General features: G+C 40.5%; 312 non-coding genes across 312 annotated transcripts; all 312 read left to right on the top strand.

Annotated features, from left to right (window-relative positions):
• Window positions 1-23,353: 23,353 nt before the first annotated feature.
• trnav-aac (transfer RNA valine (anticodon AAC)) lies at window positions 23,354-23,426 on the top strand. Its single transcript has one exon. It is a non-coding gene; the product is annotated as a tRNA-Val (tRNA).
• Window positions 23,427-23,664: 238 nt separating this feature from the next.
• trnav-cac (transfer RNA valine (anticodon CAC)) lies at window positions 23,665-23,737 on the top strand. Its single transcript has one exon. It is a non-coding gene; the product is annotated as a tRNA-Val (tRNA).
• A 20,591-nt stretch (window positions 23,738-44,328) lies between these two features.
• trnav-cac (transfer RNA valine (anticodon CAC)) lies at window positions 44,329-44,401 on the top strand. The gene has a single exon. It is a non-coding gene; the product is annotated as a tRNA-Val (tRNA).
• Window positions 44,402-55,105: 10,704 nt separating this feature from the next.
• Window positions 55,106-55,178, top strand: trnav-aac (transfer RNA valine (anticodon AAC)). Its single transcript has one exon. It is a non-coding gene; the product is annotated as a tRNA-Val (tRNA).
• A 238-nt stretch (window positions 55,179-55,416) lies between these two features.
• On the top strand, window positions 55,417-55,489 carry trnav-cac (transfer RNA valine (anticodon CAC)). The gene has a single exon. It is a non-coding gene; the product is annotated as a tRNA-Val (tRNA).
• Window positions 55,490-55,879: 390 nt separating this feature from the next.
• Window positions 55,880-55,952, top strand: trnav-uac (transfer RNA valine (anticodon UAC)). The gene has a single exon. It is a non-coding gene; the product is annotated as a tRNA-Val (tRNA).
• Window positions 55,953-56,537: 585 nt separating this feature from the next.
• On the top strand, window positions 56,538-56,610 carry trnav-aac (transfer RNA valine (anticodon AAC)). The gene has a single exon. It is a non-coding gene; the product is annotated as a tRNA-Val (tRNA).
• Window positions 56,611-56,848: 238 nt separating this feature from the next.
• On the top strand, window positions 56,849-56,921 carry trnav-cac (transfer RNA valine (anticodon CAC)). The gene has a single exon. It is a non-coding gene; the product is annotated as a tRNA-Val (tRNA).
• A 390-nt stretch (window positions 56,922-57,311) lies between these two features.
• trnav-uac (transfer RNA valine (anticodon UAC)) lies at window positions 57,312-57,384 on the top strand. The gene has a single exon. It is a non-coding gene; the product is annotated as a tRNA-Val (tRNA).
• Window positions 57,385-57,970: 586 nt separating this feature from the next.
• trnav-aac (transfer RNA valine (anticodon AAC)) lies at window positions 57,971-58,043 on the top strand. Its single transcript has one exon. It is a non-coding gene; the product is annotated as a tRNA-Val (tRNA).
• Window positions 58,044-58,281: 238 nt separating this feature from the next.
• On the top strand, window positions 58,282-58,354 carry trnav-cac (transfer RNA valine (anticodon CAC)). The gene has a single exon. It is a non-coding gene; the product is annotated as a tRNA-Val (tRNA).
• A 390-nt stretch (window positions 58,355-58,744) lies between these two features.
• On the top strand, window positions 58,745-58,817 carry trnav-uac (transfer RNA valine (anticodon UAC)). The gene has a single exon. It is a non-coding gene; the product is annotated as a tRNA-Val (tRNA).
• A 586-nt stretch (window positions 58,818-59,403) lies between these two features.
• trnav-aac (transfer RNA valine (anticodon AAC)) lies at window positions 59,404-59,476 on the top strand. The gene has a single exon. It is a non-coding gene; the product is annotated as a tRNA-Val (tRNA).
• Window positions 59,477-59,714: 238 nt separating this feature from the next.
• Window positions 59,715-59,787, top strand: trnav-cac (transfer RNA valine (anticodon CAC)). Its single transcript has one exon. It is a non-coding gene; the product is annotated as a tRNA-Val (tRNA).
• A 390-nt stretch (window positions 59,788-60,177) lies between these two features.
• Window positions 60,178-60,250, top strand: trnav-uac (transfer RNA valine (anticodon UAC)). The gene has a single exon. It is a non-coding gene; the product is annotated as a tRNA-Val (tRNA).
• A 586-nt stretch (window positions 60,251-60,836) lies between these two features.
• trnav-aac (transfer RNA valine (anticodon AAC)) lies at window positions 60,837-60,909 on the top strand. Its single transcript has one exon. It is a non-coding gene; the product is annotated as a tRNA-Val (tRNA).
• Window positions 60,910-61,147: 238 nt separating this feature from the next.
• trnav-cac (transfer RNA valine (anticodon CAC)) lies at window positions 61,148-61,220 on the top strand. The gene has a single exon. It is a non-coding gene; the product is annotated as a tRNA-Val (tRNA).
• Window positions 61,221-61,610: 390 nt separating this feature from the next.
• Window positions 61,611-61,683, top strand: trnav-uac (transfer RNA valine (anticodon UAC)). The gene has a single exon. It is a non-coding gene; the product is annotated as a tRNA-Val (tRNA).
• Window positions 61,684-62,268: 585 nt separating this feature from the next.
• On the top strand, window positions 62,269-62,341 carry trnav-aac (transfer RNA valine (anticodon AAC)). Its single transcript has one exon. It is a non-coding gene; the product is annotated as a tRNA-Val (tRNA).
• Window positions 62,342-62,579: 238 nt separating this feature from the next.
• Window positions 62,580-62,652, top strand: trnav-cac (transfer RNA valine (anticodon CAC)). The gene has a single exon. It is a non-coding gene; the product is annotated as a tRNA-Val (tRNA).
• Window positions 62,653-63,042: 390 nt separating this feature from the next.
• Window positions 63,043-63,115, top strand: trnav-uac (transfer RNA valine (anticodon UAC)). Its single transcript has one exon. It is a non-coding gene; the product is annotated as a tRNA-Val (tRNA).
• Window positions 63,116-63,701: 586 nt separating this feature from the next.
• On the top strand, window positions 63,702-63,774 carry trnav-aac (transfer RNA valine (anticodon AAC)). Its single transcript has one exon. It is a non-coding gene; the product is annotated as a tRNA-Val (tRNA).
• Window positions 63,775-64,012: 238 nt separating this feature from the next.
• Window positions 64,013-64,085, top strand: trnav-cac (transfer RNA valine (anticodon CAC)). The gene has a single exon. It is a non-coding gene; the product is annotated as a tRNA-Val (tRNA).
• Window positions 64,086-64,475: 390 nt separating this feature from the next.
• Window positions 64,476-64,548, top strand: trnav-uac (transfer RNA valine (anticodon UAC)). The gene has a single exon. It is a non-coding gene; the product is annotated as a tRNA-Val (tRNA).
• Window positions 64,549-65,134: 586 nt separating this feature from the next.
• trnav-aac (transfer RNA valine (anticodon AAC)) lies at window positions 65,135-65,207 on the top strand. The gene has a single exon. It is a non-coding gene; the product is annotated as a tRNA-Val (tRNA).
• A 238-nt stretch (window positions 65,208-65,445) lies between these two features.
• Window positions 65,446-65,518, top strand: trnav-cac (transfer RNA valine (anticodon CAC)). The gene has a single exon. It is a non-coding gene; the product is annotated as a tRNA-Val (tRNA).
• A 390-nt stretch (window positions 65,519-65,908) lies between these two features.
• trnav-uac (transfer RNA valine (anticodon UAC)) lies at window positions 65,909-65,981 on the top strand. The gene has a single exon. It is a non-coding gene; the product is annotated as a tRNA-Val (tRNA).
• Window positions 65,982-66,567: 586 nt separating this feature from the next.
• trnav-aac (transfer RNA valine (anticodon AAC)) lies at window positions 66,568-66,640 on the top strand. The gene has a single exon. It is a non-coding gene; the product is annotated as a tRNA-Val (tRNA).
• A 238-nt stretch (window positions 66,641-66,878) lies between these two features.
• Window positions 66,879-66,951, top strand: trnav-cac (transfer RNA valine (anticodon CAC)). Its single transcript has one exon. It is a non-coding gene; the product is annotated as a tRNA-Val (tRNA).
• A 390-nt stretch (window positions 66,952-67,341) lies between these two features.
• Window positions 67,342-67,414, top strand: trnav-uac (transfer RNA valine (anticodon UAC)). The gene has a single exon. It is a non-coding gene; the product is annotated as a tRNA-Val (tRNA).
• Window positions 67,415-68,000: 586 nt separating this feature from the next.
• Window positions 68,001-68,073, top strand: trnav-aac (transfer RNA valine (anticodon AAC)). The gene has a single exon. It is a non-coding gene; the product is annotated as a tRNA-Val (tRNA).
• Window positions 68,074-68,311: 238 nt separating this feature from the next.
• On the top strand, window positions 68,312-68,384 carry trnav-cac (transfer RNA valine (anticodon CAC)). Its single transcript has one exon. It is a non-coding gene; the product is annotated as a tRNA-Val (tRNA).
• A 390-nt stretch (window positions 68,385-68,774) lies between these two features.
• trnav-uac (transfer RNA valine (anticodon UAC)) lies at window positions 68,775-68,847 on the top strand. Its single transcript has one exon. It is a non-coding gene; the product is annotated as a tRNA-Val (tRNA).
• A 586-nt stretch (window positions 68,848-69,433) lies between these two features.
• On the top strand, window positions 69,434-69,506 carry trnav-aac (transfer RNA valine (anticodon AAC)). The gene has a single exon. It is a non-coding gene; the product is annotated as a tRNA-Val (tRNA).
• A 390-nt stretch (window positions 69,507-69,896) lies between these two features.
• On the top strand, window positions 69,897-69,969 carry trnav-uac (transfer RNA valine (anticodon UAC)). Its single transcript has one exon. It is a non-coding gene; the product is annotated as a tRNA-Val (tRNA).
• A 586-nt stretch (window positions 69,970-70,555) lies between these two features.
• On the top strand, window positions 70,556-70,628 carry trnav-aac (transfer RNA valine (anticodon AAC)). Its single transcript has one exon. It is a non-coding gene; the product is annotated as a tRNA-Val (tRNA).
• A 238-nt stretch (window positions 70,629-70,866) lies between these two features.
• trnav-cac (transfer RNA valine (anticodon CAC)) lies at window positions 70,867-70,939 on the top strand. Its single transcript has one exon. It is a non-coding gene; the product is annotated as a tRNA-Val (tRNA).
• Window positions 70,940-71,329: 390 nt separating this feature from the next.
• Window positions 71,330-71,402, top strand: trnav-uac (transfer RNA valine (anticodon UAC)). Its single transcript has one exon. It is a non-coding gene; the product is annotated as a tRNA-Val (tRNA).
• Window positions 71,403-71,988: 586 nt separating this feature from the next.
• Window positions 71,989-72,061, top strand: trnav-aac (transfer RNA valine (anticodon AAC)). Its single transcript has one exon. It is a non-coding gene; the product is annotated as a tRNA-Val (tRNA).
• Window positions 72,062-72,299: 238 nt separating this feature from the next.
• trnav-cac (transfer RNA valine (anticodon CAC)) lies at window positions 72,300-72,372 on the top strand. The gene has a single exon. It is a non-coding gene; the product is annotated as a tRNA-Val (tRNA).
• Window positions 72,373-72,762: 390 nt separating this feature from the next.
• On the top strand, window positions 72,763-72,835 carry trnav-uac (transfer RNA valine (anticodon UAC)). The gene has a single exon. It is a non-coding gene; the product is annotated as a tRNA-Val (tRNA).
• Window positions 72,836-73,420: 585 nt separating this feature from the next.
• trnav-aac (transfer RNA valine (anticodon AAC)) lies at window positions 73,421-73,493 on the top strand. The gene has a single exon. It is a non-coding gene; the product is annotated as a tRNA-Val (tRNA).
• Window positions 73,494-73,731: 238 nt separating this feature from the next.
• On the top strand, window positions 73,732-73,804 carry trnav-cac (transfer RNA valine (anticodon CAC)). The gene has a single exon. It is a non-coding gene; the product is annotated as a tRNA-Val (tRNA).
• A 389-nt stretch (window positions 73,805-74,193) lies between these two features.
• On the top strand, window positions 74,194-74,266 carry trnav-aac (transfer RNA valine (anticodon AAC)). Its single transcript has one exon. It is a non-coding gene; the product is annotated as a tRNA-Val (tRNA).
• Window positions 74,267-74,504: 238 nt separating this feature from the next.
• Window positions 74,505-74,577, top strand: trnav-cac (transfer RNA valine (anticodon CAC)). Its single transcript has one exon. It is a non-coding gene; the product is annotated as a tRNA-Val (tRNA).
• Window positions 74,578-74,967: 390 nt separating this feature from the next.
• On the top strand, window positions 74,968-75,040 carry trnav-uac (transfer RNA valine (anticodon UAC)). Its single transcript has one exon. It is a non-coding gene; the product is annotated as a tRNA-Val (tRNA).
• A 586-nt stretch (window positions 75,041-75,626) lies between these two features.
• trnav-aac (transfer RNA valine (anticodon AAC)) lies at window positions 75,627-75,699 on the top strand. The gene has a single exon. It is a non-coding gene; the product is annotated as a tRNA-Val (tRNA).
• A 238-nt stretch (window positions 75,700-75,937) lies between these two features.
• On the top strand, window positions 75,938-76,010 carry trnav-cac (transfer RNA valine (anticodon CAC)). The gene has a single exon. It is a non-coding gene; the product is annotated as a tRNA-Val (tRNA).
• Window positions 76,011-76,400: 390 nt separating this feature from the next.
• trnav-uac (transfer RNA valine (anticodon UAC)) lies at window positions 76,401-76,473 on the top strand. Its single transcript has one exon. It is a non-coding gene; the product is annotated as a tRNA-Val (tRNA).
• A 4,810-nt stretch (window positions 76,474-81,283) lies between these two features.
• trnav-aac (transfer RNA valine (anticodon AAC)) lies at window positions 81,284-81,356 on the top strand. The gene has a single exon. It is a non-coding gene; the product is annotated as a tRNA-Val (tRNA).
• A 238-nt stretch (window positions 81,357-81,594) lies between these two features.
• trnav-cac (transfer RNA valine (anticodon CAC)) lies at window positions 81,595-81,667 on the top strand. Its single transcript has one exon. It is a non-coding gene; the product is annotated as a tRNA-Val (tRNA).
• A 390-nt stretch (window positions 81,668-82,057) lies between these two features.
• On the top strand, window positions 82,058-82,130 carry trnav-uac (transfer RNA valine (anticodon UAC)). Its single transcript has one exon. It is a non-coding gene; the product is annotated as a tRNA-Val (tRNA).
• A 585-nt stretch (window positions 82,131-82,715) lies between these two features.
• Window positions 82,716-82,788, top strand: trnav-aac (transfer RNA valine (anticodon AAC)). The gene has a single exon. It is a non-coding gene; the product is annotated as a tRNA-Val (tRNA).
• Window positions 82,789-83,026: 238 nt separating this feature from the next.
• trnav-cac (transfer RNA valine (anticodon CAC)) lies at window positions 83,027-83,099 on the top strand. Its single transcript has one exon. It is a non-coding gene; the product is annotated as a tRNA-Val (tRNA).
• Window positions 83,100-83,489: 390 nt separating this feature from the next.
• Window positions 83,490-83,562, top strand: trnav-uac (transfer RNA valine (anticodon UAC)). Its single transcript has one exon. It is a non-coding gene; the product is annotated as a tRNA-Val (tRNA).
• A 586-nt stretch (window positions 83,563-84,148) lies between these two features.
• On the top strand, window positions 84,149-84,221 carry trnav-aac (transfer RNA valine (anticodon AAC)). The gene has a single exon. It is a non-coding gene; the product is annotated as a tRNA-Val (tRNA).
• A 238-nt stretch (window positions 84,222-84,459) lies between these two features.
• Window positions 84,460-84,532, top strand: trnav-cac (transfer RNA valine (anticodon CAC)). The gene has a single exon. It is a non-coding gene; the product is annotated as a tRNA-Val (tRNA).
• Window positions 84,533-84,922: 390 nt separating this feature from the next.
• trnav-uac (transfer RNA valine (anticodon UAC)) lies at window positions 84,923-84,995 on the top strand. The gene has a single exon. It is a non-coding gene; the product is annotated as a tRNA-Val (tRNA).
• Window positions 84,996-85,580: 585 nt separating this feature from the next.
• trnav-aac (transfer RNA valine (anticodon AAC)) lies at window positions 85,581-85,653 on the top strand. The gene has a single exon. It is a non-coding gene; the product is annotated as a tRNA-Val (tRNA).
• Window positions 85,654-85,891: 238 nt separating this feature from the next.
• On the top strand, window positions 85,892-85,964 carry trnav-cac (transfer RNA valine (anticodon CAC)). Its single transcript has one exon. It is a non-coding gene; the product is annotated as a tRNA-Val (tRNA).
• A 390-nt stretch (window positions 85,965-86,354) lies between these two features.
• On the top strand, window positions 86,355-86,427 carry trnav-uac (transfer RNA valine (anticodon UAC)). The gene has a single exon. It is a non-coding gene; the product is annotated as a tRNA-Val (tRNA).
• Window positions 86,428-87,012: 585 nt separating this feature from the next.
• Window positions 87,013-87,085, top strand: trnav-aac (transfer RNA valine (anticodon AAC)). The gene has a single exon. It is a non-coding gene; the product is annotated as a tRNA-Val (tRNA).
• Window positions 87,086-87,323: 238 nt separating this feature from the next.
• On the top strand, window positions 87,324-87,396 carry trnav-cac (transfer RNA valine (anticodon CAC)). The gene has a single exon. It is a non-coding gene; the product is annotated as a tRNA-Val (tRNA).
• A 390-nt stretch (window positions 87,397-87,786) lies between these two features.
• Window positions 87,787-87,859, top strand: trnav-uac (transfer RNA valine (anticodon UAC)). Its single transcript has one exon. It is a non-coding gene; the product is annotated as a tRNA-Val (tRNA).
• Window positions 87,860-88,445: 586 nt separating this feature from the next.
• trnav-aac (transfer RNA valine (anticodon AAC)) lies at window positions 88,446-88,518 on the top strand. The gene has a single exon. It is a non-coding gene; the product is annotated as a tRNA-Val (tRNA).
• A 238-nt stretch (window positions 88,519-88,756) lies between these two features.
• On the top strand, window positions 88,757-88,829 carry trnav-cac (transfer RNA valine (anticodon CAC)). Its single transcript has one exon. It is a non-coding gene; the product is annotated as a tRNA-Val (tRNA).
• A 390-nt stretch (window positions 88,830-89,219) lies between these two features.
• On the top strand, window positions 89,220-89,292 carry trnav-uac (transfer RNA valine (anticodon UAC)). The gene has a single exon. It is a non-coding gene; the product is annotated as a tRNA-Val (tRNA).
• A 585-nt stretch (window positions 89,293-89,877) lies between these two features.
• Window positions 89,878-89,950, top strand: trnav-aac (transfer RNA valine (anticodon AAC)). The gene has a single exon. It is a non-coding gene; the product is annotated as a tRNA-Val (tRNA).
• A 238-nt stretch (window positions 89,951-90,188) lies between these two features.
• On the top strand, window positions 90,189-90,261 carry trnav-cac (transfer RNA valine (anticodon CAC)). Its single transcript has one exon. It is a non-coding gene; the product is annotated as a tRNA-Val (tRNA).
• A 390-nt stretch (window positions 90,262-90,651) lies between these two features.
• Window positions 90,652-90,724, top strand: trnav-uac (transfer RNA valine (anticodon UAC)). The gene has a single exon. It is a non-coding gene; the product is annotated as a tRNA-Val (tRNA).
• A 586-nt stretch (window positions 90,725-91,310) lies between these two features.
• On the top strand, window positions 91,311-91,383 carry trnav-aac (transfer RNA valine (anticodon AAC)). Its single transcript has one exon. It is a non-coding gene; the product is annotated as a tRNA-Val (tRNA).
• A 238-nt stretch (window positions 91,384-91,621) lies between these two features.
• trnav-cac (transfer RNA valine (anticodon CAC)) lies at window positions 91,622-91,694 on the top strand. Its single transcript has one exon. It is a non-coding gene; the product is annotated as a tRNA-Val (tRNA).
• Window positions 91,695-92,084: 390 nt separating this feature from the next.
• On the top strand, window positions 92,085-92,157 carry trnav-uac (transfer RNA valine (anticodon UAC)). Its single transcript has one exon. It is a non-coding gene; the product is annotated as a tRNA-Val (tRNA).
• A 585-nt stretch (window positions 92,158-92,742) lies between these two features.
• On the top strand, window positions 92,743-92,815 carry trnav-aac (transfer RNA valine (anticodon AAC)). The gene has a single exon. It is a non-coding gene; the product is annotated as a tRNA-Val (tRNA).
• A 238-nt stretch (window positions 92,816-93,053) lies between these two features.
• Window positions 93,054-93,126, top strand: trnav-cac (transfer RNA valine (anticodon CAC)). Its single transcript has one exon. It is a non-coding gene; the product is annotated as a tRNA-Val (tRNA).
• Window positions 93,127-93,516: 390 nt separating this feature from the next.
• trnav-uac (transfer RNA valine (anticodon UAC)) lies at window positions 93,517-93,589 on the top strand. Its single transcript has one exon. It is a non-coding gene; the product is annotated as a tRNA-Val (tRNA).
• Window positions 93,590-94,174: 585 nt separating this feature from the next.
• Window positions 94,175-94,247, top strand: trnav-aac (transfer RNA valine (anticodon AAC)). Its single transcript has one exon. It is a non-coding gene; the product is annotated as a tRNA-Val (tRNA).
• A 238-nt stretch (window positions 94,248-94,485) lies between these two features.
• On the top strand, window positions 94,486-94,558 carry trnav-cac (transfer RNA valine (anticodon CAC)). The gene has a single exon. It is a non-coding gene; the product is annotated as a tRNA-Val (tRNA).
• A 390-nt stretch (window positions 94,559-94,948) lies between these two features.
• On the top strand, window positions 94,949-95,021 carry trnav-uac (transfer RNA valine (anticodon UAC)). The gene has a single exon. It is a non-coding gene; the product is annotated as a tRNA-Val (tRNA).
• Window positions 95,022-95,606: 585 nt separating this feature from the next.
• Window positions 95,607-95,679, top strand: trnav-aac (transfer RNA valine (anticodon AAC)). The gene has a single exon. It is a non-coding gene; the product is annotated as a tRNA-Val (tRNA).
• A 238-nt stretch (window positions 95,680-95,917) lies between these two features.
• trnav-cac (transfer RNA valine (anticodon CAC)) lies at window positions 95,918-95,990 on the top strand. Its single transcript has one exon. It is a non-coding gene; the product is annotated as a tRNA-Val (tRNA).
• Window positions 95,991-96,380: 390 nt separating this feature from the next.
• Window positions 96,381-96,453, top strand: trnav-uac (transfer RNA valine (anticodon UAC)). The gene has a single exon. It is a non-coding gene; the product is annotated as a tRNA-Val (tRNA).
• Window positions 96,454-97,039: 586 nt separating this feature from the next.
• Window positions 97,040-97,112, top strand: trnav-aac (transfer RNA valine (anticodon AAC)). The gene has a single exon. It is a non-coding gene; the product is annotated as a tRNA-Val (tRNA).
• A 238-nt stretch (window positions 97,113-97,350) lies between these two features.
• trnav-cac (transfer RNA valine (anticodon CAC)) lies at window positions 97,351-97,423 on the top strand. The gene has a single exon. It is a non-coding gene; the product is annotated as a tRNA-Val (tRNA).
• A 390-nt stretch (window positions 97,424-97,813) lies between these two features.
• Window positions 97,814-97,886, top strand: trnav-uac (transfer RNA valine (anticodon UAC)). Its single transcript has one exon. It is a non-coding gene; the product is annotated as a tRNA-Val (tRNA).
• Window positions 97,887-98,471: 585 nt separating this feature from the next.
• On the top strand, window positions 98,472-98,544 carry trnav-aac (transfer RNA valine (anticodon AAC)). Its single transcript has one exon. It is a non-coding gene; the product is annotated as a tRNA-Val (tRNA).
• Window positions 98,545-98,782: 238 nt separating this feature from the next.
• trnav-cac (transfer RNA valine (anticodon CAC)) lies at window positions 98,783-98,855 on the top strand. Its single transcript has one exon. It is a non-coding gene; the product is annotated as a tRNA-Val (tRNA).
• Window positions 98,856-99,245: 390 nt separating this feature from the next.
• Window positions 99,246-99,318, top strand: trnav-uac (transfer RNA valine (anticodon UAC)). The gene has a single exon. It is a non-coding gene; the product is annotated as a tRNA-Val (tRNA).
• A 586-nt stretch (window positions 99,319-99,904) lies between these two features.
• On the top strand, window positions 99,905-99,977 carry trnav-aac (transfer RNA valine (anticodon AAC)). The gene has a single exon. It is a non-coding gene; the product is annotated as a tRNA-Val (tRNA).
• A 238-nt stretch (window positions 99,978-100,215) lies between these two features.
• Window positions 100,216-100,288, top strand: trnav-cac (transfer RNA valine (anticodon CAC)). Its single transcript has one exon. It is a non-coding gene; the product is annotated as a tRNA-Val (tRNA).
• A 390-nt stretch (window positions 100,289-100,678) lies between these two features.
• Window positions 100,679-100,751, top strand: trnav-uac (transfer RNA valine (anticodon UAC)). Its single transcript has one exon. It is a non-coding gene; the product is annotated as a tRNA-Val (tRNA).
• A 585-nt stretch (window positions 100,752-101,336) lies between these two features.
• Window positions 101,337-101,409, top strand: trnav-aac (transfer RNA valine (anticodon AAC)). The gene has a single exon. It is a non-coding gene; the product is annotated as a tRNA-Val (tRNA).
• Window positions 101,410-101,647: 238 nt separating this feature from the next.
• Window positions 101,648-101,720, top strand: trnav-cac (transfer RNA valine (anticodon CAC)). Its single transcript has one exon. It is a non-coding gene; the product is annotated as a tRNA-Val (tRNA).
• A 390-nt stretch (window positions 101,721-102,110) lies between these two features.
• On the top strand, window positions 102,111-102,183 carry trnav-uac (transfer RNA valine (anticodon UAC)). Its single transcript has one exon. It is a non-coding gene; the product is annotated as a tRNA-Val (tRNA).
• Window positions 102,184-102,769: 586 nt separating this feature from the next.
• trnav-aac (transfer RNA valine (anticodon AAC)) lies at window positions 102,770-102,842 on the top strand. Its single transcript has one exon. It is a non-coding gene; the product is annotated as a tRNA-Val (tRNA).
• A 238-nt stretch (window positions 102,843-103,080) lies between these two features.
• Window positions 103,081-103,153, top strand: trnav-cac (transfer RNA valine (anticodon CAC)). The gene has a single exon. It is a non-coding gene; the product is annotated as a tRNA-Val (tRNA).
• A 390-nt stretch (window positions 103,154-103,543) lies between these two features.
• trnav-uac (transfer RNA valine (anticodon UAC)) lies at window positions 103,544-103,616 on the top strand. Its single transcript has one exon. It is a non-coding gene; the product is annotated as a tRNA-Val (tRNA).
• Window positions 103,617-104,201: 585 nt separating this feature from the next.
• On the top strand, window positions 104,202-104,274 carry trnav-aac (transfer RNA valine (anticodon AAC)). The gene has a single exon. It is a non-coding gene; the product is annotated as a tRNA-Val (tRNA).
• Window positions 104,275-104,512: 238 nt separating this feature from the next.
• Window positions 104,513-104,585, top strand: trnav-cac (transfer RNA valine (anticodon CAC)). Its single transcript has one exon. It is a non-coding gene; the product is annotated as a tRNA-Val (tRNA).
• A 390-nt stretch (window positions 104,586-104,975) lies between these two features.
• On the top strand, window positions 104,976-105,048 carry trnav-uac (transfer RNA valine (anticodon UAC)). The gene has a single exon. It is a non-coding gene; the product is annotated as a tRNA-Val (tRNA).
• Window positions 105,049-105,634: 586 nt separating this feature from the next.
• trnav-aac (transfer RNA valine (anticodon AAC)) lies at window positions 105,635-105,707 on the top strand. Its single transcript has one exon. It is a non-coding gene; the product is annotated as a tRNA-Val (tRNA).
• Window positions 105,708-105,945: 238 nt separating this feature from the next.
• trnav-cac (transfer RNA valine (anticodon CAC)) lies at window positions 105,946-106,018 on the top strand. The gene has a single exon. It is a non-coding gene; the product is annotated as a tRNA-Val (tRNA).
• A 390-nt stretch (window positions 106,019-106,408) lies between these two features.
• Window positions 106,409-106,481, top strand: trnav-uac (transfer RNA valine (anticodon UAC)). The gene has a single exon. It is a non-coding gene; the product is annotated as a tRNA-Val (tRNA).
• Window positions 106,482-107,067: 586 nt separating this feature from the next.
• Window positions 107,068-107,140, top strand: trnav-aac (transfer RNA valine (anticodon AAC)). The gene has a single exon. It is a non-coding gene; the product is annotated as a tRNA-Val (tRNA).
• A 238-nt stretch (window positions 107,141-107,378) lies between these two features.
• trnav-cac (transfer RNA valine (anticodon CAC)) lies at window positions 107,379-107,451 on the top strand. The gene has a single exon. It is a non-coding gene; the product is annotated as a tRNA-Val (tRNA).
• Window positions 107,452-107,841: 390 nt separating this feature from the next.
• On the top strand, window positions 107,842-107,914 carry trnav-uac (transfer RNA valine (anticodon UAC)). The gene has a single exon. It is a non-coding gene; the product is annotated as a tRNA-Val (tRNA).
• Window positions 107,915-108,499: 585 nt separating this feature from the next.
• Window positions 108,500-108,572, top strand: trnav-aac (transfer RNA valine (anticodon AAC)). Its single transcript has one exon. It is a non-coding gene; the product is annotated as a tRNA-Val (tRNA).
• A 238-nt stretch (window positions 108,573-108,810) lies between these two features.
• trnav-cac (transfer RNA valine (anticodon CAC)) lies at window positions 108,811-108,883 on the top strand. Its single transcript has one exon. It is a non-coding gene; the product is annotated as a tRNA-Val (tRNA).
• Window positions 108,884-109,273: 390 nt separating this feature from the next.
• trnav-uac (transfer RNA valine (anticodon UAC)) lies at window positions 109,274-109,346 on the top strand. Its single transcript has one exon. It is a non-coding gene; the product is annotated as a tRNA-Val (tRNA).
• Window positions 109,347-109,931: 585 nt separating this feature from the next.
• Window positions 109,932-110,004, top strand: trnav-aac (transfer RNA valine (anticodon AAC)). Its single transcript has one exon. It is a non-coding gene; the product is annotated as a tRNA-Val (tRNA).
• Window positions 110,005-110,242: 238 nt separating this feature from the next.
• Window positions 110,243-110,315, top strand: trnav-cac (transfer RNA valine (anticodon CAC)). The gene has a single exon. It is a non-coding gene; the product is annotated as a tRNA-Val (tRNA).
• Window positions 110,316-110,705: 390 nt separating this feature from the next.
• Window positions 110,706-110,778, top strand: trnav-uac (transfer RNA valine (anticodon UAC)). The gene has a single exon. It is a non-coding gene; the product is annotated as a tRNA-Val (tRNA).
• Window positions 110,779-111,364: 586 nt separating this feature from the next.
• On the top strand, window positions 111,365-111,437 carry trnav-aac (transfer RNA valine (anticodon AAC)). Its single transcript has one exon. It is a non-coding gene; the product is annotated as a tRNA-Val (tRNA).
• Window positions 111,438-111,675: 238 nt separating this feature from the next.
• Window positions 111,676-111,748, top strand: trnav-cac (transfer RNA valine (anticodon CAC)). Its single transcript has one exon. It is a non-coding gene; the product is annotated as a tRNA-Val (tRNA).
• A 390-nt stretch (window positions 111,749-112,138) lies between these two features.
• trnav-uac (transfer RNA valine (anticodon UAC)) lies at window positions 112,139-112,211 on the top strand. Its single transcript has one exon. It is a non-coding gene; the product is annotated as a tRNA-Val (tRNA).
• A 584-nt stretch (window positions 112,212-112,795) lies between these two features.
• trnav-aac (transfer RNA valine (anticodon AAC)) lies at window positions 112,796-112,868 on the top strand. Its single transcript has one exon. It is a non-coding gene; the product is annotated as a tRNA-Val (tRNA).
• A 238-nt stretch (window positions 112,869-113,106) lies between these two features.
• trnav-cac (transfer RNA valine (anticodon CAC)) lies at window positions 113,107-113,179 on the top strand. Its single transcript has one exon. It is a non-coding gene; the product is annotated as a tRNA-Val (tRNA).
• A 390-nt stretch (window positions 113,180-113,569) lies between these two features.
• trnav-uac (transfer RNA valine (anticodon UAC)) lies at window positions 113,570-113,642 on the top strand. The gene has a single exon. It is a non-coding gene; the product is annotated as a tRNA-Val (tRNA).
• A 586-nt stretch (window positions 113,643-114,228) lies between these two features.
• trnav-aac (transfer RNA valine (anticodon AAC)) lies at window positions 114,229-114,301 on the top strand. The gene has a single exon. It is a non-coding gene; the product is annotated as a tRNA-Val (tRNA).
• Window positions 114,302-114,539: 238 nt separating this feature from the next.
• trnav-cac (transfer RNA valine (anticodon CAC)) lies at window positions 114,540-114,612 on the top strand. Its single transcript has one exon. It is a non-coding gene; the product is annotated as a tRNA-Val (tRNA).
• Window positions 114,613-115,002: 390 nt separating this feature from the next.
• On the top strand, window positions 115,003-115,075 carry trnav-uac (transfer RNA valine (anticodon UAC)). The gene has a single exon. It is a non-coding gene; the product is annotated as a tRNA-Val (tRNA).
• A 586-nt stretch (window positions 115,076-115,661) lies between these two features.
• Window positions 115,662-115,734, top strand: trnav-aac (transfer RNA valine (anticodon AAC)). The gene has a single exon. It is a non-coding gene; the product is annotated as a tRNA-Val (tRNA).
• Window positions 115,735-115,972: 238 nt separating this feature from the next.
• On the top strand, window positions 115,973-116,045 carry trnav-cac (transfer RNA valine (anticodon CAC)). The gene has a single exon. It is a non-coding gene; the product is annotated as a tRNA-Val (tRNA).
• A 586-nt stretch (window positions 116,046-116,631) lies between these two features.
• trnav-aac (transfer RNA valine (anticodon AAC)) lies at window positions 116,632-116,704 on the top strand. Its single transcript has one exon. It is a non-coding gene; the product is annotated as a tRNA-Val (tRNA).
• A 238-nt stretch (window positions 116,705-116,942) lies between these two features.
• trnav-cac (transfer RNA valine (anticodon CAC)) lies at window positions 116,943-117,015 on the top strand. The gene has a single exon. It is a non-coding gene; the product is annotated as a tRNA-Val (tRNA).
• Window positions 117,016-117,405: 390 nt separating this feature from the next.
• On the top strand, window positions 117,406-117,478 carry trnav-uac (transfer RNA valine (anticodon UAC)). The gene has a single exon. It is a non-coding gene; the product is annotated as a tRNA-Val (tRNA).
• Window positions 117,479-118,063: 585 nt separating this feature from the next.
• Window positions 118,064-118,136, top strand: trnav-aac (transfer RNA valine (anticodon AAC)). The gene has a single exon. It is a non-coding gene; the product is annotated as a tRNA-Val (tRNA).
• A 238-nt stretch (window positions 118,137-118,374) lies between these two features.
• Window positions 118,375-118,447, top strand: trnam-cau (transfer RNA methionine (anticodon CAU)). The gene has a single exon. It is a non-coding gene; the product is annotated as a tRNA-Met (tRNA).
• Window positions 118,448-118,837: 390 nt separating this feature from the next.
• On the top strand, window positions 118,838-118,910 carry trnav-uac (transfer RNA valine (anticodon UAC)). Its single transcript has one exon. It is a non-coding gene; the product is annotated as a tRNA-Val (tRNA).
• Window positions 118,911-123,713: 4,803 nt separating this feature from the next.
• trnav-aac (transfer RNA valine (anticodon AAC)) lies at window positions 123,714-123,786 on the top strand. Its single transcript has one exon. It is a non-coding gene; the product is annotated as a tRNA-Val (tRNA).
• A 238-nt stretch (window positions 123,787-124,024) lies between these two features.
• Window positions 124,025-124,097, top strand: trnav-cac (transfer RNA valine (anticodon CAC)). Its single transcript has one exon. It is a non-coding gene; the product is annotated as a tRNA-Val (tRNA).
• Window positions 124,098-124,487: 390 nt separating this feature from the next.
• trnav-uac (transfer RNA valine (anticodon UAC)) lies at window positions 124,488-124,560 on the top strand. The gene has a single exon. It is a non-coding gene; the product is annotated as a tRNA-Val (tRNA).
• A 585-nt stretch (window positions 124,561-125,145) lies between these two features.
• On the top strand, window positions 125,146-125,218 carry trnav-aac (transfer RNA valine (anticodon AAC)). Its single transcript has one exon. It is a non-coding gene; the product is annotated as a tRNA-Val (tRNA).
• Window positions 125,219-125,456: 238 nt separating this feature from the next.
• Window positions 125,457-125,529, top strand: trnav-cac (transfer RNA valine (anticodon CAC)). Its single transcript has one exon. It is a non-coding gene; the product is annotated as a tRNA-Val (tRNA).
• Window positions 125,530-125,919: 390 nt separating this feature from the next.
• On the top strand, window positions 125,920-125,992 carry trnav-uac (transfer RNA valine (anticodon UAC)). Its single transcript has one exon. It is a non-coding gene; the product is annotated as a tRNA-Val (tRNA).
• Window positions 125,993-126,578: 586 nt separating this feature from the next.
• On the top strand, window positions 126,579-126,651 carry trnav-aac (transfer RNA valine (anticodon AAC)). The gene has a single exon. It is a non-coding gene; the product is annotated as a tRNA-Val (tRNA).
• A 238-nt stretch (window positions 126,652-126,889) lies between these two features.
• On the top strand, window positions 126,890-126,962 carry trnav-cac (transfer RNA valine (anticodon CAC)). The gene has a single exon. It is a non-coding gene; the product is annotated as a tRNA-Val (tRNA).
• A 586-nt stretch (window positions 126,963-127,548) lies between these two features.
• On the top strand, window positions 127,549-127,621 carry trnav-aac (transfer RNA valine (anticodon AAC)). The gene has a single exon. It is a non-coding gene; the product is annotated as a tRNA-Val (tRNA).
• A 238-nt stretch (window positions 127,622-127,859) lies between these two features.
• Window positions 127,860-127,932, top strand: trnav-cac (transfer RNA valine (anticodon CAC)). The gene has a single exon. It is a non-coding gene; the product is annotated as a tRNA-Val (tRNA).
• Window positions 127,933-128,322: 390 nt separating this feature from the next.
• On the top strand, window positions 128,323-128,395 carry trnav-uac (transfer RNA valine (anticodon UAC)). Its single transcript has one exon. It is a non-coding gene; the product is annotated as a tRNA-Val (tRNA).
• Window positions 128,396-128,980: 585 nt separating this feature from the next.
• trnav-aac (transfer RNA valine (anticodon AAC)) lies at window positions 128,981-129,053 on the top strand. Its single transcript has one exon. It is a non-coding gene; the product is annotated as a tRNA-Val (tRNA).
• Window positions 129,054-129,291: 238 nt separating this feature from the next.
• On the top strand, window positions 129,292-129,364 carry trnav-cac (transfer RNA valine (anticodon CAC)). The gene has a single exon. It is a non-coding gene; the product is annotated as a tRNA-Val (tRNA).
• Window positions 129,365-129,754: 390 nt separating this feature from the next.
• trnav-uac (transfer RNA valine (anticodon UAC)) lies at window positions 129,755-129,827 on the top strand. Its single transcript has one exon. It is a non-coding gene; the product is annotated as a tRNA-Val (tRNA).
• A 586-nt stretch (window positions 129,828-130,413) lies between these two features.
• Window positions 130,414-130,486, top strand: trnav-aac (transfer RNA valine (anticodon AAC)). Its single transcript has one exon. It is a non-coding gene; the product is annotated as a tRNA-Val (tRNA).
• A 238-nt stretch (window positions 130,487-130,724) lies between these two features.
• trnav-cac (transfer RNA valine (anticodon CAC)) lies at window positions 130,725-130,797 on the top strand. The gene has a single exon. It is a non-coding gene; the product is annotated as a tRNA-Val (tRNA).
• Window positions 130,798-131,187: 390 nt separating this feature from the next.
• Window positions 131,188-131,260, top strand: trnav-uac (transfer RNA valine (anticodon UAC)). The gene has a single exon. It is a non-coding gene; the product is annotated as a tRNA-Val (tRNA).
• A 585-nt stretch (window positions 131,261-131,845) lies between these two features.
• On the top strand, window positions 131,846-131,918 carry trnav-aac (transfer RNA valine (anticodon AAC)). Its single transcript has one exon. It is a non-coding gene; the product is annotated as a tRNA-Val (tRNA).
• Window positions 131,919-132,156: 238 nt separating this feature from the next.
• trnav-cac (transfer RNA valine (anticodon CAC)) lies at window positions 132,157-132,229 on the top strand. Its single transcript has one exon. It is a non-coding gene; the product is annotated as a tRNA-Val (tRNA).
• Window positions 132,230-132,619: 390 nt separating this feature from the next.
• trnav-uac (transfer RNA valine (anticodon UAC)) lies at window positions 132,620-132,692 on the top strand. Its single transcript has one exon. It is a non-coding gene; the product is annotated as a tRNA-Val (tRNA).
• Window positions 132,693-133,278: 586 nt separating this feature from the next.
• Window positions 133,279-133,351, top strand: trnav-aac (transfer RNA valine (anticodon AAC)). Its single transcript has one exon. It is a non-coding gene; the product is annotated as a tRNA-Val (tRNA).
• A 238-nt stretch (window positions 133,352-133,589) lies between these two features.
• Window positions 133,590-133,662, top strand: trnav-cac (transfer RNA valine (anticodon CAC)). The gene has a single exon. It is a non-coding gene; the product is annotated as a tRNA-Val (tRNA).
• A 390-nt stretch (window positions 133,663-134,052) lies between these two features.
• trnav-uac (transfer RNA valine (anticodon UAC)) lies at window positions 134,053-134,125 on the top strand. Its single transcript has one exon. It is a non-coding gene; the product is annotated as a tRNA-Val (tRNA).
• Window positions 134,126-134,711: 586 nt separating this feature from the next.
• trnav-aac (transfer RNA valine (anticodon AAC)) lies at window positions 134,712-134,784 on the top strand. The gene has a single exon. It is a non-coding gene; the product is annotated as a tRNA-Val (tRNA).
• Window positions 134,785-135,022: 238 nt separating this feature from the next.
• On the top strand, window positions 135,023-135,095 carry trnav-cac (transfer RNA valine (anticodon CAC)). The gene has a single exon. It is a non-coding gene; the product is annotated as a tRNA-Val (tRNA).
• Window positions 135,096-135,485: 390 nt separating this feature from the next.
• trnav-uac (transfer RNA valine (anticodon UAC)) lies at window positions 135,486-135,558 on the top strand. Its single transcript has one exon. It is a non-coding gene; the product is annotated as a tRNA-Val (tRNA).
• Window positions 135,559-136,144: 586 nt separating this feature from the next.
• Window positions 136,145-136,217, top strand: trnav-aac (transfer RNA valine (anticodon AAC)). Its single transcript has one exon. It is a non-coding gene; the product is annotated as a tRNA-Val (tRNA).
• Window positions 136,218-136,455: 238 nt separating this feature from the next.
• trnav-cac (transfer RNA valine (anticodon CAC)) lies at window positions 136,456-136,528 on the top strand. Its single transcript has one exon. It is a non-coding gene; the product is annotated as a tRNA-Val (tRNA).
• A 390-nt stretch (window positions 136,529-136,918) lies between these two features.
• Window positions 136,919-136,991, top strand: trnav-uac (transfer RNA valine (anticodon UAC)). The gene has a single exon. It is a non-coding gene; the product is annotated as a tRNA-Val (tRNA).
• A 586-nt stretch (window positions 136,992-137,577) lies between these two features.
• On the top strand, window positions 137,578-137,650 carry trnav-aac (transfer RNA valine (anticodon AAC)). The gene has a single exon. It is a non-coding gene; the product is annotated as a tRNA-Val (tRNA).
• A 238-nt stretch (window positions 137,651-137,888) lies between these two features.
• trnav-cac (transfer RNA valine (anticodon CAC)) lies at window positions 137,889-137,961 on the top strand. The gene has a single exon. It is a non-coding gene; the product is annotated as a tRNA-Val (tRNA).
• Window positions 137,962-138,351: 390 nt separating this feature from the next.
• trnav-uac (transfer RNA valine (anticodon UAC)) lies at window positions 138,352-138,424 on the top strand. Its single transcript has one exon. It is a non-coding gene; the product is annotated as a tRNA-Val (tRNA).
• A 586-nt stretch (window positions 138,425-139,010) lies between these two features.
• On the top strand, window positions 139,011-139,083 carry trnav-aac (transfer RNA valine (anticodon AAC)). The gene has a single exon. It is a non-coding gene; the product is annotated as a tRNA-Val (tRNA).
• A 238-nt stretch (window positions 139,084-139,321) lies between these two features.
• On the top strand, window positions 139,322-139,394 carry trnav-cac (transfer RNA valine (anticodon CAC)). Its single transcript has one exon. It is a non-coding gene; the product is annotated as a tRNA-Val (tRNA).
• A 390-nt stretch (window positions 139,395-139,784) lies between these two features.
• On the top strand, window positions 139,785-139,857 carry trnav-uac (transfer RNA valine (anticodon UAC)). Its single transcript has one exon. It is a non-coding gene; the product is annotated as a tRNA-Val (tRNA).
• A 586-nt stretch (window positions 139,858-140,443) lies between these two features.
• trnav-aac (transfer RNA valine (anticodon AAC)) lies at window positions 140,444-140,516 on the top strand. Its single transcript has one exon. It is a non-coding gene; the product is annotated as a tRNA-Val (tRNA).
• A 238-nt stretch (window positions 140,517-140,754) lies between these two features.
• trnav-cac (transfer RNA valine (anticodon CAC)) lies at window positions 140,755-140,827 on the top strand. The gene has a single exon. It is a non-coding gene; the product is annotated as a tRNA-Val (tRNA).
• A 390-nt stretch (window positions 140,828-141,217) lies between these two features.
• trnav-uac (transfer RNA valine (anticodon UAC)) lies at window positions 141,218-141,290 on the top strand. The gene has a single exon. It is a non-coding gene; the product is annotated as a tRNA-Val (tRNA).
• A 586-nt stretch (window positions 141,291-141,876) lies between these two features.
• trnav-aac (transfer RNA valine (anticodon AAC)) lies at window positions 141,877-141,949 on the top strand. Its single transcript has one exon. It is a non-coding gene; the product is annotated as a tRNA-Val (tRNA).
• A 238-nt stretch (window positions 141,950-142,187) lies between these two features.
• On the top strand, window positions 142,188-142,260 carry trnav-cac (transfer RNA valine (anticodon CAC)). The gene has a single exon. It is a non-coding gene; the product is annotated as a tRNA-Val (tRNA).
• Window positions 142,261-142,650: 390 nt separating this feature from the next.
• trnav-uac (transfer RNA valine (anticodon UAC)) lies at window positions 142,651-142,723 on the top strand. Its single transcript has one exon. It is a non-coding gene; the product is annotated as a tRNA-Val (tRNA).
• A 586-nt stretch (window positions 142,724-143,309) lies between these two features.
• Window positions 143,310-143,382, top strand: trnav-aac (transfer RNA valine (anticodon AAC)). Its single transcript has one exon. It is a non-coding gene; the product is annotated as a tRNA-Val (tRNA).
• A 238-nt stretch (window positions 143,383-143,620) lies between these two features.
• Window positions 143,621-143,693, top strand: trnav-cac (transfer RNA valine (anticodon CAC)). The gene has a single exon. It is a non-coding gene; the product is annotated as a tRNA-Val (tRNA).
• A 390-nt stretch (window positions 143,694-144,083) lies between these two features.
• Window positions 144,084-144,156, top strand: trnav-uac (transfer RNA valine (anticodon UAC)). The gene has a single exon. It is a non-coding gene; the product is annotated as a tRNA-Val (tRNA).
• Window positions 144,157-144,741: 585 nt separating this feature from the next.
• On the top strand, window positions 144,742-144,814 carry trnav-aac (transfer RNA valine (anticodon AAC)). The gene has a single exon. It is a non-coding gene; the product is annotated as a tRNA-Val (tRNA).
• Window positions 144,815-145,052: 238 nt separating this feature from the next.
• trnav-cac (transfer RNA valine (anticodon CAC)) lies at window positions 145,053-145,125 on the top strand. Its single transcript has one exon. It is a non-coding gene; the product is annotated as a tRNA-Val (tRNA).
• Window positions 145,126-145,515: 390 nt separating this feature from the next.
• Window positions 145,516-145,588, top strand: trnav-uac (transfer RNA valine (anticodon UAC)). Its single transcript has one exon. It is a non-coding gene; the product is annotated as a tRNA-Val (tRNA).
• Window positions 145,589-146,174: 586 nt separating this feature from the next.
• On the top strand, window positions 146,175-146,247 carry trnav-aac (transfer RNA valine (anticodon AAC)). Its single transcript has one exon. It is a non-coding gene; the product is annotated as a tRNA-Val (tRNA).
• Window positions 146,248-146,485: 238 nt separating this feature from the next.
• trnav-cac (transfer RNA valine (anticodon CAC)) lies at window positions 146,486-146,558 on the top strand. The gene has a single exon. It is a non-coding gene; the product is annotated as a tRNA-Val (tRNA).
• Window positions 146,559-146,948: 390 nt separating this feature from the next.
• Window positions 146,949-147,021, top strand: trnav-uac (transfer RNA valine (anticodon UAC)). Its single transcript has one exon. It is a non-coding gene; the product is annotated as a tRNA-Val (tRNA).
• Window positions 147,022-147,607: 586 nt separating this feature from the next.
• trnav-aac (transfer RNA valine (anticodon AAC)) lies at window positions 147,608-147,680 on the top strand. Its single transcript has one exon. It is a non-coding gene; the product is annotated as a tRNA-Val (tRNA).
• Window positions 147,681-147,918: 238 nt separating this feature from the next.
• Window positions 147,919-147,991, top strand: trnav-cac (transfer RNA valine (anticodon CAC)). The gene has a single exon. It is a non-coding gene; the product is annotated as a tRNA-Val (tRNA).
• Window positions 147,992-148,381: 390 nt separating this feature from the next.
• Window positions 148,382-148,454, top strand: trnav-uac (transfer RNA valine (anticodon UAC)). Its single transcript has one exon. It is a non-coding gene; the product is annotated as a tRNA-Val (tRNA).
• A 586-nt stretch (window positions 148,455-149,040) lies between these two features.
• trnav-aac (transfer RNA valine (anticodon AAC)) lies at window positions 149,041-149,113 on the top strand. Its single transcript has one exon. It is a non-coding gene; the product is annotated as a tRNA-Val (tRNA).
• A 238-nt stretch (window positions 149,114-149,351) lies between these two features.
• On the top strand, window positions 149,352-149,424 carry trnav-cac (transfer RNA valine (anticodon CAC)). Its single transcript has one exon. It is a non-coding gene; the product is annotated as a tRNA-Val (tRNA).
• A 390-nt stretch (window positions 149,425-149,814) lies between these two features.
• On the top strand, window positions 149,815-149,887 carry trnav-uac (transfer RNA valine (anticodon UAC)). The gene has a single exon. It is a non-coding gene; the product is annotated as a tRNA-Val (tRNA).
• A 586-nt stretch (window positions 149,888-150,473) lies between these two features.
• Window positions 150,474-150,546, top strand: trnav-aac (transfer RNA valine (anticodon AAC)). The gene has a single exon. It is a non-coding gene; the product is annotated as a tRNA-Val (tRNA).
• A 238-nt stretch (window positions 150,547-150,784) lies between these two features.
• trnav-cac (transfer RNA valine (anticodon CAC)) lies at window positions 150,785-150,857 on the top strand. Its single transcript has one exon. It is a non-coding gene; the product is annotated as a tRNA-Val (tRNA).
• Window positions 150,858-151,247: 390 nt separating this feature from the next.
• On the top strand, window positions 151,248-151,320 carry trnav-uac (transfer RNA valine (anticodon UAC)). The gene has a single exon. It is a non-coding gene; the product is annotated as a tRNA-Val (tRNA).
• Window positions 151,321-151,906: 586 nt separating this feature from the next.
• On the top strand, window positions 151,907-151,979 carry trnav-aac (transfer RNA valine (anticodon AAC)). Its single transcript has one exon. It is a non-coding gene; the product is annotated as a tRNA-Val (tRNA).
• Window positions 151,980-152,217: 238 nt separating this feature from the next.
• trnav-cac (transfer RNA valine (anticodon CAC)) lies at window positions 152,218-152,290 on the top strand. Its single transcript has one exon. It is a non-coding gene; the product is annotated as a tRNA-Val (tRNA).
• Window positions 152,291-152,680: 390 nt separating this feature from the next.
• Window positions 152,681-152,753, top strand: trnav-uac (transfer RNA valine (anticodon UAC)). The gene has a single exon. It is a non-coding gene; the product is annotated as a tRNA-Val (tRNA).
• A 586-nt stretch (window positions 152,754-153,339) lies between these two features.
• On the top strand, window positions 153,340-153,412 carry trnav-aac (transfer RNA valine (anticodon AAC)). Its single transcript has one exon. It is a non-coding gene; the product is annotated as a tRNA-Val (tRNA).
• A 238-nt stretch (window positions 153,413-153,650) lies between these two features.
• trnav-cac (transfer RNA valine (anticodon CAC)) lies at window positions 153,651-153,723 on the top strand. Its single transcript has one exon. It is a non-coding gene; the product is annotated as a tRNA-Val (tRNA).
• Window positions 153,724-154,113: 390 nt separating this feature from the next.
• On the top strand, window positions 154,114-154,186 carry trnav-uac (transfer RNA valine (anticodon UAC)). Its single transcript has one exon. It is a non-coding gene; the product is annotated as a tRNA-Val (tRNA).
• A 586-nt stretch (window positions 154,187-154,772) lies between these two features.
• trnav-aac (transfer RNA valine (anticodon AAC)) lies at window positions 154,773-154,845 on the top strand. Its single transcript has one exon. It is a non-coding gene; the product is annotated as a tRNA-Val (tRNA).
• Window positions 154,846-155,083: 238 nt separating this feature from the next.
• Window positions 155,084-155,156, top strand: trnav-cac (transfer RNA valine (anticodon CAC)). Its single transcript has one exon. It is a non-coding gene; the product is annotated as a tRNA-Val (tRNA).
• Window positions 155,157-155,546: 390 nt separating this feature from the next.
• Window positions 155,547-155,619, top strand: trnav-uac (transfer RNA valine (anticodon UAC)). Its single transcript has one exon. It is a non-coding gene; the product is annotated as a tRNA-Val (tRNA).
• Window positions 155,620-156,205: 586 nt separating this feature from the next.
• trnav-aac (transfer RNA valine (anticodon AAC)) lies at window positions 156,206-156,278 on the top strand. The gene has a single exon. It is a non-coding gene; the product is annotated as a tRNA-Val (tRNA).
• A 238-nt stretch (window positions 156,279-156,516) lies between these two features.
• On the top strand, window positions 156,517-156,589 carry trnav-cac (transfer RNA valine (anticodon CAC)). The gene has a single exon. It is a non-coding gene; the product is annotated as a tRNA-Val (tRNA).
• A 390-nt stretch (window positions 156,590-156,979) lies between these two features.
• Window positions 156,980-157,052, top strand: trnav-uac (transfer RNA valine (anticodon UAC)). The gene has a single exon. It is a non-coding gene; the product is annotated as a tRNA-Val (tRNA).
• A 586-nt stretch (window positions 157,053-157,638) lies between these two features.
• On the top strand, window positions 157,639-157,711 carry trnav-aac (transfer RNA valine (anticodon AAC)). The gene has a single exon. It is a non-coding gene; the product is annotated as a tRNA-Val (tRNA).
• Window positions 157,712-157,949: 238 nt separating this feature from the next.
• Window positions 157,950-158,022, top strand: trnav-cac (transfer RNA valine (anticodon CAC)). Its single transcript has one exon. It is a non-coding gene; the product is annotated as a tRNA-Val (tRNA).
• Window positions 158,023-158,412: 390 nt separating this feature from the next.
• Window positions 158,413-158,485, top strand: trnav-uac (transfer RNA valine (anticodon UAC)). The gene has a single exon. It is a non-coding gene; the product is annotated as a tRNA-Val (tRNA).
• A 586-nt stretch (window positions 158,486-159,071) lies between these two features.
• Window positions 159,072-159,144, top strand: trnav-aac (transfer RNA valine (anticodon AAC)). The gene has a single exon. It is a non-coding gene; the product is annotated as a tRNA-Val (tRNA).
• Window positions 159,145-159,382: 238 nt separating this feature from the next.
• trnav-cac (transfer RNA valine (anticodon CAC)) lies at window positions 159,383-159,455 on the top strand. Its single transcript has one exon. It is a non-coding gene; the product is annotated as a tRNA-Val (tRNA).
• A 390-nt stretch (window positions 159,456-159,845) lies between these two features.
• Window positions 159,846-159,918, top strand: trnav-uac (transfer RNA valine (anticodon UAC)). The gene has a single exon. It is a non-coding gene; the product is annotated as a tRNA-Val (tRNA).
• A 586-nt stretch (window positions 159,919-160,504) lies between these two features.
• On the top strand, window positions 160,505-160,577 carry trnav-aac (transfer RNA valine (anticodon AAC)). Its single transcript has one exon. It is a non-coding gene; the product is annotated as a tRNA-Val (tRNA).
• A 238-nt stretch (window positions 160,578-160,815) lies between these two features.
• On the top strand, window positions 160,816-160,888 carry trnav-cac (transfer RNA valine (anticodon CAC)). Its single transcript has one exon. It is a non-coding gene; the product is annotated as a tRNA-Val (tRNA).
• Window positions 160,889-161,278: 390 nt separating this feature from the next.
• Window positions 161,279-161,351, top strand: trnav-uac (transfer RNA valine (anticodon UAC)). Its single transcript has one exon. It is a non-coding gene; the product is annotated as a tRNA-Val (tRNA).
• Window positions 161,352-161,937: 586 nt separating this feature from the next.
• Window positions 161,938-162,010, top strand: trnav-aac (transfer RNA valine (anticodon AAC)). Its single transcript has one exon. It is a non-coding gene; the product is annotated as a tRNA-Val (tRNA).
• Window positions 162,011-162,248: 238 nt separating this feature from the next.
• On the top strand, window positions 162,249-162,321 carry trnav-cac (transfer RNA valine (anticodon CAC)). Its single transcript has one exon. It is a non-coding gene; the product is annotated as a tRNA-Val (tRNA).
• A 390-nt stretch (window positions 162,322-162,711) lies between these two features.
• Window positions 162,712-162,784, top strand: trnav-uac (transfer RNA valine (anticodon UAC)). Its single transcript has one exon. It is a non-coding gene; the product is annotated as a tRNA-Val (tRNA).
• A 586-nt stretch (window positions 162,785-163,370) lies between these two features.
• On the top strand, window positions 163,371-163,443 carry trnav-aac (transfer RNA valine (anticodon AAC)). Its single transcript has one exon. It is a non-coding gene; the product is annotated as a tRNA-Val (tRNA).
• Window positions 163,444-163,681: 238 nt separating this feature from the next.
• On the top strand, window positions 163,682-163,754 carry trnav-cac (transfer RNA valine (anticodon CAC)). The gene has a single exon. It is a non-coding gene; the product is annotated as a tRNA-Val (tRNA).
• A 390-nt stretch (window positions 163,755-164,144) lies between these two features.
• On the top strand, window positions 164,145-164,217 carry trnav-uac (transfer RNA valine (anticodon UAC)). The gene has a single exon. It is a non-coding gene; the product is annotated as a tRNA-Val (tRNA).
• Window positions 164,218-164,803: 586 nt separating this feature from the next.
• Window positions 164,804-164,876, top strand: trnav-aac (transfer RNA valine (anticodon AAC)). Its single transcript has one exon. It is a non-coding gene; the product is annotated as a tRNA-Val (tRNA).
• Window positions 164,877-165,114: 238 nt separating this feature from the next.
• Window positions 165,115-165,187, top strand: trnav-cac (transfer RNA valine (anticodon CAC)). Its single transcript has one exon. It is a non-coding gene; the product is annotated as a tRNA-Val (tRNA).
• Window positions 165,188-165,577: 390 nt separating this feature from the next.
• trnav-uac (transfer RNA valine (anticodon UAC)) lies at window positions 165,578-165,650 on the top strand. Its single transcript has one exon. It is a non-coding gene; the product is annotated as a tRNA-Val (tRNA).
• Window positions 165,651-166,236: 586 nt separating this feature from the next.
• Window positions 166,237-166,309, top strand: trnav-aac (transfer RNA valine (anticodon AAC)). The gene has a single exon. It is a non-coding gene; the product is annotated as a tRNA-Val (tRNA).
• A 238-nt stretch (window positions 166,310-166,547) lies between these two features.
• Window positions 166,548-166,620, top strand: trnav-cac (transfer RNA valine (anticodon CAC)). The gene has a single exon. It is a non-coding gene; the product is annotated as a tRNA-Val (tRNA).
• Window positions 166,621-167,010: 390 nt separating this feature from the next.
• Window positions 167,011-167,083, top strand: trnav-uac (transfer RNA valine (anticodon UAC)). The gene has a single exon. It is a non-coding gene; the product is annotated as a tRNA-Val (tRNA).
• Window positions 167,084-167,669: 586 nt separating this feature from the next.
• Window positions 167,670-167,742, top strand: trnav-aac (transfer RNA valine (anticodon AAC)). Its single transcript has one exon. It is a non-coding gene; the product is annotated as a tRNA-Val (tRNA).
• Window positions 167,743-167,980: 238 nt separating this feature from the next.
• Window positions 167,981-168,053, top strand: trnav-cac (transfer RNA valine (anticodon CAC)). Its single transcript has one exon. It is a non-coding gene; the product is annotated as a tRNA-Val (tRNA).
• Window positions 168,054-168,443: 390 nt separating this feature from the next.
• Window positions 168,444-168,516, top strand: trnav-uac (transfer RNA valine (anticodon UAC)). Its single transcript has one exon. It is a non-coding gene; the product is annotated as a tRNA-Val (tRNA).
• A 585-nt stretch (window positions 168,517-169,101) lies between these two features.
• Window positions 169,102-169,174, top strand: trnav-aac (transfer RNA valine (anticodon AAC)). The gene has a single exon. It is a non-coding gene; the product is annotated as a tRNA-Val (tRNA).
• Window positions 169,175-169,412: 238 nt separating this feature from the next.
• On the top strand, window positions 169,413-169,485 carry trnav-cac (transfer RNA valine (anticodon CAC)). The gene has a single exon. It is a non-coding gene; the product is annotated as a tRNA-Val (tRNA).
• Window positions 169,486-169,875: 390 nt separating this feature from the next.
• trnav-uac (transfer RNA valine (anticodon UAC)) lies at window positions 169,876-169,948 on the top strand. Its single transcript has one exon. It is a non-coding gene; the product is annotated as a tRNA-Val (tRNA).
• A 586-nt stretch (window positions 169,949-170,534) lies between these two features.
• On the top strand, window positions 170,535-170,607 carry trnav-aac (transfer RNA valine (anticodon AAC)). Its single transcript has one exon. It is a non-coding gene; the product is annotated as a tRNA-Val (tRNA).
• A 238-nt stretch (window positions 170,608-170,845) lies between these two features.
• Window positions 170,846-170,918, top strand: trnav-cac (transfer RNA valine (anticodon CAC)). The gene has a single exon. It is a non-coding gene; the product is annotated as a tRNA-Val (tRNA).
• Window positions 170,919-171,308: 390 nt separating this feature from the next.
• On the top strand, window positions 171,309-171,381 carry trnav-uac (transfer RNA valine (anticodon UAC)). Its single transcript has one exon. It is a non-coding gene; the product is annotated as a tRNA-Val (tRNA).
• A 586-nt stretch (window positions 171,382-171,967) lies between these two features.
• On the top strand, window positions 171,968-172,040 carry trnav-aac (transfer RNA valine (anticodon AAC)). The gene has a single exon. It is a non-coding gene; the product is annotated as a tRNA-Val (tRNA).
• A 238-nt stretch (window positions 172,041-172,278) lies between these two features.
• On the top strand, window positions 172,279-172,351 carry trnav-cac (transfer RNA valine (anticodon CAC)). The gene has a single exon. It is a non-coding gene; the product is annotated as a tRNA-Val (tRNA).
• Window positions 172,352-172,742: 391 nt separating this feature from the next.
• Window positions 172,743-172,815, top strand: trnav-uac (transfer RNA valine (anticodon UAC)). The gene has a single exon. It is a non-coding gene; the product is annotated as a tRNA-Val (tRNA).
• A 586-nt stretch (window positions 172,816-173,401) lies between these two features.
• trnav-aac (transfer RNA valine (anticodon AAC)) lies at window positions 173,402-173,474 on the top strand. Its single transcript has one exon. It is a non-coding gene; the product is annotated as a tRNA-Val (tRNA).
• Window positions 173,475-173,712: 238 nt separating this feature from the next.
• Window positions 173,713-173,785, top strand: trnav-cac (transfer RNA valine (anticodon CAC)). Its single transcript has one exon. It is a non-coding gene; the product is annotated as a tRNA-Val (tRNA).
• Window positions 173,786-174,175: 390 nt separating this feature from the next.
• Window positions 174,176-174,248, top strand: trnav-uac (transfer RNA valine (anticodon UAC)). The gene has a single exon. It is a non-coding gene; the product is annotated as a tRNA-Val (tRNA).
• A 585-nt stretch (window positions 174,249-174,833) lies between these two features.
• On the top strand, window positions 174,834-174,906 carry trnav-aac (transfer RNA valine (anticodon AAC)). The gene has a single exon. It is a non-coding gene; the product is annotated as a tRNA-Val (tRNA).
• A 238-nt stretch (window positions 174,907-175,144) lies between these two features.
• Window positions 175,145-175,217, top strand: trnav-cac (transfer RNA valine (anticodon CAC)). Its single transcript has one exon. It is a non-coding gene; the product is annotated as a tRNA-Val (tRNA).
• Window positions 175,218-175,607: 390 nt separating this feature from the next.
• Window positions 175,608-175,680, top strand: trnav-uac (transfer RNA valine (anticodon UAC)). Its single transcript has one exon. It is a non-coding gene; the product is annotated as a tRNA-Val (tRNA).
• Window positions 175,681-176,266: 586 nt separating this feature from the next.
• On the top strand, window positions 176,267-176,339 carry trnav-aac (transfer RNA valine (anticodon AAC)). The gene has a single exon. It is a non-coding gene; the product is annotated as a tRNA-Val (tRNA).
• A 238-nt stretch (window positions 176,340-176,577) lies between these two features.
• On the top strand, window positions 176,578-176,650 carry trnav-cac (transfer RNA valine (anticodon CAC)). Its single transcript has one exon. It is a non-coding gene; the product is annotated as a tRNA-Val (tRNA).
• Window positions 176,651-177,040: 390 nt separating this feature from the next.
• trnav-uac (transfer RNA valine (anticodon UAC)) lies at window positions 177,041-177,113 on the top strand. The gene has a single exon. It is a non-coding gene; the product is annotated as a tRNA-Val (tRNA).
• Window positions 177,114-177,699: 586 nt separating this feature from the next.
• On the top strand, window positions 177,700-177,772 carry trnav-aac (transfer RNA valine (anticodon AAC)). Its single transcript has one exon. It is a non-coding gene; the product is annotated as a tRNA-Val (tRNA).
• A 238-nt stretch (window positions 177,773-178,010) lies between these two features.
• trnav-cac (transfer RNA valine (anticodon CAC)) lies at window positions 178,011-178,083 on the top strand. Its single transcript has one exon. It is a non-coding gene; the product is annotated as a tRNA-Val (tRNA).
• A 390-nt stretch (window positions 178,084-178,473) lies between these two features.
• trnav-uac (transfer RNA valine (anticodon UAC)) lies at window positions 178,474-178,546 on the top strand. Its single transcript has one exon. It is a non-coding gene; the product is annotated as a tRNA-Val (tRNA).
• A 586-nt stretch (window positions 178,547-179,132) lies between these two features.
• Window positions 179,133-179,205, top strand: trnav-aac (transfer RNA valine (anticodon AAC)). Its single transcript has one exon. It is a non-coding gene; the product is annotated as a tRNA-Val (tRNA).
• A 238-nt stretch (window positions 179,206-179,443) lies between these two features.
• On the top strand, window positions 179,444-179,516 carry trnav-cac (transfer RNA valine (anticodon CAC)). The gene has a single exon. It is a non-coding gene; the product is annotated as a tRNA-Val (tRNA).
• Window positions 179,517-179,906: 390 nt separating this feature from the next.
• Window positions 179,907-179,979, top strand: trnav-uac (transfer RNA valine (anticodon UAC)). The gene has a single exon. It is a non-coding gene; the product is annotated as a tRNA-Val (tRNA).
• A 586-nt stretch (window positions 179,980-180,565) lies between these two features.
• Window positions 180,566-180,638, top strand: trnad-auc (transfer RNA aspartic acid (anticodon AUC)). Its single transcript has one exon. It is a non-coding gene; the product is annotated as a tRNA-Asp (tRNA).
• A 238-nt stretch (window positions 180,639-180,876) lies between these two features.
• On the top strand, window positions 180,877-180,949 carry trnav-cac (transfer RNA valine (anticodon CAC)). The gene has a single exon. It is a non-coding gene; the product is annotated as a tRNA-Val (tRNA).
• A 390-nt stretch (window positions 180,950-181,339) lies between these two features.
• On the top strand, window positions 181,340-181,412 carry trnav-uac (transfer RNA valine (anticodon UAC)). The gene has a single exon. It is a non-coding gene; the product is annotated as a tRNA-Val (tRNA).
• Window positions 181,413-181,998: 586 nt separating this feature from the next.
• Window positions 181,999-182,071, top strand: trnav-aac (transfer RNA valine (anticodon AAC)). The gene has a single exon. It is a non-coding gene; the product is annotated as a tRNA-Val (tRNA).
• A 238-nt stretch (window positions 182,072-182,309) lies between these two features.
• Window positions 182,310-182,382, top strand: trnav-cac (transfer RNA valine (anticodon CAC)). The gene has a single exon. It is a non-coding gene; the product is annotated as a tRNA-Val (tRNA).
• A 390-nt stretch (window positions 182,383-182,772) lies between these two features.
• On the top strand, window positions 182,773-182,845 carry trnav-uac (transfer RNA valine (anticodon UAC)). Its single transcript has one exon. It is a non-coding gene; the product is annotated as a tRNA-Val (tRNA).
• Window positions 182,846-183,431: 586 nt separating this feature from the next.
• On the top strand, window positions 183,432-183,504 carry trnad-auc (transfer RNA aspartic acid (anticodon AUC)). The gene has a single exon. It is a non-coding gene; the product is annotated as a tRNA-Asp (tRNA).
• Window positions 183,505-183,742: 238 nt separating this feature from the next.
• Window positions 183,743-183,815, top strand: trnav-cac (transfer RNA valine (anticodon CAC)). Its single transcript has one exon. It is a non-coding gene; the product is annotated as a tRNA-Val (tRNA).
• A 390-nt stretch (window positions 183,816-184,205) lies between these two features.
• Window positions 184,206-184,278, top strand: trnav-uac (transfer RNA valine (anticodon UAC)). The gene has a single exon. It is a non-coding gene; the product is annotated as a tRNA-Val (tRNA).
• A 586-nt stretch (window positions 184,279-184,864) lies between these two features.
• On the top strand, window positions 184,865-184,937 carry trnav-aac (transfer RNA valine (anticodon AAC)). Its single transcript has one exon. It is a non-coding gene; the product is annotated as a tRNA-Val (tRNA).
• A 238-nt stretch (window positions 184,938-185,175) lies between these two features.
• On the top strand, window positions 185,176-185,248 carry trnav-cac (transfer RNA valine (anticodon CAC)). Its single transcript has one exon. It is a non-coding gene; the product is annotated as a tRNA-Val (tRNA).
• Window positions 185,249-185,638: 390 nt separating this feature from the next.
• On the top strand, window positions 185,639-185,711 carry trnav-uac (transfer RNA valine (anticodon UAC)). The gene has a single exon. It is a non-coding gene; the product is annotated as a tRNA-Val (tRNA).
• A 585-nt stretch (window positions 185,712-186,296) lies between these two features.
• trnav-aac (transfer RNA valine (anticodon AAC)) lies at window positions 186,297-186,369 on the top strand. Its single transcript has one exon. It is a non-coding gene; the product is annotated as a tRNA-Val (tRNA).
• A 238-nt stretch (window positions 186,370-186,607) lies between these two features.
• Window positions 186,608-186,680, top strand: trnav-cac (transfer RNA valine (anticodon CAC)). The gene has a single exon. It is a non-coding gene; the product is annotated as a tRNA-Val (tRNA).
• Window positions 186,681-187,070: 390 nt separating this feature from the next.
• On the top strand, window positions 187,071-187,143 carry trnav-uac (transfer RNA valine (anticodon UAC)). The gene has a single exon. It is a non-coding gene; the product is annotated as a tRNA-Val (tRNA).
• A 586-nt stretch (window positions 187,144-187,729) lies between these two features.
• trnav-aac (transfer RNA valine (anticodon AAC)) lies at window positions 187,730-187,802 on the top strand. The gene has a single exon. It is a non-coding gene; the product is annotated as a tRNA-Val (tRNA).
• Window positions 187,803-188,040: 238 nt separating this feature from the next.
• On the top strand, window positions 188,041-188,113 carry trnav-cac (transfer RNA valine (anticodon CAC)). The gene has a single exon. It is a non-coding gene; the product is annotated as a tRNA-Val (tRNA).
• Window positions 188,114-188,503: 390 nt separating this feature from the next.
• trnav-aac (transfer RNA valine (anticodon AAC)) lies at window positions 188,504-188,576 on the top strand. Its single transcript has one exon. It is a non-coding gene; the product is annotated as a tRNA-Val (tRNA).
• Window positions 188,577-189,162: 586 nt separating this feature from the next.
• trnav-aac (transfer RNA valine (anticodon AAC)) lies at window positions 189,163-189,235 on the top strand. Its single transcript has one exon. It is a non-coding gene; the product is annotated as a tRNA-Val (tRNA).
• Window positions 189,236-189,473: 238 nt separating this feature from the next.
• On the top strand, window positions 189,474-189,546 carry trnav-cac (transfer RNA valine (anticodon CAC)). The gene has a single exon. It is a non-coding gene; the product is annotated as a tRNA-Val (tRNA).
• Window positions 189,547-189,936: 390 nt separating this feature from the next.
• trnav-uac (transfer RNA valine (anticodon UAC)) lies at window positions 189,937-190,009 on the top strand. The gene has a single exon. It is a non-coding gene; the product is annotated as a tRNA-Val (tRNA).
• Window positions 190,010-190,595: 586 nt separating this feature from the next.
• trnav-aac (transfer RNA valine (anticodon AAC)) lies at window positions 190,596-190,668 on the top strand. Its single transcript has one exon. It is a non-coding gene; the product is annotated as a tRNA-Val (tRNA).
• A 238-nt stretch (window positions 190,669-190,906) lies between these two features.
• Window positions 190,907-190,979, top strand: trnav-cac (transfer RNA valine (anticodon CAC)). Its single transcript has one exon. It is a non-coding gene; the product is annotated as a tRNA-Val (tRNA).
• Window positions 190,980-191,369: 390 nt separating this feature from the next.
• Window positions 191,370-191,442, top strand: trnav-uac (transfer RNA valine (anticodon UAC)). Its single transcript has one exon. It is a non-coding gene; the product is annotated as a tRNA-Val (tRNA).
• Window positions 191,443-192,028: 586 nt separating this feature from the next.
• On the top strand, window positions 192,029-192,101 carry trnav-aac (transfer RNA valine (anticodon AAC)). Its single transcript has one exon. It is a non-coding gene; the product is annotated as a tRNA-Val (tRNA).
• A 238-nt stretch (window positions 192,102-192,339) lies between these two features.
• trnav-cac (transfer RNA valine (anticodon CAC)) lies at window positions 192,340-192,412 on the top strand. The gene has a single exon. It is a non-coding gene; the product is annotated as a tRNA-Val (tRNA).
• A 390-nt stretch (window positions 192,413-192,802) lies between these two features.
• On the top strand, window positions 192,803-192,875 carry trnav-uac (transfer RNA valine (anticodon UAC)). The gene has a single exon. It is a non-coding gene; the product is annotated as a tRNA-Val (tRNA).
• A 586-nt stretch (window positions 192,876-193,461) lies between these two features.
• Window positions 193,462-193,534, top strand: trnav-aac (transfer RNA valine (anticodon AAC)). The gene has a single exon. It is a non-coding gene; the product is annotated as a tRNA-Val (tRNA).
• Window positions 193,535-193,775: 241 nt separating this feature from the next.
• Window positions 193,776-193,849, top strand: trnav-cac (transfer RNA valine (anticodon CAC)). Its single transcript has one exon. It is a non-coding gene; the product is annotated as a tRNA-Val (tRNA).
• A 388-nt stretch (window positions 193,850-194,237) lies between these two features.
• trnav-uac (transfer RNA valine (anticodon UAC)) lies at window positions 194,238-194,309 on the top strand. The gene has a single exon. It is a non-coding gene; the product is annotated as a tRNA-Val (tRNA).
• Window positions 194,310-195,205: 896 nt separating this feature from the next.
• On the top strand, window positions 195,206-195,278 carry trnav-cac (transfer RNA valine (anticodon CAC)). The gene has a single exon. It is a non-coding gene; the product is annotated as a tRNA-Val (tRNA).
• A 390-nt stretch (window positions 195,279-195,668) lies between these two features.
• On the top strand, window positions 195,669-195,741 carry trnav-uac (transfer RNA valine (anticodon UAC)). Its single transcript has one exon. It is a non-coding gene; the product is annotated as a tRNA-Val (tRNA).
• Window positions 195,742-196,326: 585 nt separating this feature from the next.
• trnav-aac (transfer RNA valine (anticodon AAC)) lies at window positions 196,327-196,399 on the top strand. The gene has a single exon. It is a non-coding gene; the product is annotated as a tRNA-Val (tRNA).
• A 238-nt stretch (window positions 196,400-196,637) lies between these two features.
• Window positions 196,638-196,710, top strand: trnav-cac (transfer RNA valine (anticodon CAC)). The gene has a single exon. It is a non-coding gene; the product is annotated as a tRNA-Val (tRNA).
• A 388-nt stretch (window positions 196,711-197,098) lies between these two features.
• Window positions 197,099-197,171, top strand: trnav-uac (transfer RNA valine (anticodon UAC)). Its single transcript has one exon. It is a non-coding gene; the product is annotated as a tRNA-Val (tRNA).
• A 585-nt stretch (window positions 197,172-197,756) lies between these two features.
• On the top strand, window positions 197,757-197,829 carry trnav-aac (transfer RNA valine (anticodon AAC)). The gene has a single exon. It is a non-coding gene; the product is annotated as a tRNA-Val (tRNA).
• A 238-nt stretch (window positions 197,830-198,067) lies between these two features.
• On the top strand, window positions 198,068-198,140 carry trnav-cac (transfer RNA valine (anticodon CAC)). Its single transcript has one exon. It is a non-coding gene; the product is annotated as a tRNA-Val (tRNA).
• A 390-nt stretch (window positions 198,141-198,530) lies between these two features.
• On the top strand, window positions 198,531-198,603 carry trnav-uac (transfer RNA valine (anticodon UAC)). Its single transcript has one exon. It is a non-coding gene; the product is annotated as a tRNA-Val (tRNA).
• A 585-nt stretch (window positions 198,604-199,188) lies between these two features.
• trnav-aac (transfer RNA valine (anticodon AAC)) lies at window positions 199,189-199,261 on the top strand. The gene has a single exon. It is a non-coding gene; the product is annotated as a tRNA-Val (tRNA).
• A 238-nt stretch (window positions 199,262-199,499) lies between these two features.
• On the top strand, window positions 199,500-199,572 carry trnav-cac (transfer RNA valine (anticodon CAC)). Its single transcript has one exon. It is a non-coding gene; the product is annotated as a tRNA-Val (tRNA).
• A 388-nt stretch (window positions 199,573-199,960) lies between these two features.
• On the top strand, window positions 199,961-200,033 carry trnav-uac (transfer RNA valine (anticodon UAC)). Its single transcript has one exon. It is a non-coding gene; the product is annotated as a tRNA-Val (tRNA).
• A 585-nt stretch (window positions 200,034-200,618) lies between these two features.
• Window positions 200,619-200,691, top strand: trnav-aac (transfer RNA valine (anticodon AAC)). Its single transcript has one exon. It is a non-coding gene; the product is annotated as a tRNA-Val (tRNA).
• A 238-nt stretch (window positions 200,692-200,929) lies between these two features.
• On the top strand, window positions 200,930-201,002 carry trnav-cac (transfer RNA valine (anticodon CAC)). Its single transcript has one exon. It is a non-coding gene; the product is annotated as a tRNA-Val (tRNA).
• A 390-nt stretch (window positions 201,003-201,392) lies between these two features.
• Window positions 201,393-201,465, top strand: trnav-uac (transfer RNA valine (anticodon UAC)). Its single transcript has one exon. It is a non-coding gene; the product is annotated as a tRNA-Val (tRNA).
• A 586-nt stretch (window positions 201,466-202,051) lies between these two features.
• Window positions 202,052-202,125, top strand: trnav-aac (transfer RNA valine (anticodon AAC)). Its single transcript has one exon. It is a non-coding gene; the product is annotated as a tRNA-Val (tRNA).
• A 238-nt stretch (window positions 202,126-202,363) lies between these two features.
• On the top strand, window positions 202,364-202,436 carry trnav-cac (transfer RNA valine (anticodon CAC)). The gene has a single exon. It is a non-coding gene; the product is annotated as a tRNA-Val (tRNA).
• Window positions 202,437-202,826: 390 nt separating this feature from the next.
• On the top strand, window positions 202,827-202,899 carry trnaa-ugc (transfer RNA alanine (anticodon UGC)). The gene has a single exon. It is a non-coding gene; the product is annotated as a tRNA-Ala (tRNA).
• Window positions 202,900-203,789: 890 nt separating this feature from the next.
• trnav-cac (transfer RNA valine (anticodon CAC)) lies at window positions 203,790-203,862 on the top strand. The gene has a single exon. It is a non-coding gene; the product is annotated as a tRNA-Val (tRNA).
• A 237-nt stretch (window positions 203,863-204,099) lies between these two features.
• On the top strand, window positions 204,100-204,172 carry trnav-cac (transfer RNA valine (anticodon CAC)). The gene has a single exon. It is a non-coding gene; the product is annotated as a tRNA-Val (tRNA).
• A 1,357-nt stretch (window positions 204,173-205,529) lies between these two features.
• trnav-cac (transfer RNA valine (anticodon CAC)) lies at window positions 205,530-205,602 on the top strand. The gene has a single exon. It is a non-coding gene; the product is annotated as a tRNA-Val (tRNA).
• A 390-nt stretch (window positions 205,603-205,992) lies between these two features.
• On the top strand, window positions 205,993-206,065 carry trnav-uac (transfer RNA valine (anticodon UAC)). The gene has a single exon. It is a non-coding gene; the product is annotated as a tRNA-Val (tRNA).
• A 585-nt stretch (window positions 206,066-206,650) lies between these two features.
• trnav-aac (transfer RNA valine (anticodon AAC)) lies at window positions 206,651-206,723 on the top strand. Its single transcript has one exon. It is a non-coding gene; the product is annotated as a tRNA-Val (tRNA).
• Window positions 206,724-206,961: 238 nt separating this feature from the next.
• trnav-cac (transfer RNA valine (anticodon CAC)) lies at window positions 206,962-207,034 on the top strand. Its single transcript has one exon. It is a non-coding gene; the product is annotated as a tRNA-Val (tRNA).
• A 390-nt stretch (window positions 207,035-207,424) lies between these two features.
• Window positions 207,425-207,497, top strand: trnav-uac (transfer RNA valine (anticodon UAC)). The gene has a single exon. It is a non-coding gene; the product is annotated as a tRNA-Val (tRNA).
• A 585-nt stretch (window positions 207,498-208,082) lies between these two features.
• trnav-cac (transfer RNA valine (anticodon CAC)) lies at window positions 208,083-208,155 on the top strand. Its single transcript has one exon. It is a non-coding gene; the product is annotated as a tRNA-Val (tRNA).
• Window positions 208,156-208,545: 390 nt separating this feature from the next.
• On the top strand, window positions 208,546-208,618 carry trnav-uac (transfer RNA valine (anticodon UAC)). Its single transcript has one exon. It is a non-coding gene; the product is annotated as a tRNA-Val (tRNA).
• Window positions 208,619-211,405: 2,787 nt separating this feature from the next.
• On the top strand, window positions 211,406-211,478 carry trnav-uac (transfer RNA valine (anticodon UAC)). Its single transcript has one exon. It is a non-coding gene; the product is annotated as a tRNA-Val (tRNA).
• Window positions 211,479-212,064: 586 nt separating this feature from the next.
• Window positions 212,065-212,137, top strand: trnav-aac (transfer RNA valine (anticodon AAC)). The gene has a single exon. It is a non-coding gene; the product is annotated as a tRNA-Val (tRNA).
• A 238-nt stretch (window positions 212,138-212,375) lies between these two features.
• Window positions 212,376-212,448, top strand: trnav-cac (transfer RNA valine (anticodon CAC)). Its single transcript has one exon. It is a non-coding gene; the product is annotated as a tRNA-Val (tRNA).
• Window positions 212,449-212,838: 390 nt separating this feature from the next.
• On the top strand, window positions 212,839-212,911 carry trnav-uac (transfer RNA valine (anticodon UAC)). Its single transcript has one exon. It is a non-coding gene; the product is annotated as a tRNA-Val (tRNA).
• Window positions 212,912-213,496: 585 nt separating this feature from the next.
• Window positions 213,497-213,569, top strand: trnav-aac (transfer RNA valine (anticodon AAC)). Its single transcript has one exon. It is a non-coding gene; the product is annotated as a tRNA-Val (tRNA).
• Window positions 213,570-213,807: 238 nt separating this feature from the next.
• On the top strand, window positions 213,808-213,880 carry trnav-cac (transfer RNA valine (anticodon CAC)). Its single transcript has one exon. It is a non-coding gene; the product is annotated as a tRNA-Val (tRNA).
• A 1,358-nt stretch (window positions 213,881-215,238) lies between these two features.
• On the top strand, window positions 215,239-215,311 carry trnav-cac (transfer RNA valine (anticodon CAC)). The gene has a single exon. It is a non-coding gene; the product is annotated as a tRNA-Val (tRNA).
• A 390-nt stretch (window positions 215,312-215,701) lies between these two features.
• On the top strand, window positions 215,702-215,774 carry trnav-uac (transfer RNA valine (anticodon UAC)). Its single transcript has one exon. It is a non-coding gene; the product is annotated as a tRNA-Val (tRNA).
• The last annotated feature ends 25,705 nt before the right edge of the window (window positions 215,775-241,479 follow it).

A 241,479-nucleotide genomic window follows, 5' to 3' on the forward strand; every position in this document is an offset into this window, starting at 1 on the left:
ACTATGCGGAGCAAGCCAGCGTTATTCATTTGAAAAATAGCAAGAAAAGACAGTGGGGATTACGAGTCGGACAGAATACATATTAAAAGGGCTGTGTGATGCTGCTTTGGTTTTTGGAGCATCAACTGGAATTCAACCGCAAAGTGAAACTAGCTGAGATAGTGTCGTCTGCTTCTAAATGCAGTTTTAAAGTTTAAAATAACTGATCAACACGAAAGTGCCATAATACAGCTGCTTGTTTAGCAACATTAAAACCATATGTGCATCTACAGAGTCCACACCGCATATGAGAGAGTTGCAATGTAACGCCGCGGTGGCTTAATTTTTATAACTGACTGGAAACTTGACTTTCACCTGGACATTTGATTATATGCAAGTTTTTCATCAACATTATCTGCGTGAAATATAAACATGATGATCATCTGCCAACTCGACTGTTTCAGCACGTTCTCTATTAATTACGGAGAGTCTGCTTTATTAACGGCTTCACTCTGCGCGTAAGTTAAACATTTCTGTTCTGTACTTTATTACTCGCATATTTCTACATATTTTCAACCAAGGAACACACAAAATATAATACAAGTTGTTGTGAATAGTGTTTAAGCTTAACAAAATTTAAGTGACTAATGATCTTTCCCACTTATTTTGGCTTAAATAAAGATTCATTCGTTTTCATACTTTATTAGAAACACGTAAATTTATCTACTTATATATTATATAAAATGCCCTACATTAATATGCATTGTCTATGTATGGCATTCGTTTTGTACATTTACAGGTGCACAAATATACTGGTTAATTTTGATTTCATTAAGACACCGTTGTGTTCTGTATTGACTGAGGCTCTGTAACGTTACATTTTTTTTTTTTAATTTAATTAATGTATGGTACATAAAATAATTTGTAAATTTTGCATTTTGCACTTCCAGATTTCTATGTGCACTTTTGTTCCTTTGCATATGAATTTATGAAATTATGTTTAATTTATTAGCGTTTATAACATTCGTTTTAACAAAAAATATGCTGTGCATGATTTGTTTATATCATTAGGGCTTGTGCTGCGCCCTCTTGTGGGCTTTTAGGAGTATTTTCTCCAAGATAAAGTAGGTCTTTATAATTCGAATATAATTCGAATTTTATTATTTTTCAAGGACGAATTTCGAATGTACTTGTTCAGCCATTTTGACAGCCCTAACGTGGAGTTTTCACCACTGAAGCATTTTTTAGAGGTGATTTTGTCCTTGAATACAGAGGTGAACTTCTGACTTCAGAGGAGAGCCTTGATCGATCTAAACTCTACAATGACGTTGAGAACACATTCTTGTTTGATTTTCAGTGGCATGGCAAAAATTGGTGTTATTGTCTTGAAGTAATAGGGCGGTTAAGGGTTAGTTCACCAAAACTCCTGGGCCCTGGTGATCCTCGTCTCTGCACATTTGGTATGACGCACTCAGTACCCAGCTGATGATTTTATTGTGTGTAAAAAAGCAGACACAAAGGGGCAGTTTACCATACAGGGTTTAGATTAATCCAGGACTAGGGCTTAGTAATATTAGGACATTTTACAAAAAAAAACATTGCTGTGCATCTTGTGATAAAAACAGTGGCACTGATATGTTAAAGAGCACCTATTGTTTTTAAATTTCCTTTGGTGTGTAAGTGTGTATTAGTTCATGTTAACAATATGCAAAAGTTACAAACCCCAAAGTAAACCATGACGCGAGTTATCGTCTCCAACGTAAATCTCTTTTCTTGGATTACAACAATCACACGGATTGTAGGCAAAAGGTTTACTTCCTGGGATTGGTGATGTAGAAATTATCATAATTCATCCTGCTTCGAACTCAGCCTGTAAGTTAACTCCTGTAAGTCCTGTTAGTAACTGAATCTTTCAATCATGGTAAGAAGTCTCACGTTTCCAGCTGACAGAGCTAATCAGACCAATCACAACATACAGATTAGTTGATCAATTAGGCACACAGCTTTTCAAATCCGTGCGTTTCAGGAAGAGAGTGAAATCTGGAAATACAAAAATAAACCTTATGTTTAAAATAATGTGCTTTTTAACCATAAACCACATGAACACATTATATTATACCAAATACACAAAATAATATTGTTTTTAGCAATGAAATAGGCGCTCTCTAAGATATCTTGGTGCAAGCTGTTTTCTGTTCAGACAATTCAAACTTGTATTTAAGTCTGGGAATAGACTTTAGCCCTGTTCAGGAATCTGCCCCAAAATGTGTAGAGCAGACCATATAACCAGACCCACTGATGTAAAATGCCTTAAAGCCCAAAAAACTCATTTTGATTTCATGTAGTTGTTAAGATATGTTTACAGAAGTTACTCTTACGAGGTACAGGCATAAAGGAAACAACTGCTGTACAAGATTACAAATCAGTCTCTTATGCTTGGTGGTATTTTTATGTATTTATAGCATGGATGCATCCAAGGAAGATGGGTCCTTGGGAAGACTTTTAAATGATGAGCACAGAAATCCTACATGCAAAATAAGAACTGTTGAAGTGAACAAAAAACCTCATCTGTGTCTTTTTGCTGTACGAGATATTCAACCAGGAGAAGAAATCACTTACAGTTATGGAGATTCAGATTGGCCTTGGCGAGCTAAGGTACTGTCAAGTATATCCTAAGAATCTTTAACAATATTTCATGATGACATTTTTCTCTTATGCTGATTTGATACCATATGATTGTGTTCTCATATTTCTCAAATCTTTCATTTAGGTATCATCAACAGAATCCAGTGATAAAAGTCCAGTCAGCAGTTTGGATTTGCAGAAATTGGTAAGTACACAAAACACCTATATTCGGGTTCTATACAGTCATGTGGGAAACCAGCAATTTGAGAGGTTTTTGACATATTGGACAAGCATTTAATCCTCTGTGAAACAATGCCACAACTTCTAAATCGTGCATTTTTTCAGTAAACTTATTCTTGTTTGTTTTTTTAAACAGAGGAATACTGACAGATTTAAAAAGTAGGTTCAGCTAAAGTTACTTTAGGACAGATGAACGTGTACCTTATATTACTGCATCTCACTGTCTTTTATACATCACAGTATAAAACAAAACCATACAAAAGCTTAGCAAATACAGTACAAAATTTACCCCCTAACTCTTCTTTTCTGACTTTCAGTTCCATCAGGCTCCTCCTGTTTCCTCATCTGCCCTGTATAAGGTGTACATCAATGAACCACATAAGCAAGTTGAGCCACAACAGTCAGGCAAAGCAAGTACATCAGAGAATAAAATGGTAACCATTCTATACATGCAGAAAGTATCTTAGGCTGTTTACTTCATCAGATAACTAGTAACACTATATGGACAAAAGTATGGGACGGCAACTTGCTTCTAGTGAACACATTTAACTACTCATTTCTGTGAGCACAAATCTTAATGCTACAGCATATAATGATATTTTCCAAAATTTTGTGCGTCAAATTTTATAGCAGCAGTTCGGGCAGAGCTCTTTTCTATTCAAACATGACAATGTGTGCGTGCACGTAAGCGCTGGAGCGCGCTGCGACACTTCGATAGCATTTAGCTTAGCCCCATTCATTCAATGGTACCAATCAGAGATAAAGTTAGAAGTGACCAAACACATCAACGTTTTTCCTATTTAAGACGAGTAGTTATAAGACCAAGTTTGGTGGTACAAAATAAAACGTAGCGCTTTTCTAAGCGGATTTAATAGAGGAACTATATTTTTAACAATTCTTAGTTAAGGTAATAACATAGTTTAATATTGAAAATGAGTAGACTATTCCTTTAATCTAAACCAGAGCACTTGAAATTAAGCAATATTTTATATTTACCTTTTATTTTCTATATTTTTGATTGGTTTTGCCTAATGTCTTTGAGTGTCACAGCTTTTAACATTATGTACATTTTACTTTTATTTTAAGTTAAATACCTTTTCATATATCCTCAGAAACTCAAAGATTGCCATGAGCGCTTTAACAGAGCACAAATTAAAACGAAAAAGACTGCCATAGAGCAATCACAAGAATATTTCATGGTGAGTAATATTTGGATATGATCATCACATTACTTGATTAGCACCTCAGTCAATTAAGACTTTATTATTTAAAGTGTTAATAGTCGTTGAACAGTTTCCATGCTGCTTTTATTTTTTAACTTTTTTCAATTATACTTTTAAAGTTACAGACAGTATTATAGCATACACATTTAATGCACCGTCTTAGGCACCCTGTGCTATGTCTACCTCTGTAAAAGCCTTATTGCCCTCATACCCTTCTCCTTCTCCTGTGCAGCCCTCATCACCTGTGAAGACCACATCCTCGTCCTCTTCTCCTGTGCAGCCCTCATCACCTGTGATGACCACATCATCTTCCTCTGCACTTGTGCAGCCCTCATCACCTGTGAAGACCACATCATCGTCCTCTTCTCCTGTGCAGCCCTCATCACCTGTGAAGACCACATCATCGTCCTCTTCTCCTGTGCAGCCCTCATCACCTGTGAAGACCACATCATCGTCCTCTTCTCCTGTGCAGCCCTCATCACCTGTGAAGACCACATCATCGTCCTCTTCTCCTGTGCAGCCCTCATCACCTGTGAAGACCACATCATCGTCCTCTTCTCCTGTGCAGCCCTCATCACCTGTGAAGACCACATCATCTTCCTCTGCCCTTGTGCAGCCCTCATCACCTGTGAAGACCACATCATCGTCCTCTTCTCCTGTGAAGCCCTCATCACCTGTGATGACCACATCATCTTCCTCTGCCTTTGTGCAGCCCTCATCACCTGTGATGACCACATCATCGTCCTCTTCTCCTGTGCAGCCCTCATCACCTGTGAAGACCACATCATCGTCCTCTTCTCCTGTGCAGCCCTCATCACCTGTGATGACCACATCATCATCCTCTTCTCCTGTGCAGCCCTCTACACCCTTGCCCTGTGCTGCTTCCACCCCTGTGATTTCCTCATCACAGGTGTCTGAGACACTGTCTTTAATGGAGGTGGGTAATTGAGATTAGTAAGGACTGTTTAATGTGAATTCACAGACCTAATATTATTATCATCTATGTCATGGTGTTTACTCTTAAGTGTTTTATTTTTTTAATTATTATTATTTACATTTAATTATTATATACAATTTTATGTACATTAGTTTTGTTTGTTCTTTTTCCAGATGCACTCATTAAGGCAATCAAGAAAAAGACAGGTTTGTAATTAACCATGCACTTTATATGCTTAAATGAGTTCCTCTTGTTGAAAATCAGTTGGATTCTGGCAGTTGTCTAGAAGTTTTTAAACATTTAGTTAAAGAAATAATTTTGCATGATTTAAGAAAGTATAACATTTTTCTCATTTAGTATTCTGGGAGTGCCTACAGTGATTCAGATGTTACGGATTACAGTGATGTTGACTACATACCCCAGTTCAGCTCAGATGAATCAGATGGAAGTGCTTCTGGACAAAGCAAGGCTGAAAGGAGTTCAGATGGATCAAACAATAAGTCTGAATGTAGTGATCCTAGACCCAACAAACGTTTAAGACATACTAAATCACCCCTTTCAAAAAGGAAAGCTGAAGAGGCAGGTAGTTCATCTGCCAAATGTATGACAGCAATGTCATCAAAAAGGATGAAATGCCAAACTGAAGAGACCGAAACCTCATCTGACAAAAAGACTTTGGTTCAGTCAATGCCATCACCACAAAAAAAGAGCAGGTCATATAACAAAAAACAGTATTGCCTTTATTGCTCTAAGCCATATGCAAAAATGGCAAGACACCTTGAGTTTGTACATCGCAATGAAGTAGAGGTTGCAAAGGCTGTAGCTTTCCCAAAACGTTCCAAAGAACGAAGAGTCCAGTTAAACCTTAGAAAAAGGGGCAACTTTGCCCACAACACAGATGTGGTGAGAAAAGAGGAAGGTGAGATGATTGCCTGCTACCGTCCAAAAAAGTGCAAAAACCCCAAAGAATTTATCCACTGTATTCACTGTCAAGGCCTTTACAACAAGCTCAGCCTATGGAAACACATTAAAAACTGTCCACTTAAACCGAAGGATGATGAAGCTCAGGGCAGAAAAAGAGTAAGATCTCTTTGTGCCTTAAAAACACCTGTTGGCTTAGAGGTGAGTAAAGGTTTCAAAAGAGTACTTTCCCTGATGAACTATGACGAAGTTTCACGGGTGATTCATAGTGACAGATGCATCATGCAACTGGGAGAGCACATGTTTAACAGGATGGGATCTGATGTGACCAAACATGACTACATCCGACAGAAAATGAGAGAAGTTGGCAGACTTCTTCTTGAAGCAAGAAGGATAACCCCACTGAAAACAATGGAGGACTTCATGATACCAGCAAACTTCAAACATGTCATATCAGCTGTGAAAGTTGTGTCTGGCTTTGACGAAGAGAAGAACTCTTACCGCATTCCCTCTTTAGCCCTCAAACTTGGACATTCTTTAAAAAAGATCTGTAGCATTGTTGAAAGTAATGTGATGATGTATGGAGACCATGAGCGTGCTGAGTGTGCTCGAGACTTCAGAAAAGTACACCAAGCAAGGTGGAATGAATACATTTCTGCTGGTGCTATAACTACATTGAAGGAAGCCAAGTGGAATGCACCACAGATCATTCCTTTCACTCAGGATGTCAAAGTCCTGCACGCACATCTAGAAAAGAAACGGGATAAATTCCTTAATAAACTTAAAAACTGCCCCTCTGCAGACAGCTATGCTGCTTTGGCCAAAGTCACACTCTCCCAAGTTATCCTGTTCAATAGACGAAGAGAAGGTGAGGTGTCACGGATGCTTTTGTCAGCTTTTCAAAGCCGGGATTCTTCTGAGCTGCATGAAGACATAGCCATCTGTCTTTCTGAGTTCGAGAGGAAGCTGTGTAAACACTTTACCAGAGTAGAGATCCGTGGTAAGCGAGGGAGAAAGGTCCCTGTCCTCCTCAAACCTTCATTGGTTTCTGCCATGGAGCTGCTTGTTGAAACACGTGAGGCTTGTGGTGTCCCAAATGAGAATCCTTTTATGTTTGCCAGATCTGGTGCAATGTCTGCCTACAGAGGAGGAGAGTGCATAAGTAAAGCTGCTCGTGAATGTGGCATTAAGAATCCTGAAGCTCTTTCCTCAACCAGGCTCAGGAAACACATAGCTACCATGTCAAAGATTCTCAACCTTGATGAAAATGAAGCAGATCAACTGGCTGATTTTCTCGGTCACGATATAAGGATCCACAGACAGTATTACCGGTAACCATAGGGGACATTGCAGCTGGCAAAAATGAGTAAGGTCTTAATGGCAGTGGAGAAAGGAACACTGTCCAGCTTTAAAGGAAAGAGACTTGATGACATTTAAATCGACCCAAATGGTATGTATGAAATTAGATTTTTGTGCGAGTCTGTGCTTTATATATTTGCAAATCTGTATTTATCTTTCATCATCTTTTGCAAAAAATACATTGACAGATTCCTTTTATTGTTATAGAGCAACTTGAGGCCGAAGGTGATACAATGTCAAGTGATGAAGAGGATTGTAGTGACCTACCTCAGACAACATCACCAGTACCAGCAGAGACTGATCAACCATCTGCTTCACAGAAAGATCAAGGTAAAAAAAATCTTTAAACTACACAAACAGCAAGAAATGGCAAACCCTGAATTACTAAATACAATACCTATAGGCAACAGTAGCAAGACAGGAGCTTTTCAAAATTTGAGTTTGTTGTACAGTCAGTTTGAAGAAATAGATAAACATATATTATGTGATTTGTCATTTATTCACTAATTCTGCCTACACTGTAAAAACCTGCAATGAAATTCACATACACCGTATGATTTTTATTTACATTGTTATATTTTAATGCATCAATGCAGAATACTTAATTATAAAAAGGATTTTACTATACAGCTGTAATATGGTAAATTGGGTATATACAAGTCTTAAAAACAGTAATATGTGCCCCGTCACGGAAACCAGTGACACAAGTCGGCAGAACAACTTTTGAGCTAATTATAGAAAAGCATTTTTATATTTTTGAAAGAATCTGTTGAGATCACCAGACTTGTGTCCCTACTTTCCGTGTTCGGTCACATATCTAAAAATTACAATGTTGGCGTTTTGGTGTAATATCAATTTCTTTTTAGTAGTGCTGCAACGACGCATCGACGTCATCGATTACGTCGACTACGAAAATACGTCGACATGCGTAAAAAGCGTCGACGCGTCACGCTGTTTACATTCATCTCGTGTAATGGCTGCTTCTGCTCCTTGAAGTGTTTTCCATACATTGATTTGTTTGTGTGCGCCACAAAATCAACAATGGTCGCAACATTTACATTTTTATTTTCATTTAAAACGGCTTAATTTATTGTTGTGAGCGCTCAGTGGTGCCTCTCTTGTGCACGTGCGCTCTCTCTCTTTCTCTGCGTGAAGCCCCTAGACAGCGCCTCTCATACATGACACTGAGTGAAAGAATTAAAAGTTGGCTGTGTTTTCCGTGCGGATTCCTCTGTGTACTTGCATTTTCACGTAAACGTCAGATGTTACTGACAGAGAAGACGACTGATTCGAGTTTATCATGAAAGGTTAGCAGTGTTTTCCCACAGAAACTGGTTCTCTATGTGCTTGTGTGCGAGCTCTCTCCTATGCCCGCGCATGTCTTCTGTAGTATCTCTGTAATGGCAATTTTTATAATTTGCGCCGAATTGTCTGTGATGTCGCGTTTATAAATCAAGATTTTAGTAACTTAGTAGTTAAAGTAACAGCTGGTTGAATTAAACACAAGGTTATTGGGTCATGTTTTGTCACTATTTTAATAGTCTTTGGGGTGGTTTCCTGGACAGAGATTAGTTTAAGCCAGGACTAGACCTTAGTTTAATTAGGAAATATAATTAGTTTAAACAAACATGCCTTACTAAAAACATTACTTGTGTGCATTTTGAGGCCAAACTAAGGGCACTGATGTATTTAATGATATGTCAGTGGAAGATGTTTTCAGTTTGGACAGCTCTTATATTTATTTTAGTCTAGGACTAGTCTAATCCCTGTCTGCGAAAACGCCTCTATATGTCTGACAACAGATAATATGTGAAAATAGCATTCAGTTGTGTTAAAATACAATAAAGCAAACAATGACTGTCAGATCAGACAGAGAGTAGAAAACAGATTATCCAACAGATTAAATAGCAAATCAAAAAAAGAACACTTTATTAATAAAAAAAATAATCGTTAGAGTAGTCGACTAATCGGAAAAATAATCGCTAGATTAGTCGACAGAAGAAATAGTCGTTAGTTGCAGCTCTACTTTTTAGTGATCTGGCTCCCAACTGCATGAATATTGCTTTTCAAGCTACTTTGTTTGAACTTGAAATGTCAAAGTTCAATATCTATGTAGATGTTCCTCTGTGTGGCCAGGTTATGTTTCCTCATGTCATATTCTCAAGGGGCTAGGCTTCATTTATATGGGTATAATATTTAAATTACTATAGTTTTCATTCGCCACATTTATCAACACCCATTCATTTGTGTGATGGAATTGGCCACATGAAAGTTTAATGAATCACACATGAGTGGTGTTGTAAGATTATGTTTGCGCATGGATCTGCGCTTGTTTCTACATTTGATTGATAAATAAATCCCATTGAATTTAGTTGTAGTAAGGATATGATTTTTCACTTTATAGGTTCATCAATACCTCCAAAAAGAAAATGGGAAGAAGTTGAGGTAAAAGCTGTTGAAAAACACATGATAAAGTTCATAAAGACATGCAAAGTTCCTGGTAAGCAAGACTGCGAGAGATGCATTCACGCAGAGCCAGAAGCCTTGAAGGAACGTACGTGGACTGGTGTGAAAAATTATGTGCGAAACAGGATCACCACTTTAAAAAAACAGGGTGGATTATAGGGGAGCAAATTAAAAACACTTTTTTTCTTTTTACTGTAATAAACAGAGCATGGTGAGGAAAAGTTGCCATGTTACAAAAACATAAAATAATGAATGCCTTTTCTAGAATAACTTTTTAACATGTTTAGGGCTGCAAAATGATGAATTATGACTAATCGTTTGCAGAATATAAGTTTTTTTTACATCATATGTGTGTATACTGTGTATAATAATTATCTATATATAAATACACACACATGCATGTTTATATTTAATAAATATTTACATGTGTATATACATTTTTATGTTTATATGTAATTTATATTATATAAATACTTAAAATATAAATAGATTTTGTTTCTTCAAATTATACATTCATGTGTGTGTATGAGCTACATAATTATTATACACAGTACACACATATATGATGCAAACAAAAGCTTTTCTTCTGCAAACGATTCATCATTTTGTATGTTTGTAATATATAATAGGTTCCTTTCAGACAAACTGTCTTTATACTTTACACATCATGCTCTGTTTTTTAAAAATGAGTGAAAATAGTAAGGAAGAGTAAAGGTGTATGAAGAGGGAGAATTTGTTTGAGTACAGGAGGAAACAGAATATTAATGAGGTAAGCAAGACCGGAGAAGAGAGAGGATTGAATGTAATGGTAAGACGATAATTTCTGTAAAAAACTGAGGAAAGCAAAAAGAACAAGCTGCACTGACAAATGTCTCATTTTCATTCTTTGTTTACATGCATGTTTACATGTTGTTATATGTTTACATGTTGCTTTTTTTTCTGTCAACATATTCTGTTCTATATGCACTTTTAAAACATGTCAGTATTGTTTATTTCCTTTAATTGTAATTACAATTGTTCAATGTAGACAGAAGTTAATTGAGTGAACTGAAAGTAAAGAGATAAAAGGAGGAGCAAAGATTAAAGAGAAGAGGGAGGAGCAAAAGGAAAGTGAAGTGGGAGGAGCAAGGTAGAAGGCAAGAAAGTAAAGGTGAAGAAAAGAGTGAAAGAGTTCATATCAGTTTCATTGATTATACTGTCCTATATTTTATACTGACACTTTTATTGGCAAACTAAAATGCACTTAACTTTTAAGTAACTGTGTTTATGGTTAAGTGCTTTTACCGGTATTGCCTAAAACTTCTGACATTTATAGCATGCATTTGCATGTTAAATAAATGGTTTGGAAGTCATTTTTCCTTGTTTTCTTGTAGTCCTCAAAGTGACTTAAAATCTGAGTTTGTGTATGACCAGAGACCCCGAAGTGACCTAAAATCTGAGTTTGTGTATCAACCAAAGTTCAATTCAATTCAATTCAATTTTATTTATATAGCGCTTTTCACAATTTGTGATTGTTTCAAAGCAGCTTTACAATAATAGAAGCAGTGGAAAGCATAGAAAAACGACAGATAGCACAACATAATACACGATAGCAAAAGCAGCTAAATTTGCTGCGGCTATGAATCAACATTATAAGCGTGCTTATTGCTAATGTAACGTAAAGAAGAGGGTGCTAAGTTAAGCCCAAGAAGGGCTTTTTAAGTCCTCAAAGTGACTTAAAATCTGAGTTTGTGTATCAACCAAAGTCCCCAAAGTGACTTAAAACCTGAGTTTGTGTATCAACCAAAGTCCTCAAAGTGACTTAAAATCCGAGTTTGTGTATCAACCAAAGTCCTCAAAGTGACTTAAAATCTGAGTTTGTGTATCAACCAAAGTCCTCAAAGTGACCTAAAATCTGAGTTTGTGTATCAACCAAAGTCCTCAAAGTGATCTAAAATCTGAGTTTGTGTATCAACCAAAGTCCCCAAAGTGAGTTAAAATCTGAGTTTGTGTATCAACCAAAGTCCCCAAAGTGACTTAAAACCTGAGTTTGTGTATCAACCAAAGTCCCCAAAGTGACTTAAAACCTGAGTTTGTGTATCAACCAAAGTCCTCAAAGTGACCTAAAATCTGAGTTTGTGTATCAACCAAAGTCCCCAAAGTGACTTAAAATCTGAGTTTGTGTATCAACCAAAGTCCTCAAAGTGACTTAAAATCCGAGTTTGTGTATCAACCAAAGTCCTCAAAGTGACTTAAAATCTGAGTTTGTGTATCAACCAAAGTCCTCAAAGTGACCTAAAATCTGAGTTTGTGTATCAACCAAAGTCCTCAAAGTGACCTAAAATCTGAGTTTGTGTATCAACCAAAGTCCCCAAAGTGACTTAAAATCTGAGTTTGTGTATCAACCAAAGTCCTCAAAGTGACTTAAAATCCGAGTTTGTGTATCAACCAAAGTCCTCAAAGTGACTTAAAATCCGAGTTTGTGTATCAACCAAAGTCCTCAAAGTGACTTAAAATCCGAGTTTGTGTATCAACCAAAGTCCTCAAAGTGACCTAAAATCTGAGTTTGTGTATCAACCAAAGTCCTCAAAGTGACCTAAAATCTGAGTTTGTGTATCAACCAAAGTCCTCAAAGTGACCTAAAATCTGAGTTTGTGTATCAACCAAAGTCCCCAAAGTGAGTTAAAATCTGAGTTTGTGTATCAACCAAAGTCCCCAAAGTGACTTAAAACCTGAGTTTGTGTATCAACCAAAGTCCCCAAAGTGACTTAAAACCTGAGTTTGTGTATCAACCAAAGTCCTCAAAGTGACCTAAAATCTGAGTTTGTGTATCAACCAAAGTCCCCAAAGTGACTTAAAATCTGAGTTTGTGTATCAACCAAAGTCCTCAAAGTGACTTAAAATCCGAGTTTGTGTATCAACCAAAGTCCTCAAAGTGACTTAAAATCTGAGTTTGTGTATCAACCAAAGTCCTCAAAGTGACTTAAAATCTGAGTTTGTGTATCAACCAAAGTCCTCAAAGTGACTTAAAACCTGAGTTTGTGTATCAACCAAAGTCCCCAAAGTGACTTAAAATCTGAGTTTGTGTATCAACCAAAGTCCTCAAAGTGACTTAAAATCCGAGTTTGTGTATCAACCAAAGTCCTCAAAGTGACTTAAAATCCGAGTTTGTGTTTCAACCAAAGTGAATTTATATTATGTTGTTGTGTATGAATTGAGTAGTGTATGACCAGACTGCCCAAAGTGACTTAAAATATGAATTTGTGTATCACCAGAGTCTTGGATTTCAAGAAAGCAATCATTTTGGTCTATTGACATTAACTAGGCCAGTGGTTCTCAACGTTATTCCTGGAGGCCCACTGCTCTGCACATTTTCTAAGTCTCCCTTATTTAACACACCTGATTCAAATCATTAGCTCATTAGTAGAGATCACCATGAACTAAACTAAGTCTGTCAGATAAGAGAGACATACAAAATGTGCAGAGCAGTGGGTCTCCAAGAATGTAGTTGAGAACCACTGAACTAGGCAATTCCTGTCTTATGTATGTTGAAGTAGTATATATTCATAAAATCAGCTTACCAATCAATATTCACTAAATAATAGAAGAACTTAACTGTAACCGCTGTATATCTGCACTAGGCTGTTTTCAAGTCAGTATTTGAACTTTGAATTGTAATGTTGCTTATTAGAGTGAGTCATATACATCATAATCTTAGAGTCCTCAAAGGTTAACATAATCAGAGTTTGTGTATCACCATTGTCCTCAAAAGTCGACTAGATCACAGTTTGTGTTTGTCCTCAAATTGGACATAAAAAATACTGTCCCCAAAGTGAAGGCAAAATGTCAGGTCTGGAAAGACGGCTTTTATTGAAAATATCAACTGATATCTGTAATGAGGGCATTTCCAGTAGTGCAGGGATATCTTTTTTTTGTCTCTAGACCCTTCAGAAAGGGGTGTACCCAAAGGTAGGGTGTTCAGTCATACGTCCCCACTTGATAGATAAGTAGGTATGCGTGTGTGTGTGTGTGTGTGTGTGTGTGTGTGTGTGTGTGTGTGTACACATGCACCTATGCCTGTGTGAGGTTGTTGGCCTTGGATTTTGGATGGGGATATAAGAAGCATCATTCTCTCTAATTCTTCATCATCCTCCATTTCTGTGAAACAAAGCATAAAAGAAAGATGCAAATCATATGTCATCCCACATTTACACATTTCAATTTGACCTAATATACTCAACTGTACTGTCAACAAACCTGGAGGATGAGAAACAGATGCTGCAAGGCCAGAGGAAGCAAGTTTTGCTGAAACACTCTGAAGCTGTTTTCCGAGTTAGGTAATGTTGCAGTTGGTCCTTTCCTGAAGCACACTTTAATCTTGCCTGGGAAGATCACTTTCACCTCATCCTGCTGTGCTGTACACAAAGAGCTGATTAGTGTTACTCGGCTGTTGCATTAACACAACTAAGTAACACACTTCTTTATTCTGATTTAAATCATTTTATTTTCTAATAAATAAGTATAGCATTCAACTTACCTTCTCGTTTTGTCAGGCTAATTGTGTTATTTAAAAACAGCAGTCACCATTGGTAAAATCTGTTTTAAGGTAGTTTAGGCAGTAAATATTTGTTATACTGCTAAATCTGTAAACAAATACAAACCATGCACTTATCCTAATGACCAATTATATTGCAATAGGGTATAGGTATCTTTAATATAGAAACTATTTGAATGTGAATAATTGAAAAGAACATGTTAATCATGTTTAGGCCATTTTATTTTTTAGAGACATTCCTATTATATTTGTATAACTATGTACATAACACCCATAAATATGAAATATAACCAATAAACACAAATAAATAACACATTTCTATTTGTTATGGTACAATAATATACATATGTATGGCCTTATTATATAAAACTGAAAAAGTAATTACTACAGTACAATACTAACCAAAATATATACTAATCAATTAGATAAAAACTAACTACTTATAGATTAAACAAAAACAAGATTAATTTAATCTAAAGTTGTGGAGAATACATAAAAAACAATAACAAATATTTTAAATTGAATAATTATGTACAGAGTTTAACAGTAACAGTCATTACCATATAGTTTTTACAAATCTGAGATAAAATAATGCAAATCACACTAAAATACAATACAATACTTTTGGCATTTAAATGAACAAATGGAAAGTGCAACAATATGTGTATACATATAACCTTGTGCAAGGAATGTCTTTGGCAAAAAAACATGCCCATACCTCAATAGCAGAGTGTCATTTTTTCTTTTCCTCAATCCACCTCTGCTTCTCAGCCTCATAGAATGGAGACTGCTGAAAGTCTCTCCATGCCATTTCTGCACTCATTCCCTGGGCCTTATGAAGAGAAAACACTTTAGAAGGACAGTAAATGTATTTGCCTGCCACTCCAGGGAAACCAGTGTGAACATGAGGACTGTTGGGTCCTTGTTTCAGTGGAAGGTGGCAGAATCTGCACAGACGACCAGTAGGATGCTCCACTACTGACTTCCTCTTGCTTCTCTCCTCAATCACCCTCTTCATTTCTGCCCCTCTCTGCTTAGAGGCCTCCAGTTCACGCTGAAAAAAAGGAGTCTCTGCAAAGTCCTCAAAGGGCATTCTGGGGTTGGTCAGGCCCTCTGCTGAATATGAGTCAAATACTTTTTTGGAGCAGTAAAAGTATTTAACATCACCACCTTGATAAAAGAAATGTATTGAGGTGCCATCACCCATGTATCGAGACTTAGGCTGACCACAGGCTAAGCAGCATCTAGTCTGCTTTTTTGTGCCGTATGCTGTTGTTGCTGCTGCTGAACTGCCTGCTGCTTCTCTACAATGTCTTTCACCTTCTTCTCAAGTGCAGCCTGGTCCAGAGAGACAGCCTCAGGAACACTCTTTGCGGGTGGATTGACTGGGACAGATGGCAGTACTGTCACTGGGACACTGATGGTTTCACTGCCTGAGTGAAGACGCTGCCATAACTGCTGAGACTCCAGGAGCTTTTCGGGGCTGGTGTTGAGAGAAGCGTTAGTGTTCTTTTTTTTAGCAAGGTGTTTTATGTACCTGCTTATATGCTGCTTTGTGGTTGAGTGCAGAAGGCTGTTGGGGTCAGTGCAGGCACTCAGTACCATAGCAGCATATTCAGCATCCACCTTTGTAAGGAGGTCCTTGCTCCCGTGATGTTTAGCCAGCAAACCATCAATGGCATTTCTCATTGGATCCGTCCATCTGTTATGGTCCAACACAAAAACTCGACCACCCGTCTTAATGGGTCCAGTACGAGCAGCACAGGGAGAAGCAGCTATAGGCAGTGGTGATGTGCTTGGCAGTTCTGAAAGAGATTCACAAAATTATAAAATTTTGTATTTGTGTTCTGTGTGCTTAGATGAGGCAGAAATATTACATACATTGATGCCTGTATGAATAATATAATAACCTGCATCTAAAAGAAACTCCTCAGATGTTTGTTCCTTCACTGTCACAGCACTCTGAGTGGAAAACCCATGAAACATGACAGTCTGTGGGGTGTCCTCTGGTTCTGCAGCAAGAGGGGTCTGAGCAGAAGAAGAATCCTCTAAGCATTCCTGAAATTGAGCAAAATGAGTGTAATATGCAAGTAAGTTTTTTTTATATCAAAAGTCTGTTATCAAAAATGTTTAAAGGCTTACCTGAGATGGAAATGAGAGCTCAAAGCCAGAGGAAGACTCTTCTTGCATCTCCACATCTCCTAGGTCTGTCTTCCTGCTTTTGTGTTTGTCAAAATCAAGAGGCACAGGTCGACATCCTGGCTCCACATATTGTAGGCCAAACCTCTCTCCTGTGTCACTGCTGGAGATGTGCGAGGCTGGATATTTGGGCTGTCCTGTCACTCTTATAGATGCCCTGTTTAACTCAATCATCAAAACAGGGTCAAACACTCCAGGTAAGACAATCCCAGGCTGCTTTAGGTCCACCAGCCGTTGATAATTCCAGCGTGCCACACCAGTCATACCCTGTGCCTGGAAGAGCTCAGGAGAGACGCGATTGCCTGTTACCCACTGAGCCTGGTGGAAGTGAAACCCCTCCTGCTGTGAAGTGCCTCTAACCGGGATCCAGATAGGCACAGCAGCTCCTTCACCTTTGACATGATTCAGTTGTAAGGTTCCACCATGTCTGTAGAGAATTCCTTCTTCCACCTCAGGGTCACTCAGGCAGCCTCTAAGGATGTGGACACACTGAATCCACCACAATTTTAGCATCGATGGTTTAAAAAGGAAGATGTTGTTGGGATCCTTTGCAAGATAGAAATGGTGAAGTACTTCTTCCACTCTTTGGACCAGCTCTCTTGGATGTGGCACTTTTGTTCTGCAGTGCCCTCTGATGTGCTGTTTGGTGGGATTACAAGGCTCAATACCACAGAATCTGTATGCGATCTTCAGTTTCTCCAGGTCACTCTGATCTACTACAGAGAAGGCAGAGGAGAGGAATTGGCAAAAGGAGCTATACAGAGGATGATGCTCCGAAACACACTCCCTTGTAAAGGCCGCATACAGTGAAACAAGTCCAGTTTAACCACCATGTCCTCATTGTACTTCTGGCAAGCACCATGCAAATTCTTGAGGTTCCCTGATGTAACCTCTGCCACAATAGCTTCAGTGGTCCTCCAAGCTTCCCACTGCTGGTGCTCATACGGTCCTGGGTCCATCACTCTAAAAGCGGAACAGCAGTCCCTAAATACATAAAAGGAAAAGAAATATTATTTTTAATGTATTCATTATCTTTGTTTACACTACTTGATGAGATGTGATTATTCTTACCTGTCCACCCACTGGTACTTGGCCTTGGGTATACCAGCAGCACTGTAGCGATTGGCCAGCCCACAGTACATTGACCCTAAGGACTGCTCACTCTCAGACTGCAGCATCACCCAGGACAGGATCATCCAGTTCTCGTTCATCACAGCATAGGATGACATTGTGCCTGATGAGAGAGTTACTTTTCTAGCAACTTTCCGTGTGTGATCTGACCTGAACACCTGTCCAAAAGTGCCTTGCAGGAGCTGAGTGAGAGCTTCCTCTTGTCGCTGATATTCCTGAAGCAAGCACTCCACCAGATAATGCGCAGACACAGACACCCCATGCCACCCATCAGTGTCTTCGTAACCCCCAAACGCTGCAGGTGTGTCATCCTTCCTCAATGCCCCAGTGATGGTTTTCTGACCATACTGCCCTGCTTCAGCATCCCTGACGTTCTGTACACTGAGAAGGTAAGCAAGGTGGGCTCTTTCATATTTTAGGTGAAGCGCCTCAGACAGCTGGTTGGCCATGTCATTAGGAGATTTTCCGGAGCGCCTCAGTTCATCCATCACCGTTTTACAGATTGCCTTCTTATGGGTGAGGAAGGCTGGCAAGATGTTTCTGAATCGCTGAGGTAGCATGTCTATCCACTGAGGTTTATCAGCGAACCAGTATTTTTTGCATGCCTTACAGCACAGACGTGAAGCAAGGATGTAATATTGCCCACTAGTGCCAAGGATCACTCTGGGTCTTCCCACACCAGAGGACACAACATGAGGATTTGGACAGCTGTAGAGACAGGGCAGAATGTAGTTGTTTCTAAGCCTTTCCATTAAACTGTGCTCTGGTTTCCAAATGAAAAAGGGATGAAGCTGAAAGTATGTTGGTGACGGAAGGCCCATGTTTGTCTCTATAAGCTCGGGCTGAGGTGGATAACGCCACAAGGAGACCATATTCATGAGGTGTCTTACTGGGTGTGATCCTGGCCAGAGCCCCATGGACTCCATCTCTGTTTTCATCCAAATTCTTTGATGAAGAGAGCAGTTCCAGCGGCTAATATCTTGCAAGTAGCTGGTAACAGGTGCTACTATATGTGCAGATGGCATTGATGCAGGAGCTGTAGGTGCTGATTGTGCGGGAGGTGGTACAGAGCCATCAGTCTGTAAAGAAGACCCACACACAGGAGCAGGTGGACTGGGAGAACTAGAGATTGCATGTGATGTCGGTGAAGCCTGTGGCAGAACTGCACAGAACACAAAGCAAACACAAAGCAAAGGAAATTATTATGTATAGTTATACACTGACAGTGTCAGTAAATGTTAATGTTTTTTGTCTCAACAAGGCTGTCTTTATTTGATCAAAAATACAGTAAAAACAGTAGTATTGTGAAATATTATTACAATTTAAAATAACTATTTTCTATTTGAATATGTTTTAAAGTGTTATTCATTTCTGTGATCAAAGCTGAATTTATCACCATTCCTCCAGGCTTCAGTGTCACATGATCCTTCAAAAATCATAGTAATAAAATGATTTGATGATCAAGAAACATTTCTTCTTATCAATGTTAAAATCAGTTGTGCTATTTTTGTGCAAATGGTGAGATACATTATTTTTTTCATAGGATTCTTTGATGAATAGAATGTCAGAAGATCCTTTGTAACATTACAAATGTACAAATGTGTAATATGCATGAAAGCTCAAATAAGAACAACAAACCGTTCTCAAACTGATACATGTGGCTGCTAAGGGTGTTGCTAAGGACACAGTGATATATAGAACTGTTGGGTGAAGCGGTCTTAACCGTGTTTTATCGTGAATAATGCTCACCTATTAACCAATCAGAATCAAGGATTGGAACTGTTTCATAAATATATATACGTAACATATTGAATGCACATGTGTGTTTAGCTGTCTTTACTTTTTTTGTTCAAGTAGCTGTGAACAGGGGTTTTGGTCCGTGCAGACGGCATTGGTGCAGGTTTTGATTGTGCTGCTGAGGCTGGTATAGAGCCTTCGCCATATGAAGAAGGCCTACACACAGGAGCTGATGTTGGTAGAGGCTGCGGCAGACCTGCATGGAACAGCAGAGGGAGGAAATTAAAAACATATTATAACACTGAATGTACATGATTTGTATTTGAATGTCTTGACTACATTGAATGAATATAAACATTATTTATTCCATTTATTCTAGTAATTCAAATAATAATAATAATAATGAACTAATAATGTTCAAATGTCTGTAAATAAACAATCCACTTTTAACAACAAATAAATGCACTTTAAATAGCATGCATACAATTCATGAAGTGCACTCACCCTTACCGCTGGTATGTTCAAACCTTAGCAGTAGTTAGAACAAAAGAACATGCTTTTTTAGAACAGGCAAGAACACTGCCAAAATAACAAATGAGAAAATTCAGAAATGGAGGACAAGTCTGTAACAGAATAAGCCTCCAAAACTGATGTGGAAAGTAACCTGTTGTAGATAAGACTGTGGATCCCCTTGCTGCAGATGATGCTAAAATGAAGCATTATAATTTAAATAGTTTCACTCCAGTATTTGACATGAATATGTATAACACACATGACATGATTCTTGATTTACTTACTCAGCTGTGTGAGATACTTTGTTGGAGAAAGACTCAGCATCATCTTCTCTAGTTCTTTATCCTCCTCCATTACTATAAAATAAAACAATTGCATCAGTAGGCTTTAAGAATCAATACAAGCATGACTTTTATTAACTCACCAGGCTGATCAGAGGCAGTAGTACAAGGAGCAGGTGGTCTTGCAGTGGAAGTTGATGGTGAGGGCAACGGAGGAGTGTTTTTGGGAAGCTGTTTTTGGTGCTGTTTCAAAAGATACTGCTGCAAGTTGTACATTTTGCTGCCTGGAACACACTTCTGCCTCATTATAAAAAAAGCATATCCGTCTGCCCTGGTATCCCAAATTTTCCTCCAAGTGTCTTTTGCTCTTGATCCAAATCCAACAGTATTGTTGTCCTCTACCAGAACTGGCACTGGATCTGGCCTTTGAGACAGATACTGTTTAAGATCTTCAATTTCCTTAAAGCTTCTTGAGTATTCAAGAAAGGAAACAAGGCTATCCTTGCAAGGACCCTCTGGGTTGAACTGCCCAGCCTGTTCTTCTTCTTCAACTTTATTGGACAGGTACAAAGCATAGCCGACATCATTCTCTAATAACCACCTGAAAGACTTGGCCTTGTACTTGCCGAACTGAAGAATATACTCTCCCAACACCTCTTGTTTGTCAGAGACATCCCCTCCTCTATATAACACAACAGAACGGGCATTCATCTTGACCAGATCTTCTCTTTGAGGTGTAGACTTGTCCTGCAGTGAAGAGTTGTCTTTAATTCTTTTTGCTTCTTCTGATGGGTCCTGCCGTAAATGGCCTGAAGGGCCTTTCCTGAAGGACACTTTGACTCTCCCAGGAAAAAAGACAGTTTTCTTCATGCTGATGACCTGAAATTATGACCACATTAAAATGCTTAATAAAAATAACACAATTAGTATATAGTATTTCACAATAAATAAATACAATTCTTACTAAACTTTTTTATTTCTTTTTTTACATACTTCTATTCAGCAACGATACATAAAACTTATCAAAAGTAACAGACATAAGAGATTTAAGTCCTACTTTATATTAGGTGGCCTTAACTACTATGTACTTACATTGAAATTAATAATTTGTAAAATTAATAATTACGTTTATAATTACACTGTTGACACCTTGACCCACCCTTAAACCTTACCATACCACTAAACCTGTCCCTAATCTTCTCCACCTTAATAGCAGAAAAAGTGTTTTGCAATACAGTATGAACACAATAAGGACATTGCACTTATTTTTTTTATGTTAAGTACATAGTAGTTAAGGCCACCTAATATAAAGTGGGACTAAGGTTTATAAGAAATTTATGATGCTACAAACTTTACATTACTTTTATTTTTAAAGAAGTCTCTTATGCTCACCAAGGCTGCATTTATTTAATCAAAAATACAGTAAGAAAAGAAATATTGTGAAATATTATTACAAATTAAAATAACTGTTTGCATATAAATAAAGTGTGTGTGTGTACACACAAACAAAGCATTTAGCTATACATATATATACATATAATATATACTATATAAAGATAATCCAATAAAATATAACTGTGTTATCTATTGAAAGTTTGTTTTACGTTAGTTTTATTTTGCTAACAAAGATGTTTACAAACCATTCTAACAATCAACAACACGATTACATGATGATGATGATGATAACATCAACAACAACAGAACAACAACAAATTATTTGCCAAAATGATAAAGAATTAATCTTACCTGTCTTGGTTTGCGCTGATCTGTGAGGTAAAACAAATGTCACCTGAGGTAAAATATGAAGATTTCTTGCGAAAAAACAACTGTCTAGTTAAGTAAAGATTTTGTTAAATAAAGTCGCGTTATTTTCAGTATGTGTTAATGTATTGTACAGAACAAAACAATGTGAACTTTTATTTAAACAATAAGCGCTCGTAATCCGCGTCACCTCCCTTCCACAGACCGAATGATTGACAGATGACACCTCACGATTTAAATGAGAAACAGCGCAATGAAATCTACCTGTGGCCAAAAGTATTTTGCATCCGTAGTGTTAAGCACTACCATAGAGAATGAATGGGAAAAGTTAAGGGAAGTTAAGCTTAACCATTTTCGGCTCCCGCGCGAAAGGTTTTCGGTTCGAAACCGAGCAGAAACAAAGCTTGCCTTTTAGCCTGAAACGAGTTGAGATCTGTTTAGGTAAAAGGTTACATAATTTCCTTCCAAGATAATTCAAAGAAAGTGTAACCCTCAACTTCAGCCTTGCTTGGCTCCCCTGCTTTAATTTTTGTAGGTATTATCACATTCGCCAGAACAGTGCACACAATTCAAAGCAAGCCAAATGCCACTCATTCGATAAGTCGTGGCTTGAGTCGTACTGCAGTTTCAAAGCTACATCCAATAGAAGGATTCATCCTGTCCAATTCACCTCACAAGTGATATATGGGCAGTTTTGACGTGGCCAAAAGGGGTTTTCCCTTAAAAGTGTGGCTTAGAGAGAATATATGCGGCATGATGTGTCAAAACAGCCGTCTTTCGTCGGTGGCAAGTTTCTGTAGTGTAGTGGTAATCATGTCGCTTTACACGCGAAAGGTCCTCTGTTCGAAACCGAGCAGAAACATTAGCCTGGTTTTGAAGCAAAGCAAGTCGAATGCCGTTCATTTGAAACGTAGCTGTATTTCAAATATCAGTATTTATAGAGTAATGGTCAAGTTCCACCAGTAAAAGCTGAGCTTGCATCTTTTCCTGTAGTGTTAATGACATTCAGTGATTTAACCATACATGTGAAAGTTTGAAATTGGGCAGTAGCAGGTTGCCCCTTTAGAATTTAAGTGACATTGAAATGTAAAACATGATAAAATCTGTATGAAATAAGATGACAAAGGTGGATATATGTTTCCTTAAATCAGCGACTATTACGTTCAACTAAAAAGCGAGAGGTCCTACTGTTGGAAGCCCATCAGGAACGATGTGTGGTTTCTTACACAAAAGCAAGCCAAATGCCACTCATCTGAAAATTCGTGGCTTGAGTCGTACAGCACTTTCAAAGTTACATTCGATGGTAGGTTTCAGCCTGTCCCATTCACCTCACAAGTGAAATATGGGCAGTTTTGAAGTGGCCAAAAGAGTTTTTCCCGCAAAGTGTTGCTCATAGAGAAAATATGTGGCAAAATCTGTCAAAACAGCCGAGTTTCGTGAAAGGCAGGTTTCTGTAGTGTAGTGGTTATCACGTTCGCCTAACACGCAAAAGGTCCTCGTTTCGAAACCGAGCAGAAACAACCCAAAGTTTTTACAAAAATGCGAGTCAAATGTCATTCATGGGATGTGTTTGTGCTTGTGTCTTGAAGCGCTTTCAGAGATACACGCAGGTGTAGATTTTAGGCCTTCACATTCACCTCGCACGTGAAAAACGATCGGTTCGAAAGTGGGTGAAAAACATCGGCCATTAGGGAGTTTTTGCAAAGAGAGAAAATGCGCAGAACATCTATGAAACAACCAGGCGAAGACAATGTGAAGGTTTCTGTAGTGTAGTGGTTATCACGTTCGCCTCACACGCGAAAGGTCCTCGGTTCGAGACCGAGCAGAAACAAAGCTTGCCTTTTAGCCTGAAACGAGTTGAGATCTGTTTAGGTAAAAGGTTACATAATTTCCTACCAAGATAATTCAAAGAAAGTGTAACCCTCAACTTCAGCCTTGCTTGGCTCCCCTGCTTTAATTTTTGTAGGTATTATCACATTCGCCAGAACAGTGCACACAATTCAAAGCAATCCAAATGCCACTCATCCCATAAGTCGTGGCTTGAGTCATACTGCAGTTTACAGTTTTTCTGAATTGCTAAAACACATTTTTTGAAACCATCACTCATTTTCTCAAAACCTTAAACACAAATCCCAATTTTAAACAAAATTCACAGAACCCCTGACTCTTCTAGCAAAATCAAACAATTGCTTCAAAACCATTTCACCTGAACTCAAAATCAAACCAAGCTTTCAAATCATGCACACATAAGGCTATAATATAAAACACTACAAGCATCCATTAGACACTACCTTAAAAAATGGAAAACACAACATCCAGGAGATCTGCTTACAGAAAAAGACATGTTTATTGTACACAACAACACACTTGACAAATACTGTTAAAAATCTCTATTACTGTAATCACAAGTTTAGTTAAGTGAATATAGTGAATACTTTACTGTAAGTACTGTAAGTAATTGTAAGTTTTCAATATTACTGTAAGCAGCACTTGTATTTTGTAAAAAGTCAGCAATCCAACTGCAAATTTTGCCAATTGCATCGTCTCTGGTGTCCTTTTCTATACTCTTCATCTGCCTCTCAGACTGTTTCCAATTCACACAATTGGTAAAAAATACCATTAGATAAAAGTGTGTAGAATTTCGAGTTGTTGTGTTTACTCGATGATAACGGTGTTTTAGTTGTGTTCAACTTTTGCCTGCCTGTGTTTAGCATTTATAAAACAAGTGCATTGCAGTGTGAAATGTGTGTTTTAGTGAGAAGTTTGTGTTTAGAGTTTTGCAAAAAGAGTGCATGATTTGACAAATGGGTTTAGGCCACTATGAATTTGGTTCAGAGATTGGGGTTTAGTGTTTTAGCAATTCAGAAAAACTGTAAAAGCTACATCCAATAGCAGGATTCATCCTGTCCAATTCACCTCACAAGTGATATATGGGCAGTTTTGACGTGGCCAAAAGGGGTTTTCCCTTAAAAGTGTGGCTTAGAGAGAATATATACGGCATGATGTGTCAAAACAGCCGTCTTTCATCGGTGGCAAGTTTCTGTAGTGTAGTGGTATCACCTTCGCCTAACACGCAAAAGGTCCTCGTTTCGAAACCGAGCAGAAACAACCCAAAGTTTTTACAAAAATGCGAGTCAAATGTCATTCATGGGATTTGTTTGTGCTTGTGTCTTGAAGCGCTTTCAGAGATACACGCAGGTGTAGATTTAAGGCCTTCACATTCACCTCGCACGTGAAAAACGATCGGTTCGAAAGTGGGTGAAAAACAGCGGCCATTAGGGAGTTTTTGCAAAGAGAGAAAATGCGCAGAACATCTATGAAACAACCAGGCGAAGACAATGTGAAGGTTTCTGTAGTGTAGTGGTTATCACGTTCGCCTCACACGGGTTGGCCGGCCGTGTATACCTGTAGAACGATGACTAGCCAATCAGAAGCGAGGAAAAATTTGAAGGCGTGTCTCAGGTTGGCCGCACTGAGACATCGGTTCGAATCCCAGTTAAGGTGAAAATGAAGACGTTATTTATATCTTTTGACACATTTACTAATTCATATATTTAATGATTATAAATCAGTTATCACTTTACTTTGTTTTTTTTTGTATGAAACTTGTTTCTGAATACTTTTTGCTGATGCAATGTGTTATATGTGTTTATAGTGTATAAATAACTTTTTACAGTTTTTTACGATTGCTTACACACTATAATTAAACTTTTCCCACAATTAGCAAAACCTAACACTCAAGGAGCAAAACACAAGGCTAGATTTGCACAACTGTTAGCACATTGTCAGCTTCACACTATTTGCAAAACATTACACACAGTGATTTGCAAAACACTAAACACACTTGTATACATCTAACACAGACGTATATCAGGATGTCACTTCCTTGCAATTCCAAAGCACTGACTGTCAAATGACCACACTTATGAGCCAATCGGTTAAACACAGCCATCAGATGCACAGACACATGATTGCTAAATTGTAGAAACACCAATCAGGTTTAAGCACTATAAAAATGCAGCAGGTCCTGCATGAATTCATATATATATATTGATGAGACAGGGTTCAAAATCTATAATCAAAAGGGCTATAATCAATGTCCCAGGCCAACGTGGGGGTAACATCGCCCTTCGCGCTGCCATTTCACAGCATGGGGTTCTCCTTCATCAGCAAAAACAGCATAGACCAGCATCATTCCCATGCTGGTTTGGTGCTGGTTTAGCTGGTGGTCACCAGCACACTAGCACCAAAACACAACATATGCTGGTATTGCTGGTTCTTACAGCAGGGATGACTGTAGTATTTTCTTTAAAATATTGTCAGTTTTTTGTTGATTATTTTTTATGGTTGTTGTTGTTGTTATTTACTGTAATTGTAACCTGTACTGGATACAGTATTTTATGTTTGTCTGTTGTTTGCTGAGCTAACAGTGTTATGCACACTACTGTAGTAGCATGACAACTGGGACATGTTTTGTTGTGATTCTCCATGTTGACTTTTTTTTTATATGGAGAGAAATCAATGATATTTTCCTCAGTCTGCAGTATGGGTCTTTTGTAGTGTTTGGTAAACTATTGTATAGTTGCACTTTTTCTTTGTACTTCATTTGCAGTACTCTAATCAATAAGAATTAGACTTGCTAAAAGTGTTTTAGGTTTGCAACAGCAGTGTGTAACTGGTTCAAAAAGATTGAAGTCTTATGAAATGTGTGTGTTTCTTATGGTAACAAAATATTGTTTTTATAAAGTCGTGTATAGTTTTGACAAAAGTGTTCCATTTTGCAAATGATCTGAAGTGTTGTGCTACTTTGCTGTAGGGTTGTGTTAATTGTGTGTAGTGTTTTGACAAACCGGGCCCTGTTTTTAAAATTGTGCTTAAGCATTCGTAAAAAACTGTAATAAAAATTCAAATTTAAAAGAATACAATTAAATGTATGTCTATTTAATTTTAACCCTGGAGAACCCAGGAAAATCCAAAACCCCATTTATTCTATTGAACAAATTGACCCCGTGGGTTCTCCAGGGTTAAAAGACAATCATTCTACCACAACAATATGAACATGTTAAGTGCACAAAAATGTGAACAAAGGCAATTAGATTGAATAAACACATACTGTACATACTGGAAATATCTCAAGATGCATACTGGAAATATCTCAAGATGACCAAAATAAATAATCAATCTATGAAATTAAGTGATAGTTTAAAAACATCTACTGAATAAAGAAATATGGAAGAATAAAAAAGAAACAGGCTGAATAAGGCTACACAGTACTTTTTCAGTTAAACACAGATGACCCTACTGCCCATGTGCATGTATACAGTACAGTTATAAATAGGATTGTGCCAAAAGTATTAAACTACTACAGTGGTTTCTGCATGTAACAGATGTCCATAACAATGAAAATACAGAGTTATATTTCTATGATAAAATAATTACAATGCATACACTCAGAAACAGGACACATGAGGGCAGTCACTTTGAGTTAAGGGGTACCCAGAAGAAGCTGCAGGGAGTCCTGAGAAAGACTGGACAGCAGCTGCAGGGAGGAGTAGAGTCTGTAGACTGTGCAGAGGTCACTGGGAGGAGGGATGCAGGATGACATTAGTCCAGTGGCGGCGTTTCAAGAAAACCTAGGGTATGGCAAAAATTCTTCGTACAAGAAGGCCATTTAAATAACGAATCTATGAAACCATTATATCCATATGTGTACATACTCCACCAACCTGTATAAAATCATATTATAATTGCACGGATGTACACTTACTGACAACAATACGGAAGCAATACAAATGAAAAACAAAAATAGAAATCCTGGTTGTTTAAAATGCTTTTCAAATGTTGTCATTCTTAACTAAGTGCAACTCCAGCAACAGATAAACTAAAACAAGATAATATCAAAACATACTGTAACATCCCTTCACAAATCTTGTCATAACAGCCGCCAATAAACACTTATAAAAACACAATAAAGACTTTTAATGATGTGATAGAGCACACGTAGTTAACCCAGCCAGCTAACCAAAGACTAAAACACTAAATAAAACTCTTAGTAAAACAGGGCTAAATGCAAAAACAAGTCTTACCTTTTGTCGTCGTGCAGTTTTTATTCCACAAGTCGCCATATTCAAAAACGCGCGCAAATATTTAATACACTTTTATTAAGAATCACTCCTTAAAAGATGTTGAGTTCATTATAAATTTTATTTTATTTCTTTGTAAATTTCACATTCATAAATGCAAGTTTACAAAAGGCAAACCTATTTTTATGGTGCTTAAAAAGGAGATTAAATTATTTGTAGATGTGATGTCAACATCAAAAAATAATAAAGCAATCAAATTGTTTAATATATGCTCCTCCTTTAACATTTTCACATAATTTTAAAGGTAAAATTATAATAAATGGTGCTGACCTATAACGTATATTTTCTGTATTCAATTACATTGTAATATCCTTTGGATTGTTATAATATAATTAATATCTTTCTCTAAAATGTATATCTAACTATGTACCCTCCTGTTGTGTTTTTTCTTTTTTTTCTCTTTTTTTTCTCCTCTTCCTTTTTATTCCTTCTTGTTGAGGTATGTGGATTTTTTTCTATTATATGATATATGGCACTGTACATGCAATCTGTTATTGTTAATAAAGCATAAAAAAAAAAAAAAAAAAAATGTTTAATACACTTCGACTGGGCTACAATTTCCCAGTGTAAGAACATGTTTATTTATCCACAGAGAACAAATCATATTACTTCTGGAATAATGTATGCAATATGCATTGCGCGAGTGTGGGGGAGAACCGTGAGTCTGTTTGAATGTTAAAACAAAAAAAGGAGTTTACTTGCGAAAATAAAGATTATAACAACAGCGGTCATCATGAAACCTCCTGTACCGCGAGGGTGAGGTGAGAAATCATGGGAAGAGTTTGCTTTCAAACCGCTCTCGCGGCACGTTGATGTCATCCACATGTCGGTTCCTGTATTATAGCATGAAGTCGAGCACACGCGTAAATTATCCATATTAGTGATGTACCAATGTTCAGATATGTTCTACTGAAAATATTTAATATTATTTTTAATGAGCTTCATTATAGCCTGTTGATTTCTGGTGTTTTGTCTGACTGCTAGGGTATGGCAACTGCCATACCCTGCCATACGCAAACGCCGCCCCTGCATTAGTCATAGATTAAAATTAGATTTGTTAAATCTGCTTTGAAATTGATTAAGTAAAATGATCTTAAATGAAGTCCTTACACTGACAGAACACGGTTTCCTGCACTGGTCTTAAAGGTGATGTGGTCTTACTTGTAGATAACTCAAGCAACTGTGGAGGCACTGGCAAAGGAACCCTCACTGGATCAAAGGGAACTGGTGAAAAACAATAACATTGATCAGGAACAGGCATATCTTTACAGTCGAGTCGGCATGTGTACATGTCCATATACCAACCTCCCGTGGAGATGAAGTAGCACTGTATTCATCAGGCCGGGCTGGTTTTGAGAGAGTTGCTGGTGGTTAATGCCTACCTAACACAGAAAAATGTAAATGTGTTAATTAATAGTAATGTAAATGCATGCAAACCCATAGAACACATGTTAAGAATCTTTATAATATTAGGGGTGTGGTATGATAATGGGTCTACATTATATGAGTACAGCTTTATGTTTCTGTAAATCATGTGCATATAAAACTTTTAAAGAATAACATGCACAAAAAAAACATGCAAATCCCAAACTCTGTACTTACCCTCAATGATGAGATATAAATATTTTCAATGTTAGAACAATTGACACAAGAATTAAAACAGACCTGAACATGCCCTAACCAACAAACAGCAACAAATCAATGTAGAAAAGATAATCCTGATTCATGTCAGAATCATTCCTAGTGTGCAGTAGAAATAAGACCTTTGACCACTGGGATTCCAACAACTTCTGAATCTGAAAGCACAGTGAAAATAATGTAACTTTTAAGCATTTATAACACAAACAGACAGAATTACATATAAAAGCTTTTACTGTCACATATAGAGGACTGAAGTGTATGTTTGTTTGAGCATGTATGTGGTTCTCACTCAGTTGGCCTTTTAGATGAATTTGTGGGTAGCATCATCCTCCCCCAATTCTTCACCCTCCTCAACTTCTATGAAAAAAGAATAAACCAAAGATTGGTATAAAAGGATGGAATTATAAATATCAACAACTGTTATTTATTCAGGGAAAACTGAAAGGCATCTCAGAAAAAGATGCATATAGCAACCACAACAAATATCCATGTGTGTGTGCACATACACCTATGCCTGTGTGAGGTTGTTGGCCTTGGATTTTGAATGGGGATATAGAAAGCATCATTCTGCATTGTGTCTGTTTGTCTTTGTACCTCTGAGTTTGTCACTGTGCGTGTCAATTTGTTTGTGTGCGTCATTTTGTCTCTGTGTGCGTAAATCAGTTTCTCTGTGTGTATGTGTGCTTGTAAGTGTGTATGTTACAGTTTTCCTCTGTGTGTGTCAGTTTGTCTGTGAGTGTGTGTGTACACATGCACCTTTGCCTGTGTGAGGTTGTTGGCCTTGGATATTGGATGGGGATATTAAAAGCAACATTCTCTTCAATTCTTCTTCATCCTCCATTTCTGTGAAACAAAGCATAAAAAAACGTGAGGGCGTGTCCCAGGTTTTCTCGCACTGAAACATCAATTAGAATCCCAGTTAGGTGAAAATGAAGATGTTATTTATACCTTTTGACACATTGACTCATTCATAAGTTTAGAGATTATGAATCAGTTATTACTTTACTTTTGTTTTTAGTATGAAACTTGTTTCTGAAGGATACTTTTTACTGATACAAAAATAACAAGACTTTTCAGGACATTTTCAGTTAACTAATTTTTTAATAAAAATTAAACATTAAACGAACATAACAAAACATAAAATGCATGCCTCCAAACAATGCAGGCCATGCAAACAACGGTAAAAACATTCTCATTAATAAAAAAAATATATGCATATTTAACACTTATTATTTTATTCACATTTTACAATCTTGCATGGAGTCAACATGGCATTCTAAAGTAAAAAAACAAACAATCAAAAAAGAAACAGAAAGACTAATAAGGCAAGAACATACCAGACATCCATGACAAACAAGATACAGAATTATATTTTTATGATACAATAATCACAATATAACCAGGAAACTTGAGGGCAGTCACTTTCCCTTTTCTGCTGCCCATCTTTTCTTTTCAGCCTCATAAAAGGAAGACTGACAAAACTCTCCCCAAGTCATCTCATGAGTCATCCCCTCTGTCCGATATAGGGAAAACACTCTGGCAGGACAATAGACATATTTCCCTGCCACACCAGGAAATCCAGTATGTATGTGTGGACTCTCTGGGCTTTGTTTAAGTGGCTTGTGGCAGAACCTACAGAGGCGACCAGTGGGTTGCTGCTCCATGGCCTTTCTCTCTCTCCGCTCCTCCATTACCTGTCTTGCCTCTGCAGAACGCTGCTTTGTAGCCTGTAGCTCTCGATTAAAAAAAGGTGTTTCAGCAAAGTCAGCAAATGGCATTTGAGGATTGGTGAGGCCTTCAGCTACATACATCTGGTATACCTTTGTGGAGCAGTAAAAGTACTTCACGTTGCCAGACTGATAAAAAAAATGAATGGAGGAGCCATCACCAAGATAACGTGACTTAGGCTGGCCACAAGCAAGACAGTTCCTTGTCCTTTTTATAACAGGCTGCTGTTGCTGCTGTTTCTCCACAATCTCTTTCACCATTTGTTCAATCTCACCCTTATTTAGCGAGAACTCCTGGGGCTTATTGCTGGGTGGGTTCACTGGGGCAGGTGGGAGGGTTACCACTGGAACACTTACTGTTTCACTACCTTCTGTAAGGTGATGCCACAGCTGCTGGGTCTCTTTAAGTTTCTCTGAATTGGTGTTTAGGGATGAACTTGTGTTCGTCATCTTGGCCAGGTGTTTCATAAAGCGTGAGATATGATGTTTCGTGGTGGGGTGTAGGAGGCTATTGGGATCCCTGGATGCAGCCTGCACAAGGGCAGCATACTCTGCATCCACCTGGGTGAGAAGGTCTTTCTGCCCATGGTACTTTTCCAGAAGGCCATTAATGGAATCCCTCATGGGATGTGTCCACCGAAAATGGTCCAGGACATAAAGTAAACCACCTGCCTTGATGGGTCCTGTGTGTGCAGCTCTTGGAGAGGGAGCAAAGGGCAGTGGTGGTGTCATCTCATCTAAAGGAGAGAAAAGGGGACAGAAAAGAATAAAGAATTTTGGTAACACTTTACAATAATGTTCATTAGTTAACATTAGTTAACTACATTAGTTAACATGAATTAATAATGAACTGCACTTATACAGCATTTATTAATCTTTGTTAATGTTAATTTCAACAATTACTAATACTTTATTAAAATCTTGTTAACGTTAGTTAATGCACTGTGAACTAACATGATGTAACAATTAAAGCTTTATTTCTATTACTAACATTATCAAAGATGAATAAATACTGTAACAAATGTATTGCTCATGGTTTGTTTGTGTTAGTTAATTCATTAACTAATGTTAACTAATGACCCTTATTGTAAAGTGTTACCAGAATTTTCCCTTTTACTGTATCTCTGAATTATCTGTAGTATTCAAATAAATAAGGAATAATTAAGGGATGAATATGTGAGCTGAATTACCTTTTGCTTTGGTGGGCTGTGCAGGCTGGATCATTGTTCTTAAGTCAAGGGTGTTAGGGATTGGTGCAAGAAGCGAACCCAAGCGCAGACTTTTGACGTTACAAAAAGCTTTATTTGTTATACAACTGAGAAAAACAAAACCCACGATGGGGCAAAACCACAAAACACTAAACTGAACAAAATCTAAAATTACTAACAACAAGGACTAGACTATGACTTACTAAACATCAGATCAAGGTACTCACAGTGACAGGACAAAACGAACCAGTGAAGAACACCAAACACAAGGACTTTAAATAGGAGAACAAATGAGGTGAACAGGTGAAAATCATAACAAGTAAGGGATCGGGTAAAAAGTGACAAGACATGGGAAATACGTGGTTAGCATACACAATACAAGCCACGCATTCCCCACACAAGGCATTGTATTGTCAGAACCCTGCCGTACTAAACTAACATACAAAATGAGACAAGGTTCCGGCAGGATCCTGACAGTACCCCCCCCCTTAAGGGACGCCACATGGCGACCCTCAAGGAGAGACACAAGACAAGACAGACTGCATACAGGACAAAAACCACAAGAACATGACAAATACTAACAGAGGCAAACAAGCTAAGACAGTCAATGGATTGGGATGGAATAATAAAAATAACAAACAAGTGAGGGGGGGTGGGGGAACGAAATAGTTCATAGGAGGTGGTCCAGGCTGGGTAGGACTGGGTGGGATATGAGTCTTGGGTCCAGAAGGTGAAGTGGGAGTTCTGGAAAAGGCAGGTCAAGCTGAAATAAACTGTGGTGGAATCGAAGCAGGAATGACTGGGTGCACAAAAGAAGGTACAGTAGGGTTCCAAGGAGGGGCAGGGGCAGACAAAGGAACAAACGAGGTTGGCAAGACAAAAGGGGCTGCAACAGGCAGTGGAGACAAGACCGACGAAAAAACAGATTCCTGAGAGTGCGCTAGCGGCTGCGCTGGCGGCTGCTCTGGCGGCGGCTCTGGGTGCGCTGGCGGCTGCTCTGGCGGCGGCTCTGGGTGCGCTGGCGGCTGCTCTGGCGGCGGCTCTGGGTGCGCTGGCGGCTGCTCTGGGTGCGCTGGCGAATGCTCTGGCGGCTGCTCTGAAGTAGAAGGTTCTGGGGTTGGCTGAGACACAGATGCCCCCCTCTTCTTCTTCTTCCGTGGACGAGGCGCAGAGAGTGAGGTAATAGCTGTGGACGCTGTGATGGAGATGATCGGCTCTGTGGAGGACCCCTCAGTCACTGACTCCCACGAGACCCTCCGCTCGCGTTTACCGCGGAGGCTGACAGGCTGGGACGAGCTCTCGGGAGCCGAAGTGGTGAGTGCCGGATCGTCTCGTGTCACCACTCCAATGACGCGACCCTCTGGAACTGAGGAAATAGGAGCTGCTGCCTTGGCTGAGACCCTGGGCTGAGGTCGATTCATCAGATAGTTTAGGATATTTGAGGATATTTGTAAGTACAACAGTCAAGTTACCTGAGAAACATGTTCCTCTGTCACCTCCTCTGGTGGTTCATCGGGTGGGAATCTCTCACTAAGAACAGACGGCTCTAAGGACTGATGCTCTCCCTCCCCTGCAACAGGTACCTTCTGGGACTTGTGCTTGTCCCAGTCCAGGGGGACAGGACGACAACCAGGCTCCACATACTGCAGTCCAAACCTTTCTCTGGTGTCTGTCTGTGAGACAAGTAAGGCAGGGTACTTGGCCTGGCCTGTCACCACGTCTGAGAGCTTGTTCAGTTCCATGATCAGCACAGGATCAAAAACTGCAGGCAACTTAACTTCAGGATGCTTCAGGTCTACAAGGCGCTGGAAATTCCAGCGTGCCACTCCAATCATGCCTTGTGCCTGGAAAAGTTCTGTTGATACCTGAGTGCCTGTGACCCATCTCGCCTGATGGAAATGGAACCCCTCCTGCTGAGAGGTGCCTCTCACAGGGATCCACACGGGTACAGCTGCTGCCTCCCCCTTCACATGGTTCAGCTGGACCGTTCCACCATGCCTATAGAGGATCCCCTCTGTAACCTCTGGGTCACTCAGGCAGCCTCTGAGGATGTTGACTCGCTGAATCTTCCACGTCTTCAACATCGATGGTTTGAACAGTGGCACACCATCAGGATCGCATTCTAAAAAGAATCCTTTGAGAACTCTCTCCACTCTATCAAGCAGCTCTTTGGGGTGTGGAATCCTGGTGCGGCAATGCTCCCTGATGTGTTGATTTGTTGGATTTGCAGGCACTATCCCACAGAAGACATAAGCCTGCTTCAGTCTCTCTAGGTCCGTCTGGTCCACAACACTAAAAGCTGTTGACAGATACTTACAGAAAGCACTGTGCAGTGGATGGTGCTCTGACACACACTCTCTGGAGGACCGACGCATGCAGTGGAACAAGTCCAGCTTAATGTTGATGTTGCTGTTATATTCTTTGCGGGAGGCACAGTTGTTAATGAGATGCCCAGAGGTTGCAGCAGCCAATATAGCTTCAGTGGTCTTCCAAGAATCCCAGAGGAGGTGCTCCTGGGGCTCAGGGTTTGGGATCCTGAAGGCAGCACAGCAATCTCTGTTCCAAACACAAAGAGAAGTATATTTAAAACATTAAACATTTAAATACATTAGGAAACATGTATACTATACTATACTGTACTATACTATACTATATTTTACTATATATTATACTATACTTTATTTTATTTACTTTACAAATGTAACACAGGTGGGAAGGAAAATGTGACAGCTGGCCAAAATGTGACAGCTGCTCTTACCTGTCAACCCATTGGTAGTTGGCTTTTGGCAGTCCTGCAAAAATGTAACGACGAGACAGCCCCTCATACATTGGCTGCAGGGATTTATCACTTTCAGACTGCAGCATCACCCAGGACAAGATCATCCAGTTTTTATTCATCACAGCATAGGATGACATAGTACCTGATGCAAGCATAACTTTCCGGGCCACCTTGCGTGTATGGTCAGCCCTTAAGGCTTGTCCAAACGTGCCTTGAAGGAGCAGATTGAGTGTGATCTCCTGCCTATGGTATTCCTGAATGAGGCAGTCAACCAAGTAGTGCGATGAGACTGTTACTCCGCACCAGCCAACCACATCACCATACTCACCAAATGGAGCAGGAGTATTTGTTGCTCTTTGTGCCCCTGTGATAGTCTGCTGACCATAAAGTCCACTTTCTCCATCCAGCACATTCTTAACAGTGGACAGGTAAGCCAGGTGTGCACGCTCATACCTGAGGTGGAGAGCTTCATTCAACTGATTGGCCATATCATTGGGAGACTTTGCTGTGCGCCGCAACTCATCCATCACAGTCTTACATATGGCCTTCTTGTGTGTCATAAAAGCTGGCAAAATGTTGGAGAACCGACTCGGCAGCATGTCTATCCATTGGGGTTTGTCTGCAAACCAGTAGTTTTTACAGACTTTACAGCTGAGCCGAGAGGCCAGTATGTAGTACTGGCTGCTTGTACCAATAATGACACGGGGTCGTCCAACTCCTGAGGATACAACGTGGGGATTCGGACAGCTGTACAGACATGGCAGAGTGTAGTTGTTGCGGAGTCTTTCCATAATGGTGTGCTCTGGTTTCCAAATGAAGAATGGATGAAGTTGAAAGTATTTTGGCGATGGCAGCTCATGGACAGCATCAATAAGCTCAGGCTGAGGTGGGTAACGCCACAAAGAGATCATCTTCATTGGATGTCTCACCGGTCTAGAACCTGGCCACAGTCCCAAGGCTTCCATTTCTGTTTTCATCCAGATTCTCTGCTGTTGAGAGCAGTGCCATCGGATCACATCCTGCTCATAGCTAATTAGGAATTAATCCTAACTATTGGTTATGTATTCATTTAGATATTTGATTACAGTTTTTTACGATTGGTTACACACAAAATCTTTTCATGTCACACGATTTTCAAAACCTCTCACTCAAAGTGCAAAACTACATGCCAAATCTTCAAAACCATAAGCTATTTCTCAGCCTTTGACTCAGTTTTCGATTGCATAAAACACTTTGTTCAAAACACTACACACAATTCTCTACCTAAAACACAAAGATCTATGAGGAAGTCACTTGCTTTCCTTTTCCAAACACAACCAATCAAAATGCTAAACTCATTCACCAGGTCACACAGACACACTCCTCACATGTGCAAACACTAAATGCTTTACTGATCACTAACCAATCACTGCTTTACTTTACAGTAGTATAGATATGCCTATAAATAGGTCAAAGGTCACTGTTTTTTCAATCTGCACCCCCCTCCCATATTTTCAATTGTTCATTCATTAGGGACCCGATGTATATAGAGGACTGAAGTGTTGTTTTTTTGTATGTGGATGCATGTATGTGGTTCTCACTCAGTTGGCCTGTAATTTTAGACGAATATGTGGGTAGCATCTTTCCCCCCAATTCTTCACTCTCCTCCACTTCTATGAAAAAAGAACAAACCAAAGATTGGTATAAAAATATGGAATTGTAAATATCATCAACTGTTATTTATTCACGGAAAACTGGGTGAGCATTAAGGTACTTTACAGCAATACCTAACACAGTCTCACCCCATGTCGTCAATATTTGACGACACTTGACCATTCGTCAATATGTGACGCGGAGGGTATACCTTTCGCGTAATTTTTTGACGAACTGGGGACTTCAATACTATTACGTCCGTTGCATTCTCTTCTCCTATTTTCTTACCATTTTCGCGTCGGTTTAGGGTTAGATTACGCAAAATTAAACAGTGTACGTGAAATTAAACAGTGTACGCGAAATTAAACAGTTGTCACCTGGCGTTGGGGTTAGAAACAGTTGTCACCTGGCGTTGGGGTTAGAGTTAGGTTTGGGTAGGGATGTCATTATGTAAATCTAACCCTAAACCGACGCGAAATTGGTAAGAAAATAGGAGAAGAGAATGCAACGGACGTAATAGTATTGAAGTCCCCAGTTCGTCAAAAAATGACGCGAAAGGTATACCCTCCGCGTCACATATTGACGAATGGTCAAGTGTCGTCAAATATTGACGACATGGGGTGAGACTGGGTTGCAATACCCTGAGTTCACATTCATATGGGTGCACTTTCAGAAAAATATGCATATAGCAAACACAATAAATGTGTGTGTGTGTGTGTGTGTGTGTGTGTGTGTGCACCTATGTCTGTGTGTGGTTTTTGGCCATCCTGGATTTTGGATGGGGATATAGAAAGCATAATTTTTTCCAATTCGTGATCATCCTCCATTTCTGTGAAACAAAGCGTAAAAGCAAAGATGCAAATCATATGCCATCCCACATTTACACATTTCAATTTGACCTAATATACTTAACTGTACTGTCAACAAATCTGGAGGATGAGAGGCAGATGCTGCCAGGCCAGAGGAAACAGTCTGAAGCTGGCTTCTTTTCCGAGCGAGGTACTGCTGCAGCTGATACATTTTGTTGCCTGGAAAAGGCTTTGTCTGGAGGATGAATGAAGCATATCCATCTGCTCTGCTCTCCCAAATATCCCTCCAAGTCTTATCTGCATGAATCCCAAAGCCAACCAAGTTGTCATCTTCATTCCTCGCAGGTGGTGCCACTGATCTCCCAGCTAAATACTTTATAAGGTCCTCGATTTCCTGGAAGCTTTTACTGTACTCTAGAAATGAAACTAGGCTGTCCTTCTTGGGACCCTCTGGTTTGAACTGTCCGGCTCTCTCCTCCTCCTCAACCTTCTTAGTCAAGAATATGGTATAGCCTACATCATTCTCTAGCAGCCACCGGAATGACTTGCCTTTGTACTTTCCAAACTGAAGCACATACTCTCCCAGCACCTCCTGTCTGTCTGAAACATCTCCTCCTCTCATGAAGACAACAGAGCGGGCATTCTCCTTGACCTTGTCTTCCCTTTGAGGGGCTGATTTGTCCTGGAGGCTGGGGTTGTCTTTGATCGTCTTGGCTTCATCTGAGGGATCTTGTCTCAGATATCCAGTTGGTCCTTTCCTGAAGCACACTTTGATCTTGCCTGGGAAGATCACTTTCACCTTCATTGTGTTGTGCTGTACACAAAGAGCTGATTAGTGTTAATGGTCTGTTGCATTAGCACACTTAATTAATTAACACACTTCTATTTTAATATGAATATATTTTTTTAATAAATAATGCATCAATTAAATGTACTAGTTTATTCTGAAATAACTAAATAATTATTAAACATTGTAATTAATAATTGATCAAATAAATAAATCAATAAGTACACACACACACACACACGCGCGTTCTGGTTTCCATGTTTTTTGGGGACATTCCATAGACGTAATGCATTTTATTCTGTACAAACTGTATATTCTATTCCCCTTACCTGCCCCATTCCCTAACCCCAACCATCACAGGAAACTGTCTGATACCTTAGATTTTCAAGAAACATCATTCTGTTTGATTTATTAGCTTGTTTCCTCATGGGGACATTTTGATCACAAAAACACTGGTATTCCTATCTTTGTGGGGACAATTGGTCCCCCCAACGTGATAATTACCCGGCCGCACACGCACACGCACACACACACACACACACACACACACACACACACACACACACACACACACACACATATATATAATATGTGTAATTCCATTGTACAATTCCATGAAAAGAACAATATTTACTATTCAATATATTTCACAATATCCACAGACTATTAGTGTGTTAAACTATCTATTTTTTTCATAATAAAATGTTATTCATATATTATTACACTAAATTGCACACACATTTTTGTAATTAATTTTTTTTAAGTACATAGTAAGATCAATGATGAAACATTCACCTTTACAAACAAATATACTCTTATAAAAAACTGCTTAATTTTATAAGAGTTTTTATTTTTTATAATAGTTTGGTTTACTGTACTTTTATAATAGTTTGGTTTAACTGTTTCCTAACGTCACAAACCATTCAACACAATTAACAATACGATTGCATGATAACATACATGCAATTTAAATGATAAAATATATTAATGATAATGTATATGCAATACAGTAAGTTAAGTTAGTATTGCTAAAGTATATCATTCACCTTACCTTCTCGGTTTGTCGGGCTGATTACGTAAACAGCAGTCACCGTTGGTAAATATCTGTCTTAAGGTAGTTTAGACAGTTACAGTTTTTTACAATCACTTTGCTACTATTTTCAGAACCTTGATGTCATTTTTCACAACTCTAGACACAAAACTCACAACCAAAGATCAAAATGCACATTTTTCAAAACTCTTAACTCTTTTCTCAATTGCTTGGATACAATACACATAAAACTTGGATCATTTGTTCATTCAACCAAAATCACATGTTCAATATGACACAACTTAACATCAAAGTACTACTGTTTCAAAAGGCTATTCACACATCACATTTCAAATAAGTGTCTATTCATTTTCTTACAATGATCTAACTATCAATCAATACAACTGCCCAAAATGATAAGTAACTGTTGCATTATTCGTAATAGTTGTATGGAAACAGACAAAGAATCTTCCATGTTTACTGAAAATCATGAAAGTTTCAAGATAATGAGGTTCATTGTAACCAATAAGCATGGAGCATGAACCAATTATCACTGTACTGTATAGATGCAGGCCCTTGTAATTGCTTGTCCAATTCTGCCAACTTGTTACTGATGATTGAGTGCAGATTGTGAAATGATGTGACCTATGTTGTGATTGTACTGTAGTGTTTTCATCAATACATTACAAACTTTGTTCAATGATTCCAATGTGTCTGTCGTATTCTCTCTACTACTGCAGAACTTTTACAGATATGTATTTGCTCTACATGTACCATAATGAAATCTGTATCACCAATTTTGTTCTACAATACTTAATGATTGTACAAACAATGACTTAGTGAAACTATCAGTTGCTTGTGTGTGGGTGATCTATAGTTATGTTTCCATGGTATTTCACAGTAAATTTGTGTTTTGAAACAATGATTGTGCAAGTGCAAGATGTCTTTAAAGATGTGAATGCACAATGCAATGTTTTGAACACTAGACAGCCTGTGTTACAAGTGATTACCGTTTTGAGTTTTGTATCTAGAGTTGTGAAAAATGACATCAAGGTTCTGAAAATAGTAGCAAAGTGATTGTAAAAAACTGTAATATTAGTTTGTAGAAAACAAAACAAGTTTTTATCCGACAAATCTGTAAACAAATACCTCTCCTATCGTAAAACTCTGCTCCTCCACTGCAAATCAGATAACACTGGGCTTCTTAAAATCCCCGCCGCGGAAAAAACAAAACAGCGCCATGACATCAACGTGTGGCCAAAAGTATATTGCATCCGTAGTGTTAAGCACTACCATAGAGAATGAATGGGAAAAGTTAAGGGAAGTTACAGTTTTTTTTATTCGCTTTGGTACTATTTTCACAAGTAAGGTGTACATTTTCAAAACTCTTAGTACAAAAATCCAAACTGATCACACTTGTAACACAGCTAGTCATTCTTTCAAAACTGGATGTAATGCTTTCAGTAAGTTGCACATGTTTTCAGTCCACATAATCATTGTTTCAAATGCAAGATTATTGTAATATGTAATGAGAACATTTGGTTTAATCATCGAAACACAATGGTATGATCTTCTTTCAGTTTAGTACTTTTAACAATCAGTTCATCCAACAGCAAACAATGCAAGATACATGTTTCAAATCAGCCTTAAAAGTGCTGAAATTAATATGCTACAGTACTAAAAAAAATACATATTACACAGTTTCACATTAGGCAATACACTTACATTACCCAACATTTACATAATCTATAATTTCCAAATATCCATCCTATATGTAATCAAGTGAAGGATCAATGAAGACATCCTCTACAATCATTTGAGCAAAATACAGTAGTTTTTATTTTTCAGATATAATTGTAACATAGCTATACTTTCTATAATGTAACTGAATGAAAACATACAATTTAGTGCACACATTACATTACAGTAATTTGGACCAAGCCTGTCTTGAGCATTTGGCCGTAGATTTTCGTTCACCTCTTTGACCTCTCTGTGGGTGCCCATGCCCACCTCTCTGACGGATCCCTTGTCCAAAAGATCTTCTTATTCCTTGCTGTCTGTCCTGCTTCATGTTGAAATAAATGGCCAGTGTTTCACCACCACTTTTACAGTAAACTATATCTACTGTAATGACCAACTTTGGTTACCACTATGTAAAATCAATTAGCAATAAAGAGTATTTTATCATGTGTGGTTACACATAATTTATATGTTCGTACAAACACAGGTTTTATTTCTGTAGTTCTCAAAATCCATATACTGTATATTGCTGAAATGGAAATATATAGGTTTACCAAATGGTTCAGTGATTAACCATTAAGATCAGTTGGATTTAGTGATGGTCAAATGTATTTACACAAATGAGATGAGAAGCATATCAAAAGTATTGAGAGCATTGCATTGTGAAAGACAGTTACTTCATATGAAAGGTATTTCTTTGACGACACATTGATTAAGTGTTGTGAAAAAGTGAATGTATAATTTTGTGTGTTGTACTACAGTTTTTTTTATTCGCTTTGGTACTATTTTCACAAGTATGTGGTAAAACCTCACAACTGTTGGTACAAAACTCACAGCAGATCATCAAAAAGTCAGTTTTTTCAAACATGTAATCACATTTTCAATTGACTTAGTACAACACACAAAATTATACATTCACCTTTTCACCACACTTAATCATTGTGTCATCAAAGAAATACATTTCATTTGAAGTAATTGTCTTTCACAATGCAATGCTCACAATACTTTTGATATGCTTCTCATCTCATTTGCGTAAAAACATTTGACCAGCACTAAATCCAACTGATCTTAATGGTTAATCACTGAACCATTTGGTAAACCTATATATTTTCATTTCAGCAATATACAGTATATGGATTTTAAGAACTACAGAAATAAAATGTGTGTTTGTACAAACATATAAATTATGTGTAACCACACATGATAAAATACTCTTTATTGCTAGTTGATTTTACATAGTGGTAACCACAGTTGGTCATTACAGTAGATATACTGTAAAAGTGAGGGTGTAAACACTGGCAAATTCAACATGGAGCAGGACAGACAGCAAGAAGATCTTGTGGACAAGGGATCCATCAGGGAGGTGGGCATGGGCACCCACAGAGACCTCAAAGAGGTGGACAAAAATCTACGGCCAAATGCTCAAGACAGGCTTGATCCAAATTACAGTAATGTTATGTGTGCACTAAGTGTTATGTTCTCATTCAGTTACATTACAGAAAGTATAGCTATGTTACAATTATATCAGAAAAATAAAAACTACTGTAATTTGCTCAAATGATTGTAGAGGATGTCTTCATTGATCCTTCACTTGATTACACATAGGATGGATATTTTGGAAATGATAGATTATGTAAGTAACGTAAGTGTATTGCCTAATATGAAACTGTGTAATATGTATTTTTTAGTACTGTAGCATATTAATTTCAGGACTTTTAAGGCTGATTTGAAACATGTATCTTGCAATGTTTGCTGTTGGATGAACTGATTGTTAAAAGTATTAAACTGAAAGAAGATCATAGTGTTGTGTTTCGGTGATTAAACCAAATGTTCTCATTACATATTACAATAATCTTATATTTGAAACAATGATTATGTGGACTGAAAACATGTGCAACTTACTGAAAGCATTACATCAGGTTTTGAAAGAATGACTAGCTGCGTTACAGGTGTGATCAGTTTGGATTTTTGTACTAAGAGTTTTGAAAATGTACACCTTACTTGTGAAAATAGTACCAAAGCGAATAAAAAAAACTGTAAGTCAATTGAACATGTGATTAAATGTTTGAAAAAACTGACTATTTGATGATCTGCCTTGAGTTTTGTACTAACAGTTTTGAAGTTTTACCACATACTTGTGAAAATAGTACCAAAGCGAATAAAAAAAACTGTAAGCTTAACTACTTTCGGCTCCCGCGGGTTAGGTCCTCGGTTCGAAACCGAGCAGAAACAAAGCTTGCCTTTTAGCCTGAAACGAGTTGAGATCTGTTTAGGTAAAAGGTTACATAATTTCCTACCAAGATAATTCAAAGAAAGTGTAACCCTCAACTTCAGCCTTGCTTGGCTCCCCTGCTTTAATTTTTGTAGGTATTATCACATTCGCCAGAACAGTGCACACAATTCAAAGCAATCCAAATGCCACTCATTCGATAAGTCGTGGCTTGAGTCGTACTGCAGTTTCAAAGCTACATCCAATAGAAGGATTCATCCTGTCCAATTCACCTCACAAGTGATATATGGGCAGTTTTGACGTGGCCAAAAGGGGTTTTCCCTTAAAAGTGTGGCTTAGAGAGAATATATACGGCATGATGTGTCAAAACAGCCGTCTTTCATCGGTGGCAAGTTTCTTTGGTGTAGTGGTAATCTTGTCGATTTATACGCGAAAGGTCCTCGGTTCGAAACCAGGCAGAAACAACCCAAAGTTTTTACAAAAATGCGAGTCAAATGTCATTCATGGGATGTGCTTGTGTCTTGAAGCGCTTTCAGAGATACACGCAGGTGTAGATTTTAGGCCTTCAAATTCACCTCGCACGTGAAAAACGATCGGTTCGAAAGTGGGTGAAAAACATCGGCCATTAGGGAGTTTTTGCAAAGAGAGAAAATGCGCAGAACATCTATGGAACAACCAGGCAAAGACAATGTGAAGGTTTCTGTAGTGTAGTGGTTATCACGTTCGCCTCACACGCGAAAGGTCCTCGGTTCGAAACCGAGCAGAAACAAAGCTTGCCTTTTAGCCTGAAACGAGTTGAGATCTGTTTAGGTAAAAGGTTACATAATTTCCTTCCAAGATAATTCAAAGAAAGTGTAACCCTCAACTTCAGCCTTGCTTGGCTCCCCTGCTTTAATTTTTGTAGGTATTATCACATTCGCCAGAACAGTGCACACAATTCAAAGCAAGCCAAATGCCACTCATTCGATAAGTCGTGGCTTGAGTCGTACTGCAGTTTCAAAGCTACATCCAATAGAAGGATTCATCCTGTCCAATTCACCTCACAAGTGATATATGGGCAGTTTTGGCGTGGCCAAAAGGGGTTTTCCCTTAAAAGTGTGGCTTAGAGAGAATATATGCGGCATGATGTGTCAAAACAGCCATCTTTCGTCGGTGACAAGTTTCTGTAGTGTAGTGGTAATCATGTCGCTTTACACGCGAAAGGTCCTCTGTTCGAAACCGAGCAGAAACATTAGCCTGGTTTTGAAGCAAAGCAAGTCGAATGCCGTTCATTTGAAACGTAGCTGTATTTCAAATATCAGTATTTATAGAGTAATGGTCAAGTTCCACCAGTAAAAGCTGAGCTTGCATCTTTTCCTGTAGTGTGAAGCAGTTATCAACAGGAGTCCACAGAAACGTGTAAGTGTATTTGATTTTAGACTTGTGAAGTTTTAGCGCAGTGTCGTTGCTAAGAAACGCTCTCTTGTTTACCTTTGTCTCACGTGCTGCAATCCGCGTTTGTTCTCGCGTGTCCTCGCGTGCGTTAGTGTATTACAGTAAATACAGTAGTAGTTTCGGCCATTAACGTGTTGTTGATTGTTTTCGGGCGTGGCCAACGCCAGGAGAGTATTTAAACAGCAGTAAACAGTTCAGTCTTCAGGTGAAGCAGTTATCAACAGGAGTCCACAGAAACGTGTAAGTGTATTTGATTTTAGACTTGTGAAGTTTTAGCGCAGTGTCGTTGCTAAGAAACGCTCTCTTCTTTACCTTTGTCTCACGTGCTGCAATCCGCGTTTGTTCTCGCGTGTCCTCGCGTGCGTTAGTGTATTACAGTAAATACAGTAGTAGTTTCGGCCATTAACGTGTTGTTGATTGTTTTCGGGCGTGGCCAACGCCAGGAGAGTATTTAAACAGCAGTAAACAGTTCAGTCTTCAGGTGAAGCAGTTATCAACAGGAGTCCACAGAAACGTGTAAGTGTATTTGATTTTAGACTTGTGAAGTTTTAGCGCAGTGTCGTTGCTAAGAAACGCTCTCTTGTTTACCTTTGTCTCACGTGCTGCAATCCGCGTTTGTTCCCGCGTGTCCTCGCGTGCGTTAGTGTATTACAGTAAATACAGTAGTAGTTTCGGCCATTAACGTGTTGTTGATTGTTTTCGGGCGTGGCCAACGCCAGGAGAGTATTTAAACAGCAGTAAACAGTTCAGTCTTCAGGTGAAGCAGTTATCAACAGGAGTCCACAGAAACGTGTAAGTGTATTTGATTTTAGACTTGTGAAGTTTTAGCGCAGTGTCGTTGCTAAGAAACGCTCTCTTGTTTACCTTTGTCTCACGTGCTGCAATCCGCGTTTGTTCTCGCGTGTCCTCGCGTGCGTTAGTGTATTACAGTAAATACAGTAGTAGTTTCGGCCATTAACGTGTTGTTGATTGTTTTCGGGCGTGGCCAACGCCAGGAGAGTATTTAAACAGCAGTAAACAGTTCAGTCTTCAGGTGAAGCAGTTATCAACAGGAGTCCACAGAAACGTGTAAGTGTATTTGATTTTAGACTTGTGAAGTTTTAGCGCAGTGTCGTTGCTAAGAAACGCTCTCTTGTTTACCTTTGTCTCACGTGCTGCAATCCGCGTTTGTTCTCGCGTGTCCTCACGTGCGTTAGTGTATTACAGTAAATACAGTAGTAGTTGCGGCCATTAACGTGTTGTTGATTGTTTTCGGGCGTGGCCAACGCCAGGAGAGTATTTAAACAGCAGTAAACAGTTCAGTCTTCAGGTGAAGCAGTTATCAACAGGAGTCCACAGAAACGTGTAAGTGTATTTGATTTTAGACTTGTGAAGTTTTAGCGCAGTGTCGTTGCTAAGAAACGCTCTCTTGTTTACCTTTGTCTCACGTGCTGCAATCCGCGTTTGTTCTCGCGTGTCCTCGCGTGCGTTAGTGTATTACAGTAAATACAGTAGTAGTTTCGACCATTAACGTGTTGTTGATTGTTTTCGGGCGTGGCCTGCTGAGTTTCAGCCCACATTTGAAGCACTTATAAAAGCAGTCAGTCCACCGCGGCAGCGGTCGCGTGCAGCCCTCGTCGTGTGAAGACCGAAGAGTGTAAAGACCATTGACTCTACCTGCGCGACTCCACCGAGCAGAGACACCGACAGGGCACTTGAGTATTGCACTTTTTGTACTAACTTTTTCTATTTATCTATATAGCACTCTTTTCCTCTCTTGTACATTCCCTATTCTTATAATTTTACTATGTGCTTTCAAATCTCTACTGTCATTACAACTCGTAAATCTGTTGTATCACGTCGCCGTGGGAGAAATATTAATAACCTCCGCACTCTCCCACCTTCCACTATTGCCTCACTCTCTCTTCCCATTGGCTTATGGAACTGCCAATCTGCTGTCAACAAAGCAGATTTCATTACTGCCATTGCCTCACATTCTGGCCTTTCTGTTTTAGCACTTACTGAGACATGGATTAAACCAGAGGACACGGCCACTCCGGCTGCCCTCTCCAACAACTACACTTTCTCACACAGTCCTCGCACAACAGGAAGGGGTGGAGGAACTGGTCTGCTCATCCCAAAGGACTGGAAATTCCAACAGCAAACCCCCTCATGTGACAGCAACTCTTTCGAATCACATACTGTTACTATCATCCACCCTACTAAAATGCATTTTTTAGTTATCTATCGCCCCCCAGGTCAACTTGGACACTTCTTGGAGGAGTTAGATGTACTTCTGTCTTCATTCCCTGAGGATGGTACTCCTTTAGTAGTACTTGGTGACTTCAATATCCACCTGGAGAAACCACAGGCAGCTGACTTCAACACCCTGACTGCGTCGTTTGACCTCAAGCGAGTCCCTACTTCACCAACACACAGGTCTGGTAATCTTTTAGATCTTATCTACACACGCTGTTGTTCCACCTACCACACCCAGGTCACCCCACTTCACACATCTGATCACTTCCTAATTACTCTCGACCTCGACCTGACTCCCCCTGTCGCTACATACGATCCCCCATTGGTCACGTTCAGGCGCAACCTGCGCACGCTCTCTCCCTCCCGCTTATCCTCTGCGATTGTTTCCACGCTGCCCGCTCCCAGCCAACTCTCTCTGTTAGATACTGACAATGCCACTGACACACTTTGTTCCACTCTTACATCCTGCTTAGACACATTATGCCCTCTGACATCTGGACCGGCCCGGGTCACACCTTCTGCTCCTTGGCTAACTGAGGTTCTCCGTGAGCATCGCTCCACACTCAGGGCTACAGAGAGGAAGTGGCGCAGATCGAATGATCCTTCTGATCTCTGCCTCTATCAGTCTCTTCTTGCCTCCTTCTCCAAGGAGGTCTCCTCTGCAAAGACCCTATACTACCATTCAAAGATTAACAACTCACCTGACTCTCACACTCTCTTCAAGACCTTCTCTACCCTTCTTTGTCCCCCTGCCCCTCCACCTTCATCCGACCTAACGGCTGATGATTTCGATTCCTTCTTTGTGAAGAAAACGAAAACTATTAGCAGTCAGTTCTCCGAGCCGCCGCTTCTTGCGCATTCTCAAATCCCTGAGACATGCTCCCTTCCCTCCTTCTCTCTCCTATCAGAAGCAGATGTTTCCAAGGTCTTGGCTTCTAATCATCCGACTACCTGCCCGCTAGATCCCATACCCACCCATCTCCTCCAGGCCATCTCTCCGTCTGTTATCCCTGCTCTCACTCACATTATCAATTCATCCCTTTCCACTGGCACCTTCCCTGTAGCATTTAAAGAGGCCCGGATAACCCCGTTGCTGAAAAAACCCACTCTCAATCCTGCTATGCTAGAGAACTACAGACCCGTTTCTCTTCTTCCCTTCATTTCCAAGACTCTTGAACGCATTGTGTTCAACCAGCTCTCCACTTTCTGCACACAAAATAACCTCCTGGATAGCAATCAGTCTGGATTCAAAAGTGGTCACTCCACTGAGACTGCGCTGCTATCAGTCATTGAGGCCCTAAGGCAGGCAAGGGCAGCCTCCAAATCATCTGTGCTGATCTTACTGGATCTATCTGCAGCTTTTGACACCGTCAATCACCGCATCCTCCTGTCGACTCTCATGTCTATGGGTGTCACTGACACAGCGCTTTTATGGTTCAAGTCGTACCTCTCAGATAGGTCATTTCGGGTATCCTGGAGAGGTGACGTCTCCGAACCCCAACATCTAGATACCGGGGTCCCTCAAGGCTCTGTGCTTGGACCGCTGCTCTTTTCGATATACATGACATCCCTGGGCTCTTTCATTATAAATTCGCATGCGTCAAGGCTGAGCATATCGGGAGAACGCCAACCTCAGACAAAAGCCTGAAAATACTGGAAATACTGGAAATTAAAGCTCTATAAGATATATAACTACTGTCAGTCAAGTATAAAGCTTAATATGACTGAATGATTTGTTTGTGATATGTCTAAGAAGAAAACACGGTCGCAAACGAAGCAACGTGAACTTGGCCTTGCTGAACAGGTGTCTCAGATTGATATGGCGGCAGGAAAAGATATCAACATGCAGGAGTTATCTGAACTGATTCGAATCATAATAAGGGAAGAAATTAACGCGGCGGTTGATAAACTTCAACCTCAACTGGATGTCGTTAAAAAAGATATTTCCGAGTGTTCCAATAAAGTTTCTGTTATAGAGGAAGCGCTTGACCACATGGAAACCAGGGTTGCGGCGCTGGAGTCTGCAAACGAAAGTTTGCGCAAAGAGAACACGGATCTAAAAGAGAAAGCAGATCGTTTGGAGAATCATAGTCGGAAATATAATATCCGTATTCTCGGCTTGGTTCGAGATATTGAGAAGGGGAATCAGACAAGTTTTGTGTCCGCTTTGCTTAATGATCTGTTTAAGGATAAACTCCATCGCGCACCTGGTGTGGAAAATGCTCACCGCATTGGACCTGCGGCTAAATCTGGTCAGCGCGTAATGATTGTGAGGATGCATAGGTTGGATACAAGAGATGAGATTCTACGTCTTGCCAAGAAAGAAAAGCTGTTTGAGATTCGTGGAATGAAACTGCGTATTTTTCCTGATTTTACTGATGAAACAGCTAAAGCCAGGGCGCTTTTTCGTGAGGTGAGGAACAAGTTGTGGAGCGCGGGAGTGAAACATGGGATCATGCATCCAGCTATTTTGATTTTGACTTATAATGAAAAGACCATCAAGTTTACTGATCACTTAGCTGCAGAGAAATTCTATAAGACTGTGGTTGAACCGGTGATGCAAAGTATGAAGGAACATTGATGGCCAAGTAGGTACAGACTTTGTGTATATAATTTAGTTTACAGACATATTTAAGTCTGTTTCTGAAGGTCTAATTTTAATATGATTTCAGTATCTCGGTTTAATTATATTAGTTTAAATGGTAATAATGAGTTTAAGTGGTTGGTTTGACTGATGATTTATGTTGTATGATTCAATTACCACAGAAGCTATGTGTAAAATAAGAAGCTTGTCTGAGTTGGGTAATATCCCATTAGTTGTTGTTTACAAATGTTGTCAAATGGGGAGTGTATCACTGGGAATGTGTATGTATGTGTTTTTTTGAGTGTTGCGTGTTTTTGTTGTTTTATTTGTTTATTTGATAGCTCTTTACTATGTTTAGTCAGAAATTATTTTGAGTGTAAAATAAAAAATGGTGTTGGATAAAATATTCTTAAAGAAAGGGTTAAAAATAGCTCATTTGAATATTTGTAGTTTGCGAAATAAGATGCATGATATAACTGGGATTTTGAAAAATAATAATATACATATTTTGGCAATATCTGAAACGCATTTGGATGCATCTATAGATAGTTCTTTGTTGCATGTAAATGGATACTTATTATATAGACAAGATAGAAATATTAATGGAGGAGGAGTGGCATTTTATGTTCAGGATCAAATTCCAGTAAAAATAAGACGGGAACTTGGTTGTGTTGGGGTTGAAGTGCTGTGGTTGGAGGTACAGTTGCCACATTTAAAGTCTATCTTAGTTGGTTGCTGCTATAGGCCACCCAATGCGCCTATAGTTTGTTTAGATCGAATCTGTTATATGTTGGATATAGTTGGTGATTTAGATATGGAGATTTATTTTCTGGGTGACCTAAATATTAATTGGAGGTTGAATAGTTGTTCGTTAAAAAATAAATTGCAGGCTATAGTTGATACTTGTAATCTGTCACAAAGGGTTACAAAGCCAACAAGAATTTTTTATAATGCTGATGGGACAAAAACGGAAACATGCATAGATTTACTTTTTACTAATGTAACGGATTTGTGTTCAAAAGCAATTTCAATTTGTGTAGGCTTTAGTGATCATAATTTAATTGTAATTAACAGAAAAACTAAAATTCCAAAGCCAGGTCAGAAGATAATAATTAAACGGATTTTTAAATATTTCAATGAGGCTAGTTATTGTGCTGATATTAGAAATATTGACTGGTCAATATTATTTAGGGAAGTAGATACTGATCTGGCTTTGGAGGTTTTTATGAATTTATTGATGCCAATTGTTGACAAACATGCTCCATTAAGACGGATGACTGTAAGAAATATTTCTTCTCCGTGGTTAGATGCTGAACTTAAAGAATATATGATGAAAAGAGATAAATTAAAGTCAGAGGCAAGCTTATCAGGGGATAATAAATTATGGGAAAAGTATAAGCAATTAAGAAATTTTGTTACAAAATTAAATAGAACTAAAAAGAAGATTTATTATGAATATAAATTTGAGGAAATAAAATCAGATAGTAATAAATTATGGAATACATTAAACCAATTAACAGGGCGTAGGGACAGATCTGTACCGACATTTTTAGATGTAGGCGATATGTTTTTGACTAAACCTGTTGACATAGCTAATTATTTAGGTGATTATTTTACAAATAAAGTTCAGAACTTACAAAAAGATATGATTTCACAGGTATACTCAGATCTTTCTTTTAAGACTATTAAGGAAACAATTATGTTTAATAAATCATGTACATTTAAATTTGATAGCGTTAGTATTACTAGAGTAGAAAATATATTGAAGTCAATGAAAAATAAACCTCCTGGTTTTGATGAATTGGATGTCAAGTTATTAAAGATGGTTGCTGATTTGATTTCTAGGCCTATATGTTATATTATTAATTTAAGTTTAGAAAAATGTGTTTTTCCTGTTAATTGGAAAAAAGCTAAAATTGTGCCTCTGTCAAAAAATAACAAGGAACATTTTTCTGGGAAAAATAGTAGACCTATAAGTATTCTGCCAATTTTGAGTAAAATTACGGAGAAAATAGTATATGATCAAATTAATTGGTATTTTTCTAAAAATGGGTTGAATTCACTTTATCAACATGCCTATAAGAAAGGGCACTCTACAACAACGGCCTTAGTTCAGATGACGGATGATTGGTTGCATGAGATTGACGATGGAAAATTAGTTGGAACGGTAATGTTAGATCTAAGCGCAGCATTTGATTTAATTGATTATGATTTATTATTAGAAAAATTAAGTTGTTATGGATTTGAAAAGGGTGCAATCGAATGGATCTATAGTTATCTTATTAATAGGGAGTTTAATGTATTGTTTAATGGTAGTTATTCTGAGACAAAGGTTCTGCGTTGTGGGGTGCCTCAAGGGAGTTGTCTTGGACCATTGTTATTTTCTATTTTTATAAATGATCTGTCTTTTATGTTGGGGTGTGCCACTATTGCTCTATATGCAGATGACTTGACAATTTCCATATCGGATTATAACTCTACCAGACTTAATACTCTATTAACTAATGAACTAAAATTAATTGAAAATTGGATTAGGGATAATAAGTTAATTATTAATGTTGAGAAGAGTAAATGTATGATGCTGGGATCAAATCATCTTTTAAAAAATTCTCCTGCTCTGTACTTGTCAGTAGGTGGTTTGATTATAGAACAAGTGGTTGAGGCCAAATTGCTAGGTGTGATTGTGGATAGCAGGTTGACCTGGAACGTTCAGATTAAATCAATATTGAATAAAATGGGAAGGAGCATGGCTGTAGTTCGACATTGCAGAAAATCTATACCAATGCGTATACGGAAAACTTTGGTTGAATCAATTGTTTTGTGTCATCTGGATTATTGTTCCATCATTTGGGCTACAACTACAGAAAATAATTTAAACAGATTACAGATTGCACAAAATAAAGCATCTCGGCTTGTTCTAAATTGTTCTTTTAGAACAAGTATCAGGGATATGCATAATAAGTTAGCATGGCTTCATGTAAGAAGCAGAATTAAGTATTCTCTTATTAAATTCTTAAAAAATATAATTATTACAAAAGCACCAGAAATTATTTATAACAGGTTGATTCTTTTCAGTGATGTTCATACTTATTCTACTCGTCAATCAAGTGAAGGGCGTTTTTTGTTACCTGTATGTCGAACAAAGCAACTTCAAAGAACTTTGTATTATAGAGCAATGGTGGCATGGAACTCACTCACGTTATTTTTGGTTTCTGAGAGTCGCAATGCTAGTTTTTCTAAAAGATTGAGATTGTATTTATTTACCTTGGAGTAACTGTAATTATGTAATTAATAGTTATTGTTTAATGAGCTAAGCAATTGTGACGTTATTATTATATTTTACACAATTAGTTATGATATTTTGAACATAGTAGAGCTTATATTGTAATATTGTTATATGGTTATGTTGTGTGTGTGTGTGTGTGTGTGTGTGTGTGTGTATGCGTGTTTATGGAGTGTAGATGATTTAGATAATGTTGTGATCACTTCTGTATTTGTCTTCATTGTTGTAAAGCGTTGATGTTAATATGTTGGTAATATTCTAAGACCCCAGGAAGAATAGCTGCTTCTTTAAGGAGTAGCTAATGGGGATCTTAATTTAAATAAATAAATAAATAAATTCGGAAACATGGCTTTTCCTACCACTGCTATGCAGACGACACTCAACTCCACTTGTCGTTCCACCCTGATGATCCTACGGTTTCTGCCCGCATCTCGGCATGCCTGAGGGACATCTCACTCTGGATGAAGGATCACCATCTCCAGCTTAACCTTGCGAAGACAGAACTGCTTGTCATATCATCCGAACCAAAGATTCAGCACAACTTCTCCATTCAGCTAGGTTCCTCGACCATCACACCTTCCAAGACGGCCAAAAACCTGGGAGTGGTCATTGATAATCGGCTTAGCTTCACGGAGCATGTTGCCAGCACCGCTCGCTCTTGTAGATTCATCCTCTACAATATTAGGAAAATTAGACCTTTCCTAGATGAGCATGCTACGCAGGTCCTGGTCCAAGCTCTTGTCCTGTCCAGGCTGGACTACTGCAATGCGCTACTGGCAGGACTTCCAGCCTGCACGACCAAACCCTTACAGATGATTCAGAACGCAGCGGCAAGAGTGGTCTTCAATGAGCCAAAGAGGGCGCACGTCACTCCTCTCTTTGTCAAGTTACACTGGCTTCCTATAGCAGCCCGCATCAAATTTAAGGCTCTGCTCCTGGCCTTTAAAACCACCACTGGGTCAGCACCCCCTTACCTTCGCTTGCTTATAGAGCCTTATGTACCCTCTCGATCACTGCGCTCTGCCACCGAGCGACGACTTGTGGTACCATCTCAAAAAGGGAAGAAAACACTAACGCGTACCTTCTCAGGAACTGTCCCACAACTGTGGAATGATCTGCCGGTCGTGACACGATCAGCTGACACTGTAGCTGTCTTTAAGACTCGGCTAAAAACCCATCTCTTCCACCATTACCTAACTTCCTAATTACAGATTTACTATCTTTATTTAGTTACCCTTCTCTTTATCTCTTTCTCTATCTACCTTCCTCTTTATCTAAAAAACAAAAAAAAAACACAAAAAAAACCACTACTAACATACCCTTGGCTATGTATATTGTGTTGGACTTGATGAGACTATTTCCAGTGCACTTATGTATTGCTGATCTTATGTTGCCATAATTGCTTCTTTTGTTTACCTCACTTGTAAGTCGCTTTGGACAAAAGCGTCTGCTAAATGACTAAATGTAAATGTAAATGTAGTGTTAATGACATTCAGTGATTTAACCATACATGTGAAAGTTTGAAATTGGGCAGTAGCAGGTTGCCCCTTTAGATTTTAAGTGACATTGAAATGTAAAACATGATAAAATCTGTATGAAATAAGATGACAAAGGTGGATATATGTTTCCTTAAATCAGCGACTATTACGTTCAACTAAAAAGCGAGAGGTCCTACTGTTGGAAGCCCATCAGGAACGATGTGTGGTTTCTTACACAAAAGCAAGCCAAATGCCACTCATCTGAAAAGTCGTGGCTTGAGTCGTACAGCACTTTCAAAGTTAATTTCGATGGGAGGTTTCAACCTGTCCCATTCACCTCACAAGTAAAATATGAGCAGTTTTGAAGTGGCCAAAAGAGTTTTTCCCGCAAAGTGTGGCTCATAGAGAAAATATGTGGCAAAATCTGTTAAAACAGCCGAGTTTCAGGTACGGCAGGTTTCTGTAGTGTAGTGGTTATCACGTTCGCCTAACACGCGAAAGGTCCTCGGTTCGATACCGAGCAGAAACAACCCAAAGTTTTTACAAAAATGCGAGTCAAATGTCATTCATGGGATGTGTTTGTGCTTGTGTCTTGAAGCGCTTTCAGAGATACACGCAGGTGTAGATTTTAGGCCTTCACATTCACCTCGCACGTGAAAAACGATCGGTTCGAAAGTGGGTGAAAAACATCGGCCATTAGGGAGTTTTTGCAAAGAGAGAAAATGCGCAGAACATCTATGAAACAACCAGGCGAAGGCAATGTGAAGGTTTCTGTAGTGTAGTGGTTATCACGTTCGCCTCACACGCGAAAGGTCCTTGGTTCGAAACCGATCAGAAACAAAGCTTGCCTTTTAGACTGAAACGAGTTGAGATCTGTTTAGGTAAAAGGTTACATAAATTCCTACCAAGATAATTCAAAGAAAGTGTAACCCTCAACTTCAGCCTTGCTTGGCTCCCCTGCTTTAATTTTTGTAGGTATTATCCCATTCGCCAGAACAGTGCACACAATTCAAAGCAATCCAAATGCCACTCATTCGATAAGTCGTGGCTTGAGTCGTACTGCAGTTTCAAAGCTACATCCAATAGAAGGATTCATCCTGTCCAATTCACCTCACAAGTGATATATGGGCAGTTTTGACGTGGCCAAAAGGGGTTTTCCCTTAAAAGTGTGGCTTAGAGAGAATATATACGGCATGATGTGTCAAAACAGCCGTCTTTCATCGGTGGCAAGTTTCTGTGGTGTAGTGGTAATCACGTTCGCTTTACACGCGAAAGGTCCTCGGTTCGAAACCGAGCAGAAACAATAGCCTGGTTTTGAAGCAAAGCAAGTCGAATGCCGTTCATTTGAAACGTAGCTGTATTTCAAATATCAGTATTTATAGAGTAATGGTCAAGTTCCACCAGTAAAAGCTGAGCTTGCATCTTTTCCTGTTGTGTTAATGACATTCAGTGATTTAACCATACATGTGAAAGTTTGAAATTGGGCAGTAGCAGGTTGCCCCTTTAGATTTTAAGTGACATTGAAATGTAAAACATGATAAAATCTGTATGAAATAAGATGACAAAGGTGGATATATGTTTCCTTAAATCAGCGACTATTAGGTTCAACTAAAAAGCGAGAGGTCCTACTGTTGGAAGCCCATCAGGAACGATGTGTGGTTTCTTACACAAAAGCAAGCCAAATGCCACTCATCTGAAAAGTCGTGGCTTGAGTCGTACAGCACTTTCAAAGTTACATTCTATGGTAGGTTTCAGCCTGTCCCATTCACCTCACAAGTGAAATATGGGCAGTTTTGAAGTGGCCAAAAGAGTTTTTCCCGCAAAGTGTGGCTCATAGAGAAAATATGTGGCAAAATCTGTCAAAACAGCCGAGTTTCATGAAAGGCATGTTTCTGTAGTGTAGTGGTTATCACATTCGCCTAACACGCGAAAGGTCCTCGGTTCGAAACCGAGCAGAAACAACCCAGAGTTTTTACAAAAATGCGAGTCAAATGTCATTCATGGGATGTGTTTGTGCTTGTGTCTTGAAGCGCTTCCAGAGATACACGCAGGTGTAGATTTTAGGCCTTCACATTCACCTCGCACGTGAAAAACGATCGGTTCGAAAGTGGGTGAAAAACATCGGCCATTAGGGAGTTTTTGCAAATAGAGAAAATGCGCAGAACATCTATGAAACAACCAGGCGAAGGCAATGTGAAGGTTTCTGTAGTGTAGTGGTTATCACGTTCGCCTCACACGCGAAAGGTCCTCGGTTCGAAACCGAGCAGAAACAAAGCTTGCCTTTTAGCCTGAAACGAGTTGAGATCTGTTTAGGTAAAAGTTTACATAATTTCCTTCCAAGATAATTCAAAGAAAGTGTAACCCTCAACTTCAGCCTTGCTTGGCTCCCCTGCTTTAAATTTTGTAGGTATTATCACATTCGCCAGAACAGTGCACACAATTCAAAGCAATCCAAATGCCACTCATTCGATAAGTCGTGGCTTGAGTCGTACTGCAGTTTCAAAGCTACATCCAATAGAAGGATTCATCCTGTCCAATTCACCTCACAAGTGATATATGGGCAGTTTTGACGTGGCCAAAAGGGGTTTTCCCTTAAAAGTGTGGCTTAGAGAAAATATATACGGCATGATGTGTCAAAACAGCCGTCTTTCATCGGTGGCAAGTTTCTGTGGTGTAGTGGTAATCACGTTCGCTTTACACGCGAAAGGTCCTCGGTTCGAAACCGAGCAGAAACAATAGCCTGGTTTTGAAGCAAAGCAAGTCGAATGCCGTTCATTTGAAACGTAGCTGTATTTCAAATATCAGTATTTATAGAGTAATGGTCAAGTTCCACCAGTAAAAAGCTGAGCTTGCATCTTTTCCTTTAGGGTTAATGACATTCAGTGATTTAACCATACATGTGAAAGTTTGAAATTGGGCAGTAGCAGGTTGCCCCTTTAGAATTTAAGTGACATTGAAATGTAAAACATGATAAAATCTGTATGAAATAAGATGACAAAGGTGGATATATGTTTCCTTAAATCAGCGACTATTAGGTTCAACTAAAAAGCGAGAGGTCCTACTGTTGGAAGCCCATCAGGAACGATGTGTGGTTTCTTACACAAAAGCAAGCCAAATGCCACTCATCTGAAAAGTCGTGGCTTGAGTCGTACAGCACTTTCAAAGTGACATTCGATGGTAGGTTTCAGCCTGTCCCATTCACCTCACAAGTGAAATATGGGCAGTTTTGAAGTGGCCAAAAGAGTTTTTCCCGCAAAGTGTGGCTCACAGAGAAAATATGTGGCAAAATCTGTCAAAACAGCAGAGTTTCGTGAAAGGCAGGTTTCTGTAGTGTAGTGGTTATCACGTTCGCCTAACACGCGAAAGGTCCTCGGTTCGAAACCGAGCAGAAACAACCCAAAGTTTTTACAAAAATGCGAGTCAAATGTCATTCATGGGATAAGTTTGTGCTTGTGTCTTGAGATGCTTTCAGAGATACACGCAGGTGTAGATTTTAGGCCTTCACATTCACCTCGCACGTGAAAAACGATCGGTTCGAAAGTGGGTGAAAAACATCGGCCATTAGGGAGTTTTTGCAAAGAGAGAAAATTCGCAGAACATCTATGGAACAACCAGGCTAAGACAATGTGAAGGTTTCTGTAGTGTAGTGGTTATCACGTTCGCCTCACACGCGAAAGGTCCTCGGTTCGAAACCGAGCTGAAACAAAGCTTGCCTTTTAGCCTGAAACGAGTTGAGATCTGTTTAGGTAAAAGGTTACATAATTTCCTTCCAAGATAATTCAAAGAAAGTGTAAACCTCAACTTCAGCCTTGCTTGGCTCCCCTGCTTTAATATTTGTAGGTATTATCACATTCGCCAGAACAGTGCACACAATTCAAAGCAATCCAAATGCCACTCATTCGATAAGTCGTGGCTTGAGTCGTACTGCAGTTTCAAAGCTACATCCAATAGAAGGATTCATCCTGTCCAATTCACCTCACAAGTGATATATGGGCAGTTTTGACGTGGCCAAAAGGGGTTTTCCCTTAAAAGTGTGGCTTAGAGAGAATATATACGGCATGATGTGTCAAAACAGCCGTCTTTCATCGGTGGCAAGTTTCTGTGGTGTAGTGGTAATCACGTTCGCTTTACATGCGAAAGGTCCTCGGTTCGAAACCGAGCAGAAACAATAGCCTGGTTTTGAAGCAAAGCAAGTCGAATGCCGTTCATTTGAAACGTAGCTGTATTTCAAATATCAGTATTTATAGAGTAATGGTCAAGTTCCACCAGTAAAAAGCTGAGCTTGCATCTTTTCCTTTAGGGTTAATGACATTCAGTGATTTAACCATACATGTGAAAGTTTGAAATTGGGCAGTAGCAGGTTGCCCCTTTAGAATTTAAGTGACATTGAAATGTAAAACATGATAAAATCTGTATGAAATAAGATGACAAAGGTGGATATATGTTTCCTTAAATCAGCGACTATTAGGTTCAACTAAAAAGCGAGAGGTCCTACTGTTGGAAGCCCATCAGGAACGATGTGTGGTTTCTTACACAAAAGCAAGCCAAATGCCACTCATCTGAAAAGTCGTGGCTTGAGTCGTACAGCACTTTCAAAGTGACATTCGATGGTAGGTTTCAGCCTGTCCCATTCACCTCACAAGTGAAATATGGGCAGTTTTGAAGTGGCCAAAAGAGTTTTTCCCGCAAAGTGTGGCTCACAGAGAAAATATGTGGCAAAATCTGTCAAAACAGCAGAGTTTCGTGAAAGGCAGGTTTCTGTAGTGTAGTGGTTATCACGTTCGCCTAACACGCGAAAGGTCCTCGGTTCGAAACCGAGCAGAAACAACCCAAAGTTTTTACAAAAATGCGAGTCAAATGTCATTCATGGGATAAGTTTGTGCTTGTGTCTTGAAGTGCTTTCAGAGATACACGCAGGTGTAGATTTTAGGCCTTCACATTCACCTCGCAAGTGAAAAACGATCGGTTCGAAAGTGGGTGAAAAACATCGGCCATTAGGGAGTTTTTGCAAAGAGAGAAAATTCGCAGAACATCTATGGAACAACCAGGCTAAGACAATGTGAAGGTTTCTGTAGTGTAGTGGTTATCACGTTCGCCTCACACGCGAAAGGTCCTCGGTTCGAAACCGAGCAGAAACAAAGCTTGCCTTTTAGCCTGAAACGAGTTGAGATCTGTTTAGGTAAAAGTTTACATAATTTCCTTCCAAGATAATTCAAAGAAAGTGTAACCCTCAACTTCAGCCTTGCTTGGCTCCCCTGCTTTAAATTTTGTAGGTATTATCACATTCGCCAGAACAGTGCACACAATTCAAAGCAATCCAAATGCCACTCATTCGATAAGTCGTGGCTTGAGTCGTACTGCAGTTTCAAAGCTACATCCAATAGAAGGATTCATCCTGTCCAATTCACCTCACAAGTGATATATGGGCAGTTTTGACGTGGCCAAAAGGGGTTTTCCCTTAAAAGTGTGGCTTAGAGAAAATATATACGGCATGATGTGTCAAAACAGCCGTCTTTCATCGGTGGCAAGTTTCTGTAGTGTAGTGGTAATCACGTTCGCTTTACACGCGAAAGGTCCTCGGTTCGAAACCGAGCAGAAACAATAGCCTGGTTTTGAAGCAAAGCAAGTCGAATGCCGTTCATTTGAAACGTAGCTGTATTTCAAATATCAGTATTTATAGAGTAATGGTCAAGTTCCACCAGTAAAAAGCTGAGCTTGCATCTTTTCCTTTAGGGTTAATGACATTCAGTGATTTAACCATACATGTGAAAGTTTGAAATTGGGCAGTAGCAGGTTGCCCCTTTAGATTTTAAGTGACATTGAAATGTAAAACATGATAAAATCTGTATGAAATAAGATGACAAAGGTGGATATATGTTTCCTTAAATCAGCGACTATTACGTTCAACTAAAAAGCGAGAGGTCCTACTGTTGGAAGCCCATCAGGAACGATGTGTGGTTTCTTACACAAAAGCAAGCCAAATGCCACTCATCTGAAAAGTCGTGGCTTGAGTCGTACAGCACTTTCAAAGTTAATTTCGATGGGAGGTTTCAACCTGTCCCATTCACCTCACAAGTAAAATATGAGCAGTTTTGAAGTGGCCAAAAGAGTTTTTCCCGCAAAGTGTGGCTCATAGAGAAAATATGTGGCAAAATCTGTTAAAACAGCCGAGTTTCATGAACGGCAGGTTTCTGTAGTGTAGTGGTTATCACGTTCGCCTAACACGCGAAAGGTCCTCGGTTCGAAACCGAGCAGAAACAACCCAAAGTTTTTACAAAAATGCGAGTCAAATGTCATTCATGGGATGTGTTTGTGCTTGTGTCTTGAAGCGCTTTCAGAGATACACGCAGGTGTAGATTTTAGGCCTTCACATTCACCTCGCACGTGAAAAACGATCGGTTCGAAAGTGGGTGAAAAACATCGGCCATTAGGGAGTTTTTGCAAAGAGAGAAAATGCGCAGAACATCTATGAAACAACCAGGCGAAGGCAATGTGAAGGTTTCTGTAGTGTAGTGGTTATCACGTTCGCCTCACACGCGAAAGGTCCTTGGTTCGAAACCGATCAGAAACAAAGCTTGCCTTTTAGACTGAAACGAGTTGAGATCTGTTTAGGTAAAAGGTTACATAAATTCCTACCAAGATAATTCAAAGAAAGTGTAACCCTCAACTTCAGCCTTGCTTGGCTCCCCTGCTTTAATTTTTGTAGGTATTATCCCATTCGCCAGAACAGTGCACACAATTCAAAGCAATCCAAATGCCACTCATTCGATAAGTCGTGGCTTGAGTCGTACTGCAGTTTCAAAGCTACATCCAATAGAAGGATTCATCCTGTCCAATTCACCTCACAAGTGATATATGGGCAGTTTTGACGTGGCCAAAAGGGGTTTTCCCTTAAAAGTGTGGCTTAGAGAGAATATATACGGCATGATGTGTCAAAACAGCCGTCTTTCATCGGTGGCAAGTTTCTGTGGTGTAGTGGTAATCACGTTCGCTTTACACGCGAAAGGTCCTCGGTTCGAAACCGAGCAGAAACAATAGCCTGGTTTTGAAGCAAAGCAAGTCGAATGCCGTTCATTTGAAACGTAGCTGTATTTCAAATATCAGTATTTATAGAGTAATGGTCAAGTTCCACCAGTAAAAGCTGAGCTTGCATCTTTTCCTGTTGTGTTAATGACATTCAGTGATTTAACCATACATGTGAAAGTTTGAAATTGGGCAGTAGCAGGTTGCCCCTTTAGATTTTAAGTGACATTGAAATGTAAAACATGATAAAATCTGTATGAAATAAGATGACAAAGGTGGATATATGTTTCCTTAAATCAGCGACTATTAGGTTCAACTAAAAAGCGAGAGGTCCTACTGTTGGAAGCCCATCAGGAACGATGTGTGGTTTCTTACACAAAAGCAAGCCAAATGCCACTCATCTGAAAAGTCGTGGCTTGAGTCGTACAGCACTTTCAAAGTTACATTCGATGGTAGGTTTCAGCCTGTCCCATTCACCTCACAAGTGAAATATGGGCAGTTTTGAAGTGGCCAAAAGAGTTTTTCCCGCAAAGTGTGGCTCATAGAGAAAATATGTGGCAAAATCTGTCAAAACAGCCGAGTTTCATGAAAGGCATGTTTCTGTAGTGTAGTGGTTATCACATTCGCCTAACACGCGAAAGGTCCTCGGTTCGAAACCGAGCAGAAACAACCCAGAGTTTTTACAAAAATGCGAGTCAAATGTCATTCATGGGATGTGTTTGTGCTTGTGTCTTGAAGCGCTTCCAGAGATACACGCAGGTGTAGATTTTAGGCCTTCACATTCACCTCGCACGTGAAAAACGATCGGTTCGAAAGTGGGTGAAAAACATCGGCCATTAGGGAGTTTTTGCAAATAGAGAAAATGCGCAGAACATCTATGAAACAACCAGGCGAAGGCAATGTGAAGGTTTCTGTAGTGTAGTGGTTATCACGTTCGCCTCACACGCGAAAGGTCCTCGGTTCGAAACCGAGCAGAAACAAAGCTTGCCTTTTAGCCTGAAACGAGTTGAGATCTGTTTAGGTAAAAGTTTACATAATTTCCTTCCAAGATAATTCAAAGAAAGTGTAACCCTCAACTTCAGCCTTGCTTGGCTCCCCTGCTTTAAATTTTGTAGGTATTATCACATTCGCCAGAACAGTGCACACAATTCAAAGCAATCCAAATGCCACTCATTCGATAAGTCGTGGCTTGAGTCGTACTGCAGTTTCAAAGCTACATCCAATAGAAGGATTCATCCTGTCCAATTCACCTCACAAGTGATATATGGGCAGTTTTGACGTGGCCAAAAGGGGTTTTCCCTTAAAAGTGTGGCTTAGAGAAAATATATACGGCATGATGTGTCAAAACAGCCGTCTTTCATCGGTGGCAAGTTTCTGTGGTGTAGTGGTAATCACGTTCGCTTTACACGCGAAAGGTCCTCGGTTCGAAACCGAGCAGAAACAATAGCCTGGTTTTGAAGCAAAGCAAGTCGAATGCCGTTCATTTGAAACGTAGCTGTATTTCAAATATCAGTATTTATAGAGTAATGGTCAAGTTCCACCAGTAAAAAGCTGAGCTTGCATCTTTTCCTTTAGGGTTAATGACATTCAGTGATTTAACCATACATGTGAAAGTTTGAAATTGGGCAGTAGCAGGTTGCCCCTTTAGAATTTAAGTGACATTGAAATGTAAAACATGATAAAATCTGTATGAAATAAGATGACAAAGGTGGATATATGTTTCCTTAAATCAGCGACTATTAGGTTCAACTAAAAAGCGAGAGGTCCTACTGTTGGAAGCCCATCAGGAACGATGTGTGGTTTCTTACACAAAAGCAAGCCAAATGCCACTCATCTGAAAAGTCGTGGCTTGAGTCGTACAGCACTTTCAAAGTGACATTCGATGGTAGGTTTCAGCCTGTCCCATTCACCTCACAAGTGAAATATGGGCAGTTTTGAAGTGGCCAAAAGAGTTTTTCCCGCAAAGTGTGGCTCACAGAGAAAATATGTGGCAAAATCTGTCAAAACAGCAGAGTTTCGTGAAAGGCAGGTTTCTGTAGTGTAGTGGTTATCACGTTCGCCTAACACGCGAAAGGTCCTCGGTTCGAAACCGAGCAGAAACAACCCAAAGTTTTTACAAAAATGCGAGTCAAATGTCATTCATGGGATAAGTTTGTGCTTGTGTCTTGAGATGCTTTCAGAGATACACGCAGGTGTAGATTTTAGGCCTTCACATTCACCTCGCACGTGAAAAACGATCGGTTCGAAAGTGGGTGAAAAACATCGGCCATTAGGGAGTTTTTGCAAAGAGAGAAAATTCGCAGAACATCTATGGAACAACCAGGCTAAGACAATGTGAAGGTTTCTGTAGTGTAGTGGTTATCACGTTCGCCTCACACGCGAAAGGTCCTCGGTTCGAAACCGAGCTGAAACAAAGCTTGCCTTTTAGCCTGAAACGAGTTGAGATCTGTTTAGGTAAAAGGTTACATAATTTCCTTCCAAGATAATTCAAAGAAAGTGTAAACCTCAACTTCAGCCTTGCTTGGCTCCCCTGCTTTAATATTTGTAGGTATTATCACATTCGCCAGAACAGTGCACACAATTCAAAGCAATCCAAATGCCACTCATTCGATAAGTCGTGGCTTGAGTCGTACTGCAGTTTCAAAGCTACATCCAATAGAAGGATTCATCCTGTCCAATTCACCTCACAAGTGATATATGGGCAGTTTTGACGTGGCCAAAAGGGGTTTTCCCTTAAAAGTGTGGCTTAGAGAGAATATATACGGCATGATGTGTCAAAACAGCCGTCTTTCATCGGTGGCAAGTTTCTGTGGTGTAGTGGTAATCACGTTCGCTTTACATGCGAAAGGTCCTCGGTTCGAAACCGAGCAGAAACAATAGCCTGGTTTTGAAGCAAAGCAAGTCGAATGCCGTTCATTTGAAACGTAGCTGTATTTCAAATATCAGTATTTATAGAGTAATGGTCAAGTTCCACCAGTAAAAAGCTGAGCTTGCATCTTTTCCTTTAGGGTTAATGACATTCAGTGATTTAACCATACATGTGAAAGTTTGAAATTGGGCAGTAGCAGGTTGCCCCTTTAGAATTTAAGTGACATTGAAATGTAAAACATGATAAAATCTGTATGAAATAAGATGACAAAGGTGGATATATGTTTCCTTAAATCAGCGACTATTAGGTTCAACTAAAAAGCGAGAGGTCCTACTGTTGGAAGCCCATCAGGAACGATGTGTGGTTTCTTACACAAAAGCAAGCCAAATGCCACTCATCTGAAAAGTCGTGGCTTGAGTCGTACAGCACTTTCAAAGTGACATTCGATGGTAGGTTTCAGCCTGTCCCATTCACCTCACAAGTGAAATATGGGCAGTTTTGAAGTGGCCAAAAGAGTTTTTCCCGCAAAGTGTGGCTCACAGAGAAAATATGTGGCAAAATCTGTCAAAACAGCAGAGTTTCGTGAAAGGCAGGTTTCTGTAGTGTAGTGGTTATCACGTTCGCCTAACACGCGAAAGGTCCTCGGTTCGAAACCGAGCAGAAACAACCCAAAGTTTTTACAAAAATGCGAGTCAAATGTCATTCATGGGATAAGTTTGTGCTTGTGTCTTGAAGTGCTTTCAGAGATACACGCAGGTGTAGATTTTAGGCCTTCACATTCACCTCGCACGTGAAAAACGATCGGTTCGAAAGTGGGTGAAAAACATCGGCCATTAGGGAGTTTTTGCAAAGAGAGAAAATTCGCAGAACATCTATGGAACAACCAGGCTAAGACAATGTGAAGGTTTCTGTAGTGTAGTGGTTATCACGTTCGCCTCACATGCGAAAGGTCCTCAGTTCGAAACCGAGCAGAAACAAAGCTTGCCTTTTAGCCTGAAACGAGTTGAGATCTGTTTAGGTAAAAGTTTACATAATTTCCTTCCAAGATAATTCAAAGAAAGTGTAACCCTCAACTTCAGCCTTGCTTGGCTCCCCTGCTTTAAATTTTGTAGGTATTATCACATTCGCCAGAACAGTGCACACAATTCAAAGCAATCCAAATGCCACTCATTCGATAAGTCGTGGCTTGAGTCGTACTGCAGTTTCAAAGCTACATCCAATAGAAGGATTCATCCTGTCCAATTCACCTCACAAGTGATATATGGGCAGTTTTGACGTGGCCAAAAGGGGTTTTCCCTTAAAAGTGTGGCTTAGAGAAAATATATACGGCATGATGTGTCAAAACAGCCGTCTTTCATCGGTGGCAAGTTTCTGTAGTGTAGTGGTAATCACGTTCGCTTTACACGCGAAAGGTCCTCGGTTCGAAACCGAGCAGAAACAATAGCCTGGTTTTGAAGCAAAGCAAGTCGAATGCCGTTCATTTGAAACGTAGCTGTATTTCAAATATCAGTATTTATAGAGTAATGGTCAAGTTCCACCAGTAAAAAGCTGAGCTTGCATCTTTTCCTTTAGGGTTAATGACATTCAGTGATTTAACCATACATGTGAAAGTTTGAAATTGGGCAGTAGCAGGTTGCCCCTTTAGAATTTAAGTGACATTGAAATGTAAAACATGATAAAATCTGTATGAAATAAGATGACAAAGGTGGATATATGTTTCCTTAAATCAGCGACTATTAGGTTCAACTAAAAAGCGAGAGGTCCTACTGTTGGAAGCCCATCAGGAACGATGTGTGGTTTCTTACACAAAAGCAAGCCAAATGCCACTCATCTGAAAAGTCGTGGCTTGAGTCGTACAGCACTTTCAAAGTGACATTCGATGGTAGGTTTCAGCCTGTCCCATTCACCTCACAAGTGAAATATGGGCAGTTTTGAAGTGGCCAAAAGAGTTTTTCCCGCAAAGTGTGGCTCACAGAGAAAATATGTGGCAAAATCTGTCAAAACAGCAGAGTTTCGTGAAAGGCAGGTTTCTGTAGTGTAGTGGTTATCACGTTCGCCTAACACGCGAAAGGTCCTCGGTTCGAAACCGAGCAGAAACAACCCAAAGTTTTTACAAAAATGCGAGTCAAATGTCATTCATGGGATAAGTTTGTGCTTGTGTCTTGAGATGCTTTCAGAGATACACGCAGGTGTAGATTTTAGGCCTTCACATTCACCTCGCACGTGAAAAACGATCGGTTCGAAAGTGGGTGAAAAACATCGGCCATTAGGGAGTTTTTGCAAAGAGAGAAAATTCGCAGAACATCTATGGAACAACCAGGCTAAGACAATGTGAAGGTTTCTGTAGTGTAGTGGTTATCACGTTCGCCTCACACGCGAAAGATCCTCGGTTCGAAACCGAGCTGAAACAAAGCTTGCCTTTTAGCCTGAAACGAGTTGAGATCTGTTTAGGTAAAAGGTTACATAATTTCCTTCCAAGATAATTCAAAGAAAGTGTAAACCTCAACTTCAGCCTTGCTTGGCTCCCCTGCTTTAATATTTGTAGGTATTATCACATTCGCCAGAACAGTGCACACAATTCAAAGCAATCCAAATGCCACTCATTCGATAAGTCGTGGCTTGAGTCGTACTGCAGTTTCAAAGCTACATCCAATAGAAGGATTCATCCTGTCCAATTCACCTCACAAGTGATATATGGGCAGTTTTGACGTGGCCAAAAGGGGTTTTCCCTTAAAAGTGTGGCTTAGAGAGAATATATACGGCATGATGTGTCAAAACAGCCGTCTTTCATCGGTGGCAAGTTTCTGTGGTGTAGTGGTAATCACGTTCGCTTTACATGCGAAAGGTCCTCGGTTCGAAACCGAGCAGAAACAATAGCCTGGTTTTGAAGCAAAGCAAGTCGAATGCCGTTCATTTGAAACGTAGCTGTATTTCAAATATCAGTATTTATAGAGTAATGGTCAAGTTCCACCAGTAAAAAGCTGAGCTTGCATCTTTTCCTTTAGGGTTAATGACATTCAGTGATTTAACCATACATGTGAAAGTTTGAAATTGGGCAGTAGCAGGTTGCCCCTTTAGAATTTAAGTGACATTGAAATGTAAAACATGATAAAATCTGTATGAAATAAGATGACAAAGGTGGATATATGTTTCCTTAAATCAGCGACTATTAGGTTCAACTAAAAAGCGAGAGGTCCTACTGTTGGAAGCCCATCAGGAACGATGTGTGGTTTCTTACACAAAAGCAAGCCAAATGCCACTCATCTGAAAAGTCGTGGCTTGAGTCGTACAGCACTTTCAAAGTGACATTCGATGGTAGGTTTCAGCCTGTCCCATTCACCTCACAAGTGAAATATGGGCAGTTTTGAAGTGGCCAAAAGAGTTTTTCCCGCAAAGTGTGGCTCACAGAGAAAATATGTGGCAAAATCTGTCAAAACAGCAGAGTTTCGTGAAAGGCAGGTTTCTGTAGTGTAGTGGTTATCACGTTCGCCTAACACGCGAAAGGTCCTCGGTTCGAAACCGAGCAGAAACAACCCAAAGTTTTTACAAAAATGCGAGTCAAATGTCATTCATGGGATAAGTTTGTGCTTGTGTCTTGAAGTGCTTTCAGAGATACACGCAGGTGTAGATTTTAGGCCTTCACATTCACCTCGCACGTGAAAAACGATCGGTTCGAAAGTGGGTGAAAAACATCGGCCATTAGGGAGTTTTTGCAAAGAGAGAAAATTCGCAGAACATCTATGGAACAACCAGGCTAAGACAATGTGAAGGTTTCTGTAGTGTAGTGGTTATCACGTTCGCCTCACATGCGAAAGGTCCTCAGTTCGAAACCGAGCAGAAACAAAGCTTGCCTTTTAGCCTGAAACGAGTTGAGATCTGTTTAGGTAAAAGTTTACATAATTTCCTTCCAAGATAATTCAAAGAAAGTGTAACCCTCAACTTCAGCCTTGCTTGGCTCCCCTGCTTTAAATTTTGTAGGTATTATCACATTCGCCAGAACAGTGCACACAATTCAAAGCAATCCAAATGCCACTCATTCGATAAGTCGTGGCTTGAGTCGTACTGCAGTTTCAAAGCTACATCCAATAGAAGGATTCATCCTGTCCAATTCACCTCACAAGTGATATATGGGCAGTTTTGACGTGGCCAAAAGGGGTTTTCCCTTAAAAGTGTGGCTTAGAGAAAATATATACGGCATGATGTGTCAAAACAGCCGTCTTTCATCGGTGGCAAGTTTCTGTAGTGTAGTGGTAATCACGTTCGCTTTACACGCGAAAGGTCCTCGGTTCGAAACCGAGCAGAAACAATAGCCTGGTTTTGAAGCAAAGCAAGTCGAATGCCGTTCATTTGAAACGTAGCTGTATTTCAAATATCAGTATTTATAGAGTAATGGTCAAGTTCCACCAGTAAAAAGCTGAGCTTGCATCTTTTCCTTTAGGGTTAATGACATTCAGTGATTTAACCATACATGTGAAAGTTTGAAATTGGGCAGTAGCAGGTTGCCCCTTTAGAATTTAAGTGACATTGAAATGTAAAACATGATAAAATCTGTATGAAATAAGATGACAAAGGTGGATATATGTTTCCTTAAATCAGCGACTATTAGGTTCAACTAAAAAGCGAGAGGTCCTACTGTTGGAAGCCCATCAGGAACGATGTGTGGTTTCTTACACAAAAGCAAGCCAAATGCCACTCATCTGAAAAGTCGTGGCTTGAGTCGTACAGCACTTTCAAAGTGACATTCGATGGTAGGTTTCAGCCTGTCCCATTCACCTCACAAGTGAAATATGGGCAGTTTTGAAGTGGCCAAAAGAGTTTTTCCCGCAAAGTGTGGCTCACAGAGAAAATATGTGGCAAAATCTGTCAAAACAGCAGAGTTTCGTGAAAGGCAGGTTTCTGTAGTGTAGTGGTTATCACGTTCGCCTAACACGCGAAAGGTCCTCGGTTCGAAACCGAGCTGAAACAAAGCTTGCCTTTTAGCCTGAAACGAGTTGAGATCTGTTTAGGTAAAAGGTTACATAATTTCCTTCCAAGATAATTCAAAGAAAGTGTAAACCTCAACTTCAGCCTTGCTTGGCTCCCCTGCTTTAATATTTGTAGGTATTATCACATTCGCCAGAACAGTGCACACAATTCAAAGCAATCCAAATGCCACTCATTCGATAAGTCGTGGCTTGAGTCGTACTGCAGTTTCAAAGCTACATCCAATAGAAGGATTCATCCTGTCCAATTCACCTCACAAGTGATATATGGGCAGTTTTGACGTGGCCAAAAGGGGTTTTCCCTTAAAAGTGTGGCTTAGAGAGAATATATACGGCATGATGTGTCAAAACAGCCGTCTTTCATCGGTGGCAAGTTTCTGTGGTGTAGTGGTAATCACGTTCGCTTTACACGCGAAAGGTCCTCGGTTCGAAACCGAGCAGAAACAATAGCCTGGTTTTGAAGCAAAGCAAGTCGAATGCCGTTCATTTGAAACGTAGCTGTATTTCAAATATCAGTATTTATAGAGTAATGGTCAAGTTCCACCAGTAAAAAGCTGAGCTTGCATCTTTTCCTTTAGGGTTAATGACATTCAGTGATTTAACCATACATGTGAAAGTTTGAAATTGGGCAGTAGCAGGTTGCCCCTTTAGAATTTAAGTGACATTGAAATGTAAAACATGATAAAATCTGTATGAAATAAGATGACAAAGGTGGATATATGTTTCCTTAAATCAGCGACTATTAGGTTCAACTAAAAAGCGAGAGGTCCTACTGTTGGAAGCCCATCAGGAACGATGTGTGGTTTCTTACACAAAAGCAAGCCAAATGCCACTCATCTGAAAAGTCGTGGCTTGAGTCGTACAGCACTTTCAAAGTGACATTCGATGGTAGGTTTCAGCCTGTCCCATTCACCTCACAAGTGAAATATGGGCAGTTTTGAAGTGGCCAAAAGAGTTTTTCCCGCAAAGTGTGGCTCACAGAGAAAATATGTGGCAAAATCTGTCAAAACAGCAGAGTTTCATGAAAGGCAGGTTTCTGTAGTGTAGTGGTTATCACGTTCGCCTAACACGCGAAAGGTCCTCGGTTTGAAACCGAGCAGAAACAACCCAAAGTTTTTACAAAAATGCGAGTCAAATGTCATTCATGGGATAAGTTTGTGCTTGTGTCTTGAAGTGCTTTCAGAGATACACGCAGGTGTAGATTTTAGGCCTTCACATTCACCTCGCACGTGAAAAACGATCGGTTCGAAAGTGGGTGAAAAACATCGGCCATTAGGGAGTTTTTGCAAAGAGAGAAAATTCGCAGAACATCTATGGAACAACCAGGCTAAGACAATGTGAAGGTTTCTGTAGTGTAGTGGTTATCACGTTCGCCTCACACGCGAAAGGTCCTCGGTTCGAAACCGAGCAGAAACAAAGCTTGCCTTTTAGCCTGAAACGAGTTGAGATCTGTTTAGGTAAAAGTTTACATAATTTCCTTCCAAGATAATTCAAAGAAAGTGTAACCCTCAACTTCAGCCTTGCTTGGCTCCCCTGCTTTAAATTTTGTAGGTATTATCACATTCGCCAGAACAGTGCACACAATTCAAAGCAATCCAAATGCCACTCATTCGATAAGTCGTGGCTTGAGTCGTACTGCAGTTTCAAAGCTACATCCAATAGAAGGATTCATCCTGTCCAATTCACCTCACAAGTGATATATGGGCAGTTTTGACGTGGCCAAAAGGGGTTTTCCCTTAAAAGTGTGGCTTAGAGAAAATATATACGGCATGATGTGTCAAAACAGCCGTCTTTCATCGGTGGCAAGTTTCTGTGGTGTAGTGGTAATCACGTTCGCTTTACATGCGAAAGGTCCTCGGTTCGAAACCGAGCAGAAACAATAGCCTGGTTTTGAAGCAAAGCAAGTCGAATGCCGTTCATTTGAAACGTAGCTGTATTTCAAATATCAGTATTTATAGAGTAATGGTCAAGTTCCACCAGTAAAAAGCTGAGCTTGCATCTTTTCCTTTAGGGTTAATGACATTCAGTGATTTAACCATACATGTGAAAGTTTGAAATTGGGCAGTAGCAGGTTGCCCCTTTAGAATTTAAGTGACATTGAAATGTAAAACATGATAAAATCTGTATGAAATAAGATGACAAAGGTGGATATATGTTTCCTTAAATCAGCGACTATTAGGTTCAACTAAAAAGCGAGAGGTCCTACTGTTGGAAGCCCATCAGGAACGATGTGTGGTTTCTTACACAAAAGCAAGCCAAATGCCACTCATCTGAAAAGTCGTGGCTTGAGTCGTACAGCACTTTCAAAGTGACATTCGATGGTAAGTTTCAGCCTGTCCCATTCACCTCACAAGTGAAATATGGGCAGTTTTGAAGTGGCCAAAAGAGTTTTTCCCGCAAAGTGTGGCTCACAGAGAAAATATGTGGCAAAATCTGTCAAAACAGCAGAGTTTCGTGAAAGGCAGGTTTCTGTAGTGTAGTGGTTATCACGTTCGCCTAACACGCGAAAGGTCCTCGGTTCGAAACCGAGCAGAAACAACCCAAAGTTTTTACAAAAATGCGAGTCAAATGTCATTCATGGGATAAGTTTGTGCTTGTGTCTTGAAGTGCTTTCAGAGATACACGCAGGTGTAGATTTTAGGCCTTCACATTCACCTCGCACGTGAAAAACGATCGGTTCGAAAGTGGGTGAAAAACATCGGCCATTAGGGAGTTTTTGCAAAGAGAGAAAATTCGCAGAACATCTATGGAACAACCAGGCTAAGACAATGTGAAGGTTTCTGTAGTGTAGTGGTTATCACGTTCGCCTCACACGCGAAAGGTCCTCGGTTCGAAACCGAGCTGAAACAAAGCTTGCCTTTTAGCCTGAAACGAGTTGAGATCTGTTTAGGTAAAAGGTTACATAATTTCCTTCCAAGATAATTCAAAGAAAGTGTAAACCTCAACTTCAGCCTTGCTTGGCTCCCCTGCTTTAATATTTGTAGGTATTATCACATTCGCCAGAACAGTGCACACAATTCAAAGCAATCCAAATGCCACTCATTCGATAAGTCGTGGCTTGAGTCGTACTGCAGTTTCAAAGCTACATCCAATAGAAGGATTCATCCTGTTCAATTCACCTCACAAGTGATATATGGGCAGTTTTGACGTGGCCAAAAGGGGTTTTCCTTTAAAAGTGTGGCTTAGAGAGAATATATACGGCATGATGTGTCAAAACAGCCGTCTTACATCAGTGGCAAGTTTCTGTAGTGTAGTGGTAATCACGTTCGCTTTACACGCGAAAGGTCCTCGGTTCGAAACCGAGCAGAAACAATAGCCTGGTTTTGAAGCAAAGCAAGTCGAATGCCGTTCATTTGAAACGTAGCTGTATTTCAAATATCAGTATTTATAGAGTAATGGTCAAGTTCCACCAGTAAAAGCTGAGCTTGCATCTTTTCCTTTAGGGTTAATGACATTCAGTGATTTAACCATACATGTGAAAGTTTGAAATTGGGCAGTAGCAGGTTGCCCCTTTAGAATTTAAGTGACATTGAAATGTAAAACATGATAAAATCTGTATGAAATAAGATGACAAAGGTGGATATATGTTTCCTTAAATCAGCGACTATTAGGTTCAACTAAAAAGCGAGAGGTCCTACTGTTGGAAGCCCATCAGGAACGATGTGTGGTTTCTTACACAAAAGCAGGCCAAATGCCACTCATCTGAAAAGTCGTGGCTTGAGTCGTACAGCACTTTCAAAGTGACATTCGATGGTAGGTTTCAGCCTGTCCCATTCACCTCACAAGTGAAATATGGGCAGTTTTGAAGTGGCCAAAAGAGTTTTTCCCGCAAAGTGTGGCTCACAGAGAAAATATGTGGCAAAATCTGTCAAAACAGCAGAGTTTCGTGAAAGGCAGGTTTCTGTAGTGTAGTGGTTATCACGTTCGCCTAACACGCGAAAGGTCCTCGGTTCGAAACCGAGCAGAAACAACCCAAAGTTTTTACAAAAATGCGAGTCAAATGTCATTCATGGGATAAGTTTGTGCTTGTGTCTTGAAGTGCTTTCAGAGATACACGCAGGTGTAGATTTTAGGCCTTCACATTCACCTCGCACGTGAAAAACGATCGGTTCGAAAGTGGGTGAAAAACATCGGCCATTAGGGAGTTTTTGCAAAGAGAGAAAATTCGCAGAACATCTATGGAACAACCAGGCTAAGACAATGTGAAGGTTTCTGTAGTGTAGTGGTTATCACGTTCGCCTCACACGCGAAAGGTCCTCGGTTCGAAACCGAGCAGAAACAAAGCTTGCCTTTTAGCCTGAAACGAGTTGAGATCTGTTTAGGTAAAAGGTTACATAATTTCCTTCCAAGATAATTCAAAGAAAGTGTAAACCTCAACTTCAGCCTTGCTTGGCTCCCCTGCTTTAATATTTGTAGGTATTATCACATTCGCCAGAACAGTGCACACAATTCAAAGCAATCCAAATGCCACTCATTCGATAAGTCGTGGCTTGAGTCGTACAGCACTTTCAAAGTGACATTCGATGGTAGGTTTCAGCCTGTCCCATTCACCTCACAAGTGAAATATGGGCAGTTTTGAAGTGGCCAAAAGAGTTTTTCCCGCAAAGTGTGGCTCACAGAGAAAATATGTGGCAAAATCTGTCAAAACAGCAGAGTTTCGTGAAAGGCAGGTTTCTGTAGTGTAGTGGTTATCACGTTCGCCTAACACGCGAAAGGTCCTCGGTTCGAAACCGAGCAGAAACAACCCAAAGTTTTTACAAAAATGCGAGTCAAATGTCATTCATGGGATAAGTTTGTGCTTGTGTCTTGAAGTGCTTTCAGAGATACACGCAGGTGTAGATTTTAGGCCTTCACATTCACCTCGCAAGTGAAAAACGATCGGTTCGAAAGTGGGTGAAAAACATCGGCCATTAGGGAGTTTTTGCAAAGAGAGAAAATTCGCAGAACATCTATGGAACAACCAGGCTAAGACAATGTGAAGGTTTCTGTAGTGTAGTGGTTATCACGTTCGCCTCACACGCGAAAGGTCCTCGGTTCGAAACCGAGCAGAAACAAAGCTTGCCTTTTAGCATGAAACGAGTTGAGATCTGTTTAGGTAAAAGGTTACATAATTTCCTTCCAAGATAATTCAAAGAAAGTGTAAACCTCAACTTCAGCCTTGCTTGGCTCCCCTGCTTTAATTTTTGTAGGTATTATCACATTCGCCAGAACAGTGCACACAATTCAAAGCAATTCAAATGCCACTCATTCGATAAGTCGTGGCTTGAGTCGTACTGCAGTTTCAAAGCTACATCCAATAGAAGGATTCATCCTGTTCAATTCACCTCACAAGTGATATATGGGCAGTTTTGACGTGGCCAAAAGGGGTTTTCCTTTAAAAGTGTGGCTTAGAGAGAATATATACGGCATGATGTGTCAAAACAGCCGTCTTACATCAGTGGCAAGTTTCTGTAGTGTAGTGGTAATCACGTTCGCTTTACACGCGAAAGGTCCTCGGTTCGAAACCGAGCAGAAACAATAGCCTGGTTTTGAAGCAAAGCAAGTCGAATGCCGTTCATTTGAAACGTAGCTGTATTTCAAATATCAGTATTTATAGAGTAATGGTCAAGTTCCACCAGTAAAAAGCTGAGCTTGCATCTTTTCCTTTAGGGTTAATGACATTCAGTGATTTAACCATACATGTGAAAGTTTGAAATTGGGCAGTAGCAGGTTGCCCCTTTAGAATTTAAGTGACATTGAAATGTAAAACATGATAAAATCTGTATGAAATAAGATGACAAAGGTGGATATACGTTTCCTTAAATCAGCGACTATTAGGTTCAACTAAAAAGCGAGAGGTCCTACTGTTGGAAGCCCATCAGGAACGATGTGTGGTTTCTTACACAAAAGCAAGCCAAATGCCACTCATCTGAAAAGTCGTGGCTTGAGTCGTACAGCACTTTCAAAGTGACATTCGATGGTAGGTTTCAGCCTGTCCCATTCACCTCACAAGTGAAATATGGGCAGTTTTGAAGTGGCCAAAAGAGTTTTTCCCGCAAAGTGTGGCTCACAGAGAAAATATGTGGCAAAATCTGTCAAAACAGCAGAGTTTTGTGAAAGGCAGGTTTCTGTAGTGTAGTGGTTATCACGTTCGCCTAACACGCGAAAGGTCCTCGGTTCGAAACCGAGCAGAAACAACCCAAAGTTTTTACAAAAATGCGAGTCAAATGTCATTCATGGGATAAGTTTGTGCTTGTGTCTTGAAGTGCTTTCAGAGATACACGCAGGTGTAGATTTTAGGCCTTCACATTCACCTCGCACGTGAAAAACGATCGGTTCGAAAGTGGGTGAAAAACATCGGCCATTAGGGAGTTTTTGCAAAGAGAGAAAATTCGCAGAACATCTATGGAACAACCAGGCTAAGACAATGTGAAGGTTTCTGTAGTGTAGTGGTTATCACGTTCGCCTCACACGCGAAAGGTCCTCGGTTCGAAACCGAGCAGAAACAAAGCTTGCCTTTTAGCCTGAAACGAGTTGAGATCTGTTTAGGTAAAAGGTTACATAATTTCCTTCCAAGATAATTCAAAGAAAGTGTAAACCTCAACTTCAGCCTTGCTTGGCTCCCCTGCTTTAATATTTGTAGGTATTATCACATTCGCCAGAACAGTGCACACAATTCAAAGCAATCCAAATGCCACTCATTCGATAAGTCGTGGCTTGAGTCGTACTGCAGTTTCAAAGCTACATCCAATAGAAGGATTCATCCTGTCCAATTCACCTCACAAGTGATATATGGGCAGTTTTGACGTGGCCAAAAGGGGTTTTCCCTTAAAAGTGTGGCTTAGAGAGAATATATACGGCATGATGTGTCAAAACAGCCGTCTTTCATCGGTGGCAAGTTTCTGTGGTGTAGTGGTAATCACGTTCGCTTTACACGCGAAAGGTCCTCGGTTCGAAACCGAGCAGAAACAATAGCCTGGTTTTGAAGCAAAGCAAGTCGAATGCCGTTCATTTGAAACGTAGCTGTATTTGAAATATCAGTATTTATAGAGTAATGGTCAAGTTCCACCAGTAAAAAGCTGAGCTTGCATCTTTTCCTTTAGGGTTAATGACATTCAGTGATTTAACCATACATGTGAAAGTTTGAAATTGGGCAGTAGCAGGTTGCCCCTTTAGAATTTAAGTGACATTGAAATGTAAAACATGATAAAATCTGTATGAAATAAGATGACAAAGGTGGATATATGTTTCTGTAGGATTGAAAATATAGGGATTTGTAATATTAAAAATATAGGAATTTATTACTTCGTCACCATTTGTCACAACCCCCATTTCCATACTGTACCATCTGCATTCCTGTGCTTACAAAGACTATTGTTACAGCTGTTTGTTCAATACAGTGGGGGTTAAAGGTGTGGTCTTCTGATTGGTCAGTTTGAATGTATCATGTTAGGTTTGGTCACATGGTCAATGGATAGAGAATAAAGGTCTTGGTTTTCATGAGCTCTGGGCTTTTGCCTTTTGGCATTTGCCATTTGCTTTCTGCCCTCTGCTTTTCTTCTTTACCTGAGTTCTTGGGTTAGGCCTTTAGGCCAAGACTCCAGTTCTTAATGGTGATTCTCTTTCTTCTAAACTTTATTTCTTTCTCTGTTCTCTATCTTATCAGGTAATATCTCACATACATTGGAAACAGTTAATTGTTTGTATTAAGTACCATTTTAATGCATTTATAGTGTAACCATTTCAATTGTAACTAAGTCAGTACTGTTATTAAACCTTTAAATTAACAAATCTGTTGTTTAGTTTTGATTTAGTGTTAATACTTAAACGCTACATATTGCAATTCAATATATTTATATTCTAGCAATGCTCTCCCACATATTTTGCTATTATAACTGCACTTATTTCCGTCGTTGGTATAGGTTGCAGAAGGGTGAAAATTGACCAGAAATACACAGTTTTATAATATCTTGCTGTTAACATTTCTCAGTCATTTCGGTGTTCCTACAGACTGAACCACTGTAGTGAATCCACCCTTACAGTTTTGGTGCCGAAACCCGGAATCCCTTGCAGTGAGTTTTCTGAGTTTTACTTTGTTTGATCAACTGAATAAGGACTTTATCACAGTTTATCCTGTGAATGTGTTAAAGGCCTTCTGACCACACAGTGGGTAAGTCTGTTTTCATTGTTTCATGGCATGGTTAGTAAAATCTCCATTTGCATGAATTGTATGAAACAGAAATTAGAAGGACCTTAAATAGTCCTATTTTCATTGTACAGTTAGAGATTATTTCAGATTATCTCCTCAGGGATGGAAGGGATTAATTTAAGTAATGATATATTGTTTGCTTTATGGAGCGAGAAAGTTGAACCTACACTTTCTAAATTATATAAAAAGGGTTTGAATTACAATGCTACCACTGATGATATTCTTACATGGTGGCTCACAGTTGGTAGTGAACAAAGAAAATCCAAACATGCTGACACCATTGAGGCTTTAAATTTCATGACGTGCAAGCAGCTACGTAAAAATAATGGAATTTTTGAGTCAATCCTGAATGATAAAAGTGATGAATTAAGAACCAAAAACGCTGAATTACAAAAGTCAGAGGCAAAGATCCAAAATCTTCAAACTCAGATAGATCAACTATCATCTGAGCAGTTAGCCCTGGCTAAACAGTGTGAGAAGTATAAAGACATTATTGCAGATGTAAGGGCTAAACTAATAGTGCGAGAGACTAAGTATCCCCAAATGCTTAACAGCGATGGGACTAAAAAAGATGCTACTTGTACTAAAGAGAATGCATGTTCCAGAACCCAGAAAAGTGTTCCTATTTCAGTGATTGGGGTGATGCATCAACATGCTGAACCGCATGGTGTAAATGAAGCATTAGAGAGTCACAGACCTCCTGAAGCTCCAGGAGAACCAAGCTACAAACCCGGTGGCAAAATGAACAGGCTTTGTAATTCCTGTCATAAAATAGGCCATACAGAGGAGAAATGCTGGTCACTGGGCAGGGGCAGACCTCCACCTTATTATTTGAAATGTAGGAAATCACTTTCTAAGGGCAGATGTAAACAATCTGGTTTTGCTGGTAAAACTCTTTCTGAGTTGACTGCATTGTTCATGCAAGGACTTCAGCTGTTAACCTCACTTGCTAGTGGCTTAGCAGCCAGTTAGCATGTGTTTAGCATTCTCATAGATGATCCTGTTTGCATTTTCTGATTTGTAATTGCTTGTAATGCATTGTTGTTTCTATAGAACACAAATTGTAGTTGTTTGTTGTACTATATGTACACATAGGCTAATGAAGTAAATTTCTTATAACACTTGACTGTTTCCACTGTAAGTGTTTGACAAAACATTTAAGTGAGAGGTTGTTGAAGCTACACATTCTAGACCAGTTGTCTTGTGTTAATGGATTAACTTTTGCTCTTGAAATTGTCTACCAGTTTCAAGTTGTATGTGTTTCTATATTGAAAAGATTTGTCTCCTAAGTGGTAAACTCTGCTATTCCTTGTATAGCTGCAGTAAGACCCTAAAGAGGAGCACAAAAATGCCATGTGGCTACATTGTGTTATATAATTGCATTAATGAAAATGTTTTACCTCACAACAGGATCCAGTAGCACTTTTACCATGCTTCCTAACTAAAAATACTGGTGTGAGAAATTTACAGAGCCAGATTACAATCTCATACTTATAATATCAAACTGGCTCTCTGTTTTAACAACAGGACCAAATTTGCATCACAATTTTATCTTTCTCACCTTTGTTGCAGCATGGTATTCACACATAGCCTCAGTTAAATACAATCACATAGCAAACACAATTTGCTTCACATCAGTTATTATTTTAAACTGTCTGATGTCAAGCATCTGTTTTGGTTTCTTTTCAAAAAGTTTGATTAGTTTTATGTATCAAATCTTGATAAAGAGTTATTTTCTATGTGTAATAATTTCATTAATTTTGCTATTATTTTGACATTTAATTAGCTTTTTATGTAAGACATTTAAAACTATCATGTACTTTGTTTTTATTTTGTTCATTTCATTTATAATGGTTACACTGGAAAATTAAGATCTTTAAATATCATGTGGTTACACTGAATATATTGTTGTTATTGCTTCTTATGACAAAGTGGTTTGTTAAAACTAACATTGGTTAAGTTTAAAAAGAAGCATTTCATTTACATGTTTCTAAAACCAATGCAAGAGCTTTTATTAGTTTTTCTTTTATTCTCACCTTGACCATGTTTTTATGTATTTGACAGGGATTTAAGGCTGAAGACCAATCTGACCATTTAAAAGTTGAGTAACAAATGCCATATGCTTTGCTGTATGTTGTGCCATTTGCTTAAATCACAGGATTCCTGCTGTTTTACATCTTGGGTGTTGCCTCAAAGAGAAGGACAAAAGTGAAACCCCCTTCAGGGCCTGTTCTTGTGAAAGTGTGAAGTATCGATGGAAATCTGCATAACTAAAAGAGAAGGTGCAATTCCATTCGATGAAGCCTTTCATGCAGGGCTGAAAGGAGAAGGACGTCTTCAAGTCTCATCAACCAGCAACCAGTTTGGACAATATGTCTGAAGATGACAACTGCACACAATTGAAAGCATAATCTTATGAACTATGTCACCATGGGTCTTCTTACGTGTGGCCCACGGTGCCAAGGGCGGATTTGTAGGATTGAAAATATAGGGATTTGTAATATTAAAAATATAGGAATTTATTACTTCGTCACCATTTGTCACAACCCCCATTTCCATACTGTACCATCTGCATTCCTGTGCTTACAAAGACTATTGTTACAGCTGTTTGTTCAATACAGTGGGGGTTAAAGGTGTGGTCTTCTGATTGGTCAGTTTGAATGTATCATGTTAGGTTTGGTCACATGGTCAATGGATAGAGAATAAAGGTCTTGGTTTTCATGAGCTCTGGGCTTTTGCCTTTTGGCATTTGCCATTTGCTTTCTGCCCTCTGCTTTTCTTCTTTACCTGAGTTCTTGGGTTAGGCCTTTAGGCCAAGACTCCAGTTCTTAATGGTGATTCTCTTTCTTCTAAACTTTATTTCTTTCTCTGTTCTCTATCTTATCAGGTAATATCTCACATACATTGGAAACAGTTAATTGTTTGTATTAAGTACCATTTTAATGCATTTATAGTGTAACCATTTCAATTGTAACTAAGTCAGTACTGTTATTAAACCTTTTAATTAACAAATCTGTTGTTTAGTTTTGATTTAGTGTTAATACTTAAACGCTACATATTGCAATTCAATATATTTATATTCTAGCAATGCTCTCCCACATATTTTGCTATTATAACTGCACTTATTTCCGTCGTTGGTATAGGTTGCAGAAGGGTGAAAATTGACCAGAAATACACAGTTTTATAATATCTTGCTGTTAACATTTCTCAGTCATTTCGGTGTTCCTACAGACTGAACCACTGTAGTGAATCCACCCTTACATTTCCTCAAATCAGCGACTATTAGGTTCAACTAAAAAGTGAGAGGTCCTACTGTTGGAAGCCCATCAGGAACGATGTGTGGTTTCTTACACAAAAGCAAGCCAAATGCCACTCATCTGAAAAGTCGTGGCTTGAGTCGTACAGCACTTTCAAAGTGACATTCGATGGTAGGTTTCAGCCTGTCCCATTCACCTCACAAGTGAAATATGGGCAGTTTTGAAGTGGCCAAAAGAGTTTTTCCCGCAAAGTGTGGCTCACAGAGAAAATATGTGGCAAAATCTGTCAAAACAGCAGAGTTTCGTGAAAGGCAGGTTTCTGTAGTGTAGTGGTTATCACGTTCGCCTAACACGCGAAAGGTACTCGATTCGAAACCGAGCAGAAACAACCCAAAGTTTTTACAAAAATGCGAGTCAAATGTCATTCATGGGATAAGTTTGTGCTTGTGTCTTGAAGTGCTTTCAGAGATACACGCAGGTGTAGATTTTAGGCCTTCACATTCACCTCGCACGTGAAAAACGATCGGTTCGAAAGTGGGTGAAAAACATCGGCCATTAGGGAGTTTTTGCAAAGAGAGAAAATTCGCAGAACATCTATGGAACAACCAGGCTAAGACAATGTGAAGGTTTCTGTAGTGTAGTGGTTATCACGTTCGCCTCACACGCGAAAGGTCCTCGGTTCGAAACCGAGCAGAAACAAAGCTTGCCTTTTAGCCTGAAACGAGTTGAGATCTGTTTAGGTAAAAGGTTACATAATTTCCTTCCAAGATAATTCAAAGAAAGTGTAAACCTCAACTTCAGCCTTGCTTGGCTCCCCTGCTTTAATTTTTGTAGGTATTATCACATTCGCCAGAACAGTGCACACAATTCAAAGCAATTCAAATGCCACTCATTCGATAAGTCGTGGCTTGAGTCGTACTGCAGTTTCAAAGCTACATCCAATAGAAGGATTCATCCTGTTCAATTCACCTCACAAGTGATATATGGGCAGTTTTGACGTGGCCAAAAGGGGTTTTCCTTTAAAAGTGTGGCTTAGAGAGAATATATACGGCATGATGTGTCAAAACAGCCGTCTTACATCAGTGGCAAGTTTCTGTAGTGTAGTGGTAATCACGTTCGCTTTACACGCGAAAGGTCCTCGGTTCGAAACCGAGCAGAAACAATAGCCTGGTTTTGAAGCAAAGCAAGTCGAATGCCGTTCATTTGAAACGTAGCTGTATTTCAAATATCAGTATTTATAGAGTAATGGTCAAGTTCCACCAGTAAAAGCTGAGCTTGCATCTTTTCCTGTTGTGTTAATGACATTCAGTGATTTAACCATACATGTGAAAGTTTGAAATTGGGCAGTAGCAGGTTGCCCCTTTAGATTTTAAGTGACATTGAAATGTAAAACATGATAAAATCTGTATGAAATAAGATGACAAAGGTGGATATATGTTTCCTTAAATCAGCGACTATTACGTTCAACTAAAAAGCGAGAGGTCCTACTGTTGGAAGCCCATCAGGAACGATGTGTGGTTTCTTACACAAAAGCAAGCCAAATGCCACTCATCTGAAAAGTCGTGGCTTGAGTCGTACAGCACTTTCAAAGTTACATTCGATGGTAGGTTTCAGCCTGTCCCATTCACCTCACAAGTGAAATATGGGCAGTTTTGAAGTGGCCAAAAGAGTTTTTCCCGCAAAGTGTGGCTCATAGAGAAAATATGTGGCAAAATCTGTCAAAACAGCCGAGTTTCGTGAAAGGCATGTTTCTGTAGTGTAGTGGTTATCACGTTCGCCTAACACGCGAAAGGTCATCGGTTCGAAACCGAGCAGAAACAACCCAAAGTTTTTACAAAAATGCGAGTCAAATGTCATTCATGGGATGTGTTTGTGCTTGTGTCTTGAAGCGCTTTCAGAGATACACGCAGGTGTAGATTTTAGGCCTTCACATTCACCTCGCACGTGAAAAACGATCGGTTCGAAAGTGGGTGAAAAACATCGGCCATTAGGGAGTTTTTGCAAAGAGAGAAAATGCGCAGAACATCTATGAAACAACCAGGCGAAGGCAATGTGAAGGTTTCTGTAGTGTAGTGGTTATCACGTTCGCCTCACACGCGAAAGGTCCTCGGTTCGAAACCGAGCAGAAACAAAGCTTGCCTTTTAGCCTGAAACGAGTTGAGATCTGTTTAGGTAAAAGTTTACATAATTTCCTTCCAAGATAATTCAAAGAAAGTGTAACCCTCAACTTCAGCCTTGCTTGGCTCCCCTGCTTTAATTTTTGTAGGTATTATCACATTCGCCAGAACAGTGCACACAATTCAAAGCAATCCAAATGCCACTCATTCGATAAGTCGTGGCTTGAGTCATACTGCAGTTTCAAAGCTACATCCAATAGAAGGATTCATCCTGTCCAATTCACCTCACAAGTGATATATGGGCAGTTTTGACGTGGCCAAAAGGGGTTTTCCCTTAAAAATGTGGCTTAGAGAGAATATATACGGCATGATGTGTCAAAACAGCCGTCTTTCATCGGTGGCAAGTTTCTGTGGTGTAGTGGTAATCACGTTCGCTTTACACGCGAAAGGTCCTCGGTTCGAAACCGAGCAGAAACAATAGCCTGGTTTTGAAGCAAAGCAAGTCGAATGCCGTTCATTTGAAACGTAGCTGTATTTCAAATATCAGTATTTATAGAGTAATGGTCAAGTTCCACCAGTAAAAAGCTGAGCTTGCATCTTTTCCTTTAGGGTTAATGACATTCAGTGATTTAACCATACATGTGAAAGTTTGAAATTGGGCAGTAGCAGGTTGCCCCTTTAGAATTTAAGTGACATTGAAATGTAAAACATGATAAAATCTGTATGAAATAAGATGACAAAGGTGGATATATGTTTCCTTAAATCAGCGACTATTAGGTTCAACTAAAAAGCGAGAGGTCCTACTGTTGGAAGCCCATCAGGAACGATGTGTGGTTTCTTACACAAAAGCAAGCCAAATGCCACTCATCTGAAAAGTCGTGGCTTGAGTCGTACAGCACTTTCAAAGTTACATTCGATGGTAGGTTTCAGCCTGTCCCATTCACCTCACAAGTGAAACATGGGCAGTTTTGAAGTGGCCAAAAGAGTTTTTCCCGCAAAGTGTGGCTCATAGAGAAAATATGTGGCAAAATCTGTCAAAACAGCAGAGTTTCGTGAAAGGCAGGTTTCTGTAGTGTAGTGGTTATCACGTTCGCCTAACACGCGAAAGGTCCTCGGTTTGAAACCGAGCAGAAACAACCCAAAGTTTTTACAAAAATGCGAGTCAAATGTCATTCATGGGATAAGTTTGTGCTTGTGTCTTGAAGTGCTTTCAGAGATACACGCAGGTGTAGATTTTAGGCCTTCACATTCACCTCGCACGTGAAAAACGATCGGTTCGAAAGTGGGTGAAAAACATCGGCCATTAGGGAGTTTTTGCAAAGAGAGAAAATTCGCAGAACATCTATGGAACAACCAGGCTAAGACAATGTGAAGGTTTCTGTAGTGTAGTGGTTATCACGTTCGCCTCACACGCGAAAGGTCCTCGGTTCGAAACCGAGCAGAAACAAAGCTTGCCTTTTAGCCTGAAACGAGTTGAGATCTGTTTAGGTAAAAGGTTACATAATTTCCTTCCAAGATAATTCAAAGAAAGTGTAAACCTCAACTTCAGCCTTGCTTGGCTCCCCTGCTTTAATTTTTGTAGGTATTATCACATTCGCCAGAACAGTGCACACAATTCAAAGCAATTCAAATGCCACTCATTCGATAAGTCGTGGCTTGAGTCGTACTGCAGTTTCAAAGCTACATCCAATAGAAGGATTCATCCTGTTCAATTCACCTCACAAGTGATATATGGGCAGTTTTGACGTGGCCAAAAGGGGTTTTCCCTTAAAAGTGTGGCTTAGAGAGAATATATACGGCATGATGTGTCAAAACAGCCGTCTTTCATCGGTGGCAAGTTTCTGTGGTGTAGTGGTAATCACGTTCGCTTTACACGCGAAAGGTCCTCGGTTCGAAACCGAGCAGAAACAATAGCCTGGTTTTGAAGCAAAGCAAGTCGAATGCCGTTCATTTGAAACGTAGCTGTATTTCAAATATCAGTATTTATAGAGTAATGGTCAAGTTCCACCAGTAAAAGCTGAGCTTGCATCTTTTCCTGTTGTGTTAATGACATTCAGTGATTTAACCATACATGTGAAAGTTTGAAATTGGGCAGTAGCAGGTTGCCCCTTTAGATTTTAAGTGACATTGAAATGTAAAACATGATAAAATCTGTATGAAATAAGATGACAAAGGTGGATATATGTTTCCTTAAATCAGCGACTATTACGTTCAACTAAAAAGCGAGAGGTCCTACTGTTGGAAGCCCATCAGGAACGATGTGTGGTTTCTTACACAAAAGCAAGCCAAATGCCACTCATCTGAAAAGTCGTGGCTTGAGTCGTACAGCACTTTCAAAGTTACATTCGATGGTAGGTTTCAGCCTGTCCCATTCACCTCACAAGTGAAATATGGGCAGTTTTGAAGTGGCCAAAAGAGTTTTTCCCGCAAAGTGTGGCTCATAGAGAAAATATTTGGCAAAATCTGTCAAAACAGCCGAGTTTCGTGAAAGGCATGTTTCTGTAGTGTAGTGGTTATCACGTTCGCCTAACACGCGAAAGGTCATCGGTTCGAAACCGAGCAGAAACAACCCAAAGTTTTTACAAAAATGCGAGTCAAATGTCATTCATGGGATGTGTTTGTGCTTGTGTCTTGAAGTGCTTTCAGAGATACACGCAGGTGTAGATTTTAGGCCTTCACATTCACCTCGCACGTGAAAAACGATCGGTTCGAAAGTGGGTGAAAAACATCGGCCATTAGGGAGTTTTTGCAAAGAGAGAAAATGCGCAGAACATCTATGAAACAACCAGGCGAAGGCAATGTGAAGGTTTCTGTAGTGTAGTGGTTATCACGTTCGCCTCACACGCGAAAGGTCCTCGGTTCGAAACCGAGCAGAAACAAAGCTTGCCTTTTAGCCTGAAACGAGTTGAGATCTGTTTAGGTAAAAGGTTACATAATTTCCTTCCAAGATAATTCAAAGAAAGTGTAAACCTCAACTTCAGCCTTGCTTGGCTCCCCTGCTTTAATTTTTGTAGGTATTATCACATTCGCCAGAACAGTGCACACAATTCAAAGCAATTCAAATGCCACTCATTCGATAAGTCGTGGCTTGAGTCGTACTGCAGTTTCAAAGCTACATCCAATAGAAGGATTCATCCTGTTCAATTCACCTCACAAGTGATATATGGGCAGTTTTGACGTGGCCAAAAGGGGTTTTCCTTTAAAAGTGTGGCTTAGAGAGAATATATACGGCATGATGTGTCAAAACAGCCGTCTTAAATCGGTGGCAAGTTTCTGTAGTGTAGTGGTAATCACGTTCGCTTTACACGCGAAAGGTCCTCGGTTCGAAACCGAGCAGAAACAATAGCCTGGTTTTGAAGCAAAGCAAGTCGAATGCCGTTCATTTGAAACTTAGCTGTATTTCAAATATCAGTATTTATAGAGTAATGGTCAAGTTCCACCAGTAAAAGCTGAGCTTCCATCTTTTCCTGTAGTGTTAATGACATTCAGTGATTTAACCATACATGTGAAAGTTTGAAATTGGGCAGTAGCAGGTTGCCCCTTTAGATTTTAAGTGACATTGAAATGTAAAACATGATAAAATCTGTATGAAATAAGATGACAAATGTGGATATATGTTTCCTTAAATCAGCGACTATTAGGTTCAACTAAAAAGCGAGAGGTCCTACTGTTGGAAGCCCATCAGGAACGATGTGTGGTTTCTTACACAAAAGCAAGCCAAATGCCACTCATCTGAAAAGTCGTGGCTTGAGTCGTACAGCACTTTCAAAGTTACATTCGATGGTAGGTTTCAGCCTGTCCCATTCACCTCACAAGTGAAATATGGGCAGTTTTGAAGTGGCCAAAAGAGTTTTTCCCGCAAAGTGTGGCTCATAGAGAAAATATGTGGCAAAATCTGTCAAAACAGCAGAGTTTCGTGAAAGGCAGGTTTCTGTAGTGTAGTGGTTATCACATTCGCCTAACACGTGAAAGGTCCTCGGTTCGAAACCGAGCAGAAACAACCCAAAGTTTTTACAAAAATGCGAGTCAAATGTCATTCATGGGATGTGTTTGTGCTTGTGTCTTGAAGTGCTTTCAGAGATACACGCAGGTGTAGATTTTAGGCCTTCACATTCACCTCGCACGTGAAAAACGATCGGTTCGAAAGTGGGTGAAAAACATCGGCCATTAGGGAGTTTTTGCAAAGAGAGAAAATGCGCAGAACATCTATGGAACAACCAGGCTAAGACAATGTGAAGGTTTCTGTAGTGTAGTGGTTATCACGTTCGCCTCACACGCGAAAGGTCCTCGGTTTGAAACCGAGCAGAAACAAAGCTTGCCTTTTAGCCTGAAACGAGTTGAGATCTGTTTAGGTAAAAGGTTACATAATTTCCTTCCAAGATAATTCAAAGAAAGTGTAACCCTCAACTTCAGCCTTGCTTGGCTCCCCTGCTTTAATTTTTGTAGGTATTATCACATTCGCCAGAACAGTGCACACAATTCAAAGCAATCCAAATGCCACTCATTCGATAAGTCGTGGCTTGAGTCGTACTGCAGTTTCAAAGCTACATCCAATAGAAGGATTCATCCTGTTCAATTCACCTCACAAGTGATATATGGGCAGTTTTGACGTGGCCAAAAGGGGTTTTCCTTTAAAAGTGTGGCTTAGAGAGAATATATACGGCATGATGTGTCAAAACAGCCGTCTTAAATCGGTGGCAAGTTTCTGTAGTGTAGTGGTAATCACGTTCGCTTTACACGCGAAAGGTCCTCGGTTCGAAACCGAGCAGAAACAATAGCCTGGTTTTGAAGCAAAGCAAGTCGAATGCCGTTCATTTGAAACGTAGCTGTATTTCAAATATCAGTATTTATAGAGTAATGGTCAAGTTCCACCAGTAAAAAGCTGAGCTTGCATCTTTTTCTTTAGGGTTAATGACATTCAGTGATTTAACCATACATGTGAAAGTTTGAAATTGGGCAGTAGCAGGTTGCCCCTTTAGAATTTAAGTGACATTGAAATGTAAAACATGATAAAATCTGTATGAAATAAGATGACAAAGGTGGATATATGTTTCCTTAAATCAGCGACTATTAGGTTCAACTAAAAAGCGAGAGGTCCTACTGTTGGAAGCCCATCAGGAACGATGTGTGGTTTCTTACACAAAAGCAAGCCAAATGCCACTCATCTGAAAAGTCGTGGCTTGAGTCGTACAGCACTTTCAAAGTGACATTCGATGGTAGGTTTCAGCCTGTCCCATTCCCCTCACAAGTGAAATATGGGCAGTTTTGAAGTGGCCAAAAGAGTTTTTCCCGCAAAGTGTGGCTCACAGAGAAAATATGTGGCAAAATCTGTCAAAACAGCAGAGTTTCGTGAAAGGCAGGTTTCTGTAGTGTAGTGGTTATCACGTTCGCCTAACACGCGAAAGGTCCTCGGTTCGAAACCGAGCAGAAACAACCCAAAGTTTTTACAAAAATGCGAGTCAAATGTCATTCATGGGATAAGTTTGTGCTTGTGTCTTGAAGTGCTTTCAGAGATACACGCAGGTGTAGATTTTAGGCCTTCACATTCACCTCGCACGTGAAAAACGATCGGTTCGAAAGTGGGTGAAAAACATCGGCCATTAGGGAGTTTTTGCAAAGAGAGAAAATTCGCAGAACATCTATGGAACAACCAGGCTAAGACAATGTGAAGGTTTCTGTAGTGTAGTGGTTATCACGTTCGCCTCACACGCGAAAGGTCCTCGGTTCGAAACCGAGCAGAAACAAAGCTTGCCTTTTAGCCTGAAACGAGTTGAGATCTGTTTAGGTAAAAGGTTACATAATTTCCTTCCAAGATAATTCAAAGAAAGTGTAAACCTCAACTTCAGCCTTGCTTGGCTCCCCTGCTTTAATTTTTGTAGGTATTATCACATTCGCCAGAACAGTGCACACAATTCAAAGCAATTCAAATGCCACTCATTCAATAAGTCGTGGCTTGAGTCGTACTGCAGTTTCAAAGCTACATCCAATAGAAGGATTCATCCTGTTCAATTCACCTCACAAGTGATATATGGGCAGTTTTGACGTGGCCAAAAGGGGTTTTCCTTTAAAAGTGTGGCTTAGAGAGAATATATACGGCATGATGTGTCAAAACAGCCGTCTTAAATCGGTGGCAAGTTTCTGTAGTGTAGTGGTAATCACGTTCGCTTTACACGCGAAAGGTCCTCGGTTCGAAACCGAGCAGAAACAATAGCCTGGTTTTGAAGCAAAGCAAGTCGAATGCCGTTCATTTGAAACTTAGCTGTATTTCAAATATCAGTATTTATAGAGTAATGGTCAAGTTCCACCAGTAAAAGCTGAGCTTGCATCTTTTCCTGTAGTGTTAATGACATTCAGTGATTTAACCATACATGTGAAAGTTTGAAATTGGGCAGTAGCAGGTTGCCCCTTTAGATTTTAAGTGACATTGAAATGTAAAACATGATAAAATCTGTATGAAATAAGATGACAAAGGTGGATATATGTTTCCTTAAATCAGCGACTATTAGGTTCAACTAAAAAGCGAGAGGTCCTACTGTTGGAAGCCCATCAGGAACGATGTGTGGTTTCTTACACAAAAGCAAGCCAAATGCCACTCATCTGAAAAGTCGTGGCTTGAGTCGTACAGCACTTTCAAAGTTACATTCGATGGTAGGTTTCAGCCTGTCCCATTCACCTCACAAGTGAAATATGGGCAGTTTTGAAGTGGCCAAAAGAGTTTTTCCCGCAAAGTGTGGCTCATAGAGAAAATATGTGGCAAAATCTGTCAAAACAGCCTAGTTTCGTGAAAGGCATGTTTCTGTAGTGTAGTGGTTATCACGTTCGCCTAACACGCGAAAGGTCCTCGGTTCGAAACCGAGCAGAAACAACCCAAAGTTTTTACAAAAATGCGAGTCAAATGTCATTCATGGGATGTGTTTGTGCTTGTGTCTTGAAGCGCTTTCAGAGATACACGCAGGTGTAGATTTTAGGCCTTCACATTCACCTCGCACGTGAAAAACGATTGGTTCGAAAGTGCGTGAAAAACATCGGCCATTAGGGAGTTTTTGCAAAGAGAGAAAATGCGCAGAACATCTATGAAACAACCAGGCGGAGGCAATGTGAAGGTTTCTGTAGTGTAGTGGTTATCACGTTCGCCTCACACGCGAAAGGTCCTCGGTTTGAAACCGAGCAGAAACAAAGCTTGCCTTTTAGCCTGAAACGAGTTGAGATCTGTTTAGGTAAAAGGTTACATAATTTCCTTCCAAGATAATTCAAAGAAAGTGTAACCCTCAACTTCAGCCTTGCTTGGCTCCCCTGCTTTAATTTTTGTAGGTATTATCACATTCGCCAGAACAGTGCACACAATTCAAAGCAATCCAAATGCCACTCATTCGATAAGTCGTGGCTTGAGTCGTACTGCAGTTTCAAAGCTACATCCAATAGAAGGATTCATCCTGTCCAATTCACCTCACAAGTGATATATGGGCAGTTTTGACATGGCCAAAAGGGGTTTTCCCTTAAAAGTGTGGCTTAGAGAGAACATATACGGCATGATGTGTCAAAACAGCCGTCTTTCATCGTTGGCAAGTTTCTGTGGTGTAGTGGTAATCACATTTGCTTTACACGCGAAAGGTCCTCGGTTCGAAACCGAGCAGAAACAATAGCCTGGTTTTGAAGCAAAGCAAGTCGAATGCCGTTCATTTGAAACGTAGCTGTATTTCAAATATCAGTATTTATAGAGTAATGGTCAAGTTCCACCAGTAAAAAGCTGAGCTTGCATCTTTTTCTTTAGGGTTAATGACATTCAGTGATTTAACCATACATGTGAAAGTTTGAAATTGGGCAGTAGCAGGTTGCCCCTTTAGAATTTAAGTGACATTGAAATGTAAAACATGATAAAATCTGTATGAAATAAGATGACAAAGGTGGATATATGTTTCCTTAAATCAGCGACTATTAGGTTCAACTAAAAAGCGAGAGGTCCTACTGTTGGAAGCCCATCAGGAACGATGTGTGGTTTCTTACACAAAAGCAAGCCAAATGCCACTCATCTGAAAAGTCGTGGCTTGAGTCGTACAGCACTTTCAAAGTGACATTCGATGGTAGGTTTCAGCCTGTCCCATTCACCTCACAAGTGAAATATGGGCAGTTTTGAAGTGGCCAAAAGAGTTTTTCCCGCAAAGTGTGGCTCACAGAGAAAATATGTGGCAAAATCTGTCAAAACAGCAGAGTTTCGTGAAAGGCAGGTTTCTGTAGTGTAGTGGTTATCACGTTCGCCTAACACGCGAAAGGTCCTCGGTTCGAAACCGAGCAGAAACAACCCAAAGTTTTTACAAAAATGCGAGTCAAATGTCATTCATGGGATAAGTTTGTGCTTGTGTCTTGAAGTGCTTTCAGAGATACACGCAGGTGTAGATTTTAGGCCTTCACATTCACCTCGCACGTGAAAAACGATCGGTTCGAAAGTGGGTGAAAAACATCGGCCATTAGGGAGTTTTTGCAAAGAGAGAAAATTCGCAGAACATCTATGGAACAACCAGGCTAAGACAATGTGAAGGTTTCTGTAGTGTAGTGGTTATCACGTTCGCCTCACACGCGAAAGGTCCTCGGTTCGAAACCGAGCAGAAACAAAGCTTGCCTTTTAGCCTGAAACGAGTTGAGATCTGTTTAGGTAAAAGGTTACATAATTTCCTTCCAAGATAATTCAAAGAAAGTGTAAACCTCAACTTCAGCCTTGCTTGGCTCCCCTGCTTTAATTTTTGTAGGTATTATCACATTCGCCAGAACAGTGCACACAATTCAAAGCAATTCAAATGCCACTCATTCGATAAGTCGTGGCTTGAGTCGTACTGCAGTTTCAAAGCTACTTCCAATAGAAGGATTCATCCTGTTCAATTCACCTCACAAGTGATATATGGGCAGTTTTGACGTGGCCAAAAGGGGTTTTCCTTTAAAAGTGTGGCTTAGAGAGAATATATACGGCATGATGTGTCAAAACAGCCGTCTTACATCAGTGGCAAGTTTCTGTAGTGTAGTGGTAATCACGTTCGCTTTACACGCGAAAGGTCCTCGGTTCGAAACCGAGCAGAAACAATAGCCTGGTTTTGAAGCAAAGCAAGTCGAATGCCGTTCATTTGAAACGTAGCTGTATTTCAAATATCAGTATTTATAGAGTAATGGTCAAGTTCCACCAGTAAAAGCTGAGCTTGCATCTTTTCCTGTTGTGTTAATGACATTCAGTGATTTAACCATACATGTGAAAGTTTGAAATTGGGCAGTAGCAGGTTGCCCCTTTAGATTTTAAGTGACATTGAAATGTAAAACATGATAAAATCTGTATGAAATAAGATGACAAAGGTGGATATATGTTTCCTTAAATCAGCGACTATTACGTTCAACTAAAAAGCGAGAGGTCCTACTGTTGGAAGCCCATCAGGAACGATGTGTGGTTTCTTACACAAAAGCAAGCCAAATGCCACTCATCTGAAAAGTCGTGGCTTGAGTCGTACAGCACTTTCAAAGTTACATTCGATGGTAGGTTTCAGCCTGTCCCATTCACCTCACAAGTGAAATATGGGCAGTTTTGAAGTGGCCAAAAGAGTTTTTCCCGCAAAGTGTGGCTCATAGAGAAAATATGTGGCAAAATCTGTCAAAACAGCCGAGTTTCGTGAAAGGCATGTTTCTGTAGTGTAGTGGTTATCACGTTCGCCTAACACGCGAAAGGTCATCGGTTCGAAACCGAGCAGAAACAACCCAAAGTTTTTACAAAAATGCGAGTCAAATGTCATTCATGGGATGTGTTTGTGCTTGTGTCTTGAAGCGCTTTCAGAGATACACGCAGGTGTAGATTTTAGGCCTTCACATTCACCTCGCACGTGAAAAACGATCGGTTCGAAAGTGGGTGAAAAACATCGGCCATTAGGGAGTTTTTGCAAAGAGAGAAAATGCGCAGAACATCTATGAAACAACCAGGCGAAGGCAATGTGAAGGTTTCTGTAGTGTAGTGGTTATCACGTTCGCCTCACACGCGAAAGGTCCTCGGTTCGAAACCGAGCAGAAACAAAGCTTGCCTTTTAGCCTGAAACGAGTTGAGATCTGTTTAGGTAAAAGGTTACATAATTTCTTTCCAAGATAATTCAAAGAAAGTGTAAACCTCAACTTCAGCCTTGCTTGGCTCCCCTGCTTTAATTTTTGTAGGTATTATCACATTCGCCAGAACAGTGCACACAATTCAAAGCAATTCAAATGCCACTCATTCGATAAGTCGTGGCTTGAGTCGTACTGCAGTTTCAAAGCTACATCCAATAGAAGGATTCATCCTGTTCAATTCACCTCACAAGTGATATATGGGCAGTTTTGACGTGGCCAAAAGGGGTTTTCCTTTAAAAGTGTGGCTTAGAGAGAATATATACGGCATGATGTGTCAAAACAGCCGTCTTAAATCGGTGGCAAGTTTCTGTAGTGTAGTGGTAATCACGTTCGCTTTACACGCGAAAGGTCCTCGGTTCGAAACCGAGCAGAAACAATAGCCTGGTTTTGAAGCAAAGCAAGTCGAATGCCGTTCATTTGAAACTTAGCTGTATTTCAAATATCAGTATTTATAGAGTAATGGTCAAGTTCCACCAGTAAAAGCTGAGCTTCCATCTTTTCCTGTAGTGTTAATGACATTCAGTGATTTAACCATACATGTGAAAGTTTGAAATTGGTCAGTAGCAGGTTGCCCCTTTAGATTTTAAGTGACATTGAAATGTAAAACATGATAAAATCTGTATGAAATAAGATGACAAATGTGGATATATGTTTCCTTAAATCAGCGACTATTAGGTTCAACTAAAAAGCGAGAGGTCCTACTGTTGGAAGCCCATCAGGAACGATGTGTGGTTTCTTACACAAAAGCAAGCCAAATGCCACTCATCTGAAAAGTCGTGGCTTGAGTCGTACAGCACTTTCAAAGTTACATTCGATGGTAGGTTTCAGCCTGTCCCATTCACCTCACAAGTGAAATATGGGCAGTTTTGAAGTGGCCAAAAGAGTTTTTCCCGCAAAGTTTGGCTCATAGAGAAAATATGTGGCAAAATCTGTCAAAACAGCAGAGTTTTGTGAAAGGCAGGTTTCTGTAGTGTAGTGGTTATCACGTTCGCCTAACAAGCGAAAGGTCCTCGGTTCGAAACCGAGCAGAAACAACCCAAAGTTTTTACAAAAATGCGAGTCAAATGTCATTCATGGGATGTGTTTGTGCTTGTGTCTTGAAGTGCTTTCAGAGATACACGCAGGTGTAGATTTTAGGCCTTCACATTCACCTCGCACGTGAAAAACGATCGGTTCGAAAGTGGGTGAAAAACATCGGCCATTAGGGAGTTTTTGCAAAGAGAGAAAATGCGCAGAACATCTATGGAACAACCAGGCTAAGACAATGTGAAGGTTTCTGTAGTGTAGTGGTTATCACGTTCGCCTCACACGCGAAAGGTCCTCGGTTCGAAACCGAGCAGAAACAAAGCTTGCCTTTTAGCCTGAAACGAGTTGAGATCTGTTTAGGTAAAAGGTTACATAATTTCCTTCCAAGATAATTCAAAGAAAGTGTAACCCTCAACTTCAGCCTTGCTTGGCTCCCCTGCTTTAATTTTTGTAGGTATTATCACATTCGCCAGAACAGTGCACACAATTCAAAGCAATTCAAATGCCACTCATTCGATAAGTCGTGGCTTGAGTCGTACTGCAGTTTCAAAGCTACATCCAATAGAAGGATTCATCCTGTTCAATTCACCTCACAAGTGATATATGGGCAGTTTTGACGTGGCCAAAAGGGGTTTTCCTTTAAAAGTGTGGCTTAGAGAGAATATATACGGCATGATGTGTCAAAACAGCCGTCTTAAATCGGTGGCAAGTTTCTGTAGTGTAGTGGTAATCACGTTCGCTTTACACGCGAAAGGTCCTCGGTTCGAAACCGAGCAGAAACAATAGCCTGGTTTTGAAGCAAAGCAAGTCGAATGCCGTTCATTTGAAACTTAGCTGTATTTCAAATATCAGTATTTATAGAGTAATGGTCAAGTTCCACCAGTAAAAGCTGAGCTTGCATCTTTTCCTGTAGTGTTAATGACATTCAGTGATTTAACCATACATGTGAAAGTTTGAAATTGGGCAGTAGCAGGTTGCCCCTTTAGATTTTAAGTGACATTGAAATGTAAAACATGATAAAATCTGTATGAAATAAGATGACAAAGGTGGATATATGTTTCCTTAAATCAGCGACTATTAGGTTCAACTAAAAAGCGAGAGGTCCTACTGTTGGAAGCCCATCAGGAACGATGTGTGGTTTCTTACACAAAAGCAAGCCAAATGCCACTCATCTGAAAAGTCGTGGCTTGAGTCGTACAGCACTTTCAAAGTTACATTCGATGGTAGGTTTCAGCCTGTCCCATTCACCTCACAAGTGAAATATGGGCAGTTTTGAAGTGGCCAAAAGAGTTTTTCCCGCAAAGTGTGGCTCATAGAGAAAATATGTGGCAAAATCTGTCAAAACAGCCGAGTTTGGTGAAAGGCATGTTTCTGTAGTGTAGTGGTTATCACGTTCGCCAAACACGCGAAAGGTCCTCGGTTCGAAACCGAGCAGAAACAACCCAAAGTTTTTACAAAAATGCGAGTCAAATGTCATTCATGGGATGTGTTTGTGCTTGTGTCTTGAAGCGCTTTCAGAGATACACGCAGGTGTAGATTTTAGGCCTTCACATTCACCTCGCACGTGAAAAACGATTGGTTCGAAAGTGGGTGAAAAACATCGGCCATTAGGGAGTTTTTGCAAAGAGAGAAAATGCGCAGAACATCTATGAAACAACCAGGCGGAGGCAATGTGAAGGTTTCTGTAGTGTAGTGGTTATCACGTTCGCCTCACACGCGAAAGGTCCTCGGTTTGAAACCGAGCAGAAACAAAGCTTGCCTTTTAGCCTGAAACGAGTTGAGATCTGTTTAGGTAAAAGGTTACATAATTTCCTTCCAAGATAATTCAAAGAAAGTGTAACCCTCAACTTCAGCCTTGCTTGGCTCCCCTGCTTTAATTTTTGTAGGTATTATCACATTCGCCAGAACAGTGCACACAATTCAAAGCAATCCAAATGCCACTCATTCGATAAGTCGTGGCTTGAGTCGTACTGCAGTTTCAAAGCTACATCCAATAGAAGGATTCATCCTGTCCAATTCACCTCACAAGTGATATATGGGCAGTTTTGACGTGGCCAAAAGGGGTTTTCCCTTAAAAGTGTGGCTTAGAGAGAATATATACGGCATGATGTGTCAAAACAGCCGTCTTTCATCGGTGGCAAGTTTCTGTGGTGTAGTGGTAATCACATTTGCTTTACACGCGAAAGGTCCTCGGTTCGAAACCGAGCAGAAACAATAGCCTGGTTTTGAAGCAAAGCAAGTCGAATGCCGTTCATTTCAAACGTAGCTGTATTTCAAATATCAGTATTTATAGAGTAATGGTCAAGTTCCACCAGTAAAAGCTGAGCTTGCATCTTTTCCTGTAGGGTTAATGACATTCAGTGATTTTAACCATACATGTGAAAGTTTGAAATTGGGCAGTAGCAGGTTGCCCCTTTAGAATTTAAGTGACATTGAAATGCAAAACATGATAAAATCTGTATGAAATAAGATGACAAAGGTGGATATATGTTTCCTTAAATCAGCGACTATTAGGTTCAATCAAAAAGCGAGAGGTCCTACTGTTGGAAGCCCATCAGGAACGATGTGTGGTTTCTTACACAAAAGCAAGCCAAATGCCACTCATCTGAAAAGTCGTGGCTTGAGTCGTACAGCACTTTCAAAGTTACATTCGATGGTAGGTTTCAGCCTGTCCCATTCACCTCACAAGTGAAATATGGGCAGTTTTGAAGTGGCCAAAAGAGTTTTTCCCGCAAAGTGTGGCTCATAGAGAAAATATGTGGCAAAATCTGTCAAAACAGCAGAGTTTCGTGAAAGGCAGGTTTCTGTAGTGTAGTGGTTATCACATTCGCCTAACACGCGAAAGGTCCTCGGTTCGAAACCGAGCAGAAACAACCCAAAGTTTTTACAAAAATGCGAGTCAAATGTCATTCATGGGATGTGTTTGTGCTTGTGTCTTGAAGTGCTTTCAGAGATACACGCAGGTGTAGATTTTAGGCCTTCACATTCACCTCGCACGTGAAAAACGATCGGTTCGAAAGTGCGTGAAAAACATCGGCCATTAGGGAGTTTTTGCAAAGAGAGAAAATGCGCAGAACATCTATGGAACAACCAGGCTAAGACAATGTGAAGGTTTCTGAAGTGTAGTGGTTATCACGTTCGCCTCACACGCGAAAGGTCCTCGGTTCGAAACCGAGCAGAAACAAAGCTTGCCTTTTAGCCTGAAACGAGTTGAGATCTGTTTAGGTAAAAGGTTACATAATTTCCTTCAAAGATAATTCAAAGAAAGTGTAACCCTCAACTTCAGCCTTGCTTGGCTCCCCTGCTTTAATTTTTGTAGGTATTATCACATTCGCCAGAACAGTGCACACAATTCAAAGCAATTCAAATGCCACTCATTCGATAAGTCGTGGCTTGAGTCGTACTGCAGTTTCAAAGCTACATCCAATAGAAGGATTCATCCTGTTCAATTCACCTCACAAGTGATATATGGGCAGTTTTGACGTGGCCAAAAGGGGTTTTCCTTTAAAAGTGTGGCTTAGAGAGAATATATACGGCATGATGTGTCAAAACAGCCGTCTTAAATCGGTGGCAAGTTTCTGTAGTGTAGTGGTAATCACGTTCGCTTTACACGCGAAAGGTCCTCGGTTCGAAACCGAGCAGAAACAATAGCCTGGTTTTGAAGCAAAGCAAGTCGAATGCCGTTCATTTGAAACTTAGCTGTATTTCAAATATCAGTATTTATAGAGTAATGGTCAAGTTCCACCAGTAAAAGCTGAGCTTGCATCTTTTCCTGTAGTGTTAATGACATTCAGTGATTTAACCATACATGTGAAAGTTTGAAATTGGGCAGTAGCAGGTTGCCCCTTTAGATTTTAAGTGACATTGAAATGTAAAACATGATAAAATCTGTATGAAATAAGATGACAAAGGTGGATATATGTTTCCTTAAATCAGCGACTATTAGGTTCAACTAAAAAGCGAGAGGTCCTACTGTTGGAAGCCCATCAGGAACGATGTGTGGTTTCTTACACAAAAGCAAGCCAAATGCCACTCATCTGAAAAGTCGTGGCTTGAGTCGTACAGCACTTTCAAAGTTACATTCGATGGTAGGTTTCAGCCTGTCCCATTCACCTCACAAGTGAAATATGGGCAGTTTTGAAGTGGCCAAAAGAGTTTTTCCCGCAAAGTGTGGCTCATAGAGAAAATATGTGGCAAAATCTGTCAAAACAGCCTAGTTTCGTGAAAGGCATGTTTCTGTAGTGTAGTGGTTATCACGTTCGCCTAACACGCGAAAGGTCCTCGGTTCGAAACCGAGCAGAAACAACCCAAAGTTTTTACAAAAATGCGAGTCAAATGTCATTCATGGGATGTGTTTGTGCTTGTGTCTTGAAGCGCTTTCAGAGATACACGCAGGTGTAGATTTTAGGCCTTCACATTCACCTCGCACGTGAAAAACGATTGGTTCGAAAGTGCGTGAAAAACATCGGCCATTAGGGAGTTTTTGCAAAGAGAGAAAATGCGCAGAACATCTATGAAACAACCAGGCGGAGGCAATGTGAAGGTTTCTGTAGTGTAGTGGTTATCACGTTCGCCTCACACGCGAAAGGTCCTCGGTTTGAAACCGAGCAGAAACAAAGCTTGCCTTTTAGCCTGAAACGAGTTGAGATCTGTTTAGGTAAAAGGTTACATAATTTCCTTCCAAGATAATTCAAAGAAAGTGTAACCCTCAACTTCAGCCTTGCTTGGCTCCCCTGCTTTAATTTTTGTAGGTATTATCACATTCGCCAGAACAGTGCACACAATTCAAAGCAATCCAAATGCCACTCATTCGATAAGTCGTGGCTTGAGTCGTACTGCAGTTTCAAAGCTACATCCAATAGAAGGATTCATCCTGTCCAATTCACCTCACAAGTGATATATGGGCAGTTTTGACATGGCCAAAAGGGGTTTTCCCTTAAAAGTGTGGCTTAGAGAGAACATATACGGCATGATGTGTCAAAACAGCCGTCTTTCATCGGTGGCAAGTTTCTGTGGTGTAGTGGTAATCACATTTGCTTTACACGCGAAAGGTCCTCGGTTCGAAACCGAGCAGAAACAATAGCCTGGTTTTGAAGCAAAGCAAGTCGAATGCCGTTCATTTGAAACGTAGCTGTATTTCAAATATCAGTATTTATAGAGTAATGGTCAAGTTCCACCAGTAAAAGCTGAGCTTGCATCTTTTCCTGTAGGGTTAATGACATTCAGTGATTTTAACCATACATGTGAAAGTTTGAAATTGGGCAGTAGCAGGTTGCCCCTTTAGAATTTAAGTGACATTGAAATGCAAAACATGATAAAATCTGTATGAAATAAGATGACAAAGTTGGATATATGTTTCCTTAAATCAGCGACTATTAGGTTCAATCAAAAAGCGAGAGGTCCTACTGTTGGAAGCCCATCAGGAACGATGTGTGGTTTCTTACACAAAAGCAAGCCAAATGCCACTCATCTGAAAAGTCGTGGCTTGAGTCGTACAGCACTTTCAAAGTTACATTCGATGGTAGGTTTCAGCCTGTCCCATTCACCTCACAAGTGAAATATGGGCAGTTTTGAAGTGGCCAAAAGAGTTTTTCCCGCAAAGTGTGGCTCATAGAGAAAATATGTGGCAAAATCTGTCAAAACAGCAGAGTTTCGTGAAAGGCAGGTTTCTGTAGTGTAGTGGTTATCACATTCGCCTAACACGCGAAAGGTCCTCGGTTTGAAACCGAGCAGAAACAACCCAAAGTTTTTACAAAAATGCGAGTCAAATGTCATTCATGGGATGTGTTTGTGCTTGTGTCTTGAAGTGCTTTCAGAGATACACGCAGGTGTAGATTTTAGGCCTTCACATTCACCTCGCACGTGAAAAACGATTGGTTCGAAAGTGGATGAAAAACATCGGCCATTAGGGAGTTTTTGCAAAGAGAGAAAATGCGCAGAACATCTATGGAACAACCAGGCTAAGACAATGTGAAGGTTTCTGTAGTGTAGTGGTTATCACGTTCGCCTCACACGCGAAAGGTCCTCGGTTCGAAACCGAGCAGAAACAAAGCTTGCCTTTTAGCCTGAAACGAGTTGAGATCTGTTTAGGTAAAAGGTTACATAATTTCCTTCCAAGATAATTCAAAGAAAGTGTAACCCTCAACTTCAGCCTTGCTTGGCTCCCCTGCTTTAATTTTTGTAGGTATTATCACATTCGCCAGAACAGTGCACACAATTCAAAGCAATTCAAATGCCACTCATTCGATAAGTCGTGGCTTGAGTCGTACTGCAGTTTCAAAGCTACATCCAATAGAAGGATTCATCATGTCCAATTCACCTCACAAGTGATATATGGGCAGTTTTGACGTGGCCAAAAGGGGTTTTCCTTTAAAAGTGTGGCTTAGAGAGAATATATACGGCATGATGTGTCAAAACAGCCGTCTTAAATCGGTGGCAAGTTTCTGTAGTGTAGTGGTAATCACGTTCGCTTTACACGCGAAAGGTCCTCGGTTCGAAACCGAGCAGAAACAATAGCCTGGTTTTGAAGCAAAGCAAGTCGAATGCCGTTCATTTGAAACTTAGCTGTATTTCAAATATCAGTATTTATAGAGTAATGGTCAAGTTCCACCAGTAAAAGCTGAGCTTGCATCTTTTCCTGTAGTGTTAATGACATTCAGTGATTTAACCATACATGTGAAAGTTTGAAATTGGGCAGTAGCAGGTTGCCCCTTTAGATTTTAAGTGACATTGAAATGTAAAACATGATAAAATCTGTATGAAATAAGATGACAAAGGTGGATATATGTTTCCTTAAATCAGCGACTATTAGGTTCAACTAAAAAGCGAGAGGTCCTACTGTTGGAAGCCCATCAGGAACGATGTGTGGTTTCTTACACAAAAGCAAGCCAAATGCCACTCATCTGAAAAGTCGTGGCTTGAGTCGTACAGCACTTTCAAAGTTACATTCGATGGTAGGTTTCAGCCTGTCCCATTCACCTCACAAGTGAAATATGGGCAGTTTTGAAGTGGCCAAAAGAGTTTTTCCCGCAAAGTGTGGCTCATAGAGAAAATATGTGGCAAAATCTGTCAAAACAGCCGAGTTTCGTGAAAGGCATGTTTCTGTAGTGTAGTGGTTATCACGTTCGCCTAACACGCGAAAGGTCCTCGGTTCGAAACCGAGCAGAAACAACCCAAAGTTTTTACAAAAATGCGAGTCAAATGTCATTCATGGGATGTGTTTGTGCTTGTGTCTTGAAGCGCTTTCAGAGATACACGCAGGTGTAGATTTTAGGCCTTCACATTCACCTCGCACGTGAAAAACGATTGGTTCGAAAGTGCGTGAAAAACATCGGCCATTAGGGAGTTTTTGCAAAGAGAGAAAATGCGCAGAACATCTATGAAACAACCAGGCGGAGGTAATGTGAAGGTTTCTGTAGTGTAGTGGTTATCACGTTCGCCTCACACGCGAAAGGTCCTCGGTTTGAAACCGAGCAGAAACAAAGCTTGCCTTTTAGCCTGAAACGAGTTGAGATCTGTTTAGGTAAAAGGTTACATAATTTCCTTCCAAGATAATTCAAAGAAAGTGTAACCCTCAACTTCAGCCTTGCTTGGCTCCCCTGCTTTAATTTTTGTAGGTATTATCACATTCGCCAGAACAGTGCACACAATTCAAAGCAATCCAAATGCCACTCATTCGATAAGTCGTGGCTTGAGTCGTACTGCAGTTTCAAAGCTACATCCAATAGAAGGATTCATCCTGTCCAATTCACCTCACAAGTGATATATGGGCAGTTTTGACGTGGCCAAAAGGGGTTTTCCCTTAAAAGTGTGGCTTAGAGAGAATATATACGGCATGATGTGTCAAAACAGCCGTCTTTCATCGGTGGCAAGTTTCTGTGGTGTAGTGGTAATCACATTTGCTTTACACGCGAAAGGTCCTCGGTTCGAAACCGAGCAGAAACAATAGCCTGGTTTTGAAGCAAAGCAAGTCGAATGCCGTTCATTTCAAACGTAGCTGTATTTCAAATATCAGTATTTATAGAGTAATGGTCAAGTTCCACCAGTAAAAGCTGAGCTTGCATCTTTTCCTGTAGGGTTAATGACATTCAGTGATTTTAACCATACATGTGAAAGTTTGAAATTGGGCAGTAGCAGGTTGCCCCTTTAGAATTTAAGTGACATTGAAATGCAAAACATGATAAAATCTGTATGAAATAAGATGACAAAGGTGGATATATGTTTCCTTAAATCAGCGACTATTAGGTTCAACTAAAAAGCGAGTGGTCCTACTGTTGGAAGCCCATCAGGAACGATGTGTGGTTTCTTACACAAAAGCAAGCCAAATGCCACTCATCTGAAAAGTCGTGGCTTGAGTCGTACAGCACTTTCAAAGTTACATTCGATGGTAGGTTTCAGCCTGTCCCATTCACCTCACAAGTGAAATATGGGCAGTTTTGAAGTGGCCAAAAGAGTTTTTCCCGCAAAGTGTGGCTCATAGAGAAAATATGTGGCAAAATCTGTCAAAACAGCCGAGTTTGGTGAAAGGCATGTTTCTGTAGTGTAGTGGTTATCACGTTCGCCTAACACGCGAAAGGTCCTCGGTTCGAAACCGAGCAGAAACAACCCAAAGTTTTTACAAAAATGCGAGTCAAATGTCATTCATGGGATGTGTTTGTGCTTGTGTCTTGAAGCGCTTTCAGAGATACACACAGGTGTAGATTTTAGGCCTTCACATTCACCTCGCACGTGAAAAACGATTGGTTCGAAAGTGCGTGAAAAACATCGGCCATTAGGGAGTTTTTGCAAAGAGAGAAAATGCGCAGAACATCTATGAAACAACCAGGCGGAGGCAATGTGAAGGTTTCTGTAGTGTAGTGGTTATCACGTTCGCCTCACACGCGAAAGGTCCTCGGTTCGAAACCGAGCAGAAACAAAGCTTGCCTTTTAGCCTGAAACGAGTTGAGATCTGTTTAGGTAAAAGGTTACATAATTTCCTTCCAAGATAATTCAAAGAAAGTGTAACCCTCAACTTCAGCCTTGCTTGGCTCCCCTGCTTTAATTTTTGTAGGTATTATCACATTCGCCAGAACAGTGCACACAATTCAAAGCAATTCAAATGCCACTCATTCGATAATTCGTGGCTTGAGTCGTACTGCAGTTTCAAAGCTACATCCAATAGAAGGATTCATCCTGTTCAATTCACCTCACAAGTGATATATGGGCAGTTTTGACGTGGCCAAAAGGGGTTTTCCTTTAAAAGTGTGGCTTAGAGAGAATATATACGGCATGATGTGTCAAAACAGCCGTCTTAAATCGGTGGCAAGTTTCTGTAGTGTAGTGGTAATCACGTTCGCTTTACACGCGAAAGGTCCTCGGTTCGAAACCGAGCAGAAACAATAGCCTGGTTTTGAAGCAAAGCAAGTCGAATGCCGTTCATTTGAAACGTAGCTGTATTTCAAATATCAGTATTTATAGAGTAATGGTCAAGTTCCACCAGTAAAAGCTGAGCTTGCATCTTTTCCTGTAGTGTTAATGACATTCAGTGATTTAACCATACATGTGAAAGTTTGAAATTGGGCAGTAGCAGGTTGCCCCTTTAGATTTTAAGTGACATTGAAATGTAAAACATGATAAAATCTGTATGAAATAAGATGACAAAGGTGGATATATGTTTCCTTAAATCAGCGACTATTAGGTTCAACTAAAAAGCGAGAGGTCCTACTGTTGGAAGCCCATCAGGAACGATGTGTGGTTTCTTACACAAAAGCAAGCCAAATGCCACTCATCTGAAAAGTCGTGGCTTGAGTCGTACAGCACTTTCAAAGTTACATTCGATGGTAGGTTTCAGCCTGTCCCATTCACCTCACAAGTGAAATATGGGCAGTTTTGAAGTGGCCAAAAGAGTTTTTCCCGCAAAGTGTGGCTCATAGAGAAAATATGTGGCAAAATCTGTCAAAACAGCCGAGTTTCGTGAAAGGCAGGTTTCTGTAGTGTAGTGGTTATCACGTTCGCCTAACACGCGAAAGGTCCTCGGTTCGAAACCGAGCAGAAACAACCCAAAGTTTTTACAAAAATGCGAGTCAAATGTCATTCATGGGATAAGTTTGTGCTTGTGTCTTGAAGTGCTTTCAGAGATACACGCAGGTGTAGATTTTAGGCCTTCACATTCACCTCGCATGTGAAAAACAATCGGTTCGAAAGTGGGTGAAAAACATCGGCCATTAGGGAGTTTTTGCAAAGAGAGAAAATTCGCAGAACATCTATGGAACAACCAGGCTAAGACAATGTGAAGGTTTCTGTAGTGTAGTGGTTATCACGTTCGCCTCACACGCGAAAGGTCCTCGGTTCGAAACCGAGCTGAAACAAAGCTTGCCTTTTAGCCTGAAACGAGTTGAGATCTGTTTAGGTAAAAGGTTACAAAATTTCCTTCCAAGATAATTCAAAGAAAGTGTAAACCTCAACTTCAGCCTTGCTTGGCTCCCCTGCTTTAATATTTGTAGGTATTATCACATTCGCCAGAACAGTGCACACAATTCAAAGCAATCCAAATGCCACTCATTCGATAAGTCGTGGTTTGAGTCGTACTGCAGTTTCAAAGCTACATCCAATAGAAGGATTCATCCTGTCCAATTCACCTCACAAGTGATATATGGGCAGTTTTGACGTGGCCAAAAGGGGTTTTCCCTTAAAAGTGTGGCTTAGAGAGAATATATACGGCATGATGTGTCAAAACTGCCGTCTTTCATCGGTGGCAAGTTTCTGTGGTGTAGTGGTAATCACGTTCGCTTTACACGCGAAAGGTCCTCGGTTCGAAACCGAGCAGAAACAATAGCCTGGTTTTGAAGCAAAGCAAGTCGAATGCCGTTCATTTGAAACGTAGCTGTATTTCAAATATCAGTATTTATAGAGTAATGGTCAAGTTCCACCAGTAAAAAGCTGAGCTTGCATCTTTTCCTTTAGGGTTAATGACATTCAGTGATTTAACCATACATGTGAAAGTTTGAAATTGGGCAGTAGCAGGTTGCCCCTTTAGAATTTAAGTGACATTGAAATGTAAAACATGATAAAATCTGTATGAAATAAGATGACAAAGGTGGATATATGTTTCCTTAAATCAGCGACTATTAGGTTCAACTAAAAAGCGAGAGGTCCTACTGTTGGAAGCCCATCAGGAAAGATGTGTGGTTTCTTACACAAAAGCAAGCCAAATGCCACTCATCTGAAAAGTCGTGGCTTGAGTCGTACAGCACTTTCAAAGTGACATTCGATGGTAGGTTTCAGCCTGTCCCATTCACCTCACAAGTGAAATATGGGCAGTTTTGAAGTGGCCAAAAGAGTTTTTCCCGCAAAGTGTGGCTCACAGAGAAAATATGTGGCAAAATCTGTCAAAACAGCAGAGTTTCGTGAAAGGCAGGTTTCTGTAGTGTAGTGGTTATCACGTTCGCCTAACACGCGAAAGGTCCTCGGTTCGAAACCGAGCAGAAACAACCCAAAGTTTTTACAAAAATGCGAGTCAAATGTCATTCATGGGATAAGTTTGTGCTTGTGTCTTGAAGTGCTTTCAGAGATACACGCAGGTGTAGATTTTAGGCCTTCACATTCACCTCGCACGTGAAAAACGATCGGTTCGAAAGTGGGTGAAAAACATCGGCCATTAGGGAGTTTTTGCAAAGAGAGAAAATTCGCAGAACATCTATGGAACAACCAGGCTAAGACAATGTGAAGGTTTCTGTAGTGTAGTGGTTATCACGTTCGCCTCACACGCGAAAGGTCCTCGGTTCGAAACCGAGCAGAAACAAAGCTTGCCTTTTAGCCTGAAACGAGTTGAGATCTGTTTAGGTAAAAGGTTACATAATTTCCTTCCAAGATAATTCAAAGAAAGTGTAAACCTCAACTTCAGCCTTGCTTGGCTCCCCTGCTTTAATTTTTGTAGGTATTATCACATTCGCCAGAACAGTGCACACAATTCAAAGCAATTCAAATGCCACTCATTCGATAAGTCGTGGCTTGAGTCGTACTGCAGTTTCAAAGCTACATCCAATAGAAGGATTCATCCTGTTCAATTCACCTCACAAGTGATATATGGGCAGTTTTGACGTGGCCAAAAGGGGTTTTCCTTTAAAAGTGTGGCTTAGAGAGAATATATACGGCATGATGTGTCAAAACAGCCGTCTTACATCAGTGGCAAGTTTCTGTAGTGTAGTGGTAATCACGTTCGCTTTACACGCGAAAGGTCCTCGGTTCGAAACCGAGCAGAAACAATAGCCTGGTTTTGAAGCAAAGCAAGTCGAATGCCGTTCATTTGAAACGTAGCTGTATTTCAAATATCAGTATTTATAGAGTAATGGTCAAGTTCCACCAGTAAAAAGCTGAGCTTGCATCTTTTCCTTTAGGGTTAATGACATTCAGTGATTTAACCATACATGTGAAAGTTTGAAATTGGGCAGTAGCAGGTTGCCCCTTTAGAATTTAAGTGACATTGAAATGTAAAACATGATAAAATCTGTATGAAATAAGATGACAAAGGTGGATATATGTTTCCTTAAATCAGCGACTATTAGGTTCAACTAAAAAGCGAGAGGTCCTACTGTTGGAAGCCCATCAGGAACGATGTGTGGTTTCTTACACAAAAGCAAGCCAAATGCCACTCATCTGAAAAGTCGTGGCTTGAGTCGTACAGCACTTTCAAAGTGACATTCGATGGTAGGTTTCAGCCTGTCCCATTCACCTCACAAGTGAAATATGGGCAGTTTTGAAGTGGCCAAAAGAGTTTTTCCCGCAAAGTGTGGCTCACAGAGAAAATATGTGGCAAAATCTGTCAAAACAGCAGAGTTTCATGAAAGGCAGGTTTCTGTAGTGTAGTGGTTATCACGTTCGCCTAACACGCGAAAGGTCCTCGGTTCGAAACCGAGCAGAAACAACCCAAAGTTTTTACAAAAATGCGAGTCAAATGTCATTCATGGGATAAGTTTGTGCTTGTGTCTTGAAGTGCTTTCAGAGATACACGCAGGTGTAGATTTTAGGCCTTCACATTCACCTCGCACGTGAAAAACGATCGGTTCGAAAGTGGGTGAAAAACATCGGCCATTAGGGAGTTTTTGCAAAGAGAGAAAATTCGCAGAACATCTATGGAACAACCAGGCTAACACAATGTGAAGGTTTCTGTAGTGTAGTGGTTATCACGTTCGCCTCACACGCGAAAGGTCCTCGGTTCGAAACCGAGCAGAAACAAAGCTTGCCTTTTAGCCTGAAACGAGTTGAGATCTGTTTAGGTAAAAGGTTACATAATTTCCTTCCAAGATAATTCAAAGAAAGTGTAAACCTCAACTTCAGCCTTGCTTGGCTCCCCTGCTTTAATTTTTGTAGGTATTATCACATTCGCCAGAACAGTGCACACAATTCAAAGCAATTCAAATGCCACTCATTCGATAAGTCGTGGCTTGAGTCGTACTGCAGTTTCAAAGCTACATCCAATAGAAGGATTCATCCTGTTCAATTCACCTCACAAGTGATATATGGGCAGTTTTGACGTGGCCAAAAGGGGTTTTCCTTTAAAAGTGTGGCTTAGAGAGAATATATACGGCATGATGTGTCAAAACAGCCGTCTTACATCAGTGGCAAGTTTCTGTAGTGTAGTGGTAATCACGTTCGCTTTACACGCGAAAGGTCCTCGGTTCGAAACCGAGCAGAAACAATAGCCTGGTTTTGAAGCAAAGCAAGTCGAATGCCGTTCATTTGAAACGTAGCTGTATTTCAAATATCAGTATTTATAGAGTAATGGTCAAGTTCCACCAGTAAAAGCTGAGCTTGCATCTTTTCCTGTTGTGTTAATGACATTCAGTGATTTAACCATACATGTGAAAGTTTGAAATTGGGCAGTAGCAGGTTGCCCCTTTAGATTTTAAGTGACATTGAAATGTAAAACATGATAAAATCTGTATGAAATAAGATGACAAAGGTGGATATATGTTTCCTTAAATCAGCGACTATTACGTTCAACTAAAAAGCGAGAGGTCCTACTGTTGGAAGCCCATCAGGAACGATGTGTGGTTTCTTACAAAAAAGCAAGCCAAATGCCACTCATCTGAAAAGTCGTGGCTTGAGTCGTACAGCACTTTCAAAGTGACATTCGATGGTAGGTTTCAGCCTGTCCCATTCACCTCACAAGTGAAATATGGGCAGTTTTGAAGTGGCCAAAAGAGTTTTTCCCGCAAAGTGTGGCTCACAGAGAAAATATGTGGCAAAATCTGTCAAAACAGCAGAGTTTCGTGAAAGGCAGGTTTCTGTAGTGTAGTGGTTATCACGTTCGCCTAACACGCGAAAGGTCCTCGGTTCGAAACCGAGCAGAAACAACCCAAAGTTTTTACAAAAATGCGAGTCAAATGTCATTCATGGGATAAGTTTGTGCTTGTGTCTTGAAGTGCTTTCAGAGATACACGCAGGTGTAGATTTTAGGCCTTCACATTCACCTCGCACGTGAAAAACGATCGGTTCGAAAGTGGGTGAAAAACATCGGCCATTAGGGAGTTTTTGCAAAGAGAGAAAATTCGCAGAACATCTATGGAACAACCAGGCTAAGACAATGTGAAGGTTTCTGTAGTGTAGTGGTTATCACGTTCGCCTCACACGCGAAAGGTCCTCGGTTCGAAACCGAGCTGAAACAAAGCTTGCCTTTTAGCCTGAAACGAGTTGAGATCTGTTTAGGTAAAAGGTTACATAATTTCCTTCCAAGATAATTCAAAGAAAGTGTAAACCTCAACTTCAGCCTTGCTTGGCTCCCCTGCTTTAATTTTTGTAGGTATTATCACATTCGCCAGAACAGTGCACACAATTCAAAGCAATTCAAATGCCACTCATTCGATAAGTCGTGGCTTGAGTCGTACTGCAGTTTCAAAGCTACATCCAATAGAAGGATTCATCCTGTTCAATTCACCTCACAAGTGATATATGGGCAGTTTTGACGTGGCCAAAAGGGGTTTTCCCTTAAAAGTGTGGCTTAGAGAGAATATATACGGCATGATGTGTCAAAACAGCCGTCTTTCATCGGTGGCAAGTTTCTGTGGTGTAGTGGTAATCACGTTCGCTTTACACGCGAAAGGTCCTCGGTTCGAAACCGAGCAGAAACAATAGCCTGGTTTTGAAGCAAAGCAAGTCGAATGCCGTTCATTTGAAACGTAGCTGTATTTCAAATATCAGTATTTATAGAGTAATGGTCAAGTTCCACCAGTAAAAGCTGAGCTTGCATCTTTTCCTGTTGTGTTAATGACATTCAGTGATTTAACCATACATGTGAAAGTTTGAAATTGGGCAGTAGCAGGTTGCCCCTTTAGATTTTAAGTGACATTGAAATGTAAAACATGATAAAATCTGTATGAAATAAGATGACAAAGGTGGATATATGTTTCCTTAAATCAGCGACTATTAGGTTCAACTAAAAAGCGAGAGGTCCTACTGTTGAAAGCCCATCAGGAACGATGTGTGGTTTCTTACACAAAAGCAAGCCAAATGCCACTCATCTGAAAAGTCGTGGCTTGAGTCGTACAGCACTTTCAAAGTTACATTCGATGGTAGGTTTCAGCCTGTCCCATTCACCTCACAAGTGAAATATGGGCAGTTTTGAAGTGGCCAAAAGAGTTTTTCCCGCAAAGTGTGGCTCATAGAGAAAATATGTGGCAAAATCTGTCAAAACAGCCGAGTTTCATGAAAGGCATGTTTCTGTAGTGTAGTGGTTATCACGTTCGCCTAACACGCGAAAGGTCCTCGGTTCGAAACCGAGCAGAAACAACCCAAAGTTTTTACAAAAATGCGAGTCAAATGTCATTCATGGGATGTGTTTGTGCTTGTGTCTTGAAGCGCTTCCAGAGATACACGCAGGTGTAGATTTTAGGCCTTCACATTCACCTCGCACGTGAAAAACGATCGGTTCGAAAGTGGGTGAAAAACATCGGCCATTAGGGAGTTTTTGCAAATAGAGAAAATGCGCAGAACATCTATGAAACAACCAGGCGAAGGCAATGTGAAGGTTTCTGTAGTGTAGTGGTTATCACGTTCGCCTCACACGCGAAAGGTCCTCGGTTCGAAACCGAGCAGAAACAAAGCTTGCCTTTTAGCCTGAAACGAGTTGAGATCTGTTTAGGTAAAAGTTTACATAATTTCCTTCCAAGATAATTCAAAGAAAGTGTAACCCTCAACTTCAGCCTTGCTTGGCTCCCCTGCTTTAAATTTTGTAGGTATTATCACATTCGCCAGAACAGTGCACACAATTCAAAGCAATCCAAATGCCACTCATTCGATAAGTCGTGGCTTGAGTCGTACTGCAGTTTCAAAGCTACATCCAATAGAAGGATTCATCCTGTCCAATTCACCTCACAAGTGATATATGGGCAGTTTTGACGTGGCCAAAAGGGGTTTTCCCTTAAAAGTGTGGCTTAGAGAAAATATATACGGCATGATGTGTCAAAACAGCCGTCTTTCATCGGTGGCAAGTTTCTGTAGTGTAGTGGTAATCACGTTCGCTTTACACGCGAAAGGTCCTCGGTTCGAAACCGAGCAGAAACAATAGCCTGGTTTTGAAGCAAAGCAAGTCGAATGCCGTTCATTTGAAACGTAGCTGTATTTCAAATATCAGTATTTATAGAGTAATGGTCAAGTTCCACCAGTAAAAAGCTGAGCTTGCATCTTTTCCTTTAGGGTTAATGACATTCAGTGATTTAACCATACATGTGAAAGTTTGAAATTGGGCAGTAGCAGGTTGCCCCTTTAGAATTTAAGTGACATTGAAATGTAAAACATGATAAAATCTGTATGAAATAAGATGACAAAGGTGGATATATGTTTCCTTAAATCAGCGACTATTAGGTTCAACTAAAAAGCGAGAGGTCCTACTGTTGGAAGCCCATCAGGAACGATGTGTGGTTTCTTACACAAAAGCAAGCCAAATGCCACTCATCTGAAAAGTCGTGGCTTGAGTCGTACAGCACTTTCAAAGTGACATTCGATGGTAGGTTTCAGCCTGTCCCATTCACCTCACAAGTGAAATATGGGCAGTTTTGAAGTGGCCAAAAGAGTTTTTCCCGCAAAGTGTGGCTCACAGAGAAAATATGTGGCAAAATCTGTCAAAACAGCAGAGTTTCGTGAAAGGCAGGTTTCTGTAGTGTAGTGGTTATCACGTTCGCCTAACACGCGAAAGGTCCTCGGTTCGAAACCGAGCAGAAACAACCCAAAGTTTTTACAAAAATGCGAGTCAAATGTCATTCATGGGATAAGTTTGTGCTTGTGTCTTGAAGTGCTTTCAGAGATACACGCAGGTGTAGATTTTAGGCCTTCACATTCACCTCGCACGTGAAAAACGATCGGTTCGAAAGTGGGTGAAAAACATCGGCCATTAGGGAGTTTTTGCAAAGAGAGAAAATTCGCAGAACATCTATGGAACAACCAGGCTAAGACAATGTGAAGGTTTCTGTAGTGTAGTGGTTATCACGTTCGCCTCACACGCGAAAGGTCCTCGGTTCGAAACCGAGCTGAAACAAAGCTTGCCTTATAGCCTGAAACGAGTTGAGATCTGTTTAGGTAAAAGGTTACATAATTTCCTTCCAAGAAAATTCAAAGAAAGTGTAAACCTCAACTTCAGCCTTGCTTGGCTCCCCTGCTTTAATATTTGTAGGTATTATCACATTCGCCAGAACAGTGCACACAATTCAAAGCAATCCAAATGCCACTCATTCGATAAGTCGTGGCTTGAGTCGTACTGCAGTTTCAAAGCTACATCCAATAGAAGGATTCATCCTGTCCAATTCACCTCACAAGTGATATATGGGCAGTTTTGACGTGGCCAAAAGGGGTTTTCCCTTAAAAGTGTGGCTTAGAGAGAATATATACGGCATGATGTGTCAAAACAGCCGTCTTTCATCGGTGGCAAGTTTCTGTGGTGTAGTGGTAATCACGTTCGCTTTACACGCGAAAGGTCCTCGGTTCGAAACCGAGCAGAAACAATAGCCTGGTTTTGAAGCAAAGCAAGTCGAATGCCGTTCATTTGAAACGTAGCTGTATTTCAAATATCAGTATTTATAGAGTAATGGTCAAGTTCCACCAGTAAAAAGCTGAGGTTGCATCTTTTCCTTTAGGGTTAATGACATTCAGTGATTTAACCATACATGTGAAAGTTTGAAATTGGGCAGTAGCAGGTTGCCCCTTTAGAATTTAAGTGACATTGAAATGTAAAACATGATAAAATCTGTATGAAATAAGATGACAAAGGTGGATATATGTTTCCTTAAATCAGCGACTATTAGGTTCAACTAAAAAGCGAGAGGTCCTACTGTTGGAAGCCCATCAGGAACGATGTGTGGTTTCTTACACAAAAGCAAGCCAAATGCCACTCATCTGAAAAGTCGTGGCTTGAGTCGTACAGCACTTTCAAAGTGACATTCGATGGTAGGTTTCAGCCTGTCCCATTCACCTCACAAGTGAAATATGGGCAGTTTTGAAGTGGCCAAAAGAGTTTTTCCCGCAAAGTGTGGCTCACAGAGAAAATATGTGGCAAAATCTGTCAAAACAGCAGAGTTTGTGAAAGGCAGGTTCTGTAGTGTAGTGGTTATCACGTTCGCCTAACACGCGAAAGGTCCTCGGTTCGAAACCGAGCAGAAGCAACCCAAAGTTTTTACAAAAATGCGAGTCAAATGTCATTCATGGGATAAGTTTGTGCTTGTGTCTTGAAGTGCTTTCAGAGATACACGCAGGTGTAGATTTTAGGCCTTCACATTCACCTCGCACGTGAAAAACGATCGGTTCGAAAGTGGGTGAAAAACATCGGCCATTAGGGAGTTTTTGCAAAGAGAGAAAATTCGCAGAACATCTATGGAACAACCAGGCTAAGACAATGTGAAGGTTTCTGTAGTGTAGTGGTTATCACGTTCGCCTCACACGCGAAAGGTCCTCGGTTCGAAACCGAGCAGAAACAAAGCTTGCCTTTTAGCCTGAAACGAGTTGAGATCTGTTTAGGTAAAAGGTTACATAATTTCCTTCCAAGATAATTCAAAGAAAGTGTAAACCTCAACTTCAGCCTTGCTTGGCTCCCCTGCTTTAATTTTTGTAGGTATTATCACATTCGCCAGAACAGTGCACACAATTCAAAGCAATTCAAATGCCACTCATTCGAAAAGTCGTGGCTTGAGTCGTACTGCAGTTTCAAAGCTACATCCAATAGAAGGATTCATCCTGTTCAATTCACCTCACAAGTGATATATGGGCAGTTTTGACGTGGCCAAAAGGGGTTTTCCTTTAAAAGTGTGGCTTAGAGAGAATATATACGGCATGATGTGTCAAAACAGCCGTCTTACATCAGTGGCAAGTTTCTGTACTGTAGTGGTAATCACGTTCGCTTTACACGCGAAAGGTCCTCGGTTCGAAACCGAGCAGAAACAATAGCCTGGTTTTGAAGCAAAGCAAGTCGAATGCCGTTCATTTGAAACGTAGCTGTATTTCAAATATCAGTATTTATAGAGTAATGGTCAAGTTCCACCAGTAAAAAGCTGAGCTTGCATCTTTTCCTTTAGGGTTAATGACATTCAGTGATATAACCATACATGTGAAAGTTTGAAATTGGGCAGTAGCAGGTTGCCCCTTTAGAATTTAAGTGACATTGAAATGTAAAACATGATAAAATCTGTATGAAATAAGATGACAAAGGTGGATATATGTTTCCTTAAATCAGCGACTATTAGGTTCAACTAAAAAGCGAGAGGTCCTACTGTTGGAAGCCCATCAGGAACGATGTGTGGTTTCTTACACAAAAGCAAGCCAAATGCCACTCATCTGAAAAGTCGTGGCTTGAGTCGTACAGCACTTTCAAAGTGACATTCGATGGTAGGTTTCAGCCTGTCCCATTCACCTCACAAGTGAAATATGGGCAGTTTTGAAGTGGCCAAAAGAGTTTTTCCCGCAAAGTGTGGCTCACAGAGAAAATATGTGGCAAAATCTGTCAAAACAGCAGAGTTTCGTGAAAGGCAGGTTTCTGTAGTGTAGTGGTTATCACGTTCGCCTAACACGCGAAAGGTCCTCGGTTCGAAACCGAGCAGAAACAACCCAAAGTTTTTACAAAAATGCGAGTCAAATGTCATTCATGGGATAAGTTTGTGCTTGTGTCTTGAAGTGCTTTCAGAGATACACGCAGGTGTAGATTTTAGGCCTTCACATTCACCTCGCACGTGAAAAACGATCGGTTCGAAAGTGGGTGAAAAACATCGGCCATTAGGGAGTTTTTGCAAAGAGAGAAAATTCGCAGAACATCTATGGAACAACCAGGCTAAGACAATGTGAAGGTTTCTGTAGTGTAGTGGTTATCACGTTCGCCTCACACGCGAAAGGTCCTCGGTTCGAAACCGAGCAGAAACAAAGCTTGCCTTTTAGCCTGAAACGAGTTGAGATCTGTTTAGGTAAAAGGTTACATAATTTCCTTCCAAGATAATTCAAAGAAAGTGTAAACCTCAACTTCAGCCTTGCTTGGCTCCCCTGCTTTAATTTTTGTAGGTATTATCACATTCGCCAGAACAGTGCACACAATTCAAAGCAATCCAAATGCCACTCATTCGATAAGTCGTGGCTTGAGTCGTACTGCAGTTTCAAAGCTACATCCAATAGAAGGATTCATCCTGTCCAATTCACCTCACAAGTGATATATGGGCAGTTTTGACGTGGCCAAAAGGGGTTTTCCCTTAAAAGTGTGGCTTAGAGAGAATATATACGGCATGATGTGTCAAAACAGCCGTCTTTCATCGGTGGCAAGTTTCTGTGGTGTAGTGGTAATCACGTTCGCTTTACACGCGAAAGGTCCTCGGTTCGAAACCGAGCAGAAACAATAGCCTGGTTTTGAAGCAAAGCAAGTCGAATGCCGTTCATTTGAAACGTAGCTGTATTTCAAATATCAGTATTTATAGAGTAATGGTCAAGTTCCACCAGTAAAAAGCTGAGCTTGCATCTTTTCCTTTAGGGTTAATGACATTCAGTGATTTAACCATACATGTGAAAGTTTGAAATTGGGCAGTAGCAGGTTGCCCCTTTAGAATTTAAGTGACATTGAAATGTAAAACATGATAAAATCTGTATGAAATAAGATGACAAAGGTGGATATATGTTTCCTTAAATCAGCGACTATTAGGTTCAACTAAAAAGCGAGAGGTCCTACTGTTGGAAGCCCATCAGGAACGATGTGTGGTTTCTTACACAAAAGCAAGCCAAATGCCACTCATCTGAAAAGTCGTGGCTTGAGTCGTACAGCACTTTCAAAGTGACATTCGATGGTAGGTTTCAGCCTGTCCCATTCACCTCACAAGTGAAATATGGGCAGTTTTGAAGTGGCCAAAAGAGTTTTTCCCGCAAAGTGTGGCTCACAGAGAAAATATGTGGCAAAATCTGTCAAAACAGCAGAGTTTCGTGAAAGGCAGGTTTCTGTAGTGTAGTGGTTATCACGTTCGCCTAACACGCGAAAGGTCCTCGGTTCGAAACCGAGCAGAAACAACCCAAAGTTTTTACAAAAATGCGAGTCAAATGTCATTCATGGGATAAGTTTGTGCTTGTGTCTTGAAGTGCTTTCAGAGATACACGCAGGTGTAGATTTTAGGCCTTCACATTCACCTCGCACGTGAAAAACGATCGGTTCGAAAGTGGGTGAAAAACATCGGCCATTAGGGAGTTTTTGCAAAGAGAGAAAATTCGCAGAACATCTATGGAACAACCAGGCTAAGACAATGTGAAGGTTTCTGTAGTGTAGTGGTTATCACGTTCGCCTCACACGCGAAAGGTCCTCTGTTCGAAACCGAGCAGAAACAATAGCCTGGTTTTGAAGCAAAGCAAGTCGAATGCCGTTCATTTGAAACGTAGCTGTATTTCAAATATCAGTATTTATAGAGTAATGGTCAAGTTCCACCAGTAAAAAGCTGAGCTTGCATCTTTTCCTTTAGGGTTAATGACATTCAGTGATTTAACCATACATGTGAAAGTTTGAAATTGGGCAGTAGCAGGTTGCCCCTTTAGAATTTAAGTGACATTGAAATGTAAAACATGATAAAATCTGTATGAAATAAGATGACAAAGGTGGATATATGTTTCCTTAAATCAGCGACTATTAGGTTCAACTAAAAAGCGAGAGGTCCTACTGTTGGAAGCCCATCAGGAACGATGTGTGGTTTCTTACACAAAAGCAAGCCAAATGCCACTCATCTGAAAAGTCGTGGCTTGAGTCGTACAGCACTTTCAAAGTGACATTCGATGGTAGGTTTCAGCCTGTCCCATTCACCTCACAAGTGAAATATGGGCAGTTTTGAAGTGGCCAAAAGAGTTTTTCCCGCAAAGTGTGGCTCACAGAGAAAATATGTGGCAAAATCTGTCAAAACAGCAGAGTTTCGTGAAAGGCAGGTTTCTGTAGTGTAGTGGTTATCACGTTCGCCTAACACGCGAAAGGTCCTCGGTTCGAAACCGAGCAGAAACAACCCAAAGTTTTTACAAAAATGCGAGTCAAATGTCATTCATGGGATAAGTTTGTGCTTGTGTCTTGAAGTGCTTTCAGAGATACACGCAGGTGTAGATTTTAGGCCTTCACATTCACCTCGCACGTGAAAAACGATCGGTTCGAAAGTGGGTGAAAAACATCGGCCATTAGGGAGTTTTTGCAAAGAGAGAAAATTCGCAGAACATCTATGGAACAACCAGGCTAAGAGAATGTGAAGGTTTCTGTAGTGTAGTGGTTATCACGTTCGCCTCACACGCGAAAGGTCCTCGGTTCGAAACCGAGCAGAAACAAAGCTTGCCTTTTAGCCTGAAACGAGTTGAGATCTGTTTAGGTAAAAGGTTACATAATTTCCTTCCAAGATAATTCAAAGAAAGTGTAAACCTCAACTTCAGCCTTGCTTGGCTCCCCTGCTTTAATTTTTGTAGGTATTATCACATTCGCCAGAACAGTGCACACAATTCAAAGCAATTCAAATGCCACTCATTCGATAAGTCGTGGCTTGAGTCGTACTGCAGTTTCAAAGCTACATCCAATAGAAGGATTCATCCTGTTCAATTCACCTCACAAGTGATATATGGGCAGTTTTGACGTGGCCAAAAGGGGTTTTCCTTTAAAAGTGTGGCTTAGAGAGAATATATACGGCATGATGTGTCAAAACAGCCGTCTTACATCAGTGGCAAGTTTCTGTAGTGTAGTGGTAATCACGTTCGCTTTACACGCGAAAGGTCCTCGGTTCGAAACCGAGCAGAAACAATAGCCTGGTTTTGAAGCAAAGCAAGTCGAATGCCGTTCATTTGAAACGTAGCTGTATTTCAAATATCAGTATTTATAGAGTAATGGTCAAGTTCCACCAGTAAAAGCTGAGCTTGCATCTTTTCCTGTTGTGTTAATGACATTCAGTGATTTAACCATACATGTGAAAGTTTGAAATTGGGCAGTAGCAGGTTGCCCCTTTAGATTTTAAGTGACATTGAAATGTAAAACATGATAAAATCTGTATGAAATAAGATGACAAAGGTGGATATATGTTTCCTTAAATCAGCGACTATTACGTTCAACTAAAAAGCGAGAGGTCCTACTGTTGGAAGCCCATCAGGAACGATGTGTGGTTTCTTACACAAAAGCAAGCCAAATGCCACTCATCTGAAAAGTCGTGGCTTGAGTCGTACAGCACTTTCAAAGTTACATTCGATGGTAGGTTTCAGCCTGTCCCATTCACCTCACAAGTGAAATATGGGCAGTTTTGAAGTGGCCAAAAGAGTTTTTCCCGCAAAGTGTGGCTCATAGAGAAAATATGTGGCAAAATCTGTCAAAACAGCCGAGTTTCGTGAAAGGCATGTTTCTGTAGTGTAGTGGTTATCACGTTCGCCTAACACGCGAAAGGTCATCGGTTCGAAACCGAGCAGAAACAACCCAAAGTTTTTACAAAAATGCGAGTCAAATGTCATTCATGGGATGTGTTTGTGCTTGTGTCTTGAAGCGCTTTCAGAGATACACGCAGGTGTAGATTTTAGGCCTTCACATTCACCTCGCACGTGAAAAACGATCGGTTCGAAAGTGGGTGAAAAACATCGGCCATTAGGGAGTTTTTGCAAAGAGAGAAAATGCGCAGAACATCTATGAAACAACCAGGCGAAGGCAATGTGAAGGTTTCTGTAGTGTAGTGGTTATCACGTTCGCCTCATACGCGAAAGGTCCTCGGTTCGAAACCGAGCAGAAACAAAGCTTGCCTTTTAGCCTGAAACGAGTTGAGATCTGTTTAGGTAAAAGTTTACATAATTTCCTTCCAAGATAATTCAAAGAAAGTGTAACCCTCAACTTCAGCCTTGCTTGGCTCCCCTGCTTTAATTTTTGTAGGTATTATCACATTCGCCAGAACAGTGCACACAATTCAAAGCAATCCAAATGCCACTCATTCGATAAGTCGTGGCTTGAGTCATACTGCAGTTTCAAAGCTACATCCAATAGAAGGATTCATCCTGTCCAATTCACCTCACAAGTGATATATGGGCAGTTTTGACGTGGCCAAAAGGGGTTTTCCCTTAAAAATGTGGCTTAGAGAGAATATATACGGCATGATGTGTCAAAACAGCCGTCTTTCATCGGTGGCAAGTTTCTGTGGTGTAGTGGTAATCACGTTCGCTTTACACGCGAAAGGTCCTCGGTTCGAAACCGAGCAGAAACAATAGCCTGGTTTTGAAGCAAAGCAAGTCGAATGCCGTTCATTTGAAACGTAGCTGTATTTCAAATATCAGTATTTATAGAGTAATGGTCAAGTTCCACCAGTAAAAAGCTGAGCTTGCATCTTTTCCTTTAGGGTTAATGACATTCAGTGATTTAACCATACATGTGAAAGTTTGAAATTGGGCAGTAGCAGGTTGCCCCTTTAGAATTTAAGTGACATTGAAATTGTAGGATTGAAAATATAGGGATTTGTAATATTAAAAATATAGGAATTTATTACTTCGTCACCATTTGTCACAACCCCCATTTCCATACTGTACCATCTGCATTCCTGTGCTTACAAAGACTATTGTTACAGCTGTTTGTTCAATACAGTGGGGGTTAAAGGTGTGGTCTTCTGATTGGTCAGTTTGAATGTATCATGTTAGGTTTGGTCACATGGTCAATGGATAGAGAATAAAGGTCTTGGTTTTCATGAGCTCTGGGCTTTTGCCTTTTGGCATTTGCCATTTGCTTTCTGCCCTCTGCTTTTCTTCTTTACCTGAGTTCTTGGGTTAGGCCTTTAGGCCAAGACTCCAGTTCTTAATGGTGATTCTCTTTCTTCTAAACTTTATTTCTTTCTCTGTTCTCTATCTTATCAGGTAATATCTCACATACATTGGAAACAGTTAATTGTTTGTATTAAGTACCATTTTAATGCATTTATAGTGTAACCATTTCAATTGTAACTAAGTCAGTACTGTTATTAAACCTTTTAATTAACAAATCTGTTGTTTAGTTTTGATTTAGTGTTAATACTTAAACGCTACATATTGCAATTCAATATATTTATATTCTAGCAATGCTCTCCCACATATTTTGCTATTATAACTGCACTTATTTCCGTCGTTGGTATAGGTTGCAGAAGGGTGAAAATTGACCAGAAATACACAGTTTTATAATATCTTGCTGTTAACATTTCTCAGTCATTTCGGTGTTCCTACAGACTGAACCACTCTAGTGAATCCACCCTTACAGTTTTGGTGCCGAAACCCGGAATCCCTTGCAGTGAGTTTTCTGAGTTTTACTTTGTTTGATCAACTGAATAAGGACTTTATCACAGTTTATCCTGTGAATGTGTTAAAGGCCTTCTGACCACACAGTGGGTAAGTCTGTTTTCATTGTTTCATGGCATGGTTAGTAAAATCCCCATTTGCATGAATTGTATGAAACAGAAATTAGAAGGACCTTAAATAGTCCTATTTTCATTGTACAGTTAGAGATTATTTCAGATTATCTCCTCAGGGATGGAAGGGATTAATTTAAGTAATGATATATTGTTTGCTTTATGGAGCGAGAAAGTTGAACCTACACTTTCTAAATTATATAAAAAGGGTTTGAATTACAATGCTACCACTGATGATATTCTTACATGGTGGCTCACAGTTGGTAGTGAACAAAGAAAATCCAAACATGCTGACACCATTGAGGCTTTAAATTTCATGACGTGCAAGCAGCTACGTAAAAATAATGGAATTTTTGAGTCAATCCTGAATGATAAAAGTGATGAATTAAGAACCAAAAACGCTGAATTACAAAAGTCAGAGGCAAAGATCCAAAATCTTCAAACTCAGATAGATCAACTATCATCTGAGCAGTTAGCCCTGGCTAAACAGTGTGAGAAGTATAAAGACATTATTGCAGATGTAAGGGCTAAACTAATAGTGCGAGAGACTAAGTATCCCCAAATGCTTAACAGCGATGGGACTAAAAAAGATGCTACTTGTACTAAAGAGAATGCATGTTCCAGAACCCAGAAAAGTGTTCCTATTTCAGTGATTGGGGTGATGCATCAACATGCTGAACCGCATGGTGTAAATGAAGCATTAGAGAGTCACAGACCTCCTGAAGCTCCAGGAGAACCAAGCTACAAACCCGGTGGCAAAATGAACAGGCTTTGTAATTCCTGTCATAAAATAGGCCATACAGAGGAGAAATGCTGGTCACTGGGCAGGGGCAGACCTCCACCTTATTATTTGAAATGTAGGAAATCACTTTCTAAGGGCAGATGTAAACAATCTGGTTTTGCTGGTAAAACTCTTTCTGAGTTGACTGCATTGTTCATGCAAGGACTTCAGCTGTTAACCTCACTTGCTAGTGGCTTAGCAGCCAGTTAGCATGTGTTTAGCATTCTCATAGATGATCCTGTTTGCATTTTCTGATTTGTAATTGCTTGTAATGCATTGTTGTTTCTATAGAACACAAATTGTAGTTGTTTGTTGTACTATATGTACACATAGGCTAATGAAGTAAATTTCTTATAACACTTGACTGTTTCCACTGTAAGTGTTTGACAAAACATTTAAGTGAGAGGTTGTTGAAGCTACACATTCTAGACCAGTTGTCTTGTGTTAATGGATTAACTTTTGCTCTTGAAATTGTCTACCAGTTTCAAGTTGTATGTGTTTCTATATTGAAAAGATTTGTCTCCTAAGTGGTAAACTCTGCTATTCCTTGTATAGCTGCAGTAAGACCCTAAAGAGGAGCACAAAAATGCCATGTGGCTACATTGTGTTATATAATTGCATTAATGAAAATGTTTTACCTCACAACAGGATCCAGTAGCACTTTTACCATGCTTCCTAACTAAAAATACTGGTGTGAGAAATTTACAGAGCCAGATTACAATCTCATACTTATAATATCAAACTGGCTCTCTGTTTTAACAACAGGACCAAATTTGCATCACAATTTTATCTTTCTCACCTTTGTTGCAGCATGGTATTCACACATAGCCTCAGTTAAATACAATCACATAGCAAACACAATTTGCTTCACATCAGTTATTATTTTAAACTGTCTGATGTCAAGCATCTGTTTTGGTTTCTTTTCAAAAAGTTTGATTAGTTTTATGTATCAAATCTTGATAAAGAGTTATTTTCTATGTGTAATAATTTCATAAATTTTGCTATTATTTTGACATTTAATTAGCTTTTTATGTAAGACATTTAAAACTATCATGTTCTTTGTTTTTATTTTGTTCATTTCATTTATAATGGTTACACTGGAAAATTAAGATCTTTAAATATCATGTGGTTACACTGAATATATTGTTGTTATTGCTTCTTATGACAAAGTGGTTTGTTAAAACTAACATTGGTTAAGTTTAAAAAGAAGCATTTCATTTACATGTTTCTAAAACCAATGCAAGAGCTTTTATTAGTTTTTCTTTTATTCTCACCTTGACCATGTTTTTATGTATTTGACAGGGATTTAAGGCTGAAGACCAATCTGACCATTTAAAAGTTGAGTAACAAATGCCATATGCTTTGCTGTATGTTGTGCCATTTGCTTAAATCACAGGATTCCTGCTGTTTTACATCTTGGGTGTTGCCTCAAAGAGAAGGACAAAAGTGAAACCCCCTTCAGGGCCTGTTCTTGTGAAAGTGTGAAGTATCGATGGAAATCTGCATAACTATGAAAGGTGCAGTTCTATTCGATGAAGCCTTTCATGCAGGGCTGAAAGGAGAAGGACGTCTTCAAGACTCATCAGCAACAAGTTTGGACAATATGTCTGAAGATGACAACTGCACACAATTGAAAGCATAATCTTATGAACTATGTCACCATGGGTCTTCTTACGTGTGGCCCACGGTGCCAAGGGCGGATTTGTAGGATTGAAAATATAGGGATTTGTAATATTAAAAATATAGGAATTTATTACTTCGTCACCATTTGTCACAACCCCCATTTCCATACTGTACCATCTGCATTCCTGTGCTTACAAAGACTATTGTTACAGCTGTTTGTTCAATACAGTGGGGGTTAAAGGTGTGGTCTTCTGATTGGTCAGTTTGAATGTATCATGTTAGGTTTGGTCACATGGTCCATGGATAGAGAATAAAGGTCTTGGTTTTCATGAGCTCTGGGCTTTTGCCTTTTGGCATTTGCCATTTGCTTTCTGCCCTCTGCTTTTCTTCTTTACCTGAGTTCTTGGGTTAGGCCTTTAGGCCAAGACTCCAGTTCTTAATGGTGATTCTCTTTCTTCTAAACTTTATTTCTTTCTCTGTTCTCTATCTTATCAGGTAATATCTCACATACATTGGAAACAGTTAATTGTTTGTATTAAGTACTATTTTAATGCATTTATAGTGTAACCATTTCAATTGTAACTAAGTCAGTACTGTTATTAAACCTTTTAATTAACAAATCTGTTGTTTAGTTTTGATTTAGTGTTAATACTTAAACGCTACATATTGCAATTCAATATATTTATATTCTAGCAATGCTCTCCCACATATTTTGCTATTATAACTGCACTTATTTCCGTCGTTGGTATAGGTTGCAGAAGGGTGAAAATTGACCAGAAATACACAGTTTTATAATATCTTGCTGTTAACATTTCTCAGTCATTTCGGTGTTCCTACAGACTGAACCACTGTAGTGAATCCACCCTTACAAAATGTAAAACATGATAAAATCTGTATGAAATAAGATGACAAAGGTGGATATATGTTTCCTTAAATCAGCGACTATTAGGTTCAACTAAAAAGCGAGAGGTCCTACTGTTGGAAGCCCATCAGGAACGATGTGTGGTTTCTTACACAAAAGCAAGCCAAATGCCACTCATCTGAAAAGTCGTGGCTTGAGTCGTACAGCACTTTCAAAGTTACATTCGATGGTAGGTTTCAGCCTGTCCCATTCACCTCACAAGTGAAATATGGGCAGTTTTGAAGTGGCCAAAAGAGTTTTTCCCGCAAAGTGTGGCTCATAGAGAAAATATGTGGCAAAATCTGTCAAAACAGCAGAGTTTCGTGAAAGGCAGGTTTCTGTAGTGTAGTGGTTATCACGTTCGCCTAACACGCGAAAGGTCCTCGGTTTGAAACCGAGCAGAAACAACCCAAAGTTTTTACAAAAATGCGAGTCAAATGTCATTCATGGGATAAGTTTGTGCTTGTGTCTTGAAGTGCTTTCAGAGATACACGCAGGTGTAGATTTTAGGCCTTCACATTCACCTCGCACGTGAAAAACGATCGGTTCGAAAGTGGGTGAAAAACATCGGCCATTAGGGAGTTTTTGCAAAGAGAGAAAATTCGCAGAACATCTATGGAACAACCAGGCTAAGCCAATGTGAAGGTTTCTGTAGTGTAGTGGTTATCACGTTCACCTCACACTCGAAAGGTCCTCGGTTCGAAACCGAGCAGAAACAAAGCTTGCCTTTTAGCCTGAAACGAGTTGAGATCTGTTTAGGTAAAAGGTTACATAATTTCCTTCCAAGATAATTCAAAGAAAGTGTAAACCTCAACTTCAGCCTTGCTTGGCTCCCCTGCTTTAATTTTTGTAGGTATTATCACATTCGCCAGAACAGTGCACACAATTCAAAGCAATTCAAATGCCACTCATTCGATAAGTCGTGGCTTGAGTCGTACTGCAGTTTCAAAGCTACATCCAATAGAAGGATTCATCCTGTTCAATTCACCTCACAAGTGATATATGGGCAGTTTTGACGTGGCCAAAAGGGGTTTTCCCTTAAAAGTGTGGCTTAGAGAGAATATATACGGCATGATGTGTCAAAACAGCCGTCTTTCATCGGTGGCAAGTTTCTGTGGTGTAGTGGTAATCACGTTCGCTTTACACGCGAAAGGTCCTCGGTTCGAAACCGAGCAGAAACAATAGCCTGGTTTTGAAGCAAAGCAAGTCGAATGCCGTTCATTTGAAACGTAGCTGTATTTCAAATATCAGTATTTATAGAGTAATGGTCAAGTTCCACCAGTAAAAGCTGAGCTTGCATCTTTTCCTGTTGTGTTAATGACATTCAGTGATTTAACCATACATGTGAAAGTTTGAAATTGGGCAGTAGCAGGTTGCCCCTTTAGATTTTAAGTGACATTGAAATGTAAAACATGATAAAATCTGTATGAAATAAGATGACAAAGGTGGATATATGTTTCCTTAAATCAGCGACTATTAGGTTCAACTAAAAAGCGAGAGGTCCTACTGTTGGAAGCCCATCAGGAACGATGTGTGGTTTCTTACACAAAAGCAAGCCAAATGCCACTCATCTGAAAAGTCGTGGCTTGAGTCGTACAGCACTTTCAAAGTTACATTCGATGGTAGGTTTCAGCCTGTCCCATTCACCTCACAAGTGAAATATGGGCAGTTTTGAAGTGGCCAAAAGAGTTTTTCCCGCAAAGTGTGGCTCATAGAGAAAATATGTGGCAAAATCTGTCAAAACAGCCGAGTTTCATGAAAGGCATGTTTCTGTAGTGTAGTGGTTATCACGTTCGCCTAACACGCGAAAGGTCCTCGGTTCGAAACCGAGCAGAAACAACCCAAAGTTTTTACAAAAATGCGAGTCAAATGTCATTCATGGGATGTGTTTGTGCTTGTGTCTTGAAGCGCTTCCAGAGATACACGCAGGTGTAGATTTTAGGCCTTCACATTCACCTCGCACGTGAAAAACGATCGGTTCGAAAGTGGGTGAAAAACATCGGCCATTAGGGAGTTTTTGCAAATAGAGAAAATGCGCAGAACATCTATGAAACAACCAGGCGAAGGCAATATGAAGGTTTCTGTAGTGTAGTGGTTATCACGTTCGCCTCACACGCGAAAGGTCCTCGGTTCGAAACCGAGCAGAAACAAAGCTTGCCTTTTAGCCTGAAACGAGTTGAGATCTGTTTAGGTAAAAGGTTACATAATTTCCTTCCAAGATAATTCAAAGAAAGTGTAAACCTCAACTTCAGCCTTGCTTGGCTCCCCTGCTTTAAATTTTGTAGGTATTATCACATTCGCCAGAACAGTGCACACAATTCAAAGCAATCCAAATGCCACTCATTCGATAAGTCGTGGCTTGAGTCGTACTGCAGTTTCAAAGCTACTTCCAATAGAAGGATTCATCCTGTTCAATTCACCTCACAAGTGATATATGGGCAGTTTTGACGTGGCCAAAAGGGGTTTTCCCTTAAAAGTGTGGCTTAGAGAGAATATATACGGCATGATGTGTCAAAACAGCTGTCTTTCATCGGTGGCAAGTTTCTGTGGTGTAGTGGTAATCACGTTCGCTTTACACGCGAAAGGTCCTCGGTTCGAAACCGAGCAGAAACAATAGCCTGGTTTTGAAGCAAAGCAAGTCGAATGCCGTTCATTTGAAACGTAGCTGTATTTCAAATATCAGTATTTATAGAGTAATGGTCAAGTTCCACCAGTAAAAAGCTGAGCTTGCATCTTTTCCTTTAGGGTTAGTGACATTCAGTGATTTAACCATACATGTGAAAGTTTGAAATTGGGCAGTAGCAGGTTGCCCCTTTAGAATTTAAGTGACATTGAAATGTAAAACATGATAAAATCTGTATGAAATAAGATGACAAAGGTGGATATATGTTTCCTTAAATCAGCGACTATTAGGTTCAACTAAAAAGCGAGAGGTCCTACTGTTGGAAGCCCATCAGGAACGATGTGTGGTTTCTTACACAAAAGCAAGCCAAATGCCACTCATCTGAAAAGTCGTGGCTTGAGTCGTACAGCACTTTCAAAGTGACATTCGATGGTAGGTTTCAGCCTGTCCCATTCACCTCACAAGTGAAATATGGGCAGTTTTGAAGTGGCCAAAAGAGTTTTTCCCGCAAAGTGTGGCTCACAGAGAAAATATGTGGCAAAATCTGTCAAAACAGCAGAGTTTCGTGAAAGGCAGGTTTCTGTAGTGTAGTGGTTATCACGTTCGCCTAACACGCGAAAGGTCCTCGGTTCGAAACCGAGCAGAAACAACCCAAAGTTTTTACAAAAATGCGAGTCAAATGTCATTCATGGGATAAGTTTGTGCTTGTGTCTTGAAGTGCTTTCAGAGATACACGCAGGTGTAGATTTTAGGCCTTCACATTCACCTCGCACGTGAAAAACGATCGGTTCGAAAGTGGGTGAAAAACATCGGCCATTAGGGAGTTTTTGCAAAGAGAGAAAATTCGCAGAACATCTATGGAACAACCAGGCTAAGACAATGTGAAGGTTTCTGTAGTGTAGTGGTTATCACGTTCGCCTCACACGCGAAAGGTCCTCGGTTCGAAACCGAGCAGAAACAATAGCCTGGTTTTGAAGCAAAGCAAGTCGAATGCCGTTCATTTGAAACGTAGCTGTATTTCAAATATCAGTATTTATAGAGTAATGGTCAAGTTCCACCAGTAAAAAGCTGAGCTTGCATCTTTTCCTTTAGGGTTAATGACATTCAGTGATTTAACCATACATGTGAAAGTTTGAAATTGGGCAGTAGCAGGTTGCCCCTTTAGAATTTAAGTGACATTGAAATGTAAAACATGATAAAATCTGTATGAAATAAGATGACAAAGGTGGATATATGTTTCCTTAAATCAGCGACTATTAGGTTCAACTAAAAAGCGAGAGGTCCTACTGTTGGACGCCCATCAGGAACGATGTGTGGTTTCTTACACAAAAGCAAGCCAAATGCCACTCATCTGAAAAGTCGTGGCTTGAGTCGTACAGCACTTTCAAAGTGACATTCGATGGTAGGTTTCAGCCTGTCCCATTCACCTCACAAGTGAAATATGGGCAGTTTTGAAGTGGCCAAAAGAGTTTTTCCCGCAAAGTGTGGCTCACAGAGAAAATATGTGGCAAAATCTGTCAAAACAGCAGAGTTTCGTGAAAGGCAGGTTTCTGTAGTGTAGTGGTTATCACGTTCGCCTAACACGCGAAAGGTCCTCGGTTCGAAACCGAGCAGAAACAACCCAAAGTTTTTACAAAAATGCGAGTCAAATGTCATTCATGGGATAAGTTTGTGCTTGTGTCTTGAAGTGCTTTCAGAGATACACGCAGGTGTAGATTTTAGGCCTTCACATTCACCTCGCACGTGAAAAACGATCGGTTCGAAAGTGGGTGAAAAACATCGGCCATTAGGGAGTTTTTGCAAAGAGAGAAAATTCGCAGAACATCTATGGAACAACCAGGCTAAGACAATGTGAAGGTTTCTGTAGTGTAGTGGTTATCACGTTCGCCTCACACGCGAAAGGTCCTCGGTTCGAAACCGAGCAGAAACAAAGCTTGCCTTTTAGCCTGAAACGAGTTGAGATCTGTTTAGGTAAAAGGTTACATAATTTCCTTCCAAGATAATTCAAAGAAAGTGTAAACCTCAACTTCAGCCTTGCTTGGCTCCCCTGCTTTAATTTTTGTAGGTATTATCACATTCGCCAGAACAGTGCACACAATTCAAAGCAATTCAAATGCCACTCATTCGATAAGTCGTGGCTTGAGTCGTACTGCAGTTTCAAAGCTACATCCAATAGAAGGATTCATCCTGTTCAATTCACCTCACAAGTGATATATGGGCAGTTTTGACGTGGCCAAAAGGGGTTTTCCTTTAAAAGTGTGGCTTAGAGAGAATATATACGGCATGATGTGTCAAAACAGCCGTCTTACATCAGTGGCAAGTTTCTGTAGTGTAGTGGTAATCACGTTCGCTTTACACGCGAAAGGTCCTCGGTTCGAAACCGAGCAGAAACAATAGCCTGGTTTTGAAGCAAAGCAAGTCGAATGCCGTTCATTTGAAACGTAGCTGTATTTCAAATATCAGTATTTATAGAGTAATGGTCAAGTTCCACCAGTAAAAGCTGAGCTTGCATCTTTTCCTGTTGTGTTAATGACATTCAGTGATTTAAACATACATGTGAAAGTTTGAAATTGGGCAGTAGCAGGTTGCCCCTTTAGATTTTAAGTGACATTGAAATGTAAAACATGATAAAATCTGTATGAAATAAGATGACAAAGGTGGATATATGTTTCCTTAAATCAGCGACTATTACGTTCAACTAAAAAGCGAGAGGTCCTACTGTTGGAAGCCCATCAGGAACGATGTGTGGTTTCTTACACAAAAGCAAGCCAAATGCCACTCATCTGAAAAGTCGTGGCTTGAGTCGTACAGCACTTTCAAAGTTACATTCGATGGTAGGTTTCAGCCTGTCCCATTCACCTCACAAGTGAAATATGGGCAGTTTTGAAGTGGCCAAAAGAGTTTTTCCCGCAAAGTGTGGCTCATAGAGAAAATATGTGGCAAAATCTGTCAAAACAGCCGAGTTTCGTGAAAGGCATGTTTCTGTAGTGTAGTGGTTATCACGTTCGCCTAACACGCGAAAGGTCATCGGTTCGAAACCGAGCAGAAACAACCCAAAGTTTTTACAAAAATGCGAGTCAAATGTCATTCATGGGATGTGTTTGTGCTTGTGTCTTGAAGCGCTTTCAGAGATACACGCAGGTGTAGATTTTAGGCCTTCACATTCACCTCGCACGTGAAAAACGATCGGTTCGAAAGTGGGTGAAAAACATCGGCCATTAGGGAGTTTTTGCAAAGAGAGAAAATGCGCAGAACATCTATGAAACAACCAGGCGAAGGCAATGTGAAGGTTTCTGTAGTGTAGTGGTTATCATGTTCGCCTCACACGCGAAAGGTCCTCGGTTCGAAACCGAGCAGAAACAAAGCTTGCCTTTTAGCCTGAAACGAGTTGAGATCTGTTTAGGTAAAAGTTTACATAATTTCCTTCCAAGATAATTCAAAGAAAGTGTAACCCTCAACTTCAGCCTTGCTTGGCTCCCCTGCTTTAATTTTTGTAGGTATTATCACATTCGCCAGAACAGTGCACACAATTCAAAGCAATCCAAATGCCACTCATTCGATAAGTCGTGGCTTGAGTCATACTGCAGTTTCAAAGCTACATCCAATAGAAGGATTCATCCTGTCCAATTCACCTCACAAGTGATATATGGGCAGTTTTGACGTGGCCAAAAGGGGTTTTCCCTTAAAAGTGTGGCTTAGAGAGAATATATACGGCATGATGTGTCAAAAAAGCCGTCTTTCATCGGTGGCAAGTTTCTGTGGTGTAGTGGTAATCACGTTCGCTTTACACGCGAAAGGTCCTCGGTTCGAAACCGAGCAGAAACAATAGCCTGGTTTTGAAGCAAAGCAAGTCGAATGCCGTTCATTTGAAACGTAGCTGTATTTCAAATATCAGTATTTATAGAGTAATGGTCAAGTTCCACCAGTAAAAAGCTGAGCTTGCATCTTTTCCTTTAGGGTTAATGACATTCAGTGATTTAACCATACATGTGAAAGTTTGAAATTGGGCAGTAGCAGGTTGCCCCTTTAGAATTTAAGTGACATTGAAATGTAAAACATGATAAAATCTGTATGAAATAAGATGACAAAGGTGGATATATGTTTCCTTAAATCAGCGACTATTAGGTTCAACTAAAAAGCGAGAGGTCCTACTGTTGGAAGCCCATCAGGAACGATGTGTGGTTTCTTACACAAAAGCAAGCCAAATGCCACTCATCTGAAAAGTCGTGGCTTGAGTCGTACAGCACTTTCAAAGTGACATTCGATGGTAGGTTTCAGCCTGTCCCATTCACCTCACAAGTGAAATATGGGCAGTTTTGAAGTGGCCAAAAGAGTTTTTCCCGCAAAGTGTGGCTCACAGAGAAAATATGTGGCAAAATCTGTCAAAACAGCAGAGTTTCATGAAAGGCAGGTTTCTGTAGTGTAGTGGTTATCACGTTCGCCTAACACGCGAAAGGTCCTCGGTTCGAAACCGAGCAGAAACAACCCAAAGTTTTTACAAAAATGCGAGTCAAATGTCATTCATGGGATAAGTTTGTGCTTGTGTCTTGAAGTGCTTTCAGAGATACACGCAGGTGTAGATTTTAGGCCTTCACATTCACCTCGCACGTGAAAAACGATCGGTTCGAAAGTGGGTGAAAAACATCGGCCATTAGGGAGTTTTTGCAAAGAGAGAAAATTCGCAGAACATCTATGGAACAACCAGGCTAAGACAATGTGAAGGTTTCTGTAGTGTAGTGGTTATCACGTTCGCCTCACACGCGAAAGGTCCTCGGTTCGAAACCGAGCAGAAACAAAGCTTGCCTTTTAGCCTGAAACGAGTTGAGATCTGTTTAGGTAAAAGGTTACATAATTTCCTTCCAAGATAATTCAAAGAAAGTGTAAACCTCAACTTCAGCCTTGCTTGGCTCCCCTGCTTTAATTTTTGTAGGTATTATCACATTCGCCAGAACAGTGCACACAATTCAAAGCAATTCAAATGCCACTCATTCGATAAGTCGTGGCTTGAGTCGTACTGCAGTTTCAAAGCTACATCCAATAGAAGGATTCATCCTGTTCAATTCACCTCACAAGTGATATATGGGCAGTTTTGACGTGGCCAAAAGGGGTTTTCCCTTAAAAGTGTGGCTTAGAGAGAATATATACGGCATGATGTGTCAAAACAGCCGTCTTTCATCGGTGGCAAGTTTCTGTGGTGTAGTGGTAATCACGTTCGCTTTACACGCGAAAGGTCCTCGGTTCGAAACCGAGCAGTAACAATAGCCTGGTTTTGAAGCAAAGCAAGTCGAATGCCGTTCATTTGAAACGTAGCTGTATTTCAAATATCAGTATTTATAGAGTAATGGTCAAGTTCCACCAGTAAAAGCTGAGCTTGCATCTTTTCCTGTTGTGTTAATGACATTCAGTGATTTAACCATACATGTGAAAGTTTGAAATTGGGCAGTAGCAGGTTGCCCCTTTAGATTTTAAGTGACATTGAAATGTAAAACATGATAAAATCTGTATGAAATAAGATGACAAAGGTGGATATATGTTTCCTTAAATCAGCGACTATTAGGTTCAACTAAAAAGCGAGAGGTCCTACTGTTGGAAGCCCATCAGGAACGATGTGTGGTTTCTTACACAAAAGCAAGCCAAATGCCACTCATCTGAAAAGTCGTGGCTTGAGTCGTACAGCACTTTCAAAGTGACATTCGATGGTAGGTTTCAGCCTGTCCCATTCACCTCACAAGTGAAATATGGGCAGTTTTGAAGTGGCCAAAAGAGTTTTTCCCGCAAAGTGTGGCTCACAGAGAAAATATGTGGCAAAATCTGTCAAAACAGCAGAGTTTCATGAAAGGCAGGTTTCTGTAGTGTAGTGGTTATCACGTTCGCCTAACACGCGAAAGGTCCTCGGTTCGAAACCGAGCAGAAATAACCCAAAGTTTTTACAAAAATGCGAGTCAAATGTCATTCATGGGATAAGTTTGTGCTTGTGTCTTGAAGTGCTTTCAGAGATACACGCAGGTGTAGATTTTAGGCCTTCACATTCACCTCGCACGTGAAAAACGATCGGTTCGAAAGTGGGTGAAAAACATCGGCCATTAGGGAGTTTTTGCAAAGAGAGAAAATTCGCAGAACATCTATGGAACAACCAGGCTAAGAAAATGTGAAGGTTTCTGTAGTGTAGTGGTTATCACGTTCGCCTCACACGCGAAAGGTCCTCGGTTCGAAACCGAGCAGAAACAAAGCTTGCCTTTTAGCCTGAAACGAGTTGAGATCTGTTTAGGTAAAAGGTTACATAATTTCCTTCCAAGATAATTCAAAGAAAGTGTAAACCTCAACTTCAGCCTTGCTTGGCTCCCCTGCTTTAATTTTTGTAGGTATTATCACATTCGCCAGAACAGTGCACACAATTCAAAGCAATTCAAATGCCACTCATTCGATAAGTCGTGGCTTGAGTGGTACTGCAGTTTCAAAGCTACATCCAATAGAAGGATTCATCCTGTTCAGTTCACCTCACAAGTGATATATGGGCAGTTTTGACGTGGCCAAAAGGGGTTTTCCTTTAAAAGTGTGGCTTAGAGAGAATATATACGGCATGATGTGTCAAAACAGCCGTCTTTCATCGGTGGCAAGTTTCTGTAGTGTAGTGGTAATCACGTTCGCTTTACACGCGAAAGGTCCTCGGTTCGAAACCGAGCAGAAACAATAGCCTGGTTTTGAAGCAAAGCAAGTCGAATGCCGTTCATTTGAAACGTAGCTGTATTTCAAATATCAGTATTTATAGAGTAATGGTCAAGTTCCACCAGTAAAAAGCTGAGCTTGCATCTTTTCCTTTAGGGTTAATGACATTCAGTGATTTAACCATACATGTGAAAGTTTGAAATTGGGCAGTAGCAGGTTGCCCCTTTAGAATTTAAGTGACATTGAAATGTAAAACATGATAAAATCTGTATGAAATAAGATGACAAAGGTGGATATATGTTTCCTTAAATCAGCGACTATTAGGTTCAACTAAAAAGCGAGAGGTCCTACTGTTGGAAGCCCATCAGGAACGATGTGTGGTTTCTTACACAAAAGCAAGCCAAATGCCACTCATCTGAAAAGTCGTGGCTTGAGTCGTACAGCACTTTCAAAGTGACATTCGATGGTAGGTTTCAGCCTGTCCCATTCACCTCACAAGTGAAATATGGGCAGTTTTGAAGTGGCCAAAAGAGTTTTTCCCGCAAAGTGTGGCTCACAGAGAAAATATGTGGCAAAATCTGTCAAAACAGCAGAGTTTCGTGAAAGGCAGGTTTCTGTAGTGTAGTGGTTATCACGTTCGCCTAACACGCGAAAGGTCCTCGGTTCGAAACCGAGCAGAAACAACCCAAAGTTTTTACAAAAATGCGAGTCAAATGTCATTCATGGGATAAGTTTGTGCTTGTGTCCTGAAGTGCTTTCAGAGATACACGCAGGTGTAGATTTTAGGCCTTCACATTCACCTCGCACGTGAAAAACGATCGGTTCGAAAGTGGGTGAAAAACATCGGCCATTAGGGAGTTTTTGCAAAGAGAGAAAATTCGCAGAACATCTATGGAACAACCAGGCTAAGACAATGTGAAGGTTTCTGTAGTGTAGTGGTTATCACGTTCGCCTCACACGCGAAAGGTCCTCGGTTCGAAACCGAGCAGAAACAAAGCTTGCCTTTTAGCCTGAAACGAGTTGAGATCTGTTTAGGTAAAAGGTTACATAATTTCCTTCCAAGATAATTCAAAGAAAGTGTAAACCTCAACTTCAGCCTTGCTTGGCTCCCCTGCTTTAATTTTTGTAGGTATTATCACATTCGCCAGAACAGTGCACACAATTCAAAGCAATCCAAATGCCACTCATTCGATAAGTCGTGGCTTGAGTCGTACTGCAGTTTCAAAGCTACATCCAATAGAAGGATTCATCCTGTCCAATTCACCTCACAAGTGATATATGGGCAGTTTTGACGTGGCCAAAAGGGGTTTTCCCTTAAAAGTGTGGCTTAGAGAAAATATATACGGCATGATGTGTCAAAACAGCCGTCTTTCATCGGTGGCAAGTTTCTGTAGTGTAGTGGTAATCACGTTCGCTTTACACGTGAAAGGTCCTCGGTTCGAAACCGAGCAGAAACAATAGCCTGGTTTTGAAGCAAAGCAAGTCGAATGCCGTTCATTTGAAACGTAGCTGTATTTCAAATATCAGTATTTATAGAGTAATGGTCAAGTTCCACCAGTAAAAAGCTGAGCTTGCATCTTTTCCTTTAGGGTTAATGACATTCAGTGATTTAACCATACATGTGAAAGTTTGAAATTGGGCAGTAGCAGGTTGCCCCTTTAGAATTTAAGTGACATTGAAATGTAAAACATGATAAAATCTGTATGAAATAAGATGACAAAGGTGGATATATGTTTCCTTAAATCAGCGACTATTAGGTTCAACTAAAAAGCGAGAGGTCCTACTGTTGGAAGCCCATCAGGAACGATGTGTGGTTTCTTACACAAAAGCAAGCCAAATGCCACTCATCTGAAAAGTCGTGGCTTGAGTCGTACAGCACTTTCAAAGTGACATTCGATGGTAGGTTTCAGCCTGTCCCATTCACCTCACAAGTGAAATATGGGCAGTTTTGAAGTGGCCAAAAGAGTTTTTCCCGCAAAGTGTGGCTCACAGAGAAAATATGTGGCAAAATCTGTCAAAACAGCAGAGTTTCATGAAAGGCAGGTTTCTGTAGTGTAGTGGTTATCACGTTCGCCTAACACGCGAAAGGTCCTCGGTTCGAAACCGAGCAGAAACAACCCAAAGTTTTTACAAAAATGCGAGTCAAATGTCATTCATGGGATAAGTTTGTGCTTGTGTCTTGAAGTGCTTTCAGAGATACACGCAGGTGTAGATTTTAGGCCTTCACATTCACCTCGCACGTGAAAAACGATCGGTTCGAAAGTGGGTGAAAAACATCGGCCATTAGGGAGTTTTTGCAAAGAGAGAAAATTCGCAGAACATCTATGGAACAACCAGGCTAAGAAAATGTGAAGGTTTCTGTAGTGTAGTGGTTATCACGTTCGCCTCACACGCGAAAGGTCCTCGGTTCGAAACCGAGCAGAAACAAAGCTTGCCTTTTAGCCTGAAACGAGTTGAGATCTGTTTAGGTAAAAGGTTACATAATTTCCTTCCAAGATAATTCAAAGAAAGTGTAAACCTCAACTTCAGCCTTGCTTGGCTCCCCTGCTTTAATTTTTGTAGGTATTATCACATTCGCCAGAACAGTGCACACAATTCAAAGCAATTCAAATGCCACTCATTCGATAAGTCGTGGCTTGAGTGGTACTGCAGTTTCAAAGCTACATCCAATAGAAGGATTCATCCTGTTCAATTCACCTCACAAGTGATATATGGGCAGTTTTGACGTGGCCAAAAGGGGTTTTCCTTTAAAAGTGTGGCTTAGAGAGAATATATACGGCATGATGTGTCAAAACAGCCGTCTTACATCAGTGGCAAGTTTCTGTAGTGTAGTGGTAATCACGTTCGCTTTACACGCGAAAGGTCCTCGGTTCGAAACCGAGCAGAAACAATAGCCTGGTTTTGAAGCAAAGCAAGTCGAATGCCGTTCATTTGAAACGTAGCTGTATTTCAAATATCAGTATTTATAGAGTAATGGTCAAGTTCCACCAGTAAAAAGCTGAGCTTGCATCTTTTCCTTTAGGGTTAATGACATTCAGTGATTTAACCATACATGTGAAAGTTTGAAATTGGGCAGTAGCAGGTTGCCCCTTTAGAATTTAAGTGACATTGAAATGTAAAACATGATAAAATCTGTATGAAATAAGATGACAAAGGTGGATATATGTTTCCTTAAATCAGCGACTATTAGGTTCAACTAAAAAGCGAGAGGTCCTACTGTTGGAAGCCCATCAGGAACGATGTGTGGTTTCTTACACAAAAGCAAGCCAAATGCCACTCATCTGAAAAGTCGTGGCTTGAGTCGTACAGCACTTTCAAAGTGACATTCGATGGTAGGTTTCAGCCTGTCCCATTCACCTCACAAGTGAAATATGGGCAGTTTTGAAGTGGCCAAAAGAGTTTTTCCCGCAAAGTGTGGCTCACAGAGAAAATATGTGGCAAAATCTGTCAAAACAGCAGAGTTTCGTGAAAGGCAGGTTTCTGTAGTGTAGTGGTTATCACGTTCGCCTAACACGCGAAAGGTCCTCGGTTCGAAACCGAGCAGAAACAACCCAAAGTTTTTACAAAAATGCGAGTCAAATGTCATTCATGGGATAAGTTTGTGCTTGTGTCCTGAAGTGCTTTCAGAGATACACGCAGGTGTAGATTTTAGGCCTTCACATTCACCTCGCACGTGAAAAACGATCGGTTCGAAAGTGGGTGAAAAACATCGGCCATTAGGGAGTTTTTGCAAAGAGAGAAAATTCGCAGAACATCTATGGAACAACCAGGCTCAGACAATGTGAAGGTTTCTGTAGTGTAGTGGTTATCACGTTCGCCTCACACGCGAAAGGTCCTTGGTTCGAAACCGAGCAGAAACAAAGCTTGCCTTTTAGCCTGAAACGAGTTGAGATCTGTTTAGGTAAAAGGTTACATAATTTCCTTCCAAGATAATTCAAAGAAAGTGTAAACCTCAACTTCAGCCTTGCTTGGCTCCCCTGCTTTAATTTTTGTAGGTATTATCACATTCGCCAGAACAGTGCACACAATTCAAAGCAATTCAAATGCCACTCATTCGATAAGTCGTGGCTTGAGTCGTACTGCAGTTTCAAAGCTACATCCAATAGAAGGATTCATCCTGTTCAATTCACCTCACAAGTGATATATGGGCAGTTTTGACGTGGCCAAAAGGGGTTTTCGTTTAAAAGTGTGGCTTAGAGAGAATATATACGGCATGATGTGTCAAAACAGCCGTCTTACATCAGTGGCAAGTTTCTGTACTGTAGTGGTAATCACGTTCGCTTTACACGCGAAAGGTCCTCGGTTCGAAACCGAGCAGAAACAATAGCCTGGTTTTGAAGCAAAGCAAGTCGAATGCCGTTCATTTGAAACGTAGCTGTATTTCAAATATCAGTATTTATAGAGTAATGGTCAAGTTCCACCAGTAAAAAGCTGAGCTTGCATCTTTTCCTTTAGGGTTAATGACATTCAGTGATTTAACCATACATGTGAAAGTTTGAAATTGGGCAGTAGCAGGTTGCCCCTTTAGAATTTAAGTGACATTGAAATGTAAAACATGATAAAATCTGTATGAAATAAGATGACAAAGGTGGATATATGTTTCCTTAAATCAGCGACTATTAGGTTCAACTAAAAAGCGAGAGGTCCTACTGTTGGAAGCCCATCAGGAACGATGTGTGGTTTCTTACACAAAAGCAGGCCAAATGCCACTCATCTGAAAAGTCGTGGCTTGAGTCGTACAGCACTTTCAAAGTGACATTCGATGGTAGGTTTCAGCCTGTCCCATTCACCTCACAAGTGAAATATGGGCAGTTTTGAAGTGGCCAAAAGAGTTTTTCCCGCAAAGTGTGGCTCACAGAGAAAATATGTGGCAAAATCTGTCAAAACAGCAGAGTTTCGTGAAAGGCAGGTTTCTGTAGTGTAGTGGTTATCACGTTCGCCTAACACGCGAAAGGTCCTCGGTTCGAAACCGAGCAGAAACAACCCAAAGTTTTTACAAAAATGCGAGTCAAATGTCATTCATGGCATAAGTTTGTGCTTGTGTCTTGAAGTGCTTTCAGAGATACACGCAGGTGTAGATTTTAGGCCTTCACATTCACCTCGCACGTGAAAAACGATCGGTTCGAAAGTGGGTGAAAAACATCGGCCATTAGGGAGTTTTTGCAAAGAGAGAAAATTCGCAGAACATCTATGGAACAACCAGGCTAAGACAATGTGAAGGTTTCTGTAGTGTAGTGGTTATCACGTTCGCCTCACACGCGAAAGGTCCTCGGTTCGAAACCGAGCAGAAACAAAGCTTGCCTTTTAGCCTGAAACGAGTTGAGATCTGTTTAGGTAAAAGGTTACATAATTTCCTTCCAAGATAATTCAAAGAAAGTGTAAACCTCAACTTCAGCCTTGCTTGGCTCCCCTGCTTTAATTTTTGTAGGTATTATCACATTCGCCAGAACAGTGCACACAATTCAAAGCAATCCAAATGCCACTCATTCGATAAGTCGTGGCTTGAGTCGTACTGCAGTTTCAAAGCTACATCCAATAGAAGGATTCATCCCGTCCAATTCACCTCACAAGTGATATATGGGCAGTTTTGACGTGGCCAAAAGGGGTTTTCCCTTAAAAGTGTGGCTTAGAGAGAATATATACGGCATGATGTGGCAAAAAAGCCGTCTTTCATCGGTGGCAAGTTTCTGTGGTGTAGTGGTAATCACGTTCGCTTTACACGCGAAAGGTCCTCGGTTCGAAACCGAGCAGAAACAATAGCCTGGTTTTGAAGCAAAGCAAGTCGAATGCCGTTCATTTGAAACGTAGCTGTATTTCAAATATCAGTATTTATAGAGTAATGGTCAAGTTCCACCAGTAAAAAGCTGAGCTTGCATCTTTTCCTTTAGGGTTAATGACATTCAGTGATTTAACCATACATGTGAAAGTTTGAAATTGGGCAGTAGCAGGTTGCCCCTTTAGAATTTAAGTGACATTGAAATGTAAAACATGATAAAATCTGTATGAAATAAGATGACAAAGGTGGATATATGTTTCCTTAAATCAGCGACTATTAGGTTCAACTAAAAAGCGAGAGGTCCTACTGTTGGAAGCCCATCAGGAACGATGTGTGGTTTCTTACACAAAAGCAAGCCAAATGCCACTCATCTGAAAAGTCGTGGCTTGAGTCGTACAGCACTTTCAAAGTGACATTCGATGGTAGGTTTCAGCCTGTCCCATTCACCTCACAAGTGAAATATGGGCAGTTTTGAAGTGGCCAAAAGAGTTTTTCCCGCAAAGTGTGGCTCACAGAGAAAATATGTGGCAAAATCTGTCAAAACAGCAGAGTTTTGTGAAAGGCAGGTTTCTGTAGTGTAGTGGTTATCACGTTCGCCTAACACGCGAAAGGTCCTCGGTTCGAAACCGAGCAGAAACAACCCAAAGTTTTTACAAAAATGCGAGTCAAATGTCATTCATGGGATAAGTTTGTGCTTGTGTCTTGAAGTGCTTTCAGAGATACACGCAGGTGTAGATTTTAGGCCTTCACATTCACCTCGCACGTGAAAAACGATCGGTTCGAAAGTGGGTGAAAAACATCGGCCATTAGGGAGTTTTTGCAAAGAGAGAAAATTCGCAGAACATCTATGGAACAACCAGGCTAAGACAATGTGAAGGTTTCTGTAGTGTAGTGGTTATCACGTTCGCCTCACACGCGAAAGGTCCTCGGTTCGAAACCGAGCAGAAACAAAGCTTGCCTTTTAGCCTGAAACGAGTTGAGATCTGTTTAGGTAAAAGGTTACATAATTTCCTTCCAAGATAATTCAAAGAAAGTGTAAACCTCAACTTCAGCCTTGCTTGGCTCCCCTGCTTTAATTTTTGTAGGTATTATCACATTCGCCAGAACAGTGCACACAATTCAAAGCAATTCAAATGCCACTCATTCGATAAGTCGTGGCTTGAGTCGTACTGCAGTTTCAAAGCTACATCCAATAGAAGGATTCATCCTGTTCAATTCACCTCACAAGTGATATATGGGCAGTTTTGACGTGGCCAAAAGGGGTTTTCCTTTAAAAGTGTGGCTTAGAGAGAATATATACGGCATGATGTGTCAAAACAGCCGTCTTAAATCGGTGACAAGTTTCTGTAGTGTAGTGGTAATCACGTTCGCTTTACACGCGAAAGGTCCTCGGTTCGAAACCGAGCAGAAACAATAGCCTGGTTTTGAAGCAAAGCAAGTCGAATGCCGTTCATTTGAAACGTAGCTGTATTTCAAATATCAGTATTTATAGAGTAATGGTCAAGTTCCACCAGTAAAAAGCTGAGCTTGCATCTTTTCCTGTAGTGTTAATGACATTCAGTGATTTAACCATACATGTGAAAGTTTGAAATTGGGCAGTAGCAGGTTGCCCCTTTAGATTTTAAGTGACATTGAAATGTAAAACATGATAAAATCTGTATGAAATAAGATGACAAAGGTGGATATATGTTTCCTTAAATCAGCGACTATTAGGTTCAACTAAAAAGCGAGAGGTCCTACTGTTGGAAGCCCATCAGGAACGATGTGTGGTTTCTTACACAAAAGCAAGCCAAATGCCACTCATCTGAAAAGTCGTGGCTTGAGTCGTACAGCACTTTCAAAGTTACATTCGATGGTAGGTTTCAGCCTGTCCCATTCACCTCACAAGTGAAATATAGGCAGTTTTGAAGTGGCCAAAAGAGTTTTTCCCGCAAAGTGTGGCTCATAGAGAAAATATGTGGCAAAATCTGTCAAAACAGCCGAGTTTCATGAAAGGCATGTTTCTGTAGTGTAGTGGTTATCACGTTCGCCTAACACGCGAAAGGTCCTCGGTTCGAAACCGAGCAGAAACAACCCAAAGTTTTTACAAAAATGCGAGTCAAATGTCATTCATGGGATGTGTTTGTGCTTGTGTCTTGAAGCGCTTCCAGAGATACACGCAGGTGTAGATTTTAGGCCTTCACATTCACCTCGCATGTGAAAAACAATCGGTTCGAAAGTGGGTGAAAAACATCGGCCATTAGGGAGTTTTTGCAAATAGAGAAAATGCGCAGAACATCTATGAAACAACCAGGCGAAGGCAATGTGAAGGTTTCTGTTGTGTAGTGGTTATCACGTTCGCCTCACACGCGAAAGGTCCTCGGTTCGAAACCGAGCAGAAACAAAGCTTGCCTTTTAGCCTGAAACGAGTTGAGATCTGTTTAGGTAAAAGTTTACATAATTTCCTTCCAAGATAATTCAAAGAAAGTGTAACCCTCAACTTCAGCCTTGCTTGGCTCCCCTGCTTTAAATTTTGTAGGTATTATCACATTCGCCAGAACAGTGCACACAATTCAAAGCAATCCAAATGCCACTCATTCGATAAGTCGTGGCTTGAGTCGTACTGCAGTTTCAAAGCTACATCCAATAGAAGGATTCATCCTGTCCAATTCACCTCACAAGTGATATATGGGCAGTTTTGACGTGGCCAAAAGGGGTTTTCCCTTAAAAGTGTGGCTTAGAGAAAATATATACGGCATGATGTGTCAAAACAGCCGTCTTTCATCGGTGGCAAGTTTCTGTAGTGTAGTGGTAATCACGTTCGCTTTACACGCGAAAGGTCCTCGGTTCGAAACCGAGCAGAAACAATAGCCTGGTTTTGAAGCAAAGCAAGTCGAATGCCGTTCATTTGAAACGTAGCTGTATTTCAAATATCAGTATTTATAGAGTAATGGTCAAGTTCCACCAGTAAAAAGCTGAGCTTGCATCTTTTCCTTTAGGGTTAATGACATTCAGTGATTTAACCATACATGTGAAAGTTTGAAATTGGGCAGTAGCAGGTTGCCCCTTTAGAATTTAAGTGACATTGAAATGTAAAACATGATAAAATCTGTATGAAATAAGATGACAAAGGTGGATATATGTTTCCTTAAATCAGCGACTATTAGGTTCAACTAAAAAGCGAGAGGTCCTACTGTTGGAAGCCCATCAGGAACGATGTGTGGTTTCTTACACAAAAGCAAGCCAAATGCCACTCATCTGAAAAGTCGTGGCTTGAGTCGTACAGCACTTTCAAAGTTACATTCGATGGTAGGTTTCAGCCTGTCCCATTCACCTCACAAGTGAAATATGGGCAGTTTTGAAGTGGCCAAAAGAGTTTTTCCCGCAAAGTGTGGCTCATAGAGAAAATATGTGGCAAAATCTGTCAAAACAGCCGAGTTTCGTGAAAGGCATGTTTCTGTAGTGTAGTGGTTATCACGTTCGCCTAACACGCGAAAGGTCATCGGTTCGAAACCGAGCAGAAACAACCCAAAGTTTTTACAAAAATGCGAGTCAAATGTCATTCATGGGATGTGTTTGTGCTTGTGTCTTGAAGCGCTTTCAGAGATACACGCAGGTGTAGATTTTAGGCCTTCACATTCACCTCGCACGTGAAAAACGATCGGTTCGAAAGTGGGTGAAAAACATCGGCCATTAGGGAGTTTTTGCAAAGAGAGAAAATGCGCAGAACATCTATGAAACAACCAGGCGAAGGCAATGTGAAGGTTTCTGTAGTGTAGTGGTTATCATGTTCGCCTCACACGCGAAAGGTCCTCGGTTCGAAACCGAGCAGAAACAAAGCTTGCCTTTTAGCCTGAAACGAGTTGAGATCTGTTTAGGTAAAAGTTTACATAATTTCCTTCCAAGATAATTCAAAGAAAGTGTAACCCTCAACTTCAGCCTTGCTTGGCTCCCCTGCTTTAATTTTTGTAGGTATTATCACATTCGCCAGAACAGTGCACACAATTCAAAGCAATCCAAATGCCACTCATTCGATAAGTCGTGGCTTGAGTCATACTGCAGTTTCAAAGCTACATCCAATAGAAGGATTCATCCTGTCCAATTCACCTCACAAGTGATATATGGGCAAATTTGACGTGGCCAAAAGGGGTTTTCCCTTAAAAATGTGGCTTAGAGAGAATATATACGGCATGATGTGTCAAAACAGCCGTCTTTCATCGGTGGCAAGTTTCTGTGGTGTAGTGGTAATCACGTTCGCTTTACACGCGAAAGGTCCTCGGTTCGAAACCGAGCAGAAACAATAGCCTGGTTTTGAAGCAAAGCAAGTCGAATGCCGTTCATTTGAAACGTAGCTGTATTTCAAATATCAGTATTTATAGAGTAATGGTCAAGTTCCACCAGTAAAAAGCTGAGCTTGCATCTTTTCCTTTAGGGTTAATGACATTCAGTGATTTAACCATACATGTGAAAGTTTGAAATTGGGCAGTAGCAGGTTGCCCCTTTAGAATTTAAGTGACATTGAAATGTAAAACATGATAAAATCTGTATGAAATAAGATGACAAAGGTGGATATATGTTTCCTTAAATCAGCGACTATTAGGTTCAACTAAAAAGCGAGAGGTCCTACTGTTGGAAGCCCATCAGGAACGATGTGTGGTTTCTTACACAAAAGCAAGCCAAATGCCACTCATCTGAAAAGTCGTGGCTTGAGTCGTACAGCACTTTCAAAGTGACATTCGATGGTAGGTTTCAGCCTGTCCCATTCACCTCACAAGTGAAATATGGGCAGTTTTGAAGTGGCCAAAAGAGTTTTTCCCGCAAAGTGTGGCTCACAGAGAAAATATGTGGCAAAATCTGTCAAAACAGCAGAGTTTCATGAAAGGCAGGTTTCTGTAGTTTAGTGGTTATCACGTTCGCCTAACACGCGAAAGGTCCTCGGTTCGAAACCGAGCAGAAACAACCCAAAGTTTTTACAAAAATGCGAGTCAAATGTCATTCATGGGATAAGTTTGTGCTTGTGTCTTGAAGTGCTTTCAGAGATACACGCAGGTGTAGATTTTAGGCCTTCACATTCACCTCGCACGTGAAAAACGATCGGTTCGAAAGTGGGTGAAAAACATCGGCCATTAGGGAGTTTTTGCAAAGAGAGAAAATTCGCAGAACATCTATGGAACAACCAGGCTAAGACAATGTGAAGGTTTCTGTAGTGTAGTGGTTATCACGTTCGCCTCACACGCGAAAGGTCCTCGGTTCGAAACCGAGCAGAAACAAAGCTTGCCTTTTAGCCTGAAACGAGTTGAGATCTGTTTAGGTAAAAGGTTACATAATTTCCTTCCAAGATAATTCAAAGAAAGTGTAAACCTCAACTTCAGCCTTGCTTGGCTCCCCTGCTTTAATTTTTGTAGGTATTATCACATTCGCCAGAACAGTGCACACAATTCAAAGCAATTCAAATGCCACTCATTCGATAAGTCGTGGCTTGAGTCGTACTGCAGTTTCAAAGCTACATCCAATAGAAGGATTCATCCTGTTCAATTCACCTCACAAGTGATATATGGGCAGTTTTGACGTGGCCAAAAGGGGTTTTCCCTTAAAAGTGTGGCTTAGAGAGAATATATACGGCATGATGTGTCAAAACAGCCGTCTTTCATCGGTGGCAAGTTTCTGTGGTGTAGTGGTAATCACGTTCGCTTTACACGCGAAAGGTCCTCGGTTCGAAACCGAGCAGTAACAATAGCCTGGTTTTGAAGCAAAGCAAGTCGAATGCCGTTCATTTGAAACGTAGCTGTATTTCAAATATCAGTATTTATAGAGTAATGGTCAAGTTCCACCAGTAAAAGCTGAGCTTGCATCTTTTCCTGTTGTGTTAATGACATTCAGTGATTTAACCATACATGTGAAAGTTTGAAATTGGGCAGTAGCAGGTTGCCCCTTTAGATTTTAAGTGACATTGAAATGTAAAACATGATAAAATCTGTATGAAATAAGATGACAAAGGTGGATATATGTTTCCTTAAATCAGCGACTATTAGGTTCAACTAAAAAGCGAGAGGTCCTACTGTTGGAAGCCCATCAGGAACGATGTGTGGTTTCTTACACAAAAGCAAGCCAAATGCCACTCATCTGAAAAGTCGTGGCTTGAGTCGTACAGCACTTTCAAAGTTACATTCGATGGTAGGTTTCAGCCTGTCCCATTCACCTCACAAGTGAAATATGGGCAGTTTTGAAGTGGCCAAAAGAGTTTTTCCCGCAAAGTGTGGCTCATAGAGAAAATATGTGGCAAAATCTGTCAAAACAGCCGAGTTTCATGAAAGGCATGTTTCTGTAGTGTAGTGGTTATCACGTTCGCCTAACACGCGAAAGGTCCTCGGTTCGAAACCGAGCAGAAACAACCCAAAGTTTTTACAAAAATGCGAGTCAAATGTCATTCATGGGATGTGTTTGTGCTTGTGTCTTGAAGCGCTTCCAGAGATACACGCAGGTGTAGATTTTAGGCCTTCACATTCACCTCGCACGTGAAAAACGATCGGTTCGAAAGTGGGTGAAAAACATCGGCCATTAGGGAGTTTTTGCAAATAGAGAAAATGCGCAGAACATCTATGAAACAACCAGGCGAAGGCAATGTGAAGGTTTCTGTAGTGTAGTGGTTATCACGTTCGCCTCACACGCGAAAGGTCCTCGGTTCGAAACCGAGCAGAAACAAAGCTTGCCTTTTAGCCTGAAACGAGTTGAGATCTGTTTAGGTAAAAGTTTACATAATTTCCTTCCAAGATAATTCAAAGAAAGTGTAACCCTCAACTTCAGCCTTGCTTGGCTCCCCTGCTTTAAATTTTGTAGGTATTATCACATTCGCCAGAACAGTGCACACAATTCAAAGCAATCCAAATGCCACTCATTCGATAAGTCGTGGCTTGAGTCGTACTGCAGTTTCAAAGCTACATCCAATAGAAGGATTCATCCTGTCCAATTCACCTCACAAGTGATATATGGGCAGTTTTGACGTGGCCAAAAGGGGTTTTCCTTTAAAAGTGTGGCTTAGAGAAAATATATACGGCATGATGTGTCAAAACAGCCGTCTTTCATCGGTGGCAAGTTTCTGTAGTGTAGTGGTAATCACGCTCGCTTTACACGCGAAAGGTCCTCGGTTCGAAACCGAGCAGAAACAATAGCCTGGTTTTGAAGCAAAGCAAGTCGAATGCCGTTCATTTGAAACGTAGCTGTATTTCAAATATCAGTATTTATAGAGTAATGGTCAAGTTCCACCAGTAAAAAGCTGAGCTTGCATCTTTTCCTTTAGGGTTAATGACATTCAGTGATTTAACCATACATGTGAAAGTTTGAAATTGGGCAGTAGCAGGTTGCCCCTTTAGAATTTAAGTGACATTGAAATGTAAAACATGATAAAATCTGTATGAAATAAGATGACAAAGGTGGATATATGTTTCCTTAAATCAGCGACTATTAGGTTCAACTAAAAAGCGAGAGGTCCTACTGTTGGAAGCCCATCAGGAACGATGTGTGGTTTCTTACACAAAAGCAAGCCAAATGCCACTCATCTGAAAAGTCGTGGCTTGAGTCGTACAGCACTTTCAAAGTGACATTCGATGGTAGGTTTCAGCCTGTCCCATTCACCTCACAAGTGAAATATGGGCAGTTTTGAAGTGGCCAAAAGAGTTTTTCACGCAAAGTGTGGCTCACAGAGAAAATATGTGGCAAAATCTGTCAAAACAGCAGAGTTTCATGAAAGGCAGGTTTCTGTAGTGTAGTGGTTATCACGTTCGCCTAACACGCGAAAGGTCCTCGGTTCGAAACCGAGCAGAAACAACCCAAAGTTTTTACAAAAATGCGAGTCAAATGTCATTCATGGGATAAGTTTGTGCTTGTGTCTTGAAGTGCTTTCAGAGATACACGCAGGTGTAGATTTTAGGCCTTCACATTCACCTCGCACGTGAAAAACGATCGGTTCGAAAGTGGGTGAAAAACATCGGCCATTAGGGAGTTTTTGCAAAGAGAGAAAATTCGCAGAACATCTATGGAACAACCAGGCTAAGAAAATGTGAAGGTTTCTGTAGTGTAGTGGTTATCACGTTCGCCTCACACGCGAAAGGTCCTCGGTTCGAAACCGAGCAGAAACAAAGCTTGCCTTTTAGCCTGAAACGAGTTGAGATCTGTTTAGGTAAAAGGTTACATAATTTCCTTCCAAGATAATTCAAAGAAAGTGTAAACCTCAACTTCAGCCTTGCTTGGCTCCCCTGCTTTAATTTTTGTAGGTATTATCACATTCGCCAGAACAGTGCACACAATTCAAAGCAATTCAAATGCCACTCATTCGATAAGTCGTGGCTTGAGTGGTACTGCAGTTTCAAAGCTACATCCAATAGAAGGATTCATCCTGTTCAATTCACCTCACAAGTGATATATGGGCAGTTTTGACGTGGCCAAAAGGGGTTTTCCTTTAAAAGTGTGGCTTAGAGAGAATATATACGGCATGATGTGTCAAAACAGCCGTCTTACATCAGTGGCAAGTTTCTGTAGTGTAGTGGTAATCACGTTCGCTTTACACGCGAAAGGTCCTCGGTTCGAAACCGAGCAGAAACAATAGCCTGGTTTTGAAGCAAAGCAAGTCGAATGCCGTTCATTTGAAACGTAGCTGTATTTCAAATATCAGTATTTATAGAGTAATGGTCAAGTTCCACCAGTAAAAAGCTGAGCTTGCATCTTTTCCTTTAGGGTTAATGACATTCAGTGATTTAACCATACATGTGAAAGTTTGAAATTGGGCAGTAGCAGGTTGCCCCTTTAGAATTTAAGTGACATTGAAATGTAAAACATGATAAAATCTGTATGAAATAAGATGACAAAGGTGGATATATGTTTCCTTAAATCAGCGACTATTAGGTTCAACTAAAAAGCGAGAGGTCCTACTGTTGGAAGCCCATCAGGAACGATGTGTGGTTTCTTACACAAAAGCAAGCCAAATGCCACTCATCTGAAAAGTCGTGGCTTGAGTCGTACAGCACTTTCAAAGTTACATTCGATGGTAGGTTTCAGCCTGTCCCATTCACCTCACAAGTGAAATATGGGCAGTTTTGAAGTGGCCAAAAGAGTTTTTCCCGCAAAGTGTGGCTCACAGAGAAAATATGTGGCAAAATCTGTCAAAACAGCCGAGTTTCGTGAAAGGCAGGTTTCTGTAGTGTAGTGGTTATCACGTTCGCCTAACACGCGAAAGGTCCTCGGTTCGAAACCGAGCAGAAACAACCCAAAGTTTTTACAAAAATGCGAGTCAAATGTCATTCATGGCATAAGTTTGTGCTTGTGTCTTGAAGTGCTTTCAGAGATACACGCAGGTGTAGATTTTAGGCCTTCACATTCACCTCGCACGTGAAAAACGATCGGTTCGAAAGTGGGTGAAAAACATCGGCCATTAGGGAGTTTTTGCAAAGAGAGAAAATTCGCAGAACATCTATGGAACAACCAGGCTAAGACAATGTGAAGGTTTCTGTAGTGTAGTGGTTATCACGTTCGCCTCACACGCGAAAGGTCCTCGGTTCGAAACCGAGCAGAAACAAAGCTTGCCTTTTAGCCTGAAACGAGTTGAGATCTGTTTAGGTAAAAGGTTACATAATTTCCTTCCAAGATAATTCAAAGAAAGTGTAAACCTCAACTTCAGCCTTGCTTGGCTCCCCTGCTTTAATTTTTGTAGGTATTATCACATTCGCCAGAACAGTGCACACAATTCAAAGCAATCCAATTGCCACTCATTCGATAAGTCGTGGCTTGAGTCGTACTGCAGTTTCAAAGCTACATCCAATAGAAGGATTCATCCTGTCCAATTCACCTCACAAGTGATATATGGGCAGTTTTGACGTGGCCAAAAGGGGTTTTCCCTTAAAAGTGTGGCTTAGAGAGAATATATACGGCATGATGTGTCAAAAAAGCCGTCTTTCATCGGTGGCAAGTTTCTGTGGTGTAGTGGTAATCACGTTCGCTTTACACGCGAAAGGTCCTCGGTTCGAAACCGAGCAGAAACAATAGCCTGGTTTTGAAGCAAAGCAAGTCGAATGCCGTTCATTTGAAACGTAGCTGTATTTCAAATATCAGTATTTATAGAGTAATGGTCAAGTTCCACCAGTAAAAAGCTGAGCTTGCATCTTTTCCTTTAGGGTTAATGACATTCAGTGATTTAACCATACATGTGAAAGTTTGAAATTGGGCAGTAGCAGGTTGCCCCTTTAGAATTTAAGTGACATTGAAATGTAAAACATGATAAAATCTGTATGAAATAAGATGACAAAGGTGGATATATGTTTCCTTAAATCAGCGACTATTAGGTTCAACTAAAAAGCGAGAGGTCCTACTGTTGGAAGCCCATCAGGAACGATGTGTGGTTTCTTACACAAAAGCAAGCCAAATGCCACTCATCTGAAAAGTCGTGGCTTGAGTCGTACAGCACTTTCAAAGTGACATTCGATGGTAGGTTTCAGCCTGTCCCATTCACCTCACAAGTGAAATATGGGCAGTTTTGAAGTGGCCAAAAGAGTTTTTCCCGCAAAGTGTGGCTCACAGAGAAAATATGTGGCAAAATCTGTCAAAACAGCAGAGTTTCGTGAAAGGCAGGTTTCTGTAGTGTAGTGGTTATCACGTTCGCCTAACACGCGAAAGGTCCTCGGTTCGAAACCGAGCAGAAACAACCCAAAGTTTTTACAAAAATGCGAGTCAAATGTCATTCATGGGATAAGTTTGTGCTTGTGTCCTGAAGTGCTTTCAGAGATACACGCAGGTGTAGATTTTAGGCCTTCACATTCACCTCGCACGTGAAAAACGATCGGTTCGAAAGTGGGTGAAAAACATCGGCCATTAGGGAGTTTTTGCAAAGAGAGAAAATTCGCAGAACATCTATGGAACAACCAGGCTAAGACAATGTGAAGGTTTCTGTAGTGTAGTGGTTATCACGTTCGCCTCACACGCGAAAGGTCCTTGGTTCGAAACCGAGCAGAAACAAAGCTTGCCTTTTAGCCTGAAACGAGTTGAGATCTGTTTAGGTAAAAGGTTACATAATTTCCTTCCAAGATAATTCAAAGAAAGTGTAAACCTCAACTTCAGCCTTGCTTGGCTCCCCTGCTTTAATTTTTGTAGGTATTATCACATTCGCCAGAACAGTGCACACAATTCAAAGCAATTCAAATGCCACTCATTCGATAAGTCGTGGCTTGAGTCGTACTGCAGTTTCAAAGCTACATCCAATAGAAGGATTCATCCTGTCCAATTCACCTCACAAGTGATATATGGGCAGTTTTGACGTGGCCAAAAGGGGTTTTCCCTTAAAAGTGTGGCTTAGAGAAAATATATACGGCATGATGTGTCAAAACAGCCGTCTTTCATCGGTGGCAAGTTTCTGTAGTGTAGTGGTAATCACGTTCGCTTTACACGCGAAAGGTCCTCGGTTCGAAACCGAGCAGAAACAATAGCCTGGTTTTGAAGCAAAGCAAGTCGAATGCCGTTCATTTGAAACGTAGCTGTATTTCAAATATCAGTATTTATAGAGTAATGGTCAAGTTCCACCAGTAAAAAGCTGAGCTTGCATCTTTTCCTTTAGGGTTAATGACATTCAGTGATTTAACCATACATGTGAAAGTTTGAAATTGGGCAGTAGCAGGTTGCCCCTTTAGAATTTAAGTGACATTGAAATGTAAAACATGATAAAATCTGTATGAAATAAGATGACAAAGGTGGATATATGTTTCCTTAAATCAGCGACTATTAGGTTCAACTAAAAAGCGAGAGGTCCTACTGTTGGAAGCCCATCAGGAACGATGTGTGGTTTCTTACACAAAAGCAAGCCAAATGCCACTCATCTGAAAAGTCGTGGCTTGAGTCGTACAGCACTTTCAAAGTGACATTCGATGGTAGGTTTCAGCCTGTCCCATTCACCTCACAAGTGAAATATGGGCAGTTTTGAAGTGGCCAAAAGAGTTTTTCCCGCAAAGTGTGGCTCACAGAGAAAATATGTGGCAAAATCTGTCAAAACAGCAGAGTTTCATGAAAGGCAGGTTTCTGTAGTGTAGTGGTTATCACGTTCGCCTAACACGCGAAAGGTCCTCGGTTCGAAACCGAGCAGAAACAACCCAAAGTTTTTACAAAAATGCGAGTCAAATGTCATTCATGGGATAAGTTTGTGCTTGTGTCTTGAAGTGCTTTCAGAGATACACGCAGGTGTAGATTTTAGGCCTTCACATTCACCTCGCACGTGAAAAACGATCGGTTCGAAAGTGGGTGAAAAACATCGGCCATTAGGGAGTTTTTGCAAAGAGAGAAAATTCGCAGAACATCTATGGAACAACCAGGCTAAGAAAATGTGAAGGTTTCTGTAGTGTAGTGGTTATCACGTTCGCCTCACACGCGAAAGGTCCTCGGTTCGAAACCGAGCAGAAACAAAGCTTGCCTTTTAGCCTGAAACGAGTTGAGATCTGTTTAGGTAAAAGGTTACATAATTTCCTTCCAAGATAATTCAAAGAAAGTGTAAACCTCAACTTCAGCCTTGCTTGGCTCCCCTGCTTTAATTTTTGTAGGTATTATCACATTCGCCAGAACAGTGCACACAATTCAAAGCAATTCAAATGCCACTCATTCGATAAGTCGTGGCTTGAGTGGTACTGCAGTTTCAAAGCTACATCCAATAGAAGGATTCATCCTGTTCAATTCACCTCACAAGTGATATATGGGCAGTTTTGACGTGGCCAAAAGGGGTTTTCCTTTAAAAGTGTGGCTTAGAGAGAATATATACGGCATGATGTGTCAAAACAGCCGTCTTACATCAGTGGCAAGTTTCTGTAGTGTAGTGGTAATCACGTTCGCTTTACACGCGAAAGGTCCTCGGTTCGAAACCGAGCAGAAACAATAGCCTGGTTTTGAAGCAAAGCAAGTCGAATGCCGTTCATTTGAAACGTAGCTGTATTTCAAATATCAGTATTTATAGAGTAATGGTCAAGTTCCACCAGTAAAAAGCTGAGCTTGCATCTTTTCCTTTAGGGTTAATGACATTCAGTGATTTAACCATACATGTGAAAGTTTGAAATTGGGCAGTAGCAGGTTGCCCCTTTAGAATTTAAGTGACATTGAAATGTAAAACATGATAAAATCTGTATGAAATAAGATGACAAAGGTGGATATATGTTTCCTTAAATCAGCGACTATTAGGTTCAACTAAAAAGCGAGAGGTCCTACTGTTGGAAGCCCATCAGGAACGATGTGTGGTTTCTTACACAAAAGCAAGCCAAATGCCACTCATCTGAAAAGTCGTGGCTTGAGTCGTACAGCACTTTCAAAGTGACATTCGATGGTAGGTTTCAGCCTGTCCCATTCACCTCACAAGTGAAATATGGGCAGTTTTGAAGTGGCCAAAAGAGTTTTTCCCGCAAAGTGTGGCTCACAGAGAAAATATGTGGCAAAATCTGTCAAAACAGCAGAGTTTCGTGAAAGGCAGGTTTCTGTAGTGTAGTGGTTATCACGTTCGCCTAACACGCGAAAGGTCCTCGGTTCGAAACCGAGCAGAAACAACCCAAAGTTTTTACAAAAATGCGAGTCAAATGTCATTCATGGGATAAGTTTGTGCTTGTGTCCTGAAGTGCTTTCAGAGATACACGCAGGTGTAGATTTTAGGCCTTCACATTCACCTCGCACGTGAAAAACGATCGGTTCGAAAGTGGGTGAAAAACATCGGCCATTAGGGAGTTTTTGCAAAGAGAGAAAATTCGCAGAACATCTATGGAACAACCAGGCTAAGACAATGTGAAGGTTTCTGTAGTGTAGTGGTTATCACGTTCGCCTCACACGCGAAAGGTCCTTGGTTCGAAACCGAGCAGAAACAAAGCTTGCCTTTTAGCCTGAAACGAGTTGAGATCTGTTTAGGTAAAAGGTTACATAATTTCCTTCCAAGATAATTCAAAGAAAGTGTAAACCTCAACTTCAGCCTTGCTTGGCTCCCCTGCTTTAATTTTTGTAGGTATTATCACATTCGCCAGAACAGTGCACACAATTCAAAGCAATTCAAATGCCACTCATTCGATAAGTCGTGGCTTGAGTCGTACTGCAGTTTCAAAGCTACATCCAATAGAAGGATTCATCCTGTTCAATTCACCTCACAAGTGATATATGGGCAGTTTTGACGTGGCCAAAAGGGGTTTTCGTTTAAAAGTGTGGCTTAGAGAGAATATATACGGCATGATGTGTCAAAACAGCCGTCTTACATCAGTGGCAAGTTTCTGTACTGTAGTGGTAATCACGTTCGCTTTACACGCGAAAGGTCCTCGGTTCGAAACCGAGCAGAAACAATAGCCTGGTTTTGAAGCAAAGCAAGTCGAATGCCGTTCATTTGAAACGTAGCTGTATTTCAAATATCAGTATTTATAGAGTAATGGTCAAGTTCCACCAGTAAAAAGCTGAGCTTGCATCTTTTCCTTTAGGGTTAATGACATTCAGTGATTTAACCATACATGTGAAAGTTTGAAATTGGGCAGTAGCAGGTTGCCCCTTTAGAATTTAAGTGACATTGAAATGTAAAACATGATAAAATCTGTATGAAATAAGATGACAAAGGTGGATATATGTTTCCTTAAATCAGCGACTATTAGGTTCAACTAAAAAGCGAGAGGTCCTACTGTTGGAAGCCCATCAGGAACGATGTGTGGTTTCTTACACAAAAGCAAGCCAAATGCCACTCATCTGAAAAGTCGTGGCTTGAGTCGTACAGCACTTTCAAAGTGACATTCGATGGTAGGTTTCAGCCTGTCCCATTCACCTCACAAGTGAAATATGGGCAGTTTTGAAGTGGCCAAAAGAGTTTTTCCCGCAAAGTGTGGCTCACAGAGAAAATATGTGGCAAAATCTGTCAAAACAGCAGAGTTTCGTGAAAGGCAGGTTTCTGTAGTGTAGTGGTTATCACGTTCGCCTAACACGCGAAAGGTCCTCGGTTCGAAACCGAGCAGAAACAACCCAAAGTTTTTACAAAAATGCGAGTCAAATGTCATTCATGGGATAAGTTTGTGCTTGTGTCCTGAAGTGCTTTCAGAGATACACGCAGGTGTAGATTTTAGGCCTTCACATTCACCTCGCACGTGAAAAACGATCGGTTCGAAAGTGGGTGAAAAACATCGGCCATTAGGGAGTTTTTGCAAAGAGAGAAAATTCGCAGAACATCTATGGAACAACCAGGCTAAGACAATGTGAAGGTTTCTGTAGTGTAGTGGTTATCACGTTCGCCTCACACGCGAAAGGTCCTTGGTTCGAAACCGAGCAGAAACAAAGCTTGCCTTTTAGCCTGAAACGAGTTGAGATCTGTTTAGGTAAAAGGTTACATAATTTCCTTCCAAGATAATTCAAAGAAAGTGTAAACCTCAACTTCAGCCTTGCTTGGCTCCCCTGCTTTAATTTTTGTAGGTATTATCACATTCGCCAGAACAGTGCACACAATTCAAAGCAATTCAAATGCCACTCATTCGATAAGTCGTGGCTTGAGTCGTACTGCAGTTTCAAAGCTACATCCAATAGAAGGATTCATCCTGTTCAATTCACCTCACAAGTGATATATGGGCAGTTTTGACGTGGCCAAAAGGGGTTTTCGTTTAAAAGTGTGGCTTAGAGAGAATATATACGGCATGATGTGTCAAAACAGCCGTCTTACATCAGTGGCAAGTTTCTGTACTGTAGTGGTAATCACGTTCGCTTTACACGCGAAAGGTCCTCGGTTCGAAACCGAGCAGAAACAATAGCCTGGTTTTGAAGCAAAGCAAGTCGAATGCCGTTCATTTGAAACGTAGCTGTATTTCAAATATCAGTATTTATAGAGTAATGGTCAAGTTCCACCAGTAAAAAGCTGAGCTTGCATCTTTTCCTTTAGGGTTAATGACATTCAGTGATTTAACCATACATGTGAAAGTTTGAAATTGGGCAGTAGCAGGTTGCCCCTTTAGAATTTAAGTGACATTGAAATGTAAAACATGATAAAATCTGTATGAAATAAGATGACAAAGGTGGATATATGTTTCCTTAAATCAGCGACTATTAGGTTCAACTAAAAAGCGAGAGGTCCTACTGTTGGAAGCCCATCAGGAACGATGTGTGGTTTCTTACACAAAAGCAAGCCAAATGCCACTCATCTGAAAAGTCGTGGCTTGAGTCGTACAGCACTTTCAAAGTGACATTCGATGGTAGGTTTCAGCCTGTCCCATTCACCTCACAAGTGAAATATGGGCAGTTTTGAAGTGGCCAAAAGAGTTTTTCCCGCAAAGTGTGGCTCACAGAGAAAATATGTGGCAAAATCTGTCAAAACAGCAGAGTTTCGTGAAAGGCAGGTTTCTGTAGTGTAGTGGTTATCACGTTCGCCTAACACGCGAAAGGTCCTCGGTTCGAAACCGAGCAGAAACAACCCAAAGTTTTTACAAAAATGCGAGTCAAATGTCATTCATGGGATAAGTTTGTGCTTGTGTCTTGAAGTGCTTTCAGAGATACACGCAGGTGTAGATTTTAGGCCTTCACATTCACCTCGCACGTGAAAAACGATCGGTTCGAAAGTGGGTGAAAAACATCGGCCATTAGGGAGTTTTTGCAAAGAGAGAAAATTCGCAGAACATCTATGGAACAACCAGGCTAAGAAAATGTGAAGGTTTCTGTAGTGTAGTGGTTATCACGTTCGCCTCACACGCGAAAGGTCCTCGGTTCGAAACCGAGCAGAAACAAAGCTTGCCTTTTAGCCTGAAACGAGTTGAGATCTGTTTAGGTAAAAGGTTACATAATTTCCTTCCAAGATAATTCAAAGAAAGTGTAAACCTCAACTTCAGCCTTGCTTGGCTCCCCTGCTTTAATTTTTGTAGGTATTATCACATTCGCCAGAACAGTGCACACAATTCAAAGCAATTCAAATGCCACTCATTCGATAAGTCGTGGCTTGAGTGGTACTGCAGTTTCAAAGCTACATCCAATAGAAGGATTCATCCTGTTCAATTCACCTCACAAGTGATATATGGGCAGTTTTGACGTGGCCAAAAGGGGTTTTCCTTTAAAAGTGTGGCTTAGAGAGAATATATACGGCATGATGTGTCAAAACAGCCGTCTTACATCAGTGGCAAGTTTCTGTAGTGTAGTGGTAATCACGTTCGCTTTACACGCGAAAGGTCCTCGGTTCGAAACCGAGCAGAAACAATAGCCTGGTTTTGAAGCAAAGCAAGTCGAATGCCGTTCATTTGAAACGTAGCTGTATTTCAAATATCAGTATTTATAGAGTAATGGTCAAGTTCCACCAGTAAAAAGCTGAGCTTGCATCTTTTCCTTTAGGGTTAATGACATTCAGTGATTTAACCATACATGTGAAAGTTTGAAATTGGGCAGTAGCAGGTTGCCCCTTTAGAATTTAAGTGACATTGAAATGTAAAACATGATAAAATCTGTATGAAATAAGATGACAAAGGTGGATATATGTTTCCTTAAATCAGCGACTATTAGGTTCAACTAAAAAGCGAGAGGTCCTACTGTTGGAAGCCCATCAGGAACGATGTGTGGTTTCTTACACAAAAGCAAGCCAAATGCCACTCATCTGAAAAGTCGTGGCTTGAGTCGTACAGCACTTTCAAAGTGACATTCGATGGTAGGTTTCAGCCTGTCCCATTCACCTCACAAGTGAAATATGGGCAGTTTTGAAGTGGCCAAAAGAGTTTTTCCCGCAAAGTGTGGCTCACAGAGAAAATATGTGGCAAAATCTGTCAAAACAGCAGAGTTTCGTGAAAGGCAGGTTTCTGTAGTGTAGTGGTTATCACGTTCGCCTAACACGCGAAAGGTCCTCGGTTCGAAACCGAGCAGAAACAACCCAAAGTTTTTACAAAAATGCGAGTCAAATGTCATTCATGGGATAAGTTTGTGCTTGTGTCCTGAAGTGCTTTCAGAGATACACGCAGGTGTAGATTTTAGGCCTTCACATTCACCTCGCACGTGAAAAACGATCGGTTCGAAAGTGGGTGAAAAACATCGGCCATTAGGGAGTTTTTGCAAAGAGAGAAAATTCGCAGAACATCTATGGAACAACCAGGCTAAGACAATGTGAAGGTTTCTGTAGTGTAGTGGTTATCACGTTCGCCTCACACGCGAAAGGTCCTTGGTTCGAAACCGAGCAGAAACAAAGCTTGCCTTTTAGCCTGAAACGAGTTGAGATCTGTTTAGGTAAAAGGTTACATAATTTCCTTCCAAGATAATTCAAAGAAAGTGTAAACCTCAACTTCAGCCTTGCTTGGCTCCCCTGCTTTAATTTTTGTAGGTATTATCACATTCGCCAGAACAGTGCACACAATTCAAAGCAATTCAAATGCCACTCATTCGATAAGTCGTGGCTTGAGTCGTACTGCAGTTTCAAAGCTACATCCAATAGAAGGATTCATCCTGTTCAATTCACCTCACAAGTGATATATGGGCAGTTTTGACGTGGCCAAAAGGGGTTTTCGTTTAAAAGTGTGGCTTAGAGAGAATATATACGGCATGATGTGTCAAAACAGCCGTCTTACATCAGTGGCAAGTTTCTGTACTGTAGTGGTAATCACGTTCGCTTTACACGCGAAAGGTCCTCGGTTCGAAACCGAGCAGAAACAATAGCCTGGTTTTGAAGCAAAGCAAGTCGAATGCCGTTCATTTGAAACGTAGCTGTATTTCAAATATCAGTATTTATAGAGTAATGGTCAAGTTCCACCAGTAAAAAGCTGAGCTTGCATCTTTTCCTTTAGGGTTAATGACATTCAGTGATTTAACCATACATGTGAAAGTTTGAAATTGGGCAGTAGCAGGTTGCCCCTTTAGAATTTAAGTGACATTGAAATGTAAAACATGATAAAATCTGTATGAAATAAGATGACAAAGGTGGATATATGTTTCCTTAAATCAGCGACTATTAGGTTCAACTAAAAAGCGAGAGGTCCTACTGTTGGAAGCCCATCAGGAACGATGTGTGGTTTCTTACACAAAAGCAAGCCAAATGCCACTCATCTGAAAAGTCGTGGCTTGAGTCGTACAGCACTTTCAAAGTGACATTCGATGGTAGGTTTCAGCCTGTCCCATTCACCTCACAAGTGAAATATGGGCAGTTTTGAAGTGGCCAAAAGAGTTTTTCCCGCAAAGTGTGGCTCACAGAGAAAATATGTGGCAAAATCTGTCAAAACAGCAGAGTTTCGTGAAAGGCAGGTTTCTGTAGTGTAGTGGTTATCACGTTCGCCTAACACGCGAAAGGTCCTCGGTTCGAAACCGAGCAGAAACAACCCAAAGTTTTTACAAAAATGCGAGTCAAATGTCATTCATGGCATAAGTTTGTGCTTGTGTCTTGAAGTGCTTTCAGAGATACACGCAGGTGTAGATTTTAGGCCTTCACATTCACCTCGCACGTGAAAAACGATCGGTTCGAAAGTGGGTGAAAAACATCGGCCATTAGGGAGTTTTTGCAAAGAGAGAAAATTCGCAGAACATCTATGGAACAACCAGGCTAAGACAATGTGAAGGTTTCTGTAGTGTAGTGGTTATCACGTTCGCCTCACACGCGAAAGGTCCTCGGTTCGAAACCGAGCAGAAACAAAGCTTGCCTTTTAGCCTGAAACGAGTTGAGATCTGTTTAGGTAAAAGGTTACATAATTTCCTTCCAAGATAATTCAAAGAAAGTGTAAACCTCAACTTCAGCCTTGCTTGGCTCCCCTGCTTTAATTTTTGTAGGTATTATCACATTCGCCAGAACAGTGCACACAATTCAAAGCAATCCAAATGCCACTCATTCGATAAGTCGTGGCTTGAGTCGTACTGCAGTTTCAAAGCTACATCCAATAGAAGGATTCATCCTGTCCAATTCACCTCACAAGTGATATATGGGCAGTTTTGACGTGGCCAAAAGGGGTTTTCCCTTAAAAGTGTGGCTTAGAGAGAATATATACGGCATGATGTGTCAAAAAAGCCGTCTTTCATCGGTGGCAAGTTTCTGTGGTGTAGTGGTAATCACGTTCGCTTTACACGCGAAAGGTCCTCGGTTCGAAACCGAGCAGAAACAATAGCCTGGTTTTGAAGCAAAGCAAGTCGAATGCCGTTCATTTGAAACGTAGCTGTATTTCAAATATCAGTATTTATAGAGTAATGGTCAAGTTCCACCAGTAAAAAGCTGAGCTTGCATCTTTTCCTTTAGGGTTAATGACATTCAGTGATTTAACCATACATGTGAAAGTTTGAAATTGGGCAGTAGCAGGTTGCCCCTTTAGAATTTAAGTGACATTGAAATGTAAAACATGATAAAATCTGTATGAAATAAGATGACAAAGGTGGATATATGTTTCCTTAAATCAGCGACTATTAGGTTCAACTAAAAAGCGAGAGGTCCTACTGTTGGAAGCCCATCAGGAACGATGTGTGGTTTCTTACACAAAAGCAAGCCAAATGCCACTCATCTGAAAAGTCGTGGCTTGAGTCGTACAGCACTTTCAAAGTGACATTCGATGGTAGGTTTCAGCCTGTCCCATTCACCTCACAAGTGAAATATGGGCAGTTTTGAAGTGGCCAAAAGAGTTTTTCCCGCAAAGTGTGGCTCACAGAGAAAATATGTGGCAAAATCTGTCAAAACAGCAGAGTTTCGTGAAAGGCAGGTTTCTGTAGTGTAGTGGTTATCACGTTCGCCTAACACGCGAAAGGTCCTCGGTTCGAAACCGAGCAGAAACAACCCAAAGTTTTTACAAAAATGCGAGTCAAATGTCATTCATGGGATAAGTTTGTGCTTGTGTCCTGAAGTGCTTTCAGAGATACACGCAGGTGTAGATTTTAGGCCTTCACATTCACCTCGCACGTGAAAAACGATCGGTTCGAAAGTGGGTGAAAAACATCGGCCATTAGGGAGTTTTTGCAAAGAGAGAAAATTCGCAGAACATCTATGGAACAACCAGGCTAAGAAAATGTGAAGGTTTCTGTAGTGTAGTGGTTATCACGTTCGCCTCACACGCGAAAGGTCCTCGGTTCGAAACCGAGCAGAAACAAAGCTTGCCTTTTAGCCTGAAACGAGTTGAGATCTGTTTAGGTAAAAGGTTACATAATTTCCTTCCAAGATAATTCAAAGAAAGTGTAAACCTCAACTTCAGCCTTGCTTGGCTCCCCTGCTTTAATTTTTGTAGGTATTATCACATTCGCCAGAACAGTGCACACAATTCAAAGCAATTCAAATGCCACTCATTCGATAAGTCGTGGCTTGAGTGGTACTGCAGTTTCAAAGCTACATCCAATAGAAGGATTCATCCTGTTCAATTCACCTCACAAGTGATATATGGGCAGTTTTGACGTGGCCAAAAGGGGTTTTCCTTTAAAAGTGTGGCTTAGAGAGAATATATACGGCATGATGTGTCAAAACAGCCGTCTTACATCAGTGGCAAGTTTCTGTAGTGTAGTGGTAATCACGTTCGCTTTACACGCGAAAGGTCCTCGGTTCGAAACCGAGCAGAAACAATAGCCTGGTTTTGAAGCAAAGCAAGTCGAATGCCGTTCATTTGAAACGTAGCTGTATTTCAAATATCAGTATTTATAGAGTAATGGTCAAGTTCCACCAGTAAAAAGCTGAGCTTGCATCTTTTCCTTTAGGGTTAATGACATTCAGTGATTTAACCATACATGTGAAAGTTTGAAATTGGGCAGTAGCAGGTTGCCCCTTTAGAATTTAAGTGACATTGAAATGTAAAACATGATAAAATCTGTATGAAATAAGATGACAAAGGTGGATATATGTTTCCTTAAATCAGCGACTATTAGGTTCAACTAAAAAGCGAGAGGTCCTACTGTTGGAAGCCCATCAGGAACGATGTGTGGTTTCTTACACAAAAGCAAGCCAAATGCCACTCATCTGAAAAGTCGTGGCTTGAGTCGTACAGCACTTTCAAAGTGACATTCGATGGTAGGTTTCAGCCTGTCCCATTCACCTCACAAGTGAAATATGGGCAGTTTTGAAGTGGCCAAAAGAGTTTTTCCCGCAAAGTGTGGCTCACAGAGAAAATATGTGGCAAAATCTGTCAAAACAGCAGAGTTTCATGAAAGGCAGGTTTCTGTAGTGTAGTGGTTATCACGTTCGCCTAACACGCGAAAGGTCCTCGGTTCGAAACCGAGCAGAAACAACCCAAAGTTTTTACAAAAATGCGAGTCAAATGTCATTCATGGGATAAGTTTGTGCTTGTGTCTTGAAGTGCTTTCAGAGATACACGCAGGTGTAGATTTTAGGCCTTCACATTCACCTCGCACGTGAAAAACGATCGGTTCGAAAGTGGGTGAAAAACATCGGCCATTAGGGAGTTTTTGCAAAGAGAGAAAATTCGCAGAACATCTATGGAACAACCAGGCTAAGAAAATGTGAAGGTTTCTGTAGTGTAGTGGTTATCACGTTCGCCTCACACGCGAAAGGTCCTCGGTTCGAAACCGAGCAGAAACAAAGCTTGCCTTTTAGCCTGAAACGAGTTGAGATCTGTTTAGGTAAAAGGTTACATAATTTCCTTCCAAGATAATTCAAAGAAAGTGTAAACCTCAACTTCAGCCTTGCTTGGCTCCCCTGCTTTAATTTTTGTAGGTATTATCACATTCGCCAGAACAGTGCACACAATTCAAAGCAATTCAAATGCCACTCATTCGATAAGTCGTGGCTTGAGTCGTACTGCAGTTTCAAAGCTACATCCAATAGAAGGATTCATCCTGTTCAATTCACCTCACAAGTGATATATGGGCAGTTTTGACGTGGCCAAAAGGGGTTTTCCTTTAAAAGTGTGGCTTAGAGAGAATATATACGGCATGATGTGTCAAAACAGCCGTCTTACATCAGTGGCAAGTTTCTGTAGTGTAGTGGTAATCACGTTCGCTTTACACGCGAAAGGTCCTCGGTTCGAAACCGAGCAGAAACAATAGCCTGGTTTTGAAGCAAAGCAAGTCGAATGCCGTTCATTTGAAACGTAGCTGTATTTCAAATATCAGTATTTATAGAGTAATGGTCAAGTTCCACCAGTAAAAAGCTGAGCTTGCATCTTTTCCTTTAGGGTTAATGACATTCAGTGATTTAACCATACATGTGAAAGTTTGAAATTGGGCAGTAGCAGGTTGCCCCTTTAGAATTTAAGTGACATTGAAATGTAAAACATGATAAAATCTGTATGAAATAAGATGACAAAGGTGGATATATGTTTCCTTAAATCAGCGACTATTAGGTTCAACTAAAAAGCGAGAGGTCCTACTGTTGGAAGCCCATCAGGAACGATGTGTGGTTTCTTACACAAAAGCAAGCCAAATGCCACTCATCTGAAAAGTCGTGGCTTGAGTCGTACAGCACTTTCAAAGTGACATTCGATGGTAGGTTTCAGCCTGTCCCCTTCACCTCACAAGTGAAATATGGGCAGTTTTGAAGTGGCCAAAAGAGTTTTTCCCGCAAAGTGTGGCTCACAGAGAAAATATGTGGCAAAATCTGTCAAAACAGCAGAGTTTCGTGAAAGGCAGGTTTCTGTAGTGTAGTGGTTATCACGTTCGCCTAACACGCGAAAGGTCCTCGGTTCGAAACCGAGCAGAAACAACCCAAAGTTTTTACAAAAATGCGAGTCAAATGTCATTCATGGGATAAGTTTGTGCTTGTGTCCTGAAGTGCTTTCAGAGATACACGCAGGTGTAGATTTTAGGCCTTCACATTCACCTCGCACGTGAAAAACGATCGGTCCGAAAGTGGGTGAAAAACATCGGCCATTAGGGAGTTTTTGCAAAGAGAGAAAATTCGCAGAACATCTATGGAACAACCAGGCTAAGACAATGTGAAGGTTTCTGTAGTGTAGTGGTTATCACGTTCGCCTCACACGCGAAAGGTCCTTGGTTCGAAACCGAGCAGAAACAAAGCTTGCCTTTTAGCCTGAAACGAGTTGAGATCTGTTTAGGTAAAAGGTTACATAATTTCCTTCCAAGATAATTCAAAGAAAGTGTAAACCTCAACTTCAGCCTTGCTTGGCTCCCCTGCTTTAATTTTTGTAGGTATTATCACATTCGCCAGAACAGTGCACACAATTCAAAGCAATTCAAATGCCACTCATTCGATAAGTCGTGGCTTGAGTGGTACTGCAGTTTCAAAGCTACATCCAATAGAAGGATTCATCCTGTTCAATTCACCTCACAAGTGATATATGGGCAGTTTTGACGTGGCCAAAAGGGGTTTTCCTTTAAAAGTGTGGCTTAGAGAGAATATATACGGCATGATGTGTCAAAACAGCCGTCTTACATCAGTGGCAAGTTTCTGTAGTGTAGTGGTAATCACGTTCGCTTTACACGCGAAAGGTCCTCGGTTCGAAACCGAGCAGAAACAATAGCCTGGTTTTGAAGCAAAGCAAGTCGAATGCCGTTCATTTGAAACGTAGCTGTATTTCAAATATCAGTATTTATAGAGTAATGGTCAAGTTCCACCAGTAAAAAGCTGAGCTTGCATCTTTTCCTTTAGGGTTAATGACATTCAGTGATTTAACCATACATGTGAAAGTTTGAAATTGGGCAGTAGCAGGTTGCCCCTTTAGAATTTAAGTGACATTGAAATGTAAAACATGATAAAATCTGTATGAAATAAGATGACAAAGGTGGATATATGTTTCCTTAAATCAGCGACTATTAGGTTCAACTAAAAAGCGAGAGGTCCTACTGTTGGAAGCCCATCAGGAACGATGTGTGGTTTCTTACACAAAAGCAAGCCAAATGCCACTCATCTGAAAAGTCGTGGCTTGAGTCGTACAGCACTTTCAAAGTGACATTCGATGGTAGGTTTCAGCCTGTCCCATTCACCTCACAAGTGAAATATGGGCAGTTTTGAAGTGGCCAAAAGAGTTTTTCCCGCAAAGTGTGGCTCACAGAGAAAATATGTGGCAAAATCTGTCAAAACAGCAGAGGTTCATGAAAGGCAGGTTTCTGTAGTGTAGTGGTTATCACGTTCGCCTAACACGCGAAAGGTCCTCGGTTCGAAACCGAGCAGAAACAACCCAAAGTTTTTACAAAAATGCGAGTCAAATGTCATTCATGGGATAAGTTTGTGCTTGTGTCTTGAAGTGCTTTCAGAGATACACGCAGGTGTAGATTTTAGGCCTTCACATTCACCTCGCACGTGAAAAACGATCGGTTCGAAAGTGGGTGAAAAACATCGGCCATTAGGGAGTTTTTGCAAAGAGAGAAAATTCGCAGAACATCTATGGAACAACCAGGCTAAGAAAATGTGAAGGTTTCTGTAGTGTAGTGGTTATCACGTTCGCCTCACACGCGAAAGGTCCTCGGTTCGAAACCGAGCAGAAACAAAGCTTGCCTTTTAGCCTGAAACGAGTTGAGATCTGTTTAGGTAAAAGGTTACATAATTTCCTTCCAAGATAATTCAAAGAAAGTGTAAACCTCAACTTCAGCCTTGCTTGGCTCCCCTGCTTTAATTTTTGTAGGTATTATCACATTCGCCAGAACAGTGCACACAATTCAAAGCAATTCAAATGCCACTCATTCGATAAGTCGTGGCTTGAGTCGTACTGCAGTTTCAAAGCTACATCCAATAGAAGGATTCATCCTGTTCAATTCACCTCACAAGTGATATATGGGCAGTTTTGACGTGGCCAAAAGGGGTTTTCCTTTAAAAGTGTGGCTTAGAGAGAATATATACGGCATGATGTGTCAAAACAGCCGTCTTACATCAGTGGCAAGTTTCTGTAGTGTAGTGGTAATCACGTTCGCTTTACACGCGAAAGGTCCTCGGTTCGAAACCGAGCAGAAACAATAGCCTGGTTTTGAAGCAAAGCAAGTCGAATGCCGTTCATTTGAAACGTAGCTGTATTTCAAATATCAGTATTTATAGAGTAATGGTCAAGTTCCACCAGTAAAAAGCTGAGCTTGCATCTTTTCCTTTAGGGTTAATGACATTCAGTGATTTAACCATACATGTGAAAGTTTGAAATTGGGCAGTAGCAGGTTGCCCCTTTAGAATTTAAGTGACATTGAAATGTAAAACATGATAAAATCTGTATGAAATAAGATGACAAAGGTGGATATATGTTTCCTTAAATCAGCGACTATTAGGTTCAACTAAAAAGCGAGAGGTCCTACTGTTGGAAGCCCATCAGGAACGATGTGTGGTTTCTTACACAAAAGCAAGCCAAATGCCACTCATCTGAAAAGTCGTGGCTTGAGTCGTACAGCACTTTCAAAGTGACATTCGATGGTAGGTTTCAGCCTGTCCCCTTCACCTCACAAGTGAAATATGGGCAGTTTTGAAGTGGCCAAAAGAGTTTTTCCCGCAAAGTGTGGCTCACAGAGAAAATATGTGGCAAAATCTGTCAAAACAGCAGAGTTTCGTGAAAGGCAGGTTTCTGTAGTGTAGTGGTTATCACGTTCGCCTAACACGCGAAAGGTCCTCGGTTCGAAACCGAGCAGAAACAACCCAAAGTTTTTACAAAAATGCGAGTCAAATGTCATTCATGGGATAAGTTTGTGCTTGTGTCCTGAAGTGCTTTCAGAGATACACGCAGGTGTAGATTTTAGGCCTTCACATTCACCTCGCACGTGAAAAACGATCGGTCCGAAAGTGGGTGAAAAACATCGGCCATTAGGGAGTTTTTGCAAAGAGAGAAAATTCGCAGAACATCTATGGAACAACCAGGCTAAGACAATGTGAAGGTTTCTGTAGTGTAGTGGTTATCACGTTCGCCTCACACGCGAAAGGTCCTTGGTTCGAAACCGAGCAGAAACAAAGCTTGCCTTTTAGCCTGAAACGAGTTGAGATCTGTTTAGGTAAAAGGTTACATAATTTCCTTCCAAGATAATTCAAAGAAAGTGTAAACCTCAACTTCAGCCTTGCTTGGCTCCCCTGCTTTAATTTTTGTAGGTATTATCACATTCGCCAGAACAGTGCACACAATTCAAAGCAATTCAAATGCCACTCATTCGATAAGTCGTGGCTTGAGTCGTACTGCAGTTTCAAAGCTACATCCAATAGAAGGATTCATCCTGTTCAATTCACCTCACAAGTGATATATGGGCAGTTTTGACGTGGCCAAAAGGGGTTTTCGTTTAAAAGTGTGGCTTAGAGAGAATATATACGGCATGATGTGTCAAAACAGCCGTCTTACATCAGTGGCAAGTTTCTGTACTGTAGTGGTAATCACGTTCGCTTTACACGCGAAAGGTCCTCGGTTCGAAACCGAGCAGAAACAATAGCCTGGTTTTGAAGCAAAGCAAGTCGAATGCCGTTCATTTGAAACGTAGCTGTATTTCAAATATCAGTATTTATAGAGTAATGGTCAAGTTCCACCAGTAAAAAGCTGAGCTTGCATCTTTTCCTTTAGGGTTAATGACATTCAGTGATTTAACCATACATGTGAAAGTTTGAAATTGGGCAGTAGCAGGTTGCCCCTTTAGAATTTAAGTGACATTGAAATGTAAAACATGATAAAATCTGTATGAAATAAGATGACAAAGGTGGATATATGTTTCCTTAAATCAGCGACTATTAGGTTCAACTAAAAAGCGAGAGGTCCTACTGTTGGAAGCCCATCAGGAACGATGTGTGGTTTCTTACACAAAAGCAAGCCAAATGCCACTCATCTGAAAAGTCGTGGCTTGAGTCGTACAGCACTTTCAAAGTGACATTCGATGGTAGGTTTCAGCCTGTCCCATTCACCTCACAAGTGAAATATGGGCAGTTTTGAAGTGGCCAAAAGAGTTTTTCCCGCAAAGTGTGGCTCACAGAGAAAATATGTGGCAAAATCTGTCAAAACAGCAGAGTTTCGTGAAAGGCAGGTTTCTGTAGTGTAGTGGTTATCACGTTCGCCTAACACGCGAAAGGTCCTCGGTTCGAAACCGAGCAGAAACAACCCAAAGTTTTTACAAAAATGCGAGTCAAATGTCATTCATGGGATAAGTTTGTGCTTGTGTCTTGAAGTGCTTTCAGAGATACACGCAGGTGTAGATTTTAGGCCTTCACATTCACCTCGCACGTGAAAAACGATCGGTTCGAAAGTGGGTGAAAAACATCGGCCATTAGGGAGTTTTTGCAAAGAGAGAAAATTCGCAGAACATCTATGGAACAACCAGGCTAAGACAATGTGAAGGTTTCTGTAGTGTAGTGGTTATCACGTTCGCCTCACACGCGAAAGGTCCTCGGTTCGAAACCGAGCTGAAACAAAGCTTGCCTTTTAGCCTGAAACGAGTTGAGATCTGTTTAGGTAAAAGGTTACATAATTTCCTTCCAAGATAATTCAAAGAAAGTGTAAACCTCAACTTCAGCCTTGCTTGGCTCCCCTGCTTTAATTTTTGTAGGTATTATCACATTCGCCAGAACAGTGCACACAATTCAAAGCAATCCAAATGCCACTCATTCGATAAGTCGTGGCTTGAGTCGTACTGCAGTTTCAAAGCTACATCCAATAGAAGGATTCATCCTGTCCAATTCACCTCACAAGTGATATATGGGCAGTTTTGACGTGGCCAAAAGGGGTTTTCCCTTAAAAGTGTGGCTTAGAGAGAATATATACGGCATGATGTGTCAAAAAAGCCGTCTTTCATCGGTGGCAAGTTTCTGTGGTGTAGTGGTAATCACGTTCGCTTTACACGCGAAAGGTCCTCGGTTCGAAACCGAGCAGAAACAATAGCCTGGTTTTGAAGCAAAGCAAGTCGAATGCCGTTCATTTGAAACGTAGCTGTATTTCAAATATCAGTATTTATAGAGTAATGGTCAAGTTCCACCAGTAAAAAGCTGAGCTTGCATCTTTTCCTTTAGGGTTAATGACATTCAGTGATTTAACCATACATGTGAAAGTTTGAAATTGGGCAGTAGCAGGTTGCCCCTTTAGAATTTAAGTGACATTGAAATGTAAAACATGATAAAATCTGTATGAAATAAGATGACAAAGGTGGATATATGTTTCCTTAAATCAGCGACTATTAGGTTCAACTAAAAAGCGAGAGGTCCTACTGTTGGAAGCCCATCAGGAACGATGTGTGGTTTCTTACACAAAAGCAAGCCAAATGCCACTCATCTGAAAAGTCGTGGCTTGAGTCGTACAGCACTTTCAAAGTGACATTCGATGGTAGGTTTCAGCCTGTCCCATTCACCTCACAAGTGAAATATGGGCAGTTTTGAAGTGGCCAAAAGAGTTTTTCCCGCAAAGTGTGGCTCACAGAGAAAATATGTGGCAAAATCTGTCAAAACAGCAGAGTTTCGTGAAAGGCAGGTTTCTGTAGTGTAGTGGTTATCACGTTCGCCTAACACGCGAAAGGTCCTCGGTTCGAAACCGAGCAGAAACAACCCAAAGTTTTTACAAAAATGCGAGTCAAATGTCATTCATGGGATAAGTTTGTGCTTGTGTCTTGAAGTGCTTTCAGAGATACACGCAGGTGTAGATTTTAGGCCTTCACATTCACCTCGCACGTGAAAAACGATCGGTTCGAAAGTGGGTGAAAAACATCGGCCATTAGGGAGTTTTTGCAAAGAGAGAAAATTCGCAGAACATCTATGGAACAACCAGGCTAAGACAATGTGAAGGTTTCTGTAGTGTAGTGGTTATCACGTTCGCCTCACACGCGAAAGGTCCTCGGTTCGAAACCGAGCAGAAACAAAGCTTGCCTTTTAGCCTGAAACGAGTTGAGATCTGTTTAGGTAAAAGGTTACATAATTTCCTTCCAAGATAATTCAAAGAAAGTGTAAACCTCAACTTCAGCCTTGCTTGGCTCCCCTGCTTTAATTTTTGTAGGTATTATCACATTCGCCAGAACAGTGCACACAATTCAAAGCAATTCAAATGCCACTCATTCGATAAGTCGTGGCTTGAGTCGTACTGCAGTTTCAAAGCTACATCCAATAGAAGGATTCATCCTGTTCAATTCACCTCACAAGTGATATATGGGCAGTTTTGACGTGGCCAAAAGGGGTTTTCCTTTAAAAGTGTGGCTTAGAGAGAATATATACGGCATGATGTGTCAAAACAGCCGTCTTACATCAGTGGCAAGTTTCTGTAGTGTAGTGGTAATCACGTTCGCTTTACAAGCGAAAGGTCCTCGGTTCGAAACCGAGCAGAAACAATAGCCTGGTTTTGAAGCAAAGCAAGTCGAATGCCGTTCATTTGAAACGTAGCTGTATTTCAAATATCAGTATTTATAGAGTAATGGTCAAGTTCCACCAGTAAAAGCTGAGCTTGCATCTTTTCCTGTTGTGTTAATGACATTCAGTGATTTAACCATACATGTGAAAGTTTGAAATTGGGCAGTAGCAGGTTGCCCCTTTAGATTTTAAGTGACATTGAAATGTAAAACATGATAAAATCTGTATGAAATAAGATGACAAAGGTGGATATATGTTTCCTTAAATCAGCGACTATTAGGTTCAACTAAAAAGCGAGAGGTCCTACTGTTGGAAGCCCATCAGGAACGATGTGTGGTTTCTTACACAAAAGCAAGCCAAATGCCACTCATCTGAAAAGTCGTGGCTTGAGTCGTACAGCACTTTCAAAGTTACATTCGATGGTAGGTTTCAGCCTGTCCCATTCACCTCACAAGTGAAATATGGGCAGTTTTGAAGTGGCCAAAAGAGTTTTTCCCGCAAAGTGTGGCTCATAGAGAAAATATGTGGCAAAATCTGTCAAAACAGCCGAGTTTCGTGAAAGGCATGTTTCTGTAGTGTAGTGGTTATCACGTTCGCCTAACACGCGAAAGGTCCTCGGTTCGAAACCGAGCAGAAACAACCCAAAGTTTTTACAAAAATGCGAGTCAAATGTCATTCATGGGATGTGTTTGTGCTTGTGTCTTGAAGCGCTTTCAGAGATACACGCAGGTGTAGATTTTAGGCCTTCACATTCACCTCGCACGTGAAAAACGATTGGTTCGAAAGTGGGTGAAAAACATCGGCCATTAGGGAGTTTTTGCAAAGAGAGAAAATTCGCAGAACATCTATGAAACAACCAGGCGGAGGCAATGTGAAGGTTTCTGTAGTGTAGTGGTTATCACGTTCGCCTCACACGCGAAAGGTCCTCGGTTTGAAACCGAGCAGAAACAAAGCTTGCCTTTTAGCCTGAAACGAGTTGAGATCTGTTTAGGTAAAAGGTTACATAATTTCCTTCCAAGATAATTCAAAGAAAGTGTAACCCTCAACTTCAGCCTTGCTTGGCTCCCCTGCTTTAATTTTTGTAGGTATTATCACATTCGCCAGAACAGTGCACACAATTCAAAGCAATCCAAATGCCACTCATTCGATAAGTCGTGGCTTGAGTCGTACTGCAGTTTCAAAGCTACATCCAATAGAAGGATTCATCCTGTTCAATTCACCTCACAAGTGATATATGGGCAGTTTTGACGTGGCCAAAAGGGGTTTTCCTTTAAAAGTGTGGCTTAGAGAGAATATATACGGCATGATGTGTCAAAACAGCCATCTTACATCAGTGGCAAGTTTCTGTAGTGTAGTGGTAATCACGTTCGCTTTACACGCGAAAGGTCCTCGGTTCGAAACCGAGCAGAAACAATAGCCTGGTTTTGAAGCAAAGCAAGTCGAATGCCGTTCATTTGAAACGTAGCTGTATTTCAAATATCAGTATTTATAGAGTAATGGTCAAGTTCCACCAGTAAAAAGCTGAGCTTGCATCTTTTCCTTTAGGGTTAATGACATTCAGTGATTTAACCATACATGTGAAAGTTTGAAATTGGGCAGTAGCAGGTTGCCCCTTTAGAATTTAAGTGACATTGAAATGTAAAACATGATAAAATCTGTATGAAATAAGATGACAAAGGTGGATATATGTTTCCTTAAATCAGCGACTATTAGGTTCAACTAAAAAGCGAGAGGTCCTACTGTTGGAAGCCCATCAGGAACGATGTGTGGTTTCTTACACAAAAGCAAGCCAAATGCCACTCATCTGAAAAGTCGTGGCTTGAGTCGTACAGCACTTTCAAAGTGACATTCGATGGTAGGTTTCAGCCTGTCCCATTCACCTCACAAGTGAAATATGGGCAGTTTTGAAGTGGCCAAAAGAGTTTTTCCCGCAAAGTGTGGCTCACAGAGAAAATATGTGGCAAAATCTGTCAAAACAGCAGAGTTTCGTGAAAGGCAGGTTTCTGTAGTGTAGTGGTTATCACGTTCGCCTAACACGCGAAAGGTCCTCGGTTCGAAACCGAGCAGAAACAACCCAAAGTTTTTACAAAAATGCGAGTCAAATGTCATTCATGGGATAAGTTTGTGCTTGTGTCTTGAAGTGCTTTCAGAGATACACGCAGGTGTAGATTTTAGGCCTTCACATTCACCTCGCACGTGAAAAACGATCGGTTCGAAAGTGGGTGAAAAACATCGGCCATTAGGGAGTTTTTGCAAAGAGAGAAAATTCGCAGAACATCTATGGAACAACCAGGCTAAGACAATGTGAAGGTTTCTGTAGTGTAGTGGTTATCACGTTCGCCTCACACGCGAAAGGTCCTTGGTTCGAAACCGAGCAGAAACAAAGCTTGCCTTTTAGCCTGAAACGAGTTGAGATCTGTTTAGGTAAAAGGTTACATAATTTCCTTCCAAGATAATTCAAAGAAAGTGTAAACCTCAACTTCAGCCTTGCTTGGCTCCCCTGCTTTAATTTTTGTAGGTATTATCACATTCGCCAGAACAGTGCACACAATTCAAAGCAATTCAAATGCCACTCATTCGATAAGTCGTGGCTTGAGTCGTACTGCAGTTTCAAAGCTACATCCAATAGAAGGATTCATCCTGTTCAATTCACCTCACAAGTGATATATGGGCAGTTTTGACGTGGCCAAAAGGGGTTTTCCTTTAAAAGTGTGGCTTAGAGAGAATATATACGGCATGATGTGTCAAAACAGCCGTCTTACATCAGTGGCAAGTTTCTGTAGTGTAGTGGTAATCACGTTCGCTTTACACGCGTAAGGTCCTCGGTTCGAAACCGAGCAGAAACAATAGCCTGGTTTTGAAGCAAAGCAAGTCGAATGCCGTTCATTTGAAACGTAGCTGTATTTCAAATATCAGTATTTATAGAGTAATGGTCAAGTTCCACCAGTAAAAAGCTGAGCTTGCATCTTTTCCTTTAGGGTTAATGACATTCAGTGATTTAACCATACATGTGAAAGTTTGAAATTGGGCAGTAGCAGGTTGCCCCTTTAGAATTTAAGTGACATTGAAATGTAAAACATGATAAAATCTGCATGAAATAAGATGACAAAGGTGGATATATGTTTCCTTAAATCAGCGACTATTAGGTTCAACTAAAAAGCGAGAGGTCCTACTGTTGGAAGCCCATCAGGAACGATGTGTGGTTTCTTACACAAAAGCAAGCCAAATGCCACTCATCTGAAAAGTCGTGGCTTGAGTCGTACAGCACTTTCAAAGTGACATTCGATGGTAGGTTTCAGCCTGTCCCATTCACCTCACAAGTGAAATATGGGCAGTTTTGAAGTGGCCAAAAGAGTTTTTCCCGCAAAGTGTGGCTCACAGAGAAAATATGTGGCAAAATCTGTCAAAACAGCAGAGTTTCGTGAAAGGCAGGTTTCTGTAGTGTAGTGGTTATCACGTTCGCCTAACACGCGAAAGGTCCTCGGTTCGAAACCGAGCAGAAACAACCCAAAGTTTTTACAAAAATGCGAGTCAAATGTCATTCATGGGATAAGTTTGTGCTTGTGTCTTGAAGTGCTTTCAGAGATACACGCAGGTGTAGATTTTAGGCCTTCACATTCACCTCGCACGTGAAAAACGATCGGTTCGAAAGTGGGTGAAAAACATCGGCCATTAGGGAGTTTTTGCAAAGAGAGAAAATTCGCAGAACATCTATGGAACAACCAGGCTAAGACAATGTGAAGGTTTCTGTAGTGGAGTGGTTATCACGTTCGCCTCACACGCGAAAGGTCCTCGGTTCGAAACCGAGCAGAAACAAAGCTTGCCTTTTAGCCTGAAACGAGTTGAGATCTGTTTAGGTAAAAGGTTACATAATTTCCTTCCAAGATAATTCAAAAAAAAGTGTAAACCTCAACTTCAGCCTTGCTTGGCTCCCCTGCTTTAATTTTTGTAGGTATTATCACATTCGCCAGAACAGTGCACACAATTCAAAGCAATCCAAATGCCACTCATTCGATAAGTCGTGGCTTGAGTCATACTGCAGTTTCAAAGCTACATCCAATAGAAGGATTCATCCTGTCCAATTCACCTCACAAGTGATATATGGGCAGTTTTGACGTGGCCAAAAGGGGTTTTCCCTTAAAAGTGTGGCTTAGAGAGAATATATACGGCATGATGTGTCAAAACAGCCGTCTTTCATCGGTGGCAAGTTTCTGTGGTGTAGTGGTAATCACGTTCGCTTTACACGCGAAAGGTCCTCGGTTCGAAACCGAGCAGAAACAATAGCCTGGTTTTGAAGCAAAGCAAGTCGAATGCCGTTCATTTGAAACGTAGCTGTATTTCAAATATCAGTATTTATAGAGTAATGGTCAAGTTCCACCAGTAAAAAGCTGAGCTTGCATCTTTTCCTTTAGGGTTAATGACATTCAGTGATTTAACCATACATGTGAAAGTTTGAAATTGGGCAGTAGCAGGTTGCCCCTTTAGAATTTAAGTGACATTGAAATGTAAAACATGATAAAATCTGTATGAAATAAGATGACAAAGGTGGATATATGTTTCCTTAAATCAGCGACTATTAGGTTCAACTAAAAAGCGAGAGGTCCTACTGTTGGAAGCCCATCAGGAACGATGTGTGGTTTCTTACACAAAAGCAAGCCAAATGCCACTCATCTGAAAAGTCGTGGCTTGAGTCGTACAGCACTTTCAAAGTGACATTCGATGGTAGGTTTCAGCCTGTCCCATTCACCTCACAAGTGAAATATGGGCAGTTTTGAAGTGGCCAAAAGAGTTTTTCCCGCAAAGTGTGGCTCACAGAGAATATATGTGGCAAAATCTGTCAAAACAGCAGAGTTTTGTGAAAGGCAGGTTTCTGTAGTGTAGTGGTTATCACGTTCGCCTAACACGCGAAAGGTCCTCGGTTCGAAACCGAGCAGAAACAACCCAAAGTTTTTACAAAAATGCGAGTCAAATGTCATTCATGGGATAAGTTTGTGCTTGTGTCTTGAAGTGCTTTAAGAGATACACGCAGGTGTAGATTTTAGGACTTCACATTCACCTCGCACGTGAAAAACGATCGGTTCGAAAGTGGGTGAAAAACATCGGCCATTAGGGAGTTTTTGCAAAGAGAGAAAATTCGCAGAACATCTATGGAACAACCAGGCTAAGACAATGTGAAGGTTTCTGTAGTGTAGTGGTTATCACGTTCGCCTCACACGCGAAAGGTCCTCGGTTCGAAACCGAGCAGAAACAAAGCTTGCCTTTTAGCCTGAAACGAGTTGAGATCTGTTTAGGTAAAAGGTTACATAATTTCCTTCCAAGATAATTCAAAGAAAGTGTAAACCTCAACTTCAGCCTTGCTTGGCTCCCCTGCTTTAATTTTTGTAGGTATTATCACATTCGCCAGAACAGTGCACACAATTCAAAGCAATTCAAATGCCACTCATTCGATAAGTCGTGGCTTGAGTCGTACTGCAGTTTCAAAGCTACATCCAATAGAAGGATTCATCCTGTTCAATTCACCTCACAAGTGATATATGGGCAGTTTTGACGTGGCCAAAAGGGGTTTTCCTTTAAAAGTGTGGCTTAGAGAGAATATATACGGCATGATGTGTCAAAACAGCCGTCTTACATCAGTGGCAAGTTTCTGTAGTGTAGTGGTAATCACGTTCGCTTTACACGCGAAAGGTCCTCGGTTCGAAACCGAGCAGAAACAATAGCCTGGTTTTGAAGCAAAGCAAGTCGAATGCCGTTCATTTGAAACGTAGCTGTATTTCAAATATCAGTATTTATAGAGTAATGGTCAAGTTCCACCAGTAAAAGCTGAGCTTGCATCTTTTCCTGTTGTGTTAATGACATTCAGTGATTTAACCATACATGTGAAAGTTTGAAATTGGGCAGTAGCAGGTTGCCCCTTTAGATTTTAAGTGACATTGAAATGTAAAACATGATAAAATCTGTATGAAATAAGATGACAAAGGTGGATATATGTTTCCTTAAATCAGCGACTATTACGTTCAACTAAAAAGCGAGAGGTCCTACTGTTGGAAGCCCATCAGGAACGATGTGTGGTTTCTTACACAAAAGCAAGCCAAATGCCACTCATCTGAAAAGTCGTGGCTTGAGTCGTACAGCACTTTCAAAGTTACATTCGATGGTAGGTTTCAGCCTGTCCCATTCACCTCACAAGTGAAATATGGGCAGTTTTGAAGTGGCCAAAAGAGTTTTTCCCGCAAAGTGTGGCTCATAGAGAAAATATGTGGCAAAATCTGTCAAAACAGCCGAGTTTCGTGAAAGGCATGTTTCTGTAGTGTAGTGGTTATCACGTTCGCCTAACACGCGAAAGGTCATCGGTTCGAAACCGAGCAGAAACAACCCAAAGTTTTTACAAAAATGCGAGTCAAATGTCATTCATGGGATGTGTTTGTGCTTGTGTCTTGAAGCGCTTTCAGAGATACACGCAGGTGTAGATTTTAGGCCTTCACATTCACCTCGCACGTGAAAAACGATCGGTTCGAAAGTGGGTGAAAAACATCGGCCATTAGGGAGTTTTTGCAAATAGAGAAAATGCGCAGAACATCTATGAAACAACCAGGCGAAGGCAATGTGAAGGTTTCTGTAGTGTAGTGGTTATCACGTTCGCCTCACACGCGAAAGGTCCTCGTTTCGTAACCGAGCAGAAACAAAGCTTGCCTTTAAGCCTGAAACGAGTTGAGATCTGTTTAGGTAAAAGTTTACATAATTTCCTTCCAAGATAATTCAAAGAAAGTGTAACCCTCAACTTCAGCCTTGCTTGGCTCCCCTGCTTTAAATTTTGTAGGTATTATCACATTCGCCAGAACAGTGCACACAATTCAAAGCAATCCAAATGCCACTCATTCGATAAGTCGTGGCTTGAGTCGTACTGCAGTTTCAAAGCTACATCCAATAGAAGGATTCATCCTGTCCAATTCACCTCACAAGTGATATATGGGCAGTTTTGACGTGGCCAAAAGGGGTTTTCCCTTAAAAGTGTGGCTTAGAGAAAATATATACGGCATGATGTGTCAAAACAGCCGTCTTTCATCGGTGGCAAGTTTCTGTAGTGTAGTGGTAATCACGTTCGCTTTACACGCGAAAGGTCCTCGGTTCGAAACCGAGCAGAAACAATAGCCTGGTTTTGAAGCAAAGCAAGTCGAATGCCGTTCATTTGAAACGTAGCTGTATTTCAAATATCAGTATTTATAGAGTAATGGTCAAGTTCCACCAGTAAAAAGCTGAGCTTGCATCTTTTCCTTTAGGGTTAATGACATTCAGTGATTTAACCATACATGTGAAAGTTTGAAATTGGGCAGTAGCAGGTTGCCCCTTTAGAATTTAAGTGACATTGAAATGTAAAACATGATAAAATCTGTATGAAATAAGATGACAAAGGTGGATATATGTTTCCTTAAATCAGCGACTATTAGGTTCAACTAAAAAGCGAGAGGTCCTACTGTTGGAAGCCCATCAGGAACGATGTGTGGTTTCTTACACAAAAGCAAGCCAAATGCCACTCATCTGAAAAGTCGTGGCTTGAGTCGTACAGCACTTTCAAAGTGACATTCGATGGTAGGTTTCAGCCTGTCCCATTCACCTCACAAGTGAAATATGGGCAGTTTTGAAGTGGCCAAAAGAGTTTTTCCCGCAAAGTGTGGCTCACAGAGAAAATATGTGGCAAAATCTGTCAAAACAGCAGAGTTTCGTGAAAGGCAGGTTTCTGTAGTGTAGTGGTTATCACGTTCGCCTAACACGTGAAAGGTCCTCGGTTCGAAACCGAGCAGAAACAACCCAAAGTTTTTACAAAAATGCGAGTCAAATGTCATTCATGGGATAAGTTTGTGCTTGTGTCTTGAAGTGCTTTCAGAGATACACGCAGGTGTAGATTTTAGGCCTTCACATTCACCTCGCACGTGAAAAACGATCGGTTCGAAAGTGGGTGAAAAACATCGGCCATTAGGGAGTTTTTGCAAAGAGAGAAAATTCGCAGAACATCTATGGAACAACCAGGCTAAGACAATGTGAAGGTTTCTGTAGTGTAGTGGTTATCACGTTCGCCTCACACGCGAAAGGTCCTCGGTTCGAAACCGAGCTGAAACAAAGCTTGCCTTTTAGCCTGAAACGAGTTGAGATCTGTTTAGGTAAAAGGTTACATAATTTCCTTCCAAGATAATTCAAAGAAAGTGTAAACCTCAACTTCAGCCTTGCTTGGCTCCCCTGCTTTAATTTTTGTAGGTATTATCACATTCGCCAGAACAGTGCACACAATTCAAAGCAATTCAAATGCCACTCATTCGATAAGTCGTGGCTTGAGTCGTACTGCAGTTTCAAAGCTACATCCAATAGAAGGATTCATCCTGTTCAATTCACCTCACAAGTGATATATGGGCAGTTTTGACGTGGCCAAAAGGGGTTTTCCTTTAAAAGTGTGGCTTAGAGAGAATATATACGGCATGATGTGTCAAAACAGCCGTCTTACATCGGTGGCAAGTTTCTGTACTGTAGTGGTAATCACGTTCGCTTTACACGCGAAAGGTCCTCGGTTCGAAACCGAGCAGAAACAATAGCCTGGTTTTGAAGCAAAGCAAGTCGAATGCCGTTCATTTGAAACGTAGCTGTATTTCAAATATCAGTATTTATAGAGTAATGGTCAAGTTCCACCAGTAAAAAGCTGAGCTTGCATCTTTTCCTTTAGGGTTAATGACATTCAGTGATTTAACCATACATGTGAAAGTTTGAAATTGGGCAGTAGCAGGTTGCCCCTTTAGAATTTAAGTGACATTGAAATGTAAAACATGATCAAATATGTATGAAATAAGATGACAAAGGTGGATATATGTTTCCTTAAATCAGCGACTATTAGGTTCAACTAAAAAGCGAGAGGTCCTACTGTTGGAAGCCCATCAGGAACGATGTGTGGTTTCTTACACAAAAGCAAGCCAAATGCCACTCATCTGAAAAGTCGTGGCTTGAGTCGTACAGCACTTTCAAAGTGACATTCGATGGTAGGTTTCAGCCTGTCCCATTCACCTCACAAGTGAAATATGGGCAGTTTTGAAGTGGCCAAAAGAGTTTTTCCCGCAAAGTGTGGCTCACAGAGAAAATATGTGGCAAAATCTGTCAAAACAGCAGAGTTTCGTGAAAGGCAGGTTTCTGTAGTGTAGTGGTTATCACGTTCGCCTAACACGCGAAAGGTCCTCGGTTCGAAACCGAGCAGAAACAACCCAAAGTTTTTACAAAAATGCGAGTCAAATGTCATTCATGGGATAAGTTTGTGCTTGTGTCTTGAAGTGCTTTCAGAGATACACGCAGGTGTAGATTTTAGGCCTTCACATTCACCTCGCACGTGAAAAACGATCGGTTCGAAAGTGGGTGAAAAACATCGGCCATTAGGGAGTTTTTGCAAAGAGAGAAAATTCGCAGAACATCTATGGAACAACCAGGCTAAGACAATGTGAAGGTTTCTGTAGTGTAGTGGTTATCACGTTCGCCTCACACGCGAAAGGTCCTCGGTTCGAAACCGAGCAGAAACAAAGCTTGCCTTTTAGCCTGAAACGAGTTGAGATCTGTTTAGGTAAAAGGTTACATAATTTCCTTCCAAGATAATTCAAAGAAAGTGTAAACCTCAACTTCAGCCTTGCTTGGCTCCCCTGCTTTAATTTTTGTAGGTATTATCACATTCGCCAGAACAGTGCACACAATTCAAAGCAATTCAAATGCCACTCATTCGATAAGTCGTGGCTTGAGTCGTACTGCAGTTTCAAAGCTACATCCAATAGAAGGATTCATCCTGTTCAATTCACCTCACAAGTGATATATGGGCAGTTTTGACGTGGCCAAAAGGGGTTTTCCTTTAAAAGTGTGGCTTAGAGAGAATATATACGGCATGATGTGTCAAAACAGCCGTCTTACATCAGTGGCAAGTTTCTGTAGTGTAGTGGTAATCACGTTCGCTTTACACGCGAAAGGTCCTCGGTTCGAAACCGAGCAGAAACAATAGCCTGGTTTTGAAGCAAAGCAAGTCGAATGCCGTTCATTTGAAACGTAGCTGTATTTCAAATATCAGTATTTATAGAGTAATGGTCAAGTTCCACCAGTAAAAAGCTGAGCTTGCATCTTTTCCTTTAGGGTTAATGACATTCAGTGATTTAACCATACATGTGAAAGTTTGAAATTGGGCAGTAGCAGGTTGCCCCTTTAGAATTTAAGTGACATTGAAATGTAAAACATGATAAAATCTGTATGAAATAAGATGACAAAGGTGGATATATGTTTCCTTAAATCAGCGACTATTAGGTTCAACTAAAAAGCGAGAGGTCCTACTGTTGGAAGCCCATCAGGAACGATGTGTGGTTTCTTACACAAAAGCAAGCCAAATGCCACTCATCTGAAAAGTCGTGGCTTGAGTCGTACAGCACTTTCAAAGTGACATTCGATGGTAGGTTTCAGCCTGTCCCATTCACCTCACAAGTGAAATATGGGCAGTTTTGAAGTGGCCAAAAGAGTTTTTCCCGCAAAGTGTGGCTCACAGGGAAAATATGTGGCAAAATCTGTCAAAACAGCAGAGTTTCGTGAAAGGCAGGTTTCTGTAGTGTAGTGGTTATCACGTTCGCCTAACACGCGAAAGGTCCTCGGTTCGAAACCGAGCAGAAACAACCCAAAGTTTTTACAAAAATGCGAGTCAAATGTCATTCATGGGATAAGTTTGTGCTTGTGTCTTGAAGTGCTTTCAGAGATACACGCAGGTGTAGATTTTAGGCCTTCACATTCACCTCGCACGTGAAAAACAATCGGTTCGAAAGTGGGTGAAAAACATCGGCCATTAGGGAGTTTTTGCAAAGAGAGAAAATTCGCAGAACATCTATGGAACAACCAGGCTAAGACAATGTGAAGGATTCTGTAGTGTAGTGGTTATCACGTTCGCCTCACACGCGAAAGGTCCTCGGTTCGAAACCGAGCAGAAACAAAGCTTGCCTTTTAGCCTGAAACGAGTTGAGATCTGTTTAGGTAAAAGGTTACATAATTTCCTTCCAAGATAATTCAAAGAAAGTGTAAACCTCAACTTCAGCCTTGCTTGGCTCCCCTGCTTTAATATTTGTAGGTATTATCACATTCGCCAGAACAGTGCACACAATTCAAAGCAATCCAAATGCCACTCATTCGATAAGTCGTGGCTTCAGTCGTACTGCAGTTTCAAAGCTACATCCAATAGAAGGATTCATCCTGTCCAATTCACCTCACAAGTGATATATGGGCAGTTTTGACGTGGCCAAAAGGGGTTTTCCCTTAAAAGTGTGGCTTAGAGAGAATATATACGGCATGATGTGTCAAAACAGCCGTCTTTCATCGGTGGCAAGTTTCTGTGGTGTAGTGGTAATCACGTTCGCTTTACACGCGAAAGGTCCTCGGTTCGAAACCGAGCAGAAACATTAGCCTGGTTTTGAAGCAAAGCAAGTCGAATGCCGTTCATTTGAAACGTAGCTGTATTTCAAATATCAGTATTTATAGAGTAATGGTCAAGTTCCACCAGTAAAAAGCTGAGCTTGCATCTTTTCCTTTAGGGTTAATGACATTCAGTGATTTAACCATACATGTGAAAGTTTGAAATTGGGCAGTAGCAGGTTGCCCCTTTAGAATTTAAGTGACATTGAAATGTAAAACATGATAAAATCTGTATGAAATAAGATGACAAAGGTGGATATATGTTTCCTTAAATCAGCGACTATTAGGTTCAACTAAAAAGCGAGAGGTCCTACTGTTGGAAGCCCATCAGGAACGATGTGTGGTTTCTTACACAAAAGCAAGCCAAATGCCACTCATCTGAAAAGTCGTGGCTTGAGTCGTACAGCACTTTCAAAGTGACATTCGATGGTAGGTTTCAGCCTGTCCCATTCACCTCACAAGTGAAATATGGGCAGTTTTGAAGTGGCCAAAAGAGTTTTTCCCGCAAAGTGTGGCTCACAGAGAAAATATGTGGCAAAATCTGTCAAAACAGCAGAGTTTCGTGAAAGGCAGGTTTCTGTAGTGTAGTGGTTATCACGTTCGCCTATCACGCGAAAGGTCATCGGTTCGAAACCGAGCAGAAACAACCCAAAGTTTTTACAAAAATGCGAGTCAAATGTCATTCATGGGATAAGTTTGTGCTTGTGTCTTGAAGTGCTTTCAGAGATACACGCAGGTGTAGATTTTAGGCCTTCACATTCACCTCGCACGTGAAAAACGATCGGTTCGAAAGTGGGTGAAAAACATCGGCCATTAGGGAGTTTTTGCAAAGAGAGAAAATTCGCAGAACATCTATGGAACAACCAGGCTAAGACAATGTGAAGGTTTCTGTAGTGTAGTGGTTATCACGTTCGCCTCACACGCGAAAGGTCCTCGGTTCGAAACCGAGCAGAAACAAAGCTTGCCTTTTAGCCTGAAACGAGTTGAGATCTGTTTAGGTAAAAGGTTACATAATTTCCTTCCAAGATAATTCAAAGAAAGTGTAAACCTCAACTTCAGCCTTGCTTGGCTCCCCTGCTTTAATTTTTGTAGGTATTATCACATTCGCCAGAACAGTGCACACAATTCAAAGCAATTCAAATGCCACTCATTCGATAAGTCGTGGCTTGAGTCGTACTGCAGTTTCAAAGCTACATCCAATAGAAGGATTCATCCTGTTCAATTCACCTCACAAGTGATATATGGGCAGTTTTGACGTGGCCAAAAGGGGTTTTCCTTTAAAAGTGTGGCTTAGAGAGAATATATACGGCATGATGTGTCAAAACAGCCGTCTTACATCAGTGGCAAGTTTCTGTAGTGTAGTGGTAATCACGTTCGCTTTACACGCGAAAGGTCCTCGGTTCGAAACCGAGCAGAAACAATAGCCTGGTTTTGAAGCAAAGCAAGTCGAATGCCGTTCATTTGAAACGTAGCTGTATTTCAAATATCAGTATTTATAGAGTAATGGTCAAGTTCCACCAGTAAAAAGCTGAGCTTGCATCTTTTCCTTTAGGGTTAATGACATTCAGTGATTTAACCATACATGTGAAAGTTTGAAATTGGGCAGTAGCAGGTTGCCCCTTTAGAATTTAAGTGACATTGAAATGTAAAACATGATAAAATCTGTATGAAATAAGATGACAAAGGTGGATATATGTTTCCTTAAATCAGCGACTATTAGGTTCAACTAAAAAGCGAGAGGTCCTACTGTTGGAAGCCCATCAGGAACGATGTGTGGTTTCTTACACAAAAGCAAGCCAAATGCCACTCATCTGAAAAGTCGTGGCTTGAGTCGTACAGCACTTTCAAAGTGACATTCGATGGTAGGTTTCAGCCTGTCCCATTCACCTCACAAGTGAAATATGGGCAGTTTTGAAGTGGCCAAAAGAGTTTTTCCCGCAAAGTGTGGCTCACAGGGAAAATATGTGGCAAAATCTGTCAAAACAGCAGAGTTTCGTGAAAGGCAGGTTTCTGTAGTGTAGTGGTTATCACGTTCGCCTAACACGCGAAAGGTCCTCGGTTCGAAACCGAGCAGAAACAACCCAAAGTTTTTACAAAAATGCGAGTCAAATGTCATTCATGGGATAAGTTTGTGCTTGTGTCTTGAAGTGCTTTCAGAGATACACGCAGGTGTAGATTTTAGGCCTTCACATTCACCTCGCACGTGAAAAACAATCGGTTCGAAAGTGGGTGAAAAACATCGGCCATTAGGGAGTTTTTGCAAAGAGAGAAAATTCGCAGAACATCTATGGAACAACCAGGCTAAGACAATGTGAAGGATTCTGTAGTGTAGTGGTTATCACGTTCGCCTCACACGCGAAAGGTCCTCGGTTCGAAACCGAGCAGAAACAAAGCTTGCCTTTTAGCCTGAAACGAGTTGAGATCTGTTTAGGTAAAAGGTTACATAATTTCCTTCCAAGATAATTCAAAGAAAGTGTAAACCTCAACTTCAGCCTTGCTTGGCTCCCCTGCTTTAATATTTGTAGGTATTATCACATTCGCCAGAACAGTGCACACAATTCAAAGCAATCCAAATGCCACTCATTCGATAAGTCGTGGCTTCAGTCGTACTGCAGTTTCAAAGCTACATCCAATAGAAGGATTCATCCTGTCCAATTCACCTCACAAGTGATATATGGGCAGTTTTGACGTGGCCAAAAGGGGTTTTCCCTTAAAAGTGTGGCTTAGAGAGAATATATACGGCATGATGTGTCAAAACAGCCGTCTTTCATCGGTGGCAAGTTTCTGTGGTGTAGTGGTAATCACGTTCGCTTTACACGCGAAAGGTCCTCGGTTCGAAACCGAGCAGAAACATTAGCCTGGTTTTGAAGCAAAGCAAGTCGAATGCCGTTCATTTGAAACGTAGCTGTATTTCAAATATCAGTATTTATAGAGTAATGGTCAAGTTCCACCAGTAAAAAGCTGAGCTTGCATCTTTTCCTTTAGGGTTAATGACATTCAGTGATTTAACCATACATGTGAAAGTTTGAAATTGGGCAGTAGCAGGTTGCCCCTTTAGAATTTAAGTGACATTGAAATGTAAAACATGATAAAATCTGTATGAAATAAGATGACAAAGGTGGATATATGTTTCCTTAAATCAGCGACTATTAGGTTCAACTAAAAAGCGAGAGGTCCTACTGTTGGAAGCCCATCAGGAACGATGTGTGGTTTCTTACACAAAAGCAAGCCAAATGCCACTCATCTGAAAAGTCGTGGCTTGAGTCGTACAGCACTTTCAAAGTGACATTCGATGGTAGGTTTCAGCCTGTCCCATTCACCTCACAAGTGAAATATGGGCAGTTTTGAAGTGGCCAAAAGAGTTTTTCCCGCAAAGTGTGGCTCACAGAGAAAATATGTGGCAAAATCTGTCAAAACAGCAGAGTTTCGTGAAAGGCAGGTTTCTGTAGTGTAGTGGTTATCACGTTCGCCTATCACGCGAAAGGTCATCGGTTCGAAACCGAGCAGAAACAACCCAAAGTTTTTACAAAAATGCGAGTCAAATGTCATTCATGGGATAAGTTTGTGCTTGTGTCTTGAAGTGCTTTCAGAGATACACGCAGGTGTAGATTTTAGGCCTTCACATTCACCTCGCACGTGAAAAACGATCGGTTCGAAAGTGGGTGAAAAACATCGGCCATTAGGGAGTTTTTGCAAAGAGAGAAAATTCGCAGAACATCTATGGAACAACCAGGCTAAGACAATGTGAAGGTTTCTGTAGTGTAGTGGTTATCACGTTCGCCTCACACGCGAAAGGTCCTCGGTTCGAAACCGAGCAGAAACAAAGCTTGCCTTTTAGCCTGAAACGAGTTGAGATCTGTTTAGGTAAAAGGTTACATAATTTCCTTCCAAGATAATTCAAAGAAAGTGTAAACCTCAACTTCAGCCTTGCTTGGCTCCCCTGCTTTAATTTTTGTAGGTATTATCACATTCGCCAGAACAGTGCACACAATTCAAAGCAATTCAAATGCCACTCATTCGATAAGTCGTGGCTTGAGTCGTACTGCAGTTTCAAAGCTACATCCAATAGAAGGATTCATCCTGTTCAATTCACCTCACAAGTGATATATGGGCAGTTTTGACGTGGCCAAAAGGGGTTTTCCTTTAAAAGTGTGGCTTAGAGAGAATATATACGGCATGATGTGTCAAAACAGCCGTCTTACATCAGTGGCAAGTTTCTGTAGTGTAGTGGTAATCACGTTCGCTTTACACGCGAAAGGTCCTCGGTTCGAAACCGAGCAGAAACAATAGCCTGGTTTTGAAGCAAAGCAAGTCGAATGCCGTTCATTTGAAACGTAGCTGTATTTCAAATATCAGTATTTATAGAGTAATGGTCAAGTTCCACCAGTAAAAAGCTGAGCTTGCATCTTTTCCTTTAGGGTTAATGACATTCAGTGATTTAACCATACATGTGAAAGTTTGAAATTGGGCAGTAGCAGGTTGCCCCTTTAGAATTTAAGTGACATTGAAATGTAAAACATGATAAAATCTGTATGAAATAAGATGACAAAGGTGGATATATGTTTCCTTAAATCAGCGACTATTAGGTTCAACTAAAAAGCGAGAGGTCCTACTGTTGGAAGCCCATCAGGAACGATGTGTGGTTTCTTACACAAAAGCAAGCCAAATGCCACTCATCTGAAAAGTCGTGGCTTGAGTCGTACAGCACTTTCAAAGTGACATTCGATGGTAGGTTTCAGCCTGTCCCATTCACCTCACAAGTGAAATATGGGCAGTTTTGAAGTGGCCAAAAGAGTTTTTCCCGCAAAGTGTGGCTCACAGAGAAAATATGTGGCAAAATCTGTCAAAACAGCAGAGTTTCGTGAAAGGCAGGTTTCTGTAGTGTAGTGGTTATCACGTTCGCCTAACACGCGAAAGGTCCTCGGTTCGAAACCGAGCAGAAACAACCCAAAGTTTTTACAAAAATGCGAGTCAAATGTCATTCATGGGATAAGTTTGTGCTTGTGTCCTGAAGTGCTTTCAGAGATACACGCAGGTGTAGATTTTAGGCCTTCACATTCACCTCGCACGTGAAAAACGATCGGTCCGAAAGTGGGTGAAAAACATCGGCCATTAGGGAGTTTTTGCAAAGAGAGAAAATTCGCAGAACATCTATGGAACAACCAGGCTAAGACAATGTGAAGGTTTCTGTAGTGTAGTGGTTATCACGTTCGCCTCACACGCGAAAGGTCCTTGGTTCGAAACCGAGCAGAAACAAAGCTTGCCTTTTAGCCTGAAACGAGTTGAGATCTGTTTAGGTAAAAGGTTACATAATTTCCTTCCAAGATAATTCAAAGAAAGTGTAAACCTCAACTTCAGCCTTGCTTGGCTCCCCTGCTTTAATTTTTGTAGGTATTATCACATTCGCCAGAACAGTGCACACAATTCAAAGCAATTCAAATGCCACTCATTCGATAAGTCGTGGCTTGAGTCGTACTGCAGTTTCAAAGCTACATCCAATAGAAGGATTCATCCTGTTCAATTCACCTCACAAGTGATATATGGGCAGTTTTGACGTGGCCAAAAGGGGTTTTCCCTTAAAAGTGTGGCTTAGAGAGAATATATACGGCATGATGTGTCAAAACAGCCGTCTTTCATCGGTGGCAAGTTTCTGTGGTGTAGTGGTAATCACGTTCGCTTTACACGCGAAAGGTCCTCGGTTCGAAACCGAGCAGAAACAATAGCCTGGTTTTGAAGCAAAGCAAGTCGAATGCCGTTCATTTGAAACGTAGCTGTATTTCAAATATCAGTATTTATAGAGTAATGGTCAAGTTCCACCAGTAAAAGCTGAGCTTGCATCTTTTCCTGTTGTGTTAATGACATTCAGTGATTTAACCATACATGTGAAAGTTTGAAATTGGGCAGTAGCAGGTTGCCCCTTTAGATTTTAAGTGACATTGAAATGTAAAACATGATAAAATCTGTATGAAATAAGATGACAAAGGTGGATATATGTTTCCTTAAATCAGCGACTATTACGTTCAACTAAAAAGCGAGAGGTCCTACTGTTGGAAGCCCATCAGGAACGATGTGTGGTTTCTTACACAAAAGCAAGCCAAATGCCACTCATCTGAAAAGTCGTGGCTTGAGTCGTACAGCACTTTCAAAGTTACATTCGATGGTAGGTTTCAGCCTGTCCCATTCACCTCACAAGTGAAATATGGGCAGTTTTGAAGTGGCCAAAAGAGTTTTTCCCGCAAAGTGTGGCTCATAGAGAAAATATGTGGCAAAATCTGTCAAAACAGCCGAGTTTCGTGAAAGGCATGTTTCTGTAGTGTAGTGGTTATCACGTTCGCCTAACACGCGAAAGGTCATCGGTTCGAAACCGAGCAGAAACAACCCAAAGTTTTTACAAAAATGCGAGTCAAATGTCATTCATGGGATGTGTTTGTGCTTGTGTCTTGAAGCGCTTTCAGAGATACACGCAGGTGTAGATTTTAGGCCTTCACATTCACCTCGCACGTGAAAAACGATCGGTTCGAAAGTGGGTGAAAAACATCGGCCATTAGGGAGTTTTTGCAAAGAGAGAAAATGCGCAGAACATCTATGAAACAACCAGGCGAAGGCAATGTGAAGGTTTCTGTAGTGTAGTGGTTATCACGTTCGCCTCACACGCGAAAGGTCCTCGGTTCGAAACCGAGCAGAAACAAAGCTTGCCTTTTAGCCTGAAACGAGTTGAGATCTGTTTAGGTAAAAGTTTACATAATTTCCTTCCAAGATAATTCAAAGAAAGTGTAACCCTCAACTTCAGCCTTGCTTGGCTCCCCTGCTTTAATTTTTGTAGGTATTATCACATTCGCCAGAACAGTGCACACAATTCAAAGCAATCCAAATGCCACTCATTCGATAAGTCGTGGCTTGAGTCATACTGCAGTTTCAAAGCTACATCCAATAGAAGGATTCATCCTGTCCAATTCACCTCACAAGTGATATATGGGCAGTTTTGACGTGGCCAAAAGGGGTTTTCCCTTAAAAATGTGGCTTAGAGAGAATATATACGGCATGATGTGTCAAAACAGCCGTCTTTCATCGGTGGCAAGTTTCTGTGGTGTAGTGGTAATCACGTTCGCTTTACACGCGAAAGGTCCTCGGTTCGAAACCGAGCAGAAACAATAGCCTGGTTTTGAAGCAAAGCAAGTCGAATGCCGTTCATTTGAAACGTAGCTGTATTTCAAATATCAGTATTTATAGAGTAATGGTCAAGTTCCACCAGTAAAAAGCTGAGCTTGCATCTTTTCCTTTAGGGTTAATGACATTCAGTGATTTAACCATACATGTGAAAGTTTGAAATTGGGCAGTAGCAGGTTGCCCCTTTAGAATTTAAGTGACATTGAAATGTAAAACATGATAAAATCTGTATGAAATAAGATGACAAAGGTGGATATATGTTTCCTTAAATCAGCGACTATTAGGTTCAATCAAAAAGCGAGAGGTCCTACTGTTGGAAGCCCATCAGGAACGATGTGTGGTTTCTTACACAAAAGCAAGCCAAATGCCACTCATCTGAAAAGTCGTGGCTTGAGTCGTACAGCACTTTCAAAGTTACATTCGATGGTAGGTTTCAGCCTGTCCCATTCACCTCACAAGTGAAATATGGGCAGTTTTGAAGTGGCCAAAAGAGTTTTTCCCGCAAAGTGTGGCTCATAGAGAAAATATGTGGCAAAATCTGTCAAAACAGCCGAGTTTGGTGAAAGGCATGTTTCTGTAGTGTAGTGGTTATCACGTTCGCCTAACATGCGAAAGGTCCTCGGTTCGAAACCGAGCAGAAACAACCCAAAGTTTTTACAAAAATGCGAGTCAAATGTCATTCATGGGATGTGTTTGTGCTTGTGTCTTGAAGCGCTTTCAGAGATACACGCAGGTGTAGATTTTAGGCCTTCACATTCACCTCGCACGTGAAAAACGATTGGTTCGAAAGTGGGTGAAAAACATCGGCCATTAGGGAGTTTTTGCAAAGAGAGAAAATGCGCAGAACATCTATGAAACAACCAGGCGGAGGCAATGTGAAGGTTTCTGTAGTGTAGTGGTTATCACGTTCGCCTCACACGCGAAAGGTCCTCGGTTTGAAACCGAGCAGAAACAAAGCTTGCCTTTTAGCCTGAAACGAGTTGAGATCTGTTTAGGTAAAAGGTTACATAATTTCCTTCCAAGATAATTCAAAGAAAGTGTAACCCTCAACTTCAGCCTTGCTTGGCTCCCCTGCTTTAATTTTTGTAGGTATTATCACATTCGCCAGAACAGTGCACACAATTCAAAGCAATCCAAATGCCACTCATTCGATAAGTCGTGGCTTGAGTCGTACTGCAGTTTCAAAGCTACATCCAATAGAAGGATTCATCCTGTCCAATTCACCTCACAAGTGATATATGGGCAGTTTTGACGTGGCCAAAAGGGGTTTTCCCTTAAAAGTGTGGCTTAGAGAGAATATATACGGCATGATGTGTCAAAACAGCCGTCTTTCATCGGTGGCAAGTTTCTGTGGTGTAGTGGTAATCACATTTGCTTAACACGCGAAAGGTCCTCGGTTCGAAACCGAGCAGAAACAATAGCCTGGTTTTGAAGCAAAGCAAGTCGAATGCCGTTTATTTCAAACGTAGCTGTATTTCAAATATCAGTATTTATAGAGTAATGGTCAAGTTCCACCAGTAAAAGCTGAGCTTGCATCTTTTCCTGTAGGGTTAATGACATTCAGTGATTTTAACCATACATGTGAAAGTTTGAAATTGGGCAGTAGCAGGTTGCCCCTTTAGAATTTAAGTGACATTGAAATGCAAAACATGATAAAATCTGTATGAAATAAGATGACAAAGGTGGATAAATGTTTCCTTAAATCAGCGACTATTAGGTTCAATCAAAAAGCGAGAGGTCCTACTGTTGGAAGCCCATCAGGAACGATGTGTGGTTTCTTACACAAAAGCAAGCCAAATGCCACTCATCTGAAAAGTCGTGGCTTGAGTCGTACAGCACTTTCAAAGTTACATTCGATGGTAGGTTTCAGCCTGTCCCATTCACCTCACAAGTAAAATATGGGCAGTTTTGAAGTGGCCAAAAGAGTTTTTCCCGCAAAGTGTGGCTCATAGAGAAAATATGTGGCAAAATCTGTCAAAACAGCCGAGTTTCATGAAAGGCATGTTTCTGTAGTGTAGTGGTTATCACGTTCGCCTAACACGCGAAAGGTCCTCGGTTCGAAACCGAGCAGAAACAACCCAAAGTTTTTACAAAAATGCGAGTCAAATGTCATTCATGGGATGTGTTTGTGCTTGTGTCTTGAAGCGCTTTCAGAGATACACGCAGGTGTAGATTTTAGGCCTTCACATTCACCTCGCACGTGAAAAACGATCGGTTCGAAAGTGGGTGAAAAACATCGGCCATTAGGGAGTTTTTGCAAAGAGAGAAAATGCGCAGAACATCTATGAAACAACCAGGCGAAGGCAATGTGAAGGTTTCTGTAGTGTAGTGGTTATCACGTTCGCCTCACACGCGAAAGGTCCTCGGTTCGAAACCGAGCAGAAACAAAGCTTGCCTTTTAGCCTGAAACGAGTTGAGATCTGTTTAGGTAAAAGTTTACATAATTTCCTTCCAAGATAATTCAAAGAAAGTGTAACCCTCAACTTCAGCCTTGCTTGGCTCCCCTGCTTTAATTTTTGTAGATATTATCACATTCGCCAGAACAGTGCACACAATTCAAAGCAATCCAAATGCCACTCATTCGATAAGTCGTGGCTTGAGTCATACTGCAGTTTCAAAGCTACATCCAATAGAAGGATTCATCCTGTCCAATTCACCTCACAAGTGATATATGGGCAGTTTTGACGTGGCCAAAAGGGGTTTTCCCTTAAAAATGTGGCTTAGAGAGAATATATACGGCATGATGTGTCAAAACAGCCGTCTTTCATCGGTGGCAAGTTTCTGTGGTGTAGTGGTAATCACGTTCGCTTTACACGCGAAAGGTCCTCGGTTCGAAACCGAGCAGAAACAATAGCCTGGTTTTGAAGCAAAGCAAGTCGAATGCCGTTCATTTGAAACGTAGCTGTATTTCAAATATCAGTATTTATAGAGTAATGGTCAAGTTCCACCAGTAAAAAGCTGAGCTTGCATCTTTTCCTTTAGGGTTAATGACATTCAGTGATTTAACCATACATGTGAAAGTTTGAAATTGGGCAGTAGCAGGTTGCCCCTTTAGAATTTAAGTGACATTGAAATGTAAAACATGATAAAATCTGTATGAAATAAGATGACAAAGGTGGATATATGTTTCCTTAAATCAGCGACTATTAGGTTCAATCAAAAAGCGAGAGGTCCTACTGTTGGAAGCCCATCAGGAACGATGTGTGGTTTCTTACACAAAAGCAAGCCAAATGCCACTCATCTGAAAAGTCGTGGCTTGAGTCGTACAGCACTTTCAAAGTTACATTCGATGGTAGGTTTCAGCCTGTCCCATTCACCTCACAAGTGAAATATGGGCAGTTTTGAAGTGGCCAAAAGAGTTTTTCCCGCAAAGTGTGGCTCATAGAGAAAATATGTGGCAAAATCTGTCAAAACAGCCGAGTTTGGTGAAAGGCATGTTTCTGTAGTGTAGTGGTTATCACGTTCGCCTAACATGCGAAAGGTCCTCGGTTCGAAACCGAGCAGAAACAACCCAAAGTTTTTACAAAAATGCGAGTCAAATGTCATTCATGGGATGTGTTTGTGCTTGTGTCTTGAAGCGCTTTCAGAGATACACGCAGGTGTAGATTTTAGGCCTTCACATTCACCTCGCACGTGAAAAACGATTGGTTCGAAAGTGGGTGAAAAACATCGGCCATTAGGGAGTTTTTGCAAAGAGAGAAAATGCGCAGAACATCTATGAAACAACCAGGCGGAGGCAATGTGAAGGTTTCTGTAGTGTAGTGGTTATCACGTTCGCCTCACACGCGAAAGGTCCTCGGTTTGAAACCGAGCAGAAACAAAGCTTGCCTTTTAGCCTGAAACGAGTTGAGATCTGTTTAGGTAAAAGGTTACATAATTTCCTTCCAAGATAATTCAAAGAAAGTGTAACCCTCAACTTCAGCCTTGCTTGGCTCCCCTGCTTTAATTTTTGTAGGTATTATCACATTCGCCAGAACAGTGCACACAATTCAAAGCAATCCAAATGCCACTCATTCGATAAGTCGTGGCTTGAGTCGTACTGCAGTTTCAAAGCTACATCCAATAGAAGGATTCATCCTGTCCAATTCACCTCACAAGTGATATATGGGCAGTTTTGACGTGGCCAAAAGGGGTTTTCCCTTAAAAGTGTGGCTTAGAGAGAATATATACGGCATGATGTGTCAAAACAGCCGTCTTTCATCGGTGGCAAGTTTCTGTGGTGTAGTGGTAATCACATTTGCTTTACACGCGAAAGGTCCTCGGTTCGAAACCGAGCAGAAACAATAGCCTGGTTTTGAAGCAAAGCAAGTCGAATGCCGTTTATTTCAAACGTAGCTGTATTTCAAATATCAGTATTTATAGAGTAATGGTCAAGTTCCACCAGTAAAAGCTGAGCTTGCATCTTTTCCTGTAGGGTTAATGACATTCAGTGATTTTAACCATACATGTGAAAGTTTGAAATTGGGCAGTAGCAGGTTGCCCCTTTAGAATTTAAGTGACATTGAAATGCAAAACATGATAAAATCTGTATGAAATAAGATGACAAAGGTGGATATATGTTTCCTTAAATCAGCGACTATTAGGTTCAATCAAAAAGCGAGAGGTCCTACTGTTGGAAGCCCATCAGGAACGATGTGTGGTTTCTTACACAAAAGCAAGCCAAATGCCACTCATCTGAAAAGTCGTGGCTTGAGTCGTACAGCACTTTCAAAGTTACATTCGATGGTAGGTTTCAGCCTGTCCCATTCACCTCACAAGTGAAATATGGGCAGTTTTGAAGTGGCCAAAAGAGTTTTTCCCGCAAAGTGTGGCTCATAGAGAAAATATGTGGCAAAATCTGTCAAAACAGCCGAGTTTGGTGAAAGGCATGTTTCTGTAGTGTAGTGGTTATCACGTTCGCCTAACACGCGAAAGGTCCTCGGTTCGAAACCGAGCAGAAACAACCCAAAGTTTTTACAAAAATGCGAGTCAAATGTCATTCATGGGATGTGTTTGTGCTTGTGTCTTGAAGCGCTTTCAGAGATACACGCAAGTGTAGATTTTAGGCCTTCACATTCACCTCGCACGTGAAAAACGATTGGTTCGAAAGTGGGTGAAAAACATTGGCCATTAGGGAGTTTTTGCAAAGAGAGAAAATGCGCAGAACATCTATGAAACAACCAGGCGGGGGCAATGTGAAGGTTTCTGTAGTGTAGTGGTTATCACGTTCGCCTCACACGCGAAAGGTCCTCGGTTTGAAACCGAGCAGAAACAAAGCTTGCCTTTTAGCCTGAAACGAGTTGAGATCTGTTTAGGTAAAAGGTTACATAATTTCCTTCCAAGATAATTCAAAGAAAGTGTAACCCTCAACTTCAGCCTTGCTTGGCTCCCCTGCTTTAATTTTTGTAGGTATTATCACATTCGCCAGAACAGTGCACACAATTCAAAGCAATCCAAATGCCACTCATTCGATAAGTCGTGGCTTGAGTCGTACTGCAATTTCAAAGCTACATCCAATAGAAGGATTCATCCTGTCCAATTCACCTCACAAGTGATATATGGGCAGTTTTGACGTGGCCAAAAGGGGTTTTCCCTTAAAAGTGTGGCTTAGAGAGAATATATACGGCATGATGTGTCAAAACAGCCGTCTTTCATCGGTGGCAAGTTTCTGTGGTGTAGTGGTAATCACATTTGCTTTACACGCGAAAGGTCCTCGGTTCGAAACCGAGCAGAAACAATAGCCTGGTTTTGAAGCAAAGCAAGTCGAATGCCGTTCATTTGAAACGTAGCTGTATTTCAAATATCAGTATTTATAGAGTAATGGTCAAGTTCCACCAGTAAAAGCTGAGCTTGCATCTTTTCCTGTAGGGTTAAAGACATTCAGTGATTTTAACCATACATGTGAAAGTTTGAAATTGGGCAGTAGCAGGTTGCCCCTTTAGAATTTAAGTGACATTGAAATGCAAAACATGATAAAATCTGTATGAAATAAGATGACAAAGGTGGATATATGTTTCCTTAAATCAGCGACTATTAGGTTCAATCAAAAAGCGAGAGGTCCTACTGTTGGAAGCCCATCAGGAACGATGTGTGGTTTCTTACACAAAAGCAAGCCAAATGCCACTCATCTGAAAAGTCGTGGCTTGAGTCGTACAGCACTTTCAAAGTTTACATTCGATGGTAGGTTTCAGCCTGTCCCATTCACCTCACAAGTGAAATATGGGCAGTTTGAAGTGGCCAAAAGAGTTTTTCCCGCAAAGTGTGGCTCATAGAGAAAATATGTGGCAAAATCTGTCAAAACAGCAGAGTTTCGTGAAAGGCAGGTTTCTGTAGTGTAGTGGTTATCACGTTCGCCTAACACGCGAAGGTCCTCGGTTTGAAAACCGAGCAGAAACAACCCAATGTTTTTACTAAAATGCGAGTCAAATGTCATTCATGGGATGTGGTTTGTGCTTGTGTCTTGAAGTGCTTTCAGAGATACACGCAGGTGTAGGTTTTAGGCCTTCACATTCACCTCGCACGTGAAAAACGATCGGTTCGAAAGTGGGTGGAAAAACATCGGCCATTAGGGGAGTTTTTGCAAAGAGAGAAAATGCGCAGAACATCTATGGAACAACCAGGCTAAGACAATGTGAAGGTTTCTGTAGTGTAGTGGTTATCACGTTCGCCTCACACGCGAAAGGTCCTCGGTTCGAAATCCGAGCAGAAACAAAGCTGCCTTTTAGCCTGAACGAGTTGAGATCTGTTTAGGTAAAAGGTAACATAATTTCCTTCCAAGATAATTCAAAGAAAGTGTAACCCTCAACTTCAGCCTTGCTTGGCTCCCCTGCTTTAATTTTTTGTAGGTATTATCACATTCGCCAGAACAGTGCACACAATTCAAAGCAATTCAAATGCCACTCATTCGATAAGTCGTGGCTTGAGTCGTACTTCAGTTTCAAAGCTACATCCAATAGAAGGATTCATCCTGTTCAATTCACCTCACAAGTGATATATATGGGCAGTTTTGAAGTGGCCAAAAGGGGTTTTCTTAAAAGTGTGGCTTAGAGAGAATATATACGGCATGATGTGTCAAACTGCCGTCTTAAATCGGTGGCAAGTTTCTGTAGTGTAGTGGTATCACGTTCGCTTTACACGCGAAAGGTCCTCGGTTCGAAACCGAGCAGAAACAATAGCCTGGTTTTGAAGCAAAGCAAGTCGAATGCCGTTCATTTGAAACGTAGCTGTATTTCAAATATCAGTATTTATAGAGTAATGGTCAAGTTCCACCAGTAAAAGCTGAGCTTGCATCTTTTCCTGTAGTGTTAATGACATTCAGTGATTTAACCATACATGTGAAAGTTTGAAATTGGGCAGTAGCAGGTTGCCCCTTTAGAATTTAAGTGACATTGAAATGCAAAACATGATAAAATCTGTATGAAATAAGATGACAAAGGTGGATATATGTTTCCTTAAATCAGCGATTATTAGGTTCAATCAAAAAGCGAGAGGTCCTACTGTTGGAAGCCCATCAGGAACGATGTGTGGTTTCTTACACAAAAGCAAGCCAAATGCCACTCATCTGAAAAGTCGTGGCTTGAGTCGTACAGCACTTTCAAAGTTACATTCGATGGTAGGTTTCAGCCTGTCCTATTCACCTCACAAGTGAAATATGGGCAGTTTTGAAGTGGCCAAAAGAGTTTTTCCCGCAAAGTGTGGCTCATAGAGAAAATATGTGGCAAAATCTGTCAAAACAGCAGAGTTTCGTGAAAGGCAGGTTTCTGTAGTGTAGTGGTTATCACGTTCGCCTAACACGCGAAAGGTCCTCTGTCCGAAACCGAGCAGAAACAACCCAAAGTTTTTACAAAAATGCGAGTCAAATGTCATTCATGGGATGTGTTTGTGCTTGTGTCTTGAAGTGCTTTCAGAGATACACGCAGGTGTAGATTTTAGGCCTTCACATTCACCTCGCACGTGAAAAACGATCGGTTCGAAAGTGGGTGAAAAACATCGGCCATTAGGGAGTTTTTGCAAAGAGAGAAAATGCGCAGAACATCTATGGAACAACCAGGCTAAGACAATGTGAAGGTTTCTGTAGTGTAGTGGTTATCACCTTCGCCTCACACGCGAAAGGTCCTTGGTTCGAAACCGAGCAGAAACAAAGCTTGCCTTTTAGCCTGAAACGAGTTGAGATCTGTTTAGGTAAAAGGTTACATAATTTCCTTCCAAGATAATTCAAAGAAAGTGTAACCCTCAACTTCAGCCTTGCTTGGCTCCCCTGCTTTAATTTTTGTAGGTATTGTCACATTCGCCAGAACAGTGCACACAATTCAAAGCAATTCAAATGCCACTCATTCGATAAGTCGTGGCTTGAGTCGTACTGCAGTTTCAAAGCTACATCCAATAGAAGGATTCATCCTGTCCAATTCACCTCACAAGTGATATATGGGCAGTTTTGACGTGGCCAAAAGGGGTTTTCCCTTAAAAGTGTGGCTTAGAGAGAATATATACGGCATGATGTGTCAAAACAGCCGTCTTAAATCGGTGGCAAGTTTCTGTAGTGTAGTGGTAATCACGTTCGCTTTACACGCGAAGGGTCCTCGGTTCGAAACCGAGCAGAAACAATAGCCTGGTTTTGAAGCAAAGCAAGTCGAATGCCGTTCATTTGAAACTTAGCTGTATTTCAAATATCAGTATTTATAGAGTAATGGTCAAGTTCCACCAGTAAAAGCTGAGCTTGCATCTTTTCCTGTAGTGTTAATGACATTCAGTGATTTAACCATACATGTGAAAGTTTGAAATTGGGCAGTAGCAGGTTGCCCCTTTAGATTTTAAGTGACATTGAAATGTAAAACATGATAAAATCTGTATGAAATAAGATGACAAAGGTGGATATATGTTTCCTTAAATCAGCGACTATTAGGTTCAACTAAAAAGCGAGAGGTCCTACTGTTGGAAGCCCATCAGGAACGATGTGTGGTTTCTTGCACAAAAGCAAGCCAAATGCCACTCATCTGAAAAGTCGTGGCTTGAGTCGTACAGCACTTTCAAAGTTACATTCGATGGTAGGTTTCAGCCTGTCCCATTCACCTCACAAGTGAAATATGGGCAGTTTTGAAGTGGCCAAAATAGTTTTTCCCGCAAAGTGTGGCTCATAGAGAAAATATGTGGCAAAATCTGTCAAAACAGCCGAGTTTCATGAAAGGCATGTTTCTGTAGTGTAGTGGTTATCACGCTCGCCTAACACGCGAAAGGTCCTCGGTTCGAAACCGAGCAGAAACAACCCAAAGTTTTTACAAAAATGCGAGACAAATGTCATTCATGGGATGTGTTTGTGCTTGTGTCTTGAAGCGCTTTCAGAGATACACGCAGGTGTAGATTTTAGGCCTTCACATTCACCTCGCACGTGAAAAACGATCGGTTCGAAAGTGGGTGAAAAACATCGGCCATTAGGGAGTTTTTGCAAAGAGAGAAAATGCGCAGAACATCTATGAAACAACCAGGCGGAGGCAATGTGAAGGTTTCTGTAGTGTAGTGGTTATCACGTTCGCCTCACACGCGAAAGGTCCTCGGTTTGAAACCGAGCAGAAACAAAGCTTGCCTTTTAGCCTAAAACGAGTTGAGATCTGTTTAGGTAAAAGGTTACATAATTTCCTTCCAAGATAATTCAAAGAAAGTGTAACCCTCAACTTCAGCCTTGCTTGGCTCCCCTGCTTTAATTTTTGTAGGTATTATCACATTCGCCAGAACAGTGCACACAATTCAAAGCAATCCAAATGCCACTCATTCGATAAGTCGTGGCTTGAGTCGTACTGCAGTTTCAAAGCTACATCCAATAGAAGGATTCATTCTGTCCAATTCACCTCACAAGTGATATGGGCAGTTTTGACGTGGCCAAAAGGGGTTTTCCCTTAAAAGTGTGGCTTAGAGAGAATATATACGGCATGATGTGTCAAAACAGCCGTCTTTCATCGGTGGCAAGTTTCTGTGGTGTAGTGGTAATCACGTTCGCTTTACACGCGAAAGGTCCTCGGTTCGAAACCGAGCAGAAACAATAGCCTGGTTTTGAAGCAAAGCAAGTCGAATGCCGTTCATTTGAAACGTAGCTGTATTTCAAATATCAGTATTTATAGAGTAATGGTCAAGTTCCACCAGTAAAAGCTGAGCTTGCATCTTTTCCTGTAGTGTTAATGACATTCAGTGATTTAACCATACATGTGAAAGTTTGAAATTGGGCAGTAGCAGGTTGCCCCTTTAGAATTTAAGTGACATTGAAATGCAAAACATGATAAAATCTGTATGAAATAAGATGACAAAGGTGGATATATGTTTCCTTAAATCAGCGATTTAAAGGTTCAATCAAAAAGCGAGAGGTCCTACTGTTGGAAGCCCATCAGGAACGATTTGTGGTTTCTTACACAAAAGCAAGCCAAATGCCACTCATCTGAAAAGTCGTGGCTTGAGTCGTTCAGCACTTTCAAAGTTACATTCGATGGTAGGTTTCAGCCTGTCCTATTCACCTCACAAGTGAAATATGGGCAGTTTTGAAGTGGCCAAAAGAGTTTTTCCCGCAAAGTGTGGCTCATAGAGAAAATATGTGGCAAAATCTGTCAAAACAGCAGAGTTTCGTGAAAGGCAGGTTTCTGTAGTGTAGTGGTTATCACGTTCGCCTAACACGCGAAAGGTCCTCTGTTCGAAACCGAGCAGAAACAACCCAAAGTTTTTACAAAAATGCGAGTCAAATGTCATTCATGGGATGTGTTTGTGCTTGTGTCTTGAAGTGCTTTCAGAGATACACGCAGGTGTAGATTTTAGGCCTTCACATTCACCTCGCACGTGAAAAACGATCGGTTCGAAAGTGGGTGAAAAACATCGGCCATTAGGGAGTTTTTGCAAAGAGAGAAAATGCGCAGAACATCTATGGAACAACCAGGCTAAGACAATGTGAAGGTTTCTGTAGTGTAGTGGTTATCACGTTCGCCTCACACGCGAAAGGTCCTTGGTTCGAAACCGAGCAGAAACAAAGCTTGTCTTTTAGCCTGAAACGAGTTGAGATCTGTTTAGGTAAAAGGTTACATAATTTCCTTCCAAGATAATTCAAAGAAAGTGTAACCCTCAACTTCAGCCTTGCTTGGCTCCCCTGCTTTAATTTTTGTAGGTATTGTCACATTCGCCAGAACAGTGCACACAATTCAAAGCAATTCAAATGCCACTCATTCGATAAGTCGTGGCTTGAGTCGTACTGCAGTTTCAAAGCTACATCCAATGGAAGGATTCATCCTGTCCAATTCACCTCACAAGTGATATATGGGCAGTTTTGACGTGGCCAAAAGGGGTTTTCCCTTAAAAGTGTGGCTTAGAGAGAATATATACGGCATGATGTGTCAAAACAGCCGTCTTAAATCGGTGGCAAGTTTCTGTAGTGTAGTGGTAATCACGTTCGCTTTACACGCGAAGGGTCCTCGGTTCGAAACCGAGCAGAAACAATAGCCTGGTTTTGAAGCAAAGCAAGTCGAATGCCGTTCATTTGAAACTTAGCTGTATTTCAAATATCAGTATTTATAGAGTAATGGTCAAGTTCCACCAGTAAAAGCTGAGCTTACATCTTTTCCTGTAGTGTTAATGACATTCAGTGATTTAACCATACATGTGAAAGTTTGAAATTGGGCAGTAGCAGGTTGCCCCTTTAGATTTTAAGTGACATTGAAATGTAAAACATGATAAAATCTGTATGAAATAAGATGACAAAGGTGGATATATGTTTCCTTAAATCAGCGACTATTACGTTCAACTAAAAAGCGAGAGGTCCTACTGTTGGAAGCCCATCAGGAACGATGTGTGGTTTCTTACACAAAAGCAAGCCAAATGCCACTCATCTGAAAAGTCGTGGCTTGAGTCGTACAGCACTTTCAAAGTTACATTCGATGGTAGGTTTCAGCCTGTCCCATTCACCTCACAAGTGAAATATGGGCAGTTTTGAAGTGGCCAAAATAGTTTTTCCCGCAAAGTGTGGCTCATAGAGAAAATATGTGGCAAAATCTGTCAAAACAGCCGAGTTTCATGAAAGGCATGTTTCTGTAGTGTAGTGGTTATCACGCTCGCCTAACACGCGAAAGGTCCTCGGTTCGAAACCGAGCAGAAACAACCCAAAGTTTTTACAAAAATGCGAGACAAATGTCATTCATGGGATGTGTTTGTGCTTGTGTCTTGAAGCGCTTTCAGAGATACACGCAGGTGTAGATTTTAGGCCTTCACATTCACCTCGCACGTGAAAAACGATCGGTTCGAAAGTGGGTGAAAAACATCGGCCATTAGGGAGTTTTTGCAAAGAGAGAAAATGCGCAGAACATCTATGAAACAACCAGGCGGAGGCAATGTGAAGGTTTCTGTAGTGTAGTGGTTATCACGTTCGCCTCACACGCGAATGGTCCTCGGTTTGAAACCGAGCAGAAACAAAGCTTGCCTTTTAGCCTGAAACGAGTTGAGATCTGTTTAGGTAAAAGGTTACATAATTTCCTTCCAAGATAATTCAAAGAAAGTGTAACCCTCAACTTCAGCCTTGCTTGGCTCCCCTGCTTTAATTTTTGTAGGTATTATCACATTCGCCAGAACAGTGCACACAATTCAAAGCAATCCAAATGCCACTCATTCGATAAGTCGTGGCTTGAGTCGTACTGCAGTTTCAAAGCTACATCCAATAGAAGGATTCATTCTGTCCAATTCACCTCACAAGTGATATGGGCAGTTTTGACGTGGCCAAAAGGGGTTTTCCCTTAAAAGTGTGGCTTAGAGAGAATATATACGGCATGATGTGTCAAAACAGCCGTCTTTCATCGGTGGCAAGTTTCTGTGGTGTAGTGGTAATCACGTTCGCTTTACACGCGAAAGGTCCTCGGTTCGAAACCGAGCAGAAACAATAGCCTGGTTTTGAAGCAAAGCAAGTCGAATGCCGTTCATTTGAAACGTAGCTGTATTTCAAATATCAGTATTTATAGAGTAATGGTCAAGTTCCACCAGTAAAAGCTGAGCTTGCATCTTTTCCTGTAGTGTTAATGACATTCAGTGATTTAACCATACATGTGAAAGTTTGAAATTGGGCAGTAGCAGGTTGCCCCTTTAGAATTTAAGTGACATTGAAATGCAAAACATGATAAAATCTGTATGAAATAAGATGACAAAGGTGGATATATGTTTCCTTAAATCAGCGATTATTAGGTTCAATCAAAAAGCGAGAGGTCCTACTGTTGGAAGCCCATCAGGAACGATGTGTGGTTTCTTACACAAAAGCAAGCCAAATGCCACTCATCTGAAAAGTCGTGGCTTGAGTCGTACAGCACTTTCAAAGTTACATTCGATGGTAGGTTTCAGCCTGTCCTATTCACCTCACAAGTGAAATATGGGCAGTTTTGAAGTGGCCAAAAGAGTTTTTCCCGAAAAGTGTGGCTCATAGAGAAAATATGTGGCAAAATCTGTCAAAACAGCAGAGTTTCGTGAAAGGCAGGTTTCTGTAGTGTAGTGGTTATCACGTTCGCCTAACACGCGAAAGGTCCTCGGTTTGAAACCGAGCAGAAACAACCCAAAGTTTTTACAAAAATGCGAGTCAAATGTCATTCATGGGATGTGTTTGTGCTTGTGTCTTGAAGTGCTTTCAGAGATACACGCAGGTGTAGATTTTAGGCCTTCACATTCACCTCGCACGTGAAAAACGATCGGTTCGAAAGTGGGTGAAAAACATCGGCCATTAGGGAGTTTTTGCAAAGAGAGAAAATGCGCAGAACATCTATGAAACAACCAGGCGGAGGCAATGTGAAGGTTTCTGAAGTGTAGTGGTTATCACGTTCGCCTCACACGCGAAAGGTCCTCGGTTTGAAACCGAGCAGAAACAAAGCTTGCCTTTTAGCCTGAAACGAGTTGAGATCTGTTTAGGTAAAAGGTTACATAATTTCCTTCCAAGATAATTCAAAGAAAGTGTAACCCTCAACTTCAGCCTTGCTTGGCTCCCCTGCTTTAATTTTTGTAGGTATTATCACATTCGCCAGAACAGTGCACACAATTCAAAGCAATCCAAATGCCACTCATTCGATAAGTCGTGGCTTGAGTCGTACTGCAGTTTCAAAGCTACATCCAATAGAAGGATTCATCCTGTCCAATTCACCTCACAAGTGATATATGGGCAGTTTTGACGTGGCCAAAAGGGGTTTTCCCTTAAAAGTGTGGCTTAGAGAGAATATATACGGCATGATGTGTCAAAACAGCCGTCTTTCATCGGTGGCAAGTTTCTGTGGTGTAGTGGGAATCACATTTGCTTTACACGCGAAAGGTCCTCGGTTCGAAACCGAGCAGAAACAATAGCCTGGTTTTGAAGCAAAGCAAGTCGAATGCCGTTCATTTGAAACGTAGCTGTATTTCAAATATCAGTATTTATAGAGTAATGGTCAAGTTCCACCAGTAAAAGCTGAGCTTGCATCTTTTCCTGTAGGGTTAATGACATTCAGTGATTTTAACCATACATGTGAAAGTTTGAAATTGGGCAGTAGCAGGTTGCCCCTTTAGAATTTAAGTGACATTGAAATGCAAAACATGATAAAATCTGTATGAAATAAGATGACAAAGGTGGATATATGTTTCCTTAAATCAGCGACTATTAGGTTCAATCAAAAAGCGAGAGGTCCTACTGTTGGAAGCCCATCAGGAACGATGTGTGGTTTCTTACACAAAAGCAAGCCAAATGCCACTCATCTGAAAAGTCGTGGCTTGAGTCGTACAGCACTTTCAAAGTTACATTCGATGGTAGGTTTCAGCCTGTCCCATTCACCTCACAAGTGAAATATGGGCAGTTTTGAAGTGGCCAAAAGAGTTTTTCACGCAAAGTGTGGCTCATAGAGAAAATATGTGGCAAAATCTGTCAAAACAGCAGAGTTTCGTGAAAGGCAGGTTTCTGTAGTGTAGTGGTTATCACGTCCGCCTAACACGCGAAAGGTCCTCGGTTCGAAAACCGAGCAGAAACAACCCAAAGTTTTTACAAAAATGCGAGTCAAATGTCATTCATGGGATGTGTTTGTGCTTGTGTCTTGAAGTGCTTTCAGAGATACACGCAGGTGTAGATTTTAGGCCTTCACATTCACCTCGCACGTGAAAAATGATCGGTTCGAAAGTGGGTGAAAAACATCGGCCATTAGGGAGTTTTTGCAAAGAGAGAAAATGCGCAGAACATCTATGGAACATCCAGGCTAAGACAATGTGAAGGTTTCTGTAGTGTAGTGGTTATCACGTTCGCCTCACACGCGAAAGGTCCTCGGATCGAAACCGAGCAGAAACAAAGCTTGCCTTTTAGCCTGAAACGAGTTGAGATCTGTTTAGGTAAAAGGTTACATAATTTCCTTCCAAGATAATTCAAAGAAAGTGTAACCCTCAACTTCAGCCTTGCTTGGCTCCCCTGCTTTAATTTTTGTAGGTGTTATCACATTCGCCAGAACAGTGCACACAATTCAAAGCAATTCAAATGCCACTCATTCGATAAGTCGTGGCTTGAGTCGTACTGCAGTTTCAAAGCTACATCCAATAGAAGGATTCATCCTGTTCAATTCACCTCACAAGTGATATATGGGCAGTTTTGACGTGGCCAAAAGGGGTTTTCCTTTAAAAGTGTGGCTTAGAGAGAATATATACGGCATGATGTGTCAAAACAGCCGTCTTAAATCGGTGGCAAGTTTATGTAGTGTAGTGGTAATCACGTTCGCTTTGCAAGCGAAAGGTCCTCGGTTCGAAACCGAGCAGAAACAATAGCCTGGTTTCGAAGCAAAGCAAGTCGAATGCCGTTCATTTGAAACTTAGCTGTATTTCAAATATCAGTATTTATAGAGTAATGGTCAAGTTCCACCAGTAAAAGCTGAGCTTGCATCTTTTCCTGTAGTGTTAATGACATTCAGTGATTTAACCATACATGTGAAAGTTTGAAATTGGGCAGTAGCAGGTTGCCCCTTTAGATTTTAAGTGACATTGAAATGTAAAACATGATAAAATCTATATGAAATAAGATGACAAAGGTGGATATATTTTTCCTTAAATCAGCGACTATTAGGTTCAACTAAAAAGCGAGAGGTCCTACCTTTGGAAGCCCATCAGGAACGATGTGTGGTTTCTTACACAAAAGCAAGCCAAATGCCACTCATCTGAAAAGTCGTGGCTTGAGTCATACAGCACTTTCAAAGTTACATCCAATAGAAGGATTCATCCTGTCCCATTCACCTCACAAGTGAAATATGGGCAGTTTTGAAGTGGCCAAAAGAGTTTTTCCCGCAAAGTGTGGCTCATAGAGAAAATATGTGGCAAAATCTGTCAAAACAGCCGAGTTTCCTGAAAGGCAGGTTTCTGTAGTGTAGTGGTTATCACGTTCGCATAACACGCGAAAGGTCCTCGGTTCTAAACCGAGCAGAAACAACCCAAAGTTTTTACAAAAATGCGAGTCAAATGTCATTCATGGGATGTGCTTGTGTCTTGAAGCGCTTTCAGAGATACACGCAGGTGTAGATTTTAGGCCTTCACATTCACCTCGCACGTGAAAAACGATTGGTTCGAAAGTGGGTGAAAAACATCGGCCATTGGGGAGTTTTTGCAAAGAGAGAAAATGCGCAGAACATCTATGAAACAACCAGGCGAAGGCAATGTGAAGGTTTCTGTAGTGTAGTGGTTATCACGTTCTCCTCACACGCGAAAAGTCCTCGGTTCGAAACCGAGCAGAAACAACCCAAAGTTTTTACAAAAATGCGAGTCAAATGTCATTCATGGGATGTCTTTGTGCTTGTGTGTTGAAGCGCTTTCAGAGATACACGCAGGTGTAGATTTTAGGCCTTCACATTCACCTCGCACGTGAAAAACGATCGGTTCGAAAGTGGGTGAAAAACATCGGCCATTAGGGAGTTTTGCAAAGAGAGAAAATGCGCAGAACATCTATGGAACAACCAGGCTAAGGCAATGTGAAGGTTTCTCTAGTGTAGTGGTTATCACGTTCACCTCACACGCGAAAGGTCCTCGGTTCGAAACCGAGCAGAAACAAAGCTTGCCTTTTAGCCTGAAACGAGTTGAGATCTGTTTAGGTAAAAGGTTACATAATTTCCTACCAAGATAATTCAAAGAAAGTGTAACCCTCAACTTCAGCCTTGCTTGGCTCCCCTGCTTTAATTTTTGTAGGTATTATCACATTCGCCAGAACAGTGCACACAATTCCAAGTAATTCAAATGCCACTCATTCGATAAGTCGTGGCTTGAGTCGTACTGCAGTTTCAAAGCTACATCCAATAGAAGGATTCATCCTGTCCAATTCACCTCACAAGTGATATATGGGCAGTTTTGGCGTGGCCAAAAGGGGTTTTCCCTTAAAAGTGTGGCTTAGAGAGAATATATGCGGCATGATGTGTCAAAACAGCCATCTTTCGTCAGTGGCAAGTTTTTGTAGTGTAGTGGTAATCATGTCGCTTTACACGCGAAAGGTCCTCTGTTCGAAACCGAGCAGAAACATTAGCCTGGTTTTGAAGCAAAGCAAGTCGAATGCCGTTCATTTGAAACGTAGCTGTATTTCAAATATCAGTATTTATAGAGTAATGGTCAAGTTCCACAAGTAAAAGCTGAGCTTGCATCTTTTCCTGTAGTGTTAATGACATTCAGTGATTTAACCATACATGTGAAAGTTTGAAATTGGGCAGTAGCAGGTTGCCCCTTTAGAATTTAAGTGACATTGAAATGTAAAACATGATAAAATCTGTATGAAATAAGATGACAAAGGTGGATATATGTTTCCTTAAATCAGCGACTATTACGTTCAACTAAAAAGCGAGAGGTCCTACTGTTGGAAGCCCATCAGGAACGATGTGTGGTTTCTTACACAAAAGCATGCCAAATGCCACTCATCTGAAAAGTCATGGCTTGAGTCGTACAGCACTTTCAAAGTTACATTCGATGGTAGGTTTCAACCTGTCCCATTCACCTCACAAGTGAAATATGGGCAGTTTTGAAGTGGCCAAAAGAGTTTTTCCCGCAAAGTGTGGCTCATAGAGAAAATATGTGGCAAAATCTGATAAAACAGCCGAGTTTCAAGAAAAGCAGGTTTCTGTAGTGAAGTGGTTATCACGTCCGCCTAACACGCGAAAGTTCCTCGGTTCGATACCGAGCAGAAACAACCCAAAGTTTTTACAAAAATGCGAGTCAAATGTCATTCATGGGATGTGTTTGTGCTTGTGTCTTGAAGCGCTTTCAGAGATAAACGCAGGTGTAGATTTTAGGCCTTCACATTCACCTCGCACGTGAAAACGATCGGTTCGAAAGTGGGTGAAAAACATCGGCCATTAGGGAGTTTTTGCAAAGAGAGAAAATGCGCAGAACATCTATGAAACAACCAGGCAAAGACAATGTGAAAGTTTCTGTAGTGTAGCGGTTATCACGTTCGCCTCACACGCGAAAGGTCCTCGGTTTGAAACCGAGCAGAAACAACGCTTGCCTTTTAGCCTGAAACGAGTTGAGATCTGTTTAGGTAAAAGGTTATATAATTTCCTACCAAGATAATTCAAAGAAAGTTTAACCCTCAACTTCAGCCTTGCTTGGCTCCCCTGTTTTAATTTTTGTAGGTATTATCACATTCGCCAGAACAGTGCACACAATTCAAAGCAATCCAAATGCCACTTATTCGATAAGTCGTGGCTTGAGTCGTACTGCAGTTTCAAAGCTACATCCAATAGAAGGATTCATCCTGTTCAATTCACCTCACAAGTGATATATGGGCAGTTTTGACGTGGCCAAAAGGGGTTTTCCCTTAAAAGTGTGGCTTAGAGAGAATATATACGGCATGATGTGTCAAAACAGCCGTCTTTCATCGGTGGCAAGTTTCTGTAGTGTAGTGGCAATCACGTTCGCTTTACACGCGAGAGGTCCTCGGTTCGAAACCGAGCAGAAACAATAGCCTGGTTTTGAAGCAAAGCAAGTGGAATGCCGTTCATTTGAAACGTAGCTGTATTTCAAATATCAGTATTTATAGAGTGATGGTCAAGTTCCACCAGTAAAAGCTGAGCTTGCATCTTTTCCTGTAGTGTTAATGACATTCAGTGATTTAACCATACATGTGAAAGTTTGAAATTGGGCAGTAGCAGGTTGCCCCTTTTAAATTTATGTGACATTGAAATGTAAAACATGATAAAATCTGTATGAAATAAGATGACAAAGGTGGATATATGTTTCCTTAAATCAGCGACTATTACGTTCAACTAATAAGCGAGAGGTCCTACTGTTGGAAGCCCATCAGGAACGATGTGTGGTTTCTTACACAAAAGCAAGCCAAATGCCACTCATCTGAAAAGTCGTGGCTTGAGTCGTACAGCACTTTTAAAGTTACATTCGATGGTAGGTTTCAGCCTGTCCCATTCACCTCACAAGTGAAATATGGGCAGTTTTGAAGTGGCCAAAAGAGTTTTTTCCGCAAAGTGTGGCTCATAGAGAAAATATATGGCAAAATCTGTCAAAACAGCCGAGTTTCGTGAAAGTCAGGTTTCTGTAGTGTAGTGGTTATTACGTTCGCCTAACACGCGAAAGGTCCTCGGTTCGAAACCGAGCAGAAACAACCCAAAGTTTTTACAAAAATGCGAGTCAAATGTCATTCATGGGATGTGTTTGTGGTTGTGTCTTGAAGTGCTTTCAGAGATACACGCAGGTGTAGATTTTAGGCCTTCACATTCACCTCGCACGTGAAAAACGATCGGTCTGAAAGTGGGTGAAAAACATCGGCCATTAGGGAGTTTTTGCAAAGAGAGAAAATGCGCAGAACATCTATGGAACAACCAGGCTAAGACAATGCGAAGGTTTCTGTAGTGTAGTGGTTATCACGTTCGCCTCACATGCGAAAGGTCCTCGGTTCGAAACCGAGCAGAAACAAAGCTTGCCTTTTAGCCTGAAACGAGTTGAGATCTGTTTAGGTAAAAGGTTACATAATTTCCTTCCAATATAATTCAAAGAAAGTGTAACCCTCAACTTCAGCCTTGCTTGGCTCCCCTGCTTTAATTTTTGTAGGTATTATCACATTCGCCAGAACAGTGCACACAATTCAAAGCAATCCAAATGCCACTCATTCGATAAGTCGTGGCTTGAGTCGTACTGCAGTTTCAAAGCTACATCCAATAGAAGGATTCATCCTGTCCAATTCACCTCACAAGTAATATATGGGCAGTTTTGACGTGGCCAAAAGGGGTTTTCCCTTAAAAGTGTGGCTTAGAGAGAATATATACGGCATGATGTGTCAAAACAGCCGTCTTTCATCGGTGGCAAGTTTCTGTGGTGTAGTGGTAATCACGTTCGCTTTACACGCGAAAGGTCCTCGGTTCGAAACCGAGCAGAAACAATAGCCTGGTTTTGAAGCAAAGCAAGTCGAATGCCGTTCATTTGAAACGTAGCTGTATTTCAAATATCAGTATTTATAGAGTAATGGTCAAGTTCCACCAGTAAAAGCTGAGCTTGCATCTTTTCCTGTAGGGTTAATGACATTCAGTGATTTAACCATACATGTGAAAGTTTGAAATTGGGCAGTAGCAGGTTGCCCCTTTAGAATTTAAGTGACATTGAAATGTAAAACATGATAAAATCTGTATGAAATAAGATGACAAAGGTGGATATATGTTTCCTTAAATCAGCGACTATTAGGTTCAACTAAAAAGTGAGAGGTCCTACTGTTGGAAGCTCATCAGGAACGATGTGTGGTTTCTTACACAAAAGCAAGCCAAATGCCACTCATCTGAAAAGTCGTGGCTTGAGTCGTACAGCACTTTCAAAGTTACATTTGATGGTAGGTTTCAGCCTGTCCCATTCACCTCACAAGTGAAATATGGGCAGTTTTGAAGTGGCCAAAAGAGTTTTTCCCGCAAAGTGTGGCTCATAGAGAAAATATGTGGCAAAATCTGTCAAAACAGCCGAGTTTCGTGAAAGGCAGGTTTCTGTAGTGTACTGGTTATCACGTTCGCCTCACACGCGAAAGGTCCTTGGTTCGAAACCGAGCAGAAACAAAGCTTGCCTTTTAGCCTGAAACGAGTTGAGATCTGTTTAGGTAAAAGGTTACATAATTTCCTTCCAAAAAAATTCAAAGAAAGTGTAACCCTCAACTTCAGCCTTGCTTGGCTCCCCTGCTTTAATTTTTGTAGGTATTATCACATTCGCCAGAACAGTGCACACAATTCAAAGCAATCCAAATGCCACTCATTCGATAAGTCGTGGCTTGAGTCGTACTGCAGTTTCAAAGCTACATCCAATAGAAGGATTCATCCTGTCCAATTCACCTCAGAAGTTATATATGGGCAGTTTTGACGTGGCCAAAAGGGGTTTTCCCTTAAAAGTGTGGCTTAGAGAGAATATATACGGCATGATGTGTCAAAACAGCCGTCTTTCATCGGTGGCAAGTTTCTGTGGTGTAGTGGTAATCACGTTCGCTTTACACGCGAAAGGTCCTCGGTTTGAAATCGAGCAGAAACAATAGCCTGGTTTTGAAGCAAAGCAAGTCGAATGCCGTTCATTTGAAACGTAGCTGTATTTCAAATATCAGTATTTATAGAGTAATGGTCAAGTTCCACCAGTAAAAGCTGAGCTTGCATCTTCTCCTGTAGGGTTAATGACATTCAGTGATTTAACCATACATGTGAAAGTTTGAAATTGGGCAGTAGCAGGTTGCCCCTTTAGAATTTAAGTGACATTGAAATGTAAATATGATAAAATCTGTATGAAATAAGATGACAAAGGTGGATATATGTTTCCTTAAATCAGCGACTATTAGGTTCAACTAATAAGCGAGAGGTCCTACTGTTGGAAGCCCATCAGGAACGATGTGTGGTTTCTTACACAAAAGCAAGCCAAATGCCACTCATCTGAAAAGTCGTGGCTTGAGTCATACAGCACTTTCAAAGTTACATTCGATGGTAGGTTTCAGCCTGTCCCATTCACCTCACAAGTGAAACATGGGCAGTTTTGAAGTGGCCAAAAGAGTTTTTCCCGCAAAGTGTGGCTCATAGAGAAAATATGTGGCAAAATCTGTCAAAACAGCCGAGTTTTGTGAAAGGCAGGTTTCTGTAGTGTAGTGGTTATCACGTTTGCCTAACACGCGAAAGGTCCTCGGTACGAAATCGAACAGAAACAACCTAAAGTTTTTACAAAAATGCGAGTCAAATGTCATTCATGGGATGTGTTTGTGCTTGTGTCTTGAAGCGCTTTCAGAGATACACGCAGGTGCAGATTTTAGGCCTTCACATTCACCTCGCACGTGAAAAACGATCGGTTCGAAAGTGGGTGAAAAACATCGGCCATTAGGGAGTTTTTGCAAAGAGAGAAAATGCGCAGAACATCTATGAAACAACCAGGCGAAGACAATGTGAAGGTTTCTGTAGTGTAGTGGTTATCACATTCGCCTCACATGGAAAGGTCTTCGGTTCGAAACCGAGCAGAAACAAAGCTTGCCTTTTAGCCTGAAACGAGTTGAGATCTGTTTAGGTAAAAGGTTACATATTTTCCTACCAAGATAATTCAAAGAAAGTGTAACCCTCAACTTCAGCCTTGCTTGGCTCCCCTGCTTTAATTTTTGTAGGTATTATCACATTCGCCAGAACAGTGCACACAATTCAAAGTAATTCAAATGCCACTCATTCGATAAGTCGTGGCTTGAGTCGTACTGCAGTTTCAAAGCTACATCCAATAGAAGGATTTATCCTGTCCAATTCACCTCACAAGTGATATATGGGCAGTTTTGGCGTGGCCAAAAGGGGTTTTCCCTTAAAAGTGTGGCTTAGAGAGAATATATGCGGCATGATGTGTCAAAACAGCCATCTTTCGTCAGTGGCAAGTTTTTGTAGTGTAGTGGTAATCATGTCGCTTTACACGCGAAAGGTCCTCTGTTCGAAACCGAGCAGAAACATTAGCCTGGTTTTGAAGCAAAGCAAGTCGAATGCCGTTCATTTGAAACGTAGCTGTATTTCAAATATCAGTATTTATAGAGTAATGGTCAAGTTCCACAAGTAAAAGCTGAGCTTGCATCTTTTCCTGTAGTGTTAATGACATTCAGTGATTTAACCATACATGTGAAAGTTTGAAAATGGGCAGTAGCAGGTTGCCCCTTTAGAATTTAAGTGACATTGAAATGTAAAACATGATAAAATCTGTATGAAATAAGATGACAAAGGTGGATATATGTTTCCTTAAATCAGCGACTATTAGGTTCAACTAAAAAGCGAGAGGTCCTACTGTTGGAAGCCCATCAGGAACGATGTGTGGTTTCTTACACAAAAGCATGCCAAATGCCACTCATCTGAAAAGTCATGGCTTGAGTCGTACAGCACTTTCAAAGTTACATTCGATGGTAGGTTTCAACCTGTCCCATTCACCTCACAAGTGAAATATGGGCAGTTTTGAAGTGGCCAAAAGAGTTTTTCCCGCAAAGTGTGGCTCATAGAGAAAATATGTGGCAAAATCTGATAAAACAGCCGAGTTTCAAGAAAAGCAGGTTTCTGTAGTGAAGTGGTTATCACGTCCGCCTAACACGCGAAAGTTCCTCGGTTCGATACCGAGCAGAAACAACCCAAAGTTTTTACAAAAATGCGAGTCAAATGTCATTCATGGGATGTGTTTGTGCTTGTGTCTTGAAGCGCTTTCAGAGATAAACGCAGGTGTAGATTTTAGGCCTTCACATTCACCTCGCACGTGAAAAACGATCGGTTCGAAAGTGGGTGACAAACATCGGCCATTAGGGAGTTTTTGCAAAGAGAGAAAATGCGCAGAACATCTATGAAACAACCAGGCGAAGACAATGTGAAAGTATCTGTAGTGTAGTGGTTATCACGTTCGCCTCACATGGAAAGGTCCTCGGTTCGAAACCGAGCAGAAACAAAGCTTGCCTTTTAGCCTGAAACGAGTTGAGATCTGTTTAGGTAAAAGGTTACATAATTTCCTACCAAGATAATTCAAAGAAAGTGTAACCCTCAACTTCAGCCTTGCTTGGCTCCCCTGCTTTAATTTTTGTAGGTATTATCACATTCGCCAGAACAGTGCACACAATTCAAAGCAATCCAAATGCCACTTATTCGATAAGTCGTGGCTTGAGTCGTACTGCAGTTTCAAAGCTACATCCAATAGAAGGATTCATCCTGTTCAATTCACCTCACAAGTGATATATGGGCAGTTTTGACGTGGCCAAAAGGGGTTTTCCCTTAAAAGTGTGGCTTAGAGAGAATATATACGGCATGATGTGTCAAAACAGCCGTCTTTCATCGGTGGCAAGTTTCTGTGGTGTAGTGGTAATCACGTTTGCTTTACACGCGAAAGGTCCTCGGTTCGAAACCGAGCAGAAACAATAGCCTGGTTTTGAAGCAAAGCAAGTCGAATGCCGTTCATTTGAAACGTAGCTGTATTTCAAATATCAGTATTTATAGAGTAATGGTCAAGTTCCACAAGTAAAAGCTGAGCTTGCATCTTTTCCTGTAGTGTTAATGACATTCAGTGATTTAACCATACATGTGAAAGTTTGAAATTGGGCAGTAGCAGGTTGCCCCTTTTGAATTTATGTGACATTGAAATGTAAAACATGATAAAATCTGTATGAAATAAGATGACAAAGGTGGATATATGTTTCCTTAAATCAGCGACTATTACGTTCAACTAATAAGCGAGAGGTCCTACTGTTGGAAGCCCATCAGGAACGATGTGTGGTTTCTTACACAAAAGCAAGCCAAATGCCACTCATCTGAAAAGTCATGGCTTGAGTCGTACAGCACTTTCAAAGTTACATTCGATGGTAGGTTTCAGCCTGTCCCATTCACCTCACAAGTGAAATATGGGCAGTTTTGAAGTGGCCAAAAGAGTTTTTTTCCCCAAAGTGTGGCTCATAGAGAAAATATGTGGCAAAATCTGTCAAAACAGCCGAGTTTCGTGAAAGGCAGGTTTCTGTAGTGTAGTGGTTATCACGTTCGCCTAACACGCGAAAGGTCCTTTGATCGAAACCGAGCAGAAACAACCCAAAGTTTTTACAAAAATGCGAGTCAAATGTCATTCATGGGATGTGTTTGTGGTTGTGTCTTGAAGTGCTTTCAGAGATACACGTAGGTGTAGATTTTAGGCCTTCACATTCACCTCGCACGTGAAAAACGATCGGTTCGAAAGTGGGTGAAAAACATCGGCCATTAGGGAGTTTTTGCAAAGAGAGAAAATGCGCAGAACATCTATGAAACAACCAGGCGAAGACAATGTGAAGATTTCTGTAGTGTAGTGGTTATCACGTTCGCCTCACACGCGAAAGGTCCTCGGTTCGAAACCAAGCAGAAACAAAGCTTGCCTTTTAGCCTGAAACGAGTTGAAATCTGTTTAGGTAAAAGGTTACATAATTTCCTACCAAGATAATTCAAAGAAAGTGTAACCCTCAACTTCAGCCTTGCTTGGCTCCCCTGCTTTAATTTTTGTAGGTATTATCACATTCGCCAGAACAGTGCACACAATTCAAAGCAATCCAAATGCCACTCATTCGATAAGTCGTGGCTTGAGTCGTACTGCAGTTTCAAAGCTACATCCAATAGAAGGATTCATCCTGTTCAATTCACCTCACAAGTGATATATGGGCAGTTTTGACGTGGCCAAAAGGGGTTTTCCCTTAAAAGTGTGGCTTAGAGAGAATATATACGGCATGATGTGTCAAAACAGCCGTCTTTCATCGGTGGCAAGTTTCTGTGGTGTAGTGGTAATCACGTTTGCTTTACACGCGAAAGGTCCTCGGTTCGAAACCGAGCAGAAACAATAGCCTGGTTTTGAAGCAAAGCAAGTCGAATGCCGTTCATTTGAAACGTTGCTGTATTTCAAATATCAGTATTTATAGAGTAATGGTCAAGTTCCACCAGTAAAAGCTGAGCTTGCATCTTTTCCTGTAGGGTTAATGACATTCAGTGATTTAACCATACATGTGAAAGTTTGAAATTGGGCAGTAGCAGGTTGCCCCTTTTGAATTTATGTGACATTGAAATGTAAAACATTATAAAATCTGTATGAAATAAGATGACAAAGGTGGATATATGTTTCCTTAAATCAGCGACTATTACGTTCAACTAAAAAGCGAGAGGTCCTACTGTTGGAAGCCCATCAGGAACGATGTGTGGTTTCTTACACAAAAGCAAGCCAAATGCCACTCATCTGAAAAGTCGTGGCTTGAGTCGTACAGCACTTTCAAAGTTACATTCGATGGTAGGTTTCAACCTGTCCCATTCACCTCACAAGTGAAATATGGGCAGTTTTGAAGTGGCCAAAAGAGTTTTTCCCGCAAAGTGTGGCTCATAGAGAAAATATGTGGCAAAATCTGTTAAAACAGCCGAGTTTCATGAAAGGCAGGTTTCTGTAGTGTAGTGGTTATCACGTTCGCCTAACACGCGAAAGTTCCTCGGTTCGATACCGAGCAGAAACAACCCAAAGTTTTTACAAAAATGCGAGTCAAATGTCATTCATGGGATGTGTTTGTGCTTGTGTCTTGAAGCGCTTTCAGAGATACACGCAGGTGTAGATTTTAGGCCTTCACATTCACCTCGCACGTGAAAAACGATCGGTTCGAAAGTGGGTGAAAAACATCGGCCATTAGGGAGTTTTTGCAAAGAGAGAAAATGCGCAGAACATCTATGGAACAACCAGGCTAAGACAATGCGAAGGTTTTTGTAGTGTAGTGGTTATCACGTTCGCCTCACACGCGAAAGGTCTTTGGTTCGAAACCGAGCAGAAACAAAGCTTGCCTTTTAGCCTGAAACGAGTTGAGATCTGTTTAGGTAAAAGGTTACATAATTTCCTTCCAAGATAATTCAAAGAAAGTGTAACCCTCAACTGCAGCCTTGCTTGGCTCCCCTGCTTTAATTTTTGTAGGTATTATCACATTCCCCAGAACAGTGCACACAATTCAAAGCAATCCAAATGCCACTCATTCGATAAGTCGTGGCTTGAGTCGTACTGCAGTTTCAAAGCTACATCCAATAGAAGGATTCATCCTGTCCAATTCACCTCACAAGTGATATATGGGCAGTTTTGACGTGGCCAAAAGGGGTTTTCCCTTAAAAGTGTGGCTTAGAGAGAATATATACGGCATGATGTGTCAAAACTGCCGTCTTTCATCGGTGGCAAGTTTCTGTGGTGTAGTGGTAATCACACTGCTTTACACGCGAAAGGTCCTCGGTTCGAAACCGAGCAGAAACAATAGCCTGGTTTTGAAGCAAAGCAAGTCGAATGCCGTTCATTTGAAACGTAGCTGTATTTCAAATATCAGTATTTATAGAGTAATGGTCAAGTTCCACCAGTAAAAGCTGAGCTTGCATCTTTTCCTGTAGGGTTAATGACATTCAGTGATTTAACCATACATGTGAAAGTTTGAAATTGGGCAGTAGCAGGTTGCCCCTTTAGAATTTAAGTGACATTGAAATGTAAAACATGATAAAATCTGTATGAAATAAGATGACAAAGGTGGATATATGTTTCCTTAAATCAGCGACTATTAGGTTCAACTAAAAAGCCAGAGGTCCTACTGTTGGAAGCCCATCAGGAACGATGTGTGGTTTCTTACACAAAAGCAAGCCAAATGCCACTCATCTGAAAAGTCGTGGCTTGAGTCGTACAGCACTTTCAAAGTTACATTCGATGGTAGGTTTCAGCCTGTCCCATTCACCTCACAAGTGAAATATGGGCAGTTTTGAAGTGGCCAAAAGAGTTTTTCCCGCAAAGTGTGGCTCATAGAGAAAATATGTGGCAAAATCTGTCAAAACAGCCGAGTTTTGTGAAAGGCAGGTTTCTGTAGTGTAGTGGTTATCACGTTCGCCTAACACGCGAAAGGTCCTCGGTACGAAATCGAACAGAAACAACCCAAAGTTTTTACAAAAATGCGAGTCAAATGTCATTCATGGGATGTCTTTGTGCTTGTGTCTTGAAGCGCTTTCAGAGATACACGCAGGTGCAGATTTTAGGCCTTCACATTCACCTCGCACGTGAAAAACGATCGGTTCGAAAGTGGGTGAAAAACATCGGCCATTAGGGAGTTTTTGCAAAGAGAGAAAATGCGCAGAACATCTATGGAACAACCAGGCTAAGACAATGCGAAGGTTTCTGTAGTGTACTGGTTATCACGTTCGCCTCACACGCGAAAGGTCCTTGGTTCGAAACCGAGCAGAAACAAAGCTTGCCTTTTAGCCTGAAACGAGTTGAGATCTGTTTAGGTAAAAGGTTACATAATTTCCTTCCAAGATAATTCAAAGAAAGTGTAACCCTCAACTTCAGCCTTGCTTGGCTCCCCTGCTTTAATTTTTGTAGGTATTATCACATTCGCCAGAACAGTGCACACAATTCAAAGCAATCTAAATGCCACTCATTCGATAAGTCGTGGCTTGAGTCGTACTGCAGTTTCAAAGCTACATCCAATAGAAGGATTCATCCTGTCCAATTCACCTCACAAGTGATATATGGGCAGTTTTGACGTGGCCAAAAGGGGTTTTCCCTTAAAAGTGTGGCTTAGAGAGAATATATACGGCATGATGTGTCAAAACAGCCGTCTTTCATCGGTGGCAAGTTTCTGTGGTGTAGTGGTAATCACGTTCGCTTTACACGCGAAAGGTCCTTGGTTTGAAACCGAGCAGAAACAATAGCCTGGTTTTGAAGCAAAGCAAGTCGAATGCCGTTCATTTGAAACGTAGCTGTATTTCAAATATCAGTATTTATAGAGTAATGGTCAAGTTCCACCAGTAAAAGCTGAGCTTGCATCTTTTCCTGTAGTGTTAATGACATTCAGTGATTTAACCATACATGTGAAAGTTTGAAATTGGGCAGTAGCAGGTTGCCCCTTTTGAATTTATGTGACATTGAAATGTAAAACATGATAAAATCTGTATGAAATAAGATGACAAAGGTGGATATATGTTTCCTTAAATCAGCGACTATTACGTTCAACTAATAAGCGAGAGGTCCTACTGTTGGAAGCCCATCAGGAACGATGTGTGGTTTCTTACACAAAAGCAAGCCAAATGCCACTCATCTGAAAAGACGTTAGGGGTTAGGGTTAGGTTATAGGCATAAATACGAAGAGTGCACCCCCTGGAAGTGCACCCCCTGAGATTTAGGTTAGGTTAGGTGAAGGCAAAAGGTTAGTTTTATGAAAGAAAGATTAAATAATCATTTTTGGACACTGGCACATACTCTGTTTTCTTTAAAAATATCACAGAGACTACAGAGAGAGACACAAAGGCACCAACACACATTCAGTCACAAGCAGGCCTGCCCACCTCGCGTGACGCCCAAGGTGGTACTTCAGTCTTAATCGGCCTTCACCACTGATGGTATAGCCCCACCTGTGAACAGTTCAGCACCCAATGTCCCTCCCAGCCTCATCGATACTTCTACCCAAAAAATAGTGTTTTTTCCTTTTTTGTCCCTATGGGACTCGAACCCTGGTCCTCCCGCTGACACTCCATGGGGACTAACCACTGTACTATTTGTAATTTCGTCGATTCACCCCTCCCAATATTAAACAGTTTATACTAAAACATCTACATATTAATATATGTATTCCTTCAAATTTACACATAAAAAACTTTATAAAGAGACACATTTACACTCCACCAGGTGGTGTACTAATTTCAAAAACCTCTAAACCCCATCTCCAAAACAAAAAACTTAAATCTTCTGTTTGCCAATTTTTCTAATTTTATCACCATATAACATACCTACAGATAATGTCATGGGCCCACATGCTCAATACCGTTCTAATTATCAGCTCAATCTATTTTCATGAATAGCTTATCACAAAGTGCTCAATCAAAAATAATAATTAAGTGTTTAAACAAAATAAACCCAAATCAGTGTATCACAAATTTTATACAAAGTCAAAACATGCATTTGCACACTTTAAATAAAGAATCAAGTAAAATTATAAAAAGAAGACCTAATCATGAACTTTACTAAAGAGCTTAATTTGTATGAGTTTTTAAGTTGATCCCACATTTAGTTTATACACATAGTATATTACGGTTTTAAAAGGCAAACTATCCTATTATTTAGGATATTTAAGGTTAAACGAGTTTATATTCGAGGAGACTGGGGTTAGGGTTTTTTTTAATAAAAAGACTAAATATTAGGGTTAGAATTTGGGCAAGGTCAAGGGTTAAACCATCTTTCTAAACCTAAAACATGAACAAATATGGCTAAAATACACATCATAGTTGTTTAGGTTTGAGGAAATTGGGGTTAGAGAACCCGATGCCTGACGTTGGGGTTAGGATTTGGATAAGGTTAGGGGTTAGACCCTTTTTCTAGACCTAAGACATGTAAAAAATACAAATGAAAATACCCGTCATAAATGCTTTAGGGTTAGGTGACCCACAGTTATAAACCCAGTTTCCTCATCTCTGATTAAATCCCTCCGGTGTCCATGTATTTAGCCTTTCTATCCAAATATATTCTCTTTTCCTTCTCTGTGCGTCTGTCCACCGGAGTTCCGTCTCCAACCCGGTTATGTTCAAATGTTGTGTCCCATGTGTGTTAAAATGTACGACCAGAGGGGTATCTAGCGTTTGTTTGTTAATTGTATACAAGTGTTGCTTTAATCTTACCATGATACTGTGTTTCGTCTCGCCTACATACCTTCTGTTACAATGCCTACAGGTGATCAAATATACAACATTCGTAGTATATAGAGAAATGTGTTGTTTTACAGGGCAACCCCTGTCCCCTGATCCAACATACTTTACCGAATGAAAATAAGGAGCCACAGAGGGAGCTTGTTTACGATCAGGCCTAAGGGTGGACTTCACCAAGATATCTTTGAGATTAGGATTTCTCCTATATGCAGATATGATTTTGAAGGATTCCAACTCTCCAACACTCTTTTTAACATTTTCAAAATTACTTTTGATCTTGACATTCAATCCCTTAGTTTTTTCAGAGAATGTTGTGATTAATGGGATGAAATCCCCAGGATCTGGCCCCACTGGTTCACCCTTTCCCTGCCTCAATTCCTGCAATGTAACTGCCTTGATACTCCGGAGAAATCTCTTAGTATATCCCCTCGGTCTCAAGGCAGTAAATAGAATTTGTGTAGCTTCATTAAAATGTTGTTCCTGTGAGCAAATCCTATAAAACCTAATTAGCTGAGATTTAATAAGGCCTTTAAATGTATGTTTGGGATGATAACTTGTTTTATGTAGGAGACAATGTACATCCGTGGGTTTAAAAAACACTTTCGTTTGGAGTTGTTTCTGCCCGTCAGTTGTCCCTGTAAAAAAGACCGTAGTATCCAGAAAGTTTAGGTGCTCATAATGAACATTGCTTTTTAATTTAATATGAATATGATGTGCATTAGCCATGTCCATGAATTGATGGAACGAGGTTTCACCATGGTGCCAGATCCCAAAGATATCATCTAAGTACCTAAAGTATATGAAAGGCAGATTGGAGCACTTCAAAAATAATGTCCTTTCCCACTCAGCCATATAAATGTTAGCATAGGCTGGGGCAAATTTCTTACCCATTGCCGTCCCCTGAGTCTGAAGAAAAAGTTGGGAATTAAATTCAAAATCATTACGAGTCAGGTTTATTTCAAGTAATTTTAAAATGGCCTTATCTGGTCTGCGTGGGTCAGGATATTGCTGGAACCATCGCTTCACTGCCTGTATACCTAATTGAGTATTAATATTGGTGTATAAACTTTCAACATCAATAGTAAACAAAAAGGAATCTGCTGGAAACTGCTTAAACCTTATTTTGTCTATAAAATCAAATGTATCTTTCAAATAACTCTGATGTTTTTGAGATATAGGGTTTAGAAAGTGATCTATATATTCTGCAATCTTGTAAGTTAGGGTTAGGGTTAGGGTTAGGGTTAGGGTTAGGGTTAGGTTAGGTTTTTCGGAAAGTTACAACATCTCCCCCCTATTCGGAGCTCGTCCGAAAAGGTTTGGAATAGGGAGAATGAGGTGGGTGCACGGGCCGACGCATGTTAGACTATACCATGTCGCCTGTGATCGTCTCCCGTCTGGGAGCAGTGCCTTTATCGGCTTCAGGCCACGTAGAAAATTTGTTTTTGTGTATTTCTGAGGAACCCTGTTTTTGCTTCAGATCTACATTATTTGTTTTTGTCTTTTCTTTATAACTTAGACTGTAGTTTGTTGTAATGTTTGTATATTGCTTTGTTTGTAGATACTATGTCTATGGTGCTTGACTTTAGAATTAGCCAAGATACAGGTATATTTTAAAGAAGTCTAGGGTTCCTGACCTTAGGTTTAGGGGCAGGTTTAGGTTAAGTGTAGTGATTACTATTTGTCCCGATGGTGCCTGACTTTGGGGTTAGGGCAAGTTAAGGTAAGTGGTAGTTGGTGTTAATGTTTAAGAAGTACTGACCTTGGGTTTAGGGATTTGTATTTTAGATCCCGACTTTTTAGAGTTTGAATTTTAACCGTCTCGGTTTTGAAAAGTCTCACCGGCTCGTGTTGTGCGTACAGTCTAGTTTTCCGTATAGTTACGCTACATCGGGCATTTTGCATATGCGTTTAAGCTCTGATTTATACTGTAGTTGTCAGAGTACTTCAGGGGATTTTATCTTAACCGTCTCAGCGTTTAAAGCGTAGTTCTTGCTGTAGTTCTCAAAAACTTTTGGTTTAAGGGGATTTTCATTTTGAATCCTATCCCTCCAGAGGCATTCCTCACCAATGCGAGGGAAAATTTCAAGACACCTCGTCAGTAGTGCTTTCATCTCGAGTCATCAGGTGTTTCGGGCTTTCAGCACTATACACCTTCATCGAGATGTGCCCCGCCCGGGTGATCAATCCCGAGCGTGTGTCTTGTAGCCAATTACTATACAAGTGATCAGACTCTCAATTGGTGAGGTTGGAGTCTGAAATATAAATACCAGATTATTGCCTTATAGATAAAAGGTTATTTTGTGGATTCTAATAAGAGATTTCAACCAATATTGCATCTGGTTTTTATTAACTGTACTGTGCTGCGTCGCAGTGATGCACCTTTAATCCTGCTTTATACTATTTTAGGCAATATAAACCGTTTTTATTTTCTTAAAAATTGTTGTTTTGAGTTCACGTGTATCTTTGTTTTTTATTTTTATGTCTCTTGTTTTGACAGATTTTTCATTAGGTGGTTTTGAATTATGTGTATGAGTTGGCTATACAAATAAACTTGCCTTGCCAATCTACAGTTTAAGACTCTGTTAATACGAGAAACTGATCCTGAGTGTCATGCTAAGCCACGTGCTATCGTATGCCTCGATCCAAAAGATCATTTCCAAACGAAAATCCAATTAATCCTGTTTAAAAAGTAATGATACAGTGATGTTATGTCTACCTGTCACCTTTAAAAGTGCTGATGTTGATCCTTTGTGGGTCTCAGTTCGATGTTTTGCACGTGTTGTCCCGTGGAACCTGCTTTGTGATGAAAACAGAAGTGTAATGAGTTTTAATAAAGATGGAACGATCGAGTGGCGCCCTCTGGTGGTTACTTTAGGGAACTACAGTCCCAAAACGTAGGTTTAAATGCCTTTTAAAGCTGCTGGCTATGCTTTTCATTTAAAATTGAAATAAATCATTTTATTTTACTACTCGATATGGTCTAAGGAATTTGTAAAGCGTTTCCTTTATTTATTTATTATAAAAAACAAGGGAATTAAACGTGTCGCTTTTTTGAATGTACGATTCATTAACCTAGAGCAATTACTCCTGGGTTTGAGCTGAGTTTTCCAGATGTTGGGTTTAGGGTTTGGTGTTAGGTGAGGGGAATAAACATGTATTTATTATTATTTTTAGGGGTTCTAAAAATTTGTTAAAAATTTTTTTGGGGTTAGGGATTAAGTGTGGTGGGCCACTAATCTCAGTTTATCGTACTCCTTTTAGGGTTTTTGGGGTTAGGGTTTATGAGGAGGTCAGGGGATTATATTTGTAGGATTATTTACTTATTATTTATTTCTAATCGTCGATGAGGACTATAATAACTTTAGCATTATATGAGTCTTCTGCGTCCAGAAAAAGATCTTACTTAAGGAACGAACCAGGAAATGTAAGCCTGTCTAGGTCTCACATCGCCCAAAGAACCTGTCTAGGTTCGGTTCGTTTTCCCTTCCCGCCTATCCCCCACCGAGAACGGAAGAGGGAGAGACGGGAGGGAATGAAGATCTCCATCTGGGCGATTTTCTGGCCTGGATGTTGTAAGATCGTGCGCGTGAACATGGTATGTCAAGTCCGATGGCTCTGGCAGGGTTAGGTTTTTCGGAAAGTTACAACATCTCCCCCCTATTCGGAGCTCGTCCGAAAAGGTTTGGAATAGGGAGAATGAGGTGGGTGCACGGGCCGACGCATGTTAGACTATACCATGTCGCCTGTGATCGTCTCCCGTCTGGGAGCAGTGCCTTTATCGGCTTCAGGCCACGTAGAAAATTTGTTTTTGTGTATTTCTGAGGAACCCTGTTTTTGCTTCAGATCTACATTATTTGTTTTTGTCTTTTCTTTATAACTTAGACTGTAGTTTGTTGTAATGTTTGTATATTGCTTTGTTTGTAGATACTATGTCTATGGTGCTTGACTTTAGAATTAGCCAAGATACAGGTATATTTTAAAGAAGTCTAGGGTTCCTGACCTTAGGTTTAGGGGCAGGTTTAGGTTAAGTGTAGTGATTACTATTTGTCCCGATGGTGCCTGACTTTGGGGTTAGGGCAAGTTAAGGTAAGTGGTAGTTGGTGTTAATGTTTAAGAAGTACTGACCTTGGGTTTAGGGATTTGTATTTTAGATCCCGACTTTTTAGAGTTTGAATTTTAACCGTCTCGGTTTTGAAAAGTCTCACCGGCTCGTGTTGTGCGTACAGTCTAGTTTTCCGTATAGTTACGCTACATCGGGCATTTTGCATATGCGTTTAAGCTCTGATTTATACTGTAGTTGTCAGAGTACTTCAGGGGATTTTATCTTAACCGTCTCAGCGTTTAAAGCGTAGTTCTTGCTGTAGTTCTCAAAAACTTTTGGTTTAAGGGGATTTTCATTTTGAATCCTATCCCTCCAGAGGCATTCCTCACCAATGCGAGGGAAAATTTCAAGACACCTCGTCAGTAGTGCTTTCATCTCGAGTCATCAGGTGTTTCGGGCTTTCAGCACTATACACCTTCATCGAGATGTGCCCCGCCCGGGTGATCAATCCCGAGCGTGTGTCTTGTAGCCAATTACTATACAAGTGATCAGACTCTCAATTGGTGAGGTTGGAGTCTGAAATATAAATACCAGATTATTGCCTTATAGATAAAAGGTTATTTTGTGGATTCTAATAAGAGATTTCAACCAATATTGCATCTGGTTTTTATTAACTGTACTGTGCTGCGTCGCAGTGATGCACCTTTAATCCTGCTTTATACTATTTTAGGCAATATAAACCGTTTTTATTTTCTTAAAAATTGTTGTTTTGAGTTCACGTGTATCTTTGTTTTTTATTTTTATGTCTCTTGTTTTGACAGATTTTTCATTAGGTGGTTTTGAATTATGTGTATGAGTTGGCTATACAAATAAACTTGCCTTGCCAATCTACAGTTTAAGACTCTGTTAATACGAGAAACTGATCCTGAGTGTCATGCTAAGCCACGTGCTATCGTATGCCTCGATCCAAAAGATCATTTCCAAACGAAAATCCAATTAATCCTGTTTAAAAAGTAATGATACAGTGATGTTATGTCTACCTGTCACCTTTAAAAGTGCTGATGTTGATCCTTTGTGGGTCTCAGTTCGATGTTTTGCACGTGTTGTCCCGTGGAACCTGCTTTGTGATGAAAACAGAAGTGTAATGAGTTTTAATAAAGATGGAACGATCGAGTGGCGCCCTCTGGTGGTTACTTTAGGGAACTACAGTCCCAAAACGTAGGTTTAAATGCCTTTTAAAGCTGCTGGCTATGCTTTTCATTTAAAATTGAAATAAATCATTTTATTTTACTACTCGATATGGTCTAAGGAATTTGTAAAGCGTTTCCTTTATTTATTTATTATAAAAAACAAGGGAATTAAACGTGTCGCTTTTTTGAATGTACGATTCATTAACCTAGAGCAATTACTCCTGGGTTTGAGCTGAGTTTTCCAGATGTTGGGTTTAGGGTTTGGTGTTAGGTGAGGGGAATAAACATGTATTTATTATTATTTTTAGGGGTTCTAAAAATTTGTTAAAAATTTTTTTGGGGTTAGGGATTAAGTGTGGTGGGCCACTAATCTCAGTTTATCGTACTCCTTTTAGGGTTTTTGGGGTTAGGGTTTATGAGGAGGTCAGGGGATTATATTTGTAGGATTATTTACTTATTATTTATTTCTAATCGTCGATGAGGACTATAATAACTTTAGCATTATATGAGTCTTCTGCGTCCAGAAAAAGATCTTACTTAAGGAACGAACCAGGAAATGTAAGCCTGTCTAGGTCTCACATCGCCCAAAGAACCTGTCTAGGTTCGGTTCGTTTTCCCTTCCCGCCTATCCCCCACCGAGAACGGAAGAGGGAGAGACGGGAGGGAATGAAGATCTCCATCTGGGCGATTTTCTGGCCTGGATGTTGTAAGATCGTGCGCGTGAACATGGTATGTCAAGTCCGATGGCTCTGGCAGGGTTAGGTTTTTCGGAAAGTTACAACATCTCCCCCCTATTCGGAGCTCGTCCGAAAAGGTTTGGAATAGGGAGAATGAGGTGGGTGCACGGGCCGACGCATGTTAGACTATACCATGTCGCCTGTGATCGTCTCCCGTCTGGGAGCAGTGCCTTTATCGGCTTCAGGCCACGTAGAAAATTTGTTTTTGTGTATTTCTGAGGAACCCTGTTTTTGCTTCAGATCTACATTATTTGTTTTTGTCTTTTCTTTATAACTTAGACTGTAGTTTGTTGTAATGTTTGTATATTGCTTTGTTTGTAGATACTATGTCTATGGTGCTTGACTTTAGAATTAGCCAAGATACAGGTATATTTTAAAGAAGTCTAGGGTTCCTGACCTTAGGTTTAGGGGCAGGTTTAGGTTAAGTGTAGTGATTACTATTTGTCCCGATGGTGCCTGACTTTGGGGTTAGGGCAAGTTAAGGTAAGTGGTAGTTGGTGTTAATGTTTAAGAAGTACTGACCTTGGGTTTAGGGATTTGTATTTTAGATCCCGACTTTTTAGAGTTTGAATTTTAACCGTCTCGGTTTTGAAAAGTCTCACCGGCTCGTGTTGTGCGTACAGTCTAGTTTTCCGTATAGTTACGCTACATCGGGCATTTTGCATATGCGTTTAAGCTCTGATTTATACTGTAGTTGTCAGAGTACTTCAGGGGATTTTATCTTAACCGTCTCAGCGTTTAAAGCGTAGTTCTTGCTGTAGTTCTCAAAAACTTTTGGTTTAAGGGGATTTTCATTTTGAATCCTATCCCTCCAGAGGCATTCCTCACCAATGCGAGGGAAAATTTCAAGACACCTCGTCAGTAGTGCTTTCATCTCGAGTCATCAGGTGTTTCGGGCTTTCAGCACTATACACCTTCATCGAGATGTGCCCCGCCCGGGTGATCAATCCCGAGCGTGTGTCTTGTAGCCAATTACTATACAAGTGATCAGACTCTCAATTGGTGAGGTTGGAGTCTGAAATATAAATACCAGATTATTGCCTTATAGATAAAAGGTTATTTTGTGGATTCTAATAAGAGATTTCAACCAATATTGCATCTGGTTTTTATTAACTGTACTGTGCTGCGTCGCAGTGATGCACCTTTAATCCTGCTTTATACTATTTTAGGCAATATAAACCGTTTTTATTTTCTTAAAAATTGTTGTTTTGAGTTCACGTGTATCTTTGTTTTTTATTTTTATGTCTCTTGTTTTGACAGATTTTTCATTAGGTGGTTTTGAATTATGTGTATGAGTTGGCTATACAAATAAACTTGCCTTGCCAATCTACAGTTTAAGACTCTGTTAATACGAGAAACTGATCCTGAGTGTCATGCTAAGCCACGTGCTATCGTATGCCTCGATCCAAAAGATCATTTCCAAACGAAAATCCAATTAATCCTGTTTAAAAAGTAATGATACAGTGATGTTATGTCTACCTGTCACCTTTAAAAGTGCTGATGTTGATCCTTTGTGGGTCTCAGTTCGATGTTTTGCACGTGTTGTCCCGTGGAACCTGCTTTGTGATGAAAACAGAAGTGTAATGAGTTTTAATAAAGATGGAACGATCGAGTGGCGCCCTCTGGTGGTTACTTTAGGGAACTACAGTCCCAAAACGTAGGTTTAAATGCCTTTTAAAGCTGCTGGCTATGCTTTTCATTTAAAATTGAAATAAATCATTTTATTTTACTACTCGATATGGTCTAAGGAATTTGTAAAGCGTTTCCTTTATTTATTTATTATAAAAAACAAGGGAATTAAACGTGTCGCTTTTTTGAATGTACGATTCATTAACCTAGAGCAATTACTCCTGGGTTTGAGCTGAGTTTTCCAGATGTTGGGTTTAGGGTTTGGTGTTAGGTGAGGGGAATAAACATGTATTTATTATTATTTTTAGGGGTTCTAAAAATTTGTTAAAAATTTTTTTGGGGTTAGGGATTAAGTGTGGTGGGCCACTAATCTCAGTTTATCGTACTCCTTTTAGGGTTTTTGGGGTTAGGGTTTATGAGGAGGTCAGGGGATTATATTTGTAGGATTATTTACTTATTATTTATTTCTAATCGTCGATGAGGACTATAATAACTTTAGCATTATATGAGTCTTCTGCGTCCAGAAAAAGATCTTACTTAAGGAACGAACCAGGAAATGTAAGCCTGTCTAGGTCTCACATCGCCCAAAGAACCTGTCTAGGTTCGGTTCGTTTTCCCTTCCCGCCTATCCCCCACCGAGAACGGAAGAGGGAGAGACGGGAGGGAATGAAGATCTCCATCTGGGCGATTTTCTGGCCTGGATGTTGTAAGATCGTGCGCGTGAACATGGTATGTCAAGTCCGATGGCTCTGGCAGGGTTAGGTTTTTCGGAAAGTTACAACATCTCCCCCCTATTCGGAGCTCGTCCGAAAAGGTTTGGAATAGGGAGAATGAGGTGGGTGCACGGGCCGACGCATGTTAGACTATACCATGTCGCCTGTGATCGTCTCCCGTCTGGGAGCAGTGCCTTTATCGGCTTCAGGCCACGTAGAAAATTTGTTTTTGTGTATTTCTGAGGAACCCTGTTTTTGCTTCAGATCTACATTATTTGTTTTTGTCTTTTCTTTATAACTTAGACTGTAGTTTGTTGTAATGTTTGTATATTGCTTTGTTTGTAGATACTATGTCTATGGTGCTTGACTTTAGAATTAGCCAAGATACAGGTATATTTTAAAGAAGTCTAGGGTTCCTGACCTTAGGTTTAGGGGCAGGTTTAGGTTAAGTGTAGTGATTACTATTTGTCCCGATGGTGCCTGACTTTGGGGTTAGGGCAAGTTAAGGTAAGTGGTAGTTGGTGTTAATGTTTAAGAAGTACTGACCTTGGGTTTAGGGATTTGTATTTTAGATCCCGACTTTTTAGAGTTTGAATTTTAACCGTCTCGGTTTTGAAAAGTCTCACCGGCTCGTGTTGTGCGTACAGTCTAGTTTTCCGTATAGTTACGCTACATCGGGCATTTTGCATATGCGTTTAAGCTCTGATTTATACTGTAGTTGTCAGAGTACTTCAGGGGAATTTATCTTAACCGTCTCAGCGTTTAAAGCGTAGTTCTTGCTGTAGTTCTCAAAAACTTTTGGTTTAAGGGGATTTTCATTTTGAATCCTATCCCTCCAGAGGCATTCCTCACCAATGCGAGGGAAAATTTCAAGACACCTCGTCAGTAGTGCTTTCATCTCGAGTCATCAGGTGTTTCGGGCTTTCAGCACTATACACCTTCATCGAGATGTGCCCCGCCCGGGTGATCAATCCCGAGCGTGTGTCTTGTAGCCAATTACTATACAAGTGATCAGACTCTCAATTGGTGAGGTTGGAGTCTGAAATATAAATACCAGATTATTGCCTTATAGATAAAAGGTTATTTTGTGGATTCTAATAAGAGATTTCAACCAATATTGCATCTGGTTTTTATTAACTGTACTGTGCTGCGTCGCAGTGATGCACCTTTAATCCTGCTTTATACTATTTTAGGCAATATAAACCGTTTTTATTTTCTTAAAAATTGTTGTTTTGAGTTCACGTGTATCTTTGTTTTTTATTTTTATGTCTCTTGTTTTGACAGATTTTTCATTAGGTGGTTTTGAATTATGTGTATGAGTTGGCTATACAAATAAACTTGCCTTGCCAATCTACAGTTTAAGACTCTGTTAATACGAGAAACTGATCCTGAGTGTCATGCTAAGCCACGTGCTATCGTATGCCTCGATCCAAAAGATCATTTCCAAACGAAAATCCAATTAATCCTGTTTAAAAAGTAATGATACAGTGATGTTATGTCTACCTGTCACCTTTAAAAGTGCTGATGTTGATCCTTTGTGGGTCTCAGTTCGATGTTTTGCACGTGTTGTCCCGTGGAACCTGCTTTGTGATGAAAACAGAAGTGTAATGAGTTTTAATAAAGATGGAACGATCGAGTGGCGCCCTCTGGTGGTTACTTTAGGGAACTACAGTCCCAAAACGTAGGTTTAAATGCCTTTTAAAGCTGCTGGCTATGCTTTTCATTTAAAATTGAAATAAATCATTTTATTTTACTACTCGATATGGTCTAAGGAATTTGTAAAGCGTTTCCTTTATTTATTTATTATAAAAAACAAGGGAATTAAACGTGTCGCTTTTTTGAATGTACGATTCATTAACCTAGAGCAATTACTCCTGGGTTTGAGCTGAGTTTTCCAGATGTTGGGTTTAGGGTTTGGTGTTAGGTGAGGGGAATAAACATGTATTTATTATTATTTTTAGGGGTTCTAAAAATTTGTTAAAAATTTTTTTGGGGTTAGGGATTAAGTGTGGTGGGCCACTAATCTCAGTTTATCGTACTCCTTTTAGGGTTTTTGGGGTTAGGGTTTATGAGGAGGTCAGGGGATTATATTTGTAGGATTATTTACTTATTATTTATTTCTAATCGTCGATGAGGACTATAATAACTTTAGCATTATATGAGTCTTCTGCGTCCAGAAAAAGATCTTACTTAAGGAACGAACCAGGAAATGTAAGCCTGTCTAGGTCTCACATCGCCCAAAGAACCTGTCTAGGTTCGGTTCGTTTTCCCTTCCCGCCTATCCCCCACCGAGAACGGAAGAGGGAGAGACGGGAGGGAATGAAGATCTCCATCTGGGCGATTTTCTGGCCTGGATGTTGTAAGATCGTGCGCGTGAACATGGTATGTCAAGTCCGATGGCTCTGGCAGGGTTAGGTTTTTCGGAAAGTTACAACATCTCCCCCCTATTCGGAGCTCGTCCGAAAAGGTTTGGAATAGGGAGAATGAGGTGGGTGCACGGGCCGACGCATGTTAGACTATACCATGTCGCCTGTGATCGTCTCCCGTCTGGGAGCAGTGCCTTTATCGGCTTCAGGCCACGTAGAAAATTTGTTTTTGTGTATTTCTGAGGAACCCTGTTTTTGCTTCAGATCTACATTATTTGTTTTTGTCTTTTCTTTATAACTTAGACTGTAGTTTGTTGTAATGTTTGTATATTGCTTTGTTTGTAGATACTATGTCTATGGTGCTTGACTTTAGAATTAGCCAAGATACAGGTATATTTTAAAGAAGTCTAGGGTTCCTGACCTTAGGTTTAGGGGCAGGTTTAGGTTAAGTGTAGTGATTACTATTTGTCCCGATGGTGCCTGACTTTGGGGTTAGGGCAAGTTAAGGTAAGTGGTAGTTGGTGTTAATGTTTAAGAAGTACTGACCTTGGGTTTAGGGATTTGTATTTTAGATCCCGACTTTTTAGAGTTTGAATTTTAACCGTCTCGGTTTTGAAAAGTCTCACCGGCTCGTGTTGTGCGTACAGTCTAGTTTTCCGTATAGTTACGCTACATCGGGCATTTTGCATATGCGTTTAAGCTCTGATTTATACTGTAGTTGTCAGAGTACTTCAGGGGATTTTATCTTAACCGTCTCAGCGTTTAAAGCGTAGTTCTTGCTGTAGTTCTCAAAAACTTTTGGTTTAAGGGGATTTTCATTTTGAATCCTATCCCTCCAGAGGCATTCCTCACCAATGCGAGGGAAAATTTCAAGACACCTCGTCAGTAGTGCTTTCATCTCGAGTCATCAGGTGTTTCGGGCTTTCAGCACTATACACCTTCATCGAGATGTGCCCCGCCCGGGTGATCAATCCCGAGCGTGTGTCTTGTAGCCAATTACTATACAAGTGATCAGACTCTCAATTGGTGAGGTTGGAGTCTGAAATATAAATACCAGATTATTGCCTTATAGATAAAAGGTTATTTTGTGGATTCTAATAAGAGATTTCAACCAATATTGCATCTGGTTTTTATTAACTGTACTGTGCTGCGTCGCAGTGATGCACCTTTAATCCTGCTTTATACTATTTTAGGCAATATAAACCGTTTTTATTTTCTTAAAAATTGTTGTTTTGAGTTCACGTGTATCTTTGTTTTTTATTTTTATGTCTCTTGTTTTGACAGATTTTTCATTAGGTGGTTTTGAATTATGTGTATGAGTTGGCTATACAAATAAACTTGCCTTGCCAATCTACAGTTTAAGACTCTGTTAATACGAGAAACTGATCCTGAGTGTCATGCTAAGCCACGTGCTATCGTATGCCTCGATCCAAAAGATCATTTCCAAACGAAAATCCAATTAATCCTGTTTAAAAAGTAATGATACAGTGATGTTATGTCTACCTGTCACCTTTAAAAGTGCTGATGTTGATCCTTTGTGGGTCTCAGTTCGATGTTTTGCACGTGTTGTCCCGTGGAACCTGCTTTGTGATGAAAACAGAAGTGTAATGAGTTTTAATAAAGATGGAACGATCGAGTGGCGCCCTCTGGTGGTTACTTTAGGGAACTACAGTCCCAAAACGTAGGTTTAAATGCCTTTTAAAGCTGCTGGCTATGCTTTTCATTTAAAATTGAAATAAATCATTTTATTTTACTACTCGATATGGTCTAAGGAATTTGTAAAGCGTTTCCTTTATTTATTTATTATAAAAAACAAGGGAATTAAACGTGTCGCTTTTTTGAATGTACGATTCATTAACCTAGAGCAATTACTCCTGGGTTTGAGCTGAGTTTTCCAGATGTTGGGTTTAGGGTTTGGTGTTAGGTGAGGGGAATAAACATGTATTTATTATTATTTTTAGGGGTTCTAAAAATTTGTTAAAAATTTTTTTGGGGTTAGGGATTAAGTGTGGTGGGCCACTAATCTCAGTTTATCGTACTCCTTTTAGGGTTTTTGGGGTTAGGGTTTATGAGGAGGTCAGGGGATTATATTTGTAGGATTATTTACTTATTATTTATTTCTAATCGTCGATGAGGACTATAATAACTTTAGCATTATATGAGTCTTCTGCGTCCAGAAAAAGATCTTACTTAAGGAACGAACCAGGAAATGTAAGCCTGTCTAGGTCTCACATCGCCCAAAGAACCTGTCTAGGTTCGGTTCGTTTTCCCTTCCCGCCTATCCCCCACCGAGAACGGAAGAGGGAGAGACGGGAGGGAATGAAGATCTCCATCTGGGCGATTTTCTGGCCTGGATGTTGTAAGATCGTGCGCGTGAACATGGTATGTCAAGTCCGATGGCTCTGGCAGGGTTAGGTTTTTCGGAAAGTTACAACATCTCCCCCCTATTCGGAGCTCGTCCGAAAAGGTTTGGAATAGGGAGAATGAGGTGGGTGCACGGGCCGACGCATGTTAGACTATACCATGTCGCCTGTGATCGTCTCCCGTCTGGGAGCAGTGCCTTTATCGGCTTCAGGCCACGTAGAAAATTTGTTTTTGTGTATTTCTGAGGAACCCTGTTTTTGCTTCAGATCTACATTATTTGTTTTTGTCTTTTCTTTATAACTTAGACTGTAGTTTGTTGTAATGTTTGTATATTGCTTTGTTTGTAGATACTATGTCTATGGTGCTTGACTTTAGAATTAGCCAAGATACAGGTATATTTTAAAGAAGTCTAGGGTTCCTGACCTTAGGTTTAGGGGCAGGTTTAGGTTAAGTGTAGTGATTACTATTTGTCCCGATGGTGCCTGACTTTGGGGTTAGGGCAAGTTAAGGTAAGTGGTAGTTGGTGTTAATGTTTAAGAAGTACTGACCTTGGGTTTAGGGATTTGTATTTTAGATCCCGACTTTTTAGAGTTTGAATTTTAACCGTCTCGGTTTTGAAAAGTCTCACCGGCTCGTGTTGTGCGTACAGTCTAGTTTTCCGTATAGTTACGCTACATCGGGCATTTTGCATATGCGTTTAAGCTCTGATTTATACTGTAGTTGTCAGAGTACTTCAGGGGATTTTATCTTAACCGTCTCAGCGTTTAAAGCGTAGTTCTTGCTGTAGTTCTCAAAAACTTTTGGTTTAAGGGGATTTTCATTTTGAATCCTATCCCTCCAGAGGCATTCCTCACCAATGCGAGGGAAAATTTCAAGACACCTCGTCAGTAGTGCTTTCATCTCGAGTCATCAGGTGTTTCGGGCTTTCAGCACTATACACCTTCATCGAGATGTGCCCCGCCCGGGTGATCAATCCCGAGCGTGTGTCTTGTAGCCAATTACTATACAAGTGATCAGACTCTCAATTGGTGAGGTTGGAGTCTGAAATATAAATACCAGATTATTGCCTTATAGATAAAAGGTTATTTTGTGGATTCTAATAAGAGATTTCAACCAATATTGCATCTGGTTTTTATTAACTGTACTGTGCTGCGTCGCAGTGATGCACCTTTAATCCTGCTTTATACTATTTTAGGCAATATAAACCGTTTTTATTTTCTTAAAAATTGTTGTTTTGAGTTCACGTGTATCTTTGTTTTTTATTTTTATGTCTCTTGTTTTGACAGATTTTTCATTAGGTGGTTTTGAATTATGTGTATGAGTTGGCTATACAAATAAACTTGCCTTGCCAATCTACAGTTTAAGACTCTGTTAATACGAGAAACTGATCCTGAGTGTCATGCTAAGCCACGTGCTATCGTATGCCTCGATCCAAAAGATCATTTCCAAACGAAAATCCAATTAATCCTGTTTAAAAAGTAATGATACAGTGATGTTATGTCTACCTGTCACCTTTAAAAGTGCTGATGTTGATCCTTTGTGGGTCTCAGTTCGATGTTTTGCACGTGTTGTCCCGTGGAACCTGCTTTGTGATGAAAACAGAAGTGTAATGAGTTTTAATAAAGATGGAACGATCGAGTGGCGCCCTCTGGTGGTTACTTTAGGGAACTACAGTCCCAAAACGTAGGTTTAAATGCCTTTTAAAGCTGCTGGCTATGCTTTTCATTTAAAATTGAAATAAATCATTTTATTTTACTACTCGATATGGTCTAAGGAATTTGTAAAGCGTTTCCTTTATTTATTTATTATAAAAAACAAGGGAATTAAACGTGTCGCTTTTTTGAATGTACGATTCATTAACCTAGAGCAATTACTCCTGGGTTTGAGCTGAGTTTTCCAGATGTTGGGTTTAGGGTTTGGTGTTAGGTGAGGGGAATAAACATGTATTTATTATTATTTTTAGGGGTTCTAAAAATTTGTTAAAAATTTTTTTGGGGTTAGGGATTAAGTGTGGTGGGCCACTAATCTCAGTTTATCGTACTCCTTTTAGGGTTTTTGGGGTTAGGGTTTATGAGGAGGTCAGGGGATTATATTTGTAGGATTATTTACTTATTATTTATTTCTAATCGTCGATGAGGACTATAATAACTTTAGCATTATATGAGTCTTCTGCGTCCAGAAAAAGATCTTACTTAAGGAACGAACCAGGAAATGTAAGCCTGTCTAGGTCTCACATCGCCCAAAGAACCTGTCTAGGTTCGGTTCGTTTTCCCTTCCCGCCTATCCCCCACCGAGAACGGAAGAGGGAGAGACGGGAGGGAATGAAGATCTCCATCTGGGCGATTTTCTGGCCTGGATGTTGTAAGATCGTGCGCGTGAACATGGTATGTCAAGTCCGATGGCTCTGGCAGGGTTAGGTTTTTCGGAAAGTTACAACATCTCCCCCCTATTCGGAGCTCGTCCGAAAAGGTTTGGAATAGGGAGAATGAGGTGGGTGCACGGGCCGACGCATGTTAGACTATACCATGTCGCCTGTGATCGTCTCCCGTCTGGGAGCAGTGCCTTTATCGGCTTCAGGCCACGTAGAAAATTTGTTTTTGTGTATTTCTGAGGAACCCTGTTTTTGCTTCAGATCTACATTATTTGTTTTTGTCTTTTCTTTATAACTTAGACTGTAGTTTGTTGTAATGTTTGTATATTGCTTTGTTTGTAGATACTATGTCTATGGTGCTTGACTTTAGAATTAGCCAAGATACAGGTATATTTTAAAGAAGTCTAGGGTTCCTGACCTTAGGTTTAGGGGCAGGTTTAGGTTAAGTGTAGTGATTACTATTTGTCCCGATGGTGCCTGACTTTGGGGTTAGGGCAAGTTAAGGTAAGTGGTAGTTGGTGTTAATGTTTAAGAAGTACTGACCTTGGGTTTAGGGATTTGTATTTTAGATCCCGACTTTTTAGAGTTTGAATTTTAACCGTCTCGGTTTTGAAAAGTCTCACCGGCTCGTGTTGTGCGTACAGTCTAGTTTTCCGTATAGTTACGCTACATCGGGCATTTTGCATATGCGTTTAAGCTCTGATTTATACTGTAGTTGTCAGAGTACTTCAGGGGATTTTATCTTAACCGTCTCAGCGTTTAAAGCGTAGTTCTTGCTGTAGTTCTCAAAAACTTTTGGTTTAAGGGGATTTTCATTTTGAATCCTATCCCTCCAGAGGCATTCCTCACCAATGCGAGGGAAAATTTCAAGACACCTCGTCAGTAGTGCTTTCATCTCGAGTCATCAGGTGTTTCGGGCTTTCAGCACTATACACCTTCATCGAGATGTGCCCCGCCCGGGTGATCAATCCCGAGCGTGTGTCTTGTAGCCAATTACTATACAAGTGATCAGACTCTCAATTGGTGAGGTTGGAGTCTGAAATATAAATACCAGATTATTGCCTTATAGATAAAAGGTTATTTTGTGGATTCTAATAAGAGATTTCAACCAATATTGCATCTGGTTTTTATTAACTGTACTGTGCTGCGTCGCAGTGATGCACCTTTAATCCTGCTTTATACTATTTTAGGCAATATAAACCGTTTTTATTTTCTTAAAAATTGTTGTTTTGAGTTCACGTGTATCTTTGTTTTTTATTTTTATGTCTCTTGTTTTGACAGATTTTTCATTAGGTGGTTTTGAATTATGTGTATGAGTTGGCTATACAAATAAACTTGCCTTGCCAATCTACAGTTTAAGACTCTGTTAATACGAGAAACTGATCCTGAGTGTCATGCTAAGCCACGTGCTATCGTATGCCTCGATCCAAAAGATCATTTCCAAACGAAAATCCAATTAATCCTGTTTAAAAAGTAATGATACAGTGATGTTATGTCTACCTGTCACCTTTAAAAGTGCTGATGTTGATCCTTTGTGGGTCTCAGTTCGATGTTTTGCACGTGTTGTCCCGTGGAACCTGCTTTGTGATGAAAACAGAAGTGTAATGAGTTTTAATAAAGATGGAACGATCGAGTGGCGCCCTCTGGTGGTTACTTTAGGGAACTACAGTCCCAAAACGTAGGTTTAAATGCCTTTTAAAGCTGCTGGCTATGCTTTTCATTTAAAATTGAAATAAATCATTTTATTTTACTACTCGATATGGTCTAAGGAATTTGTAAAGCGTTTCCTTTATTTATTTATTATAAAAAACAAGGGAATTAAACGTGTCGCTTTTTTGAATGTACGATTCATTAACCTAGAGCAATTACTCCTGGGTTTGAGCTGAGTTTTCCAGATGTTGGGTTTAGGGTTTGGTGTTAGGTGAGGGGAATAAACATGTATTTATTATTATTTTTAGGGGTTCTAAAAATTTGTTAAAAATTTTTTTGGGGTTAGGGATTAAGTGTGGTGGGCCACTAATCTCAGTTTATCGTACTCCTTTTAGGGTTTTTGGGGTTAGGGTTTATGAGGAGGTCAGGGGATTATATTTGTAGGATTATTTACTTATTATTTATTTCTAATCGTCGATGAGGACTATAATAACTTTAGCATTATATGAGTCTTCTGCGTCCAGAAAAAGATCTTACTTAAGGAACGAACCAGGAAATGTAAGCCTGTCTAGGTCTCACATCGCCCAAAGAACCTGTCTAGGTTCGGTTCGTTTTCCCTTCCCGCCTATCCCCCACCGAGAACGGAAGAGGGAGAGACGGGAGGGAATGAAGATCTCCATCTGGGCGATTTTCTGGCCTGGATGTTGTAAGATCGTGCGCGTGAACATGGTATGTCAAGTCCGATGGCTCTGGCAGGGTTAGGTTTTTCGGAAAGTTACAACATCTCCCCCCTATTCGGAGCTCGTCCGAAAAGGTTTGGAATAGGGAGAATGAGGTGGGTGCACGGGCCGACGCATGTTAGACTATACCATGTCGCCTGTGATCGTCTCCCGTCTGGGAGCAGTGCCTTTATCGGCTTCAGGCCACGTAGAAAATTTGTTTTTGTGTATTTCTGAGGAACCCTGTTTTTGCTTCAGATCTACATTATTTGTTTTTGTCTTTTCTTTATAACTTAGACTGTAGTTTGTTGTAATGTTTGTATATTGCTTTGTTTGTAGATACTATGTCTATGGTGCTTGACTTTAGAATTAGCCAAGATACAGGTATATTTTAAAGAAGTCTAGGGTTCCTGACCTTAGGTTTAGGGGCAGGTTTAGGTTAAGTGTAGTGATTACTATTTGTCCCGATGGTGCCTGACTTTGGGGTTAGGGCAAGTTAAGGTAAGTGGTAGTTGGTGTTAATGTTTAAGAAGTACTGACCTTGGGTTTAGGGATTTGTATTTTAGATCCCGACTTTTTAGAGTTTGAATTTTAACCGTCTCGGTTTTGAAAAGTCTCACCGGCTCGTGTTGTGCGTACAGTCTAGTTTTCCGTATAGTTACGCTACATCGGGCATTTTGCATATGCGTTTAAGCTCTGATTTATACTGTAGTTGTCAGAGTACTTCAGGGGATTTTATCTTAACCGTCTCAGCGTTTAAAGCGTAGTTCTTGCTGTAGTTCTCAAAAACTTTTGGTTTAAGGGGATTTTCATTTTGAATCCTATCCCTCCAGAGGCATTCCTCACCAATGCGAGGGAAAATTTCAAGACACCTCGTCAGTAGTGCTTTCATCTCGAGTCATCAGGTGTTTCGGGCTTTCAGCACTATACACCTTCATCGAGATGTGCCCCGCCCGGGTGATCAATCCCGAGCGTGTGTCTTGTAGCCAATTACTATACAAGTGATCAGACTCTCAATTGGTGAGGTTGGAGTCTGAAATATAAATACCAGATTATTGCCTTATAGATAAAAGGTTATTTTGTGGATTCTAATAAGAGATTTCAACCAATATTGCATCTGGTTTTTATTAACTGTACTGTGCTGCGTCGCAGTGATGCACCTTTAATCCTGCTTTATACTATTTTAGGCAATATAAACCGTTTTTATTTTCTTAAAAATTGTTGTTTTGAGTTCACGTGTATCTTTGTTTTTTATTTTTATGTCTCTTGTTTTGACAGATTTTTCATTAGGTGGTTTTGAATTATGTGTATGAGTTGGCTATACAAATAAACTTGCCTTGCCAATCTACAGTTTAAGACTCTGTTAATACGAGAAACTGATCCTGAGTGTCATGCTAAGCCACGTGCTATCGTATGCCTCGATCCAAAAGATCATTTCCAAACGAAAATCCAATTAATCCTGTTTAAAAAGTAATGATACAGTGATGTTATGTCTACCTGTCACCTTTAAAAGTGCTGATGTTGATCCTTTGTGGGTCTCAGTTCGATGTTTTGCACGTGTTGTCCCGTGGAACCTGCTTTGTGATGAAAACAGAAGTGTAATGAGTTTTAATAAAGATGGAACGATCGAGTGGCGCCCTCTGGTGGTTACTTTAGGGAACTACAGTCCCAAAACGTAGGTTTAAATGCCTTTTAAAGCTGCTGGCTATGCTTTTCATTTAAAATTGAAATAAATCATTTTATTTTACTACTCGATATGGTCTAAGGAATTTGTAAAGCGTTTCCTTTATTTATTTATTATAAAAAACAAGGGAATTAAACGTGTCGCTTTTTTGAATGTACGATTCATTAACCTAGAGCAATTACTCCTGGGTTTGAGCTGAGTTTTCCAGATGTTGGGTTTAGGGTTTGGTGTTAGGTGAGGGGAATAAACATGTATTTATTATTATTTTTAGGGGTTCTAAAAATTTGTTAAAAATTTTTTTGGGGTTAGGGATTAAGTGTGGTGGGCCACTAATCTCAGTTTATCGTACTCCTTTTAGGGTTTTTGGGGTTAGGGTTTATGAGGAGGTCAGGGGATTATATTTGTAGGATTATTTACTTATTATTTATTTCTAATCGTCGATGAGGACTATAATAACTTTAGCATTATATGAGTCTTCTGCGTCCAGAAAAAGATCTTACTTAAGGAACGAACCAGGAAATGTAAGCCTGTCTAGGTCTCACATCGCCCAAAGAACCTGTCTAGGTTCGGTTCGTTTTCCCTTCCCGCCTATCCCCACCGAGAACGGAAGAGGGAGAGACGGGAGGGAATGAAGATCTCCATCTGGGCGATTTTCTGGCCTGGATGTTGTAAGATCGTGCGCGTGAACATGGTATGTCAAGTCCGATGGCTCTGGCAGGGTTAGGTTTTTCGGAAAGTTACAACATCTCCCCCCTATTCGGAGCTCGTCCGAAAAGGTTTGGAATAGGGAGAATGAGGTGGGTGCACGGGCCGACGCATGTTAGACTATACCATGTCGCCTGTGATCGTCTCCCGTCTGGGAGCAGTGCCTTTATCGGCTTCAGGCCACGTAGAAAATTTGTTTTTGTGTATTTCTGAGGAACCCTGTTTTTGCTTCAGATCTACATTATTTGTTTTTGTCTTTTCTTTATAACTTAGACTGTAGTTTGTTGTAATGTTTGTATATTGCTTTGTTTGTAGATACTATGTCTATGGTGCTTGACTTTAGAATTAGCCAAGATACAGGTATATTTTAAAGAAGTCTAGGGTTCCTGACCTTAGGTTTAGGGGCAGGTTTAGGTTAAGTGTAGTGATTACTATTTGTCCCGATGGTGCCTGACTTTGGGGTTAGGGCAAGTTAAGGTAAGTGGTAGTTGGTGTTAATGTTTAAGAAGTACTGACCTTGGGTTTAGGGATTTGTATTTTAGATCCCGACTTTTTAGAGTTTGAATTTTAACCGTCTCGGTTTTGAAAAGTCTCACCGGCTCGTGTTGTGCGTACAGTCTAGTTTTCCGTATAGTTACGCTACATCGGGCATTTTGCATATGCGTTTAAGCTCTGATTTATACTGTAGTTGTCAGAGTACTTCAGGGGATTTTATCTTAACCGTCTCAGCGTTTAAAGCGTAGTTCTTGCTGTAGTTCTCAAAAACTTTTGGTTTAAGGGGATTTTCATTTTGAATCCTATCCCTCCAGAGGCATTCCTCACCAATGCGAGGGAAAATTTCAAGACACCTCGTCAGTAGTGCTTTCATCTCGAGTCATCAGGTGTTTCGGGCTTTCAGCACTATACACCTTCATCGAGATGTGCCCCGCCCGGGTGATCAATCCCGAGCGTGTGTCTTGTAGCCAATTACTATACAAGTGATCAGACTCTCAATTGGTGAGGTTGGAGTCTGAAATATAAATACCAGATTATTGCCTTATAGATAAAAGGTTATTTTGTGGATTCTAATAAGAGATTTCAACCAATATTGCATCTGGTTTTTATTAACTGTACTGTGCTGCGTCGCATGATGCACCTTTAATCCTGCTTTATACTATTTTAGGGCAATATAAACCGTTTTTATTTCTTAAAAATTGTTGTTTTGAGTTCACGTGTATCTTTGTTTTTTATTTTTAAGTCTCTTGTTTTGACAGATTTTTCATTAGGTGGTTTTGAATTATGTGTATGAGTTGGCTATACAAATAAACTTGCCTTGCCAATCTACAGTTTAAGACTCTGTTAATACGAGAAACTGATCCTGAGTGTCATGCTAAGCCACGTGCTATCGTATGCCTCGATCCAAAAGATCATTTCCAAACGAAAATCCAATTAATCCTGTTTAAAAAGGTAATGATACAGTGATGTTATGTCTACCTGTCACCTTTAAAAGTGCTGATGTTGATCCTTTGTGGGTCTCAGTTCGATGTTTTGCACGTGTTGTCCCCGTGGAACCTGCTTTGTGATGAAAACAGAAGTGTAATGAGTTTTAATAAAGATGGAACGATCGAGTGGCGCCCTCTGGTGGTTACTTTAGGGAACTACAGTCCCAAAACGTAGGTTTAAATGCCTTTTAAAGCTGCTGGCTATGCTTTTCATTTAAAATTGAAATAAATCATTTTATTTTACTACTCGATATGGTCTAAGGAATTGTAAAGCGTTTCCTTTATTTATTTATTATAAAAAACAAGGGAATTAAACGTGTCGCTTTTTTGAATGTACGATTCATTAACCTAGAGCAATTACTTCCTGGGTTTGAGCTGAGTTTTCCAGATGTTGGGTTTAGGGTTTGGTGTTAGGTGAGGGGAATAAACATGTATTTATTATTATTTTTAGGGGTTCTAAAAATTTGTTAAAAATTTTTTTGGGGTTAGGGATTAAGTGTGGTGGGCCACTAATCTCAGTTTATCGTACTCCTTTTAGGGTTTTTGGGGTTAGGGTTTATGAGGAGGTCAGGGGATTATATTTGTAGGATTATTTACTTATTATTTATTTCTAATCGTCGATGAGGACTATAATAACTTTAGCATTATATGAGTCTTCTGCGTCCAGAAAAAAGATCTTACTTAAGGAACGAACCAGGAAATGTAAGCCTGTCTAGGTCTCACATCGCCCAAAAGAACCTGTCTAGGTTCGGTTCGTTTTCCCTTCCCCGCCTATCCCCCACCGAGAACGGAAGAGGGAGAGACGGGAGGGAATGAAGATCTCCATCTGGGCGATTTTCTGGCCTGGATGTTGTAAGATCGTGCGCGTGAACATGGGTATGTCAAGTCCGATGGCTCTGGCAGGGTTAGGTTTTTCGGAAAGTTACAACATCTCCCCCCTATTCGGAGCTCGTCGAAAAGGTTTGGAATAGGGAGAATGAGGTGGGTGCACGGGCGACGCATGTTAGACTATACCATGTCGCCTGTGATCGTCTCCCGTCTGGGAGCAGTGCCTTTATCGGCTTCAGGCCACGTAGAAAATTTGTTTTTGTGTATTTCTGAGGAACCCTGTTTTTGCTTCAGATCTACATTATTTGTTTTTGTCTTTTCTTTATAACTTAGACTGTAGTTTGTTGTAATGTTTGTATATTGCTTTGTTTGTAGATACTATGTCTATGGTGCTTGACTTTAGAATTAGCCAAGATACAGGTATATTTTAAAGAAGTCTAGGGTTCCTGACCTTAGGTTTAGGGGCAGGTTTAGGTTAAGTGTAGTGATTACTATTTGTCCCGATGGTGCCTGACTTTGGGGTTAGGGCAAGTTAAGGTAAGTGGTAGTTGGTGTTAATGTTTAAGAAGTACTGACCTTGGGTTTAGGGATTTGTATTTTAGATCCCGACTTTTTAGAGTTTGAATTTTAACCGTCTCGGTTTTGAAAAGTCTCACCGGCTCGTGTTGTGCGTACAGTCTAGTTTTCCGTATAGTTACGCTACATCGGGCATTTTGCATATGCGTTTAAGCTCTGATTTATACTGTAGTTGTCAGAGTACTTCAGGGGATTTTATCTTAACCGTCTCAGCGTTTAAAGCGTAGTTCTTGCTGTAGTTCTCAAAAACTTTTGGTTTAAGGGGATTTTCATTTTGAATCCTATCCCTCCAGAGGCATTCCTCACCAATGCGAGGGAAAATTTCAAGACACCTCGTCAGTAGTGCTTTCATCTCGAGTCATCAGGTGTTTCGGGCTTTCAGCACTATACACCTTCATCGAGATGTGCCCCGCCCGGGTGATCAATCCCGAGCGTGTGTCTTGTAGCCAATTACTATACAAGTGATCAGACTCTCAATTGGTGAGGTTGGAGTCTGAAATATAAATACCAGATTATTGCCTTATAGATAAAAGGTTATTTTGTGGATTCTAATAAGAGATTTCAACCAATATTGCATCTGGTTTTTATTAACTGTACTGTGCTGCGTCGCAGTGATGCACCTTTAATCCTGCTTTATACTATTTTAGGCAATATAAACCG

This window comes from Paramisgurnus dabryanus, chromosome 14 (genome assembly GCF_030506205.2).
Source record: "Paramisgurnus dabryanus chromosome 14, PD_genome_1.1, whole genome shotgun sequence".
In the NCBI taxonomy this organism is placed as follows: Eukaryota; Metazoa; Chordata; class Actinopteri; order Cypriniformes; family Cobitidae; genus Paramisgurnus; species Paramisgurnus dabryanus.